Here is a 288358-nt window from a genome sequence, read left to right as displayed (position 1 = left end):
AGGGTTACACGTTTAGGTCCAGGACATGGACCTTTGTGAGGCATGCCTGATGAAGGTCCATGTCTTAGATCTAAACTCAAAGCCCTTACAATAAATATTTGTAGTTTCAAGTTCTTCTTGCATATCATACACTAGAGACAATGCTACTAAGGCTGAATATTTTTGTAAATATAGACCCACCAGAGCCTGTAGGACTCTGCACACAAGCCCTGTAATAGGTGTACACTGCCACAAGGGCCTTGTACAAATGGATATGCCATATTCATGAGCCAATAATGGAGGTACCTCTGTCAACTCCACCAGGAGAGAACCCAATAGGTGCTGAAACTACACTTAATCATCTCTTTATGCTCGGATAGGTGGTCCTGAGGCAATGCCAAAGAGCTGAATATATTGACATTGATTGCTCCAGAAATGTTGGGCTACTGAGATAATTCCAGATGTGCCAGATTCAATGTAACAATGCATATTAGAGTATGTAAAGAATATGGCTTGTTGAAGGTGGTGAAAGGTCCTCTCGAAATAAAAAATAAGCTGTATATACCCTAAAATTGGACAGCACTGAGATAAATTGACGAAGAATAAAACATTTATGGCTCTTTCAAAAAATGCATAGTCTTTAAGGTCTCAATGAGTAGCCCTATTAAAGGGTTAACTAAACTACAGGATAAACAATAGGTTCCTAATTGCTGAGGTCAGAGTGATGGACTAAAAGTCCCTTTGTAAATGGAGTCTCATTGGGAATGCCTGACCAGTGCTCTATTCTTCTATTCTGGAAGTGTCACAACATCACTGTCTTTTAGAAGTGAATAGTGTACCGGCCCTTCCATTTGCTGAGAAGTGGCCTCAGCAAACCTTGATGATTTCACTTGCTCTACGTTGATATAGTCCACTGATATGGGCAGTGCCTTGGGAACCAAAGACTAGAAGTTGGAATCAGGAGTTAGAGCAGGGGGGTTAGAGAAGGGTAAGTTGACTTCCAGCCCTTGGAAAATACCTTTAACAACAATGCACGTATCACTGGGTCTACATAAACATTTCCACCTTATTACAGTTGCCCCAGGAATAGTTGTTAAAGGGATTGTTGCAAGTGAGATTGTAATCAATACATCTGCAGGATAGGAGATAGCAATCTGATTGGTCCAACAGTTCATTTAGAATTAGTTGTCACTTATTGAATGCCAGGGGAAGCAGCTACCTGCCTCTCCATTACTAGGGGAGTGTTTTAAAACCTATTGTGGGTACAGGTCCTGGAGGCCCAGAAACAGGCTACACAAGCTATACATATCTGTCCCTCAACCAAAGCAGGAATGGTCTGGTTAAGACCTTGTAACTTGTGTGAATGTAAAAAAATCATAAAAATGTATAATGTATAGTACACAATATGGCAGCAGCCAATACTACCATAAGATTCTTGTGTTACTTGTGTTCTTATTGTTGGACAGATTTGGCACATTCTATAGGTGTCACAACTGTTCAAGAAGAATTAGAATGAATCTGTGTAAAATGAAACCACTTTATTTTAATGCTGTTCTCAAATATTAGAGATTTAGAGAACATATTAGAATACTGTAAGCATTGTTCAGCACCTTCAGCACACACACACACTGAGCACTGGGTAAGTCTCCCAATGGAACACTCTTTCATAGACATTTTGGGGGTTATTTATCATTAGAACAGTTCCCTGTGACACTTTTATGTCTATTTTTGGAGCTTCGCTACCCTTCATATTAATTGAAGTGGCCCTTTAATAAATGTTCTTATTTACGGATATGTATCACTTCTTCGGCATTGTTTTTCTTTTCAATATGCAACTTTTTCTGTGATCTAAACAACTTGCGGTTCATTATCTTAGTGAACTTCACTAGTCCAAAGCTTTTATGCAGTATGTCATATGTATCTTTATACTCCAGCTACTAGTTCCTTTTCTTAGACTTGTAGACTCCGGCCCAGACTTACTTATAAATAATTACAACACTATTTTAGGTATTTGAGACATAATTTATATTTTTCAAATTTTCAATTTTGTCTGACCCATGCAAAACTGCACACCCTTGTTTGACATCCTTTCAAACATGCTGGAAATTAAACACGTCTTCGGCAATCCCCTTTTTGGACACCATAAATATTAAAAAAAGATGTAAGGATCCACAATTAAATGCTTATTCTGTCGGTCTCCAAATCAGGTCCCTCAAATCCTTCAGCATGGAGCTGTGCAATGGGAAGACTTGCCAAAACCAAACATGATGTCCGGCAAGAAGAGCCAGGGGTCTGCTCTCTTAGGTGTCTGACCAAGCCTGTGCTCCGTGAACTCTGAGGGAGATCCATGTTTAAACTTCACCATGCTTTAGTGTCTGTCTTTCAATGCTGTTTTCAGTCTTATTGATGGTGATGTTGTTAATTGGAATGATGACAGCTACTATTTGCAACTAAAAAGTCGCAAACCAAAACAAAAAGTCACAAAAGTGAGACTTAACAGGCAACACATCCACAAAGAGAAAAACTTTAGATACATTACAATGATTAAGTAGGGCAACTTCAGGAAACATGAAAAAGTGCCAGCCAAAAAACTATGATATATGTGCCCCATGGTGTATATTTTGTCTGGGATTTTTTTCCAAAAAGTCCCCCAAAAAGTCTCAAAATGCATAAAGAGTTATAGCACATACACTAGTAGGGGACTGAAGTAACAGAGACTTTTTAAAGATTCATGAGTTTTTTTAAGTCATAAATCTGGCTTTGTGTTGCACTAGCAGTAGTTTACACCATCATGTTTACACCAGATTAATGAAGAGGTGGAAATAACCATGGGAGACTTTTCGCAATGAAAAGTCTCAAAAACCCTCAATGCAACTACTTTTAGACTTTTTTACACCAAAAAAGCCCAGAAAAACCAATGATAAATAACTCCCTTTCTGACTGACATACTGGGGCAGATTTACTTACCCGGTCCATTCGCGATCCAGCGGCGCGTTCTCTGCGGTGGATTCGGGTCCGGCCGGGATTCACTAAGGTAGTTCCTCCGACGTCCACCAGGTGGCGCTGCTGCGCTGAAGTTCCCCGAGGCCTGCCGAAATGCACTCAAGTTCACCGGCCTATTCCTAGTGAAGGTAAGTGCAAGTTCCGCAACACTTTTTTTTTTTAAATGCGGCGGTTTTTCCGAATCCGTCGGGTTTTTGCTCGGCCACGCCCCTGATTTCCGTCGCGTGAATGCCAGCGCCGATGCGGCACAATCCAATTGCGGGGCAATTCAGGGGAAATCGGCGCAAATCGGAAATATTCAGGTAAAACGCTGGGAAAACGCGAATCGGGCCCTTAGTAAATGACCCCCACTATGGGGGGATTTGTCAAAGCTTGGGTGGTATTATATGAGGGATTTATTGCAACTTTTGCCCCTGTTAAGCCACCTCCATGCCAAGAGGATGGGGAGGGATAAGGAGTTGGCCGTTCGTGGCTGCAGAGTTAGAAATGCCGAGCTGGGCGCATTTATTCTAGCCTGACTCAGGATATAGTGCAATGCTATACCAGGCAGGGCTTGATGCACGGTAGCATGCCTGACATACTTAGCAGCCAGAACCTCTTGGTTACTACGCAAAATCACCTGGAGATGGAATCTGATCTTAGAGCCTCGTGTGATACTGCATATCAAGGAGTAAACTTAAAGGAAACCTACCATTTCAAATGGTAGGTTTAAGCTGTAAACACCGAGCACCAGCTCAGGGTGAGCTGGTGCCGGTGCTTAGTTTCGTTAGTGTTAAAACCGCGGTATCGCGGTTTTAACACTTTTTAAACTTTATAGCATAAACTGCTTCGGCGCTGCGTGCGCACGATCGTGCGCGCGCCTACATAGGAAATGCCGCAGGCGTTGCGCGCGCACGGTCGCGCGCAGCGCCGAAGCGGCTTCTGCTATAAAGTTTAAAAAGTGTTAAAACCGCGATACCGCGGTTTTAACACTAACGAAACTAAGCACCGGCACCAGCTCACCCTGAGCTGGTGCTCGGTGTTTACAGCTTAAACCTACCATTTGAAATGGTAGGTTTCCTTTAAGATGCACGACAGTATACGACAGTGTCAGAAGCCCGACTCCAAGAATCAAATGGCTACACAGATTCTAGAACTCAGGACAAGCTAAAGAGAATGTCGATAAATCCATGTTAAGAGCCTGTTTTTATTAATATATAATAGTCTTGTCATTGGACTTGTCATATTCTTCATGTCAAATTTCCGTATAAGGACTCCGTTCTCCACGTACGTTTATCGACATTCTTGGTAAATCCGGCAAGACCTGGGGAAGCCACAAGCACTTGATAAATTCTCCCATTTGTCTCAAATGAGGTTTAGCTTTGCTGGAAGGGACATGTTTAGAAATGCACTAAAATAGCACAGAAAATTAGCATTTGGCATACAGAAGACTGAGAGACAAAATTTGCATATTTGCCTTAAATTGATTCTCTTTGCTAAAATGGTAGAGGACTGTGGTCATTCTGTTAAAAAAGGATGTTGTACTGGCTGGATTCACAGGCTGACCACAGTGCTGGGAACAGGAACCCGAGTAACAGTTCAACACTTCTGTAGAAAGCAGAGACTCCCTGCATAATCACTATGATGCTTGGAGTACTAACTATTACATAAGGGTTTATTGGTTTAGAAATACAAGCTGCTTGATGAAGATGTTGGATATTATCGTATGGTGTAGTGACATTAGACTTGACATTAGACATGATATTTTTTAGAATCTTTTTGGATAGATATTCCTCATCTGTGTGGTAGAAGTGAATAATTTGTATGGCTAAGGCTACCTGCATTCCACTTTTCATTATTAATAGCAGAATAAATAGCGCAAGTTGGTATATAATTGGTGTATATATATATATATATTGTAGGGATCTTCCCGGGGGATGGTGTGTTAGGACACAGTTCACAGCAGACGTAGATGTATAAAAGATCAACTTGGCGTTTATTTTAAGCATAAACAGTCCAGCAAACATAAATACAGCAACACCGTGCTTTTAAAAGTTCAAACAAAAGACCTACCCGTCTGGGCGCTTACTAACAGGTTGTCTCACCTATCTAACACTCGTAAATACCGCGGCCGCATAGACAGGAAGATGCAGGGCTCCTCCAAACCCACATAGGCTGTTTCCTGGCTGATAGCCCAGACCTGCAAGCTTTGGAAAGCTTTTACCTTCACAGGCTGATTAGGAGCAGAGCTCACCTGATCCAAAACCCGAACTGGATCGAGGGGAGGGAGTGGCAAGTCCCACTACCAAACCTACCTGCCACTCCATGTAAATCCAGGCCCGGCAAGATTAAACAACAACTCAGCAGCATAATACTGCTGAGCAACAGATCAATCCTGGACTTACCATCTCACACTACGTAGCAACCTAGGTGAGATGTACACCCCCTCGAGCACTTCTCCAGTGAGATGTCTACATATCCCCCCCCTCTTTTTCAGACCGGAGGGCTGAGCATTTTGTCCCCACAGACAATGTACCCTTGACAGTGCATCAGCATTCGCCTGTAATTTCCCTGGTCTGTGTTCCACAGTGAAATTGAAATTTTGTAGGGACAGAAACCATCTAGTCACCCTTGCATTTTTCTCCTTGTTTAGTTTCATCCATGTTAGGGGGGCATGGTCTGTCACTAACTTGAATTTCCTGCCTAGCAAGTAATACTTCAGGGATTCTAGGGCCCACTTCACTGCCAGACATTCACGCTCCACAATAGCATAATTCTTCTCGGCCGGGGTTAACTTCCTACTCAAGTACATCACCGGATGCTCCTCACCATTCACCACCTGTGAGAGAACTGCACCTAACCCTGTGTTAGAGGCATCTGTCTGGACCAGAAATTCTCGCCTGAAATCGGGGGTAACTAGCACAGGTTGTTGGCACAGAGAAGACTTAAGGCTTTGGAAAGCCTTCTCGGCCTCTGGAGTCCACGTCACCATTGCTGACTTTCCGCCCTTTGTCAAGTCAGTTAGCGGGGCTGCAATTGAGGCAAAGTTCGGCACAAACCTACGGTAATAGCCCGTAATACCCAGGAAAGCTCTGACCTGTTTCTTTGACAGGGGTCTAGGCCAATTCTGTATTGCCTCAATTTTATTTAACTGTGGCTTAATCAAACCCCTCCCAATAATGTAACCCAGGTACTTGGCCTCTTCTAGGGCTAGTGCACACTTCTCGGCATTTATGGTCAACCCTGCATCACTTATGGCATTCAACACAACCTGTACCTTACAGAGGTGACTTTCCCAATCGGGACTAAAAATGACCACATCATCGAGGTAGGCAGCTGAATAATCACGATGTGGTCGCAGAATCAAGTCCATCAACCTCTGAAAAGTCGCAGGTGCTCCATGTAACCCGAATGGCATCACTACATACTGGAACAACCCCTCAGGGGTGGAGAATGCAGTTTTCTCTTTAGCCTCATCAGTAAGAGGAATCTGCCAGTAGCCCTTTGTGAGATCGAGGGTGGTTATGTACCTGGCATTACCCATCTTTTCAATCAGCTCATCTACCCTGGGCATAGGATAAGCATCGAACTTGGAGATCTCATTCAACCTTCTGAAATCGTTACAGAACCTCCAAGTTCCATTGGGCTTTGGGATTAGCACAATCGGACTGGACCATTCACTCTGTGAAACTTCAATCACTCCTAGGTCAAGCATACGTTTCACCTCAGCAGACACTGCCTCTCTGCGTGCTTCTGGTATCCTATAGGGCTTGAGGTTTACTCTGCTTCTAGGCCCAGTTTCAATGTGATGACGGATGAGGTGTGTACGCCCTGGAAGGTCAGAAAACTTGTCTTTGTTTTTCTGCAAAAACTCCTTAGCCTCCTGTTTCTGTGACCCTGATAGGGTATCACCAACCTTGACCGAAGGGATTGGTTGTGACAAATTATTACCAGGATTTGTTGCCACCAAGGATTCCCTGTCTTTCCAGGATTTGATCAAGTTTATGTGATAAACTTGGAAAGGCTTCCTTCTACCTGGTTGGTGCACCTTATAGTTTACCTCACTGACCTTTTCAACAATTTCATAGGGACCTTGCCACTTCGCTAGGAATTTACTCTCTATAGTGGGAACTAGTATGAGAACCCTGTCACCTGGGTTAAATGTCCTGATTCTCGCAGAACGGTTGTAAATTCTACTTTGGCTCTCTTGCGCCCTCTGGAGGTGTTCCCTTACTAGGGGCATTACAGTGGCTATACGGTCCTGCATTTGTGCTACATGCTCGATAACACTTTTGTATGGGGTGGACTCACTCTCCCATGTCTCCTTTGCAATATCTAATAGACCCCTAGGGTGACGACCATAGACCAACTCAAAGGGAGAGAACCCTGTGGACGCTTGGGGAACTTCCCTTACAGCAAACATCAGGTAAGGTAACAAGTGATCCCAATCACGACCATCTTTTTCTACCACTTTCTTCAACATATGTTTGAGGGTTTTATTAAACCTCTCCACCAATCCGTCTGTCTGGGGGTGATATACAGAGGTGCGTATAGGTGTGATTTTAAATAGCTTACATAGCTCCTTCATCACCTTAGACATAAAGGGCGTACCTTGGTCCGTCAGGATTTCTTTGGGGATCCCAGTCCTAGAGAACATATAAAACAGCTCCCGGGCAATTGTTTTAGATGCAGTGTTTCTTAAGGGCACAGCCTCAGGATAGCGGGTCGCATAGTCTAAGACAACCAAAATGTACTGGTGTCCTCTAGCCGATTTTACAATGGGACCCACTAAATCCATGGCAATACGCTCAAAAGGCACCTCTATAATGGGGAGCGACACCAAAGGACTACGAAAATGTGACACTGGGGCGCTAAGCTGACATGTGGGGCATGACTCGCAGTATTTTTTAATGTCATCATAAATTGCAGGCCAATAAAACCTCTGGAGGACTCTCTCCCGCGTTTTTTCAGTCCCCAAGTGTCCCCCAAGAACATGGTTATGTGCCATGTCAAGCACCTGACGCCGGTACGGCTTAGGGACCAGAAGCTGTTCCACAATTTCATCATTAATTTTAGTGACTCTATAGAAGAAATCATTAGTCACGGAAAAATGTGGAAATTTATTCTCAGCATCTGGTTCCTGAGGTACCCCATTCAAAACAGTAACCTGCTCTCTCGCATTTTTAAGAGTGGGATCCTGCAACTGTGCAGTCCCAAAATTAACCCTAGACACCTCTAAGTCTGGTATATTTTGCTCAGTGGGAGGAGCTTCCTCCTCCTCTCCAGCCAGGACCTGTAAAGGAAAAGCATCACTTTCATCCTGCACAGTTTTATCATTTACAGTGGGTAATGCAACAACCTTAGGGGTATTCTCACTCCTTTCGGGGGTTTTTCTTTTTCCCCATAAAGCCCAGAACAACGGAAAATCTCGTCCCAATATTACATTATGCATGAGGTTTTTAACCACACCCACTTCATACTGTACGGAGCCTAGTTCAGTCCCGACTTTAGCCAGCACTATAGGGTAAACTTTTGTATCACCATGTATGCAAACCACACTCATGTGTTTTTTTGACCCAAAGTCCCCAGCCACCAGGCTGGCATGCACCAAGGTTACAAGGCTTCCTGAGTCCAGCAACGCCTTAACAGGGAAGTCATTAATGGTAATGTTGCAGACTTGCGGTTCAGTCTCTAGTCCAGGAACTGCAACACAAGATGGTTCCGCAAATAGCGACTGACGCCGGCTAGCGTCACACTCCATTGGCTCAGAGGTAAGGGGGCAATGGGCAGACACGTGTCCCACCTCATGGCATCTCCAGCACTTGATAGGGCCTGATCTCCCTGGCAGGGAGTCCTTTTTAGGGCCACTTGGCCACCCGGGACCATCGCCAGTCTTTTGCCCCTGAGATACCTCTTGAGCCCTTTTTCCTCGATCAGCACCCCTCCACACTCCCCCAATCGATGGAAGTCTCTTACCAGGTGACGGCACAGACCTGGCACTCCGGGGAGGTGAAGAAGCTGCAGGAACATCACGGAGGTAGTCCTCAGTCGCTTGGAACCTCTCCACAAGGTTGACAAGTTCGTCTGCATTCTTAGGATCACCTTGTCCCACCCAGCGTTGCAGGTCAGCAGGCAGTGCTCGGAGGTAGCGATCCATCACGACCCTCTCTAGGATCTGTGCAGGAGTAGAGGTGTCTGGCTCCAACCACTTTCTTGCCAAATGGATCAGGTCATACATCTGGGACCTCGCAGATTTGTCCAGACTGTAGTTCCAGTTGCGTACCCTCCGGGCACGGACAGCAGCGGTAACTCCTAGTCGGGCAAGTATCTCTGCTTTTAGCCGAGTATAGTCCTTGATCTCCTGCTCACTGAGGTCATAGTAGGCCTTTTGAGGTTCACCTGTTAAATAGGGCGCAATGACCTCTGCCCACTCAGCAGCTGGTAGGTTCTCTCGCTCAGCCACACGCTCAAAGACAGTTAGGTAGGCCTCAACATCGTCCTCAGCAGTCATCTTTTGCAGCGCTCGCTGCACAGCCCGTCTCACATAAAAAGTCTCTGGAGCGGCTGTCACCGCTGGCTGTGGATTAGCCTCTGCAGACGCCTCTTGCTTAGCTATCAGGAGCTCGATGAGTTTCTGTTGTTGAGCCATTGCTTGTTCATGGCGCAGGTTAGCCGCTGTCTGAGCCTGCTGCTGTTGCAAATTCACTTGCATAAACTGCTTCCACATCTCCTCCATGGCGCTTGTCTGTTTTTGGAGTGAAGTAGCAGTCTTCACCCAGGACATAAGCAGCTGTAGCCAAGTTGATACACACCGTTGCCCCTAGCAACCGTTTTTGCCCGCTCCGCAGCACCAATTGTAGGGATCTTCCCGGGGGATGGTGTGTTAGGACACAGTTCACAGCAGACGTAGATGTATAAAAGATCAACTTGGCGTTTATTTTAAGCATAAACAGTCCAGCAAACATAAATACAGCAACACCGTGCTTTTAAAAGTTCAAACAAAAGACCTACCCGTCTGGGCGCTTACTAACAGGTTGTCTCACCTATCTAACACTCGTAAATACCGCGGCCGCATAGACAGGAAGATGCAGGGCTCCTCCAAACCCACATAGGCTGTTTCCTGGCTGATAGCCCAGACCTGCAAGCTTTGGAAAGCTTTTACCTTCACAGGCTGATTAGGAGCAGAGCTCACCTGATCCAAAACCCGAACTGGATCGAGGGGAGGGAGTGGCAAGTCCCACTACCAAACCTACCTGCCACTCCATGTAAATCCAGGCCCGGCAAGATTAAACAACAACTCAGCAGCATAATACTGCTGAGCAACAGATCAATCCTGGACTTACCATCTCACACTACGTAGCAACCTAGGTGAGATGTACACCCCCTCGAGCACTTCTCCAGTGAGATGTCTACAATATATATATATATATATATATATATATATATATATATATATATAAACTATATGTTTATGTGTACATGATGTATATGATTGTATCTTACTGTGACCAAATTTCCATACTATAAGATGGCTGCGCTGAAATATGAACATTTTATATTTCAGGCGCTCAGATGCATCATTCAATGATGCCAACCCCAGCTCCAATACGTAAGTAATCTAAAGATGTTGACATCCATATTCTGATTGAGTTAGTCAAACCCTTGGATGGACCACATAGCACTCTTATTTGTATTAGAGTTTTGTCGACATTTATTCAAGCATTAATTCAACCGATGTCAGAGAGTAATAGAACTGGACAGGTTGCATTTTAGCATGCCCAATCCATTGTTTTCAAGGACGATAAGCCATCACTCTAGAAGCTTCGGCAAACCAAGTGTACATGCATATAGGGCATAGGGAAGAAATAGATACCAGATGTCTGTTATAAAAATGTAAAATCAATGTAAATATAGGAGAATATTTTAGGAAATTAATTAAAGGTAAGCATGAAACCTAATGATTCCTACAGAAGTCTTCTCACAATTTCAGATTTTATAGTTTTCTGATTTTATTTCTAAAAACCCACTGCTCATATCTTTATGAAATCAATTTCAAAAAAGTAGCTAGCACCTTGCAAGCAGACTCACCGAGTCACAACGTCTTCTACAATGTCTCTCTCAGCTTCTTAATTCCCACCTTCCCCAGGAATTTCTCTTTGGTGAGTCACTATGTTACAATCCAATGTATCCCTCAGGTGGGAATATGGAAAACGAGGGAGACACTGGAGATGAAAAAACATGCCCCTTGTGACTCAGTGAGCTGGTGCCAGATACTTTTATGAACTACCGTATGAATTTTTGTAAGAAAACCTAAAGGTGTTTTATAGTCTGATATAGATTGACTGTTTTTTTCATTTCCGTACCTGATTGTGTCTCTTTAATACAGAACAATTCTCAAGTCACATCGAGCAGGTTTGCAGCACATGGGGAAATTTCAACTTCAGAACTTTTGATGGAGACATCTTCCACTTTCCTGGTACATGCAATTATTTATTTGCTTCCCACTGCAAGAGCAATAATGAAGACTTCAACATTCAGATCCGACGCAGTGTGGAAAACGGCATCCCTGTTATAAGCCACATCACAGCATTACTGAATGGAATAGTGGTGGAAATACAGAATAAGACTATTACAATGGATGGTGTCCTGTAAGTAGTTTTTCATTTATTATAGTTACTTGTCCACACTTTAAAAAGTGTCTCCTTATCCTTGACAAATGGTTACTGATAATACTGTTTTTGTAGGGTGACAGAGATTCCAACTGAAAAGTCTAGGGTCCATGTGGGCCACCTTGGCCAAAATATCAAGATCACAGCATCCTCTGACATCACTCTGATATGGAATGGAGAAGACAGTCTACTGGTAAATAGAGATAGATATGGAAGTATATATGTATATATGGAGCCTCACTTTATATTGAACACTGCATAGGAGAGCTGTATAGACTAAACAAAGCAGTTGGTTCTTCTCATCAAAGTGATACTTGCCTGCTCCATGGGAATATCATGAACAATATAGTATTACAATATAGGCAGTTTGGGCGGTAGCCCGGGGCCCAAGCCTTCTAGAAGGCCAATGGCCACCCAATTTAAATTCTACAAAGCATATTGGGATTGGGGTTTACCAACATACAAGAATATATTATGTTTTTTCCCAGCCTAAGGCTACATTCACACGGCATACATCGGCGCTGCGGAGAGGAGCAAGGGATGAGCGCTGCTCACCCCCGCCCCTCTCCATAGGGAGATACAGCGCACGGCGCCGCACGGCGCCGTAATACGGGAAAAGGTGGGACATGTCCTATCTTTTCCCGTGCTACGGAGCGGTACGGTGCCGCACGTGTGCTGCACCGTACCGCTCCCGTACAGGGCCGTGAGCCCATAGGAGTGTATGGGGGACGTATATCGGCCGTATATATGTCGGCCGTATATACGTCCCCCATACATGTGTGTGAATGTAGCCTAAGAGGATCCTAGTATTTATACATCTGATTTTAGAGGGAGCTTTTTATATCTATTTGTAGAGCTACTCAAAGAGCTAGAAGAGCTGCTCTACTACTTGAAGATGACCAAAACTTTCCTGATCCTCACAATGTGCTTTGGTTAGTAAGATGTGCAGGGTGGACATGTACTGAAGGGCAGGCACCTATGCAATCTATTCAGAAAACCAAGCAGAGTCCACGGTTACTTAAAGCCCCTTTTCCCCTGGGAAGGTGCCAGAGCAATAAGATCCCTAGTCCAGATATGTTATAGAAAATATATTTACATAGAAAAGTAAATTCGCCTAATATCTCACCACCGAAACCATCACTATTTACAAACCATTTCTGCCTGTCCCTGTTTCCCCTTGATTACCATTTACGGTAGAATCTAAAGGAAATCTACCATCAAAATCCATCATGATAAAGCAGCGACACTAACTCGTGGATCCAGGCACTGTGACTTTGGTAATCTTCTTGTATCTGTTATCCTTCCTTCTAAAATCAACTTTTAAGACTATGCTAATGACCCTGAAGGGTTCCTGGGTTTTTTCCCAGAATCCCTTTGTGATGCAGATTTACTGTCATAGTGTGCAAGAATTTAAAGTTACCACCTCCCAATGTGTAAAGAAACTTCCTCTGTTGCAGTGACATTACATCAGACACAGGATGGGGGAAATGCTGTAGGAGTAGTGGGGGAACTTTTGGTGTCATACACTGGTAGCTCTTCCACTTTCTGGTTCAACTGCAATAACTTGACACAATGGGGCAGATTTACTTACCCGGTCCATGGAGGATTCGGGTCTTCTGGCAATTCACTAAGGTAGTGCACCCGATGTCCGCTAGGTGTCGCTGCTGCGTTGAAGCCCGTCGGAGTTCACCAATTTATCGTGGGTGCAGGTAAGTGCGTGTCAAGCACCACTTTTTTTTTAAAAAAATATGGCGTTTTTTCCGAATCCGTCAGGTTTTCATACGGCCACGCCACCCGATTTCAATCGCGTGCATGCTGGGCCCGATGCGCCACAATCCGATTGCGTGCACCAAAACCCAGGGCAGTTCAGGGAAAATTCGTGTAACCCGACGGAGAAATGCGATTCGGGCCCTTAGTAAATGACCCCCCATGTAGTCCAGATCACATTACAGGTGACCGCTTTAACAATAGAAATCAATTACACAGCAGATCCTGCTTTCCTAATAGGTCATGGGAAAAATATATGACTTCATATTTGTTTTGTTCAAGTTATAAGTTTTCAAGTCCATTTGAAAATCCATATGGGTATGTCAGGTATTTTAGACTGTATATCACTTTATATGATTTTAAAGGCACAAATGTATTCTTAAAATTTGTATTTTTCAGCTGAAACTAAACCGTAATAAATATGCTCACCAAACCTGTGGACTTTGTGGAGATTTAAGTGGTGTTCATGGATTCACATTGGATGGTAAGGAACCATTTACAATAGTTAAATAGTTAATTTAACATAGTCCAACAGCAACTCAACAAGTGTTCTTCAGCATAAAACAAAATATAATGTCCTTAGTTTTAGGATAGCAGTACAAAAGGAATAGTCCAACAACGGCTCTCACCTACTTTTTCTGGCTTTAGCTCCCACTGTGTAAGTCCAGGTTGGGAACTGCAGTTGGTCTTGTCTTTAGAAGAGCACAGCAACTCTTGCCTCTGTCCAAGATTGCTCCTTAACAATCCAAATACAAACACCTGCAGCTAAAGGTTCAGGTATATAACACAGGTAATGGATTATGGAGAGGAGCCATAATGGAGAACAGGAATCCTGCAACATCTTAATCCTGGATCTAAAGGGCAGTTAACAAAATATGGTCCCTATAACATTGAGACCAGGAGCCTTAAAGGAACATACTGCCCATATATCACTCTACCAAGTGATGGTTTACAAGTCATATTCAAGAGTTAGTGGGGAAGGTCATAGTCTGGAGCAAGGTCTCTACACAGTGGATTGAGACAATCACTTTGGACTCTGTTCACCTACCCTGAGGATAGAAACTTCTTAAAGGAAACCTACAATGAGGAATCTTCTGATCTGATGATCTGAAGATCTGATGATAGATACCTCCTGCCTGCCTCTTCCCTAATCTTTAATTTAATAATCCTGGCACTTAATCTAACTTGTTGAAAACGTTATTGTGGTAATATGTAAATTACCTGCAGAAGCTACTGAGGCGTGTACTAGCCTTGCCGGGCACTGGGAGCTAAGGCTACTCCACGCCCCAGTAGCCTCTGAGGTTAATTTACATATTGCTAAAATAAAGTTTCTAACAGGTTAGGTTCCAGGATTATTAAATTACAGATTAGGGCAGAATCTACAATCAGATGTGAAGATTCCTCATTGTAAATTTCCTTTAAATTTCGTGGGATCCCATCTAATCCTCAAATAAATGTAAAGCTTGTACATAACAATACGTTTTCTATAAAGGTGTGACCCTCACTCCCGTTCAGTATGGAAATATGCAAAAAAGGAATGGACCAACTGAAGAGTGTCTAGATGTGCCTCCTTCTACTGAGAGTGAATGCAGAGATGAGGTAACACAAGACAATATAATAATGCTACTATAAAATATTTGATACTACAACTTCACTGTAATAAACGGTAATAAGCCCATTATCATGTTTCTTCTGAGTATATGGCACAGTGTGCCTTACTTGTTATATGTAATATTAGAAAATTAAGTGCTGAATTTCCATTCAGAATTCCTTAACTTTTACATTTTTTTTTGCATACATAGGCCTGTTTTCAAAGTAACAAATTGTACTTCCTAGTGATGGTATTTAATATCCCATACCATGTACTGGGAAGCTGTAAATGCAGGGAAATGGGGCCCTGTTTTTACGTCTTTCTCTGTGAGCTTCAATTGACACTTCCCTTTTATTCTTTGGTTCAGTACAATCACAGAGATACCAAATTTATATAGGTTTTATTACCGTATTTTTCGGACTATAAGGCGCACAAAAAATCCTTTGTACATTAAAAAAACTTCATTTTGCCATATTTTGAGACCAATACCTTTTTTTATTCTTCAGTCTATGGACCTGTGTAAGGCATCATTTTTTGCAGGATGAGATGAAGTTTTTATTGTTAGCATTATGGAGACTGTACAACCTTTAGGTTGCTTTTTATTAAAATTTTTATTTGTCTAAAAATGTCAAAAAAGTGCCATTTTGGACATTTAGGCACTATTTTCCATTATGGGGTTCACTGATGGGAATAACCATTTTTTAAATATGGATAGATGGGGACTTTTGGGACGCAACGGTACCTAACATGTTTGTGATTTTTTTAACCCATCATTTACTTATCATGACCATATACAAAAAGCCAACAAGGTGGATACACCTACTACAGACTACTTTCCAATAGCACCTTCTCTCCAAACCAAGCTATATTTTTCTGCCCCTATGGTTCTTGAGACTTATACATATAAAAAAGAGAATAAAACAGGAGTTACAGGGACAGGTCATCATGGTTGCTGTCGCCACAGTCACTATCCTGGTCTGGTATAATCTTGCTTCACCAGGATCCATTTGTACTTATGAAAACTGGTGTGCAGAGCCTAATGAGTTACCCCCCAGTCTTCACCAGAGCTTGTTGCGAGGCAGGATGTATTTGGCTTCAAGAGACTCTCAGGTCACTTAGCCAATAGGAAAGGAGCAGGTTGTATAAAGCTGGACACGTAGCGACTGTATCAAAGCAGAGAACATGCATTCTAGCAGATAGCGTAGCAAGGTACAGAGCCAGTCACAAACGCTGAGGTCTTAGATACACAGAATCAAAGCACAGCCGGGCCGGAGCATATGGAATACACCTGATACTCTAACACTGGTTTGGAGATCAGGCAGTAGATTTGTGGACCATCCCACAGAGAAGATCTCACAACCCCAGGAGGAAGGATATGTATATAATGCTAAGAACAAGCCACCGAAGGGAGTTCAGTGAGTAATTTGTATAGTTACCACTACCAGGTTTGTGATAGCAAGTAATCTGCATAATCAGTTGCCAAAGAAAAGTGAAAAAAGGGGCACGGACCATTAGGGTTATCTTGGTGCCATTGTTGTATTCAATAGCTGCAGCCTATCCACTGCCTGAGTGTAAAGGTTTGGCCTGGTATTAATTAGTACACAGTGGCTGAATTTATGCAATTGGATGATTTACCACACTGTTACCATATTTACATCAAACTCCTGCTCACCCCTCTCCAGCCGTCGTCCTGGTGAAGGTGCCTTTGCAAGGTAGAAACGTGTTGAAATAAATAAAACTCTTTTGATGCCACTGGTTTATTTTAGAGTGCCTATAATATCCACTTTTCCCCTGGAGTCTGGGGTCAACCATCCACTGGCACTGTTACAGCTATACTATTCTACTGATTTACAATGCAATGAAGCCAATGTATAAAATAAGTAAATAATCCTTACACCATAAACACATGTCTTTTCATAGGGTGAAATATGTAAGAGTGTTCTCACCTCGGAAGCGTTCTCCGGTTGTAATGCAATTCTAGAACCTATGGACTATATAGATACTTGTGTGCGGGATCTGTGTCACTGCAATGCTGAGGACAAGAAGCCCTGTCTGTGCAGCACGTTTGCTGAATATTCACGTCAGTGTGTGCACTCTGGTGGAGCCCCTGGCAACTGGAGGACCCCAGAGATGTGTGGTAAGTGCCCAAAAGCTCGGAATAAAATACAATAAAAATACCTCATAACAGCATTGAAATATAAGTACCTATGATACAAATGATTTTTTTAGGCTCCATTCATGTTTTCATTGCAGTGATCCACTCCCATAAACCTCTGGAGGCTGTTTATGTACCTTCAATTGTAAATAATTCAACAGCCCAATCCTTATTTCCCCTAACATAGGCTGTTCTGAGGCCTAGATGGCAGGACAGTCCAGCTGAAATTGGAATATTGGTTTAGTACATGTGGTCTAATTTAGCATTTTTATATGGTTTGGGAGGATAGGCTCCTGGTTAAATTTATGGCAGTTGTTAGCAATCCATCACATCTGGGTAATTCAGAAATAGATGGCAGTCACACAAGAGCTTACAGTCTATGAGAATGAAGGGGTGACACAAGAGCTTACAGTCTATGAGGATGAAGGGGGTGACACAAGCGATATAAGAGCTTATACAATGGTCCAGCCATTCTTTATAGGGGAAGAGAATAAAATAATTTATTAAATAAAAATGCTGCTGCTTGAACCAGCCATCAGCCGCCATCTCATATATAAATTCAAAGGTGAATGTGACTGCAGAGAAGCCTGGAGCTTGGTATCTGCTTTTTGCTGAATAACAGACGAGCGGAGAACACAGCATAGATTAGTAAAAAGAGAGTTAGCGAATTAGCGAGTGTGATAGGCTTACTTAAAGAGATGGGTTTTAAGGGCATGTTTGAAACGTTGAAAGTTGGGTATTAGTCTGATAGTATGGGGAAGGCCATTCCAGAGAATTGAAGCAGCTGGGGAGAAGTCCTGGAGAAGTGCTAGAAAGGTTCAAATTAGATTAAAGATTAGAGATGAGCGAACATGCTCGTCCGAGCTTGATGCTCGGTCGAGCATTAGCGTACTCGAAACTGCTCGTTGCTCGGACGAATACTTCGCCCGCTCGAGAAAATGGCAGCTCCCGCCGTTTTGCTTTTTGGCGGCCAGAAACAGAGCCAATCACAAGCCAGGAGACTCTGCACTCCACCCAGCATGACGTGGTACCCTTACACGTCGATAGCAGTGGTTGGCTGGCCAGATCAGGTGACCCTGGGATAGACTAGCCGCTGCCCGCGCTGCTCGGATCATTCTGTGTCTGGATGCCGCTAGGGAGAGAGCTGCTGCTGGTCAGGGAAAGCGTTAGGGTGTTCTATTAGCTTACTGTTAGGCAGGAGTGATTCTCCAAGAACGCAACAGCCCTTCTTAGGGCTACAATAACGTTCTACTTTTTTTTTTTTTATTTGCATCTAGTACCATTTTGTGAGGAATTAGCAGGGGGACTTGCTACCGTTGTGTTTAGCTCTTAGTGGCACACATATCCACCTCAAACACCAAAGTGGGAAAATTTAGTAGGGGTTGGATTTCAATTAGGCACAGTCTGCCATTTTTCCTTTTTTATTTTACGTTTATTTTGTTTAATAACTCAGTGTCATCTCATCTGGCATAGTAGTGTGCTTTCATACTTGGCTAGAAAATAGCCATAGGAGAATCCAAACGGCTTACGCCTACAGTAGCGTTATATATTTGATTTCTGGTTGATCTGCTGGTGGCTGTACTTGCTGCAGTGCATCTACTAGCCAATTGTCAGCAATTTGTAGTGAGACTTGCGACCGCTGTGTTTTGCGCTTAGTGACGCACATATCCATTGCAAAGACCGAAGTGGGAAAATTTAGTAGGGGTTGGATTTCAATTAGGCACAGTCTGCCATTTGTCCTTTTTTATTTTACGTTTATTTTGTTTAATAACTCAGCGTCATCTCATCTGGCATAGTAGTGTGCTTTCATACTTGGCTAGAAAATAGCCATAGGAGAATCCAAACGGCTTACGCCTACAGTAGCGTTATATATTTGATTTCTGGTTGATCTGCTGGTGGCTGTACTTGCTGCAGTGCATCTACTAGCCAATTGTCAGCAATTTGTAGTGAGACTTGCGACCGCTGTGTTTTGCGCTTAGTGACGCACATATCCATTGCAAAGACCGAAGTGGGAAAATTTAGTAGGGGTTGGATTTCAATTAGGCACAGTCTGCCATTTGTCCTTTTTTATTTTACGTTTATTTTGTTTAATAACTCAGCGTCATCTCATCTGGCATAGTAGTGTGCTTTCATACTTGGCTAGAAAATAGCCATAGGAGAATCCAAACGGCTTACGCCTACAGTAGCGTTATATATTTGATTTCTGGTTGATCTGCTGGTGGCTGTACTTGCTGAAGTGCATGTACTAGCCAATTCTGAGCAATTTGTAGTGAGACTTGCGACCGCTGTGTTTTGCGCTTAGTGACGCACATATCCATAGCAAAGACCGAAGTGGGAAAATTTAGTAGGGGTTGGATTTCAATTAGGCACAGTCTGCCATTTGTCCTTTTTTATTTTACATTTATTTTGTTTAATAACTCAGTGTCATCTCATCTGGCATAGTAGTGTGCTTTCATACTTGGCTAGAAAATAGCCATAGCAATAGGATAGCATCGTTTGGTTTTAAAAACTCAAAAACACAAAAAAAAACAAAAAAAAAACAAAAAAAAAAAACACAAAAAAAAACAAAAAACGCAAAAAAAAGTTAAAAAAAAATTAAAGTTATAACTCTCATTTTAAAAATGTTTAACCCGAGGGCTAGGGGTAGAGGACGAGGGCGGGGACGTGGGCGTCCAACTACTGCAGGGGTCAGAGGCCGTGGTCCTGGGCGGGGTGAGACACCACCTGCTTATGAGGGAGCAGGGGAACGCCGCAGAGCTACACTCCCTAGGTTCATGTCTGAAGTTACTGGGACTCATGGTAGAGCACTGTTGAGGCCAGAACAGTGCGAACAGGTGATGTCGTGGATTGCTGACAATGCTTCGAGCAATTTGTCCACCAGTCAGTCTTCCACGCAGTCCACCCATGTCACCGAAATCGCCACTCCTCCAGCTCCTGCACCTCAGCCTCCTCCCCCCCAGTCTGCCCCCTCCCAGGAAAATTTGGCATTTGAACCGGCATACTCTGAGGAACTGTTTTCTGGACCCTTCCCACAGTCACAAACCACTTGTCCGGTTGCTGCTGAGCAATTTTCCGATGCCCAGGTTTTCCACCAGTCACAGTCTGTGGGTGATGATGACCTTCTTGACGTAGTGGAAGTGTGTAAAGAGGTGTTCCGACGATGAGGAGACACGGTTGTCAGACAGTGGGGAAGTTGTTGTCAGGGCAGGAAGTCCGAGGGGGGAGCAGACTGAGGGATCGGAGGATGATGAGGTGACAGACCCAAGCTGGGTTGAGAGGCCGGGTGAACACAGTGCTTCTGAGACGGAGGAGAGTCCTCGACCAGAACAGGTTGGAAGAGGCAGTGGTGGGGCCAGACGGAGAGGCAGGGCCAGAGCTGGTGCATCAGCGCCAAATGTGTCAACTAGTGAAGCTCCCGTGGTGAGGGCTCTTGCGGCGAGGGCTAGATCTTCAGAAGTCTGGAGGTTCTTTAAGGAAACACCGGATGACCGACGGACTGTGGTGTGCAACATTTGCCAAACCAGGCTCAGCAGGGGTTCCACCACTACTAGCTTAACTACCACCAGTATGCGCAGGCATATGAATGCTAAACACCCCACTCAGTGGCAACAAGCCCGTTCACCTCCGGCCGTGCACACCACTGCTCCTTCCCCTGTGTCAGCTGATAGTCAGCCCCCTGCCCAGGACCCTGCCACAAAAACCCCATCGTCGCCTCCACGATCCTCCACAGCATCCACCAGCGTTCAGCTCTCCATACCCCAGACGCTGGAGCGGAAACGCAAATATAGTGCAACCCACCCGCACGCCCAAGCCCTTAATGTGCACATCTCCAGATTGCTTAGCCTGGAGATGCTGCCCTATAGGCTAGTAGAGACCGAGGCCTTTCGCAACCTCATGGCGGCGGACGCCCCTCGGTATTCGGTCCCCAGCCGCCACTACTTTTCCCGATGTGCCGTCCCAGCCCTGCACCAGCACGTGTCAGACAACATCACCCGTGCCCTGACCAACGCCGTTTCTGACAAGGTCCACCTGACCACGGACACGTGGACGAGTGCTGCCGGGCAGGGCCACTATATATCGCTGACGGCACATTGGGTTAACTTGGTGGAGGCTGGGACCGAGTCTGACCCTGGGGCTGGTCATATACTGCCAACACCGAGGATTGCGGGGCCTACCTCGGTCCAGGTGTTTCAGGCCTACTATGCCTCCTCCTCCTCCCACCCCTCCTCCACCTCCTCCTCCGAACTACCATCCGTGGGCACGGCGCCATCAGTCGGTAGCTCTAGGCACAGCAGCAGTGCCGTCGCTAAGCGACAGCAGGCGGTGCTCAAACTGCTGAGCCTAGGCGACAAAAGGCACACCGCCCAAGAGCTATTACAGGGCATCACGGCGCAGACTGATCTGTGGCTGGCACCGCTGAACCTGAAGCCAGGCATGGTTGTGTGTGACAACGGCCGTAACCTGGTGGCGGCTCTGCAACTCGGCAGACTGACACATGTGCCATGCCTGGCCCATGTGTTAAATCTGATAGTTCAGCGTTTCCTCAAGACATACCCCAATCTGTCTGATTTGCTCACGAAGGTGCGCCGCATCTGTGCGCATTTCAGGAAGTCCAGCCCAGATGCTGCCACTCTCAGGGCAGCGCAGCGCTGCCTCCAACTGCCCGCTCACCGACTGTTGTGCGACGTGCCCACGAGGTGGAATTCAACACTGACCATGTTATCCAGAGTTTACCAGCAGCGCAGAGCGATTGTAGACTGCCAGATGTCAACTTCCACCAGAAGTGGTAGTCAGGTCAGTCAGCTTCCTCAAGTCTACAATGAGGAGTGGACGTGGATGTCTGATATCTGTCAGGTGCTGAGTAACTTTGAGGAGTCAACACAGATGGTCAGTGGCGATGCCGCCATCATCAGCCTCACCATCCCGCTGCTTGGCCTGTTGAAAAACTCTCTGATCAGCATGAAGTCGGAAGCTTTGCGCTCGTCACAAGAGACGGGGGAAGAAGATTCCCTTGTTGATAGCCAAAGCACCCTCAGGTCTGTTTCTCAGCGCATATCGGAGGAGGTGGAGGTGGAGGAGGATGAGGAGGAAGAGGAGGAGAATGTTGGCGAGACACAAGAGGGGACCATTGTTGAGTCCTTCACTGTTCAGCGTGTATGGGCAGAAGAAGAGGAGTTGGAGGAGTTGGAGGAGGAGGAAATGGACAGTCAGGCCAGTGAGGGGAGTGAATTCTTACGCGTTGGTACTCTGGCGCATATGGCAGATTTCATGCTAGGCTGCCTATCCCGTGACCCTCGCGTTCAAAGAATTTATTCCAGCACCGATTACTGGGTGTTCACTCTCCTGGACCCACGGTACAAGCAAAATCTTTCCACTCTCATCCCTGCAGAGGAAAGGAGTGTGAGAATGCATGAATACCAGCAGGCCCTGGTGCACAAGCTGAAACAGTATTTCCCTTCTGACAGCGCTAGCGGCAGAGTGCGTAGTTCTGCGGGACAAGTAGCGAGGGAGAGTAGGCGAGCAGGCAGCTTGTCCAGCACTGGCAAGGGTACGCTTTACAAGGCTTTTGCCAGCTTTATGTCACCCCAGCAAGACACTGTCACCTGTCCCCAGTCTCGGCAGAGTAGGGCTGATCTTTACAGAAAGATGGTGAGGGAGTACGTAGCTGACCATACCATCGTCCTAAATGATCACACAGCTCCCTACAACTACTGGGTTTCAAAGCTGGACATGTGGCACGAACTGGCGCTGTACGCCTTGGAGGTTCTTGCCTGCCCTGCCGCTAGCGTCTTGTCCGAGCGGGTTTTCAGTGCAGCTGGTGGCATCATCACAGATAAGCGTACACGCCTGTCGACTGACAGGCTGACGCTTATTAAAATGAATAAAGGCTGGATTTCTCAGAATTTCCAATCTCCACCAGGTGAAGGAAGCTCAACCTGAATAATTGATCCACTCCTCCTCCTCCTCATTTTCCTCCTTCTCCTCCTCTTTGTACAGTAAAGCAGAGGAAACTGGCTATTTTTTGACAGGGCCCACTGGCTCTTGCTTTAGTACTTTATGCATTTAATTTTTCTGGAGGGCCACCTACCTGGTCCTCTGTTTGAAACAATTTTTGTGAGTGCCACATACAGGCACTCAATCTATTCCATTTTTCTGGAGGGCCACCTACCCGGTCCTCTGTTTGAAACAATTTTTGTGAGTGCCACATACAGGCACTCAATCTATTCCATTTTACTGGAGGGCCACCTACCTGCTCCTCTGGTTTGAAAAATTTTTGGGACTGCCACAAACAGGCACTCAATCTATTCCATTTTTCTGGAGGGACACCTACCTGCTCCTCTGGTTTGAAAACTTTTTGGGACTGCCACATACAGGCACTCAATCTATTCCATTTTACTGGAGGGCCACCTACCTGCTCCTCTGGTTTGAAACATTTTTGGGACTGCCACATACAGGCACTCAATCTATTCCATTTTTCTGGAGGGACACCTACCTGCTCCTCTGGTTTGAAAACTTTTTGGGACTGCCACATACAGGCACTCAATCTATTCCATTTTACTGGAGGGCCACCTACCTGCTCCTCTGGTTTGAAACATTTTTGGGACTGCCACATACAGGCACTCAATCTATTCCATTTTTCTGGAGGGACACCTACCTGCTCCTCTGGTTTGAAAACTTTTTGGGACTGCCACATACAGGCACTATCCAAATTAAATTGTCTCCATAGCAGCCTCCACACGTTGTCTCCATTGCTACCTCCAAAAGTCGTCCATATAGCTGCCTCCATACATCCTCCCCTTATCAAACGAGGTGTGTCAGGCAGAAATTTGGGTTGTTTTCATGGATTCCACATCAAAGTTGTTAACTTTGTCGCCACCCTGCTGTGTTATCCACAAAATATACTGGCAAACTTTTATGATTAACCGATATTATTTCAGCGCTTCTTGCGCAGCTGTTTACATTCCCCTCACCCGCCATATCCTAAACTTATAAGAACGCTACTACACTTGATCTTATACAAAAGGTTCTTAGAAGTGCTGTTTGGGGAGTAGCCTAGAGACAGGGGCTTGGATTGGCGAAAGCTCACCTGGCAGCGGAGCGCCAGCTCCATGCGCATCATGCGCTTCTTGCGCATCTGTTTACATTCCCCTCACCCGCCATATCCCAAACTTATAAGAACGCTACTACACTTGATCTTATACAAAAGGTTCTTAGAAGTGCTGTTTGGGGAGTAGCCTAGAGACAGGGGCTTGGATTGGCGAAAGCTCGCCTGGCAGCGGAGCGCCAGCTCCATGCCAAGATCCAACTAACATAGTTTTAACTGCAGCAACTTTAATCTACTACTAGTTCACTGCCTCCATACATGGTCCCCTTATCAAACGAGCTGTGTCAGGCAGAATTTTGGGTTGTTTTCATGGCTTCCATGTTAACTTTGTCGCCACCCTGCTGTGTAATCCACAAAATATACTGGCAAACTTTTATCATGTACCGATATTATTTGAGCGCTTCTTGCTCACCTCCTTTGGTTCCTCTCTGCCACCCATTGGTTTGAAGCCTGAGTCCATTTAGGGTATGTTGCCATGCCACTCTCTAGCCTGCCGCTGCTGCCGCTGCCTCTGCATGCCGTCCCCTATAGTGTCAGGGTCAATTATTGCATGTTTTAGATGCTATCTAGCTTCATTCTGTCACTCTGTCATGGCCATGCTGTTGCCCATAATTTTGGCATAATGGTGCGATTAAGCAGCCTCAGAGGCATCCATGCATGCTGCCCCTGCTGTTTCCTGTCCATTTCCGTGGTGTTTCCATCCTTTTCTGAGGTTCCCAGGTGTTTGGCCAAGCTTCCCTGTGCAGAGCCTTGGTCCCCTTGAAAAATGCTCGAGTCTCCCATTGACTTCAATGGGGTTCGTTATTCGAGACGAGCACTCGAGCATCGGGAAAAGTTCGTCTCGAATAACGAGTACCCGAGCATTTTAGTGTTCGCTCATCTCTATTAAAGATTAATCTAACATCACCGGCAGATCGCAGAGAAGCGGTCGGGCTATATACTGATATGAGAGAGGAGAAGTAGGGGTGTGCAGCATTATGCAGAGCTTTGTGGACTGGCACAGATTTGTGGACTGGCACAGATTGGAGGCATCCGTGTAGTATTTGCTCTGAAAGAAAAGCCTGGCTGCTACATTAATAGAAGATTGGGGAGGAGAGAGTTTAGTGAGTGTAAGACCAATTAGTAGGGAGTTACAGTAGTCTAGCCGAGAGTTGCAAGATGAGCCAATCACTCCAGATTTTCTTTAGCTGAAGCTACATGGAATCTTTGTAAGATTTGATTATGTTCTGAACCAATGTTGCTATAATTGATCTGCAAATTCGTATATAACCCACTCTGGTTCATTTAAAAAAAAAATCTTAATTTGTTATTAATTTAATACATAATTTATTACGAATTTGTTGATTTTCTGTTTTCACTAAAACCATAATAACAGAAGCCTAGTTAACAGGGTGCTGACAATAACATAAGCCATTAAAAGTTCACTGAAATCAATGATCAATTTAACACATCTGTTACATATCCCTTTCGTGTATACAAGATTCATCCAAAAGGAATAAAAAAATATTTGATTCAGTGCCTGAAAATCACCAGATTTGTTCCAAATCTATGAATTAACAAATAGATTTGCTTATCTTTTGCAGGGATGTAACAGAAAGACACTTAATCTAAATATATCTAAGTACCTTGCAATTTGTAAAAAAAATATTTTCTCTGTTAATCTGCATAAAATATCTAACCAAAGTGAGTGTGCTGTTGTTCTCTCAGCAAAGTCATGCCTTCAGAATATGGAACACCAAGAATGTGGCTCCCCCTGCCCCAATACATGCTCCAATACAGAAAGCACCATGATTTGTGCAGACCATTGCATAGATGGATGCTTTTGTCCTCCAGGTAAATAGTTGTTTTTCTTTTATAAATTGTTTCAGAATTTTTCAAAAAAAGTTTTTTTTAACCTTTTATATTTACATTTTAAAATTTGTATTTTTCCTACATGTCTACTAAATGAGGAAAGTCATGATAGGGATATCCTCCCTAGTATCCTCCTAGTATTATATAACTCCTAATATCCTAATAATACAATTGAAACTAAAGGGTGTTTAAGTTAATCTAATATGTATGTATTCCTAATATAAAATATATCAAAACTAGAGATGAGCAGACCCGAACTTTCCATTCGGGTTCAGGGTTTGGATCCGTTCAATATTTCTGTAATGGCGGCTGAACAGTCAATTCGGCTCATTGAAGCCCCTGGGCAACTAGTTATGGCTGCGGTTGACTGTGGAACAGACCCTAACCCCAAACCAAAAGTTCACATCCCTTATTTGTTATTACAACACTTAAAGGGATTTTCCAAGATCACAACCTTCACAACATATATTTAAGATAATAAATTATCTTATAAATTTAAGATAATGAGTTGGGTCCCTCATATTGAATTTCTGTTTATACACACCCCACTTGCCCCCATAAAAATATTTTTCTGGATGTACATTTTTCATGAATTAATAAAATATCAAGTATGATTAGCAACTGGCTGATTTCCTTGCCCGTCAAAATTGTTGTAAGTTGAGTAACCATAAAAAATGTAAAATACTTAGCAGTTTTTAGCAGGACCCTAAGCCTTCAGCTGTTTGGAAAAACATTGGCGCTTGTATTAGTGATGCAAACTCTTCATTTTTTACATCTGCTCATATATCTTTATGCTGTGTCTTTGGTAGAAGCTATATAGGATATTGCAAATTTGTTCCATGTGAGGGAATCCTACAAAAATTGCGATACTCTTCCCAGGAGTAAGAATAGATCATCAGTACCCTTGAATGTATGTGCATGATTTATGCTATGAATGTTCATATTTTAACTCTTCATCTGATATATATGAATAAAACACATCTTTATACTTAGGAACTGTGTTTGATGACATAAATTACCTGGGATGTATACCCCAAGGAGAATGTTCCTGTGTCTACAATAGTGAGATCTATCGTCCAGGATCCTCTTACACTACTGCGTGCCGAGAATGGTAATGACAATCACTATGTGTATGATTGTAACAATGTAACAATATAACAATGGAGGGATCACTAGACAGTCATTGTGCCAAGACCTTATTCATAAAAACGAAGGCTAGTAATATAATATGTAATCCTACAGAGTTCCCATGATCATGAAACAATGGAAATGATATTATATTACATTTGTATTTCCATTGTTTTTTGTGATTTGTAGAAATGTATTATTTTTTGGAATATTATTGTAGGCCTACTAAATAATAATTTTAAAAAGGCAAAACAGTAATGTATTGTATATCAGTAAAGTTTTGATCCTTCTTATAGAGTTGATTACAATAGGGGTAAAGAGAACACTGATTCCTTAGATGTCTCATAATTTTAATATGTCAATGAATAGACAACAACAATAATCCATACACTAAAAATAAAAGATAAATAATATACAGGATGAATTTGTTTATTTGGTCCCTCACAGTTATATTGAAAAAATATAATCAAAAGAACATAACAAGTATGAATAGAGTTATCAGTAACTTAAAGGGGTAAAATAACATATTCTCTAATTCACTGTTATTAACAAAAATACAGCATCTCACACATATATAATTCCAACCTCTCTATCAGTCCTGGTGTACACAATTTTGGTTGCCCCTGAATCAGATCGTATCTCTTCTGACTATCATTGGATTCTTCACATGAATATCTTCTTCTATCTGCACACTGCAGTGCTCTCTGCCTCCTGCCCCTCCCCCCATTACGAGACCAGCTCTGACACAGGCACTTCTTGCCAGCAAGCAGTGTGCAGAGACTTACTGTACAAGCTACAGACAGATAAGTTATTTATAGCAGAGCTGATTTTTTTGAGTAGGTGAGTTAGCTTAGCTGATTGTCTCATTGGAGCTTATTTACTAAGAGTCCGTGGATCGCACTTTTGTGGGATTTTGGAAATTTTTGGGATTTCCGTCGCTGTGACAGGTATTTAGCAAGGGATTGTGTCGCACGTGATCGGATTTTGGCGCAGCTGCGCTGGCTTTCATGCAACAGAAATTGGGAGGCTGGCCATCAGACGATCCGACTGATTTCGGACTGGCCGCAGGATTTAAGATTCAAATTGTGTCGCAAGACAATGCACTTTCGGGGATCGCGACAGGACAGGTAAGTAAATGTGGCCTATTGTGTTTTATATCAATTTCATGGATCTCATCATCTCTCATAGTTAGATACTAGTAGAATGTTCAGAAGCCAAATAAAAGTGTAGATAATCCTGTACCCTGATTATGTAAGCACATTGTCAGCATCTGATAGCATCAAATAGCATAGAGGGACCATGAAGTTTCTGATTAGAAAGTTCCCGCCCACACTCCGGAATCTTACACTGACCTGTCTAGGGAGTGATCGAACCAAATACAGCAATAAAACTGACTAAAATTGCTAAATATGTGATCAAAAATTATCTTTATTGTTTAAACATCACTACTGGATAAAAATTTGAGAACCTTTCATGGGAAAACCTCTTTAAGTGATTAAAAAAATCACAAAAAAAATTAAATGCTAATTTGTAGAATAGCATAAAACTTACAGAATAAATTCATAATGTTTATCAAGGTTAATAGAAATCATGAAAAATGATAATTCGTAAAAGAGTTGAACATTTGTTTGCAGTCATTGGCCTGTGTCACAAAAAGATGTATGATCCAATCCCTTTCCAATGATTTTACTGCAAATCTGATAGCAGTTGCTTCATGTTCTGTGCAGTGGCTGGAAGTTGTAACAGCCAAAAGTGATGACGTAGCACTTAAGACTGTATTGTGTAGGGGTGTGCACTTTACACTTGTGACTGTTCGTGATCAGTTTTGATGTTCTTTTACGTACAGTTTCTTAATTTAGCAAGTGAGTGACATTAACTGAAGAGGTGAATAACATTTATTGAACAGGTTTCCCTTTCAAAATTAAATTCATCTGTTCAGTTAATTTCTCCTGTAAAATTACGATCCTGCTTTTAAAGACACACTATAACTGAATACATAACTGAAAACTGTGAAAGCACCCTTAAGGTCCATTCTGTTTACCAGGCAAAATTCCTAATCAGTTCTAAAGCTGGGATCAGCCCCTTGCCAATTAGATATTGATGTCTTATATGGTCTCGTCATATAAGCAAAAATAGGGGACATTTATAATGGCTCGTACACCAGTTTTCTGATATAGTCACGGCCTAACACCACTTTTCTGAAATATTTATAATTGACAAACCACTAGTAATTGCGATTATTTCCCCCTTTATGCTACGTGAAGCAAGTGGGTGCAGTTGGTGGCGGATCGAGGGCTGGTAAAGGGCAAAATTGAATGTTCACAAGCTGCACAATATTTCCAGGACCAGGCATAGAAATATATTCCGCACAGCCCATCCGGAATCCTCTTGATATAACAGTTGGTGCTAGAGGGGCGGGATGTCCTTATATGCCAACACCGTTTATGTCTCTGAGTTCCAGCCATTTTGAAATACTCATTTGTTTCTGCAATTTGCTGACATTGTTGGAGGGAGTCGAGGGGTAGTTGTATCCCCTACCACTTTATAGTGTATTTTGCCACCATCAAGTTAATGAATGACATTAAGTTTTCAGCATTGTGATCTTCAGCATTTTTAGTGAATGTCACAGGGGTGGATTAAGAGAGCCATGGGCCCTGCGCTGTATGCATATTATAGCCCCTACAAGTCTGGAATCACTTCCTAATTATGGGACTAGAATCAAGCTTCTTGGGGAATGTAGGATGTGTCCCTTCTGCCTGCTTTCAATCTGCGGTTTCAGGACCTTCAAAGTGGTGAATTTGAGTGGCCAAGGGCCCCCCAAAAGGCCACGTTACTGCTGCGTATATATAGGATAATTGAAATGAATGAAAATAAATATTACATTTCAGTTAGTAGTGATGAGTGACAGTTGTGTTTCAGTTACCGTTTTTATAACAGCCCTAAGTTTCATTCTTTTCTTCATCAAATAGGCTACGTTGTATAACATTCTAGTGCTTTGTCTTATTACACAGCATTCTGTAAACTGTATGATGTCTTTTTCCTCTTAGTACTTGTGCCAAAGGGAAATGGAAATGTATAGAGTTTCCCTGCACCGGAACTTGTTCAGTGGAAGGTGGATCTCATATTATGAGCTTTGATGGATCCCGTTACAGTATGAATGGTGACTGCAGTTATGTACTTGCCAAGGTAAAGTTGAGGAGCCATTTAATATGTAACAAGTTTGTAGAAATTTGCAAAATAACTTCACAACAAACTAAAGATTACATTATCAATTGACTCTTGGGTCTTAAAGAAGCAGCGACATTATCTGGGTGCTATAAAATCTAGATAGCTTCTCACCCCATGATAGGTGGACCCAAAGGATACTTTTCATTAAGAGGAATATACTCATTGAGAACTAATCATATGAATTGTAGGGTTAGCAGCCCTAATTTGTAGTGGAGTACCACACATGTAGGGAAAGTGCACAGCTGTAATGGGGCCCGTATATGGGGGGAACAGATTGGGGGCTTTGGTGGGGAACATGTTCTTTTCATCACCCACAAACAATGGACCAGTCTGTTGTTTGCAGCCCATGTGTCAAAACAGCCAGAGCTCCAAACACTGGAAGAAATAGAATCTGCTCTGAGTTTTTTGGCTCTGACAGTAGGCTCCCACACTGGCCCATAGAAACAAGGAACGTGTGTATGAGCCCATAGAAATACATTGGGATGTCCAAAATAAACTGCTGCATGAACGAGCATAACATCAATAACACCTGTGTACAACCCTGGCCCTGAGGATTAACACATGAACCTACATTGTCAAATTTATATCCCCTTCCTTGCTATATACAGTATGTGTTTGGATCCTGTTACGGATCCTTTGAAAATTGTATATTGGATTGTTAAGTTTTGTTTTGTAAAGTTTTAAATTGCATGTAGGTGTAATTTTGGTGATCTAGGACTGACAAAATACGAATCTTAATCTTCCCATGACAGCACAGCACCGGTGATGACTTTACTATCCTTGCAGAGCTACGTCAATGCGGCTTCGCTAACAAAAAATCCTGCCTGAAGAGTGTGGTTTTGGGATTAAAAAATGGAGGGGAAACTGTGAGTATTTTTCTGAGAAGGATGTTACTACAAATAAACTTGTAGAAAATCTGGTTTGTTGTTCTAGCTGTGTATCCACTTAAAATATCCAGGCAAAAGCAATATGGCTTATTGGCACCTCTGTTACACACATGTGTAGTTGATTGTGTAGAAACATAATAATCATAGTAGGCCACATACACGGTGCCTAGTCAACTGAACCAACCGAAAATTTGGGGATTTGGGCATTTTTCATTTAAAGGAAATTTTGTGCCTTACAATACTGATGGTATACAGAAAAATAATGAGAAAAAAGGGTTTCTTCTACTCTTATATGGAAATCTTTGTTTCATTGTGTAATGGTACACCTGCCTACATACTAGGTAGTTCACCAATCCTACTTACTATACTCACAGAGTGAATTTATCACTCATGATAAATTCAGTCTTAGGCCCTATGCACACGACCGTTGGGGCGACGTATATATACGCCCCCCGTAGACGGCTATGGCACATGGGCTTGGTAAAGTGAGCATCAAAGCATCAAAAAGATAGAGCCTGCTCAATCTTCGGCCGTATCTACGGTCCTGTGGCTGGTATTTTCTATGGAGAGGGGCGGGGGCAAGCAGCGCTCCGCCATCCTCCTCTCCCGTGCACGAAGTGAGCATAGGGCCTAACAGTTAAAACACTTCAAAACATCAATTTTTTTTTCAATATTAAAGGAAATTTAACACTAGGATAAAGGATTGTAAACCCAATGCACTAACATGCTGGTGTGTGCCCCCTCTGGCAGGATCCGTTCTTCTTTTAGCTTTACGAATTAAGGCTTTAAAAATTATGCAAATGTCTCAATTGACAGCTCTAGAGACCCGAAGCCCTTCAAATTAATTTTCATAATTTTTAAAGCCTTTTTCTTTAAAAACAATGGCAAAAAGGCCAAAAGAAGAGCAGACCCTACCAGAGGGGGCACACACCAGCATGTAAGTTTGCCTTCTTGGTGGTAAATTTCCTTTACTATTGTTTTAACTGTAAGACTGTCTAGATTACACAGAATTTTTTCATGAGTGGTAATGTCACTTACGACATAGGATTTGTTAAATAACCAGTAAGTGTTTAAAAATGTATGACTTTTTTTACTATTTCTACTGTTTTTCAATATGAAGCTTTTTCTTAATCCCCAGGTTCTTGTAATTAAAGACAATGGGAATTTGTTTCTTAACTGGATACCGATATATGTGCCCATCTCAGTAGGTGAGTTAAAAAAAATTGACACAAAAGTATAATGAGAGACCACTTCACATATTTTTTTTTGGGCTGAAACATTGCATAAGGCAGCCTTCTCTCGCTCACAGCAGGAAATCCCAGCAGAAGCTGCAGTCATAAAATTACCTGCCATAACATGTGTCAGTGTTTATATGTGAAAACTTATTTCATTTTTTCACATATGCTGCTGATCTGAAATATATGCTACTGGTGAATTTATGTACTTTACGTACCGTTATTTATGAATTTCTGTGTTTTTCCATGTGTGTATAAAATTTCTTAATTTCTTTTTTCTCTTATTTTTATATGAGATATATATACAGGCAGTCCCCGGGTTACGTACAAGATAGGTTCTATCGGTTTGTACTTAAGTTGAGTTTGTATGTAAGTCAGAACTATAAATTGTATAATTGTAGCCCTAACCAAATTTTTTTTGGTTTCTTTGACAAAAGGATTGTCATCAGAACCAGGATTAACAATAAAGCTTCATTACAGACACCTTTAATAACTGCTATAGCTGTTTATTGTAGCCTAGGGTTAAAGTACAGTAAATTACCAATATCCAGAGGTCTGTTTGTAACTAGGGGTCGTCTGTAAGTCGGGTGTTCTTAAGTAGGGGACTGCCTGTATATATATACAAGGCAGTTCCCGGGTTATGTACAAGATAGGTTCTGCAGGGTTTGTTCTTAAGTTGCATTTGTATGTCAGTCGGAACTATATATTTTATGATTATTGGATTTTAAAAATGTTGGGTTGTCATAAGAACCAGGATTTACGATAAAGCTTCATTGCAGACACCTTTATAGATGTTTATTGTAGCCTAAGGCTAAAGTACAGTAAACTACCCATTACCAGAGGTCCGTTTGTAACAAGGGGTCATCTGTAAGTTGGTGTTCTTAAGTAGAGGATGCCAATATATATATATAATATTATAGAAAAATATATAGATAGATGAATTTAACAAATGCCTAGATTGATAAAATAGATAAATATGACTTAGATATGAGATAAATACCTGCACTCCTTCTATTTTAATGGTGTAATAGTTAATACATTGACAATTTTCTTTTAACAGCCAACATGACTATCCTCTGGTCTACATCTTTCTACATGCATATACACACAACTTTTGGTGTTATGTTACAAATCCAGTTTGTACCCGTCATGCAGGTGTATGTCACTCTTGGTCCGTCTTATCAAGATCAGACTAAAGGTAAGTTTTTACTATTCCAGACTTGAGGACTCAAGAAAGAGATTTGGAGGGATTTTATTTTTAAAATGTATTTTATTTAGTTTTCATAAACATACATAAAGTAGTTATAGCAAGTGCATATATACATTTAAGCCCTTGTTTTACCTAAAGCAGATTGTTATACTGATAGCTTCAGTCCATCATCTTGAGTCTTGCTGTTGGATGTTTTCCACTTTAGTGTCCAATTGGATTTCTTATCTTTTCCACATGCTTGGACATTTGTTTTTCACACCTGTCTTGATACCCTCCTTCTCTTGTGCAGAGTGTGCCAAATTTATGACAAGGCTCAGCCCTTAGGATTAATTAGGTGCATGTCCTTGAAAACATTGCTTTACTCCATCAGGGTCACTAGAGTCAATTGTGTAGAACTATTACACCAATTTTCTAGAGTGAAAGCTGTGAAATCCCTTTTACTCCACCTCCTTAAAGCGCTTGTACATCTTTTTTAACCATCTTTTTTTATGACATGTGAGACTTTAACTTGATAGGATAGTTTTATTAATATTAAATATTTTTTTTCTTTATAAAATTTGCCAGTAATTGCCTACAAATGTGAAAAAAAGCTTTTTTGTTATTTTTCCAAGTAATGTTTTTATTAAAAGGTTGTAACTTTTAATAATATATGTTATAAATATGTACAGCATTATTCCATCACCCTTTCCCTGGTTTAGCTACAAATGCAGAGGGTGCATGTACTTCTGCAAAGTGCAAGTGAAAGCCTTTTCTGTAACTGCTTCTATATCCTGCCTTTAGCTGACAGGCTGGAGGGGGGCACACCGTGGCACCTAGAAATATAATTCCAGTGTCAAATAAAACAGGAGAGTCTCCACCTTAAAGGGGTTGTCTGAGACGTATTAAAAAAACAAAAGGTGGCCAGGAGGAGTCTGCTTAAAGAAATAAAGATGTACTTACCTCCCGGCGCCCTCCTGGCTTCCCGCGCTGCTATCGCTCTGGTCCATGAGCCATGTAAATAAACAAGGCAGCAAGAGCAACACTGGATTAAACTTCAAGCCAACCGTGGTCGGCAATGCCCACGCGTCCCTATTCACAGCATTGTATATACTGGGCAGATGGATGTCGTGTCCGTCTGGAAGCTGAATCCAGCGCTGCTTCTGCTGCCATGTTTGTTTAGAGATCGCACGGACCAGAGTGATAGCAGCGCGGGACACCAGGAGGGCACCGGGTGGTAAGTACATCTTTATTATTTTAAGCAGCCCCCTCCTGGCCACCTTTTGTTTTTTTTTTAAATCTCGGATAACCCTTTTAAATATTATGGACTGTGTGTGGATGCATAACTGGAAATATACGCTCTTGAGGTTACAATTGGAAATAGAATCATGTTGCACTTAAAAATCAACATTTTTAGTTCAACTTAAAAGGGTGGATATCTCTGGTTCTTTGAAGCATTCTTACACAATCCATATTCTTCTGTTTAATATGACACCAGAATTGTGTTTCTAGGTGCCAGGGTTCAGGAGATATAGCTTGAGGTTGGCTACTATCATGACATTGCTGCATGGGGCATGTGCAAATAGGATGTATATAGCTGTATGGCAGTCGTGAAGGGGTTATAATCTTTGCATATTGGCTCAAGAGGGCTGTTAAAAAAATAAACCTTTAATTACCCCCTATGGTGCTTCTCTTCTCCCACTCCTTGGTCAATCTGAGCCGTGCCCCTATTTGTTTACAGGGGCACAGCACCTCCACTCTGACAGCTTATGGTGGGCTGGCACGCCTACCCATCTTATACAGCGCTGGGACAGTGGAAAGCTGGGTGTGCCAAGCCGCTGGAGGCTGACAGAGGGGAGGTTCCATGCCCCTGTAAACACACAGGGCACGGATCAGACAGACCACGGCCGGTAAACTGGCAGTGCCGAAAGAGGTAAGTAAAGGTTTATTTTTTTGAACAGCCCTCCCCAGCCCACCTGCAAAGTTTTTTAAATAGACGAACAACCCTGATAAGACTATCTATCTTTTAAAAAGTAAAATGGGTGGTGTGAAATGGAGTTGGGGTATTTAGCTTGATAGTTTACTCACAACAGTTGCATGTCATCGGTGGGTGAGTTCCACTAACGTGGAGGTGGCAATAGAAAGAGACTGCCCAAAATCACAAACTCAGGCAGTTACAGAAGATGCTTTCTGAGTTCTAGCCCAGGTGGTTGGCTTAAACAACAGGCGATAGAAACTACGGCCGTGTGTCCATACAAAGAACGTGCAAAGTGCTTGGAAATATATTTAAAAAGTGTTTGCGCCAGTTTTGTGTTGCGGCTGCACTCTGTTGCATGTGAGTGTTTTGAAATTTTCTACACATTCAATACATTGACTCGATAGAACTATGTTGCACGCTGTATGTTAGAGGTGCGCCTAAATAGGTGGTGCACACTTATCAAGCAGTGCAGGGAGCGCCAGATTAATGAAGACCGTGCGCCAGTATCCAATCATCTGCAGCACTCTGCACACACAAAAGGAAAACTGTATATTTGTTATGATAAAGCTGGACCATAGGGACCAAAATTCATGTTTGTGTGTATAAGCGCTTACCAATTCTGAGACTAATTTTATTAAAATGTGTTTTTTTAAAAGGGATATGTGGAAACTTCAACAATATGCAAAGTGATGATTTTAAGGCTATTAGCGGAGTCTTGGAAGGAACTGCCGCCAGCTTTGCTAATACTTGGAAGAGTACAAGTAACTGTCCAAACATCAAGAACAGCTATGAGGACCCATGTTCCCTGAATTTGGAGAAGGGTACGTATGAAATAATGGTGGTGCAATAGACATGGTGCGATTTTATGTGATGTTATGTGTGCCTTTCCATGTTTTTAACTATGCTATTACCAGTAAAGGTAAAGTTTTAAAAATGTCTTATTGCCTGTTGCTAGACCTCCTCTGACATTTTGTATTTTATCTTTACGTAAATTATTTTTAAGAGACAAGTTATTTTCTTAGTTTCTGAGACGACTGTCATACTTTTGTTTAGTGTAATTTGAATACTTTATTTCTGGTCAAATTCCTGATGCTTGTTGGTATGTTGCCTTTTGATTTGGTAAACTACAAAAATTGTATATTTTTACAGAAAAATATGCACAGCACTGGTGTGGTCTGCTTACCTTGTCAAATGGACCCTTCTTCCCCTGCCACAGTATAGAAAATCCACTTACACACTATTCGGTAAGGTACTATTCCCACATGCATTATCCATTTAGTGAAAAGGATCGATAGATAAAATGTTGCCTGCAGATAGGGCATTGTATGCAATCTGCTTGGCTCCTCCTGCTTTATAACATGCTGCCTACAGATAGGACACAACTTACGCAGCTCCTCCTGCTCTACAACTTACTGCCTACTCAGCTACTTCTGCTCTATGACATACTGCCCACGGAAAGCAATTTATATAAAATGCTCAGAAGCAATTCCGCCCTTGGAGCCCACCACTGTGGACCTACATATAAATATTACTGCTCAGGCATTTGCAGATTCCTCATACATTACGGATACTAATTTCTTTCTGTAGGAGCTTGCTTCATAGTCCTTGGACTGTTATATTCTGGGGGTCCTGTCAGTAACTTGCTGTGCAGCTCTTGCCTTCAGCCTAGGTCTTCTTACCTGAGAGGAAGGAATAAATACAGACAAAGCAGCAGAAAGATGAGTCGGCTAGATATTGCATCTACATATAGTCATTCCGTGCATCTATTATATATACATATAAACTGGGTAAATTGTTAAAATTTAGGATGGTTATACTGTATATTTGTATGAAATCATGCACCACTCAAGAAGGGCCTGGGGCCTACCAACCTTATAGGCTGTTACAGGGGAACATTCTTCATAACTGGACCCTCTGCTCTATTATTATATATATATTACATATAGGGTTAATGGATACAGTATATACTGATAGCAGGCACTGATATTCTGGGGTGAGATGTCAGTGTGTACTGAAGCCATTGGGTCATTAACATATCAAAAGGCTTTGAACAGTAAGAAGCCACCATGAACCAGGTGTGAGATTCCCTGCACACTACCGGGGTCTATCCTGAGAGGGTCTTAGGGTGGAGTTATAAGGGGGTGGGGAGGGACTACACACAGGGATATTTAAGCATAGTAAAACCCAGAAATCGCTCTCTTCTGTCTCTTGCTTCCTCCCCACCCCCGCCTCCCCTGGATGAGCAGCACTTAACTAAGGAACCAGGTCATATATTGTGTGTGCTTTCTGTGTATGTATATAACTTTATAAGAGTAATTATAACATAGTACTTATTATAATATAGTAGACTTTATACGTGTACCTATAGATATTCCAGGTGTTATGTGTTTTACCATATATACATAACTAAGTGTTTACAGTGAGTGTGTATATATTAGTGTAACTACATGTACAACCTGTAGCCGTATCCCATTCACACGTGGATCTGTGCCCTGCACGTGTATTGGAGGAGTAGATATATAGAGGCTATTGTGCATAAGACTCTATATGTACATGTATATGGTCAGGTACTGGATGTGACTCCTGCTTCAGGGTATATCCAGGAGCTGCTGTAGTGTTAGAATATATTGTATATACATACACACTACTGGGAGTCCAGGAGGGGTCAGAAGAAGAAGGTTTGTGTGCAGTTGTGTTCTCTATGTATTTTGCATTGTATTTTATGTACCGTATATTCCGGCGTATAAGACGACCTGGTGTATAAGATGACCTGGTGTATAAGACGACCCCCCTACTTTCCTGTTTAAAATATAGAGTTTAAGATATATTCGCCGTATAAGACTACCCCTTTTCCAACGCATACAAAACACAGGTAAAAATTAAAAAAAAAAAAACAGATTTGAATTTAACATGGTCCTTTTTTTAATTTAAATTCTTTTGACATGCAGGTATATAGCAGGAAAACTGTCGCTCATAAACATAAGGCATACAACAACAACATTACCATTACAGCACAGCCCCCAGTAGTATACAGCACAGCCCCCAGTAGTATACAGCACTGCCCCCAGTAGTATACAGCACTGCCCCCAGTAGTATACAACACAGCCCCCAGTAGTATACAGCACAGCCCCCAGTAGTATACAGCACAGCCCCCAGTAGTATACAGCACAGCCCAGCATTAAAAAAAAACAAAACTTAAAAACATGGCGGCGCCCAGCAGAAGAAAGAAGACGGCGCGGAAGATTAAAGACGAGCCGCGCAGACATCGGGGCCAACGGAGGGTGAGTATGCGCCCCGATGTCTTTTTGAGGCTGCCGGCAGCTTTTTGAGGCTGCCGGCAGCCATCGCTGTGAAAACACCCGCCAATCGCGGGTGTTGCCGGTAAGCCTTTGCTGCAATATGCAGCAAAGACTTACCGGCTATGGAGAGGGCTCGGCCCGTGAGCCCTCTCCATGCACCGGGCCCCGACCTCCGCCGTGAATACATGGCGGGCGGTCCGGATTACCGGCGTAAAGTCTTTTTGTATATAAGTATCTGCGAGGGTTGTATGTTATTCCTGTGATATATGAAGGACTGGAGTAGGTGTTTATGGTAAATAGCACAGACTAAGGGGCTGGACAGAACCACTGAAGCCTAGAGGAACTGAGCAAATCCCCAACTCCCCTTTATCATAGGCCTACAGGTGGATTCATCCATTTTCCTTTGAGCCAAAACTTATATACTGCCTGCATTTTTAGAATACAAAGCTCACCTAAAAAATCTGTGTTTTTCTTCCTTCAGAATTGCCTCTCAGATACATGCAGCTGTAAGGACAGTGAGGAATGCATGTGTGCAGCCCTTGCTTCATATGCCCATGCATGTGCCAAGAAAAATGTCATCCTCACCGGATGGCGAGACAGTGTTTGTGGTGAGTACTCATTTAGCCCATGTTAATTTGCCTTATCTTCTGCAAAACCCTCCTTTTACCATGTAATGTTTTTATTGTTGCTTATAGGAAAGTACGCAAAATCGTGCAAAGAGTCCCAGGTGTACCAGTACAATGTGACCCAGAGTCAGCCTACTTGCCGTTCCTACAGTAATAATGATGCTACATTCGACTTTGAGTTCTCTCCAGTGGACGGTTGTGTGTGCAGAGACGGGACCTATCTGAATGACAATGGAGAATGTGTTCCAGCAAGTTCATGTCCTTGTTATTACCAAGGCAATATCATGGAATCTGGAGAAATGGTTGAGGAGAATGGAGTTAAATGGTAAGAATATAAAAAAATATGAAGTCTTTGTAAGGAAATTAAGGTGGGTCCTTCCAGAATCCAATACGTTGCAGTTAAGCACTAGAGTAAACACCTTTCAAAATTAGTTTGACCCTCAGATTCCCAGGGAACAGTTAATTTTGCTTTCAAGTGACTCTCTGTATTGGCTGATAGAGGCTGGTATCTACTGGACAATTCCTTCCTTTTATTACGGACAGGATGGCCCTCAGGAAAAGACCAGGTTTTAGTATAGAGGCCCATTAAAATTTTTCCTATAGGGTCACTCTCTGGCATATTTACCTCACTTGCTTACATGGCTACATAATAACCAACCAAACTGACCCAATTCCTTAAAAACCAGAAACATTGACTCCATAAAAGCCAGCCAAAGTGCCTCCAGAACTGTAAAAACACATTCTCTTGTAACATCCAACCAGGGACCTTCCTTAAGAGTTATGGTACCTTTATGTAAATTAGTTAAATGGCCCTGCAGTTGTATCATAATATGTGTTGGATTAGATTCCATGGGCCCAACAGATAAAAATCTCCTGGATTTATCGTTTTCAAGGAAACTCTACTCAAAATTAGGTTGTCTTCTGCATCTATGGTTGTCTTCTGTAGCTATGTAATCAAATATTACCCTGAGCCCACCAGAGCATCCTCTGCTACTCTGGTAGGCTAGTCCTACACTGTTCATTAAAAGCATAGTGCAATCATAACAGCATGAGTGGTAAAGGATCTTTAGGAGGTTTCACCAGCAGGGGCATAACTAGAATTGATTAGGTACCATGACTAAGGTTTGGTATGCAGCTGTATGTAAATATATCGGCCACTATATTGAAATGTGGCCCACCACAGTATAATGCTCCCTTCTGTCAGATAATTGCATTGTTGCTATCAATTATATTATATACTTTCTGTATTAAATTCTCATAATTAGTTAGATATCTGCTTACTGTCAGTCATTTACTCTCAATGGATAACAATCAGTTCATGGTCATGTAAACCGAACTGTACCATCGTGACGTCACCTAACAGTGGACAGATTGTTATCCACTGGAAGTAGGGCAAGAATGACAGCAAATAGAGATCTAAAAAAAGAAGCAGAAAGGATATTGGAAGAAAATTATTTGAGAGTATTCCCAGCTAATACTTACAACCAAGGACACCAGCGCATCCCATTGTATGCTCATATTGTATGCTCATACACTGCGATATGTCCTTTTAGTTCAGTACCTATCACCAGTTCCAGGTGTCTCTAAGGACAGTTGGGATGACCCAAGGTCTGCTTTCAGCAGAGGCTGCAGATAGTTGCCATACAGTGGCATCTGTCTACTCTGAACTATATACAATTTATTCCAGCAGGAAGCAGGATGTAAAAGCTTCTACATTTTTTCATTCTGTATATCCTGCTGGATATACAGTATACTGAGAAATTGCTGACCCCAAGTATGCATCCACCTGTCATTATATTTGTATGGACACGTTCAATGTGTACTTCTGGAGATTTTCTGGCATATACGCTGAACCTTGTTTGAGAAACAAAGTGTTAACCCCACCTTCTGTTACACATTAAATTAACAGTATACAATTAGGACACAAATAGTATTAATATCTTTAAAGTAAACACCACAGAGGAGCAACTGACCAATGGTCTCACTCCCAAAAAAACTGAAAATATAGAAAAATTATGTCAGTGCTCGCTCCTACTAGTTCCTAATGGATCCTTTTTCAAGGCATCATGTCCCAACATTATCTTGTTAAGGGAAGAGTAAAAAGGAAGCTCCATGAATTTCTTAACCGTTGTTGTAATAATCTGATTCTAATAATCCAGAACCACCTCAGAAGCCAATTCTGAGCTCCTACAGTAGGTCCTAAAAGGGATCGGGCAAAGAAATAAAACCTTTGAGTGTAGAGTAAAGGGGATTTGCTAGATTTCAGTACTCCTCCATGTGTCATGTATTATCTGCTGCAGGGTCAGCCTCTTCACCTCTACTGTTACCTGTCTATGCTGAAACAGTTGACAGCCACCAAGTGGCCTACCGGGGCCTCATAGCGTCTACAGCAGTAGATCTGTCAGTGTTCACAAGTACAGTATGATTTTCAGCTGAATAGCTTTTTGATTGTCTTACAAAATTTATGAAAGGTAAATTGATTTGGCATCTAGTATCATGCCAAGTATAAGAATGTGATCAGTGGCAGAAAAATTGCAAGTCCCAAATACTAATGTTGGCTTTAGTGTTTTGATAAATTTATAGTTATTACATGAAGTTTTAAAATGTTCATGTTAAAAAAAAATAATATGTTATATTTACAGCACCTGTGAAAGAGGCAAGCTGACCTGTATGGGAGCAGCCAAGGAAGTAGAAGGTAAACCCAATTAGTTATTCATTTTTTCCGTCAAATCTATATCAATTTACTTTATACAGACCAAGGCCTATTTCACACAAGACGTTCTTGGGTCTTAGATCAGGATTTCAGGATGGATATACATCCCCATAGATGCCTATTGTGCATGGCCATGGTATGGTGAGCACACACACACGTGTCACTGTAAGGTCACATATAGAAAAAGCTATGTGAAACCGGCTATGATGTCAACTAGGCTACAATTGTCCCAGAAGCCTTGAGTGTTTTTGTAGACCTCTTACACACCATCCTGTGCCAGCAGGTCAGAAGCAAGAATAGGGTTAGGCTGTGTATAGAACCCTGGAGCACTCCTGGTGTAGGTATCTATCTCCCCAACAGATTTTATGTGGAAGGCCCATGATGGTAACGGCAGGCCACACAGAGTACGGGTACATTCAGATGTCCTGAAGTATGGGCTGTGAGCTAGCTGCAAAGACAACAGCTAGCTCACGGCCTCCATGGAGGTCCATTGAGCACAGACACCATGCAGTGAGCTCATTATATCCCATTGCTATGTGACCAAGATGTGTCGCCTATCTGCAAAAGGTAGAGCAAGTCCTATAACTTCTCTGATTTGCAGAGAGGGGTGAGCAGCACTTATGCTTTCCCTCTCCTCTTGAGGCTCATAGGACTTCTGGAGTCTGAATGTACCTTGAAATTAAGATCTTTATCAACTCATGATTCCTTTTACTGACAGGCTTCAAACAGCAACACAACAGCAGGCTCGTGACAACTCCTTTATTTAGAGAACTAGCAGGCTGTTGATTTGACTGCCTGTAGTGATAATACGCACCATTTCTCCAGCCATGGCATCAGTGTTGACCAGTGGTGAGCTTTGCTGGGAAGATCTCCTGTGGAGCCAGTTCGGCTCTGCAGCACAGAATAGTAATCCAACAGTTTGGCAAAAGATGTGTCTACCTGAGTGAAGTTGGCCCCCCCACCTTGTTCAAATCAAACAAAATTGGTGTCAAACGTTTGTGCTACGTTTGTGCTGGTTTGTGCAGCAAAAATTTTCGTTTGTGCCGCTATCATTTTTAAGATATTAATGAGAGTTTTCAGAGGTCATCAGAGGTCAACCAGCCCCCCCCCCCACATTGTCCAAACCAAACAAAACTGTTGCCTAACAATTCTGCTAAGTTTGTGCTGGTTTGTGCTGCTCAAATTTTTGTTTGTGCTGCTTTTGTTTTGAATATATGAACAAAAAATGAAAGGTCAAAAGTTCAAGCAGCCCCCCACATTAACCAAATCGAACAAAACTGGTGTCAAACGTTATTGCTATGTTTGTGCTGGTTTGTGCAGCAAAAATTTTTGTTTGTGCCGCTATCATTTTTAATATATTCATACTTTTTTCCAGAGGTCATCAGAGTTAATTTCTTCCAAAGTACAATGTGTTTGCTAACTCCCCCTAGTGATCAAACCAGGGAAGTGTCACTAGATTTGTATTTTACCAGTTCAGCCTAAACACCTTTAACCTATGTAAACACCTGAACATACCTTAAAAATGATAGCGGCACCAATGAAAATTTTTGCTGCACAAACCAGCACAAATGTAGCACTAACGTTTGACACCAGTTTGGTTTGATTTGGTTAATGCGGGGGGGGGGGGGGCTGCTTGAACTTTTGAACTTAAATTTTTTGTTCATTTATTCAAAACAAAAGCAGCACAAACAAAAATTTGAGCAGCACAAACCAGCACAAACATAGCAGAATTGTTCGGCACCAGTTTGGTTTGGTTTGGACAATGTGGGGGGACTGGTTGACTGCCGATGACCTCTGGAAACTTTCATAAATATCTTAAAAAAGACAGCGGCACAGACAAAAATTTCTCCTGCACAAACCAGTACAAATGTAGCACAAACGTTTGACACCAATTTTGTTTGATTTGAACAAGGTGGCGGGGGCCAACTTCACTCAGGTGATGTGTCTCTCATCTAAATCTTCTGGAGACCCAAAACTGCTTTCAAAACGAACCAGCCAATCCAAGCATAGCTTCAGCTCAGCAAATATACATTTAGTATAAACAAAACAAAAACATGTTCAAGTCACAAACATGCATACAGATATTGCATACAATATTCCCACTTAGAAAAGTAAGTGGCAGCAAAGAGCAGAAAATGGCTCAGGAAGATAGCCTGGCAAATAGACTAGCTGAGCATATAAATAAAGGTGAAGCAAGAGCAGCCTCATTCTGTGGGTGGAGTCAGAACAAAAAAACTACAATATATTCTGCGATAAACAAGATTACAACTACTATAATACTGCCCCGTATGTACTATAAATATAATGCTACCTCCTATGCACCAGAATACAACTACTATAATACTGCCCCCTAAGTACAAGAATATAATTACTAATTACTATAATACTGCCCCTATGTACAAGAATATAACTACTATAATACTGCCCCCTATGTACAGGAATATAACTACTATAATACTGCCCCTATATACAAGAATATAACTACTATAATACCGCCCCCTATGTACACGAATATAACTACTATAATACTGTCTCCTATGTACAAGAATATAACTACTATAATACTGCCCCTATGTACAAGAATATAACTACTATAATACTGCCCCTATATACAAGAATATAATTACTAATTACTATAATACTGCCCCTATGTACAAGAATATAACTACTATAATACTGCCCCTATGTACAAGAATATAACTACTATAATACTGCCCCCTATATACAAGAATATAATTACTGATTACTATAATACTGCCCCTATGTACAAGAATATAACTACTATAATACTGCCCCTATGTACAAGAATATAACTACTATAATACTGCACCCTATGTACAAGAATATAACTACTATAATACTGCCCCGTATGTACTATAAATATAATGCTACCTCCTATGCACCAGAATACAACTACTATAATACTGCCCCCTAAGTACAAGAATATAATTACTAATTACTATAATACTGCCCCTATGTACAAGAATATAACTACTATAATACTGCCCCCTATGTACAAGAATATAACTACTATAATACTGCCCCTATATACAAGAATATAACTACTATAATACCGCCCCCTATGTACACGAATATAACTACTATAATACTGTCTCCTATGTACAAGAATATAACTACTATAATACTGCCCCTATGTACAAGAATATAACTACTATAATACTGCCCCTATATACAAGAATATAATTACTAATTACTATAATACTGCCCCTATGTACAAGAATATAACTACTATAATACTGCCCCTATGTACAAGAATATAACTACTATAATACTGCCCCCTATATACAAGAATATAATTACTGATTACTATAATACTGCCCCTATGTACAAGAATATAACTACTATAATACTGCCCCTATGTACAAGAATATAACTACTATAATACTGCACCCTATGTACAAGAATATAACTACTATAATACTGCCCCGTATGTACTATAAATATAATGCTACCTCCTATGCACCAGAATACAACTACTATAATACTGCCCCCTAAGTACAAGAATATAATTACTAATTACTATAATACTGCCCCTATGTACAAGAATATAACTACTATAATACTGCCCCCTGTGTACAGGAATATAACTACTATAATACTGCCCCTATATACAAGAATATAACTACTATAATACCGCCCCCTATGTACACGAATATAACTACTATAATACTGTCTCCTATGTACAAGAATATAACTACTATAATACTGCCCCTATGTACAAGAATATAACTACTATAATACTGCCCCGTATGTACTATAAATATAATGCTACCTCCTATGCACCAGAATACAACTACTATAATACTGCCCCCTAAGTACAAGAATATAATTACTAATTACTATAATACTGCCCCTATGTACAAGAATATAACTACTATAATACTGCCCCCTATGTACAAGAATATAACTACTATAATACTGCCCCTATATACAAGAATATAACTACTATAATACCGCCCCCTATGTACACGAATATAACTACTATAATACTGTCTCCTATGTACAAAAATATAACTACTATAATACTGCCCCTATGTACAAGAATATAACTACTATAATACTGTCCCTATATACAAGAATATAATTACTAATTACTATAATACTGCCCCTATGTACAAGAATATAACTACTATAATACTGCCCATATGTACAAGAATATAACTACTATAATACTGCCCCCTATATACAAGAATATAATTACTGATTACTATAATACTGCCCCTATGTACAAGAATATAACTACTATAATACTGCCCCTATGTACAAGAATATAACTACTATAATACTGCACCCTATGTACAAGAATATAACTACTATAATACTGCCCCGTATGTACTATAAATATAATGCTACCTCCTATGCGCCAGAATACAACTACTATAATACTGCCCCCTAAGTACAAGAATATAATTACTAATTACTATAATACTGCCCCTATGTACAAGAATATAACTACTATAATACTGCCCCCTATGTACAGGAATATAACTACTATAATACTGCCCCTATATACAAGAATATAACTACTATAATACCGCCCCCTATGTACACGAATATAACTACTATAATACTGTCTCCTATGTACAAGAATATAACTACTATAATACTGCCCCTATGTACAAGAATATAACTACTATAGTACTGCCCCTATATACAAGAATATAATTACTAATTACTATAATACTGCCCCTATGTACAAGAATATAACTACTATAATACTGCCCATATGTACAAGAATATAACTACTATAATACTGCCCCCTATATACAAGAATATAATTACTGATTACTATAATACTGCCCCTATGTACAAGAATATAACTACTATAATACTGCCCCTATGTACAAGAATATAACTACTATAATACTGCCCCCTTATGTACAAGAATATAACTACTATAATACTGCCCCCTATGTACAAGAATATAACTACTATAATACTGCCCCCTATATACAAGAATATAATTACTGATTACTATAATACTGCCCCTATGTACAAGAATATAACTACTATAATACTGCCCCTATGTACAAGAATATAACTACTATAATACTGCCCCCTATATACAAGAATATAATTACTGATTACTATAATACTGCCCCTATGTACATGAATATAACTACTATAATACTGCCCCTATGTACAGGAATATAACTACTATAATACTGCCCCTATGTACAAGAATATAACTACTATAATACTGCCCCTGTGTACAAGAATATAACTACTATAATACTGCCCCTATATACAAGAATATAATTACTAATTACTATAAAACTGCCCCCTATGTACAACTATATAACTTGTACATAAGGTTTCTTGGCCATAATACTTTCTGCTAATTAGTGGCTTGGTCACTGCAGAGTGAGTTTTCAGTCTAAATGCTCTTACAGTAAACCTACCACTTGGAAATGGTCAGCAGGGTGCGAAACGTGTGTTGGGGTGTCGGACAGTGTGTACTGGTGGGTACTGGTTAATACTTTTGTGTTTGTGACATATGTTTGAATATGTGTTAATACATTAGGTGCGAGAAGTGAAAAGAATGGAATGGCACTCACCGCGTTGTATCCTTTCCAATGAAGATTTATTTATGCATACTCACAACATGACACGAAGTGTAGTACAAATAGCGGGGAGGGGAGGACGTAGGGACTCAGGGCTTGGCAAATAGGACAGCTGTTTCGCGCTCTCGGCGCTTCATCTGGCTTGTTTGCTCACACACATACAAGACAAAGCAGGCCTTTTAAACCCGATCACCACACCCCCATAAACAGGAAGTTAATTCTACTGGTTCTCAGCCGATGTAGGCTACTCCCAAAAATGTGTAGAACAATGTGTGCCAATAAGTGAATATATAAATAGCAAACTAACATCCGTGCGCTTACCGGTAGCTGCGCTGTGTCGTGGTCCGGTCTCATGCCCATCGACATCGGATCGGGCGGAGGCGTGCTGCGCACAACCGTCCCGGATCTGGCGCCGGCACGGCTGCTACGCAACCGCGTCAACACCATCCTGGGTGCGGTGTCACATGACACGCCTCCCCCTTACGACGTCAGGTGGGGAGGCGGGCCCGGCGTCTGACAGCGCCGGAATGGGCGCACGGCTGGAGGAGAAATCAGTGTCGCTGTGGTAACAGCTCAACATTGTTGCGGCACTAGTAAAAAATGGGAGTGTGGCGCGACACGCGTCAAATATATATCGTATATGGGGTAAGGTGGGTGGCGGGATAACAAGGACCTGTATTAAAAACAATTTTGTTCTAGTACCACATGCATACATAAACATGGGTAAAAGTGCTAACTTTCGCCCCGGTACCCAGAATGGGATATTGATCCGGGGAGAGAACTAGCTGTGTGTACAAAAAACGCAGTGCAATTAGTAAGACATATATTACTTAAGTAAGCGATGTTTACACATTTTAGTTTCTATATGGTTGGGGATGGGGTAGATAATACATCTGTTCTATTATCTTATCTTAGCCATATAGGCACATATTTATGGACCATATTAGATGAATACACTCATATCTAACTTGTCATTGAGTCCTAGGGGGCCCAAAGCTCCTGTACGCAGAATCCACCTGCCCTCTTTCTGTAAAAGGAGGCGCTGTCTGTCGCCACCTCCTTTCAGGATGGGTACTCGCTCTAGACCTGCGAATCGTAGGGTCTTTGGGTCGGAGTTATGATCTGTTTTTATATGTTCGATTAATCTGGGCGCTCCTATGCCTGTCTTCAGGGACCTAATGTGTTCATAGAATCGTCTGTTCAGGCTTCTTATGGTCTTTCCTATATAAAACCTTCCACAGTCACAGAGTATAACATAAACGACGTAATCAATTTTGCATGTTATGAGGTGTTTCAATTTTACTGTATGGCCTCCACAGTTTATCTCTTTCGTTTTTATAAACTGCGTACAATAGTTGCAGCTACCACAAGGGTAGTTGCCTTTCAGAGTACTCGTTTCTAGCCAGTTATCAGTGGTGGGATTAAATGCACTCCTAACTAACTCCAACTTGATGGTTTTACCCCTTCGGAATGTTATGAGGGGTCCCCCGGCTGCTGTTTCCGTAAGTTCTTTATCCGACTCTATTATGTGCCAGTTGGACCTAATGGCTGATTTTATCAGTTCAGCCTGGGGTGTGAAGTTGAAGGAAAAAACAAATCTCTCATTATCTATTTTGTTCCTTTGTTTCTTACGGACTCTGTTGCTATCTTTTATTGTTTCCCTATTCTTTTTTGCTCTCTCAAAAGCTTCGTCTATGATTATCTCTGGGTAATCTCTGGCTAAGAGTCTGGTTTTTAACTCTTGAGACTGCGTGGCGAAGCCTTCTTCTGTACTGTTTATTCGGGACACTCGTACGAACTGGCCGTATGGGACGGCGCTCTTCACGTATCTGGGGTGATAACTCTGAAAATGTAAGAGGGCATTCTTAGCTGTACTTTTCCTAAACACCTCTGTCTCAAGGGTTCCATTTTTTTTTTCTGTCACTAAGACGTCCAGGAACTCTAGGCGAGAACCTCCTATATTGTATGTGAACAACATATTCATCTGTACATTTATCTGTACAATGTGTTAATACATTGTACAATATTACTATTCTGTATTGGGCATGTCGCAATAGCAGTACCTGTCATATATAATGCTACATTGGCCTGGATAGTCTTTGGCCAACACCAGCGTTGTATATACATGTATTAGTGTACCCCTCCAGTTTTCCCACACTGTCCGTATTTGGGTTTGTTTTTAGATGTCCTTTTTTTAATGTTTTTTTTTTTTAGTATTTATGTATTTGCTGTAATATACTGTTGATTGAAATTACAATAAAGATTCTGATTTATTTATCGATTGAGGCATATTTGTGCTCTTAAATTCTCCCTGTAGCCTGATGGCTAAGAATCTGGAGGGGGCTACATTTTGGGGGGCTGTATCTCTGACACATAGAACCTCACTTCTTTTTTTCTATGAAAGAAGAGAGTCTCCTCTAAATTTATGTTTCTAAGTGTCAGGAAAACGGAGCTATTAACTGTTAAACTGCCATCGGGAGTGATTTTATATATAAAAATCGCACCTGATATTCTCACTTTAAACCTGAATATCTCTGGATCCATGACACCTAGAAACAAAATTCAAAATTCATTTGAAAGAAGAGATCCTGGGCAATTGCCCACTTTGACTACCCATAGCACCAGCCCTGACTATCACAGTGATTTTTTTTAACTAAGGTAAGTATGATGACTAATTTTACATATAAATAAATAATAATGTTCTTGATTATTATTTCTTTCACCAGTTTGCTCTCCTTCTCTGGTTTATCTGAATTGTACCAGTGCTCCGAAAGGGACAAAAGGAGTGGAGTGTCAGAAGAGCTGTCATACTCTAGATATGGATTGTGTAAGTAAATAGGGAAACTATGAACTATATTTCTGTCAATGCAGCTATTAACTTATTGATGGTCAGTGACAGATAGATCAGCTGACACCCCAGGGTAACACCCATGGTTGCATGAGATTCGATCTTGCATGTTTAACATGTAAAATGTATCTTTGGGAATTCCCCCCCACAATCCACCCCCTGCATCATTTTTAGGGGGTGCCAATTGTTGCTACGCAGCCCTGAGGTCTGATCTGGACTTCACGGCAGTCTATAGTCAGAGCCTGTGAGATCCTGTCACACAGACAGGATCTTACAGTCTCTGTGTCAGCCTATGGATCTAAAGAGGCTGACCGTAATAAATACCCACATAATAACACATGTCTTGAAGGAAGGGATGGTGGAATGATGAAGGTGGAATTACCACCTCCTTTAGTTTTCGTGATCAGCGTTGTGAGACCTTTAATACAAGGAGGCAGCATCACTACTACTGGTCACAAAAATGATCTCTCCCCTACAGTTGGAGAGAAATAATTATTGCAATATCTGTATGTGCATTAAGGTAGGCATTGTGAGCTGGGTTAGGTCCCACCTGGTCACTGGCCTGGAGCCACTGTCCTCTTACCCCTGCCTACATGCCACCCCAAGCCAGAGTTTTGTGGAACTAAATTTGGTAAATCTTCACACATCCCAATTTCTTTTGTTGGAATATATTGTCTTGATTATTTACAGTTCAGTTCACACTGTACGTCAGGATGTGTGTGTCCTCCCGGCCTAGTATCTGATGAGAAGGGAGGTTGTATCAGTGAGCAGCAGTGTCCGTGTATACATAATGAGGCCACTTACAGACCAGGAGATACCATCTCAGTTGGATGTAACACATGGTAAGTATTTGCCATTACATAGCCATTACAGGCAGTCACTGGGTTATGTACAAGATAGGGTCCATAGGTTTGTTCTTAAATTAAATTTGTATGTAAGTCGAAACTATATATTTTATAATTGTAGTTCGAGACAACATTTTTTTTGCCCCAGTGACAATTGAAGTTTACATTTTTTTTCCTGTAATGGGACCAAGGATTATCAATAAAGCTTCATTACAGACACTTTACAGTTGATCATTGCAGCCTGGGACTACAGTAAAGCTTTCAGAGAGCTTCACCGAAGGTCAAAGTGAACAAAGGGGTCATCTCTAAGTTGGGTGTTAAGTAGGGGACCGCCTGTATTTTCTAAAAAATAGATTTATCAATCCCTGCTCAGGCTGAAAGTGAAAGTAAGAGATAAATTATTCTGTTTGAATGTAATACTCATAGAAGACTATAGCCAGGGAGATAGCAGAAAGAGTTAAAACTCACTTATCAGCATTGTATGAACAAACAAAAAATGGAGAGCAGTATTAAACTAATAGTCTACAGGAGAACAGATAACAGATACACATGGGGGTGGGGGGTCACAGTTGGGTGGTGCTGGAACTCGCCTTCAGTCATAGGTGTTTGCATCTAGGAGCCTGGTGCAGGTTCTGTGTACCACCAGGTGCCAGCTCTCTAATGCTCCTAACTGGGTGCTCTGATGCACCTTGGTTACATGCACCTGTCCATCTGGGTACAGTTCTTAGGATCACTGTGCAGTATTGTGGTGTTCACAGCACATGGCATTGGTGCTCAGAGAACCCAGGTGTTGGTGCTCAATTGTGAGCTCCAGGTGCTGCGAGCCCACCAGTGCTTCTGCTTTTCTATCATTCCTTATGATAGAATATATATATAACACTGATTATATAATTCTTATATAAAGTACATATTTATAATAGCTAAATCTGCTGACGTGCCTTTCGTTTGCAGCACGTGTAAGAACAGAAGATGGCAGTGCACTCACAAACCTTGTCTTGGAACGTGTTCCATTTATGGGGATGGACATTACATAACTTTTGATGACAAGAAGTTTACGTTTAGTGGGAGCTGTGAATACATACTGGCCCAGGTACAGTAGTATGTATATTGTATAACAGCTAACCTGAATAAGAACTAATGAAAAGAAATTTGAATGTATATTTTTTTTCTTACAGGACAACTGTGGGGACACAGAAGGTCCAGGCTCTTTTACAGTTATCGCTGAGAATGTGGCATGTGGCACGACTGGCACCACTTGCACAAAAAACATCAAATTCTTCATTAGAGTAAGAATTTATTTGAGTTCAAATTACTATAAATGATGGCTTAGACCCCAGGAAAAAAAATCAGAAATAAGAAATTATTATGTTACTGTATGGTAAATAGTATATTTCAATGAGCACATAGCAGAAAATGTAAAAAAAAAAATCACAATTCTTTATTATTTCTGCATGAAAGCGTTACAGTGGTGATGGAAAACATTGTCTATGCGTTTCGATTATAAAGCTCTTAATCATGGTGAACATCGCGTACCATGGTGCACATCTCGTACCACGGTGCACACAAATTGACATATTTAAAATCAAATCCCACTAATAAAACACAACCATGAACATTCTAATAATTAGCCTTATAAGGTCCAAATGAATGTAGATGATGTCCTGTTTGTCTTCAAGCCATGGGTAATATATTTACCAGTAGTGATTAACCTTGTAAAGGAATTTGTCAGCATATCAGGACTAGAGGTTAACTCGAGAAATCTACTCTTCTTCCCATCAATGATATTGGGGATCTGGAGGTAGGGGATTTTAAAATTTTAGATTAAGAACAGGTTTTTGAAGTATCTGGGTATTAAGGTTTGGGAAGAACCAGAAAAATTTCCAGACAGAAATGTATTACTCCTGAACCAAAGCCAGCTGTACAATCAAAAGCCAGAGGGCAATCCTATTGTAGCTCAAATTTTAAACTCCAAGACTTGTCATTGCTGAAGATCTGTAACAATGTGGCACACTTTTACAGATCTATAGCAAATTGTCTATATACTGCAACAGAGTAATATTGCAGTATTTCAGTATATGGTAGGAACAATCAGACCCATTGGGTTAAAAAATGTAAAATGTAAAAATAGTCATAAAATTTTGCCCCCTTTCCCTAGAAAAATAAATATACAAATAAAATCATAACATGTCCCTAAAGACCTGATCAATCAAAATATGAAAATGGATATTCCTGGCAGTAAAACCTGTAAAAGGAAATAATGCCCAAATGTCCAAAATGTCACTGTTTTGCCATTTTGCAACACATTAAAAATGTAATAAAAAGTGATTAGTACAGTCCCCAAAATGGTAGTATTGAGCTCATTTTGCCAAAAATTGACATTTTGCACAGTTTTGTATGCCACAGCATGAAACAATCATTGGCATCAGAATATGGTAAAACTATATTTTTTTGTACAGAAGGTTTTAGTTTTTAGAATCTATTAAAACACAATAAAACCTGCATAAAACCTGATGGTTGATGTCTAGCACCTATGTGCGCATTTCTTTATGCACAAAGTGCAAAGAACTGTTTTAAGCAAATAAAGAAACAGCACAGATACAAATAAAAATACTTTAAAAAAAAAACTGTAAATTAGCCCGAGGTGGTCAGGCTGATCTCAACTGAGCACCTCTCGGCATCACCAGCTTTTAATTTATGCACACCCACACTGTAATAGTACTGCCTGCTCCAAGGAGCTAGAAGTTGCCCCGTGACATCAGAAGAGCCAGGGCTTGGAGAGAGTGGGGTGCGTGCTCTCTATTAGCTATAGGGGCGGGAACAGGAGGTACTATGACAGTGTTGTGTGTGCATAAATTAAAAGCTGATGTCAGCCTGTGCGCCTCTGGCTAATTTATATATGTAAGGGACGGAGCAAAAGACACCACATTTTTTGGCCCATTTTCTCTATGACAAAAGTTGGGAGGTATGTACAACATCCCCCACCAGGGCCTAGCCTTTTCTTGTGGCCTGGAGGCAGCCGGGGCCCAGAATGCTGGAGTGGCTGGCTAATGCGGCCTTGGGCACACTGTTGTCACAGTGCTTGGTATGGAGTTCGGAGGGCTGTCCTACAGCCTGGCAGGTCTCCAGCAGGTGGTGTGTGCAAGAAATAAGGAGGGAGAGGCAGATGCTCCCTGGGGAAACCCCTGAGGTGTCTGTAGGATGAATCCCTGGGTAATGGATGGGGAACCCGTGATGGTAAGCAGCCGTATCCAGGGATCAGACGGAGGCAATTTTGTGCAAATCAACTTACAGTTCTTTATTCAACTTTGAACAGCAGGCAACAACCAAACGGTCGCAGTAGGTTCAGCAAGCTGGTTAGCTGGTGGGAGATAGCTGACTGAAACTTCAGGCTAAGACCTAAGACCATGTGCTCCAGCCCACAAGGGGTTTATATACTCCCTTAGTTAGGTGGCAGCACTATCCAATCAGCTTCCAGCTTGCTTTACAGTATCACAAGAAACATCATTGTCCAACAACATTTGGCATTGTTAATTCTTGCCTTACCAGGCAGTGGCTACAGCTGTAATTACAAAGTTCTCCAGACTTAGAGACCTTCTAGAGAGGTGGTCAGTCTCCCTAACAGCTCCTGACATGGAGAGGGCGCTATTCACAACTGCCACCTTGCCTGCGTAGCAGTGCTGGGTGTGTGTATTGCTGAGCTGAATATGGTAGTGTGAATAGCAGTACTGCATGTATTAACATGTGTGTATAGCAGTGCTAGGTGTGTTCATGTAGCCGTGTTGACTGTGGTAGTGTAAGTGAATGCATGAAGAAAACCTGAGTGACTGAATGTAGCAGAGCTGAGTTTGTGAATGAATGAATGTACTAGTGCTGAGTGTGCTTTTCCTTATTTTGAATGACATAATCTGGGGTGGGTCTTATAGTAAGGTGCATTTTATCATCCAAATAATATCAAAGAAAAGGAAAAGATGAATTCAGGAAGAACTGAATTTTGTGCTTTAACCTGTATTCATGTGATCAAAAGGGTGAAGAACTTCGTATGGACAATGAAAAGATTGAAGTGGTGTCAAGAAATGAGAATTCTACAATTCCATATCATTTTTTCCGCCAAGGCATGTATCTTATTATCAAAAGTGATGATGGGGCCTTTTTCATGTGGGACAGAAGGACAACTATCCATTTGAAGCTTCCCCCAAAATACCAGGTAAAATACATATGTTTTTGTCCAACCCTTCGATAAGTGAGCTGTTGGGGGGGGGGGGTTCATTGCTTAGGAAAATCCTTTGTCTAATGAGTGATGGTTAAGACCCAATTCAGTCTGATTATCCATAAGGTTTATTCTGCAATTTACCTGTGTAGTAGATGCCTTATTATTTATCTATTTCTTCGTAAGTGTGCAATCGCTTTATGCAGGGTCGGCTTTAGGTTTCAGTAGGCCCCTGGGTGACAGAGCTTCAGTGGGTTCATTTGCAGTGAACTCACGTGGGGGCATTAAAAATTCAGAAACTAAAACATTCTCCAGTTCCCTAAAATGTTCCCTAGTTTATTATCCCAAACAGCCCGACATGGTTGTTTTATACAGCCTACAGCCTGGTTTCAATTCCCAGGTCAACATCTGCAAAGAGTTTGTATATTCTCTCCATGTTTGCGTGGGTTTCCTCCACGTCCTCCGCTTTCCTCCCACACTCCAAAACATACTGGTAGGTTGATTAGATCGTGAGCTCCATTGGGGACAGGGACTGATTTGGCAAGCTCTCTGTAGCGCTGAATAATCTATGTGCGCTATATAAATAAAGGAATTATTATTATTAATTACTTAGCCCCCTCATGGTTATTTTATATACAGCCTCCTTCACCCCCTATAGATTCATTAGATACAGCCCTCCTTGCTCCCATGGATTCCTTATGTAGAGCTCTATGTGGGCCCCCCAGCAGCCCTGGGCCCCAGAACGTTCCCAGGTATGCCCAGTGCTGGCGCCGGCCTTGTCTTTATGCACTAAAAACTGTTCCACTTAGTGCATAAAGAAATGGGCATGTAAGTGTTTGGCATCTTCCATCAGTAAAACTTTCCAGTTTTAATATTACTGGAGGACTGAGAAATGTCAAAAGTAAAAGGTTTTTTCTTGCTGGATACTTAATTGTTAGAGACTGGGTGACTTATACGGTTCCATCAGTGAAATCTGAGTTCTTTAATATGGTAAAGAAAGAGGAATAGATAATTGCATAGAATCATGTTTTTTTTTTTAACCCAGCTCAGTAGGTGGGGGGCGTGAATTGGGGAGGGAGTGTACTACATATGTATCTTTATTGTCATATTGAACCCAATTGTGTTTAGAGGATATGTGATTTTTGTATTATATTTTCAAAATTTTCATAAAATGTTAAAAAAAATAAATAAATAAATAAATATATATATATATAATATATATATATATAATAATCCTATTTAACACAAAATGTTTCTTTCCATATTCACTGAAGGGTAAAGTCTGTGGCATATGTGGTAACTATGATGGAAATGCAAACAATGATTTCACTACTAGAAGCCAGTCAGTGGTGGAGAACCTAATGGAATTTTGTAACAGCTGGAAAACATCTCCGACCTGTCCAGATGTACACGAAGTCAAAGATCCTTGTACAATCAACCCATACAGAAAAGCTTGGGCACTGAGGCAGTGTGGGATCATTACCAGCGAAGTCTTCAAATCTTGCCATGCTCAGGTGAATATATACCAAACATTTCATTCATTGAAAGTTGTGGGAATCAATGTTGTTGCCACTGAGGATTTCCATGTAAGCTATTTCCCCTCTCCAGAATTTTCAAGCAAAAAAATTCCCTTAATGCTAATAACTCCTTTAACAACTTATCCAAAAAAGGTAAAGGTAGCCTTATCTTAACAGTCACAACATGGACACAACAGGGACATATAGGGAATTACTTGTTTAACCATTAACATTACCATTATAGGTCCAACTTCTGCACCATATCTATGATTCTTTTCTTCATCCGACATTGGCTCAAGGGAACAACATTATTATACAAAGCTAGAACACAAATTTAGAGGCTAACAGACCCATACATCCACAGGTTCCCCAAATTAATCACACATGGCAGGGCTATGGTGTCATAGAACTTGGTGGACATGTTTTTTGTGGGTCTAAACATGTGACACAAATTGCTCCAGATTTTAAATCTAAAAGTGTTGAGATTTAAAAGCTGCACTCAAATTGAGCGACAAAAAAAGTTGTGAGTGAGTGAAAATTAGTTAAATTGTGGTGTCAATATTGCGGAGAAACAAAGAAAAAAAATCAGCCACCAAAAAGCTGGCACAAAGTCCATAATAAAAGTCCCCTTTTATGTCCAAAATCAACATGTCAGTGAGTCCTGAATGGGTTTATCAGCCACACTAATCTAGGCATCTCTCTACAGGTGGATCCCAGCAGATATTATGAATCTTGCATTAGTGACTCATGTGCCTGTGATACAGGTGGAGATTGTGAATGTTTTTGCACTACAGTTGCATTATATGCCCAAGCTTGCAGTGAAAATGGAATCTGTATAAATTGGAGAACCCCAACTATATGTCGTAAGTGGAAAAACAATTCACAACATGATCTAATATTAAAAATTGTGATAGTAATGCGTGACTTTTTATCAAATTGCCCTTCACTATAAATTATTCTGTACTATTAACTAAGACATATGATGCTGCTGGACCCTAATACATGTAAATAAGGCTCCAAAACATAGGCTCACATTTATTAAAGCGTTTGTGCCAGTTGACTTTCCACTAGTAAGAACATGCAAACTGATTGTACATGTATTTATAAAGCGTCTGTGCCAGTTTTGTGTTATGGAAAAAGACAGAAAAAGTGTTTACCTAAACATGTGTGTTAGTGATTAGTTAGACCGTGCGCCACAATTCTGTAGCATGAAGAAAATACACCAAAAAAATGGTGCACACTTCCCGAGCACTGCAGTAGGCACCAGATTCATGAATCTGGGGCCTTCTGCACACTGCACAGGCAAACTGCACATAGGGGCATATTTATCAGGACCTCTGTGCACCACCAGTGGCGCAGAGGCCCTGAAATAATCGCAAATGCTAGCTTATTGCTAGCTTTTGCGATTATTTTCCACAATCCGCCACCTTCACGCCAGTGGGGTGTGAAGGGGGGGCGCGGCCGATTACTGTCCCCGCGCCTGCACACTCGCTGCTGCCGGCGGAAGCCTCTTTATGTATCGGGCTGCAAATTTGCAGCGGCGGGGCTATCATACGCACGAGGGCCAGCGTATGATAAATATCCCCCATTGTGTAGTTTGCAGTATTTTTGATAAATGTGGACCATAATGTATAATTTAGAGAATCTTCATCCTCATATAGAAAATAGAGTCCTTATGACCTCCCTGAGTGGACCCATTGCACCCCCCGGGTTATTTTCCTGACTACAAGTATCTACTGTATACTATAAACTTTCATTGGTATTTCTTATGGTTCCTCTAGTGCTAATGCTGAGCGAAAGGGAAAAGACAACAATACAAACAGTTACTTTCTAAAGGGTGAATTACCCTTGCATAAAGTCATCTCATTACAGCCACAGTAGTTTGGGTCCTCACTACCAAGTACTTCATACTTTCCGTGGTTCAATTCAGTCTAGTGATGTGTTGGCTGTTCCTAAACTGTCAAGCACTTTGGGATAATGGCTGGGTGCACTTGTCAAGATAATGTGAACATGGTCTTCATCTTAAATTTTCTCCTCTTGTGGAACCACATTCTATTTTAGGTGCCCCAGAACTGGTTTGAAGAACACAAACTTTTTTGAGTAACCCTAAACTTTAATCTTTTGGTGGAATGGTCCACATGTGAAAATGAAGGCAACATACATCATGTACCATGTACTTTCCTTCAAAGCTCCAAAATATCCCAGCTTATATGTAAAAGTCCAACAAAGTTATAGTAATCCAGATTACAAGATGTTCCTTTAAGTAAAATTGAAAAGATTCTAAAGTGTTAAAACATTCACAAAAATTCAAGACTCTAACATGGAATGAACTGGTCTGCTGGCAAAGTATATGCATTTGAAGAACATATCAATTATGATGATTTATTGAAACGTGTAGACCAGTTGAATCCATGTTGGAGTCTTAAATTCTTGTCGATGTTATCTTGAAACGTGTTGGCTTTTCCAGCAGACCAGTTCATTCCAGTCTTGAATTCTCATCAATACTTTGGATGAAACCTTTTTGGATATTATGTAAAGAAACATCTTGAAAGCTGGTTTACTATAACTTCGTTGGACTTTTATATATGTGCTAGTGACCAGGGCTGATCAATTCTAGAACGATTCTGGTGGATAGCTTGCGTTGTCCAGGTGATCTGACTCTCAAGATCTCAACATAGGGTTTTGCCCATCGAGAACAATGATAGTTTTCCATGATGAAAAGAACATAAACAGTGCCACATCAATCCTCAGGTTATGTGTGGTTATACACTGGAGCTGAGTTTCAATAACACACACCATCACTTTCATCATATTTTATTATCTCAGTGGAAAAAGTCAGACTTACAAAACAGAACATCCAACACAGAACCATTATTTTTGGTAAAGGCTCATTAAAGGGATATTAGTATGTGGGGCTGATTGTATTACTGTGGGATTGTGAACCCTTTAAAAACTTGTGTCATTTCTTCAGCCATGTTTTGTGATTACTACAATGATGTCGGAGAATGTGAATGGCATTACAGAGCCTGCGGTGATAAATGCCTGAAGACTTGTAGAAACCCCAAAGGAGAATGCCTACATGAACTTTCAGGCTGTGAAGGTAAGGAGGAGTATGGAAAATGTAAGGTTCTGAACCACAGGATATGATTTTCCTTGCATCAAATAATTCCAAATATTAATGGCGACCTTTTTATAACAATTATGCACCAAAAATCTGCAACTATTTAGAGTAAGTCAATCTTTACAATGTCAGCGAGCAGAAAAGGCTTGCATAGGGTGTGAACCTAACCTTAAAAAATCTTCTCCTCTTGGAATAATCTGTATAACTTTTTTATATATGTGTATGTTCTCTATTACTATGTTACACTATAATAATGAATACACTAATTTCTTCCTTAAATACTGCAGGCTGTTATCCTAAATGCCCACCATCCAGACCCTTTTTCAATGAAGATACTATGAAGTGTGTGGCTCAATGTGGCTGCTTTGACAAGGGCATATTTTATAACAATGGAGATAGAATACATCGTAATTGTTATACATGGTAAGAACAGAGAATAATTTATTATGTAATTTTCTGAGTTAGGGTTCAAAGACACGGTCAAGTCACATTAATATGACCACTATGTAGCATCCAGAGTACCAGCCTTCGGCACCATAGTTGGCAGAGCTATCTGGAGCCATGCAAACTAATGTGCGACAGCTGTTGTTAGATGGAAGGCAGTGGAAATTGTCCTCCAACATTATAGGGTGACTATGGACATTAATACTTAAAGGGGTATTCCGGGAATATGAACGTCTGACACAAAAACCCTTGATGATATAAATAAATGAATACAACAATACTCAATGTCATTAGTCACAAAACAGAGCTAAAATAATATGATTTTATGATTTCCAAAATGTATGGCCTCTCTAAAGTAGGTGGAGTTATCACTAAGATGGCCGCTACAAGTTCCATGATCCTTTAGTTCTCAGTAACTCCTCCTACCACTTATGCTCTGCTAACAGTGATGATGTAACAGGTTTTCTTGCTCTGTTACCATAGTAATGATGTGTAACTGCCATCACCACAACACTGGCCATACTGGCTGCACTGCAACCAACCGACTACAGCCAAACGTAGTGGTGATCACATGACCCTGCCCAGGCAGGTACAGGACATGTGATGTGAACATGTGACCAGTGGCCATCTTCTTTTCTGCGACGGACCGCGCGGAGGAAATTAACGGACTGATTAAAGGGCCAGTAGCATTTTAATAATTCATTACAGTCTATGTCAGCAGCATTTTCTGCTAAGGGGAGCAAAATTTTAAATAACAACCAATTACACATTAGTTTATATTTTGAGTGCCCACTTGTATATGAATTATGCTGATTCCTGGAATACCCCTTTAATGTTTCTATTTTCAAGTCTATATAGGCTTGGTTATATGAAGTATCTGTCCAGCCTTATTATCTTTTGAGACAAACCTGTATTTCAACATTCCTCTCAAAGAAATCATGTAAAAAATTTTAGAACAATATTGAGCTTGTACCACATGGAGTGAACACAACCTGTGGTTAGGCCATACTGAACCTTACTTTGTTGGCATTTCCCTTTAAAGACAACTTGAGATATACATTTTTTATTCAGCACATGGGATTTAAGACTTTTTCTAAAACAATTTTTCCAAATTACATCCTGCACTGTGTATAATTAATTTTTATTTTATTTCAGTGTTTGTGCTATTGATAAAATTCGATGCAAGTATGACACTACAGGTATGTATGGTGGCTCATTGTATGAATCATTTGACACATCTTTGTCTAGTCTTCATTTTGGTCTTTCCCTTTTCATCACCAAAAAAACCCTTTCTTACCTTTTTTTAAAAGTCAGAAAATCAAAAACTAGATGCAGTAAATCAAATGTCAAAATTGTCATCTGCAGGGAGAGGATGGATTACAGAAAGGATGTGGAAGGGGCTGGTTCAAAGAGGAGTGAGGAGCAATTCCGAATATAGTAGTGATGCAAATGAGCAGATGACTGTTTAGATTTGAGGTGTGTTTCCCAACGGGATATAGCAAAGGATTCTAGTAGGGAGCTAGGTAAAATCAAAGGATGATTGATATTGAGCATTGCATGGCCTTGGAAACCTGTCATCACAAAAAAATGTCCTTTGTCATGACAGGTTTCCTTTAACATTCCATTCTGTGTACCAATAGAAATACAGTATATAATTACCGTATTTTTCTGACTATAAGCCGCTTCTTACTATAGGACGCACCCCAGATTTAGGCTTCCAAAAAAAGGAAAAAAATAATTATATTGCACACACAGCTCAGCTACACACACAGAACCACACACACAGCTCAGCTACACACACAGAACCACACACAGCGCTCAGCTACACACAGAGAACCCCACACACAGCTCAGCTACACACACAGAACCACACACACAGCTCAGCTACACACACAGAACCACACACACAGCTCAGCTACACACACAGAACCACACACACAACACTGCTACACACACAGAACCACACACAGCGCTCAGCTACACACACAGAACCCCACACACAGATCAGCTACACACACAGAACCGCACACACAGCTCAGCTACACACACAGAACCACACACACAGCTCAGCTACACACACAGAACCACACACAGCACTCAGCTACACACACAGAACCCCACACACAGCTCAGCTACACACACAGAACCACACACACAGCTCAGCTACACACACAGAACCACACACACAGCACTGCTACACACACAGAACCACACACAGCGCTCAGCTACACTCACAGAACCCCACACACAGATCAGCTACACACACAGAACCACACACACAGCTCAGCTACACACACAGCACCACACACACACACATACCCCATTTCCCTTCTTCATACCCTGCGCAGCGTGGCAGTATGAGACCTGTGGTGATGTAAGAAGCATGTGATCAGTCACATGATTCTGACATCACCGCAGGTCCTGTACCTGTAGGAAGAGAGCAGTACGGAGCCTCTCTTCTCTGGGAGATCGGATGCAGCTCTGTGTCAGGGCATCACCCAATCTCCCTTACAGCAGTCAGGAGGGTCTGGCAGTGCTGGATTCTCCTGACCTCCGGTCTATAAGACGCAGGCACTTTTTAGCAAGATTTTTTCTTGATAAAAAGTGCGCCTTATAGTCCAAAAAAAACGGTAATGTAATTTAAGGCCCTGTGTGGTGGGGTTTTGTTTTATATTTTGCACAAATAAATCCTTTAAATAAAGAAAAATATATTAACACACTCAAAAATAAGAACCTGATGTTAAAAGGGGCTTTGCAGAAGTTAGGATTTCTGGCCTATCATCAGAGTAGGCAATTAATATCTAAACTGCATTTGGCTCTGAACTCTCTGTTTATTTAGTGCCTAATAGCTGATCAATAGTAATTCCAAAAATGAACAGCTCTTTCTCTTATATATATTTTTTCTGCAGTTTTGCACATTTTGTAATTTTTCTCTATACTGAATAACTTTATTTAATTGTAGAATGCACATGTAGCTATGAAGGACATATGTACAAGTACAATGAAACCGTATACAGTACAAGTGATACAGAAGGCTGTGTCACTGGTATATGCAAGGAAAATGGAACCATCTACAGAGATGTCCATGTCTGTCCTACTACTACAAAAGCCACATCTACCACAGGTTAGTCATTAGTGTTATCTCATAATGCTCCAAAAGGGCATTTTTTTAATAGAAATGGACTGTTAATACTGTTTACTTGGGCACCCTGATACCACTGTAAATGGTAAACCATCGCCATAGACAGGGGGCATTCTCTACACCTAGAGGAGAGGCGGTTCTACCGTCGTCATAAACAGGGGGCATCCTCTACACCTGGTAAGAATGCTGGCGAAAAGGAGACCTATGAAATAGCAAAGGCCAATGAAAAAGAGGTTAGCTGAGATAAAAAATATATCAAAAGCATACAATTTAGACCTAGTCCAAATTCTCAAATATCTATGGCAGTGCATCCCCACTCTGCAATCGCCATAGACAGGGGGTATAATCTACACCAAAAGGAGAGGTGGTTCTACCATCACCATAGACAGAGGTATCCTCCTTCACCTAGAGGAGAGGTGGTTCTACCATCGCCATAGACAGGGGGCATCCTCTACACCTAGAGGAGAGGCGGTTCTACCATCACCATAGACAGGGGTATCCTCCACACCTAGAGGAGAGGTGGTTCTTCCGTCGCCATAGACAGGGGGCATCCTCTACACCAAAAGGAGAGGCAGTTCTACCATCACCATAGACAGGGGGCATCCTCTACACCTAGAGGAGAGGCGGCTCTACCATCACCATAGACAGGGGGCATCCACTACACCTATAGGCGAGGTGGTTCTACCATCGCCATAGACAGAGGGCATCCTCAACACCTTGAGGAGAAGCGTTTCTACAATCGCCATAGACAAAGGGCATTCTCTACCCTTAATGGACTTGTGTCTTTTTCCAGCCTTCTATACTATGATACTATGATTGTAAATGCCAGTTTATTAAAAAAATAATATTACAGACAGAATGACTCAAATATATTGTAATTTAGTAAATAAAATATACATCTAGTATCCAGAACATCCCCGATTTGTGAATACAAATTTAGAAGCCGCCATTTATGTGGCTACTTAACTGCTACTTTTTCCAGGTGTTGGCACAAGCTGATATAAGTGGCTCATTTCATAATAGGGAAACTGCTGTCCCTGGAATTCGTGTCAAAGCCAATTATTTAAGTATGAATGAAATGAAATAATCTGGAACAATGTGCCGGCCCATAGGGCATTTATAGGCTTTCTTCTGTTGCCTAAAATTTTTAACCAAGTAGATATCAAGAAGAAAGAGAAAAGACTAGCCATGCCAAATATCTAAAATAAAACTGAATGCTCTTTCTGGAGTAATTTTTTTAAAGAGTAGGCATGTACTAGTAATGACATTATGTAATTCCAGATAATGCAAGTACAGTAGTAGCTCAGAATGTATGTAGTTGTGTATAGGAAAAGCTAATTATCAGGGGGAAAAAATAAAAGAGTCAAGAATGATTTTAAATCGTGCCCTAGTGAAAATTTTCAGATAACTTTTTTTTTAAATAATTGTTTCTTCTTCTTTAAAGTTTGTCAGTGTACACATGAAGGAAAAACATACCACTGTGGAGAAACCATTCAAAGCTCAAAGGAAGATGACAAATGCATTGAAACAAAATGTGAAGAAACAGAAATCATCATCATAAAAAACACATGCATGAGTACAATAACTCCTCCAATTCTGCCTGTAATTGTTGAAACCACCACGCAGACCAGTGAAACATCATCTGAGCCGTTATACCCCATAAACACAACATTGCCTCCTTCCACAATAAAAATTACACATCCCTTAGAAAGATCTACCTACTCTACAACATCTACTCAACCTACAGCAACAAAGAATACAACACCACATTCTAGCACAGAAGAGACCTGTTATTGGACAGAGTGGATAGATATAAATCAGCCAACATCTGGCAAGAATGGCGGAGAAAAGGAGTCCTATGAAATTGCAAAGGCCAATGAAAAAGAGGTTTGCAGACATAAAAAATATATCAAAGGCATACAATGTCGACCAAGCCCAAATTCTCAAATATCTGTGGCAGTGCATCCTCAAAAATTCAACTGCAGTATTGAGAAAGGGTTGCTTTGTAAAAACCAAGAAAATACTGAACCATGCAGTAATTATGAAATGAAATTGTACTGTTGTGATGGATCTGAGCCTGATACTACAACTTCACCACCATCAACCCAGCCAACTACATTTCCTACTCATACTACTAGACATCCACCAGCAGAAGGAACTTCAACAACAGCTGCCACAACAGTCTTTCCACCTGATGAAGGCCTATCTACACCTTCTACAACTTCTACTAAACCTACACCACCTAAATATCCAACAACTACGCATACTACTTCTGGACCCTGCTACTGGACAGAGTGGATTGATATAAATAAGCCAACGTCTGGCAAGAATGGTGGAGAAAAGGAGACCTATGAAATAGCAAAGGCCAATGATAAAAAGGTGTGCAGAGATAAAAAATATATCAAAGGCATAGAATGTAAACCTAGACCAGATTCTGAACTTTATATGGCAGTGCATCCTCAAAACTACACCTGCACTATTGAGAAAGGGTTGATTTGTAAAAACCAAGAAAATACTGAACCATGCTTGAATTATGGATTGAAATTGTACTGTTGTGATGGATCAAAGCCTGATATTACAACTTTACCAACATCAACTCACCCACCTACATTTTCTACTCATACTTCTAGACATCCACCTGCAGAAGGAACTTCAACAACAGCTACCACAACAGTCTTTCCACCTGATGAAGGCTTATCTACACCTTCTACAACTTCTACTAAACCTACACCACCTAAATATCCAACAACTACGCATACTACTTCTGGACCCTGCTACTGGACAGAGTGGATTGATATAAATCGACCAACATCTGGCAAGAATGGTGGAGAAAAGGAGACCTATGAAATAGCAAAGGCCAATGATAAAAAGGTGTGCAGAGATAAAAAATATATCAAAGGCATAGAATGTAAACCTAGACCAGATTCTGAACTTTATATGGCAGTACGTCCTCAAAACTACACCTGCACTATTGAGAAAGGGTTGCTTTGTAAAAACCAAGAAAATACTGAACCATGTTTGAATTATGGATTTAAATTGTACTGTTGTGATGGATCTGTGCCTGATACGACGACTTCACCAACATCAATCCCTCCAACTACATTTTCTACTCATACTTCTAGACATCCACCAGCAGAAGGAACTTCAACCACAGCTACCACAACAGTCTTACCACCTGATGAAGGCTTTTCTACACCTTCTACAACTTCTACTAAACCTACACCACCTAAATATCCAACAACTACGCATACTACTTCTGGACCCTGCTACTGGACAGAGTGGATTGATATAAATCGGCCAACATCTGGCAAGAATGGTGGAGAAAAGGAGACCTATGAAATAGCAAAGGCCAATGATAAAAAGGTGTGCAGAGATAAAAAATATATCAAAGGCATAGAATGTAAACCTAGACCAGATTCTGAACTTTATATGGCAGTACGTCCTCAAAACTACACCTGCACTATTGAGAAAGGGTTGCTTTGTAAAAACCAAGAAAATACTGAACCATGTTTGAATTATGGATTTAAATTGTACTGTTGTGATGGATCTGTGCCTGATACGACGACTTCACCAACATCAACCCCTCCAACTACATTTTCTACTCATACTTCTAGACATCCACCAGCAGAAGGAACTTCAACCACAGCTACCACAACAGTCTTACCACCTGATGAAGGCTTTTCTACACCTTCTACAACTTCTACTAAACCTACACCACCTAAATATCCAACAACTACGCATACTACTTCTGGACCCTGCTACTGGACAGAGTGGATTGATATAAATCGGCCAACATCTGGCAAGAATGGTGGAGAAAAGGAGACCTATGAAATAGCAAAGGCCAATGATAAAAAGGTGTGCAGAGATAAAAAATATATCAAAGGCATAGAATGTAAACCTAGACCAGATTCTGAACTTTATATGGCAGTACGTCCTCAAAACTACACCTGCACTATTGAGAAAGGGTTGCTTTGTAAAAACCAAGAAAATACTGAACCATGTTTGAATTATGGATTTAAATTGTACTGTTGTGATGGATCTGTGCCTGATACGACGACTTCACCAACATCAACCCCTCCAACTACATTTTCTACTCATACTTCTAGACATCCACCAGCAGAAGGAACTTCAACCACAGCTACCACAACAGTCTTACCACCTGATGAAGGCTTTTCTACACCTTCTACAACTTCTACTAAACCTACACCACCTAAATATCCAACAACTACGCATACTACTTCTGGACCCTGCTACTGGACAGAGTGGATTGATATAAATCGGCCAACATCTGGCAAGAATGGTGGAGAAAAGGAGACCTATGAAATAGCAAAGGCCAATGATAAAAAGGTGTGCAGAGATAAAAAATATATCAAAGGCATAGAATGTAAACCTAGACCAGATTCTGAACTTTATATGGCAGTACGTCCTCAAAACTACACCTGCACTATTGAGAAAGGGTTGCTTTGTAAAAACCAAGAAAATACTGAACCATGTTTGAATTATGGATTTAAATTGTACTGTTGTGATGGATCTGTGCCTGATACGACGACTTCACCAACATCAACCCCTCCAACTACATTTTCTACTCATACTTCTAGACATCCACCAGCAGAAGGAACTTCAACCACAGCTACCACAACAGTCTTACCACCTGATGAAGGCTTTTCTACACCTTCTACAACTTCTACTAAACCTACACCACCTAAATATCCAACAACTACGCATACTACTTCTGGACCCTGCTACTGGACAGAGTGGATTGATATAAATCGGCCAACATCTGGCAAGAATGGTGGAGAAAAGGAGACCTATGAAATAGCAAAGGCCAATGATATAAAGGTGTGCAGAGATAAAAAATATATCAAAGGCATAGAATGTAAACCTAGACTAGATTCTGAACTTTATATGGCAGTACGTCCTCAAAACTACACCTGCACTATTGAGAAAGGGTTGCTTTGTAAAAACCAAGAAAATACTGAACCATGTTTGAATTATGGATTTAAATTGTACTGTTGTGATGGATCTGTGCCTGATACGACGACTTCACCAACATCAACCCCACCAACTACATTTTCTACTCATACTTCTAGACATCCACCAGCAGAAGGAACTTCAACCACAGCTACCACAACAGTCTTACCACCTGATGAAGGCTTTTCTACACCTTCTACAACTTCTATTAAACCTACACCACCTAAATATCCAACAACTACGCATACTACTTCTGGACCCTGCTACTGGACAGAGTGGATTGATATAAATCGGCCAACATCTGGCAAGAATGGTGGAGAAAAGGAGACCTATGAAATAGCAAAGGCCAATGATAAAAAGGTGTGCAGAGATAAAAAATATATCAAAGGCATAGAATGTAAACCTAGACCAGATTCTGAACTTTATATGGCAGTACGTCCTCAAAACTACACCTGCACTATTGAGAAAGGGTTGCTTTGTAAAAACCAAGAAAATACTGAACCATGTTTGAATTATGGATTTAAATTGTACTGTTGTGATGGATCTGTGCCTGATACGACGACTTCACCAACATCAACCCCGCCAACTACCTTTTCTACTCATACTTCTAGACATCCACCAGCAGAAGGAACTTCAACCACAGCTACCACAACAGTCTTACCACCTGATGAAGGCTTTTCTACACCTTCTACAACTTCTACTAAACCTACACCACCTAAATATCCAACAACTACGCATACTACTTCTGGACCCTGCTACTGGACAGAGTGGATTGATATAAATAAGCCAACATCTGGCAAGAATGGTGGAGAAAAGGAGACCTATGAAATAGCAAGGGCCAATGATAAAAAGGTGTGCAGAGATAAAAAATACGTCAAAGGCATAGAATGTAAACCAAGACCAGATTCTGAACTTTATATGGCAGTACCTCCTCAAAACTACACCTGCACTATTGAGAAAGGGTTGGTTTGTAAAAACCAAGAAAATACTGAACCATGCTTAAATTATGGATTTAAATTGTACTGTTGTGATGGATCTGAGCCTGATACGACGACTTCACCAACATCAACCCAGCCAACTACATTTTCTACTCATACTTCTAGACATCCACCAGCAGATGGAACTTCAACCACAGCTACCACAACAGTCTTTCCACCTGATGAAGGCTTATCTACACCTTCTACAACTTCTACTAAACCTACACCACCTAAATATCCAACAACTACGCATACTACTTCTGGACCCTGCTACTGGACGGAGTGGATTGATATAAATAAGCCAACATCTGGCAAGAATGGTGGAGAAAAGGAGACCTATGAAATAGCAAGGGCCAATGATAAAAAGGTGTGCAGAGATAAAAAATACGTCAAAGGCATAGAATGTAAACCAAGACCAGATTCTGAACTTTATATGGCAGTACCTCCTCAAAACTACACCTGCACTATTGAGAAAGGGTTGGTTTGTAAAAACCAAGAAAATACTGAACCATGCTTAAATTATGGATTTAAATTGTACTGTTGTGATGGATCTGAGCCTGATACGACGACTTCACCAACATCAACCCAGCCAACTACATTTTCTACTCATACTTCTAGACATCCACCAGCAGATGGAACTTCAACCACAGCTACCACAACAGTCTTTCCACCTGATGAAGGCTTATCTACACCTTCTACAACTTCTACTAAACCTACACCACCTAAATATCCAGCAACTACGCATACTACTTCTGGACCCTGCTACTGGACAGAGTGGATTGATATAAATCGGCCAACATCTGGCAAGAATGGTGGAGAAAAGGAGACCTATGAAATAGCAAAGGCCAATGATAAAAAGGTGTGCAGAGATAAAAAATATATCAAAGGCATAGAATGTAAACCTAGACCAGATTCTGAACTTTATATGGCAGTACGTCCTCAAAACTACACCTGCACTATTGAGAAAGGGTTGCTTTGTAAAAACCAAGAAAATACTGAACCATGTTTGAATTATGGATTTAAATTGTACTGTTGTGATGGATCTGAACCTGATACGACGACTTCTCCAACATCAACCCAGCCAACTACATTTTCTACTCATACTTCTAGACATCCACCAGCAGATGGAACTTCAACCACAGCTACCACAACAGTCTTTCCACCTGATGAAGGCTTTTCTACACCTTCTACAACTTCTACTAAACCTACACCACCTAAATATCCAACAACTACGCATACTACTTCTGGACCCTGCTACTGGACAGAGTGGATTGATATAAATCGGCCAACATCTGGCAAGAATGGTGGAGAAAAGGAGACCTATGAAATAGCAAAGGCCAATGATAAAAAGGTGTGCAGAGATAAAAAATATATCAAAGGCATAGAATGTAAACCTAGACCAGATTCTGAACTTTATATGGCAGTACGTCCTCAAAACTACACCTGCACTATTGAGAAAGGGTTGCTTTGTAAAAACCAAGAAAATACTGAACCATGTTTGAATTATGGATTTAAATTGTACTGTTGTGATGGATCTGTGCCTGATACGACGACTTCACCAACATCAACCCCGCCAACTACATTTTCTACTCATACTTCTAGACATCCATCAGCAGAAGGAACTTCAACCACAGCTACCACAACAGTCTTACCACCTGATGAAGGCTTTTCTACACCTTCTACAACTTCTATTAAACCTACACCACCTAAATATCCAACAACTACGCATACTACTTCTGGACCCTGCTACTGGACAGAGTGGATTGATATAAATAAGCCAACATCTGGCAAGAATGGTGGAGAAAAGGAGACCTATGAAATAGCAAAGGCCAATGATAAAAAGGTGTGCAGAGATAAAAAATACGTCAAAGGCATAGAATGTAAACCAAGACCAGATTCTGAACTTTATATGGCAGTACGTCCTCAAAACTACACCTGCACTATTGAGAAAGGGTTGGTTTGTAAAAACCAAGAAAATACTGAACCATGCTTAAATTATGGATTTAAATTGTACTGTTGTGATGGATCTGAGCCTGATACGACGACTTCACCAACATCAACCCAGCCAACTACATTTTCTACTCATACTTCTAGACATCCACCAGCAGATGGAACTTCAACCACAGCTACCACAACAGTCTTACCACCTGATGAAGGCTTTTCTACACCTTCTACAACTTCTACTAAACCTACACCACCTAAATATCCAACAACTACGCATACTACTTCTGGACCCTGCTACTGGACAGAGTGGATTGATATAAATCGGCCAACATCTGGCAAGAATGGTGGAGAAAAGGAGACCTATGAAATAGCAAAGGCCAATGATAAAAAGGTGTGCAGAGATATAAAATATATCAAAGGCATAGAATGTAAACCTAGACCAGATTCTGAACTTTATATGGCAGTACGTCCTCAAAACTACACCTGCACTATTGAGAAAGGGTTGCTTTGTAAAAACCAAGAAAATACTGAACCATGCTTGAATTATGGATTTAAATTGTACTGTTGTGATGGATCTGAGCCTGATACGACGACTTCTCCAACATCAACCCAGCCAACTACATTTTCTACTCATACTTCTAGACATCCACCAGCAGAAGGAACTTCAACAACAGCTGCCACAACAGTCTTTCCACCGAATGAAGGACTATCTACATTTTCTACAACTTCTATTAAACCTACTCCACCTAAATATTCAACAACTACGCATACTACTTCTGGATACTGCTTCTGGACAGAGTGGATTGATATTAATCACCCAACATCTAATATTAATGGGGGTGATAAAGAAACATATGAAATAGCAGAAGCTCATGGAAAAAAGGTGTGCAGCAATAAAAAAAATATTGTAGAAATTAAATGTAGAGCTAGCTCATATCCTGAACTTCCCATGGAAATGATTCCTCAAAAAGTAACCTGTAATATTAAAGTAGGGTTAGTTTGCAGTAACCAAGATAATTCTGGGCCAAGGAACATGTGTTATAATTATCAAATGAAACTCCGTTGTTGTGAATCTTTACCTGATACTTCAACATCATCACCAACAGCCCAAGTAAGTAAAATCCCTACTATTACTCCTGGATATCCAACAGCAGAAGTAATCACTCAACATCATGCAACATCAAACCAAGCAAGTACATTTTCTTCTCCTCGCTATCCCCATTTAACAACCACGACAACAAAAACATCTTCAACAAGCAGTCAGATGTCAAAAACTACTCTCACAGGTATGCCTTCTTTTTATGATAATTCCTAATGATTTAAGGTTTCTTTTTGATGTATATTTTTCTTTGCAGCCTTTAGCTACCTATTTTTAATAGATGCAATACTTATATATACATTTTACTGTATGCCTGAATATTTGAAGTAAATAAGCAAAGCCCCCATTAACTAAACAAACTAGTAATTTAGTGCTCCTCCAGTTGCTGATTGACCTTTCTTGACTTATGTAGACCATATTATTGCATTAAAAAAAAAAAGCAAACTAAAACTCAACTATAATATAGAGCAGCGGTGGCGAACCTCACGGGTGAAAGAGGCGGTACTCGGAGCCTTCCCTGTGGGCACCCAGGTCATCGCCCCAGCATAGAGTTCACAAGACAAGACTTATGGCCTCCTCCTGCAGGCCAAAGCAACACATAATTATCTACCTGGGACTAGGTATCTGAAATTATTTAAAAAGTATCTGAATTATTTATAGGACATCTACCCCAAGATTACTAATTGTAGACTGTCTGTCAGGCTTCAGGAGTAGCGGACCCACTGGACCACCGCAGACGATGACGTAAGCCAACACCTGGGACCGGAATCTAAGTGGCACCCAGTTTTCACCAGAGCCTGCTGTAAAGCAGGTTGGACTTGCTGCAGCGTGGAACCAGGTCGTTCCACAGGTTCCATAGGTCAAGGCAGGCAGCAGAGGAGCGTAAAGGAATGGAACCGGGGTCACAACAGGAAATCACAAATTAGCGCAGGAGACAGGAGACAGGACAGATCAGTAATCTGTTGGTAGATGTCCTGTAAGCAATTCCAATGCTTACTATAATGGATTTTATGAAATCTTGAAATAAACTCCAGAAGATTTTATTTTCTTCCCCATCTTGAATTTTTGCTCTTTCCATTGCTGTCTGGATTAGACTTAAAGAGAAATTAAAGAGTACTTATGGATCCATGGTTTAATGTCCCCAATCACCCTGTTTGAGGTCTCTCTATTGAAACCCTTATACTTTATAATGGGCTCAATACAAATGTTACATGCAATACTGTTGTAATAGAGGGAATAGTAAACCGGCTTCCCTACGTGACTTTGCAGGGGCAGGGAGTTTTAGTCAAACACTACACAGTAACTAAATAATACCACTGATTACTATGGATACTCACACGTACCCAAGCGTATGCGCCGTGTTTCGTATTTGTTGTTTCGGCCCTGCCCTCACTGTACGCCTCAGTGATTTCCGGATCATCACTGGGGGCTTCTGGTGCCGCAATGTACTGTGTCAGTTTTATTGTGCAGCTGTGATTGGTATGTGCTTCCTTTACCTACCTGCCTCTACAGACCAAATGCCCTGACGAAGGAGTTTCCCCAAAACGTGCATCAGGCAGCACACTGGCATTCAGATCCCCAGTCCAATATAGATTATGTAAACCTTTTGCATAACCTTGTACCTGTTTTTAGGATATTATGTTGCAGCCTTTGGTTTTCTTGAGAGGGATGTAGTTACAACTGTTTAATTTTAATATATATAGCATGAATATATACATGTGTATGTGGGATCCCGTCTTGTTGTGCCATAAATGGTTTACGGCTTACCTAGTAGCCATTTTCCTTTTCCATATATGAATTTTAAATTGTAATTTTAGTATTCACTAATAAAAATTCTATTTTAATTGAAGTCTTTTGGTCTATATCATGTATTTCCCAGGTTTTTTTGTGTTTTGGCTTATAAATAATACCGCAATGCAGTGACTAAATAATTCCATAAATTAGCAAAATATATTACTGTTAAGGTATTAATGTTGTTTGTAAGAAGCCACAATAAGCACCAATTAGATCCAATGGGGGTCATTTATCTTAGCCTTTTCTTTTTTTTCCTCTTTTTCTCTTTTTTATTTGAACATTTGCATATACCAAAATTTGCATCAACATTTGCACCAAATTTGCAACCAACGTTTACACTTGTCTAGCAAAGTTAGCCATGCAATAATTTTTTTTTTGTGCTGCGGCTGATATATTTTTAAAATCCAGATGTGGACATGTGAAAAAGTCACAAGTATGGCTCAAATTGTGGTAAAAGGGTGCAAATTAGTCTCAATTAGGCGTAAGAAACAGTTTGTGATTTTTGTGCAAAAAGTCCAACCCCCGGATTATCCAAAAATTGATGCACACAAATGCCCGGACTCGAGGTAAAGTACCCCGAATGATTTCTATTCAAAGACTTCTATGTAGCCCCAATATTCTCTAAAGATGCTAGCAAACTGGCAAAACATGCCTGGGGGTTCAGTGTGTCGGTTTTAATAATAGCTCCTCATCCCTCCTATTAGTGATAGCTTATGCAATGAAGTACATGTGTGCACTTGGGGTATGCAACACCAAAATTCTCCCTACAGTAATATTGATAAAAATGATAGAGGAATGTTGGTCGCTGAGTATAGGTCTTTATATATGCACAAAGCAAAGTTTACAGTGATTATTTCATTAATTGCCCCTGTCAGCAGAAAATTACCTAATAAATCACTACCATCATGTCCTGAAGCAGAATAACACCTCAGGTTTCTTCAGTCATAGAGGCGGGAAGTTGCACTATAGAGTCAAACTAGATGGCCTTGTCAATGATGCTGATACTGCTAACGCACCTAAAGAGAAATCCTGAGGGTAGGGTGAGGAGGAAGGTTGATTTTTCTTCACATAGCCAGCATCACTCTCAACACCCAATTTCCTGATCGAGTGGTTAATGATAGCAGAGACAAGTCACACAAAGCCACTGTCTCTCTCACCTCCTCCCTTAGGAATTCTCTTCAGCCTGGTTAGCACTGTCAGCATCTATGAGGAGAGTGGGGGTAGCTTGAATGCGTAATGCAGCTCCCCGCTTCCATGAATGGAACAGAGGGTATCAATAAAAGTCTTTTTAGAAGGATTCCATGGATAGAGGCAACAGCGGAACATGGCAACAGCGCAACATGTATAATGACATCCAAAAGGTACTACAAGGTGTGTGTTTTTTGGGGGGGTTTGCTGGTTACTCTTTGAGCTGCTTAGCAAAATACTTGTAGTGGTTTATTAGGCCAATTTCTGCTGACAGCTTCCCATAAAGAAATTGAAAACAATTTAGGATGGTATTGACATTTAGGTTTACACCAAATATGAATTATATTTTGAACCAGGTTTGATTAGAGGTTAACTTTTAACATTATTTGATCACATTTGTTTTCACTGTTTTATACAGGATATACAGAAAAATTGGATCATTGTACATATATTCGATGACCAGTAGGTTATCTTTTTGAAGCAACAATTGATGATCCTATAGATTATTTGTGAAAGGGATGCAATTATTTTTTCGAATTCCGATATCTACCAATTTTAGATTTGGTAGAATGAAGTTTAAAATAACAGTTGATGAAAATATTGGAATGAAAACATGATGACATTCAAAGCCGAGGGTATCATGGGGGTGTCCACACGATATGTCCCTGGTTGGTAGCATTACTAACAATTCTAAAAAGTATTCTAAAAAAGTGAAAATTTTTTAGGTGTCATTTGCCAAATGTAAACTAGCTTTCCATTGGATTCCAAATTGTTGATACATCTGGATACTGAGGTTGGACTTAGTTGGAGGTTGAACTAAGTTGGAACTTCACTATTGGGAAGCTGAGAAGGTGGTGTTGAAGTTGTTTTTCCATCAAGCCCTCTATAGTGATGAGAAGGCCCAAACCGCAGGTAGAATCGACCCTTCCTGATGATGTCATCGAGAGCTGCCCCCCGCCAAATTGGTTCCGTGTGTGGCCAGATCAATTTAAATTCTGCTGACCAGTGGAATTTAAACAGTTAACACCGGTGCTTAAGTGCTGCCACTGGTGGACTCGAACAGGGTTTGAATATTAGGGCTCATCACTAGTCTTCTATTTAGATAGTTTGTTGCGGTAACATTTAATTTGAGAGATGTAAAATATAGCAAAAAGGAATTTTTGTTGGACCTGGGTTGCTTAACCAACGCAACAGGAGGAGTTCTTTCTTTAAGTTTCTATAGACACTGTTTTCAAAGCATGAGTAATTTGTAGGTACTTAGAAGTCTGTATGGGGAATAATGAGGGCCTTGATTATTCTGTCATATGCCTCGATTTGATAGATACTCCATAGGTTAGAAATTTATATACCCTTGATTTTCCATTAGATTAAGATGAACAATGTTTTTTTTGGCCCGTCCTTAGAGTTGAAAGAAAATATTTTGAAAATGGACCTGCCAAAGTGGTAACCTTATTATTTTTGTTGAATTAAAAGGAATACATGCACACCCAACAGAAGTCTAGCAGTAAGATGCAGTAGCAGTAAGATGTGGTCCAGGGAGGAATGTTGCTGATTGGTTTCACGCTGCAGCTAAATCTCATCTCAGTCATTTAAACTTTTGAAGATGCTGCCCTTTTTATTTTTTGCGATTACATTTTTTACCCCTATTGACCTTTTTTTTTATATAGACATTATCAGCTGTACAACTTTTAATTCCTGGTGATGGTCTTTAATATTGCTTGCAATGCGGTGGAAAGGTTGAAAAATTGCATAACCTCACAATTTTTCATGACATTTTTTTGGCACATAAATTTAATGTCCCCACCAATTTGATAAGAAGCTGCCATGTGATATAGCATAATAAAGACCATCAAAAAAGATGACAACTGTTTATCTAATTCATTAAGTATCATGGGATATGAAAACTATGGGATGAGAACAATATCCGAGTCTAATTCTCTGTCCTGGTTATGGATATATGTGTTGATATGCGGGAGCTACAGCAGATGTTATTGGTAAAAGTGGTAAAGGAAGTCATATATGGGAGAGAAGATGGCAGCAGATTATGAAGTTTTAGATAGATGACAGTTCAAGTTAATCTGGTGGAAATTCATCACATATTAGAGAGCCACTCATTTTTATCCATTAAGAGAATTATAGTTTTGGTGCCAATGTGCAGTTCAAGTTGGCTTCGAATCCTGAAGTACGAACAAGCCAAACAAGCCAACTAAAAGTACCGAATCAGATCAAACCATGTCATTAACAGTGTATCCTCCACTTAGGATGACCACTTTGAGGAGTCACCCCATTTAAACAACAAATTTTACAAAATGCCCTCCCATTATACTTTATGGAAGTTGCCGTTCTTATAGGCAGACTACCTTCTTATGGAACCAAAGAGCACCAATTTCTTTAGAGACTAACCTTTTGAAAAAATATCGCACTTTGGATTTACATTAACTTTGTGTTAAATGTGGACGCATAGTCTGTGCTGCACTGCATCACTGGATTGGGGTGAGCCGGGGTTTGGAACAAAAAGGTACGATTATGTAAAGGAGGAGGCATAAGAAGGAGGCATAAGAAGATAAAAGTTTCTTTATTTGGTGGTAGCATGAACTTCTAATGGAACATAATGAGATCTAAACTCTTAGTGCGGTGGCTCCACTTTATCTTTTTGAGCTTGAAGTTATTTCACCTGACATTTTTGCGCAGTAAATATTAGCTTGTATTTCAAACTTTCACCAGAGTCTTCTAGGTTTAAGCAAAAAAATTGGAGTACTCTTCTAGATGTTGAATAATTACCTGAAAGTCCACAACTTTCTTCTATGGATGCTTTCTTCTTATTACCAAGCTATTGTATGGAGAAATACCACATCAAGTTCCATAGATGGTCAAACATTTCACATTGGATCAACTCATGGGTTAGTCTAATGTCCTTAAAGATAGGTTGGTTCACATGTCCTTTTGGAATAACCTACGTCCCCACCTACCAAGTATGACCAACGCCTAAGGGAGCAGAACAGCTTTTAGGCTACTTTGACCTTTGATCTTTGTGTTCCCGCTTCCACTGAAGTACCTCTTTAGAAAAGCATCAGATCAGTGCCATCTCAAGAGACAGAAGCTGGAGAACTTCAGTATCTGAGTGGGTTCGGGGGAGTTCTCCTAGACACAGGTATTCTTACTATGATATTATACAGAATGTTATCTAACAGATTGACTAATATGGTAAGATTTTTATTATAGTGTAGATATTTCAAGATTAGTAGGTTTTTGACAAATTTTAAGTTTATGCTTATGTATTAGGTTACAACCCATGTTCAATGGTTTTTATTATTACAGCAACTTATAATACACCTTTGTCCCAAAGTTTGGTGCAATTTATTGCCTCAGGTTTAGACATTATTGGCCCTGTGGCTTAAGGTTTGTATCTGCTTAGCATGAGGCTCTGTGGTCCCACTGCCTCGATGCTAGGTATTGTAGTACCTGTATGCCAGAACTTTGGGACAATGTGTAGTAGTGTCTAGTTATACAACCATCACCTTAGTTATCTCCAAAATGGCACTGTTAAAATATCTTTGGCTTGTCCTACAAAAAACAAGCCCTCATATGGTTACATTGACAGTGAACTAGTATTTATGCTGCTGTGATTTGAGCTTTGGTGTGGTCAGAAAATTGTATTTCTTTTTTGGGGGGAGGGTGTTTGGGTTTGTTTGATTTATGTTAGGTTGTTATAACTGTCATGTGAGTGTTTTCTTAAAGTTTGTTTATTTTTTCTTAAGCAAACCATCCTTTATCCCACTGAAGGGTTTTTTTGCACAAAAATGTTTGACTTTTTGGAATGGTTGCACAACAATTATGACATTTAAAATATCTGTAAAACTTGGAACTTTGCTGGGCAAGTGAAAAAGTCACAAAATTGAAATTCACTAAAAAGTAAAAAAAGAATGTGCTAACCCCTCCCTCCGACATAGCTAGGAATTCTGCTGATGTGTTTTTCTACACCTGGAAAGGAATTTAGGAAATAATTCACAGGCTGAAAGTAGGAATGACCTGGTTTTTCCTATGAATGGGTCAGTATTTTAAATGTTATATGTTTGATGATGATTGGATCGACAGAGACTGAGGGTGCATGTACTTTTGCAATGTGTCTTCAGCAGCTCCTTTAGCGTTTTACCTTCAACTTACAGGCTGGTTTGGTGTTCACTTTAAATTGTTATGTCCCTTAGACCATGAAACTTAGAAACACACTTTGTTAAAGAAGAGAATCTCCCTTTAAATATCGTATCAGAATTATGTTCATAGGTGACAAAGAACTAGAGATATCCACTGTTCAATTACAGTTACAAATTAAAGGTTTTAGATTAATTGCTTTACAACAAATATCTCCACATTTACCTTAAATGTAGCAGTTTTGTACCTTAGAAAAGGAAGAAAGCTGTCCTTGGATTGGACTTGGAGTGATTGCACAGATATTGTTTTTTAATATGAAATGACCTCGAGTTACTGCTTATCACACAGCCATCCTGTGGTAATGAACACTAAATCCATGTGTTTGAGCGGGCATCAACAGTGCATGCCTGGCTATGTTATTGGGAAATTATCTGCACATAGGTACATTTTTAATATATATGTATATATACAACAGATTAGTTAAATTTAATGTGAGTGCCCAGATGAGAAAACCTCCTTTAATGAGGATAAATGTGGTTAAATGTAAAGTTATGCACTTGGGTCAAGGAAATTAAAATGATAATTAAATGGTAAATTTCTTCTTATTTTAGTGACCACAGCCAGACACCTGCTTCTAAAGCAAATAAAGTTATAGGATGTATCAAGAGAGGAATAGATTCTCATGATAAAGACATAGTTTTGCCCTTATACAAATCGCTGGTCAGAACACACATGGAATATTGTGTACAGTTTTGGGCACCAATGTATAAAAAGGACATAGTAGAACTGGAACGGGTGCAGAGGAGAGCAACCAAGATTATTAGGGGAATGTGGGGAATAAAATATAATGACAGATTACTAAACTTTGTGTTATTCATCTTAGAAAAAATATGACTAAGGGGAGACCTCATTACAATGTACAAATACCTGATTGGATAGTGCAAGGATCTCTCCAAAGATCTTTTTATACCTAGGCCTGTGGCCAGGACAAGGGGGCATCCTCTACGCCTAGAGGAGAGGTGGTTCTACCATCACCATAGACATGGGGCATCCTTTACGCCTTGAGGAGAGGTGGTTCTACCATCACCATAGACAGGGGGCGTCCTCTACACCTACTCTATCCTCTATTCTTCACTGTGCAAGCAGTGTGACTATGAAACTCTCTGCCGCAGGAGGTTGCAATGGCGGATAATGTTCAAGAGGGCCCTGGATGTGTTTCATAGAGAACAACAATATCACATCTTATCAGAATAAAACTTGAGTGTTTTATCTGTGTGGGGTATGTGCAAATAAAGTGTATATCACTTTTTGGCAGTTGTGAAGGGGTTTTCAAGTGAAACACTATGTTCTTCAGATATATCAAAGCTATACAGAGAATGTAATGATGAAGGTTCCAGATTTTAAAAATATATATGACTACAAAATTTTAAACTAAATGCATATTAGTTTAATTTACTTAGGGTTTATAATGCTGCTGTAAGGAAACAGCCTGAATGGACAGGAAGGACAGTGAACCCTAATACTAAAATCTCTTCCAAGCTGTCCCTGCCTAATTGCCCAGCAGTATGTGTCAACTGGTCCATGTTTCGTTCCTGCATTGAAGTGTCAACAAAGACATGACAATAGAGAAGAATAGAGAAGAATAGTTGCCACATATGGGTCAGAACCTAGAGGACAAATGCAGTACAAAATCACTAGGCAAGTGGATAGTCAGAGAATCAGGCAAGGGGTCAAAGATACCAGAATACAGAAGACAAAATGAAAGCAAGCTAGCTTGGTACAATAATATAGCAATCAAGAAACAAGAGTTTACGTCCAGAAGATGAATGGATCAGTTCTGTGACATCCAGACAGGGCATAAATATAAGTGAAGAGAGACTTTTTTTTATCATAGTGGATTAACCGTTAGTAAACCAAACATATAGGTGGTCCTAAAGCACTAAAGCCAGAGGGCAACTTTATAGTATAAGTGGTGCCCAGCCATAGAGAGTAAAGCTTTTCAACAAAGTGATAGTGAATAAAGATTAAAATCTTCAAAACTTTAACCACTTCTCTTGACTGGACCTGATAAAAGGAACCAAGTTCTTGGTGGTATAAAAGGACGTCTTTATTTTCCAAAGGGTAAAATCCACATCAGGAACATACAGTTTAAGCGTCACAGAGCGCGGCTCTTTCAAATAGGGTGTTTGTTCACACCTCACTTAGACCTTGATAAAGACACGCAAGTGTTGAAACGCGTCGGTTTGTGTCGCTTAAACTGTATGTTCCTGATATGGAAAATAAAAACGCCATTTTATACCACCAAGAACTTTGTGCTGGACCTGCTACTTTCACTCCTTGACTTCTTGTATACTTGGTCGGGCTCCAGACCAGTCCGTGCACTCCATCGAAGGTGGTTCGTCCAAATTTGTGGTGAGAGCCGGGTGTTGAGATACTTGCTATCTACTTTTTTTCTGCATTTCTTCTATACCGTTTCTTTCACATACAGTTGGATACTTTCATATCATCTCTGGTGTATTTGCTGAACATATGAAAAAAAACGCCATGTGGACATAACCTAGGATAGAAGTGGTCTGCAAAACCCATACACCAGTCTTTATAGACTTACCCTTCCTGACTGTGTACTTCCAACTAAAACAGCTCTGCACCAATGAGTAGCAGGACCAAACTCCAAAACATTTGCTTTATGGTTTGGGATAAGATGGGTAGTAGTTCCCATAACAAAAGACATAAGTTATAAAATGTTTAGTTGCATTGCTTATTTTGCCTAGTCACTAGTCATGTGAATGGTCTTCATCATGTTGATGGGTGGTAGAATTATTGTTTGTAAAACAACAGCTCTTAGCAAACCATTACCATATATGGATTAACTTGGCTAAATACCATACCTTAAGAAAATTCAGCACTGGAGGAGTAGATAAGTTACCAAATACCCCTCTATTTTTTATCTTTCACAGTCCCATGATTTTTCTAGCATTTACTGCATGTACTGAGTAATGAAACAAATTCCTGAAACTCTTATTTTATGATGCCCTGTATTTATCCCCTTCAACAGAAAACCCTATGTTTTGCATTTATGAAGGCTCAACATATAAGGTAAGAGTCTTATTAATGTTTTAGATGCTAGTTAGACATTTATTTGCAGGAAATCTTTCTGAATTGTCTAGTAATTTGTAAACATGTTTGTAAATAATTAACTTTTAGATTAAAGGAAACCTACCACCATGGATCTACCTATTAAGGTAGATCTGGTGGTAGCTGCCTCTAATGTTTCTAAGGATAGCCCTTTTAAGGGCCACTCCTTTAGTCCCTTTTATCTTTTTAAATCTTTAATAATATGTGATAATATGCTAATTTGCCAAAGAGGTTACTGGGGCATGGAATAGCCAGAGCTCCACGCCCCAGTAGCCTCCTTGATCCTCCTACCCAGATATTTTCAGCGCACAGCTACAAGGAGCTATGGGCCCTCGTCCGCGAAGCCAGCATTCTGTGCATGCGCAGTAGCTCCGGCTTTGGACCCAAGACCACACAGCCGGCAGCCTGCATTCTGCACATGGGCTGAAGGTATCTGGGTAAGAGGATCAAGAAGACTATTGGGGCATGGAGTAGCCGCTCTGTGTAACCTCAGCACCGGCTACTCCATGCCCCAGTAGCCTCTTTGGTAAATTAGCATATTACCGCAAATAAAGATTAAAAAAGATAAAGGGGACTAAAGGATTAGCCCTTAAAAGGGCTGGAAGGTTTCCTTTAATGCAAGGGTTCTCCTTAGCAACAATCTGCACCTGTTCCCTTTGTCAATAAAAATTTTAACACTGCACATGGACTTTCTGGTAAAATTAATAAATTATTTCATAGTTTGGTCCTATGGTATACCAAAATACATAGTCTTATTTTCCCACATGTTGTTGGTTAAGGCCTTGTTTTTTGTGAAACTAGTCTTTTTAGCAGTGTCTATTTGGGTGCCTTTAATTCATTGATTAAATTTTATTAAATCTTACTACAGAGGATTAAAAACAATACTCATTTTGGCATTTTATTTTTAATTGCTCTGTTTTCCATAAGGCATAAAAAATAAGCTATCTTTATTCTGCGGGTCAATATGATTCAAATGATACCTAATTTATATTTATTTTATATTTGTTTTGTTAGTGTTATACAAGGCAAACAGTATTCTTAAAATAGTTTTTGCAACATCATTTACTTTTTTATTTTTACACCAACCTGAGCCAGTTGAGGGCTTTTTTTTGCGGGTTGAACTGTAATTTTTATTGGTACTTTTTGGGGGGTACATGTGACTTTTTGATTGCTATTTATAAAGATTTTGGAGGGAATGAAAACACAGCCACTATTTTCGGTCCTGGTGCTGGGGTGCCGATAGAGGGGGAATGGCTCTCAGTTAGCTTCTGCAGTGAATGTAATGGTGGAGCATTATGTATTATGTTGTGTGAGCGAAAATTATCTCTTACCACCACATACTTTCACGTGATGGTGCATTTACAGGTGTATCCCTTATGGACACATAATATATCTTTATTATCACATTCTACATACTTTTTCCTTCAATGTGGCTAGTTGAGGCCTGCATTTGTTTTTTACAAGATGAGTAGTATTTAATGGTGTCATTTTAGGGTGCTTATATCAGCACAATGCTGCATGGCAACCAATTAGATCGTTCATCTCTATAAATTAAAAAAATATCCAAAAGCCCATAGCTGAAATAGAAGAAAAAAAATCCTATGATCCCTAACGGACATCTACCACCACATTACTGGTGGTAGAATGTCCTACCTAGGCTGCTTGTTATTTCTAGGGGATGAGGGGGCTGTGGTTTACATGTATTTCAGTGTTTTTAGTGCCAAAATAAAAACTTTGCAAAAGTGCTGTAGGTCGCTCCCCGTACTTTAATTTATGCATGACTCCGCTCTACCCCTTCCCCGCTGCAAGCCTCCTCCTACTGCATACTGGGGAACTAGGATCCGGCTGGTGACATCAGAGGGCCTGGGCATGGAGATAGCGGAGCTGTACTCTCTCCTAGTTCCCTGGCCGGCGGCAGGAGGAGGCGTGCAAAAGGAAAGTGCATAATTTAAAGTCTGTCGAAGCCAAGAGGCGCTCAGGCGCCGTCTGCCTGAGAGCCTCTGCACTTTTACAAAGTTATTATTTTGGCAATAAAAACAACAAAATACATGTAGAACACACTCCCCTCATCCCCTAGTTATAACAAGCAGCCCATTTAGGACAATCTTTCGCCAGTAATCTGGTGGTAGATGTCCTTTAAAGGCAATATTGGCTTACCCCTTACATCTTTTAACTTGCATTATAACTAACAAATATATAAATATATTATATATATATATATATATATATATATATATATATATATATATATATGTTCAATAATACTGCACAAGTACCTTCAGTACCTTTCTGTCTTTATTTCTTCATCTATTTTTACTATCCTTATTTATAGCCTATTTTAATTTACCTATTTTCAGGTGGGATCTACTGTTCCAAAACGTCCCGAAAGCTGTGAGGAATGTATGTGCACAATGTACAATGGTATCGCTAAAGTAAGATGCACAGTAAAAATGTGCAATACTCACTGCCCACTGGTAGGTGTATTTGATATTACATGTTGAGGAGTTTTATTGAGATGTCTTTAATGTCAGTGTTATCGTGACCATAATACACTTCTAAATCCTCTCCTTACTGCAGGTTTTATGCATAACATCAGCATAACACCCGGGGCATAACTAGGAGAGACTGGGCCCCATAGCAAACTTCTGCATGGGGACCCATTTCCATGTAAAAAAAATATATAGAGATATTAGTACACAATCACATACATTTATACAATCATACATGCACACATTTATATACTTATATACATGCACACACATAAATAAACACCATGAACAAAACCATAACATATACAAACATAAAGTATATACACACACATACATTTATACACTTATACACACATGTATATGCTCAGTGTCAGTCTTCATATCCTAGGTGGGTGTCAGAGGCCACAGATATGATTTCATGCAGACCAGTATCTGCTGACCATGTGGGGGAAGTAGACTTCAGGGAGTAGAGATGAGAGATCCCTAGTCCTGCTATCCTGCTGTCCTCTTCCCTGACATTTCTTAGTTGAGCTTCTGGCTCAATAGTATACAGTGGAAGATGTGCACCGTTATATATGTATGAATGTTATAGACCAGGGGTCAGGAACCTTTTTGGCTGAGAGAGCCATGAACGACACATATTTTAAAATGTTATTCTGTAAGAGCCATACCATATGCACATGCCCCCCATTAGATAGGTAGTCCCATATAGATCTGCAATCTAGGTCTCGGATCGCCGGCACACCCGTGCCCCTCTGTGTGGCGGAGCCCCTTTCCGAGCTCACGCAACTCGCCACTTGCCGGCTCCCGTCCTGGCTGGCCAGAGCACACCGGCACTCGCAGATTTAAAGGGCCAGTGCACCACTGATTGGTTCTGCCCACTTCCCGGGTTCCTATAAAGACCGGCGGCCCCCAGCATTCCCCGTTGTATCTTAGTGCTTCATGCCTAAAAGGAAGCTTTCCACAGTGTTTCCTTCCCAAGTGTTGACCTCCCATTGTGACCCTGGACCTGTTCCTGATTCTGCCCCTTCCCTGCCAGCCCTGATCTCTTGCTCTGTCCCCGACCACGCATCATTGCCGCCTGCCTAGTGATCCTGTACCTTGACCTTGGAAGCACCGTGGACAAGTCGTGCCTGTGGAATGACCTGGTTGTACCACACTGTAGCAAGACCATCCTGCTTTACGACGGGCTCTGGTGAAGACTCGGTGCCACTTAGATTCCGGTCCCAGGTGTCTGCTTACATCATTGTCTGCGGTGGTCCAGGGGGTTCACTACTCCAAATCCTGACACCCACCACATGCCTTCCTGTAGATAGGTAGTCCCAGCACATACCCCCAGTAAATAGGTAGCTACAGCACATACTCCCAGTAGATAGGAAGCCACAGCACATGCCCCCAAGTAAATAGGTAGACGCAGCACATGCCCCCCAGTATATAGCTATGCACAGCACATGCTTCCCAGGAGATAGGTAGCCCCAGCACATACCCCCAGCAGATGGGTAGCCTCAGCACATACACCCAGTTGATGGGTAGCCATAGCACATGCTCCAAAGTAAATAGGTAGCCACAGCACATGCCCTCCAGTATATAGGTAGCCACAGCACATGACCCCCAAGTAGATAGGTAGCCCCAGCACATACTCCCAGTAGATATGTAGCTCCAGCACATACTCCCAGTAAATAGAAAGCCACAGAACATGCACCCAAGTAAATAGGTAACCACAGCACATGCCCCCTAGTATACAGGTAGCCCCAGCACATACCCCCAGTAGATGGGTAGTCACAGCAAATCCCCCAAGTAGATAGGTAGCCACAGCACATGTCCCCCATTACAGCAGCCATCACTATTTATTAAAGATTTGTCTGAGAGCAAGAAGCAGCCAACAAAAGAGCCATATCTGGCTCCCGAGCCGTAGGTTCCCTACCTCTGTTATAGATCCTACAAGATCATAATTCCCTTCCTACATTTGGTACGACAATCAAGCTTCGTTGGAAATGGAGGATGTGTCCCTTCTGCCTGCTTTCAATCTGCCGTTTGTAGGACCTGCAGCGGTCCTGAAATGGCTCTTGTGTACATGTGTATTGAAAGCAGGAATATTTTTATTAGGATTTCATGGGTAAAGGCGCTTCTCAGTATAAAATTTGGTGGGTTGTTTGGGTGGGCATTGGGGCCTCTAGAATGCTTAGACACACCCATGTTTCAGTCTCCATTTATCTAGGAGAAGGATAGCCCTTTGTGGAAAGCCCTCTTTGGCAGCATGCAATGATTTTTTGCCTCTTGTGTAGTTGCTATGTCATTGGATAACCTCAAGGTCTCCATTTAAAGGAAATCTACCATGGGGAATCTACTTTCTGAGGGATTCCCTATAGTAGATTCCCTGTCCACCCCCAGTAGCCACTATTGACCCGCCTCTACCCTCCTCTACCCACCCTACTCCGCTGAGTTCAACTGATAATTTGGCTTACGTAAGGCTGTATGGCAGTATGTGCAAATATGAATAACTCATAGATTTTATTGGCAACAGTCATATTGTACATGGCAGGATTAAATAGAACATGTGATCTTATATTTAAACATTTATTAAAGAAATATTTACCTTTTATTTTCAGGGTTTTACATACAAGCCAGTACCTGGACAATGTTGTGGAAAATGCGTACAGAATACCTGTGTCCTTGATGTCACTGATATGATGGAGGTATAGCTCAAATATCTCGCGCAGCTAGTAGCAGGTAGCAGTGCAGTAGAGACTATGGCGCGCATACACAATAATTACTGAGAGCTTGGTGATGTCCTCTGCTAAGGAAAGCTCCAGACAAACCAGAGGGTATTATAGAAGTGCTGCAGGAGGATGTGATGCTGGTGCCCAGAGGGGCTCTTGTAACACCCCCAAAGCACGTCTGCCTAATTTACATAAATATAAAATTGTTTTTTATAATTGATAATGTAATCTCTACAAAGCAGTGTCGGTGGTTTGTAGCGGTGAAATTACATGATACATTTTCTTTAGTGAGGTTATCCCTTGACTTTCTCTTTCCGAAACCATGATCATCAAAGACCTTTTTCACAATTCTTTACCTGACCAAGTCTAAGAAAAAGGAAGCAGCACTTGCAAAATTGATACTCGGGTTCAAGAGCCAGAACCCGGACTTAGTCCATCCAATGAATAACAAAGAGAAAAATGGCTGACTACAAGATAAAATTGTGTACTTTTATTCAAGTGATCACTGCAACATTTTTACAACTGAGGTCTGGTGTCTGGAGCCTTCAGGGCTATTTAGATTTGTTTGATAGACCCTAAATGCGTTTAAGTATAAGTTTTGGTGAAAACTTGAGGGACAACAGTGGCGCCATTATGTGGTCTCTTTAGCTGACGACTGAGGAAAGTGAGATAAAATGTAATGTTTTTTATATTACCACGCTTCCTTATCAGTCATATGTAGGGAGCGAGGATGTCTCCGGGGAAATTAAAAGATTCATAAAAATTAGCAAAACAAGATAGGAGCTTTTCATTAAAGTGGTTTTCCCACAAAGGAAATGCGATAGGGCCTTCCTTGCCTATCATTGGGGGTCTCAGTGATGAGACCCTGCAGATCGTGAAAACGAGGGGACAGTCGGACCCTTCATTGCTCCTCAGACTAATGGAGCAGACGGCCGCGCATGACCGTTCTGCTCCATTAATTTCTATGGAGCTGACAGAGGCAACGCTCGTCAATTTTCGTCAGCTCCATAAAGATTAATGGAGCAGAATGGTCATGTGCGGCCGTATGCTCCATTAGTCTGACGGAACGATGAGGGGTTCGACGGACCCCTCGTTTGCACGATCTGCGGGGGTCTCAGCACTGAGACACCCACTGATTGGCAAGTTAGGCCATATTCCATGGATAGGGCCTAACTTTCCTTTGTGGGAAAACCCCTTTAAAAAGAACTGTGTTTTAGAAGACAAGAGGGTATTGTATACCACCCTCCCATACAATTGGTGCGTCCTCTGTTCGTATCAAAAAACTGTGACACATTGGGGCACATTTACTTACAAGTTCACTCGAGTTCTCTAAAAGCGCATTGTCCATCTATAATGGTTTGTGCAACATATTTTTTGTGGTGCATCTTTAACATACGGCGTGTGAACTATTTCAAGGTTAAATACGCGTTACATACAAATCAGTCGGACCGTCCGACGGCACACCACCTAATTTGTGTTGCATGAAGGACAGCGCAGCTGCACCACAACAGGGGCACGTGCAACACAGTCCCAGCGCAGCGCAGACACTTCTTAAATACCCGTGCAAGCCTGTTTAGCCATGAAGAAAGTGCACGGTTCATCAAAAGTGTGCAGCATGACCCTTAGCAAAATGCTAATTTTGGCAAATTTTTCTGTGGACTAGTAGCTGCAAGTTAGACCTCTGAATGGTGGTACCAAAGAATTATTTTTTGGTCAAAGTAACTCTTTATTATTTTCTTTCAGGGCTATTCAGATAAAGATTTGCCTCCGCAGTGTTGTCAAAATTGTTCACAGGACACTTGTGCCTTAAATACCACTATGTTGATGATAAAGGTAAGGTTGAAATACTCAGGCCAGATATTGAGGGGCACACATACTACAAAATTGTACAATTGTACAAAAGAACTGAGATAAAAATAAATAAATAAAATCATAAACATATGTCAGATATTACCACAACTCAAAAGTACAAATCTATCAAACTATAAAAAGAGTTATATTTGGCAGTCAACCCTATAATGGCAATAGATCCCAAATTTTTTAAGAAAAAGTGATCTACATGGTAGCAATAAAAACCTCATCAAATCCTGCAAAAAAAATAACACCTTACACATTTGCATACACTGGAGTATGAAAAAGTTATTGGTGTCAGAATAGGGAAAAATGAAGAAAATTGTTTTAGTATAAAAGGCTGTCATTTATTAAAAAAAAATAAAAAAATAAAAATATATATTAACTTATAAGCTATATAAATGTCATTCCCCCGTGATTGTTTCGACCCAAGGCATAAATTAGAGGTATCATTTGGCACATGTGGTGAAAGCGGTAAAAACTGTGCCCACAGTTTTCCCTACAATTTTGAATTTTTTTTTTTCAAGCTTCCCAGTAACCAGCATAGAATATAAAATGCCCTAACTAGGAAATAAAAGCCCTTAAAAGTTTTTAAAGACGAGGATTGAAAAGGATTGAAGGATTTGATGTGGTCCTCGAATGGTTAACATATCACAAAAATGGAGATCATAAATGGTATCATATATGGCTCATACCTTCACATCTGATTCAAATTTATGAAGAACAGGACACCTTGTATCATGTGATATAAAAAGACTGGTGAATAAAAAGTTTTTTTAAAGGCTTCTATTCAATTTATAACAGATCTACAGTACCCCAGCGTGGCCACCACACAGTGGATGGAGCAGTGCACTTTTTTCTCTTCTCCCAGTGTAGCGGCTCCTGCTTTCTTCTATCCCCATTAAAACAATCTTGATGAGTGTAGATCACCAAAACCTTTTAGTTACGTGATAATTTTTTTTCTTTACAGCCTGGAAAACTTTGGCGCCCACCTGGTGATAACTGCACATGTTATGACTGTGATCCTAAAAAGAATATAGTTATAAAAAGAGTGATGTCCTGCCCAGAACAAAAACCATTAAACTGCATTCAGGTACGTGACAAATACATTGCAAAATGCTCCTTTGTGTTGTTTCTTTTTTGTTGAATGATCTCACAGCTCATATGTGCCCTGTTTGGTACCAGCATTTTCTATTGTACTTTTTGTGCAGTTTTAAAAAAAATCTACCAATTGTTTTTATGCATTATGAAAATACAGTTTGAGAATGATTTAGCTACACTGATGCAGAAACATATCTTGTTTAATACCTGAACCGAGTTGTTTAAAAAAACTATTATAAAATTATGATAATGAGGCTCTGTCGCTCCTTTAGTTGCCCCAGCGCTTCTCCTCTTACCCTTATTATGCACTGCTTCAGAGAACGATGTTTTCACTGTGTAGTCCCTGTCAGGCAGAAGTAATCAATCGCTGCACCATTCCCTTAGCTGCTATGTATGAGCCATCCAGACAGTTCAGGAAGCTCTGTGTAATGTGTTTACCAGTCTGCATCCAGCATTCCCAAGGTGCTGAATTTTATAATAATTTTTTGAGCAAAACTACTGGGGTCAGGGATTTAACAAGATATGTTTCTGCATCAGTATAGCTACATTCTCAAGGTATGTTTGGGTCACAATGCATAAAAACAATTAGTAGATTTCGTCTAATTCCTTTTTTCAGTAGGGACAGCAAATTTAAACTTTGGTACAATATGTTTCTATTTCTGCTTTACAATACTTGTACTGTAGCTTATATATATAGGTATACCATTTTTACCAATTGCATACAACAATATTTACCAATAATAAAATGTAATTTAGTTTAGCTTTTTCTGGGTTTTGGACTTGTCTCATTTACTGTATACTGTATATTTGTGTATAAGCCGAGTTTCATTTAAAAAAATAAACTTACATACTCACCCTCCGGCACGGCTCCTCTTCTGTCTTCTCTATGCTGTATTAGCTGGCAGAGACGCGTCCATGCAATCTGCAGGCCGGTGCACACTATTCGCCGGCTGGCAGTTGCCGTGGAAGCGTCTCTGCCGGCTGTTACACCAAAGAGAAGAAAGGCTGGCTGACTGTATACTATATGGGGCTGTCTGTCTGTATACTACATGAGGGCTGGCTGTCAGTATACTACCTGGGGACTGGCTAAATACTACTGAGAGCTGGCTGTATACTACTGGGGGCTGGCTGACTGTATACTACATGGGGCTGGCTGTCTGTAAACTACATGAGGGCTGGCTGTCAGTATACTACCTGGGGACTGGCTAAATACTACTGAGGGCTGGCTGTATACTACTGGGGGCTGGCTGGCTGTATACTACTGGGGGCTGACAGGCTACATACTACTGGGGTCTGGCTGACTATATAATGGGAGGCTGTGACCAATACATTTCCCACCCTTGGCTAATACTCGAGTTAATAGGTTTTCCCAGTTTTTGGTAATAAAATTAGGGGTTATAGTCTTGGCTTATACTCAGGTCGGCTTATACTCGACTATATACTCTGCTGTTTTTTTTAACCCTTTTTATAATAAAAGTCGGACAAAAATAAAAAAATTCTTCTGTAGCCCCTTCTAAACTTTTACCTATGCCAGCTCAGGACTGGAGTTTATATGTACCAAAAAGTGCACCATTTTACAGCGATTTGTGACAAAATTATGACTTTTTTATATGTCCACATCTGGATTATAAAGATATATAAGGTGCAACACTGAAATTTTCTGAGGTGGCTAACTTAGCTATGCGAGTGGAAAAATCGTAATACGGAGGCAATATGCAAATGTGAAAAAATTTGAGAGAAAAAGAAAGAAAAGCCTTAAATAAATGAACCCCTCCCCCCTTTGTATTATTCATTATTAGTTTAACTATATAGTTTTTATGCTATTTTACATCCACAGGGCAGACTGGCAAACTTTACAAGCGAAGATGGATGCTGTACAATCCAGTACTGTGAACCACGTAAGTCTAAAGTATTGGAAAGAGAGTTTCCTTAAAAAATTGTGATTTTTCAACTTTAACCTTTACATAAATGTAATTATTAATTATTAAGCTACGGTATTTCTAAATGTGCTCAAGTTGTCCCCAATATAAAACCCAGCTTTTGTCTGAACTTTGAGTGCAGCCATCGGTCTCAAGGAAACTACTCACTGTCAATACCTAACAAATCTCTGTGGGGGTAATTTATCATTAAGTCCGCTCCTTGCAATAGTTGTGTGGAGGAGATGTATTATTGTTTTTTTGTCTATGTTTGTTGTTTTGGAGCAGTTGTGGTGCTGTTGATGTTTTGCAACTTTCCATTGCGCCAAATGAACATAGGGCAGTGCAAATTCACTTTGACCTTGACCCCAATTGAACCAAATTCATTGGGAGTAATGTAACATTAGGCAGCTCCTTGGAGCAGTTCTATCGCTGTCTTTGCAGTTCCGCTGCAGTCAGATTCATTAAAGGAAATCTACCACCAGAATGAAGGGTTGTAAACCAAGCACACTGAAATGCGCCCACTCTGACAGGATCTGCTCTTCTTTCAGATTCTTAAGCCCTTGTTTTTAAGAAAAAAAGGCTTTAAAAATTATCCAAATGAGCTTGAGGGGCTTCAGGTTCCATTAACATCTAGGGAGCTTGGAGCCCCTCTGCCTATTTGCATAGTTTTAAAAGCTTTCTTTTGTAAAAATCAGGACATAAAAAGCTAGGACAAGAACAGATCATGCCAGAGGGGGCACACACCAGTGTCAGTCAGTGTGATGATGGGTTTACAATCCTTAATCCTGGTGGGAGATATCCTTTAAAGTTCCTTTTGACCCTTGATAAATCTGCTATGCAGGTTGTTTGCGACAGTGGCATGAAAAGTCGCAAAGATCCATTAAAAGTTGCAGAACATGAACTAGGGTGGGAAAACTTGTCAAAACTCACCCCTAAATAGAAAGTCGCAAATCATGCAGGTGTTTCACTGTGACTTTGTTCTTTTGGCAAAAATGGAAAATTGCAAAACAGCATTTGTACCAAAACAATGCCAAAACAATGCCACACATAGACAAAAAAAACAAGGGGGCAGATTTACTTACCCATTGAGAACGGGTCTTCCGGCGATTCACTAAGGTAGTGCGCCCGATGTCCACAGGCAGAAAAAAATTCTGCGGCTTTTCCGAATCCGTTGGGTTTTCCGATGGCCACACCCCCGATTTCCGTCGCATGCATGCCGGGGTCGATGCGCCAAAAACCCAGGGCAATTCAGGGAAAAACGGCGCAAATCGGTAATATTCGGGAAACCCGACGAAAAATAGCGATTCGCCCCTTAGTAAATGACCCCCAAAGATTCACCACCCCCAATGTCTTTGACCATCAGGAGGTCCAAAAAGATTAAATCCAAATCTTTTTGCCCTGAACTTCTCCACTGAGATTGCATAAGGGTTCTAGGGATCCATTCGTCACTGCATGCTGTCATATTGCTGTAATGTTTCTCAGTCCACAGCAGCAGAGCGGCAATCTCTCTATCAGTCCCACCAGCCCTCTGGTTGTCCCTCTTCACTAAATACAGGCAGTCCCCGAGATACGTACAAGATAGGTTCCTTGGGTTTATACTTAAGTTAAAATTTGTATGAAGTCGGAACTATATATTTTACAATTGTAGCTCCAGGCAAAAAATGTTTTTGTCCTAGTGACAAAAGGGTGGTGTTTTTTTTATTATTGCATTTGGGGTTGTTCCTCAGGTGGAGTTTAAATATCCTGGTTCATCTGTGTGCATAAGGTTTTACTTTGAAAACACCTATAATTAAATGTAACATATCAAAAGTAAGGAAATCTCTTTGAACTGAATTATCCTTGTATATGTGAGCGTAGATTTTTTTTCCACTGCAGAAAACTGCGATACAACAAAAATATGGAAAGTTGTAGAAAAGGATGGCTGCACTGCCAATGTGACAATAGCAAACTGCGGAGGATACTGCAACTCTGTTTCCAGGTGGGTAAATAGTATAAGATTTAGGGTATACCACTGTGCGCTGGAGAGCAGGAGGAGGTGACCCCTCCATAGAAAACAGCGGCGAATGTGTGGCACCGTACCGTCGCTGGGCCGCCATTGCGGCCCGCATATACATCAAATTTGTGTCCGCATATACATCCCCTCAGATGGGCATGTGAATGAGCCTTTATCCTGTACAAAGTAGAATGAAGTTTTATTTATTACGGTGCAACGAAGATGTATACAACTGCACTAAGATGTCCAACAGAGTCTCTGGGGGGCATTTATTAATTTGGGCGCAGAGTGGAGCTGGAAGTGTGCTATAATTTCCAGTGGGATGCACAAAAATAGTGCCGTTAAACGAGTCTGAAAAATAGAATTGCCAGAAAAGTGTTGTATTTACAAGTGCCCCTTTTTGCACCCAAAGAAAGAACAAGTTGTAAATGTCAGAAAATCACCAATATTGTGATGTCACCTCTTAATAAATGAGGCGCAGCAAGGGGAAATAAAATTCTACCAGTTTTCCGTTTGAAAGTTACAGTATTTGGCGAGATTTACCAGGCTGTGAGCATTAAAATTATGTTGTAATTTGCTGCAGAATTTTTTTTTGTTTAAAACAAATAAACATAAGAAGGTCCACAATATCTGGGGAAGAGGATAGGTTCCATAAAGTGAGGGGAGGAGGTGAAAGGCCACAATTTAAGGGGGGGACAGGGGCCACAATATGAGAGGAGGAGGAGAGGGGGCACAATGTGAGAGGAGATTTAGAGGGGCAGAAACGTGAAGGGGAGGAGGAGAAGGGCCACGATATGAGAGGAGGAGAAGAACGGCCACATTGCAAGGGGAGGAGAGGGGCACAATATGAGAGGAGGAGGGGAGGAGCCACAATGCGAGGGGAGGCGGAGAGGGGACACAATGTGAGAGGTGGAAAAAAAGGGCACAAAATGAGAGGAGGAGGAGAGGGGCCACAATGCGAGGGGAGGAGGAGAGGGGTCCAAATGTGAGGGAAAGGAGCACTGAGGCCACAATGTGAGGAGAAGTAGGAGAGGTTCCACATTGTGAGGAGAAGTAGGAGAGGTGCCACAATGCGAGGAGAGGGTGCCTAATGAAGATGGGGTAACAATGTGAGGGGAGGAGAAAAGAGGCCAAGGTGTGAGGGAAAGGAGGACAGGTGTCAGAATGTGAGGGGAGGAGCAGAGGGGCCACAATATGATGGCAGAAGGACAGGAGGCTACTATGTGGGACCAATATGTTGCATATTATACTATGCTAGAGGGTGGGGAAAGGAACTGGCAGGGGTCATGGTCTAGGATACAAAAATGTGTGCACCATCTATTTAATCCTTGTTCTGTGGGAAAGTTGGGAAACAGAGTCTAGGCTAACTCTGCATTGTTCTACTTATTAACATGGCAATAAACTGTACAAAATTTGGCCCAAACTAAGCTTCTACTGACTTTTCTTGCCTTCTCTCCAGACACCCTGGTTTTCCACAGATATGGGGAGATAGATGTACCTGCTGCCAGCCGACAGCAACCATATCCAGAAAAGTCCAATTGCTGTGTCCAAATGATAGGAAAATCTCATACAGCTACACGGACACTCTGAAGTGCGGGTGTAGGGAAGCAGCCTGCGTGTTCACAGAGTAAAGTGACTGCTATCAATGGGACACAAATGTTATATCTGGTCCCTGTATGAATTATTGTAAACTTTGGGAGTTTGTTTTCTTCTACAAATAACAATATTCTTTAACTCCTAAAAATACATAAAACATGCAATAAAGTGATTATGACTAAATAATGCTGATATAAATACACAATGTATCATTTATCTATGGAATGGGGGTAGAAGAACAAATTTGCACATAAAATCTTGCAGTTTCTGCACATTTCTAATGCACATACTGATATATTAATATATACCAATAAATATAATATTCATGCACATTGTGTCTTTGGGTTGTTTGTTTTCTTATTTTAAAAGAAATTCCTGACAAATTAGTTCAGTGTGCCAAAACAGAGATCTAGGGGATTTTGGTTCTTTAATAGGGCCAGTAAGGCGTCTGATGGAACCTGTTTTATCTAAAAAAACAAAGTATAAACTTAAAGCCATAGAGAGGTGGGTGCTGTATTAGGGAGCTGTAAAGACGACCTTCTTCACTTCCACCTACTTCTTGCATCCAGTAATAATAATGTGTCACTGATGTAAAGGGTTGGAGTGGAAGAGGTGAAAGGCCTGTTTTAAAGGGAACCTGTCATCACACATCACACATTTTCTTAATGATGGGTTTTTAAGACTTTTAATATTAATTCCCAATTTGCTTTTAAAGTATACCTGTCACCCTGCCGGCAAACTGAATCAAGTCATGGCAGTTTATTATATTCCGTGTCTGTCTTCATCATCATTATCTCCTCTCTGCTCTTGCCAGCTCTAGCCCTCCCTCCTCCTCTCCCTCATGCAGCTGTTAACTGACATTGTGTTCATTAAGATTACTGCTTTCACCAAACTATAAGTTATAAAAGTATACCTGTCTCACTGCCAGCAAACTGGGTTGAGTCACGGGGGCTTTCAATTTTCAGTGTCATCATCATTATCTCCTCTCTGCTAGCATTAGCCCTCCTTTTCTCTCATGCAGTTGTTAGCGTATCGTGTGCTTCAAGCAAATCTTTGTCAACTCACGTCTCATCTGCATGATGGAGATAGAAGAAGGAGATTATGACAACAGGGAATCTAGTCAGGTATACTTTTATCTTCAAAAACCCTAGAAGGCCTTAAAGAAAAAAAAAAGTTAAGTTTACATACAGTTTGCTAAAAGCCTAATCTACTAAAATATGAAATAATCACAATCAAATTGTCAATACCATTACAAACAGAAAACGTTCAAATAGATGTATCGCCACTTTTTACCAATTATTTTTTTTTATAAAAACCTGTAGATTATACATTTTCCAAAATGGTGTCAATGATAAAATTATCTTTTATAGCTCTGTTCATGAAAGTATATAAAAGATAGGGATCAGAATATGACATGAATAACAGTAATTGTGCATTTGAGAGATAGCTCACTACAATAAGGCCGTTTTACAAGGTATACAACACAGTGGTACACTTGGGTAGACAGCCAATATTCTAAGAAATTAGATAATATTAGGATTTCATTAAGCTGTCACTTAATGTTAATGTTACTGTCATTGTTTTATGTACGGTCTGAAATAATTCTTCCAAGGACAACTGTCCCAGCCTATCTGCCTTCTTTCCTGTTTTGTGCTACCTGGTTTCCAACACCGGCCTGTTTCTCGAACCTGTGCTGCTTGCCACGACCTTCTGCCTGTTCCTGACTCTGCTAGTATGCCACCTGCCTCGACTTCGGACTGACTCTGACTACCTTGGCGCCACGTACCAGTGCCTCTGTGCCCACTGGGCCAGCTTCTATCTATACTGGGACCACCACAAGAGGTAGTGGCCTTAGGGATCTCTCCTCAGTGAAGTACAGAACCCTGTATAGGGGTAAAGGGTGATTACCGGAGAGATCCAGGGATAAAGCCCTAAGTGTGTGGCCCAAAGTCAAACCAGTTAGATAGCAAAATGGGTTCAGAACCCGTTGCTTGTTACATTTATCTACAGGTTTCCATAATAGTCCAAGGATGGTTGTTGATTTGTGTTCGTCATGCTATGTTTTCAGAGTTCATGAGCCCAATGTGGTGGCCTTGACCTCAATGTCGTGTACTTATGTTTGAGATATGTAATGAACATATTTAAAATTTGATGGCATAACAAAACTGTAAAAAATTGGTATCTCAGCGATCATACAAATCTTAGGAATAAAGAGCTGGTGTGATTCGGACCACACATTGAAAGGCGTAAAAACAGAGCCCCTAAGCAAATGGTGCAGAATATCGACTGGCAAGTACAACTTGCCATTGAAAATTGGGATTCCTGAATTATTTGCTTTGTTGCCGCCTTAGTGTCTTTGAATCCACCTCTAGATGGCACTAAAGCTCCTCTTAAGAGAAATCTTGAAACTTATGTACAGGGAGAGTGTCACCGATAAATTACTTATTTTTGTTGACCAAATTTTTCTGTAAAACATATTTTTTTATCATTTTGTTTACATTTTCAAATATCATTCTCTATATTTAAAGACAGTGTTACACCAATCCCTTAATAGCGAACCAATGGCCTAGCCCTTCAGACACACCGAGTGCTTTAATAAGAAATGCAAAATTGCGTTTGGGCCCTTCTCTGGATGTATATCACAAGTTGAAATGCACATTGACGCCGTTCAGAAGTTCTACATTCAGGCCAGTAACAATCATATATACATGGAGTGTGTTTGTCAAAGGAAACTCGATTGTGCACAACCATTCTAAGGGTGTCCCTAGACAGTGCATCACCACAGTGGTTCATATATAAGGCGCACTGGACTATAAGGAGTACCTTTGATTTTTTGTGCGCCTTATAGTCCGCAAAATATGGTAATTCACATATGTTTGTGCCTCTGCAAATTAGACATAATTTATAGGCACCACTATGAGTTATAGGGCAACTACAACATTGTCTTCTTCACATCCTAACAGATGTTTATGCCTAGAGAAGGAGATGTTAAAGATACAGTAGTGCTGCATACTTCACTCACCACTATTTTGTGTCCCCTACTCTTAGGCCTTTGGCCTCTTAGACACCTTGGGCCTTGAAGCTGCTGATGGCTAATATAATAGTAGCCCTGGCACAAAGCTTTATTTAAAAAAACATCTACTTTGGATGGGGTTAAAGGGGTATTCTGATGAAGACAAGATTCTTAAATATACTCAGGATAATAAAATAAAACATTCTCTAATTCACTTTTATTAACAAAAATGCAGTTTCACAGACTGTCTTTATCAGTCCTGGTGTATACAATTTTGGTTGTCCCTTTATTCTGTAAATTTTCTGACTGTGGTTGGATTCTTCTTATGAATAGCTTCTCTTTTCTGCACACTGCGGTCAGGGCCGCTTCTGCCATGAGGCGAGGTGAAGTCCCCGCCTCAGGCGGCAGATAGCGGACCCCATTTAAAAGCGGCATTTTGCCGCTGGTAGCACGGACTTGCCAATGGCTGGCAGGTCCGTGCCACCTGTAAAATAAATTACATCGCCGCCTTCAAGGCGGTGATGTAATTTATAGGCAGAGCGGTGCAGCACATCGCGCCTGTGTGCACCGCTCTGCAGGACACAGGTCGGCGTGATGACGTAACCACGTGCCCGTGCCGACCTGTGTCCCTTCACAGAGAGGCTGCTGGCTGGAGGAGATGAGGGAGCTGCGTGGGAGCACGGAATGGTGAGTGCAGCAGGGGGATCGCTAGATCTTCCTTCCCTCTCTCATAACGATCTGTGTCCTCAGGACACAGATCGTTATGAGACCATGTACAGGGACTGCTTTCCCCAGCAGTTGCTTCACCCTCCGGGAGTAGAAGACTCCCGGAGGGTGAAGGCTGAAGGACCTTTGATGATGCAATGGTCACATGACCTGCCGGGGAAAGCAGTACACACACAGAGAGCTGCCTGAGTGAGGTGAGGGGGGAGACATGACAGGGGCCAGGGAAGAACATGGGGGACTGTGTGTGGGCACATTACTTACTGGGGAGGCTGTGTGTGAGGCACATTACTTACTGGGGGGGCTGTGTGTGTGGGCACATTACTTACTGGGGGGCTGTGTGAGGCACATTACTTACTGGGGGGCTGTGTGTGAGGCACATTACTTACTGGGGGGCTGTGTGTGAGGCACATTACTTACTGGGGGGCTGTGTGTGAGGACATTACTTACTGGGGGGCTGTGTGTGAGGCACATTATTTACTGGGGGGCTGTGTGTGAGGCACATTACTTACTGGGGGGCTGTGTGTGAGGACATTACTTACTGGGGGGCTGTGTGTGAGGCACATTATTTACTGGGGGACTGTGTGTGGGCACATTACTTACTGGGGGGCTGTGTGTGATGCACATTACTTACTGGGGGACTGTGTGTGAGCACATTACTTACTGGGGGGCTGTGTGTGAGGCACATTATTTACTGGGGGACTGTGTGTGAGCACATTACTTACTGGGGAGGCTGTGTGTGATGCACATTACTTACTGGGGGGACTGTGTGTGAGGCACATTACTTACTGGGGGGCTGTGTGAGGCACATTACTTACTGGGGGGGCTGTGTGAGGCACATTACTTAGTGGGGGGCTGTGTGTGGGCACATTACTTACTGGGGAGGCTGTGTGTGATGCACATTACTTACTGGGGGGACTGTGTGTGAGGCACATTACTTACTGGGGGGCTGTGTGAGGCACATTACTTACTGGGGGGGCTGTGTGAGGCACATTACTTAGTGGGGGGCTGTGTGAGGCACATTACTTAGTGGGGGGACTGTGTGAGGCACATTACTTAGTGGGGGGCTGTGTGAGGCACATTACTTAGTGGGGGGCTGTGTGAGGCACATTACTTAGTGGGGGGGCTGTGTGAGGCACATTACTTAGTGGGGGGCTGTGTGAGGCACATTACTTACTGGGGGGGCTGTGTGAGGCACATTACTTAGTGGGGGGCTGTGTGAGGCACATTACTTAGTGGGGGGCTGTGTGAGGCACATTACTTACTGGGGGGCTATGTGTGAGGCACATTACTTACTGGGGGGCTGTGTGTGGGCACATTACTTACTGGGGGGCTGAGTGTGGGCACATTACTTACTGGGGGGCTGTGTGTGGGCACATTACTTACTGGGGGGCTGAGTGTGGGCACATTACTTACTGGGGGTAGCTGTGGGGGTAATTACTGGGAGGCTGTGGGAAACATTACATTGGGGTTGTATGGGGGAAATTTTGGGGGGTTGTATGGGAGGCATTAATGGGGGTAATTGTGTGGGGCATGTATACAGCAGAGACTGGATACAGGTGGTGGGGGAGCTGAGACTGTATACGGGGTGTGGGGGGTGTAGGCTGTGTATACAGGGGGGTAGAAGAAAGGCTGTGTATACAGGGGGATAGGGGAGAGGCTGTATATAAATGGTAGAGAGGAGAGACTATGTATACTCGGCTATTCATTATTGGGGGAGGCTAAATTAGGGCACCTAATTGAATTGCTCTATATGCTCTAATTTGGGTGACTAAAGGATGTTTTATGTTGGGAATAGTTTGTTCAGTTATGTTGTGAGGATAATATATATTGGAATCACAATTCATTATACTGTGACTGTGATATTTTTAGGGGCGCCATGGTGAGTTGTGCTGCATGGAGTTGAAGACATTTCTTTGTGAATTCGGAGGAAAACCAAGGCCAGAAGAAAGCGTAAAGAAATACCCTTCCGGATGGAGTAGATGGTCACCTGTAAGGTACTAGAGGTCACTAATATAATACTAATACCTGTGTCTAATGACTACTAGTGTGTAAGGTAGCATCATCAGGGGCACGCACGTGCACGCGTACACGGGGGGGGGGGGGGGGCAGCATTTTAAAATTTCGCCTCAGGCAGCAAAAAGGCTAGAATCAGCCCTGACTGCGGTGCTCTCTGCCCTTCCCCCCTGCATAACAAGACCAGCTCATACACAGGCACTTCCTGCCAACAAGCAGCATTGTGCAGAGTTTACTCTACAAATTACAGACAAGATAAGATCTTTTTCCTAAGGGAGGGAGGCATAGCAGAACTGTGTTATAGGTGTGATAGCAGAGATCATTGTGTGTCATTTGGGGTCATTGTTTTATGACTTTCCCACTAGCCTAGCAAATTTAGCTGCACAAAAAATAATTTCCGTTTTGCATCTAATATACCTTTATCATCCAAATGTGAAGGTATTAAAAAGTCACAATTTTGGTGAAAATCTGGGTTAAAAACTTGCAAAGTAACTCCAGTCTTGACCTGGATGTCCTTCCTAAAGATAAAAGACCCCCATTGACTCTTATCTGTCTCATCTCTATTTTTCTATGTGTCAGATACTAGTAGAATGTTCAGAATTTAAAAGTGTAGATAAACCCGGACCCTGATAATCTAAGCACATTTTCAACACATAGCATATCATAGCAGAGATAAATCATTAGGTACTTGCCCAGACTCTGGAATCTTACACTGACCATCACTGAGAGATTGGAGCTAAAACAGCAATAACACTGAGTAAAATTGTAAAGTAAGGGATTAAAAATAATCTTTATTGTATAAACATCGCTAAGGGATTTCATGGGCAAACCCTTTTAAGGAGGCTGAGGGATAAGGTCATTGCTGAAGAAAAGAGGGTTAGGGCATTATAAAATAGCGTCATCTAGTTGATTTGCATAAGTCTTCAGACTCGTTATTTCCCATATGAGCCAATGTTTTGTTTAACCCCTTAACGCTCTGCGCCATAGCTCTACGGCGCAGAGGTATAGGGAATGTATGAAGAGGGCTCACGGGCTGAGTCCTCTTCAAACAAGGGTGGGGGTTGTTGCATATTGCAGCAAACCCCCACCGCTAATAACCGCGGTCGGTGCTTGCACCGATCGTGGCTATTAACCCTTTGATTGCCGCCAGCAAGGTCACCGGCGGCATTTAAAAGACGGCGGCGCACGTCTATATCTGATTTCTATATCTGTAATATATGTTTCATTATGACCTTAGGCACAATACGATAACATTTTTCTAGAAAACTTAAAAATATGTGTAGTTATAGAACAAAGAGCCATTAAGGGAATATATCATTCAGCACTCTCTTGCAACAGTGTGGTCTGTCCGTCAATAACAGACGATTTTTTTGACCATTTTTTTCCTGAGTTTGTCAATATGATGTCTTTTAATATTATGAAATAAATATTTCTTAATTTTTACTTAAAAATGGTTGAACTCCTTATATTTTGGTGAAGTGTGATATATGATGAGTACTACCATCCATAGGATGAAATGTATACTGGTAAAACAGTTATAGCTATTGTCCAGCAATGTCTCACTGATAACTTCTATATCATATTTCCCCTCCAACATTAAGAGTCCGCGCTCCTCCATCTTGTCTTTGAGGCTTTTGGCATTTTACAATTTTCCCTATACCTATTCCTTTCTTATTTTCTGGTCTTACCCTGCTCCCTCCCCCATGTAGTATTAGGACATACAAAAGTGAGATTGCACTCCGGTAAGGTAGATAAAAAACAATCAAACGGTAGAGACCTCTATTTATCCCTATAAGGGTGGGGGTTTACTTTATAAAAGGCTTGGTTCCAGCCTTTCATAAAATATCCAGGAGGAGCTGCCCAACAGTTAAAAACCATGTGCTGACTGCTCTCGGTGGGGAGACCAAGGAGTGGTGACTGTAACAGTGCTAGCTGGATGGTAATCATTAAGGAAAGGTGTCCACACTTCATAAATATTGGTTAAAATGTTGCTTTATTGATGACGCATTTTGGAGGCGCACCATCTCCTGCTTCAAATCAATGCGTATAGCAAGTATTGCTGAGAGTGGGGGACCAAGCATCCCCAGCCCTCCCCCATGTAATATGACTCTTCCCAGTTCTACATCTACACTGTCTTCTTGCCCTGTATAAGTGTAATTGCCCCCCCATGTCTCTAAGTTAAACACTCCTCCAACCTTCGAGCTTTTTATCCCCCAAACAGCTGCACCCTCCCCATTGAGATGTAGGCCATCACTACTGTAGAGCGTGTAGCCAACAGTAAAGACCAAAATCACAGGTGACCGGTTTGGTTTTCAACTCAAGCCCTGCCATAGATATTTTACTTTACGATAAAATAATAAAAACATTTCAGTTGCAAAAATAATTCAGCAACTCATGACACGAATGAAAGTAGTTATTGCATGTCCGCTAATTAAGAACCCATCAAATAAATCACAGAGAACACAATGCCGCAGACCAGAGTGCATAGAGACCCAGCTACACTTACATACAGTACATTGTTATCTGGGACAGGACTGTGTAACAGCTGATGTTATGTCACTACATAATACCACCATTAGTGACAACCAGGAGTGTGTGCCGACAAAAGATCAAAGATGTGACACAGTTCTCTTTATTAAACATACTAAACAGGTTTTTTATTCTTAATCAGTTAAACACAAGCCTTCCTTCATGAGATATTGTACAGTATTTAAATCTCTATTAATAGGAAAATGTAGGCTTTACACCCCATCTGCCATAGTCATAACCCCCACTTCACCCTACTCCAGCCAGCACTCCCATACCCCCCCTTATAATCACACCACCGTCCGCAGCCTTTACACCCACGTATGCAGTCGAAAGGATGCCCAGGATCCCAGCCAAACCACCGCCACTGGGTGCCCCAGCTAGACCATTTATCGTATAGTTAATGTGCAGAAGAGACCGAGACGCCATATTGCAAGAGACTATAACGTTCCAGAATGTTATAACGTACCATTTCACTATATCCAAATTTCTCTGCAGCACTGCAGAAGTTCAGAGCTTTGTTTTTAGGGGTCAAGAAGCGTCTGCATGAAATGGAGATAGCCCACTCCATGACTTTCCCAGCGCGCCTTCGCATCATCCACGAAGAGCGAACCATATTCTTTGACAACCTGCAAGATGCAGACAAATGGCTCAACACCCGCCAGAGGCAGTCCAGACGCTAACGTTAGCTCCTCGAAGTCTATTTGTCTTCAATAATGGTCCCGGTACCCTGAATGGACGCTCTGGGTCATCTTGCATATACCACCGCTCTCCTTCAGCATGCAGACTCTGATTAGTAACAGTTTTGGCCCGCTTGCGGGCATATTGCTATATGCTACATTGCTACATTGCTACATTGATAATGGCTGCATTGAGTTAGCTGAAACGTTGCTGTACTGTCACTTGGTGAATAAACACCCCTGAATTGGACACGGAGTGCTGCTACTTCTTTGATTTACTGTTGATATTATACCTGAATGGTCACAACCATCCTAGCAACGGTAGGGGTTAGTGTCAGGAGCATTAGGCCGTGGTCATTACACCTAACCTAAATGGTCTAACCCCGTATTCATTTAAGCTGTCAAGTATGGTCAGGGGGCTACCCTTGTGCCCCGATACTTGTGCCCCAGTTGCATTGACTGCAACCCGTATGTAATCATCTGTGTGTATAACCCCCCGCCAGTAATCTGGCAATTCTATATGAAGCGGCTAGAATCGCTGCCTCCTATCCAACTCTCAAATTCACTGAGCTGTTTGCTCCTTGCATTGACTCATTGGGGGATATTTATCATACGCTTGTGCGCCAGCGTATGATAGCCCCGCCGCTGCAAATTTTCAGCCCGATACATTAAGAGGCTTCTGCCCAGCACACCGTTTAACCTACGCCAGGCAGGACGTGGCATAGAAAAAACCGCAGCCGGCGACTTTTCACGTATGAAAAGTCGCCGGCAGCAGCGAGTGCGCAGACACGGGGACAGTAACGCCCCGCGCCGGCCCACTCCCATCCGGCCGCGCCCCCCGCTTGGCCGGCCGCGCCCCCCCCCCCTTCACGCCCCTTTGCGCCCCACTGGCGTGAAGGTGGCGGATTGGGGAAAATAATCGCAAAAGTTAGCAATAAGCTAGCATTTGCAATTATTTCAGGGCCTCTGCGCCACTGGTGGTGCACAGAGGTCCTGATAAATATCCCCCATTATCTGTATGTTATGGGGCATATTTGGACCCGCTGCCGAAAGCTGTACGGAATAAACACACCTGATGCTAACGGATAAAAGTTTATGTATGGTATTGTACATATTTTATCGAGACTTGTGTTGCAATATGATACAATGGAACACATTTACTTACCCGGTCCATTCACGTTCCAGCGGCGGCTTCTCTGACGAGCGTTCGGGTCTTGCGGCGATTAATGAAGGTCCTGCGCCCGATGTCCACCAGGTGGCGCTGCTGCGCCGAAGTCCGCCAATGTGCCCCGGAGTTCATCGTCTTCATCGTGGTGCATGTGAGTATGGCCAGTGCGACCAATTTTTTTTTTTTAAATGTGGCGGTTTTTCCGAATCCGTCGGGTTTTCGTTCGGCCACGCCCCCCGATTTCCGTCACGTGCATGCCAGCGCCGATGCGCCACAATCCGATCGCAAGCGCCAAAATCACGGGGCAATACAGGGAAAATCGGCGCAAATCGGAAATATTCGGGTAACATGTCGGGAAAACGTGAATCGGGCCCTTAGTAAATGACCCCCAATGTAATACTTGATCTTGTTTTGTTATTTGTTCAAATAAAAGAGTTTAAAAAAATAACTGTTATAAAGACAAAAAAAGGTAACATGAAACTAAACCAAACAGAATGTAAACACGCACACACACATATACAGGCGGTCCCCTACTTAAAAACACCTGACTTACAGACGACCCCCTAGTTAAAAACGGACCTCTGGATGTTGGTAATTTATTGTGCTTTAGTCTTAGGCTACAATAAACAGCTATAACAGTTATCAAAGATGTCTGTACTGAAGCTTTAATGTTAATCCTGGTTAATCCTGGTTAATCCTTATGACAACCCAACTTTTTTTAAAAATCCAATTGTCACAGAGACCGAAAAAAATTCTAGGCGGGGTTACAATTATAAAATATACAGTTCCGACTTACATACAAATTCAACTTAAGAACAAACCTACAGAACCTATCTTGTACTGCCTGCATATGCTGTATATTGTGTTTCAAAGTTCAACTTTGGTCGCTCTTAATAAGCTAAAGGGTTAATACAATGGTATTCAATAATTCAACTATTTTATTACCAGTTTAAAACTGTTCAAATGTGATTCTGCACTTTTGCTTGTCATTCGACATTGACACCTCAAACCCTTCTTCTTTAATGACCAAAATGACATAGATGGGTTGTGAAGGGGTGTATGGAGATGGCTCATGGACTGATCCCTCTCCATACTAGGTTACATTAGATCGGTGCTGTGAGTGAACCTGTTAGATGCTGCGGTTGGGTGAAGGCGGACATAGCCAGGTCTGGTTTTATGGTGCAGGGTGTAGTAACCACCCACCATGCAACACCCACTTTTGAGAAAAGTGGTGTGCGGATCATGCATCAGGACTTTTTTTGTGCCTGGTATGCTACTTTTCTGCCATGATGAATTTTGGTAAAACACCTTGTATTTTCCCTTATAAAGGGAAACTGATTTTTAATACTGAGCTCGATTATTGACTTATCCTTCAGATGATCTATGCCGAACAGTAGAGAGATCCATGTTTATCTTATACCGGAGCTGGAGAGGTGCTGGAGTTCCCCATGACATAAACTGTTACCTCTCCTATCTCTTGGTTTTTATTTCTACCAATATCAAGGACATCCCAATTCTCCATCTGTGAACCTTGAGATTACACATAATCCTTTTGGATGCCTTAGGGCTTACCTTCACCTTAAAGGGCTAATCACACGAAGACAAGTGTCTTATATATACTCAGGATAACAAAATAACACATTCTCTAATTCAATGTTATTACCAAAAATGCAACATTTCACAGACATAAATCCAACCTATCTCTATCATTCCTGGTGTACACAATTTCAGTTGCTCCTACGACCCTGTAACTTTTGACTTAGGCTTGGGCCATCATTTTGGATTTCTGTGTGATGGTCGTGCTGTGGAGTTTTTCAGTCTTTGGACTGTGCCTATGCAGTCCAGCTTGGAGCTCACTCACTGATGCACACTAAGAATCTGAGGCAGCAGCAGCAGCATAGGGACAACTATAAGCTACATACAGATAAGTTGTTTATCTGGGGAGGCACAGCAGTTCTAGTGTGTTGTGGAATAGCAGAGATGCAGCACTGCTGACTGTGTCATGTGCAATAGGCATGTAATGGATCTCATCATCTCTGATCTGTCTCATCTCTCTGTGTGTCAGATACTAGTACAATGTTCAAAAGCTAAAGTGTATACAAACCACATTGTCAGCTCACAGAACTAGATGGATCATAATGTGTCTGCTTAGAGAGTCCCCGCCCACACCCTGGGATTTCGCACTGAGCAGCCTAGGGAGGGAAAATAAAGCACCCCCCCCCCCACGAATATTACTGCAGGTTTAAGTTTATTACATTGGTCTGGTGGCGGTTAAAAATCTCAAATATGGTTTGACTATTTGAAGGCCCTTTAGTCAGTATGGACTCTTTCAGATGGGCAATTGTGCCAAAACTTTGTATGTCTGATGTCTGTGTGCAGTCCATATTGTATCCACATCGATTTCGCCTTTTGTCTGTATGTCGTTTCAATCTATTTTCCAGTTGGTTAGGGTAAAAACGGACCAGATGTCATGGATTTTTTTGAGGATCCATTGACTTCTATCAAGGTCCGTGGCCCATATGTGAGCAAAAATAGTGCATGCTCAGCTTTCATTTTAACTGTGCTAATGAATATTTCAAAGGGGAGCTGTAATTGGTTGGCATGGGCAATTAAGCACATTCTTACTCTTAGACAGCGTGATAAATCTCCCCCATAGAGACGACAAAAAAGCCTGTCTGAATGAGCCTTTAGTGGTGTTATCTGCATGTATGACTGACTGCTTTACAACCTTGCTGCATGAGGTCTGTGGATTTTTTTGAAGTATATGTTTGCGTGGGTTTCCTCCGGGTCTTCCGGTTTCCTCCCACACTCCAAAACATACTGGTAGGTTGATTAGATTGTGAGCCCCATTGGGCAGCGCTGCGTAATCTGTGTGCGCTATATAAATAAAGGAATTATTATTATTAATAGGATATATGAGGTTAAAATGACACTCAGAGCTGGCAATAGGGTCAGAGGGGAAATACTGGGCAATTGTCCAGGGCCCCCTTCTCCTCAGGGGTTTCCTGTCCATGGTGTGCCTTTAGTGCACACCATAGTCAGGTGTTCGGTGTCATGGGCATAAGTGACCGTGAGAAGAAGCATCACATGCAACCAGCAGCAGGAACGGATGAAGACAGCCATGAGCCCTGGGTTGTATGAATATTATAGCCCCTACAAGTCCAAAATTCACATCCTACATATGGTACCAGAACCAAGCTTATTGGGGAATGGAGGAGATGTCCTTTCTGCCTGCTTTCAATCTGTGGTTTCAGGACCTTTGGGGGACCTTCTCATGTCCTGAAATGCAGGAGCTTATATACAAGGATTTCATTGATGGCTTGGGTGGCCATTGGCTGGATGATGTTCTGAATTTCCAGCTGCACGGGCTAAATCTGTTTGGCACCCAGGTAAGGGATTCTTACGGACATTCTCCGGACATCTCGCCATTTAAAAACTACCCTTAAATGAATTTTCTATTTTATGGATAAGATTTTTGGACTGATTGATTACCTTTATTTATTCATTTTGCCCAGTGCCACATTTACAGCCCTGTTTATTGTAGTGAATGTATTATATGTACAAGTCAAGGATTGCGGCCACATACAGTCTAAATACAGCCCTTTGTGTGGCAAACCATGGAGTCAGGAAGAATCTATCTTTGTTGTTTGCTGGACAGTGGGGCCCACCACATGGCTTTCTTCCACACTACCTGACAACTGTACATATGCTGGTCCAAAATATATAGAATGAGCACACCACAATAACAGAGGTCATAAAAGTAACCACCTGATGGACATGTGCACAGAGGGAACCAGCTGATATACAAAGAGAGAACAAGGTGAGGGAACAAGTATCCACAAAACTTGTCATACTGTACCTTTGAGCAGTCGGGTGAAATTCCCATCAGAGAGTCTAGAATGGCATTCAGCAAAAAGACATTGGTGAAACTAGAAGGGCTGAGCTAGTTGGGCTAAAGATATTCAGCCCAGCACTGTCTACAGAGTTGGCCAATTGGACCATACATGGTCCCCTTATCAAACGAGCTGTGTCAGGCAGAATTTTGCATTGTTTTCATGGCTTCCATGTTAACTTTGTCGCCACCCTGCTGTGTAATCCACAAAATATACTGGCAAACTTTTATCATTTACCAATATTATTTCAGCGCTTCTTGCGCATCAGTTTACATTCCCCTCACCCGCCAGAACCCAAACTTATAAGAACGCTAGTACACTTGATCTTATACAAAAGGTTCTTAGAAGTGCTGTTTGGGGAGTAGCCTAGAGACAGGGGCTTGGATTGGCGAAAGCTCGCCTGGCAGCGGAGCGCCAGCTCCATCCCAAGATCCAACTAACATAGTTTTAACTGCAGCACCTTTAATCTACTACTAGTTCACTGCCTCCATACATGGTCCCCTTATCAAACGAGCTGTGTCAGGCAGAATTTTGGGTTATTTTCATGGCTTCCACATCAAACTTGTTAACTTTGTCGCCACCCTGCTGTGTAATCCACAAAATATACTGGCAAACTTTTATTCATTGATGGCTTGGGTGGCCATTGGCTGGATGATGTTCTGAATTTCCAGCTGCACGGGCTAAATCTGTTTGGCACCCAGGTAAGGGATTCTTACGGACATTCTCCGGACATCTCGCCATTTAAAAACTACCCTTAAATGAATTTTCTATTTTATGGATAAGATTTTTGGACTGATTGATTACCTTTATTTATTCATTTTGCCCAGTGCCACATTTACAGCCCTGTTTATTGTAGTGAATGTATTATATGTACAAGTCAAGGATTGCGGCCACATACAGTCTAAATACAGCCCTTTGTGTGGCAAACCATGGAGTCAGGAAGAATCTATCTTTGTTGTTTGCTGGACAGTGGGGCCCACCACATGGCTTTCTTCCACACTACCTGACAACTGTACATATGCTGGTCCAAAATATATAGAATGAGCACACCACAATAACAGAGGTCATAAAAGTAACCACCTGATGGACATGTGCACAGAGGGAACCAGCTGATATACAAAGAGAGAACAAGGTGAGGGAACAAGTATCCACAAAACTTGTCATACTGTACCTTTGAGCAGTCGGGTGAAATTCCCATCAGAGAGTCTAGAATGGCATTCAGCAAAAAGACATTGGTGAAACTAGAAGGGCTGAGCTAGTTGGGCTAAAGATATTCAGCCCAGCACTGTCTAGAGAGTTGGCCAATTGGACCTAGTTTATTCATGTATTCTGAACATTTTCCTAAGTGTAACAACTTTCAGCTTGGACCTTCCATTTTATGTTATGATTGTAAGGACAAAGCTTAATGTAAATTATATTGTGAGGTTGCCTCTTGCATTGCCTCTCCTTCCTTGTGGACCTTATTTGAAACAAGATCAACTCACTTCAATTCACCATCCATCATCTGCAATTCAACATACTGTACATCATCCCAGTATAGAGAAAATAGCCTGTTACCAAAGCTTCATCAACAATATTTTGGTTTTGGTTTTTTACAGAAATTTAGGTAGCCTTCTTTGGAATGTTACTGTTTTTGTAATGGAAGAGGGCATCACATGTGGAGCCTTAATGGCGCTTTAAGATATTTGGGTAGCTTTATGAAGTGGTGTAAAAAATTCCAAAGTTATTGATTATATGTGGAAATGCGTATATTTATGGACTTACCAGCAAGCATGGCAAGCTCATTGGAGGCGTTGCTGCTCAGTATCAGGAAGACAACCATTCAATATGGATGTGAGTTGTTGGAAGTATATCTAAGGCTAAATTCGGCGGGCACACGAATGTTAAATCCTGCGCTCAGTCCGAATCAGTCTGATCGTCCGACGGCCTGCCCCCGATTTATGTCACATGAAAGCTGGCGCCGATGCGCCAAAATCCGATTGCGTGCAACAAAAAACCCTTCTAAATGCGGCGTACATGAGAAATCGTTGGATATTCCGACAATGGTGCAGTCCGCGGACCCTTAGTAAATGAGCCCCAATGTGTGTTCACTGCACAATGACTGAGCACCATGAGCATCAATGGGGACTGATATCCGGCAACAAATAGTGTGCCCAGATATCGGTCCACATTACGTTCGTGTGAATGTACCCTTAGGGAGAAATACTCACCCCTCTTTAATAGGAACTGGCTTCCAGGAAGATGTTGGTCTCTGCTTTGGTTGAGCCTAATGTGATACCATGGACAAAATGCACAGACCAACAGTTCTACTTGGCAGAATTTGTGTCCAGCAAGTCTGGAAATCAGTAGGAATCATGTCTAGAAGTCAATGGGGTCTACAACTTGTTTTTCTTCCTGGTGAGAGAGCAGCTACTATTCATCATGCAGGAGTTGAGCTTGTAATTGTGATAATAAGTCGCTTTATAATGTGCGGTCCCGATAATTTTTACTTGTATATTTTCACAGTAGATTTGCTCTTTATTTACCCTTTAAGGGGTCGTGTGCCCCCTCTGGCAGGATCTGATCTTACTTTATCTTCTTATGCCCTTGTTTAAAAAAGAAAAGGCTTTAAAAATTAGTCTGAGGGGCTCCAGGTTCCATTAACACTGTTGGAGCCTGGAGTGCGTCAGGCTCCTTTGCATAATTTTGCAATACTATTTTTCTAAAAAAAAAAAAGGCATGAGAAGCTAAAGAGCAGATCCTGCCATAGCGGGCACCTGCCAGTATGTAAATGGGCTTGGTCTACAATCCTTCATCCTGGTGGTAGATGTCCTTTAATGTTGCTGGGTAGCCCACAGCAATGTGATAGGACTATTGGGTAGATTTATCAGTGCTTCTATGCCAATTTATATAGAAGGCTTATGCATCTATACTTGCAAGCAAACACATTCATTGAGGAATATTTATCATACACTGATACTCATGTGAATGTAGAGGTACAGAGAGGGCGTGTGTTAATTATTCAGTTCCTGTATCTGACCATTATTATGCTCTCTTCTGTTAGAGTGGAGATGCTAGAGCAGAGGATACTGCATGTGCTAATCCTCTCTGACACTTCCTATCACTTATTGGAGAGTCTCAGAGAGGATTAGCACATGCCGTCTCCTCTGCTCTAGCATCTCCACTAGAGATGAGCGAGCACTAAAATGCTTGGGTACTCGTTATTCGAGACGAACTTTTCCCGATGCTCGACTGCTCGTCTCGAATAACGAGCCCCATTGACTTCAACTCGAGCATTTTTCAAGGGGACCAAGGCTCTGCACAGGGAAGCTTGGCCAAACACCTGGGAACCTCAGAAAAGGATGGAAACACCACGGAAATGGACAGGAAACAGCAGGGGCAGCATGCATGGATGCCTCTGAGGCTGCTTAATCGCACCATTATGCCAAAACTATGGGCAACAGCATGGCAATGACAGAGTGACCGAATGAGGCTAGATAGCATCTAAAACATCCAATAATTGACCCTGACACTATAGGGGACTATGCAGAGGCAGCGGCAGCAGCGGCAGGCTAGAGAGCGTCTTGGCAACATACCCCAAATGGACTCAGGCTTAAAACCAATGGGTGGCAGAGAGGAACCAAAGGAGGTGAGCAAGAAGCGCTCAAATAATATCGGTAAATGATAAAAGTTTGCCAGTATATTTTGTGGATTACACAGCAGGGTGGCGACAAAGTTAACAAGTTTGATGAGGAAGCCATGAAAACAACCCAAAATTCTGCCTGACACAGCTCGTTTGATAAGGGGACCATGTATGGAGGCAGTGAACTAGTAGTAGATTAAAGGTGCTGCAGTTAAAACTATGTTAGTTGGATCTTGGGATGGAGCTGGCGCTCCGCTGCCAGGCGAGCTTTCGCCAATCCAAGCCCCTGTCTCTAGGCTACTCCCCAAACAGCACTTCTAAGAACCTTTTGTATAAGATCAAGTGTAGTAGCGTTCTTATAAGTTTAGGATATGGCGGGTGAGGGGAATGTAAACAGATGCGCAAGAAGCGCTGAAATAATATTGGTAAATGATAAAAGTTTGCCAGTATATTTTGTGGATTACACAGCAGGGTGGCGACAAAGTTAACAAGTTTGATGTGGAAGCCATGAAAATAACCCAAAATTCTGCCTGACACAGCTCGTTTGATAAGGGGACCATGTATGGAGGCAGTGAACTAGTAGTAGATTAAAGGTGCTGCAGTTAAAACTATGTTAGTTGGATCTTGGGATGGAGCTGGCGCTCCGCTGCCAGGCGAGCTTTCGCCAATCCAAGCCCCTGTCTCTAGGCTACTCCCCAAACAGCACTTCTAAGAACCTTTTGTATAAGATCAAGTGTACTAGCGTTCTTATAAGTTTGGGTTCTGGCGGGTGAGGGGAATGTAAACTGATGCGCAAGAAGCGCTGAAATAATATTGGTAAATGATAAAAGTTTGCCAGTATATTTTGTGGATTACACAGCAGGGTGGCGACAAAGTTAACATGGAAGCCATGAAAACAATGCAAAATTCTGCCTGACACAGCTCGTTTGATAAGGGGACCATGTATGGAGGCAGCTATATGGACTACTTTTGGAGGCAGCTATGGCGATGACGTGTGGAGGTAGCAATGGAGACAACGTGAGAAGGCAGCTAAAAAGACGACGTGTGGAGGCTGCTATGGAGACAATTTAATTTGGATAGTGCCTGTATGTGGCAGTCCAAAAAAGTTTTCAAACCAGAGGAGCAGGTAGCTGGTCCTCCAGAAAAATTACATAGATTGAGTGCCTGTATGTGGCAGTCCAAAAAAGTTTTCAAACCAGAGGAGCAGGTAGCTGGTCCTCCAGAAAAATTACATAGATTGAGTGCCTGTATGTGGCACTCCCAAAAATTGTTTAAAACAGAGGACAGGGTAGTTGGCCCTCCAGAAAAATTAAATACATAGAGTACTATAGCCAGAGCCAGTTGGCCCTGGCAAAAAAATAGCCAGTTTCCTCTGCTTTAGTGTACAAAGAGGAGGAGAAGGAGGACAATGAGGAGGAGGAGTGCATACATTATTCAGGTTCAGCTTCTTTCACCTGATGGAGAATGGAAATGCAGAGAAATCCAGGCTTTATTCATCTTGATAAGCGTCAGCCTGTCAGCGCTGTCAGTCGACAGGCGTGTACGCTTATCGGTGATGATGCCACCAGCTGCACTGAAAACCCGCTCGGACAACACGCTAGCGGCAGGGCAGGCAAGAACCTCCAAGGCGTACAGCGCCAGTTCGTGCCACATGTCCAGCTTTGAAACCCAGTAGTTGTAGGGAGCTGTGTGATCATTTAGGACGATGGTATGGTCAGCTACGTACTCCCTCACTATCTTTCTGTAAAGATCAGCCCTACTCTGCCGAGACTGGGGACAGGTGACAGTGTCTTGCTGGGGTGACATAAAACTGGCAAAGGCCTTGTAAAGCGTACCCCTGCCAGTGCTGGACAAGCTGCCTGGTCGCCTACTCTCCCTCGCTACTTGTCCCGCAGAAGTACGCCCTCTGCCGCTAGCGCTGTCAGAAGGGAAATACTGTTTCAGCTTGTGCACCAGGGCCTGCTGGTATTCATGCATTCTCACACTCCTTTCCTCTCCAGGGATGAGAGTGGAAAGATTTTGCTTGTACCGTGGGTCCAGGAGAGTGAATACCCAGTAATCGGTGCTGGAATAAATTCTTTGAACGTGAGGGTCACGGGATAGGCAGCTTAGCATGAAATCTGCCATATGCGCCAGAGACCCAACGCGCAAGAATTCACTCCCCTCACTGGCCTGACTGTCCATTTCCTCCTCCTCCAACTCCTCCAACTCCTCTTCTTCTGCCCATACACGCTGAACAGTGAAGGACTGAACAATGGTCCCCTCTTCTGTCTCGCCAACATTCTCCTCCTCTTCCTCCTCATCCTCCTCCACCTCCTCCGATATGCGCTGAGAAACAGACCTAAGGGTGCTTTGGCTATCAACAAGGGAATTTTCTTCCCCCGTCTCTTGTGACGAGCGCAAAGCTTTCGACTTCATGCTGACCAGAGAGTTTTTCAACAGGCCAAGCAGCAGGATGGTGAGGCTGATGATGGCGGCATCACCACTGACCATCTGTGTTGACTCCTCAAAGTTACTCAGCACCTGACAGATATCAGACATCCACGTCCACTCCTCATTGTAGACTTGAGGAAGCTGACTGACCTGACTACCAGTTCTAGTGGAAGTTGACATCTGGCAGTCTACAATCGCTCTGCGCTGCTGGTAAACTCTGGATAACATGGTTAGTGTTGAATTCCACCTCGTGGGCACGTCGCACAACAGTCGGTGAGCGGGCAGTTGGAGGCGGCGCTGCGCTGCCCTGAGAGTGGCAGCATCTGTGCTGGACTTCCTGAAATGCGCACAGATGCGGCGCACCTTCGTGAGCAAATCAGACAGATTAGGGTATGTCTTGAGGAAACGCTGAACTATGAGATTTAACACATGGGCCAGGCATGGCACATGTGTCAGTCTGCCGAGTTGCAGAGCTGCCACCAGGTTAAGGCCGTTGTCACACACAACCATGCCTGGCTTCAGGTTCAGCGGTGCCAGCCACAGATCAGTCTGCGCCGTGATGCCCTGTAATAACTCTTGGGCGGTGTGCCTTTTATCGCCTAGGCTCAGCAGTTTGAGCACCGCCTGCTGTCGCTTAGCGATGGCACTGCTGCTGTGCCTAGAGCTACCGACTGATGGCGCCATGCCCACGAATGGTAATTCAGAGGAGGAGGTGGAGGAGAGGTGGGAGGAGAAGGAGGCATAGTATGCCTTTGAGACCTGGACCGAGGTAGGCCCCGCAATCCTCAGCGTCGGCAGTATATGACCAGCCCCAGGGTCAGACTCGGTCCCAGCCTCCACCAAGTTAACCCAATGTGCCGTCAGCGATATATAGTGGCCCTGCCCGGCAGCAGTCGTCCACGTGTCCGTGGTCAGGTGGACCTTGTCAGAAACGGCGTTGGTCAGGGCACGGAGGATGTTCTCTGACACGTGCTTGTGCAGGGCTGGGACGGCACATCGGGAAAAGTAGTGGCGGCTGGGGACCGAATACCGAGGGGCGGCCGCCGCCATGAGGTTTCGAAAGGTCTCGGTCTCTACCAGCCTATAGGGCAGCATCTCCAGGCTAAGCAACTTGGAGATGTGGACGTTGAGGGCTTGGGCGTGTGGGTGGGTTGCGCTATACCTCCTTTTGCGCTCCAGCGTCTGGGGTATGGAGAGCTGAACGCTGGTGGATGCTGTGGAGGATCGTGGAGGCGAAGATGGGGTTTTCGCACGGGAGGTGTTTGGGCCGGGGTCCTGGGCAGGGGGCTGACTAGCAGATGACACAGGGGAAGGAGCAGTGGTGTGCCCGGCCGGAGGTGAACGGGCTTGGTGCCATTGAGTGGGGTGTTTAGCATTCAGATGCCTGCGCATACTGGTGGTAGTTAAGCTAGTAGTGGTGGAACCCCTGCTGATCCTGGTTTGGCAAAGGTTGCACACCACAGTCCGTCGGTCATCCGGTGTTTCTTTAAAGAACCTCCAGACTTCTGAAAATCTAGCCCTCGCCACGGGAGCTTGACTACGGGCAACATTTGGCGCTGATGCACCAGCTCTGGCCCTGCCTCTCCGTCTGGCCCCACCACTGCCTCTTCCAACCTGTTCTGCTATAGGACTCGCCTCCGTCTCAGAAGCACTGTGTTCACCCGGCCTATCAACCCAGCTTGGGTCTGTCACCTCATCATCCTCCGATTCCTCAGTCTGCTCCCCCCTCGGACTTCCTGCCCTGACAACAACTTCACCACTGTCTGACAACTGTGTCTCCTCATCCTCCGACACCTCTTTACACACTTCTTCCACTACGTGAATAATGTCATCATCACCCACAGACTGCGACTGGTGGAAAACCTGGACATCGGAAAATAGCTCAGCAGCAGCAGGACAAGTGGTTTGTGACTGTGGGAAGGGTCCAGAAAACAGTTCCTCAGAGTATGCCGCTTCAAATGCCAAATTTTGCTGGGAGGGGGCAGACTGGGGGGAAGGAGGCTGAGGTGGAGGAGCTGGAGGAGTGCCGATTTCGGTGACATGGGTGGACTGCGTGGAAGACTGACTGGTGGACAAATGGCTAGAAGCATTGTCCGCAATCCACGACATCACCTCTTCGCACTGTTCTGGCCTCAACAGTGCTCTACCACGAGTCCCAGTAACTTGAGACATGATGAACCTAGGGAGTGTACCTCTGCGGCGTTCCCCTGCTTCCCCATCAGCAGGTGGTGTCTCACCCCGCCCAGTACCACGGCCTCTGACCCCTGCAGTAGTTGGACGCCCACGTCCACGCCCTCGTCCTCTACCCCTAGCCCTCGGGTTAAACATTTTCCAAATTAAAGTGTAAACTTGAAAAAAAAAAAATTTGGGGTTTATTTTTTTTAATTTTTTTATTTTTTTTAACAAAACGATGTTATCCTATTGCTATGGCTAGTTTCTAACCACAACTGGATTTTGTGCTTTGCAAGATGAGTTTGAGCTATAAAATGAAATAAAGGTAAAAAAAAAAAACCCTAATAAATTGTCCCACTTCGGTGTTTGAGGTGGATATGCGTGTCACTAAGAGCTAAACACAACGGTCGCAGGTCTCCCAGCAAATTCCTCACAGTATGGTACTAGCTGCACTACTAGTGCCAGCAAGCCCAGCCACAAGCAAACAAAAAAAAGGAAAATATAACGCTATTGTAGCCCTAAGAAGGGCTGTTGGGTTCTTGTAGAATCACTCCTGCCTAACACTATTCTAATAGAACACCCTAACGCTTTCCCTGACCAGCAGCAGCTCTCTCCCTAGCGGCATCCAGACACAGAATGATCCGAGCAGCGCAGGCAGGGGCTAGTCTATTCCAGGGTCACCTGATCTGGCCAGCCAACCACTGCTATCGACGTGTAAGGGTACCACGTCATGCTGGGTGGAGTGCAGAGTCTCTTGGCTTGTGATTGGCTCTGTTTCTGGCCGCCAAAAAGCAAAACGGTGGGAGATGCCATTTTCTCGAGCGGGCGAAGTATTCGTCCGAGCAACGAGCAGTTTCGAGTACGCTAATGCTCGAACGAGCATCAAGCTCGGATGAGTATGTTCGCTCATCTCTAATCTCCACTCTAACAATAGAGAGCATAATAATGGTCAGATACGGGAACTGCATCTCAGCAACCATGGGGGTAGAAAGAAAATTCAAATGTGTGAGGTGGTGAAAGATCCTTTTTAAGTTTGTGGCTGTAATGTTTATTATTAAGGAAATGTTCAAAGGGTTTGAATACTTTTGCTCTCACTTTAAGGGATTATCTTTACTCCACAGGTGTTTCACAGAATTAACTAACATTGGATGATAAAAATAAAAAAAACAGCCAGGTTAATTGCCAGGGTCTTAAAAAATGTATATGTTAAATATATGTTTTTCCATCTATATGCATTTTGGATACAGCGGCTTAGCTCTACCTAAGGTGCATACCTATATAATGGCAGCTTAGATATAGCTGCTTTATTTATGGTAGATGTATATCATGCCACCAGATAGCTATGGTAGATACCTATCATGTTTGTATCAGGCCAGCTTTGTATGGTGAGAAATATTTATTCTGCAGTTATATTCAGTGACACCTTAGCTGAATGTACTGAAAATGAGTTTAATATGAGTGTATGGTAACCCTTTCAGGTTCATTATCTCTACAGCTTTAGTTTCCTCTCTCTAAACTGACTTACTGGGACTTTTGATATTAAAAGTTTAAAGGAGCCTATCACCAGGAATGTGATTTTTAGCTGGTGACAGGTTCCAATATCCTATGCTATGTTGATTTTAAAAATGCCTTTGTAAGCCTTCTGACTCATTTCAGTACTTTGTAATACAGTAGATTAATTCACATTACCTGGCTCGCTACCAGCACCGTCTGGTGAGTCCCCAGTGAGGGAAAGGAGGAGGGTAGCTGCATCCTGTGTTTGCCTGTATCACTTCATGTAATCTTCCTCTCCTTCTCATCATGCCCCTCCCTCCCCTGCCTGCTTAATGCATATGACAGAAAGTGGGGAGGGGGAGGGAGTTGCATGTGTGGAAGAGAGGAGACTGATACAGGCACACACAGGTGGTAGCTGCCTTCCTAGCAGGGAGCCAGGTAATGTGAATTAAACTATTATAAACTACTGAAATTATGACAAAGGCATTTTTAAAAAAGCTAAAGATGACATTCCTGGTGACAGGTTCACTTTATTGATCCTATGGGGATGGGGGACATGTCTGCCAGCTTGTTTCATATTTGATAGGGCATAGCAAGATTGGTTAATTTGTTTACTAACACATCAATTACAGTAAATTGCCAAACCAGTTGGCTGTAATAACATTTTTAATTTAGATATGTGCAAATTTTGACCCCAATGTGCGACAATTGAAATTGGTTTTAAAGAAAACGGTGTGGCTGCAAAGTTGTCTAATCATGTGATCTTTTGTGATCTCATCAGGTGGTTGCATTGTCTAAAAACCCCTTGGATGCCACATACACCCCTTATAAAATCACTTAGAGGCCGATGGCACCTGCACGGTTCCTGAGCAGACTCCATCACATTTTACCTAATATTGGGGCACATTTACTAAGAACAGTGCAGTCTGTACTATGTGCAGTTACCTGTGTAGTGTGCAAGGGGCTCTAGATTCAGGATTTCTGCTGCACATTCTGCATGAATCTGGCGCTCGCTGCACTGCCCCGACAGAGTGCACCACTTTTTTTAGTGCACCTTTAACATGGGCCGTGCAACACACTTCTGTTGACTGAGCACTGGAACGCTCCTTTCAGTGCAGAAATTTGTGTCGCATGAAGAATAGTGCAGCTGCGCCACAAAAGGGTTGCATGCTACAGAAATGTGTCTTCTTAAATACCTGTGCAAGCACTTTATGTCCTACCACAAACCACTGTTGCTGCAGTTGTTCTGGAGTTTGGTAAATTACACTATTGTTTTTTTCATAAAAAAAATTCTCCTTCCATTTGTTTTCTAGGGATTCTTTAATTATGGTTAGCATTAGGGTTAGTTTTAGGGTGAATTTGAACCAGGTCGTGCTATGGTTAGTGTGCTACATGGTCCACCATCTTTTCTATAACTTGTTCCCTTTTAACTCTTTTCCCATGATTCTTTCCCTTTCCTGTTTGCACAGAGGAAGTCATGTCATGTTTAGCAGATCGATACAGAGGAGTATCAAACAAAACCATGAGCGTGACTAAAGCGAATTTTATGTTTTCTTGATTTTCTAATGGATTCTTGACCCTCAAGGGTTTAACCCAATACATCTGGATGGGACTATTGTTTCATAAGTTTTTAATTGTTTACTTTTCCCATTTCATATAACAGATCACCAGTTATATTGCAGTACAGGTGGTGCCCTTTGTAAGGATACCCGATTTACAGACAATCCCTAGTTACAGACCGACCTCTGTGACCTCTAGTGAAGCTCTCTGGATGCTTTACTTTAGACCCAGGCTGCAATGATTATTATCAATGAAGTTTTATTGATAATCCTACAATAATCCTATATTATACAGTTCTTACAGACTTACATACAAATTCAACTTAAGAGAAAACCCAAAGAACCTATCCTAAACATAACCCGGGGACTGCCTGTAGTTGTTTTAATGGTCTTAATACAGGTTATATAATAAAGAAAAAACATCACTCATCAGTAATAACAAAGAACAAGAACAATCAGTTGAACAAAGCTTTATTTGGTTTCTGCGTTTGATGGGCAAGTAGAATTTTTAAAACCAACAAACATGGCATAGGTGGTGCATATAACAAGCTAAAACCAAGAGATAGAAAGTGGCAACAGAAAAGAAAATCTTATAGTAAAATTGCTTAAAATATTTGCCTTTGCTAAACCAAAATTCTTGAAAACGGCAACTTCTTGTGGATATTTCCTCTAGTTCCTATTATCCAATGTCAAGGGTGTATTGAAAAACTAAAAAACATCTTATACTCAGCCCTCTCGATGCTCCCGTTCTCCTACGTCAAAGGCCATTACTGACGGCTTCTGCTTGTATACAGAGCCCTGCAGCGATGTGCCGTCGACAGTGCATGCGCCACTGCAGCCTGAATCTCCTGCTGTAGTAGCGCACTCACTGTCAGCGTGACATCACTGCCACCTACCATATACAAACAGAAGCCTTCAGTAATGGCCATTGCCAGAGGTGAATGGGAGTCTAGAGAGAGGCGAGTATAAGATGTTTATTGTTTTTTTTCTGATACCGGACAAGCCCTGTAAGTAATGAGAATGGGCTTGAGATCCTATTATTTGCATAATGAAGTTATCCTTATTTTTCTTGTGTACAGGATTACATAAAGGGTCTATTTTTAACATACACAGCACAATAGCTGTCCATGGGCTACATATGGTACAAGTCTATGGTGGATAAAATCTTCTATAAGTACAAGCTTCCCAGAATTGTATCTTTTTGGAGCTCAATGGTCAAAAGAGAAATTTTTTAAATTACATGACCTTTTTTACTTTGGTGAATGCACTAGGAACATCCTTTCCATTGTTTGTTTGTTTTTTTGATGCATGTGTGTATATCTTTGATTTCTGGGACTTAAAAGGTACTTTTCGACAATATCTGATCAGCGAGTGTTTGGCATATGGCCACCCAATAATCAGCAGCTTGAAGCAAATGTCCATCTGTCACTTGACCGCTTTGTACTTTAGCTAAATAAATGGGGCTGAGCTGCAATAACAAGTACAGTGACTATACAAGGTGTGGCTCTGAGTATGGTAGACTCTCAAAAAGGCCACAGTGCTGGTCTTAATGTGGCAGTCCCTTCGAAGAGTTGCCCTATTGGGGTAAAAGGTGTTGGAGACCATTTAATTTGATATTAGTCACCTATTCTCAGAGAAGTCAATGAATACAAGTATTAATTACAATTAAAAAAGTTAACCAAAGACTCAATCAAGAGACACATAAGAAGAAAGAAAACATAAATATTAAAATATAGCGCGATAGAAGGTTGTGTTTCAGCAATGAACATCAGTGATTCAACTAAACTACTTTATTCTATGGGAAACCATTCATTGTGCCTGCGTTGTAACCAGAATGATATAAATTGAAATTACAATTTATTCAAAAGCACAATAGGCCATATGGCCGCATCATCATAAATTATTAGAGTATGGAGACACCCAAGCCCACACCACCAGTTTCACAGGTCGGAACATTACAGGCGCATTTCTGAATTTCTGTATATGTGTAAGTGGTGTACTTTCCGTCCCGGCATACCATTCGGACAGTTCTGTCTCTGGTCTTGATCGGTGCACAGCATGCACACTTCGGTATCATCTCATCTTTTGCAAATGAGTATCTGGACAAAGGAAAGTAAAAGCACATGAGCAATAAAACAGCAGGTCTAAAGAAATGTATAGGTATTTCTATCTTCCAGTAATTGATGATCTAGCCATCTGAATCGGATCATAGCTTAGGACACAATCAACACAGAACATTTTCATTCAAATAAAGATTATCTAAGGTGCAGTAACACGGCTCAGCTTTCAGGTCCATCCTCTGCGGTGATTCCAGTAATGGCAGCCAGAATCAGCCAAAAATTGTCCAGAGTGTCAGATCTCCACCCACCTGATATGTATATGTCAATATTCAACATAATTTACTTTTGGCAACCTCTATTATTACTCCTACTTAGTGCAGTGGTGGTGAACCTAGGGCACAGTCAGGGCCGGCGTCAGTACTGTGCATACCTGAGCAATTGCCTGGGCCCAGGTTTCCTGGGGGACTCACATAAGGCTTTACATACAGAATCCATGGGGGTGAAGGGGGCAAAGGGGGCTTTATATAAAATAACCATGAGGGGGCTGTATATGAAATAACTATGAGGAGGCTGTTTGGTATGATAAACTAGGGAACAAGAGACTGTTTTCATTTCTGAATTTTTAATACCGTAGGGGCCTACTGTGGCTTTGTGGTCCAAGGGTCTATTGAAACTTGGAGCCGGCCCTGGGCACCAGCACCCGGTATACCAGGCAAGTGCAGGGGCTCAGAGTTGCTGGGAGGAGCTTGCACGGCCAAATCTCAGTCCCCAGAGTCTGGCAGTGACTGGTGAGGGTTAGGGGTCTGTTTATAATATAACCCATGAGGGGACTGTATATAGTTATAATATAACCATGGGAGGCTGTATATAATATAACCTATGAGGGGCCTGTATGAAAAATAACCATGAGGGAGCTGTTTGGGTTGATGAGCTAGGGAAAATTATAAGGAACAAGGCACTGTTTTAGTTTTTGAATTTTAAATGCCACCACGTGAGTTCACTGCAAAGGAGGGGACCACTGGGGCTGTCTCCCAGGGGCCTACTGAAACCTGGACCTAGCACAGGTGCCAGAGGTGGCACTCAGAGCCCTTGTCTATGGGCACCCAGGCCCTTGACCCAGCACAGAGTTCACCAGGCAGAATTTCCCTACAGTTCCTGGTAACTCAAGAGATGCTGCTCTCAGCGCTATTTTATAGCGACATATCCTTGGCCGCTTGGGACTACAGGAAGTTTGAGAACATGAATGACAATCTCAAAAACAATTGAGGTAGAGGTGAAGTAATAATCAGTGGTCCTCTATATTTTATTAGTGATATCTGTAACTGGTATTAGATATACAAAACCTACTCAAGAAAAAGTACCAGATTTGCACAGAGAAATTTGTTATGAAACATATGTCAAAAACTTTATTCAAACAATTGCAATAAAAACATTCAATGAGGATAAAATACATGGAACAGACGTTTTAACACTGAGAGAGAATCAGCTAATGCTGGGGAAATGGTCTTAAAAACATCAAGGAGGCGAGATAATGCGAAGTTATTTGATAAGAAAGTGTGTAGGATCAATCTATTCAAGGAGACGGGAGAGCTCTTGGATGCAGTCTAGCTTCCCTGCCTCCTCATGGCTGCTATGACTTGTAAAGCTGCCCCTCCAAAGCCGTTAATCTGTTTTAACTTCCCGCAGAAGCACCGGCCAACCCCACATGGCTTCTTACATGTGCCATTGTATGCCAGCTAGCTGGTGCATGTGCGGATTGCACCTAAGGAGTCAGCTGGGGGCGTGCAGGCCGGTGCATAAACGGGAATTAGCAGGGACATGGAGCTAGGGGTCGTGTGGAGGGGCGGGTAAAAAATTATAGCAGCCATTAGGAGGCACCTCCTAAACTGGAAATCTACTGTACAAGAAAACCAAATAAATTTAAATGTCATTTAAATTTAAATGTCATAAATGCAGCAAAGCAGAGAAAAAAACATTTGTAAACCATTACGGAACCCTACAAAGTATATTTTAATTGTGACAGATTCCCTCTAAATTGAGGTGTCAGATCCCAGTATTTTGTGACATACCCCACTTTATTGCTGCCTCTGATACCAAAGGTCCTAAGTTTAAATATACCGTAGCTTGAAACACATAAAAAATAAGTGTTTATTTGGCAGTAGTCTATCAATGGCAAACATTTTTTAATGAGACAACCCAATTAGCTCCTATTGACATTCCTGGTGACAGGATTGCTTTGAATGAGTATGTATTGTGAATAATGACTTATTATTAATAAAGTGATACTTACATGGTTTTTGTGTCACAAGCCCCAGCACAATAAGTCACATTGACAGGTTCAACGGGCATGCACTTATCAACCTGAGGGATTGTTAAATTGGCTTTAACTTCACATTTACTGTAAATTTCTAGAAAAAGACAAAATAAAATCAGTTAAAGGGGTATTTTAGGAAGGAGCATGATTGATATGCAAATGAGTCATTAAAATATAAGCTAATTGTGTAATTAGGTGTCATTTAAAAATGTTGCTCCTCTTAGCAGAGAAATGTTGTGTACATACACTGTAATGATGACTGAAAATGCTACTGGCCTTTAATCAGTCTATTTATTTTGTCCCTGTGGAGGAGATACAGGACAGAAGATGGCCGCTGGTCACATCACCACATCACATGTCCTGCATCTGCCTCCATATAGTCTTGTATTCATTTATTTATAGCGTTATGGCTTTTTGTATCAGATGTTCATGTTCCCAGAATACTCATTTAAATCCTTTTTTTAGAGGGTTGAAAACCAATTCTGACTATCGGTCCCAATTCCCTCCTCTTGAGCACTACAAACCATCTTGGTTGGGTCTGTGGTCTTATAACATTGCTGCTAAATATATAATTTCCTTGTAATTAATGGGATTTATATTCTTAGAAATGTGTTGAAAAATCTATATAGCAAAGGCGATTATCTGATGACCTCTGAATTTGATCTTATTCCAATTTTCATGATCTTATCATACATACCATCACATTTTTTACAACATCCATCACTGTCTGTAGTTATAGTCGCCTAAAAATAAACACAATTAACATATTTTTAAGATTTGATGCATTTTAAATGTTTTGATCTTTCGGTGTTGCTGCAGTTTCTTCTGCTCCTGCAATGATAACAGGAGCAGGACAGGTCTCCGACCATCAGAGGTAAATATTTGTACTATACAACACTGTTGTGAAGCCCAGTTACCCAAATCTATACATATCGAAATGACCATCATATGAAAGGGAATTCAAATATGGTCATTTTGAGTTCATTTGAAAATTAAAAAAAATGGGTAAGATACATTACCTTTTGTAAATTTTGTCCCAATTGACAGTAAAAATGAAAAACTAGTCCTACGTCTCAAATCAATTGATAAGCCAGGATTAACCTCTCCCATCACATACTCCACAATTACTATACTGTACTATTGTTGGAAGTACAGTGATCAACATCATCAACTTCTTAGTACTACCAGGTTATTCTTATCTTATAAAATACAGGCAGTCCCCTACTTAAGAACACCCAACTTACAGACGACCCCTAGTTACAAACGGACCTCTAGATATTGGCAATTTACTGTACTTTAGCCTTAGGCTTCAATGATCAGCTGTAACAGTTATTAAAGGTGTCTGCAATTAAGCTTTATTGTTAATCCTGGTTCTTATGACAATCCAACAATGGTCACAGAGACCAAAAAAATTCTGGCTGGGGTTACAATTATAAAACATACAGTTCCGACTTACATACAAACTCAACTTAAGAACAAACCTAAAGAACCTATCTTGTACGTAACCCCGGGACTGCTTGTAAAGGAATATTGCTATGTTTTTGTTTTTTTTTAGAATGAGTGGGATCCATCATCTAGGACCCCTCACTGATCTGGAGAATGAAGGAGTTGCACTCTTAAATTAAAAATGCACCCCATTTTAAGGTTTCCTAGCACCCCTTGGACACATTATTGCAGGGAATAAGAGAAGAAAACTTAGTGTGTCATCCTCTGGACAGATGGGGGTTCTACAGTGCAGACCATTGGTAGCAATGTGCTATCGCTTTATAAATTGAGAATTTTTAAATATAGACCTTTATGAACCGAGATAATACAAAATAATTTATTAAGGGACCATACCGGATCACATTTGGTTGGATCAAATGGTTGACATATCGTCTGTAGGGTGATCACATCGGCATTGTAAAGACAGAAGTATTTGGTGCAGTTTTCACCTGGACGTGACCAGATATCTCCGGGCTATAAGAAATAATCAGATATTTAGATTCAATGTAGTTTATTAAAAGAAGAAAAAGGCAGTTTGCATACAATAACAAGAGAGTCAAGCAATACGTTCTTACAGAGTTACAGATTATACACAGTATGGATCACGAAGGATGCTATTGCACAGGTATTTTCATCACATCTGTATGTGAACATATAATGAGATATACTATGTGGTCATGATTGCAATTTTTTTTTTATTTGGCTATTTATGGATGAAATGAGAATATAGCAATGCAAACAAGTGACCTAGGTAGAAATCTCTAAACCAGACCAGACAGAAGATGGATAAGTGAAGCAGAGAGTTGTGATCAATGATCAATGAGAATGGTCACCAGTATGTCCCCGACTCTGATCCTTTGCTGCCTGTCTCGACCTCCTGCCTGTTCCCGACCAAGACCTTGCCTTACGATTCTGTACCTCGTCTTGGCCACCACCATCGACAAAGTGGAACAACCTGGTGGTGCCACACCGCAGCAAGTCCAAACTGCTTTGCGGCGGGCTTTGGTGAAAACTGGGTACCACTTAGACTCCTGTCCCAGGTGTCGGCTTACGTCATCGTCCGCGGTAGTACAAAGGATCCACTACTACTGATCCTGACGTAGTGTAATACAGTCTTTGGAGGATGGGAGTAGTACAAGCTGTGTAGTGTAATACAGTCTATGGAGGATGGGAGTAGTACAAGCTGTGTAGTGTAATACGGTCTGTATCAGAACTCTGATGGGTCTGATATACATGTTTTTGCGCCATTTTCACCATTGTTGGCACAAAAATAGTGCAGTTACAGACAGTTACAGCTGAAATATGTGGTTTATTTCTGGGCACTAGTCCATAATTAGGATGCCCTGTTGCTGGAGAAGCCACAACATTGATAAGTGATATGGAGGAAAGATTAAAAGAATCAGAATTATTGTATATAGTCTAAAGAAGAGACAACTGATGATTCATTTGTATAAATATATATATGAATGGTCCGTACAAAACATATGCAGAAAAGATGTTCCAGGTTAAATTGCGTTTAAAGACAAAGGGGCACTGTGTTTGTCCGGAGAAAAAAAGGTTTAATCACCAGAGGAGACAAGGCTTCTTTACTAAGTGTAAATCTGTGGAATAGCCGAGCTCAGGAGCTGGTCACAGCAGGGACAGCAGAGAGCTTCAAAAAGGGCCTAAATACCTTCTTACCTTAAAATGACATTGCTGGTTATATAATAATATAGAATTATGTTCCTTAACATCCTTTCCCTTGCTATCCTTTTTTTTAACTTGATGGACATATGTCTTTTTTCAACTAACTATATAACTACATACAAATGGTAAAATTGGAACTGTGATTATATCTTATATTAAATTATTAGTCAATGGTTGCAAAATATTTAAAGGGGCAATTGGTACATTCTTGAAACCAGGGGTTGAATCTAGCCATGGAGTGTTTGCAGTTTGAAGGTTTTGGGTCTCCACCAGTCTAAATGTTTCAAATGATTTCACGCTTACTAAGTAGGTACCTGTCCCAATCTTACTGCATCAATACTGCAGAAGAATAAGCACTTTTGCAACTTCAGATGCAATGTGCTTGGGTTTCCTCTGCTTGTTTTACTTCTTTTCACCTGAAGGCATCGCATTCAAAATCACACTGTGCTTGCACCAACTCACTGTGCATGTGCAGTGCACCTACGAAGCCAATAGAGGTACAATTGTCTGGGTGTTATCTGTTGAATAAGCAGATAGCAAATGGACAAAGGCAACATTTGTGCGGAATGAGCCTTGTAGTTATTATTTTTCATTGTATCACATAGGTGTTAAATACTTTGAAGGTTTGTCATTGGTTTTCTTGGGCTTTTTGGTGTTAAAAAAGTCTCATAAAAGTGGCATTGAGGTTTTTGGGACTTTTCACCACTAAAAAGTCTCACAGGTCTATTTCCGCCACTTCATTAATCTGGTATAAACATAGAACTACTGCTAGTGCAACACCAGATTCATGACTTTAAAGAGTCCCATAAAAAGTCTTATAGTTATTCTAGTCCCCTGCGGGTGTATGTGCTGAGACTTTTTATGCATTTTGAGAGTTTTTGAAAAAAAGTAGACCATAAGAACATTTATCAAAGGCCAAAAGCCATTTTAATGAATCTGATGGGAAGCAGAGCTCCAAAAGCAGACATACTGGGGGTTATTTATCATACGTCAGCGCTCGTGTGCAGTGCTTATTTCCAGGCTCACCCTGGCATAGTGTTAAACACAGCAGGCGTCTTTTCGCATGTAAAAATTTGCCACTCGTCACTGCCTGCGCCCATCTCTTGCCTAGCCACGCCCTCCCTTCAAATTCCACTGGCGTGAAGGTGGCGAATTGGTAAAAATATACGCAAATGCTAGCAATAACCTAGCGTTTGCAATTATTTCAGGGCTTCTTCGTCACTGACATGACGCAGAGACCCTGATAAATATCCCCCACTGTCCCAAGGAGCCGCTTAATAATATATAACCCCTATTTTATATCATATCTGTAACAGTGTATATAGATGAAATGTATGCCACAAATGCAGAAGGAACAAATATATACTGTCATAAACTATGACACACTTTTACATGCACATGTACACAAATTCTTACAGTTTGCATACAATGGGGGGAATTTATTAAGATTGGCCTGTTTCCACTAGGCACCTATTGCCTCTTGCTAAATATTGGAGCAAACTCCACCAGTTTGGACCCTGCAGACCAGGTCTGAACTGCCAGAGTTATTCTGCTAAGGGCTATAAGGCGACAGAGACTTTAGAAAATGTGGCGGGCTGGACGTTCAAACCCTGGAAGGGAGGGGGAGATTCATGTGCCTTCTCCACCAGAAGGCATAATAAATCTCCCCCACTGTATGCGGTTGTTCACACTCATACACATTCTATCCTCCTTTCCTATGGTTTGTCAAAGGCCTTTATTCACAGCATTAGTGATAGTTGGGGTGAGAACTAAGGTTCACCTCTAAGAGTTGCAGAGGAGGGGACATAGCACACGGGATCTCATAGCTTCCTGCTTTCCATACCTGTGCAGTGCCCTTCTCCCACCCTCCTCTCTGTCCTGACAGCTGAAAGAAGTAGGGGCAGTGCTTCCCAAACTAGACTGAGGAACCGGCCCATCCTCGGAGATAAGGACCCTCTAGTCAGCGCCGTATCATAGAGGGACACAAGCTTGTAGGCTTCCCACAATGCTCCACTGTTAGCTTACGGACTGCATCAGACTTTTGGTTATCAGAATTAGTACACGGTTTGGGTGGTGATCGGCCCCCAAGGAGCCAGGGTCCCCGGACAGCCTCCCATTCCCCCTATATTACGTCACTGAGTGTTTGCATGCGTTTCATCTGGGCTCTGGATTTATGGTTTAAAATAAAATTTTCCCTAGTTTGTGTATATCTGGGATAATAAAATGGATCAGGATTGATCAAAATAATACAGATAGAAAGACAGATGTTATGCAAACGAAATAAATTTTATTTAATGAAATCACATATAGAGGTAAAAGCAATTAAAATTCCCCAAACCAGGGAAGAACAATTGATCGCCCAGTTACCAGCCCCAATATAAGATACAACAAAAGCGTGACATCCCCTGAGGAAGCCCGCTTGACGGGCGATACGCATGGGGCACCTGTGACCCCCCGGTTTCTCCAGCCCGGCACTCTACCTGTGGTAATGTGACTTCATTTACCTCTATTTAGCACTGTTTGTCAAGCACTTTACATCTATGCTCTATACCTGTGGATTATCCTTAGTCACGCTTTTGTTGTATCTTTTGCATAACATCTGTCTTTCTATCTGTATTATTTTGATTCATGGTTTCAGATGTTGTTAGCATTATTCTCCTAGGACCCATTTCCTTGGCGAGTTCATGGATCAGGATTGATGTATCATGGAATAAGTTGGCATTTTAGGAAATATGTATAAGTCTCTTACCTCCAATGTTTTGATTGACTTGTCAGGCAGCTCCAAAGTACAGTTAGTTTTAACACATTCACCACAGCACTGATTGCTTGGCTTTACAAAAGTATATCCCTAAGAAGAGAAACCAAGAGAAAATGTAATGTTTAATCTTGTTACACTGACTTATGTGTCTTTTAATTCAGGGGAAAAAAAAGCACAAAAAGTTATGTTCTCTCAGTTATTCCCTGTTTTGGGAAAAAGCACTTGTGACCATTAGAAATAGAAGTGGTGACCTCTTAACCCTTGTATCCTATAAGCAATAATTCACCTTGCACAGCAACAGCATTTTATAAGTGATTTTCATTCTCCACTTTCGTGGCACAAGCCCTGCCTTACAAACAATGTAAGACACCATCATATAGAGCAGGAGGAGCTGAGAATACTGATCTTTGGTGTTGAATCTACAGTGTTAATGCTAAGAAGCAAGTGGATCTCAGCAGATTGTACACAGCATCCTATCTTGTAGCAGCATATTATAGAGCATGAGGAGCGGAGCAGATTGTACACCATGTCCTATAGACAGACTGCATGTTATAGAGCAGGTGGAGCTAAGCAGATTTCACACAGTGTCCTATTTGCAGGTAGCATGTTATAGAGCAGGAGGAGCAAAGCAAATTGTACACAGTGTCCTATCTGCTGGCCGCATTTGATAGAGCTGGGGGAGATTGTACATAGTGGAGCAGATTTATCAAGCTGTCTAAAAGTCAGAATATTCTTAGTTGCACATGGGAATCACAGTTAACCTTTAAAATATTCATGAGCACTGGTAAAATCAAAGCTGAGCTGTAAATGGCAACTGACTTTTAGACAGCTTGATAAATCTGCCCCAGTGTTCCATCTGCAGGCAGTGTGTTACATAGCTCGAAAAGCAGAGCAAATTGTACACTGTGTCCTATCTGCAGTCCGCATGTTATAGGAGAAAACGGTAAAACGGGGTTAAAGAAAACCTGTCAGGGCGATTCAGGGCACTAAGACACCCACAGGTACCACAGGTGGTTTAGTGCCCCTAGTAGCCCTGTATGAGGTTCACCTTCACTGCCGAACTCCCTGTGTCGGCACTCTGCCACAATGATGCCGGAGTAGTACACCCGGCTTCACTGCATGTGTCATGGGTGCATACCCCGGCTTCACACAGCAATGTGAGAAGTGGCGTGCGGCAGGCACAGCTGCAGATGTGTATCTGATGTAACGTTAGGTAAGTATAAATGTTTTATTTTTATTTTGTACATTGGGCCCACGTAGAGACCTGATACAGACTGATTTGAGACTCTAAACCACAGGTCCATATGGACCTATAGTTGGTTTAGATTCCCAAAATGACGTGACAGGGTCTCTTAACCGGACAGGCCAGTGTACTGCAGTTTCCTTAGCCTTGCCCTTTTAAAACAAGATATGTCTAATGTCAAGGTATTTTTTTTAAGATGAATCGAGACTTACCACATGACAAGTTTGGTTTACGCACAAGTATTCGTTATTGAGAACTTCCACTTTGTTTCCAATTTGAATACATTGATAGTATTTACATGGATTATTGGGGACTGTCCAGTTTTGCCCGGGCTGTAAGAACAGAAAAACTATTAACTTTTTTTTGTTTTTTCCTTTTTATTTTCCTTCATAATTTAGTATTAAACTAAGTAATTAGACTGTATTCATTAAATGCAGGAGTATTATTTCATAGTTGTGAGGTCTATGAAGCAAATTTAATCAAACTCTCTACATGAAAAACTCCTTTTGTTTCCAAATCAATCTGTTTTTTTTGGGGATTGTTTTCATTTAGACCGTTTTGATAATTCTGTCTCTTTATGCCATTAACCTCCAATAGATAGATGATCCTAACAGACTTTTCTTGTATTTTTCTTTTTCTGTTTCTTTTATTTTTTTCCATTACTTTCCACATTATTGTATAGAAGTAGATTTGACCAATTAAGGGAATTTCTCTGCTAAAAATTAAGATAACCACTATTGAAAAGGGATCAATATCAGATTGGGGAGGGGGTGTAGTAAACCCCAACAGATATCTATTCTAAGCTGCTGTGATACATGTTCAGTTTTTCCTATTCTGGCAGGCACAAAGTTTGGCTTCTTTTTGAGACTTTTTGTTGCAAATGTCTCAAATCCCCATGGACACAAGCCATGTGAGGGGGTTATATATAATGGAGTGGACACTACTGTAAATTTTGGATTTGAGTTTGTGTCCTGCATTTTTAAGCACTCTAGTCAAACCCCAGACACATAAGGTTACGTTTACACGTGGTGAGGTTGAGGTCAAACGTTGCGTTTTGGTTGCATTTTCATTGTGTTTTGAAACCCATTACAACAGCTAAGGAGAGGTGATTTGCCAAATTACACTGCTGTTAACATTTGCGCTTACAAAGTACACATTTTAAAGCATTGTTAACGCATATGTTAGCATATGTGTTAACGCATTGGTTTATTATTACGTTTATATTGTGTTTTGTAATTGCAAATGTTAACAGTAATGTAATTAGGCAAATCACCTCTCCTCGGGTGTTGTAATGCATTTCAAAACGCGACCAAAACGCCACGTGTGACCTCACCCATACAAGTAACCAATAAATTTAAAAAAAATGTAAATGCTAAAATATATGAATTTTAGAAAAACAGGTTTATGTGCCAAATTTGGAACATTTAAAGCATGTAAAATAATTCCAATTTTCATGTTAAAACAGCATCCATGAAAAAAATCAATCCTTTGCACTTGCCCTGGACCAGGACCAAGCAAAAAAAAAAAAAGATAAATAAGTGACAAGTCGCATGGAACATTTGGAAAATAAAGATACATAAGGCATTGCACAAGGTGCAGACTAAGGCGTAATTGAAAAACAACAGCAAAAGTCGAAGTAAATAGTCACAAAAACAACAAAAGTCACAAAAAATTGATAAAAAAATGAGACAATTTAACAGAAACAGTGTCCCCCAGGGAATCTGTAGACTGCTCTGTTTCGTTGTAGTGTTCAAACCAAGTCACTGCTGCTTTTATCCTATTCAAATTAACAGGATCTGATCTGCAGTAACCCGATCTGACCACTACCCAGAAAATGGAGCTGTCTACTTCCTGTTTTAATATTTGTTTACCAGCTGCTGATGGGCCAGCAATTGCTAAATGGTGGACAGCCAACACTAGACTAGCCACAACGTCTACTATGGTTGTGATTTCCAGAGAGCATCTGGCCAAATTCTTCCGACCCTATTCTCTTTGTTTATGAATGACATAACATGGTCGTGCAGGAGCGGAGTATGTTCAACCCTCCCCCATTATACATTAAGTACCATTAATTATACTTCCTAGTCATTCATTCCTAGTATTAATACCAGTACAAATGGAAAATTATTCTAATAACAGTACGGAAACTAGTATCAGATTTTAGCTTTTTATGAGAAATTTAAACTGAAAAATTGTACATCATGTATTTGGCTGGTTGTTGTAGATGGAAGAAAAACTGTTACCTTTATTGTGACGTTAGTACTGTTGAATACTATGACGCAGAAGGACTGGATACATTGCCCGCAGCAATCGGTAGGAAGCCTTTGGTATAAATAACCCTGTGAATTGCAAACATTCAGTAATATGAAGATTGATGATGGAAATATATTTCCTTTGTTAACAACCTATGAAGGATTTCAGGGTTTACCATTATAAAGCCACATTTATTTTTATTTCCTGAAACTTAAAATACTTTATAAAATTGTAATTCTGTAGACTTTTTCTACGTCCGCTGATAAGGTAGGGGGGTACACAGATGGAACTATTTTTCGTGGATTAATTCTTATTCTTTATGGATTAAATTCCCAGTGGGTGAAATATTATTGCAATGATGATACAATAACACATCACAGCATGTAAAACTACAAATACACATAAAATGCAATTACTACAAAACACAGATCCATGATTTGGTAAAATACTTCATAGTAACCTACCAGTTGGCAGTCGCTTTGAGATTTTATATTGCATAAAGGTTCCCTTTCTCTTACAGTGAATTGATTGTTCGTTTTCCGACATTCATAGAGTATGCATTTTTCATCGGGGACATACAAGGTTTTGTTTTCCTGTCAAATCAAAAAATAATTTGTTATTTTTTTGGTTTATATCCTTTATTGATCAGATAAGAAGTTATTGTTTTTTTATCTAAGAAGGATAGTAGTGAATGTAACCATGCCAATATAATATGCTAAGCTTCTATTCTCAGTGTGAATCATAAGAACTGATACAGGTTCTTATCGGGTTAATTCCTTTATTTCTATAGCGCACACAGATTCTGCAGCGCTGCACAGAACTTGCCAAATCAGTCCCTGTCCCCAATGGGGCTCACAATCTAATCAACCTACCAGTATGTTTTAGAGTGTGGGAGGAAACCCACGCAAACACAGAGAGAACATACAAACTCTTTGCAGATGTTGATCTAGATGGGACTTGAACCTAGGACCCCAGCGCTGCAAGGCTTTAGCGCTAACCACTGAGCCACCATGTTCTATAGTAACAGATGACCAGATTTTTCTACACAAGCTTCCAAAATAGTGTACACTGCTAGATTACAACTGGCAGTACCTTCTCATGACGGTGGTCCCATGATAAGTAACAATTGTGAAAAATTAAAAGTAGAGGAGTCAACCTCAGCAAACGATAGTGATTGGCTGTTGCCATTGTATTTGGCGGCTTCCCAATGAGGTCAGTGCCCTTATATGGAGACTGAAATAGCTGGGGACCTCCCTCCTGCGGGATGTGTTCAGGCAAGGGGAGGGGTTAATGTCAACAGCCCCATATTATGAAGGTTTATATTGTTAAGCTATCATAATTGTTTTCTGTTTAAAAGAATCAAATTAAAATATATATATATATATATTTAGAAACATCAAGAACAGTTGTATGATGCTCATGCTTCTGACAAAATGTTTATGTGAAAAATAAACATTAAGTTACAAAATTACAAAAAAAAAAAAAAAAATTCCCCATTGAAGTTTATGGGAGAGTGAAAATCTACTTCACTGTGCAGTTTCCATGCAGAATTCTCAGTCAAAACGGATGGGGAAAAAAAACGCATATAGAAAATGCACATATTGGATGAAGATTTTGTACATGACGTTCTACATATGTGCAGAACAAAACACACAGGCAGATTTTTTAACTATAAACCAAAAAAAAGAAGTAAGTTGATTTATCAAATGTGTCTGATTGTTTTTTTTTTTGGTTATCTGCGCCTGCTCTGTGGAGGAGCTTTTTTGTGACTTCTTTGAGACAGTTTTAAAAAGTTGCATGTCATAAATTAGGAAAAACATCTGGATTACTAAATCTATGCGCCGCTTACTTTTGGAAACTCTCAAAAAAAGTCTCAAAAATAGATGCAAATTAGAGACAAAAAAGTCGCAAAAAAAACAACAAAAAGTCGCAAAAAAGGTGATAAATCTGCCCCAAAGTTTCTTTGATTGATAAATCACCACTGAGAGATTTACAAATGAGTCATAAGTGCTTTTGTGAGCATCTCTGGAGCACTCTGGCACCACCACAGTACACCCACCCAGTCACACGCCTCAGCCTGCCCTAACTTTTCTCCCTCTTTATACATTTCTATAAATGACCATGTAAAAGTCAGTCTTGTGTGAACATATCCTTACTGTAGTTGATAAATATTATTTGCATGTCAACCTACCTGAAGTAATATCTGTGTTCCGTTTGGAAGAGTGATGATGCAGGACACTTGTCCACAAACACAACATTGTCCATTCCCTGAATTGAACTGGAAACCCTGCCAGGGAATAGGTAAAACATTGTACATTTAATATTATTCAAAAATTCAGTCATGTTTACTTTGTGTTATAGAGGGGACAATCTTACTTACCAGCTGACATTCTCCTTTACAGGTCCTATTCACACATGTTACAACATTGAGCTTGGTTAGCGGATCCTTCTTGGTAGTGCAATTACATTCATGACAAGGATCATTATACGGTGGTGGAATAGTAGTACCTGGCTAGAAGACGGATGACAATGAAAGAAGTTAATGCTAAATTATCTATTTTATAAGAACGGAGGTCCTCAAGTTCTCCCAATTGCTACATATAAATGTATTCACCTCTATGGGTCTTTTGGAATAGTTAAAACCTACTTTACTACAGCAGCAAATGCTAGATGAGTATGCACACTAGCCCTCCATACACAAAGATGGACTCAAGGGCACTTGTGGTTCCCCATTTTAGTGGTAGCGACTGTGAGGTGCAAAAGGTAGCTGAACACAATGTTAATATTAAATCTGTGAATAAAGATATTTGATGGTACAAGGTCCTGTAGCTCTTTTCCAAGTGGTGGCAGTTGAGTATGCACACTAGTGATCCATGCACAAAGATGCACTCAAGGGAACTTGTGGATCCCCATTCAATGATAGTTATAATTGTAAGGGCACATTCACATGGCTGTCTGCGGGGACGTACATGTACGCACGGCGGGCTTACCGCTTGTGTATGTACCCTAAGTCACAGTAGGGGTAGTTTATCATTAGGCGGTTCCTTATGACACTTCCATGTCTGTCTCTGGAGTTCTGTTAGAGTCAGATTCATTATAGTGGCTTTGGCCCTTGATAAATCCACTGACAGTGTCTTATACTATGGGGTTTGTTTGTGACAGTTGCATAAAAAGTCACAAAAAACATAAAAAGTCACAGGACATAGAGCAGGGTAGAGACTGGAATCAGTTTGCACCAAAACTTGCACCTAAATGGAAAGTCTCAAGTCATGAATTCAGTCCAATTGTGAAAACTTATCTATGCAAATAATGAATTTGACGCAAGCCAAGTCTATGTCAAAGTGACTTTGCACTGTCCTATGTTCATTTGGCCCAAAACGGGAGTTGCACAACAACTGCGCCAAAGCAATGGCAAACATAGACCAAAATAAAACAATGATAAATTACCCCCACTGAATGTTGCATTCAAGTTGCTGCCCAACGTAAGATGGTTAAACTCACATCCAGATGCAACGTTTCGATCGTCAGACATAAGCATATATGTATAGTGTCTCAATGTAGTGACTTCACATTGAGACACTATGGGGCAGATTTATCAAGCATATTCTTAGTTGCCCATGGCAATCAATCACAGCTCCCCTTTAAAATGTTCATGAGCACAGGTAAAATTAAAGCTGAGCTGTAATTGGTTGCCAGGGGCAACTAAGAATATACTGACTTTCAGCCAGGTTGATAAATCTGCCCCTAAATATATATTCATGCTTGACATTGTTCACATGCTTGATAAAGATCGTTTGATGAACGAAATGTTGCATATAGATGGAATAAAGCACTCCCTCTGAGTTTAACAGTTCCTGTGCAGCGCTGATTTATTGGATATAAAGAGAACCCCTGGCCAAGGTTGATGGATTGTGAGAACCCTCGACATGCACTGTGGCTGAGGTACAATATTGGGTTGCTGTCTACACTTTCTATATTGCATAATAGGCGTCATGGCAGTTAAAGGATTGTAAACCAAGCACACTTTCATGCCAGTGTGTGTTCCCACTGTCAGGCACTGCTCTTTTAGCTTCTTAGGACCATGTTTTTACAAAAAAAGGTTTAGAACCTATCTAAATGAACCTGAGGGGCTCCAGGCTTCATAGATGTCAATGGACCCTAGAACCCCTCAGGCTCATTTACATAATTTTTACAACCTTTTCTTAAAAACATGGGCATTAGAAACTAGAAGAAGATCAGATCCTGCCAGAGGGGGCACACATTGGTATTTCAGTGTGCTTGGTTTTTTGTCCTTCTTCCTGGTGGTAGGTGTCCTTTACACAGTATTGAGTCTTGTAATCTTATGACCTTCATGGTGTAACAAGGACATAATAGTATTTGGAGTTTCCAAAAGCCACATGCAGGGAACCTGATAGCTACACATGGTCCCAAGTCAACTTTTGGGAAAGACTGTTCTGCAGGAAACAGCTGAATGGGTGTCTGTTTTAAAGCTATACTCCTGTAAAAAGAAAACAATGTACTTTATATTTGCTCACCGGATAAATAGTGTTGTTGACCAAACATATGTCTATAGTACCTAAGAAAGGGAAAAAAATGTTATAAAATAATCTTGACAATCCCTGTCATTCTTGTCCTGATGCTCTATGAGCTTCCAGTCCTGATGCCCTCAGAGCTTCCAGTCCTGATTCCCTCCGAGCTTCCAGTCCTGATGCCCTCCGAGCTTCCAGTCCTGATGCCCTCCGAGCTTCCAGTCCTGATACTCTCTGAGCTTCCAGTCCTGATGCTCTCTGAGCTTTCAGTCCTGATGCTCTCTGAGCTTTCAGTCCTGATGCTCTCTGAGCTTTCAGTCCTGATGCTCTCTGACCTTCCAGTTCTGATGCTCTCTGAGCTTCCAGTCCTGATGCTCTCTGAGTTTCCTGATCCCTCTCATACATGTGACTGCTGCAGTCAATCATTGGATATAAAAGGCTTACATTTAAATAAGCACATAGGGATATTGTAAGTGAAGAAAGAAATAATGACTGGCAGGAGTTGGGCTGAATTGGAACAGTGGACTTTTTTTGGATGGGCAATCCCTTTAAGCTATGATAGCACACTGAAGATTTTTCTCTGTGGCAGTGATGTCTGTATATGTTTAGAATGGATTTTGCTGCATTTGTTATACAATATCTTCAGTGGTCATTAAATAGGTTATCTTATGACTTTAAACCTACCCTATACGTGTAGGTAACCATTTAGATATCTGTTATTAGAAATACATTGTAATACCATGTTAAGAGGAGCCTTTATTAACAAATAAATAATCACTAGCACTGATGTATCTACATGCGGGGAGGTAGGGTCCATATTCAGCCAGTAATGATTGAGTGATTACGTGTGTAATTTTTTGATGGTGACAGGTTCCAATAGCCTATGCTGATGTAAAAAAATGCCTTCAGCATTCTGTATTATTTAAGTACTTTTTAAAAACTTTATTTCACATTACCTGGTTCCCTGCCAGCAGCGTGTAGTGAGTCCCAGGGGGTGAGGGGCAGCTGCAGCAGCCTTTGTCTCTGTCTCCTCTCCTCCACACTCATCCAGCTTCCTCCCCATTTCCTGTCATGTGGATTGAGCAGGCAGGGGAGGGAGAAGGTTCGTAAGGAGGAGAGGAAGAATGCATAAGGGAGCAGTATAAAATAATGTTTTCTAAAGTACTGAAATGATTCAGAATGCTACTAATGATACTTAGGCATAGTAGACCTATGGTTTGTTCTTCAATCCTTGATCTTTGACCTATGGCTTGGCTTACAGTCCTTGATCCTGGTTGTAGATGTCCTTTAAGCTTATGGTGACATTGGGCCTACGAGGTTCCTGTGCAACTGCACTTTTTTCACATACATTGTCATGTGGTATATCTACTCCTGGGTCATGTAGTCTATACAGGGAGATTTCCAAATTGTTTTGGGTCTTGGTGAATTTGAAATGACCAAACATACAGTATAAAGTCTGAAGCTAAGGAACGTAGTAATCTGTAGCCATATCTATGAGGCTCTTTTCAGACAGTTCATCAGGTCAACATCACCACAATTCATTTTGATATTACTAAATGATAAAGGTAGGTCTGCTTGAACAATACAAAATGGAAAGTTAACTTACTGCACTTCATCATTCGACAGCAAGGATTGGTCGGATCCTGAACTTCGATTAGAAAAAATCCTATCCCTGTGCAAGGTGGCGTAATAAGTGGTGGGCACTTTATTGGACGGCATTGGATAGTTAATATGTTGGGGTCACAGGTGCAGTTTGTGCAGTCGACAATCCAAGTATCATTAGGCTGTAGGTGCCAAGCAGAATTGTTAGAGTACAACAAATTAGTTATAATGATAATTGGTAAACAATAAGAAGAAACCGGAATGGAACAGAAATAATCTATTATCCTAATTGGGTTAATACTCTGCTGCCTTGAGGGCTCACCGTTTATTTTCATCAGATGCAAATTTTGAAAGAGAATCACAGAATTTAGAAACAATGAATGGTTATGATAATGCACAAAAATGAGTAGAAGCGATGGTGTTTGTCGAAAAGTGACAAAATCGGGTGAGATTTATGTCTAAATATAATAATAAATGGGAGGCGGTGAGATCTATTTTGACAAAGTTGAGGCCAGTTCTTAAAACAGCTCCACATTGAAGAAACCTGCAATGATGGCAAGATGCAGTAAAAATTTGAAAGACCTTTGCAACAGTACCGAGAGAAGCCGATGCTTCCCATGTGGTGACAATTGCCAAAATATTTTGAGGATGCAGGAATTTTGTACAGTTGACAGAATGAGAACATTAAAGGACATCTAGCACCAGATTTACTGGTGGTAGACTGTCCCCATGTCATGTTCGTTACCGTAGGGGGTACTGGGTGTTGGTTTTCTTATATTGCTTGAGGTCCTCTCCTATATTGCTCAGGCCTTCATCAGCCAAGCACACCTTGGCTCCGGCCGCTAAAAAATTATGCACACTCCCGTAATTAAAATTCATATTTTCTCCCTCTGTCTGCGCAAGGAAAGCCGTCTGGTTTTCAGCCAGCAGCACAAGGCAAGTGTTACCGTGCAGGTGATGACATTGGCTGTCTGCAGCACTTGTCAGAGGGAGAAAATATGAATTTTAATTATGGGGGCATAATAATTTATTAGCGGCCAGACCCAGGAGGCGCTTGGCTGATATAGGCCTGAGCGCCTCCAACTCATTAGCATTATTTTTATAAAGTAGCTTTCTTGAACTATAGGACCTCCAAAAATACATTAAAAAAAACCCGGCACCAGTACCTCCTAAGGTAACAAACATGAAATAGGGACAGTCTACCACCAGTAAATCTGGAGGTAGATGTCCTTTAAAATCAGGGATTATATTTCCTGTAATAGCACATGTGTAATTTATAATGCGACTTGTGGGTGCCCCCTAATCTACATAGGACTAATCACCAGAGAACTACGGACACGTACTAGAGAACATGTGAGGTATATTATTAATGCCAAAAAGGCCACAAAAAATTGGCCAGTTAAAAAAATGATACTTCGCCATTTCAAGTCACATCATAATTGTAATCCAAGAGTGTTTAAGGTACGAGGAATCGAAACAATGCATGTGGGCATCAGAGGTGGGAATATTAAAACACTAAACTGAGAGAATGCAAGTGGATTATACAACTTGGTACAGTAACTCTAACTGGTTTGAATGAGACCGCATTCTATTCGCCATTCTTGTAACTTATATCCTCTAGCCTTCCGCGAGATACATCTTGTTAGAGAAATGAGATGCTTCTCTTGTATTGTTTCCCATAGATATTCTGTAACTCACATCCATGGGGTTATCTTGGTTTTTAAGTGTTTTATAATTAAATTTTAATTCTTTTTTCGTTGTTTAGATAGGTTACTAATATAAGGATAAGCTTAAGCTATTGGTCATAAGAAGTACACCCTTATCTAATGACAAAAAGGCTACAATGGATTAAGGTTCATCACTTTTTCATGGGGTGGTAATTTTTACATGGGTATGTTCTGTCCTGGCACATATTTATTAATTCGCAATATGCAGAATCACCACTTTTTTGAGTATGTTTTAAATTGATGTCATTTGCACTATTTATGATTTAGATTCATGTACGGTAATCATGGTTGACATCTAGTGTTAAACACAATACTGTATATTTTGTGCAAGATATGAATTCTATATATATTTATTTTTTGTTCACTTCTATTAATTCTATGACCTATGACCTTTGGTCACTTCTGCACTTTATTCTTGTATATATGGTACTATATATTTTTAGATTGTAATAATAATATTTACCATATTTTTGTAATATATGTACAAAGTTGACACTTTTACTTTCCAAGTCATAATTTTTTGTACATTTGTTGGTGTATTTATTGTATTCTTGTTGTAATTATTTCACACCTGATACACTGTGAATGTGCGGTAGGCTCGTGTAGACTCATTTTGTCAGACCTGGGCCAACTTTATACCTGGTTTTTGTGTCATATTAAAGATATGAATCTCATCTTTTAGATCACAGGCTTATTCTTCTGTATCCTATTCAACTAGACTTACAGGGAGTTACAAAATAGGTGGGGATTTATCTTAATTTGCAGCTTGCATTTTCAACTATTTGTTTAGTTGCCTGTATCTCTGGTACTGGAACTGACATAACGATTTCATTTATGTAATTTGAAAGAAGAGATCCTTATCTTTAAAGGACATCTACCACTAGGATCAAGGATTGTAAAGCTTTAAAATTATGCAAATGATCCTGGCTTCACAGGTCTTAATCGAGCCTGGAGTCCTTCAGTCTAATTTGCATAATTTTTAAATCCTTATTTTCTTTTTTTTTTTTTAAAGGGCAGCTTTAAAAAGAGCAGATCCTGCCAGAGGGGGCACACACATATCAGTGTGCTGGGTTTACAATCCTTCATCCTGGTGGTAGATTTCCATTAAAAAGACACACAAAAGTATTTCAAGGTACTATAGATATTCACTTCTGCATAGATACTCCACCTGCAACCAATAAACTTGATTCATCTTATGGGAAAAAAATGGGATGAAAAGAGTTATTTTTGCCTGACTTTATAGGTTAAAGTGTGAAATATTACAGAATAGAGGAATTTTAGAAAGGGCATTTCATACCTTAACTGAGTTACTGTGGTAAAACCTGGTGATAGTTCCTCGTCAAAGGACATCTACCACCAGGATGAAGGATTGTAAACCAAGCACACTGACATGCTGGTGTGTGCCCCCTCTGGCAGGATCTGTTCTTCTTTTGGCTTCTTATGCCCTTGTTTTTACACTAAAAGTCTTTTAAAATGAAGAAAAAGAGCCTAAGGGACTCTAGTCTCCATTGGTGTTAGTGAAGCCTGGAGCCGCGCAGGCTCATTTGCATTATTTTGAAAGCCTTTTTTCTTAAAAACAAGGTCATAAGAATTTTAAATCCGAGCAGATCCTGGCAGATGGGGTACACTCTAGTAGTCCGTGCTTGATCTATAATCCTGGTGGTAGATGTCCTTTAAGGTAGTTTTTTTCCACAATTATAATAATCATTTATTTTACTTCTCTATAGTTTGACATGTGATACATAGCTCACCATCTTAGGCTCTCCAGAAGGCCCGATACAACCTAAAGACAAAAATATAAATAACTACATAAAATATATATGAACATAATAGTACTATAATGAATTAAGTAATTATTGTATACATTATACTTGACAAACATTTATTTTGGTCATAGAAATGGTTGAATTGAAGTCAAACACCATAGGGTATTTTGATCAATCTGTTTTTGAAATTAATTTGTTTTATGGGACCGTTCCACAAGCATTTACACCACTAAATCACCAGTTCCCGCAAGTAGGGTATTAAATATCATCTTTAGTATTTCCTGTGTTGAAAAATGAAATCCTGGAACTATAGTATATAGTATATAGAAGCTAAAAAAAAGTTTGGAACTCTGAAACTGGGATGCAGAAAATAATTTAGGAAATACACATAGGTGCTGCTGTACATATAGAAATGTATTATATATACTGTACATATACTGTATATAATCTATGCTGAGCATCAGACATGGTCAGAAGCAAATATATAAGGTATTCTGAGAAGCCATGGACAGTTTGCCAGAAAGTTGGGGGCTTGGCATTACAACAATCATGGCCTCCTCAAATATCCAACAGCATAAAAAAAGCTATTAGTAGCCGGGAGGGGGCTGGTTAAAAAAAAATAAACATTTACTTACCTCCATGGTCCCTCCCGGCACGCGTGCGGCCATCACTCCGGTCCATGCCCCATATAACTATGGAAATGGACGCTGCGTTGCATTTAGCTTCCAGCTGAGGTGACCGGCTACACCCACCTGTCCGAGCGTTGTATAATGGATTCAGCAATCGGGTTTGGCCACCTCTCCCCCTGGGCCCTGTGGCACCAACTTGGCAATCTCACCCCTTCACACCCCTTACGCACCAAGTGGATCATTGGCAGCAGAAGTTCCATGTCGCACGACTGGGTGCAACAGAGTGCCGGGACCATGACCTGGCAGCCAAAAGCTCCAGTTACGACATCTTTGGAACACCTCAAAAGTAATTGATGACAACAGGTGCCAAAGGGTGGTTTCACATTGGCATTTTTTTCACATCAGGGACTTTTTATTGAACCGATTTTTCACTGATCAGTGAAAAAAAACTGAAGTGTGAAAAAGCCCATTGAAAAGAATGGTTCAGTATGGCATTAGTGAAAAATCACTGAAGCCAGGAAGAGAAACCCAATCTGTTTGTGTCCATTAGCCAAAATGGGTTCAATGAAAAATCACTGATGTGAAAAAAATTTCCATTGTGAAACTACCCTTAGAGCAAGTCTGGTGGAACACCATACCAAGGTTACAGTGTGGTTTCAGCACGAGGCAGCTTAAAGAGCATCTACCATCAGTTATATGGATGGTAGATGTGTACTACCAAGAAATTCCTCAGAATGGTAACTTCTTTTATTATAACTCTATATTCCGCGATTTACAGTTATAAACATTATGGTAATGTGTCTGGGGCATTCCGTCTTGTTCCGTCTTCCCCCATAGTGCATAAAGCTGCTGATGGGCAGGACCAGGTAGTACTTTTTATACCAGAACAGGGGGAGGGAGTAAATTAAAAGATGAGGTACTCTGAGGTGCTCTGGTGATGTAGCTAGAGCTCCCCAGACTAAAATCCATAACTTTTATAACACTATATTGGTGCAATCACAGTGTTTTGAGTTATAATAAAAGAAGTCCTGAGGAGCATCGTTCTCAGGAATTTCTTAGTAGGACACGTCTACCAACAGAAAAACTGGTAGATGTCCTTTAAGAGCCGGTACCTGGCAAAAGTGGAGCTATGGGCAGTCGCTTCTCCCAAACCAACAGCAGCACACAATTGTTTCACCAAAATCACTGTGAGTACTGCACCGAAACCCCTACTGTAGTAACCACTATGCATGTCAGTCTAGACTGTGTCTATTTGTTATTTGTTATAACGTATTACGTACCATTTCCTTTATGTAATATAATGTAGTCATATTAACCTATATTGTGCTGTATCGCAGTGTCCTGTAACTTTGTTTGTATGCAACTAAGGAACAGGCAACATGTAAGAACGTGCCTCTCGTAGTGTCTGTATGTAACTGTAACGTTAAGCCTAAATATTGCCCTGTAAACTATATACAAAGGAATTCCCCCCAGGGGATCAATAAAGAACTATTTTATTATTTTGCCTGATTGGTGGACAAACTACCAATACAACAACACATCCACGTCGCGTGGCCGAACCCGAACGCGGAACCCAAACTGAAACTATGAGTGCACTCATCTCCACTTACTGGCATAATAAATTTAAAGGTGAACACACTATTGTCAAATGGGGGTGGCATGAGGGTTGCTCCCTTAAATAATATTACTGTTTTTTAATACCGAAAGGTAAATTTTAATATTTGTTATGTAGTTACTTACAAAGCACAGCATCAGCAAGTTCCATCTGTATCCTTGATATTTGAAATAGTAAGTTGTGCAAGGATTGCAATTATAAAAATGGACATATGTCCATTGGATTTGGGATTCTGTTGTTTTTGTATAAGTGTTTTGAGATAGACAGCTATCGACTAGAAGTATTCCATTCTTATTTGCTAGTTTGCACAATTATTTTTGCAACTGTAAGCTGTCCATGTGCTCTGTAAGCTGTCCATATGCTCTGTAAGCTGTCCATGTGCTCTGTAAGCTGTCCATGTGTTCTGTTTTCTAAAGAATAGGAACTTCTAGTAAAAGTCAAGAGCACGTCAAAGCATCGGTGATACAATTAACCAAGTTGTTTTGATTTTAAAACAAAGAAACTTACCACATGTTGAAACGCATACATCTCTAGCACTACTGAACATAGTGGTATTAGGGGGGCAGACACAAGCTTCTGACAAATAACTAGTTGCAGGTACACTATAAAGAAATTGCCACAAACATTATTATAACAATGAAAAATAATAAGATACTGTAGATTAAGAAATTAAAACCTAACAAACAAATGCAATTATTGAAGTTCAATTTAGTAGAATATGTGTGTACGTCATTAGTTGATATGACATCAGTGATAAATAATAATAATCAATTTGATGGTGTAGCACAGGGGCATTACAACCGGGTTAGAAGCCATAGCATCTGGGTTATTGGGTGTGAATATGCTGTATGTGTTGTTTATATACTGTATTTGTATGTGTGGGTATATGCTGTGTATGCTATTGTATGTATGTGAGTATTTGCTGTATGTGTGTATATGTAATGTGCATATGCTGTGTGTCTGTGTATATGATGCATGGATGTATATAGTACTGTATATATACAGTACAGGCCAAAAGTTTGGACACACCTTCTCATTAAAAGAGTTTTCTGTATTTTCATGACTATAAAAATTGTAGATTCATACCAAACATATAAAAGCTATGAATTAACACATGTGGAATTATATACTTAACAAAATAGTGTGAAAAAACAGAAAATATGCCTTATATTCTAGGTTTTTCATAGTAGCCACCTTTTGATTTGATTACTTCTTTGCACATTCTTGCCATTCTCTAGATAAGCTTCAAGAGGTAGTCACCAGAAAATCTTTTCACATCACAGGTGTGATGTTAATTAGTGGGATTTCTTGGGGTTGGTACCATCATTTGTGTTGTGCAGAAGTCATTTGGATACACAGCTGCTAGGAAACCACTGCTAAGGACAGGCAACAAGCACAAGAGAATTCTTTGGGCTACAGAACACAAGTAATGAACATTAGACCAGTGGAAATACGTGCTTTGGTCTGATAAGTCCAAATTTGAGATCTTTGGTTCCATCCACCGCGTCTTTGTGCGATGCAGAACAGATGAACAAATGGATTCTACTTGCCTGATCCCCACCATGTAGCATGGAGGAGCAGGTGTGATGGTGTGTGGGGGGGGGGGGGGGGGCAGGGGGGATCTTTGCTGGTGACACTGTAGGGGATTTATTCAAAATTGAAGGTATACTGAACCAGCATGGTTACCACAGCATCTTCCAGCGGCATGCTATTCCATCCGTTTTGCGTTTAGTTGGACCACCATTTATTTTTCAACAGGATGATGACCAGAAAACACCTCCAGACTGTGTAAGGGCTATTTGACCAAGAAGGAGAGTGATGGGGTGCTACGCCAGATGGCCTGGTCTCCACAGTCACCAGACCTGAACCCAATCGAGATGGTTTGGAGTGAGCTGGACTGCAGAGTAAATGCAAAAGGGCCAACAAGTGCTAAGCATCTCTGGGAAATCCTTCAAGAATGTTGGAAGACCATTTCAGGTGACTACCTCTTGAAGCTCTTAAAGAGAATGCCAAGAGTGTGTAAATCAGTAATCAAAGCTAAAGTTGGCTAATCTGAAGAACCTAGAATATAAGACATATATTTTCAGTTTTTTCACACTTTTTTGTTAAGTGTATAACTCCAAATGTTTTAATTCATAGTTTTGATCCCTTCAGTGTAAATCTAAAATTTTGATACAAAAATACAGAAAACTTTTACAGCAGACAGCAGGATGAAAGAAGTGTTAAAGCAACCTACTGTATATGATGCCTAAAAAGCTATCTAAAAAGCTATCTCACAATTTGTGATTTACCAGCCGAAGGGCTGGGGAATTGTTGAGTTAGATCTTGTATTTGTATAATGAAAGGATGTACAATTTTCTAGTACAATTTTCCAGGATACCTTCTGTTTTCTAGATCCCTGCTGACTTTCTCTAGGAAACCTCATTGTTTACTTCCAGCCCATGGTCAAGTGATGTCACACGGGTGCAAAACTCATTAATATCATACAGCTCTGATTACTCTCTGTGATATAAAGAGCAGTGCACCTGTGTGACATGACATGGCCAGGAATATAACGATCTCTGCACCTGTGTGACATCACATGACCAGGCATATGACAACATGTGCACCTGTGTGACATCACATGACCAGGGATATAAGGAAACTTGTGTAAAATACTTGCTAAACTGTGTTCATCTTCCACCACGTGAACAACGCCATGTTGGGAGAGCAGGGATCCTCAATCCAGCTAAGATTTACTGAACATATACAAGCATGGTCCATCTCTAATCCACCGAGACTTGGCATTTTGTTAAAACTTGTTATCTTTATTCAAAGCAAAATTAAAAAGTGGACATACAGCAAAATCTTCCAACGTGTTTCAGACGCTAGCTGCGTCCTTAGTAATGGAGGGCTGCTAAAATTCTGTAGAAAACCTCATTGTGTACTTTCCGGCCCTGGTCAAGTGATGTCACACAGGTGCAAAGCTCAGTATATCACACAGCTCTGAGTACTCTCTGTGATATAAATACCAGTGCACCTGTGCAGCATCCCATGACCAGGGACTGGTTTTTATCCACTTAAAGAAAACAATGAAGCTTCCTATAAAATGACAGCAAGCAGAGATCTAGAAAACATGGGGGAATTGATACAGAGAGTATATTGGAAAAAATCAATAACTTTTCATTATAAAAACAATACCATTTATTTGTTGAAAAAGTCCCTTTTAATAAACAACAGGCAGCATCTCCTCATCTTGTTATATGTATGTTTATATCTTAAACCAACAGAGAATGTCAGAAAAGACATCATGTATTGCAAAATAGAGTGAAACTTATGTATTATCAACTATAGATTTATCAGAAGAGTCTGATAGGTGATCAATATATGTCAAGACTAGCAACGCACAGCGCCTAGATCAAGGAGAAGAGGAGCGGAGGCAAGTATTTGTAGGTTTTTTTGTTATTTTTGGTGGTTGATTTCCTTTAAGGGGGTTGTCCACTTTAAGCACACTGCTGCAAATAATTGATATTGTTTGTGTAATGAAAAGTTATAAAATTATTCAATGTGCTTTCTGTGTCAATTCTTTGTGGTTTCCTAGATCTCTGCTTGCTGTCATACAACAAGAAGACTCATTGTTTACTTCATATGTATAAACACTGGTCCATGTTCATGTGATATCACACAGATGCATGGCTTCTTATGACACACAGTGCAATCAAAGATGTGCGATATAACAGGCCATGCACCTGTGTGACGTCACATGACCATGGATTGGTGTTTATCTACAGGAAGCAAAAAATGAAGCTTCTTGTTGCATGACAGCAAGTAGACAGCAAGCAGAAATCTAGAAAACAATGAGGAATTGATACAGTAAGTATATTGGAAAATGTAGTAACTTTTCATTACACAACAAATATTAATTATTTGCTGTAATCTGCTTAAAGTGGACAACCCCTTTAACAGAGGCTGAGGATTGGCATTTCTACTTAAGAATATAATTTAATCCACTCTAGAAAACCCTTTCGTAATCTACATCTCTCTAGTTGCAAAGTATGTGATCCCTTTTGACATACGGTATATTTGAATATGGGTACTTATTTATTTTTGGGTAGAAAAATAAATTTTTTGCAGTGCAAAATTATAAACGTTTTAAACTTTGCTTATTCATACCTTGAATAACATGTTTTCTGCTGAACGTTGTTGCAGGCTTTATATATTTTTGTTGGAGGACAGTTATAATCTGAAAACAAATGAAAATTCCCAAATATGACACCTGACATTTCACATTTCAAGTTTTCAATAGTTAACACAAAAATGTGGTTATTAATCAATAATTGCAAATTTACTGATTTCCATTGTTTACATCATAGACAAAATAAGACCTCTATAGAAAACGCCCTCATTGCATCCTGTACCATTAGGTAATTTATCTTCTTCCCCTTCTCCCTAAATAGCAGCTCCTTACTATGGTTGTCTATAGCCTATAACAGTGATGGCAAACCTTTTATAGACCAGGTGCCCAAACTACAACAAAAACCCACTTATTTATCGCAAAGTGCCAACATGGCAATTTAAGCAATAACTTATAGAAATGATTATACCACAGTAAAGCCATAAACATAAACCCAGACACCAAATTCAGCCAATAACTGATATAAACCCCAGTTCATATAAAATAATACCAACCACAGATTAATAACAAAGACCCATAGAGCACACAAATACTGGAAACTCCAGAGCAGACATTAATAAAAAAAAATTGGAGAACCCCAAAGTCCCATAATAATGCCAGAGTCCAGTAATAATACTGACGATCCCCCAGAGCCGCCTAATAATACTGGAACTCCAGAAACACCCACTAATAATGATGGAGAAATCACAGAGTGCCCTAATAATACTGAAGCCCCCGAGAGCCCACATAAAAAATCTGGAGACCTCCCTGAGACCATTAACAATATTACCCCTCCAATATACTGTAGCTCCCCATAAACTCCCCTAATAATACAGAAGCACCCCATGGGCACCCTAATAATACGAGAGCTGCATGATCTCCCTGATAATACTAGGACTCCCACAGCCCCCTGATAATACTGGAGAGCCACATAAGCCCCCTAATAATACTGGAAAACCCAAAGCCCACTCTAATTATATTGGAAACCATTAGAAACTCCTAAAAATACTGAAGACCCCCCAAAAACCCCAAATAATACTGGAAATCCCACAGGGCCCCCTTAATAATACTATAGACCCCTATGAGTCCCTAAATAATAGTGAAGACCACAATGAACCTCCTAATAATACAGGAGGCTCCCCCCATTAATACTTGCCTCCATTAGCTTCCGCTCTGTGTTTTTGTTTTTTTTAACAATTTTTATTGCTTTTTCTGTCCAAACAATTCCGACTACAGACAAGTGGACAGAGCTGATGAGCTGAACATACAGTTTTTACATTTATCAATAATTGCTGGTTCTTTTCTGTATATTTGTGGCTTAACTTAACAAAAGGCCTAAATTAAAGGGATCCTGTCACCAGGGACCTCATTTTCACTAAAGACAGGTTGTAGAAGCTTATTACACCTGCAGTGCAAAAATGTCTCTCTGCCTTTTATAAGCATTTGCATTACAATATAATTGTGTGTTATAGCTTTCACCCTGACAAAACCCTGGGGTTGGACTTTGGGGCTGGACTTTGGTTTGGATGCATTTCAAACAACATGTGACTTGTGTGTGCTGCAGACTCCTCAGCTCTCAGCCCCCACCTTTGTGTTCCTGTACAACTCCTCCTCCTGCTCCTTTACAGAGGTCACAGCGTGGTGAACTGACATTAGAGGGAGAGGGACTAGTTGTACAGGAGCAGAAAGTTTAGGATCTGAGGGGTGAGTAACACAGACAAGTCACATGTTGTTTTTTGAAATGCATCCAAACCAAAGCCCAACCTCTGGAACTACCCCAGGAATTTGTCAGCTTGGAGCTTTCTGAAGGTTCATAGCCCTTCTGATTATGCCTGTGGCATGCTTTAGTGGGTAAAGTTTAAATTTAGCATTATACAGACAGTCCCCAGGATACATACAAGATAGGTTCTTTAGGTTTATACTTAAAGGGGTTGTCCACTTTCAGCGAATAATTGATATTGTTTGTGTAAGGAAAATTTATACGATTTTCCAATATGCTTTCTGCATCAATTCCTCACTGTTTTCTAGATCTCTGCTCGCTTTGCTTCCATAAGAAGCTTGTGATGTGATACACATGCAGGTGCATGAGCTGTTATTATTACACAACTCCTATAACTCTCAGTGACAATAATGGCTCGTGCACTTCCATGTCCATCACATCTCTGTGGACCGATTTCTATGTTCTGGAAGATAACATAGAAGCTTCCTATAGAATGACAGCAAGCTGAAATTTAAAAAACCAGGAGGTATTGATACAGAAATTATATTGAAAATTGTATAACTTTTTATAACGCTAACAATATCAATTATTTACTGAGAGTGGCCAATCCCTTTAAGTTGAATTTGTAAGTCAGAACTAGTGTATTTTGTAATTGTAACTCCAAAAAAGACATCTTTTTATCCCTGTGACAATTGGATTTTCAAAATTTTCTTCTGTCATGGTAAGAACAAGGATTATCAATAAAGCTTTATTACAGATACCCTACAGATGATCATTGCAGCCTGGGACTAAAGACGCCATAGAGGGTTTCCTTAAAGAGGACCTGTCATCCATACAAAAGGCTTTAGGAGCTGCTTAATAAAGTAAGCAGCTCCTAGTGCTACAACAGATGCCGCAGTGTTAGTGATAGCGTTATCGGAAACCTACGATAATGCTAACTAACTCTGCTATACTGTACAATAGAAAAGCCACACAGCGCTGTAAGCAGTCGGGCGTATTCATGAGGGGGCGGGATTAGGGGTGGTGACCCCCTAAAGCTCGGCAGTCACCGCCGGCCTATGGGGTGGGAGGGGCGGTCTGGGGGAGAACTTCTGACCGCCCCCTCATAAATACACCCAACCGCGTTCCGATTTTTCTATTGTACAGCGCAGCAGTTTCTGGTAGCGTTATCGGAGGTTTCTGACAACACCAGCAGTGTTACATCTGTTGTAGCACTAGGAGCTGTCAACTTTAGTAAGCAGCTCCTAATGCCGTTTATATAGGTGGCAGGTCCTCTTTAAGTCGGGGACCGCCTGTACTTGAATACATTAGGATACACAAGTATATAGTACATGCAATCTATTGTGCCACTACAATGTCTATGGCAGAAATCAGCTCTCTAAATTGGCCTAGTTCCTAAGGAGATAATTTTAAGATGCACACTTACCACATACAGTACCGTTCCGCCAGTCTAAGCACTTTCCAAACAAGGAGCATTGTGATGCATAAGTTGCCACGATATCACATAATATTTGTCGATCACAAGATGCTGCTAGACAAGCTTTTAGGAAGACATCATTTGGAATAATTTTCCGGCATTCTGTGAAAATACTGGTGAAGACAACATTTAAAAAAAAAAAAGTTAATGCAGTACATTTATAAACATTGTATCCATATTTTTCTCTGACAATATGTTTTCTAAATTGATATCTTAAAGGAAATCTGCAAACAATGGTGACCTAGGAGATTACTGATCGGCAACGGAAAGCAAAGATACAGCCAGTTAAAAAAATAAGCGGGAACTGGACATTTATATACAGCTCATATGTGAAAGATGTTCAAAAGCTTATTTCTAGTTACTATAGAACTGAGGATAGATGTGTGTCAAGTGGCCCGCCTACAAAAGTTACTCATCTCATGTAAATATGACTCTCATCTGTTTATTTTCATTATTTTTTATTGGTAAATCGACAAGATTTCACATAAAATAGGGAAGTTCTAGAGGGGACAATTGGAGTCAAATCTGGTGAAACTTAAATTTTGTGTCAACATTTTCTTTATTATTTTAAATAAAAAATATGTACATTGAAGTGACAAGAAGTACATGAATGGAGTCTGCTATAATATAAACCTGTGCAGTGCTATATCACTTATAACACATGGTTTATAGGATGTATGACTTTTAAAAATGGTTGTTAGGGGGGGATAGAAAAAGCGACTAGGACAATTGTGTGCGGAGGTCTTGAGCTAGCCACGAGTTATTGGGCAGGTCCTGTGCCCAAAGCGGTGTATGGGTGAATGCAGCCTAACTCTTATTTTTTCACCCATGTAGGTTTTTTATCTGTCTAGAGTTGAGTCAGTTTGGAGTAAAACAAGGAGTAAAACATAAAGATCATCCTCACCCCTTTCAAATTTCACATTTTGATAAGGTAAGATGCAGCCACTCTTTTGTAGCTATAAGATACTTTAGTTGCAAAAAATTTAAAATCCCTAGAGGGGAGATCTTCTTGAGTTGAAATGGATAAATAAGATTTAGTCCTTTGATCTTTTACATGTTGGTTCAAAGTATGGAATCGCATATTCTTCCTGTCCTGTATATTGTTCCCTTTAAATGGAACCTACAATCACGAATCTACCTATAAAGGTAGGACGGTGCTAGATGCATGTATGGGACGTGAGGATAGCCCTGTTTAGAGCTAATCCTAACGTCCCCGCTATAATTTTAAAACTTAAATACCCTAATATGTCATTTGCTTAAGCGGCTACTGGTTTGTAGAATAGCCGGACATGAGGCTACACGTCGCGGCTTCTCAACGCCCCAGTAGTCTCTTTGCTCCTCCTACCCTGACATCTTCAGCGCGCAACTCCTCGTAGCTGCGCACCCTCGTCCGAAAAGCAGTAGCTCCAGCTTCGGAGCAGTGGCCGCACAGCCGCGGGACGGCTGTTCTGTGCATGCGCAGAACTCTGGCTTCCCGGACAAGGGCACGCAGCTATGAGGGGGTGCACGCCGAAGATGTCAGGGTAGGAGGAGAAAAAGTGGCTACTGGGGCGTGGCGTATCCGTGACGTGTAGCCTCTTGTTCGACTACTCCACGCCCCAGTAGCTGCTAAAGCAAATTTACAGGGTATTTAAGTTTTAAAATTAAAGTATAGCGGGGACGTGAGGATTAGCTTTAAAAAGGGCTATCCTCACGTCCCATACATCCACCTACCACCCATTCTACCTTTACTTTAGAGCAATTCTATTGCACCATGGAAAATAAACTCCAAATAAAAGGCTACGCAGCGCTCCTTGTAGATACTGCAGTTCTTTATGACAAACAGTTGTTACCGTTTACAGTGGATGTTTCGGCCCAACCTGAGCGTCCACTGTACACTGTAGCAAATGTTTGTATCTTTGGTTTGTATCCCACACTAAATGTACACTCCACCTATATAGAAAGGAAGTGTTCTAGATAAAAACATAGAAACCCTAGACCCTAGAAAGATAACAACATAGAAAATAGAGAGAGGAAACATGACTCAAATAGAGAGAGAGAAAATCTAGTTCTGGTTTGTCTCATATTATTGGATGATAAACGGTAATGATGGAAACTCCGATCCAGAGGATCTGTATTTTTAGATATCAGTGGTATTAGGGAATAGGGTTACACCGATAACAGAATGTTGAGGGCGATACGATACTCAATACTTATATGATACTTTCAAGAAAAGAAAAAAAAGTATCATCTGAATGTTTAGGGTGTGGTCACAACGGGCGTTTATATTGCATTTAGAAATGCAATGCAAACGTCTTAGGGCTGGGCTCAGTCTGATCACATTTGCATTTCCATTGAAACACATGTGATCAGTAACCAGGACAAACTTAGTGCTGACAGTGTAGTAAATGTGTTGTTCAGGTTGTCCAGGTGATGTTTATACAAAATACTATACTAAAGAGCAGGGGTCTCAAACTCAATTTACCTGGGGGCCGTTGGAGGTAGATTCTGGGTAAGGCTGGGCCGCATCAAGTTTTCCACACAAAATGCACTTACAAAATATCATTATTCAGATTCAAATGTCATGGCGTCTCCCAGCGCAAGGAAAGCCCCGAGCTGGGAGACGTGTTTTCTCTATGAACGCGTCCTGTGCACCGAGGGGTCCCAAGCTCCTACCGCACTGAGCCCAGTCAGGGGCTCAGTGCGAAATTTGATAATATGTTCAATGATATCATTTTTAGGACTGTACGACCTTTTGATCACTTTTTATAGATTTTTTTATATTTTTCAAAATGGCAAAAAAGTGCCATTTTCGACTTTGGGCGCTATTTTCCGTAACGGGGTAAAACGCATTGTAAAAAACGTTATTATATTTTGATAGATCGGGCATTTTCGGACGCGTCGATACCTAATGTGTTTATGATTTTTACTGTTTATTTATATTTATGTCAGTTCTAGGGAAAGGGGGGTGATTTGAAATTTAATTTTTTTTTATTCTAATTTTTTTTTAAAAAACTTTTTTTTATTTTTATTTATACTATTTTTCAGACTCCCTAGGGTTCTTTAACCCTAGGTTGTCTGATCGATCCTACCATATACTGCCATACTACAGTATGGCAGTATAAGGGGATTTTCCTCCTCATTCATTACAATGTGCTATCAGCACATTGTAATGAAGGGGTTAAAACGAAATAGCCTCGGGTCTTCGGAAGACCCGAGGCTACCATGGAGACGGATCGCCGCCCCCCGATGACGTCACGGGGAGCGGCGATCCCAGGTAAGATGGCGGCGCCCATGCGCCGCTATCTGTTTGAGGCTGTCGGCAGCTTTGCCGGCAGCCCACGCTGTAAAAACACCCGCGATCGGTGCTAGCACCGATCGCGGGTGTTACCAGTAAGCCTTTGCTGCAATATGCAGCAAAGACTTACCGGCTATGGAGAGGGCTCAGCCCGTGAGCCCTCTCCATGCAGCGCGACCCGACCGCCGCCGTGAATACACGGCGGGCGGTGCTTTTCCAGGTGGGGGCCGCAAAATGTTGTCCCGCGGGCCGCAGTTGGCCCGCGGGCCGCGAGTTTGAGACCCCTGCTAAAGAGTATAATTTAGGACTCAAGTAGATGGGTGTTTTTGATATCCACGTACTATCCTTTTTTTGCGGAGGGCAAACTGAACCACTGGGGCTTATTTACTAAGGGTCCCACGGCCACATTTCCGTCGGGTTTTCCAAGGTTTTCGGGGACTTTGCGCTGGAACAGGAATTTAGAAGGGGAATGTGTAGCACCCGATTGGATTTTGGCGCATCGGCGCTGGCTTTCATGCAACAGAAATAAGGGGGGGGGGGGCAGCGAAAGATTTAACTTTAAAATTGTGTCGCAAGCCATCCACTTACATGGACTGGGAAGAACAAGGTGAAATACAGCGAACCTGAGCGGGGAGCGACACATGCAGCATGTCGAGGCAGAGTTCATTCTCGTTGAACACTCCGGATCCGGGAACGCGCAGGACTGGGTAAGTAAATGTGCCCCACTGTTTCCTATGGGTCAGTTCACATGTCCATTTTTGTCACAGATGTGCAGACAATGGATCTGCACAAAAATGGACGGCACACGCATGAAATATGCACAGTGTTATTTATTCAAATGTTTCTAGGCAACCAACTGGGCAGGGGAAGAAGTAGATTAGAAACCCATCATCTTTTTTTGCATATGTGAAAAAAAAGGATGGCGTACAGATACAATATGGACTGATCTTATTTTTCGTCTTATACATTTCTTTTCATTTAATTTAACTGTATTATATGCTTAAAATATTATAATCTCCATAATAATAATCTCCATAGTAATAATCTCCATAATCTCCACAGTAATAATCTCCATAACAATAATAATAATATCTCACTAATTATCATCTCAATAATAATAACAATAATAATAATAATAATAATCATCACAATAATAGTAATGTCTGAGAAGATCCCTCTCTATATACACAGGTATGAAGCCTGTGTACCAGTGAAGCTCTTGCTTACATAAAATCCGTAGACACCCACTAACCCCATAGCTTAGTGGATTGAAGCTTTATTCTGTATCTGTTTGGCAGGTAGAGTATGGAGTTTGTGGGTTCAAATCCAAAATCTAAATTATTTAATTGAATTAAATAGAGACCTTGTGTCTGGGGAAGCCCTGGGAGACGTGAAGACCATATATGGACAGATGGTGATATCTCGCTAATGTCTCCCTGCTCTGCCGCAAACCCGACACTTCTACACAAAGGATTCCCTGCCCCATGTCTGCTCTGGGGAAGCCCTGGAAGAGATTTAGAGATCCATATATGAACAGATGGTGATATCTCCCTGATGACGTAGTCCCTGCTCTGCCGCAAACCCAACACTTCTATGCAAAGCATTCCCTGCCCAATGTCTTCTTTGGGGAAGCCCAGGGAGATGTAGAGATACATATATGGACAGTTCTGATATTTCCCTGATGACGTGGTCCCTGATCTGGCGCTAACCTGACATTTCTATGCAAAGGATTCCCTGCGCGATGTCTGCTCTGCAGACAGATACAAGGAGTCATTCAGTACTGAAAGTAACAAAAACCTGGTATTGATAGTATCCTATAAGTACCGAGATTTTGGTGCATCGTGCAACCCTAGTAGGGAACCGACACAAAGGTCACAGAAGGAGGAGGAAAGGCCAACAAATTCTATAAGTCAGAGAAAGTGTCTACACCTCATTGGTTTTACAGGAATTGTTTTATAGTGGAATGGGCTGTGTTCATTCAACAGTGTAGTGGGTGAAAATGACTATGGTACTTACTAGAGATGAGCGAGCACTAAAATGCTCGGGTACTCGTTATTCGAGACGAACTTTTCCCGATGCTCGAGTGCTCGTCTTGAATAACGAGCCCCATTGAAGTCAATGGGAGACTCGAGCATTTTTCAAGGGGACCAAGGCTCTGCACAGGAAAGCTTGGCCAAACACCTGGGAACCTCAGAAAAGGATAAAAACACCACGGAAATGGACAGGAAACAGCAGGGGCAGCATGCATGGATGCCTCTGAGGCTGCTTAATCGCACCATTATGCCAAAATTATGGGCAACATCATGGCCATGACAGAGTGACAGAATGAAGCTAGATAGCATCTAAAACATCCAATAATTGACCCTGACACTATAGGGGACGGCATGCAGAGGCAGCGGCAGCAGGCTAGAGAGTGTCATGGCGACATACCCTAAATGGACTCAGGCTTCAAACCAATGGGTGGCAGAGAGGAACCAAAGGAGGTGAGCAAGAAGCGCTCAAATAATATCGGTACATGATAAAAGTTTGCCAGTATATTTTGTGGATTACACAGCAGGGTGGCGACAAAGTTAACATGGAAGCCATGAAAACAACCCAAAATTCTGCCTGACACAGCTCGTTTGATAAGGGGACCATGTATGGAGGCAGTGAACTAGTAGTAGATTAAAGGTGCTGCAGTTAAAACTATGTTAGTTGGATCTTGGCATGGAGCTGGCGCTCCGCTGCCAGGCGAGCTTTCGCCAATCCAAGCCCCTGTCTCTAGGCTACTCTCCAAACAGCACTTCTAAGAACCTTTTGTATAAGATCAAGTGTAGTAGCGTTCTTATAAGTTTGGGATATGGCGGGTGAGGGGAATGTAAACAGATGCGCAAGAAGCGCTGAAATAATATCGGTAAATGATAAAAGTTTGCCAGTATATTTTGGGGATTACACAGCAGGGTGGCGACAAAGTTAACAAGTTTGATTTGGAAGCCATGAAAACAACCCAAAATTCTGCCTGACACAGCTCGTTTGATAAGGGGACCATGTATGGAGGCAGTGAACTAGTAGTAGATTAAAGGTGCTGCAGTTAAAACTATGTTCGTTGGATCTTGGCATGGAGCTGGCGCTCCGCTGCCAGGCGAGCTTTCGCCAATCCAAGCCCCTGTCTCTAGGCTACTCCCCAAACAGCACTTCTAAGAACCTTTTGTATAAGATCAAGTGTAGTAGCGTTCTTATAAGTTTGGGATATGGCGGGTGAGGGGAATGTAAACAGATGCGCAAGAAGCGCTGAAATAATATCGGTAAATGATAAAAGTTTGCCAGTATATTTTGGGGATTACACAGCAGGGTGGCGACAAAGTTAACAAGTTTGATGTGGAAGCCATGAAAACAACCCAAAATTCTGCCTGACACAGCTCGTTTGATAAGGGGACCATATATGGAGGCAGTGAACTAGTAGTAGATTAAAGGTGCTGCAGTTAAAACTATGTTAGTTGGATCTTGGCATGGAGCTGGCGCTCCGCTGCCAGGCGAGCTTTCGCCAATCCAAGCCCCTGTCTCTAGGCTACTCCCCAAACAGCACTTCTAAGAACCTTTTGTATAAGATCAAGTGTAGTAGCGTTCTTATAAGTTTGGGATATGGCGGGTGAGGGGAATGTAAACAGATGCGCAAGAAGCGCTGAAATAATATCGGTAAATGATAAAAGTTTGCCAGTATATTTTGGGGATTACACAGCAGGGTGGCGACAAAGTTAACAAGTTTGATGTGGAATGCCCTGTAATAGCTCTTGGGCGGTGTGCCTTTTATCGCCTAGGCTCAGCAGTTTGAGCACCGCCTGCTGTCGCTTAGCGACGGCACTGCTGCTGTGCCTAGAGCTACCGACTGATGGCGCCATGGCCACGGATGGTAATTCGGTGGAGGAGGGGTGGGAGGAGGAGGAGGTATAGTAGGCCTTTGAGACCTGGACCGAGGTAGGCCCCGCAATCCTCGGCGTCTGCAGTATATGACCAGCCCCAGGGTCAGACTCGGTCCCAACCTGCACCAAGTTAAGTGTAGTAGCGTTCTTATAAGTTTGGGATATGGCGGATGAAGGGAATGTAAACAGATGCGCAAGAAGCGCTGAGATAATATCCCTAAATGGTAAAAGTTTGCCAGTATATTTTGTGGATAACACAGCAGGGTGGCGACAAAGTTAACAACTTTGATGTGGAATCCATGAAAACAACCCAAATTTCTGCCTGACACACCTCGTTTGATAAGGGGACGATGTATGGAGGCAGCTATATGGACGACTTTTGGAGGTAGCAATGGAGACAACGTGTGGAGGCTGCTATGGAGACAATTTAATTTGGATAGTGTCTGTATGTGGCAGTCCAAAAAATTTTTCAAACCAGAGGAGCAGGTAGGTGGCCCTCCAGAAAAATGGAATAGATTGAGTGCCTGTATGTGGCAGTCCAAAAAAGTTTTCAAACCAGAGGAGCAGGTAGGTGGCCCTCCAGAAAAATGAAATAGATTGAGTGCCTGTATGTGGCAGTCCAAAAAAGTTTTCAAACCAGAGGAGCAGGTAGGTGGCCCTCCAGAAAAATGGAATAGATTGAGTGCCTGTATGTGGCACTCCCAAAAATTGTTTAAAACAGAGGACCGGGTAGGTGGCCCTCCAGAAAAATTAAATGCATAAAGTACTATAGCTAGAGCCAGTGGGCCCTGTCAAAAAATAGCCAGTTTCCTCTGCTTTAGTGTACAAAGAGGAGGAGAAGGAGGAAAATGAGGAGGAGGAGGAGTGCATAAATTATTCAGGTTGAGCTTCCATCACCTGGTGGAGATTGGAAATTATGAGAAATCCAGGCTTTATTCATCTTAATAAGCGTCAGCCTGTCAGCGCTGTCAGTCGACAGGCGTGTACGCTTATCGGTGATGATGCCACCAGCTGCACTGAAAACCCGCTCGGACAAGACGCTAGCGGCAGGGCAGGCAAGAACCTCCAAGGCGTACAGCGCCAGTTCGTGCCACATGTCCAGCTTTGAAACCCAGTAGTTGTAGGGAGCTGTGTGATCATTTAGGACGATGGTATGGTCAGCTACGTACTCCCTCACCATCTTTCTGTAAAGATCAGCCCCACTCTGCCGAGACTGGGGACAGGTGACAGTGTCTTGCTGGGGTGACATAAAGCTGGCAAAAGCCTTGTAAAGCGTACTCTTGCCAGTGCTGGACAAGCTGCCTGCTCGCCTACTCTCCCTCGCTACTTGTCCCGCAGAACTACGCACTCTGCCGCTAGAGCTGTCAGAAGGGAAATACTGTTTCAGCTTGTGCACCAGGGCCTGCTGGTATTCATGCATTCTCACACTCCTTTCCTCTCCAGGGATGAGAGTGGAAAGATTTTGCTTGTACCGTGGGTCCAGGAGAGTGAATACCCAGTAATCGGTGCTGGAATAAATTCTTTGAACGCGAGGGTCACGGGATAGGCAGCCTAGCATGAAATCTGCCATATGCGCCAGAGTCCCAACTCTCAAGAATTCACTCCCCTCACTGGCCTGACTGTCCATCTCCTCCTCCTCCAACTCCTCTTCTTCTGCCCATACACGCTGAACAGTGAAGGTCTGAGCAATGCTCCCCGCTTGTGTCTCGCCAACATTCTCCTCCTCTTCCTCCTCATCCTCCTCCACCTCCTCCGATATGCGCTGAGAAACAGACCTGAGGGTGCTTTGGCTATCAACAAGGGAATCTTCTTCCCCCGTCTCTTGTGACGAGCGCAAAGCTTCCGACTTCATGCTGATCAGAGAGTTTTTCAACAGGCCAAGCAGCGGGATGGTGAGGCTGATGATGGCGGCATCGCCACTGACCATCTGTGTTGACTCCTCAAAGTTACTCAGCACCTGACAGATATCAGACATCCACGTCCACTCCTCATTGTAGACTTGAGGAAGCTGACTGACCTGACTACCAGTTCTGGTGGAAGTTGACATCTGGCAGTCTACAATCGCTCTGCGCTGCTGGTAAACTCTAGATAACATGGTTAATGTTGAATTCCACCTCGTGGGCACGTCGCACAACAGTCGGTGAGCGGGCAGTTGGAGGCGGCGCTGCGCTGCCCTGAGAGTGGCAGCATCTGTGCTGGACTTCCTGAAATGCGCACAGATGCGGCGCACCTTCGTGAGCAAATCAGACAGATTGGGGTATGTCTTGAGGAAACGCTGAACTATCAGATTTAACACATGGGCCAGGCATGGCACATGTGTCAGTCTGCCGAGTTGCAGAGCCGCCACCAGGTTACGGCCGTTGTCACACACAACCATGCCTGGCTTCAGGTTCAGCGGTGCCAGCCACAGATCAGTCTGCGCCGTGATGCCCTGTAATAGTTCTTGGGCGGTGTGCCTTTTATCGCCTAGGCTCAGCAGTTTGAGCACCGCCTGCTGTCGCTTAGCGACGGCACTGCTGCTGTGCCTAGAGCTAGCGACTGATGGCGCCATGCCCACGGATGGTAGTTCGGAGGAGGAGGTGGAGGAGGGGTGGGAGGAGGAGGAGGCATAGTAGGCCTTTGAGACCTGGACCGAGGTAGGCCCCGCAATCCTCGGCGTCGGCAGTATATGACCAGCCCCAGGGTCAGACTCGGTCCCAGCCTCCACCAAGTTAACCCAATGTGCCGTCAGCGATATATAGTGGCCCTGCCCGGCAGCACTCGTCCACGTGTCCGTGGTCAGGTGGACCTTGTCAGAAACGGCGTTGGTCAGGGCACGGATGATGTTGTCTGACACGTGCTGGTGCAGGGCTGGGACGGCACATCGGGAAAAGTAGTGGCGGCTGGGGACCGAATACCGAGGGGCGGCCGCCGCCATGAGGTTGCGAAAGGCCTCGGTCTCTACTAGCCTATAGGGCAGCATCTCCAGGCTAAGCAATCTGGAGATGTGGACATTAAGGGCTTGGGCGTGCGGGTGGGTTGCACTATATTTTCTTTTCCGCTCCAGCGTCTGGAGTATGGAGAGCTGAACGCTGGTGGATGCTGTGGAGGATCGTGGAGGCGACGATGGGGTTTTTGTGCCAGGGTCCTGGGCAGGGGGCTGACTATCAGCTGACACAGGGGAAGGAGCAGTGGTGTGCACGGCCGGAGGTGAACGGGCTTGGTGCCACTGATTTGGGTGTTTAGCATTCATATGCCTGCGCATACTGGTGGTAGTTAAGCTAGTAGTGGTGGAACCCCTGCTGATCCTGGTTTGGCAAAGGTTGCACACCACAGTCCGTCGGTCATCCGGTGTTTCCTTAAAGAACCTCCAGACTTCTGAAAATCTAGCCCTCGCCGCGGGAGCCCTCGCCACGGGAGCTTCACTACGTGACACATTTGGCGCTGATGCACCTGCTCTGGCCCTGCCTCTCCGTCTGGCCCCACCACTGCCTCTTCCAACCTGTTCTGCTATAGGACTCTCCTCCGTCTCAGAAACACTGTGTTCACCCGGCCTCTCAACCCAGCTTGGGTCTGTCACCTCATCATCCTCCGATCCCTCAGTCTGCTCCCCCCTCGGACTTCCTGCCCTGACAACAACAACTTCACCACTGACAACCGTGTCTCCTCATCGTCGGACACCTCTTTACACACTTCTTCCACTATGTCAAGAAGGTCATCATCACCCACAGACTGCGACTGGTGGAAAACCTGGGCATCGGAAAATTGCTCAGCAGCAACCGGACAAGTGGTTTGTGACTGTGGGAAGGGTCCAGAAAACAGTTCCTCAGAGTATGCCGGTTCAAATGCCAAATTTTCCTGGGAGGGGGCAGACTGGGGGGGAGGAGGCTGAGGTGCAGGAGCTGGAGGAGTGCCGATTTCGGTGACATGGGTGGACTGCGTGGAAGACTGACTGGTGGACAAATTGCTCGAAGCATTGTCGGCAATCCACGACATCACCTGTTCGCACTGTTCTGGCCTCAACAGTGCTCTACCACGAGTCCCAGTAACTTGAGACATGATGAACCTAGGGAGTGTAACTCTGCGGCGTTCCCCTGCTCCCTCATCAGCAGGTGGTGTCTCACCCCACCCAGGACCATGGCCTCTGATCCCTGCAATAGATGGACGCCCACGTCCCCGCCCTCGTCCTCGTCCTCTACCCCTAGCCCTCGGGTTAAACATTTTGAAAATGAAAGTTATATAACTTATATAGTTATAGTTATATAGTTATATAATTTTTTTTTTAACTTTTTTTTAGTTTTTTTTTTGTGTTTTTTAGTTTTTAAAACCAAACAATGCTATCCTATTGCTATGGCTATTTTCTAGCCAAGTATGAAAGCACACTGCTATGCCAGATGAGATGACGCTGAGTTATGAAAAAATAAACGTAAAATAAAAAGGAAATGGCAGACTGTGCCTAATTGAAATCCAACCCCTAATAAATTTTCCCACTTCGGTCTTTGTGATGGATATGTGCGTCACTAAGCGCTAAACACAGCGGTCGCAAGTCTCACTCCAAATTCCTCACAATTGGCTAGTATATGCACTGCAGCAAGGACAGCCACCAGCAGATCAACCAGAAATAAAATATATATAACGCTATTGTAGGCGTAAGTAAGCCGTTTGGATTCTCCTTTGGCTATTTTCTAGCCAAGTATGAAAGCACACTGATGAGATGACGCTGAGTTATGAAAAAATAAACGTAAAATAAAAAGGAAATGGCAGACTGTGCCTAATTGAAATCCAACCCCTAATAAATTTTCCCACTTCGGTCTTTGCGATGGATATGTGCGTCACTAAGCGCTAAACACAGCGGTCGCAAGTCTCACTCCAAATTCCTCACAATTGGCTAGTATATGCACTGCAGCAAGGACAGCCACCAGCAGATCAACCAGAAATAAAATATATATAACGCTATTGTAGGCGTAAGTAAGCCGTTTGGATTCTCCTTTGGCTATTTTCTAGCCAAGTATGAAAGCACACTGATGAGATGACGCTGAGTTATGAAAAAATAAACGTAAAATAAAAAGAAACTGGCAGACTGTGCCTAATTGAAATCAAACCCCTAATAAATTTTCCCACTTTGGTGTTTGAGGTGGATATGTGTGTCACTAAGAGCTAAACACAACGGTAGCAAGTCCCCCTGCAAATTCCTCACAATATGGTACTAGCTGCACTACTAGTGCCAGCAAGCCCAGCCACAAGCAAACAAAAAAAAAAAAGTATAACGTTATTGTAGCGCTAAGAAGGGCTGTTGGGTTCTTGTTGAATCACTCCTGCCTAACACTATTCTAATAGAACACCCTAACGCTTTCCCTGACCAGCAGCAGCTCTCTCCCTAGCGGCATCCAGACACAGAATGATCCGAGCAGCGCGGGCAGCGGCTAGTCTATCCCAGGGTCACCTGATCTGGCCAGCCAACCACTGCTATCGACGTGTAAGGGTACCACGTCATGCTGGGTGGAGTGCAGAGTCTCCTGGCTTGTGATTGGCTCTGTTTCTGGCCGCCAAAAAGCAAAACGGCGGGAGCTGCCATTTTCTCGAGCGGGCGAAGTATTCGTCCGAGCAACGAGCAGTTTCGAGTACGCTAATGCTCGAACGAGCATCAAGCTCGGACGAGTATGTTCGCTCATCTCTAGTACTTACCTCTCCATTCAAATCTGAATAAAATAACAAAATTGGGAGAGCATTGCAAGGTTAAGTCTGCTTCAGTCATAAATGACTAAACCAAGTTTTCCTAGATCCAAGAAACATTGAAGATGATACAGTATATTTTACTGTACATTCAATATTTCGGGTACCTTTTTCAGGCTATATTATCTTATAAAAGAAAAAAGCTAATCAGATGTTAAACAATAGCAATCCTGCTTATGTAAATACAAAGAAAAGTTCAATATACAGATAGCCTATGTAACATTGTACACAAAAGGCTGCACAAAAATATGTATCACCTTGGTGTATCATAGAATGATGTGAAATAAAATACACTGTTGTGTTAAAGGGAACCTGTCACCAGGGACCTAATTTTCACTAAAGACAGGTTGCAGAAGCCCATAACACCTGCAGTACAAAAATGCCCCTCTGCCTTTTATAAGCATTTGCATTACACTATAATTGTGTATTATAACTTACATTGCACCCTGACAAAATCCTGGGGTAGTCACAGGGGTTGGGCTTTGGTTAGGATGCATTTCAAAAAATAACATGTGAATTGTCTGTGCCCCAGGTTGCCTCCATCTTTCTGCTCCTTTACAGCTCCTCCCTCCCCACTGATGTCAGCTCATCAAGCTGTGAGCTCTGTGAAGGAGCAGGAGGGAGGAGCTGTACAGGAGCACAAAAGTGGGGGGCAAAAACTGAGAAGTGAGTAACACAGACAAGTCACATGTTACATTTTGAAATGCATCCAAACCACAGCCCAACCCCCTGTGACTACCTCAGTATTTTTTCAGGCTGCAAGGTATGTTATAACACACAATTATATTGTAATGCAAATGCTTATAAAAAGCAGAAAGACATTTATACACTGCAGGTATGATGGGCTTCAGCATTGTGTCTTTAGTGAAATGAGGTCACTGGTGACAGGTTCCCTTTAAAGGAAATCTACCACTTGTTTTCATGCATTGTGAACCTAACATACATTAAGAATGCTGTAGCTACACTGAGAAACATATCTTGTTTAATCCCTGATCCGAGTGATTTTGCTCAAAAAGAAATTATAAAATTCAGGATCCTGGGAAAGCTGGGTTGCGTGCTGGCTGCCATTCATAAATACATTACATGGAGCTGCCTGAACGGTCTAGACAGGACTAATCAACCAGAGCTGGATGACTCGTACACAGCAGCAGGGGGATTGTGCAATGATTGATTACTTCTGCCTGTCTGGGACAACACATTGATGACGCATTGTCAGCTTATGCTGGGCAGGACAAGGCTGAAGCAGTGCATAATTAGGGTAAGAGGAGAAGCGCAAAACAGCCACAGGAGTGATAGAGAAACATTATCGTAATTTTAGAATTGTTTTTTTCAGCAAAACCACTCAATTCAGGGAATAAACAAGATATGTTTCTGCATCTGTGTAGCTACAGCATTCTCAGTGTATGTTTGGTTCACAATACAGCCAATACATATAATATTTAGTGTTTTTTTTCGCATTTGTTGTTACTGATTATTACTTACCTGCTGGATAGGATAGAACATATCGAAGCTAAAGTACAATTTATTATAGGGGGGCCCGGAAAAGTCCCACCAGTGGAAGGAGTAGCTGTAACAAGAGCACAGTCTTTTTTGGATAAAGAATCAACCTTCCAATAAGAGGCCATCACAGAGCAATCAGAGATGATGGTTCCAGATGGAAGGCGACAGTCATCTTGCTTGTTGTTTGAACAGGTACCTTGAGAAAGGATTATAAATGAAGGAAGCTATAAAAGCAATTTTTTTTTTAATGTGACCTAATCCTTACAGGTTACTGTGGAAGATTTGTACTTGACTGTTGTGGGGTACAATATCAATTGTTTTCTCAAAATGTATGTACATATAGCAAGATAAATATTTAAGATACTCATATATAATGCATTAAAGGGGTTGTCCAGGGGTAAAAAAAAAATGATGTAGGGGGCTTAAAATACATTAAATTACTTATACTCACCTACATCCGGCGGTGCCATTCACTTGTGGCACTGCCACGTTTCTTTACAGAGGCCAGAAGTGCTGTTCCAACCACTACATGCACCTACAAAGACAGGAGTGCAGGCAGCAGCAGACACGTGGCAGTGGTCGGGACGGCCAACCAAGAGAGGCCTAGAGTGATGGGTGTCACCATGGGAAAATGGAAGCACCAGAGAAGGTACTTTATTCTTTTTTAAGCCCTTTTTCTTCCAGCCATCTTTTTATCCCCAGACAACCATTTTAATATTCACCAACAAATTAATGTTACAGTGAATGAGTAATTAACCCCTTAACAACCTGGCCCTTTTTTGTTTTTTCATTTCCATTTTTCACTCCCCACCTTCAAAATTCTATAACTTTATAAAGTAAAGAGCTGTTTTATGGCTTGTTTTCTGTCTAACAAATTGTACTTCATACTGATGGTATTTAATATACCATGTCGTGTACTGGGAAGCGGGAAAAAGATTCCAAATGCAGTGAAAAAAGTGAAATAACGCATTTGCGCTGTTTTCTTGTGGGCTTTGATTTACGGCTTTCACTTTGCGCCACAAATAATATGTCTACTTTATTCTTGGGTCGGTAAAATTACGGGGATACAAAATCTATATAGGTTTTAAAATGTTTTCATACATTTACAAAAATTAAAACCTGTACAAATTTTTTAAAATAATTTTGCCATCTTCTGGTGCTAATAACTTTTTCATACTTTCGTGTACGGAGCTGTAGTTGGTGTCATTTTTGGCGACTTTTGATGACATTTTCAATGCTACCATTTACAACCCGTTACAGGGTTAAATGCAGTGAAAAAAGGTTATTATATTTTAATAGATCGTGCATTTTCGGGCACGGTGATATCTAATGATTTTTACTGTTTATTATATATAAATTTATCAGTTCTAGGGAAAGGGGATTAGAATTTTTAGGTTTTTTTATTATTTTTTTTAACCTTTTTTTTTATTTTTACGATTTTTCAGACTCTCTAGGGTTCTTTCACCCTAGCTTGTCTGATAGATCCTACCATATACTGCCACTCTACAGTATGGCAGTGTATGGGGATTTTCTCATTCATTATAGTGTGCTGATGTTTTATATATATAAGTTTATAAATAGGTATATATGAGTGTATAAATGTTTGCATGTGTGTATGATATGTTATATATGTTTATACTGTATGTGTGTATATGGTGTGTGTATATGATATATATATATATATGTTAATAAATGTGTGTATATGAGTGTATAAATGTCTGTGTTTGTAACTCATGTGTGAGTATACAAATAAAAAATTTTTTTAAGGGTGAAGTGGGCATTTAAAAGTCTGTTGTGGGCCCCTGCCTCTCCTAGTTACGCCCCTGTCCAGATTGTTTCCTTGCTCCACCATACCCAAAAATATGACAAAAAAATAATTCGTCCACCAATGTAGCGTAACTTACCACATTGTCCTTCAGTATTGTTGGTGAAAAGAGATGGGGGCAACTTTATTTCAAACATTGTACAACTCAGACTGATGTAGGCATCTATGCTCCTAATGATTACTATCACTTTTAAGTTATTGCCGGTAATAACAATGTCATCCTTTATAAAATCAGGGTAAACTCTTGTGTAGTCAAATGTGACCTGCAAGAAGTACAGGATCAGAAAGATCAAATTTACATTATATCATTTGTGACAATGCATCAAATTTAAGCATGTTAACTTATATTAAAGAGGTTGTCTGGGATTATATATTTTTTTAAAGGGCATGTACCAACAGATTACCTGATTGTTGATGACTATTATGTACCTCCCCATCCCGTCCCCATGTGTCCCGAGCTTCATTTCTCATATCTTTGCATGGCCACATTTCTGTTAAAAAATCAGTTTATAAGATATGCAAATTAGCCTCTGAAGATCACCATCAGGCTCCACCTCAATATAATTTATGTTTTATCCAGGGACTTCCCAGTCATGTTCAGAGAGCCGGTGAGATTTGAGAGGAGAGCCAATGACATCACCGTCTCTCAGAACGAAGCTGGCTTTATATTATGGTGGAGCCGAATGTATTTTGTACAGAAATGCAGCCATACAAAGATATAAGAAATGAAGCTTGGGACACATGGGAACAGGACGGGTAGGTACATAATAGTCATCTACCATCAGTTAATATGATGGTAAATGTCCTCTAAGTATGGTTAAAAGATGTCTAAAATTTTAAAAAAACTCATGCCTACCTTTGCTCCTGCTCCTGTGCTTTTCCTGCAGCTTCTGTCACTGCCGATTTGTGCTTGCTCACAGAGCCCAGTGGTAATACGCATCTACAGCTTTACAAGCAGAGGGATGGCTTTACAGCTGCCCTCCTGCTACTACATGAGTTTCTGTGCAGTAGTAGGAGCGCAGGTGTATAGCATGTACCCAATGGCCTCTCTATTCTGTTCCACTGGCCTTTTTATATTCAAACACAAACTGGCAGTGATGGTCACCACCATGGCAGAATAGGAACAGGTGCAGAGGTAAGTAGGAGTTCTTTTTTTCACTTAGACCCCCTCCTTCCATATATAAAAAATGTAAATAGAAATGTTATAATCCCGGACAACTAGAGATGAGTGGACCCAATGTTAGGTATCCCTGGCCAATCACAGCCATGGCTAGTTGCTAGAGGGGTTAATTTGCCAGATCGGCAATACCGCATGGCTGAATCTGAACCCTAAGTGAAATGTTGGGTCCGCTCATCTCTACAGACAACCCCGATAAAGGTTATAATTTTAAAACAAAGAAAAGTCAGGAGTCCAATCAAACATGTGTGTTTTGCTCAAAAAGATGATTTCATAGCTATAAAAATGTATGTGCAGAACATGCAGTGTGTTGGACTGACCCACCAGAGTACCAGAGGATCCTCCGGTGGGCCCCCGATACAACCAAATACTGAACCCCAGAGGTACACCAAAAAACAAACCAATTTGGAGGCTTCTAGAGTATATCTCCTGGGGGATAACAAAAGGTGGGCCCCCAGATTAATTTTCTCCGGAGATCCTAAGGAACCTGAGTCTACACTGAGTACATCTTTCTAGTTCACGACTAAAATAAACACAAAACTTACCTTAACAGTGTCATCAGCAATCCACAGCTTAATGATATGGCCTTTATATTGAATATATAAAGCAAGAATGCAAGTTGTACCATAGGCGTGTGTGCAGTTGGACTTATCTAAGAGCACCCTAAAATCACCATATGTGGCATTAATTTGTTGCACCAGGACATCTGTACATGAGTCCTGATGTTTATAGGCAGTTCCATCAAAAGTCACATATAAACTGCCTGACGATCCAGTGCAAACACCTGAAAGAAACCATGAGATAATTATCTGATCATCGTAATGATAAAGTAACTTGCCAAAGCTGAAATCTCCTTTCAAGGGTCCCTGGGTAGCTATAATGGAAAGGGGAGTTATCAGGGGTTCACTGAGTTGTGTCCGCTACAGCCCTCATTTCACTTCCATTACAGTAAGAAATGTTTTTTTTCTGCAGTTAGAGGGCATTCAGATGACTATTGTGGGCATATATATCTGGCCGGATATATGTCTCAGTAGACGCCTATTTTGCTCAGGCACGGTACGGTGAGCACAACATGTGCTCACCATATAGCCCCAATGCCAGAAGAAAAAAAAGATGGAGCATGGCGCATGTTTGACCACCTGCTCTGTTCATTTAGGGTACCATGTAGGTACAACGGACCCCTGTTCTTGTGATCCATGAGGGTCCCACCACTGAGACTTTCACCGATTGGCAAGTTAGCAGGAGAGATACTGCAAACATTGGTGGTCTCTTGAATTTTAAAATTACATGTATAAATGAAGACTTGTTACACTTTAGAAATGCACAGAAAGAAGTTCAGGGCAGGGTCCAGCACTGGACATACCTGGGCAATTTCCAGGGCCCAGAGCTGCTGGGGGGGCCCACATAAGTCTGTGCATAAAAAATCCATGGTGGGTGAGGCGGGAATTGTATAAAATAACCATGAGGGAGTTCTCTGAGATGATAAACTAGGGAATATTTGGGGGAACAGGAGACAGTTTTAGCATCTGAATTTTTAATGGTGCCAAGTGAGTTCACTGCAGAGGGGTCCACTAAGCTTCTTTCGCCCAGGGGCCTTCTGGAACCTGGAGCCAGCCCAGAAGTGGTTTATGGGTCTAGTATGTTAAATGTTGTCCCCCTCTTGCAAATAATCAAATAAGTCTCTACAATTGTAAATACATAAGTTACCCGATAACTTACATTCACATTCATTTTGATAGCAGCAGCCATCTTCGGAATATCTGACAGTAGGTTTCATACCAGTAACACAGGACTTTGTTCTTACAGAAGGACAAGGCTGTCTTTCTAACATAATCGCATTGTTTCCTAAACATCTCGCATAGTAGCAGGGATAGAGTAGCCATGTCTCATTTACCTGCAAAAAACAATAAAGGACTTGTAATTTCTCATGCCTATACATATAAAAACAAAATGTAATAGAAAATTCTGTATGCCTAATTCTGTATGCATATGTAGTTGGTGGCATATGGAGATTCAGTAGAGGGATTATTCACCTACCATTGAAAGTATGGATGTTAATATGGCTGTTTGCAGGAACTGGCAGAAACTGCTGTGTGGCCTTACCCTTAAATTAAAACTCATTTTATAGGGTGTGTCTGCGTATCATGCCCCCCCCCCTGCCTCTCCTGCATGCCGGATGTACTGTATGAGTATATCTAGGAGGTGGCAGCGCCTGTCAGTAATGCCCAGAGAATTAATTAACACAAAATTAAAATGAATTTTATAACTGTATCATTTGTTTTGCTCTCTCTCTCTATATAAACAATTTATAAAACACATACAAACACATATTTTCCAAGGTAGTCACCTTTCTTCCAACACAGCCTCCTGTTGTTGTAAGTTGGGTTGAATAGGTTGTCGATTTTGTAGTTGACTTAGTAGTAGATGGAGTAGTAGTTTTTGTTGTACTTGCAGTACTTGATGATGTAGAAGTAGAAGCTGTACTTGACTTAGTAGTTGATGAAGTGGTGGATGGAGTTGTAGTTTTTGTTGTACTTGCAGTACTTGATGATGTAGAAGTAGAAGCTGTACTTGACTTAGTAGTTGATGAAGTGGTGGATGGAGTTGTAGTTTTTGTTGTACTTGCAGTACTTGATGATGTAGAAGTAGAAGCTGTACTTGACTTAGTAGTTGATGAAGTGGTGGATGGAGTTGTAGTTTTTGTTGTACTTGTAGTACTTGATGATGTTGTGGAAGTAGAAGATGTACTTGACGTTGTACTTGTTGATGAAGTGGTAAATGTAGTCGTAGTTTTTGTTGTACTTGCAGTGCTTGTTTCTGTTGTGGAAGTAGAGGCTGTAGTTGATGAAGGAGTTGTTGATGCAGTGGTAGACAAAGGAGTTGTCCCTGATGTAGTGGTAGATGGAGTAGATGTTGATGTAGTGGTAGATGGAGGAGTAGTTGTCAATGGAGTGGTAGATGGAGGGATAGTTTTTGTTGTAGCTGTAGTACTTGTTGAAGTAGAACCTGGAGTTGATGGAGTAGTTGATGGAGTCGTTGTTAATGCAGTGGTAGTTGATGGAGTAGTTGTTGATACAGTAGTAGTTGATGGAGTAGTTGTTGATGCAGTGGTAGATAAAGGAGTAGTAGTCAATGCAGTGGTAGGTGGAGGAGTAGTTTTTGTTGTAGTACTTGTTGAAATAGAAAGTGTAGTTGATGGAGTAGTTGTTGATGCAGTAGTAGTTGATGGAGTGGTAGTAGATGGAGTAGCTGTTGATGCGGTGGTAATTGGAGGAGTAGTTGTTAATTTAGTGGTGGATGGAGGAATAGTTATTGTTGTAGCTGTAGTACTTGTTGAAGTAGAAACTGTAGTTGATGGAGTAGTTGTTGATGCAGTGGTAGTTGATGGAGTAGTTGTTGATGTAGTGGTAGATGGAGGAGTAGTTGTCAATGGAGTGGTAGATGGAGGGATAGTTTTTGTTGTAGCTGTAGTACTTGTTGAAGTAGAAACTGGAGTTGATGGAGTAGTTGATGCAGTAGTAGTTGTTAGTGCAGTGGTAGTTGATGGAGTAGTTGATTCAGTAATAGTTGTTGGAGTCGTTGTTAATGCAGTGGTAGTTGATGGAGTAGTTGTTGATGCAGTAGTAGTTGATGGAGTAGTTGTTGATACAGTAGTAGTTGATGGTGTAGTTGTTGATGCAGTGGTAGATGGAGGAGTAGTTGTTAATGGAGTGGTAGATGGAGGGACAGTTTTTGTTGTAGCTGTACTACTTGTTGAAGTAGAAACTGTAGTCGGTGGAGTGGTTGTTGATGCAGTAGTAGTTGATGGAGTGGTAGTAGATGGAGTAGTTGTTGATGCAGTAGTAGTTGATGGAGTAGTTGTTGATACGGTAGTAGTTGATGGAGTAGTTGTTGATGCGGTGGTAGATAAAGGAGTAGTAGTCAATGCAGTGGTAGGTGGAGGAGTAGTTTTTGTTGTAGTTGTAGAACTTGTTGAAATAGAAACTGTAGTTGATGGAGTAGTTGTTGATGCAGCAGTAGTTGATGGAGTGGTAGTAGATGGAGTAGTTGTTGATGCGGTGGTAGATGAAGGAGTAGTTGTTGATGCAGTGGTAGTTGAAGGAGTAGTTAATGATGTAGTGGTAGATGGAGGAGTAGTTGTCAATGGAGTGGTAGATGGAGGGATACTTGTTGAAGTAGAAACTGTAGTTGATGGAGTACTTGTTGATACAGTAGTAATTGATGGAGTAGTTGTTGATGCGGTGGTAGATAAAGGAGTAGTAGTCAATGCAGTGGTAGGTGGAGGAGTAGTTTTTGTTGTAGTTGTAGAACTTGTTGAAATAGAAACTGTAGTTGATGGAGTAGTTGTTGATGCAGCAGTAGTTGATGGAGTGGTAGTAGATGGAGTAGTTGTTGATGCGGTGGTAGATGAAGGAGTAGTTGTTGATGCAGTGGTAGTTGATGGAGTAGTTAATGATGTAGTGGTAGATGGAGGAGTAGTTGTCAATGGAGTGGTAGATGGAGGGATACTTGTTGAAGTAGAAACTGTAGTTGATGGAGTAGTTGTTGATGAAGTAGTAGTTGATGGAGTAGTTGTTGATACAGTAGTAATTGATGGAGTAGTTGTTGATGCAGTGGTAGTTGATGGAGTAGTTGTTGATGCAGTGGTAGGTGGAGGAGTAGTTTTTGTTGTAGTTGTAGTACTTGTTGAAGTAGAAACTGTAGTTGATGGAGTAGTTGTTGATGCAGTAGTAGTTGATGGAGTGGTAGTAGATGGAGTAGTTGTTGATGCGGTGGTAGATGAAGGAGTAGTTGTTAATGTAGTGGTAGATGGAGAAGTAGTTTCTGTTATAGCTGTAGTACTTGTTGAAGTAGAAACTGTAGTTGATGGAGTAGTTGCTGAAGAAGTACTTGTTAGTGCAGTGGTAGTTGATGGAGTAGTTGTTGATGCAGTGGTAGATAAAGGAGTAGTTGTTAATTCAGTGGTGGATGGAGGAGTAGTTATTGTTGTTGTAGCGGTAGTACTTGTTGAAGTCGAAACTGTAGTTGATGGAGTAGTTGTTGATGCAGTGGTAGTTGATGGAGTAGTTGTTGATGCAGTGGTAGTTGATGGAGTAGTTGTTGATGCAGTGGTAGTTGATGGAGTAGTTGTTGATGCAGTGGTAGATAAAGAAGTAGTTGTTAATTCAGTGGTGGATGGAGGAGTAGTTATTGTTGTAGCTGAAGTACTTGTTGAAGTCGAAACTGTAGTTGATGGAGTAGTTGTTGATGCAGTAGTAGTTGATGGAGTAGTTGTTGATGCAGTGGTAGTTGATGGAGTAGTTGTTGATGCAGTGGTAGATAAAGGAGTAGTTGTTAATTCAGTGGTGGATGGAGGAGTAGTTATTGTTGTAGCTGAAGTACTTGTCGAAGTCGAAACTGTAGTTGATGGAGTAGATGTTGATGCAGTGGTAGTTGATGAAGTAGTTGTTGATGCAGTAGTAGTTGATGGAGTAGTTATTGATGTAGTGGTAGATGGAGGAGTAGTTGTCAATGGAGTGGTAGATGGAGGGATAGTTTTTGTTGTAACTGTAGTACTTGTTGAAGTAGAAACTGTTGTTGATGGAGTAGTTGTTGATGCAGTAGTAGTTGATGGAGTAGTTGTTGATGCAGTGGTAGTTGATGGAGTAGTTGTTGATGCAGTGGTAGTTGATGGAGTAGCTGTTGATGCAGTGGTAGATAAAGGAGTAGTTGTTAATTCAGTGGTGGATGGAGGAGTAGTTATTGTTGTAGCTGAAGTACTTGTTGAAATCGAAACTGTAGTTGATGGAGTAGTTGTTGATCCAGTGGCAGTTGATGGAGTAGTTAATGATGCAGTGGTAGTTGATGAAGTAGTTGTTGATGCATTGGTAGATAAAGGAGTAGTTGTTAATTCAGTGGTGGATGGAGGAGTAGTTATTGTTGTAGCTGAAGTACTTGTTGAAGTTGAAACTGTAGTTGATGGAGTAGTTGTTGATGCAGTAGTAGTTGATGGAGTAGATGTTGATGCAGTGGTAGTTGATGGAGTAGTTGTTGATGCAGTAGTAGTTGATGGAGTAGTTATTGATGTAGTGGTAGATGGAGGAGTAGTTGTCAATGGAGTGGTAGATGGAGGGATAGTTTTTGTTGTAACTGTAGTACTTGTTGAAGTAGAAACTGTTGTTGATGGAGTAGTTGTTGATGCAGTAGTAGTTGATGGAGTAGTTGTTGATGCAGTGGTAGTTGATGGAGTAGTTGTTGATGCAGTGGTAGATAAAGGAGTAGTTGTTAATTCAGTGGTGGATGGAGGAGTAGTTATTGTTGTAGCTGAAGTACTTGTTGAAGTTGAAACTGTAGTTGATGGAGTAGTTGTTGATGCAGTGGTAGTTGATGGAGTAGTTAATGATGCAGTGGTAGTTGATGGAGTAGTTATTGATGCAGTGGTAGTTGATGGAGTAGTTGTTAATTCAGTGGTGGATGGAGGAGTAGTTATTGTTGTAGCTGAAGTACTTTTTGAAGTCGAAACTGTAGTTGATGGAGTAGTTGTTGATGCAGTAGTAGTTGATGGAGTAGTTGTTGATGCAGAAGTAGTTGATGGAGTAGTTATTGATTTAGTGGTAGATGGAGGAGTAGTTGTCAATGGAGTGGTAGATGGAGGGATAGTTTTTGTTGTAACTGTAGTACTTGTTGAAGTAGAAACTGTAGTTGATGGAGTAGTTGTTGATGCAGTAGTAGTTGATGGAGTAGTTGTTGATGCGGTGGTAGATGAAGGAGTAGTTGTTAATGCAGTGGTAGATGGAGAAGTAGTTTTTGTTGTAGTTGTAGTACTTGTTGAAGTAGAAACTGTAGTTGATGGAGTAGTTGTTGATGTAGTGGTAGATGGAGGAGTAGTTGTCAATGGGGTGGTAGATGGAGGGATAGTTTTTGTTGTAGTTGAAGTACTTGTTGAAGTAGAAACTGTTGTTGATGGAGTAGTTGTTGATGCAGTAGTAGTTGTTAATGTAGTGGTAGTTGATGGAGTAGTTATTGATGTAGTGGTAGTAGATGGAATAGTTGTTGATGCTGTGGTAGATGAAGAAGTAGTTGTTAATGCAGTGGTAGACGGTGGAGTAGTTCTTGTTGTAGTTTTAGTACTTGATGTTGTGAATGTATAAACTGTAGTTGATGGAGTAGTTGTTGGTGTTGTAGAAGAAGGACTTGTTTTTGTTGTAATACTTGTTAATGTTGTTGAGCTAGGAACTGTAGTTAATGGAGTAATTGTTGACACAGTGGTAGATAAAGTATATGGAGTGCTTTTTATAGTAGTTTTAGTACTTGGTGAGGTAATTTTAGTAGATGCAGTTGAAGGACAATGCCTTACATCATCACAGCATACATAGCGTACTTCATAGTCAAAGCATTGTTTGGAGATTTGATTAGCATTGCGACATATTAATCCTTTTGTTAAATCACATGTTATATTCTGCTTCACGGTTGGGTTTTCCAAAGAGGAATGAACACGACATTCAATTTCAACTGGAACAGTACAGTTCTGAAAATTAGACTTCAAAGTTGATTCAAAGTTTTCAAATTCACCTCCAGAAGTCCCATTTGTTGGCTTATGCATACTTAGCCAATTTGTTAGGTAACACCTTGGCGTACATGTAACAGGGAATATAATAACTGTGACATTGGAAGTTGGGGATGAAGTAATCAAACTACTTAAAGTTGTGGGTGTTGTGACGGTTGTCGCGGTTGTTTGTGTTGATGAGCTTGTGATTGTTGTAGATGTTGAGGTTCGTGTAATGGGAGTTGTGGTAGTTGAAGTTGTCCGGGTTCTGGTCGTTGGAGCTGTGGTTTTTATGACTGTACTTCCGCAGTAAGTCTCACAGCAATAGTACCTGACTTCATAATCATAGCAGGTAAGAAAATTTGTAAATTGATGCTTATTCTCACATATTAAACCTTCATCTAATGTACATATTTTTTTTTGATCTTCAGCATTTTGAGCTATTGGCCTGCATTCAATTTTTTTGGGCTTGGCACATATTTTTATACCAGCATTTCTTATTAGATCAAGATTTTCAAAATCTCCTCCACTGGTTCCCAAGGTAACATTATGTAAATTAAAATATCCTTTCCATTCACAAACTTCTTGACAAACTGTAGTTGGTGAAGAAGTACGTGTTGTAGTTGTTGTTGTGCTTGTTGTTGTAGGGGTAGTGATTTCTGGTGTAGAACCTATTGTTGTAGTAATAGTAGTTGAGGTGGTTGACAATGCTGTGAAATTATAAAATAGAAAAAATTAAAAAAAATATATAAATATATATGTTAATCAACAATTATGGACTTTCATCATACAAAAGAATATATCTGACTTAATGGGGCACATTTACTTACCCGGTCCTGTCGCGATTCTACGGTGCGTTGTCCTATGAGGATTCGGGTCTGCCGTGATTCACTAAGATTGTGCGCCAAAGTTCCTGCATCCGTCGCTTCTGCGGCGAGGTCCGCCGGAGTTCACCTGCTTCTTCCTGGTGCTTGTAAGCGCGTGCCTTGCGACACAATTCTAAATGATCACTCCTGCGCATTGTCCGACGGCAGGCCCCCGATTACTGTCGCGTGCAAGCCGGCGCTGATGTGCCAAAATCCGATCCCGTGCGCCAAAATCCAGTGGGAAATTTGCCTCAAAACGGAAATCGTCAGGAAACCCGGCGAAAATGCGTCCGACGAAAATGAGCCCCAATATCTTTTTATCACAGGAATTGAGGTGTTTATTTATCCCCTGTCCTCTATCCTGTTAGTGACACATATATTATTCTTGTAAGTTGGATCTGCACTGCAGGCCTGACCTCTAGTGCTGGTGATTGTCCTCTGTTCAATACTGTTCTGGCAACCCCACCCCTATCTTCATGTAACAGTATCCTAGTTAGGAGCTGGAGAGGTGATCACCCTTCCTCCAGCTGCAAGAGACCCTCCCCACGTAGTGAGAGAAAAATCTTGGAGAGGAAACAGGAAATAAGAGGTAACTGATGTGTGTGTAGTCAGTGGGGGAGGTAGGATTGTGTGTGATGTCAGTGGGAGAGAGGGGAAGTGTGTAGTTAGTTGGGGTAGTGGGAGTCTTTTGCTCTATTGCCAGTGAGGGATGGGGAGTGTGTGTGTTGTTAAAGAGGGATGTGTCTGTAATTAGTGGGGGAGAGGGAGTGTGCTGTATGTAGGGGACTGTGTTTGTGTGTTGTAAGTGGGGGAGGGGAAGCTTTTGTGCTTCAATTGTGGGAGAGGGTGCTTGGATGTTGTCAGTGTGCTTGTGTGTTCTCAGAAGAGAGTGGGGTGCTGGTTTGTTGTTAGCAGAGAGGAGAGGTTAAAATGTTTTTTTTTTCACTTAAAACTACATTTTTAAGTCACTTTTCTTAAAGGGGATTTCTGAGAATATTTTTTTTATATATAAATGGGTCTGGAGGGTAATAAAATAATAAACAACAGATACTCACCCTCTCCAGCGATACCGAAGGTGATGAGAGCTTCTTTATCTCCCAGAGCCTTATATATATAAAATTATAACCCAGTTAATCCCTTTAAACCCATACCAAGTTTAAGAAGCATTATCATTGTTTCTTAGTATATGAATGCGTGCATATCATAGGCCACAAACAACAGATCTGTGGCTAGTTGTTTGAGGTCTGTTTATCATTGGCATGTGACTCTGCTCACGCCCCGATGACAGGAGAAGGTACTGCCTGAGCCGCAAATTCAGGTTGGAATAGGACCTGCTCTAGATTTTTCAGCTCAGGCAGGAGGCTCATACATTGAGCCATAATAACCAGGGCCATGTGCATGAACCCAAATAAATACATGTGGCACACAAACGTTCTTTTGCTTAAGGTCTTCTATGAATGTGGTATGTCTGGTTGTAACTATTTTTTATTGTCATTGTGCTAAATTTTATGGAGGAGGGTGGGAGCCAAGTTCGTGTCCACTTAGGGCTCTGAAATACCTTGTCCCAGCCCTTCATAGAGGTCTAGATTTGATCTCTTTCCCATATACTGTAGAAGTCAAGCAAGTTTTTGCATGTTTAGATTGCAGGTGCAGTTCAATACCAAATATGGCAGACGTTAAGATATGGGGACGGGTGGATGTGGCCGACCACCTTGGCCGCCCGGGAGCTGAACTCAGTGCAGATTCCGTTCCCCTGTAAACAAACTGGGGCACAGCCGGGTGAGATGGTGGCGCAGGACACCAGGAGCAATGCAGGAGGTGAGTACAGCTCAGTTTTTTGAAAAAAATCCTTTCACAGCGTGCCCCTTTTATATACACACTTTTTGTATGGCATCATTATTTCGGCAATATAGTGATTTGTGGTAATAGGCAACACAATGGAACTCATTTACTAAGGGTCGTGCTACTAACTTTCGTCAGATTTTGCACCTTTTCGGGGATTGCACGGCTTGGACACGTATTTATGAGACAGGTGTCTACGCTGGGATTGTGTTACATAAAGTTTTTTGGCTTTCATGTGACACAAATTGGGGGGCGTGCTATCGGACGATCTGACTGATTCGGACTAAGCGCTGGATTTAACTTTCAAATTGTGTTGCAATAATGCACTGTTCCACAATTCACTAAGATTGTGAGCCCGATATCTTGCATGTGTCCCTGCCCCGCTCATTTCCGACAGAGTTCACCATCTTTTTAGTGGTGCGTGTAAGTGCTTGGACTTGCCACACAATTTGAAAGTGAAATCCTGCGCTCAATCCAAATCAGTCGAATTGTCCGGCGGCACACCCCCTAATTTTTGTCGCATGAAAGCCAGCGCAGCAGCACCACAAAAGGATAGCGTGCTCCAAAATCCCAGTGCAGACACCTGTCAAATACCTGTCCAGGCCGTGCAATCCCCGAAAAAGGCAAACAGTCCAACAAAAGTGAGCAGCGCAACCCTTAGTAAATGAGCCCCTGTGTAGTGGTATTATTGTTTATAACTTATGTCTGCTCATTCTATCCCCCAAAAATGATATGTAAACAGTATTAACTGAGAGTTTCTGTAAAAAGTGGCAACAAAGTACCATAAGAATAAGAGTAATGTCCTACCTGTAGTGGCACAGGCGTGGACATCTCTGTAGATGGTTCCATTTTCCTTGCATATACCAGTGCCACAGCCTTCTGGATCACTTGTTATATTGTAAACGGTTTCATTGTATTTGTACATACGTCCTTCATAGCTACATATACATTCTGCAATAAAATACAAGGTATTCAGTAAAAAAAATATATATAATGTTCGATTAAAAAAATTTAATGTTCCTTTTTTATTGTTTGTATATTTTACTGTATAAACATTATTTAATACCAACAGAAGAAAGAAGGAAAAAAGCTGGGTTGTAACATGTGTGATTTGTCCAGCATTCATGTCTATGGGGCTGCGGAATGGAGAACATGGGCAGTTCAGAGCAATTGCCCCGCATGCACCTCATTCACAAGGTGACATAACATATTTCAAAGGGACTACCCATGTAAGGGCTCATTCACACGTAATGGGGACCAATATCTGACAGGAAATTATATCGGCCCCCATTGACGCCTATGGCGCCCGGTTATGGTGCGGTGAGCACACGTTTTCTCACCACACCTTGACCGTACACAGAGAAATATAGGACATGTACTATGTTTCACGTGTTACGGTACCGACCACTATGGAAGAGCATTGCCAGAGTCCTGTAACCGACCTTCTGAAGTTCACTAATATCCATGTGTCTTCTCAAATTAACAGACTCCATGAGGGTGGTGGAGGGAGATTGGTATTTTGCAGGAAATATTAGGTTTGATAGATTCGACATTGGCAGCCTGTTATCTTCACAGGTTAGAGCAGGTTCACATTGAGCACATGTGACACATAACATAGTGTGGAGACACCATGGAGAACAATCTGCTGCCTGTAACATCCTCCAGCATGACCAGTTTGACTGTGGGCTAGTAATGCTGTGGGGTGGCAATTCTTTATAGGCTTTATTTTTACACATTCCACTATTTAATGAATCAAGAATTGCAACTGCAATATAGTATGTGCTATTATAGTGTTCCATTTTTGGAAAATGGACCCTTTTATATTTTTACACAGTTATAGTGGGAAACAACTTTTCAGCAATGATGGAAAGCGTTTTTATTGCCTGTTTCCTCAAAAAAACTTCTACTAGAACATCTACCTTGTGAACCCTTGTGATTATACAGCACCACGGAACTATTGGTGCTGTAAAAATAAATAATAATAACAAAACGTTGGTAAAAAAAACTATTTATCTTAACTCCATATGCGACTTGCTTACCTTTCACATCATAAGTGCAAATGATACCGTTCATAGTACAATTACTGTGGAGAGTAAAAAGTAGAAAATCTTAGACAACCTCTTTAAAAAGCTAACAAAATATTGATCATGACCTGTAGATCTATGATTTTTTTTTTTGTAGTTTTTTCATCACTTGACTTTTTAATAGCAGTTTTTAAATGTTTAAAACGAAAATATTACCAAATAATACAGTTTGTCCCATTTGAAAATAATGTGCCTATCTTGTAGTGTTTCCTGTCCTCATCAAAGCAGCCACATACTGATACACACTTCATTTCATCTTCATCAAAATAGGGATTTTCGGGAGGACATGTGGGGTAACATCCTGTGAAAAGATTACAGTTTTTTTCTTTAACCTTGGAAAAGCATTATGTTACACAAAATAAATTCATCAGCAGAGTGACAGTGGATTTACCTTCCAGGCCTCTTATCAAATAAGTGCATACTCCGGTTGGATTTCGACAGGTTTTCAAGCAGGGAGCACCACAAGGTTTATAGTGCCACTCACAACCGTTTTCTCCATTGTAGTAGTCACAGAAGAGAGCTGTTTGTAAAGTTGATATTAAAGGTTAAAGCAAAACATTTGGAAAAATTGTAGACAGTGGTAGACAATGAAAAAGGAAACAACTGTAAGTATAAAAACTTTTGCCTAACTCTGCACTAAGAAAAAATAAGCAATTCTCTAATTTACTATAATTAGCTATCTGCAGCTGTTTAGCAGCTAGCAGAGGATTTACCTTGCCCCTCAGGCTAATCTCCATGTGCCATGCTTCCTGGTTGCCCTGGGAAACCGTAAAGTACAGATAGAGACAACAAGAGGCTTGTTGAGAGGGGCTGTAGGACCTGTAGTGATGTACCAAGCATGTGACTCATCACACGCTTCAAGTTGGCCAATTACAAACAAGCTGTCCTGCATCATTTAAAAGTAAAAGTGTGATGCAAAGGGCATTCAGTGATGTCACAAGCATGTGACTCACATGCTTCATATCAGCCAATTACAAATATGCTGTGCTGTTTAGGCTTCAATGCCCTGAGCTCATGTCACAACATGGAAGTGACCACCCAAATCAGGAATAGCTGAATCTGAATCTAATGTGAAATATACAGTATGTATCTCAGGCTAGGCAGAAGCCAGCAGCATGATACAGGTATTGTTGGAATTGTTATCAAAGTCTCTCTCCAGCCGTGCTTAAACTTTTAGCAGTAGCTTTAGAGTGACCCTTTAAACAAATGTTACATGCAGTAAGCACAATTAGGGCTGGTTGAATTGATTTTTTTTGAATGTAGGATAACAAATAGAAGAATCAATTGACAGTTGAAAGATTTACTCATTGGGGCATATTTATCACCTAGGACTTTGATCTGATTTTACCAACCGAAGTTCAGTATAAATAAACATTTTTCCTAAATTTGGACTAATTGTGTCTTTCATTTTTTTTTTAATAAATAAGCAGTTTTTTTTTTTTTAATTAACCCACTTGGTTACATCGACGCATTCCCCATATTCGATTTCTTAAACCAAAATTTATAAATGGAACTAAAAATGTGTCCAACCTAAAATAGTATCAAATTACTCTGTTATCAGAAAATCATCTTTTTGTTCAAAACTTTTAATCTTCTGCTGCACTTTTTGTGCTATTTTGAGCTTTGTGCAAAGGGAAGTTTGACTCCAATACCCTCTGTGTTGGCGTCATCCGCTGTCCATGGAGTCGTGGCTGAGTAGTTGCTGATTGTGTCCTTTAGTGGCTTTTTTTGAACACTATAGTGTTTTAGGCTTACTAGACTGTTTGGATTGGTTAGCAGCATACCCGTCTCCTTCCTGCAGGTTGGCCTTGGTTCATCAATAGTTAATCCGCTGTAACTGACAGTTTCAGAGTCAGGAACTTGGGGTTCTTGTCCAATCATTGTTGGGGTCAGGCTCTGATATTACATAACAGTTTTACCCACCCTTGCTATTCAGTTGGTTCTAGAAGTCTCTTAGTTAGTTAGCTCCATACCATACTTGTGCTTCTAATCTGTTTCCGACTTTTGGCTCATGCTCAGACTATTCTACCATCTGGTGGTTTTGTACCTATTTTGTCAACCAGTTGTGCCTTACCATTAGGGTTTGTGAGACAATTGGGTAGAGAATTCTGGACAGTGTGCTAAGCATTAGAGCTCGCTGTTTTTGTATACATTCCTGGGCCTTTCCATAGCGTACATCACAACAACTATATAAGAACTATTTGGGAAACAGTAGGAACCCTCACAGTCAAGACTTTCACTCCTTTTTTGTTCCATTCTGTTTTTCACTTAGCTCATATTTAACACACTTGTCCTGCATGTAATTCACTGTACTTTAGCAACATGTATTAATTATGTTCTGCATATGTATTTTGTGTCTTTCAACCACTGAGAGGTATTGGTCTGAACTGTATTAGAGACAGGTTGCACAATGCATTCAGACAGGAATTATTGTATAACACTGAGCTGTGAAAACCCTAGTAGTAAAACTGGTGGCTTAGCTATAGAAACTATATTTCCCTCACATTGTAAGGAAGACTTGGTGAACGTAGTTGGGAAGGTCTAACACAACCAAAAACACAATTTTGTTTAGCTAGAGTTTGGCTTAAATTGGTCTCCCTATTTAAGACATCCAACATGTTCAACTGATGGGAGAGTAACTGTTGGGACCACCAGAAATCACAACAATGATGGGACTACAAGTGTCCCTGCCTAGATCATGTAAATGGAGTGGTGATGCACATGCTTACTCGCCATTACATTTACTTCTAAGAGACTTCTAGAATGGCTGACTCCAAGTATCTGCACCACTGAGCATATGTCCCACCACTCCATTCATATAAGGTTTAAAGACACTGGCGGTACCCCTTACTTCTCCAAGCTGTCATACCCTCAGAAAGCAGAACATTCCCAAAAGACAGTGGAGGGGAGAGATACTTTTCTTAGAAAACCCAATTCAAATAGAAATTAAATTAATGGAAAAAAATAAATTACTCACGACAGATGTGTGGAGTTCTCCAGGAGATGCATATACTGTGTTCTCCACAAGCCTGAGCATAGGCAGCCACTGCAGTACAGAAGCATTCACAGTCTCCACCAGTGTTACAAGCACATGAATCAGTAACACAGGAATCATAGTACGGGAAGGGGTCAACCTATAGTTTCAAAAACAGTTCATGAGCTAACTTCACATCTTGTAGAAATAAAAGTTAGTAGTTTCTGTTGATCCAGGGGGTTATTATGACCATCATATTAGGGGTCGGGAAGGAATTTTCCCTACCTCGGGCCAATTGGCATCAGCCTTGCAGGGCATTTGCCTTCCTCTGGATTAACACTGTATAATGTTAAATTAATAGGTATTGTATTTATTTACTGATCTGACATTTAATCAGTAGCCACCACTTATTTTATATGATAGGCTGTCAAGAGGTATTGTACATACATGTGGATGACAGGCAGAGAAGACTTGACTGGTTATGATACTGCATTTTTTCTGAGCCCACGATACTCTATATGGGTTTAATGAACAAGGGTCCCTGTTGATTTTGGCATCTGGACATGTTGAGGTTAACTTCCAACTGTTTCCAAATTCTTCAATGTTTCCAACAATGGCATTGTTACGAGTTGTAAGATCATTGTTTGCATTTCCATCATAGTTTCCACAGAGTCCACAAAGCTTCCCCTGGTAGAATGTAACAGAATAAGTAATTTTTTTGTACAGAGACCTCAATGCCATGAACTAGCTCTGTGCTAATACACTGGATCTATTATTAGCAGACACACTTTCTACTGGATTTGTACAACACATTTTTCAATAATCATAGTAATTTTTTTAATACTTTTTCTTAAATACTTTTTTTAGTTTTGCCAACAGCAAAATTTTGAGTGGGTAAAAGGTGATGTTTTTTTTTTTTACAAATATAGAATAAAAAATAACTCAGCATAACTGCAAATACTTGAATATTTATGTGATAATGTATTGAATTTCTATTAAATAGTGTAATTGATTGTAAATTTATTAATGGGTCACAAACAAGGGGCGTAACTACAGTCTTAGCAGCCATAGAAACTGCCAGCATCCGACCGGATATTATGCTGCATGTTGTTTATTGTAATATGTATATAACAGCAATGAGTACCTTAACTACATGTGTTTGACCCCTGACTGATTATCTGACTCACCTATCCTGATTCCACCATATTAACATGTAACAAAAACTTACCCTGAATTCACTAGTGACTTTCATGAAGATGCTTGTCTTTTTATCCCATAATATTAGTAGACCACTTTTAGTCTCAACAACTATGTAGATACCCATCAATCGTACTCTATAGGGTACGCCAGTGCCAGGACCTCTCTGGGCCACGTTTAGATGATCATCAACAAGGATTAACTCGAAATTCTGTTAAGACAAATTTGACTTATAAATGCTACCATAATATTTCACAGTGTAGTGTATAATCACTGTAGATTGCTTACTCACTTCAATGAAAAGTTTGATGGTCTTGGAGCAAGTCATTCCTGTGGTTCCACAAGGGACATTTTCTGTTATGATCCTAAACGTGCTGTTGGTTACATTCAGAGTGCAATGGTCCTAGAGTTCAATAGAAAAGTCTATTGTCATACATTCCTCATTTGTTTCTATTTCATAACGTGATGTATTTCACAAAAGAACACACTTGCACCTTATTCTGTATCTGTTTTCATGTCTTTCATGGTGCAATCTAAATAACACATCCTTTTATTTTTTGGGCCAGTACAATCACAAAGATTTTTACTAATTTTTCAGGCCCTTCATGGTGTTTAAACCTTATGGGGTCTGATCACTCAAACAATATACTGAAATACAAAATTTTATTGTAGTTTTAGCTGTAATGTACTTAGTACAGCCTATCTTCAGCAAAGTGTCCTGGTCGAAACCTCATGAAGCCTCTGAAGAGCCCCCCCACTTGCCATGGCAACCCCAATGAGCATAGGGTACACTGCTGGTGTTAAGGTGCCATGGATGGATTTGACTGAGGCACGTCAAAAATGAACTGCACAAATCATGGCAGTTATTGACTGTTTTCTGCTTTATAATATAGCAGACACCTACCCATATGGATAAGGTTCAGTTCATGAGAAGTGACAAGCAGACCCAAGGGGATTCTAGTCTGGCAGGTTTGGACAGATTTGGACCAAAATTTTGAATTCATGTATACAGACCTGAAATCAAACACCTGCTTGCTTGTAAAAAATGGTCCGGGATAATAACCACAATTGGTCCCAGTAGCGATCTCGGGTGTTACCGATGAACATTCTTGCACAGACTTCTTGTCAGGTACCCGAATATGCAATAATCGACAAAGGCCCAAATATTTCAGTTTGGGTCCGCTCATCACTACCCATGAGCCCTCTCTGTACAGGGTTATCATAACCATATCATAATCACCAACAGATATGGACCAAAAAGAAACTATACTGTACAAATGAATATATTGCATGGACAAGCTGTGAAATAGTGGAGTATATATTACACACATACATAGTCCCATAGATTGGCTTGATATCCTAAAGAGGAGTGTTCTACCTCTTTACACCAGGTCGGCACAGCAAGCAAACACAAACACAAAGCAGGGAATTTACAGTACAAATGAGCTTGACAATACCTGAGCAAGAGTATATTGACATTCTCCATTGAATGCGTAGCGTTTACCATCAAAAGTGACATAATGACCATTACCAAAAACCGTACATGTCGCCAAACAAGTATTGTTTGTACATTCCCACCTTCTTTTCTTGCAAGTACTGTAAAACAACAAGAAAAATGTTCCTTTAGAAAAATCTCTAATGTGTGTAATTATTTTTCTCATTACTCAGATATAAATTTGTAGAATGGAAATAAATAGTTAGCTAAATAGTATTAAAATCTGCCAGATTATTACGCTACTGTAGTCAAAGGTTACAACAATTATTTGTCAATTATTTGTTGGCTGACTTTATGGCAAAAAATATGCATTTTTTGATATATGATATGGAACTAAAGTAATGCCCCCTCCACATGAAGCCCCAACTGTTTCTGATAAGGGCACCCATGGAAAGCTAATAGGCAAAACAATGGATACATGGGGGGTCATTTACTAAGGGCCCGATTCGAGTTTTTGTGACGGGTTTACTGAATATTTCCGTTTTGCGACGATTTTCCCTGTATTGCCCCGGGATTTCTGCGCACGCGATCGTATTGTGGCGCGTCGGCGCCGGCATGCACGCGACGGAAATCGGGGGCGTGGCCATACGAAAACCCGACGGATTTGGAAAATCCGCTGCATTAAAAAAAAAAGTGTCGGTGGACTCGCGCTTACCTGCACTCGGCCCGGCTTGGTGAAGATCAGTGCATTCCGATGAACTTCAGTGCAGCAGCGACACTTGGTGGACGTCGGAGGAACTACCTTAGTGAATTGCCGGAATCCACCGCAGAGAAAGCGCCACGGGATTGCGAATGGACCGGGTGAGTAAATCTGCCCCATGGAGTACAAGACATGCATGCCAATTTGAGTTAATTATGCCAACACTCTGGAGTATTTTCTATAAATTTGCCCAGATGTGTGTGATTTATACTCTGAGAACAGACTAGAACAACAGACAAAGACAGTGGACCCTAACCCCCTACCCAGCTTCCCCTACCTGATTGCTTCTCAAACCCTAGCTGTAAGAAAACAAGATTCTTATTTATACTTAGTATAACAAAATAACACATTCTCTATTTCACTAATATTAACATAAATACAGCATTTAACAGATATAATTCTAACGTTCTAGTGTTTACCATTTTGGTTGTCCCTAGATACGACCATAAATCTCCTGACTATGGTTGGATTCTTCTCATGAATAGCTTCCTATGTCTGCACACTGCAGTGTTTTTTGCCTCCAGCCCATCTTCCCTGAATTACAGGGCCAGCTCAGACACAGGCACTACCTGCGGGCAAGCAGCAGTGTGCAGAGACTTACACTACTAGCTACAGACAGAAGGGATGCATAAAGCAGATTGTCACCACACAGCATCTCATAGCACAGAGGAATCATGAAGTTTCTGCTTCTACTGGAATTTTACATTGAACCTCACAGCAATAAATAAAAGCAGTAAAATTGTTAAGGGATTAAAAATTATCTTTATTGTGTCAAAATCACTAGGGGATTACAATTTGAGGACTTTCTTCACAGAGACAAAGACAAGACAAAACAAATACAGAAGAGGGCAGAGTCACAATGAAGAGGGCATTGCAAGACAAAATTGCAAGGAAGAAGGATAGTCTGAATATAGGCAGAAGGTCCAAAAACCAAAATGCATGGATGAGAAAAAACACAATAGCTAGATACTGGAAGCTACTACAAACAGAGACTACAGCAAGCACAGAGTATTGGGCGGAAGCATCAAATGACAGAATCATGGTCCTGGTCCTGAAGGTGACTGGAGAGCAACATTATCAATCTCTGTGGGTCAGGTGTGGTGCAGAATCAATCAAGACAGCTAGCAAGCATAAACCATTGTTCACACCAGTAATGTCATAGAAGAACACAATGAGCACATCTTCAGCCATACCCTATGAACAATGGATAACACCGGTACAGATGTTACAATGTACTATTATTTATTATTACATCTATAAGGAACATTTTCTTGTTGGTGGTTATTTCCTATATTAGAGGACATAATGACAAGGATATTACTACAAAATAGTTTAGTGAAATTTATACATTTAAGTTAAACAAATAAATTATGATGCCGGCACAGATGTAAAAATACTAGCACATTGTTACAACTATTAATTTTAAGTTTATCTATAAGGAAAACTTTACTGTGGATGGTTGTTTCCTATATTAGAAAATGTAAGGGGGAGGTACAAAATAGTTTAGTGAAGTTTTTATATTTTAGTGCTTAGCAATATTTTTAAAAAAGAACGTAGCTACTTAGACCAAATAAAATGAATCATAAATGTAATCTTAGAAAAGGAAAGGCTAAAAGTAGAAATGGGTTTCTCAAAGACCATAAATGACTCAACTATAAATAAATATTAAAGAAAATTTTTACTGGCTGTATTTCTATCTATTGGATAATAATGAGTATTGCTTTAAAGGGGTTGGCCACTTATTTGAAACCAAGATTAAAGGGAATCTGCCACATGGATTCAGTATTGTACACCCAGGACACTTACACGCTGGTGTGTGCACCCTGAAACAAGATCCATTCGTCCTTTTCCACTAATGGCCTTGTTTTGGAGAAAAACTGAATTTGAAATACATGCAAATGAGCCTCAGGGCCTCCTGTCAACATCACAGAAGTCTATTTTAGTCCTGTCTTATGCTAATTATGCTTCTCTCTCTTTGGCATTAATGCCCTATGCCTCCGTCCCTTCCCCAGCCATACAGTTGGGGACGTCATTATTAGCAGAAGGGGTTTCTGTGACAGAGCCAGGAACCCCAGAGGCTCATTTACATAATTTTTCAAATGCAATTTTCTTGTAAAATAGGCCATTCGAAGGAAGAAGGTAGCCTGGGACACACACCAGCATATAAGTGTGCTTAGTGTACCATACTGCATCCATGTGGTAGATTTCCTTTAAGAGCTACTCTAGATCCTCTACTCTAGGTCCTTCTCTGTTTTGCTCCTTCAATGTGCATTCAGTTTTTAAACATATCTCAATAAAATGTAGGTTTTTTTCTACGAAGCGTCATCCTAGAGAACTTCTGGGATTTAACTTTTGCCAACATGAAAACCTATCCTCCACTTCCTTTTTCTGCACACTTGACTAAACAGGGGATTGTGATAAGTGAATGCTGCATGTTGGTGAGTCTAGGCCTATTTTTTGGTTTGTTTGTAATTGCACTTATATTCAACTTCAACAGGGCAAGTAGGGTCACCCATATTCTACTTACCTGGACAAAATTTACCAGAAACTGCCAATATCAATGGTCATATGACCCCTGGACATATGAACTTCCTATGAGACTTTACGACCTGCTGGCTTCTGGCAAGTATGTATAATATAAGTGACCCAATTAGGGTCTTGTACTTAACCTGTGTGTGTCTTTATTTTTTATTATTTTATTCCAGTAGCTATTTTTATCTTTCCATACATTTCCATATCAACACTGAAATTTCGCCCCAGTGACAATTGGAGTTTAAACATTTTTTTGCTGTAATGGGACCAAGGATTATCAATAAAGCTTCATTACAGACACCTTAAAGCTGATTATTGCAGCCTGGGACTATAGTAAAGCATTCAGAAAGCTTCACCAGAGGTCAGAGAGGTCTGTCTGTAACTATGGGTTGTCTGTAAGTCGGGTGTCCTTAAGAAGGGGACAGCCTGTATATATCATTTTCTCTAAGCTATTAAGTTGTGCCATCTTCTTATCGTTTTCTCTATATCGTCATTTTTTATCGGGTGCCCTGGTATTTGAGGTAAGAGGACACAGTCAATATCTTATATCCTATACCTTTTAGTGCTCCTCCACCATTTTAGTTTCCTATATTACTTGTATAGAAAATGCAGTAAGGTTCCTATGCCTTTATAACAATTGGAGTAGGAATTTATATGAATGGGTGTTAAGAGAGACTATTTCAAGGAAATCTGACATGAAAATCCAGCATGATAAGCCAGGGACAATCACTCATAGAGCCAGGTACCGCAATTGTGGTAATCTTCTCATATTTGTTATTCATGGCTTCCTTCCTTTTAGAATCAACTTATCTAATGAGCCTCAAGGGCTTTTGGGGGTGTTATCAGAGCCCCTTTATGCTGCAGCTTCACAGGCTGTTACACTGTGCAGGAACATTTCCCCCTTACACTGTGTGCTGAAACTCCCTCTGATGCAGTGAAAATACATCATGCAGATGGAGGTTAATGTGCTTAGGGATCATAGGGGAAAGGGAAACAATGTGACAGCCTGTGAAGATGCAGCATGGAGTAGGTTTGGTAACACACCCCTCATTAACTTGTTTTAAAAATTGATTTTCTAAGAAATATAAGAAGATTACCACAATCACGGTACCTGGATCTATGAGTTAGCGCCCTTAGTTTATCATGATGGATTTTGATGGTATATTTCTTATGTAATTTGTTACAGTCCCAAAAAGTAATATGTGAGTGACATGGGGAGATGCATACACAATTCTTGTTAGTCTATATAAGGTATGGAATTATTATCTTGACTTTTCTACGCCTCTTTCAGTGTTAAATAACTGGTTTTCCCTCTGCTGACTCTGCCCCAGTCTATACAGCAAAGCTGAGAAGGGAAAACATGTACATTTGAGCTTATGGTGCCTTTCTAATGAGAAATGTAAACATTTTGTAGCATTTCAAGTACAGTCACATTATATTCTCAAAATAAAGTTAGTGTTTCTTAGATCATGTGAGATGAGTTAATCGTTACAGAAAGTTATACCTACCAACTGTTACATCTGACTTGAATTGTCGCTCCAGAATTATACATGACTCCATTGTGTGAGCATGGACAGCTGTCTGCTTCAATGCATCCTCCTTTGTCATCAGATGCCAGTCCAGGGGGGCAGACACAGCCTGGTACACACTTAGAGGGAAACTGCATAATCCAAACAGAACCATTATATGGAATCTACTATAACTGACAATATTAATTATATTCAATATTCACATTATTCATAATATTGAGATAACACATCCAATGTTAATGTTAGTTAATGGATATCCATTAAGAAGACTCTCCTGTTTATGGGAATCTTTTGAACTACCGTATTTTTCGGACTATAAGGCGCACAAAAAATCCTTAGATTTTCTCAGAAATCAAAGGTGCGCCTTATAGTCCAGTGCGCCTTATATATGAACCGTACTGACAGACAACAGCTGCCTTGAACTGTGCACAGGTCTGCCACCTGCTGGTCATTCATCCTTATAACCAGGTGTGTGTCTTATAGTTCAGTGTGCATTATATATGAACCTAGACGTTTTAGCAGGCATTTATTGATGGTGCGCCTTATACTCCGGTGCGCCTTATAGTCTGAAAAATACTGTAGGTTTGGTTTTAAGTTTTCCTGTTAAGTTATATAATTCCTCAGAATAATTTTTCACACAGCTTTTTTCAGCATAATTAGGTGATAGTAACAGCATAATAGTGATTGGCGAAAATCACTGCTACCATACGGTTTCAATCCATACTAATATCTGGCTTCCATCCTGAGATACAGAGGCTCAATGGTGAGGTTGTGTCTAAAGTGCGCACTCGCACTGTGGCCGTTTTTATTAATTTTGATTATTTTCTAAAAGCAATAAAATAACATTACAACTAGTGATGAGCAGAACCATCAGTATTCAGGTCTGGCAGGTTCAGCCAACCAGAACCCAAAAACCTACAATCTGTTCTTGTACCATCATGGATGCTATTCTTTAAATAATCACTGTCAAAATTCCATGCCAGGGGCAGATTTGCCTGTGGGTGTTAATTTTTTTTTGGGGGGGGGGGTGAACTGTGCCTTCTCTTGTGGATGGCGAGGTTCGTGTCCATCAATGATTACAAATCAAATAAAGGTGGTACAGGGGTCTGACAGTACATAGTAAAATCATACAGAAGCACAGATAAGAAATATAGGGATGTAAAAATATACATGTATACAATAAGTTCCATCCCAAGTCCCGCCCCATTACCCCAAGGATTCCTCTGTAGCTCACACCCAACCTGCTATGGTGAAGCATATTCAACAACTGTATCTGTTTCTTAAAGGTATTAAGTTGGTGAACATTGGAGTTAACAGTGTATTTATTTCTAGGGAGTCCCCACATCTTCTGGAATTTGTCGGGACTGACTCATTTTTGTAAACCAAATGAATAAAAGGAAGAACTGAATTGACAAATTTCCTCCACATGGAATAAGTTGGAGGCCGAGGTACCAGCTAACAGAGCGCTATAGCTTTTCTAGCTAAGAAGAACAAACTAGGGCTAATAAATTTAAAAAAAAATCTTGGGAAAACCCCTTTAAAGTAATGATCTTGAGTCTCGATCAGAGCTATCAATATAGACAACAGACCTGTTTAATCAGTTTTCTGACATCCTTAGGGGTTGTAATGAATAGTAATGGCACAGATGGGCCGGTCACCATGGATTGTGTCATCTAAGAGATTTAACTTCCATACATTTGCTGCGCTTGCACAATCATCAGGCACACACTTCCTACAACTTCAAAGGGTTTAATGATTTCCCTTAAATCACACTCCGCAGATCATCATGGGGATACAGAGTACACAAATCAGTCACACAGTTGTACATCTCATTACAAAAGGGAGATAGGATAACTAGACTGTAACGCCTTAGAGCTCATGCACAAAACCATTTCTTTCCTCAGGTAATACAGTCATGGTATTTATAGCCTTCCCATGTCCTCATGTATTTCTATTGGCTCATACAAACAGCTAAGGATTCCTCAGCACTGTATAGGAGCCTGGTGCCCAAGAGGAAAAGCTCAGAGAAGGTCCTATTCTTGGACTTGCTTGTGGCTCGGCAAGTCCCGTAGAAGTCGATGGGATTGCACAAAAAAATAAAGATCAACTAATAAGGTGCAGTCTGGATTTGGGGTGCGTTGCTGAGTAACAATCACACGACTGCCTTTGCCAGGAAAACATGAGCAACACGTGGGCCTAGTTTGTGGCCATGTGTTGCAAATACAACCAGGAGTGAGTAGTTTTCTGCTTTATAAAAAAAAAAGAAACCTTTGTGTCCAGATAACCTTGGGCCACATGCACAAAAACTTATGCTCATCCAGTCCCTAGCCTGGACGAGCATATAGTGGGGTGCAGAAGAGAGGAGGGGTTAGCGCTCCTCACCCCACCCTCTCCATGGAAAGCTAAGAGGGCCAAGATCTGGTCCAAATTATGTAACTGGATTTGGTCCCATAGGTTTGTGTGCATGAGGCCATGAGCAGGATTAATTTTCCTCCTTAGGAGCTACTCTTAATGACTATAAGCAGAGATATTGAAAACAAAGCTACTGAAAACTAAAGAGACTGATACATGAATTCGGGTTCCAATGCAAATAAGCCTTTACCCACAATACACCTGTTTTTTTTGTACACCATAGTAAATGACTATTGCTGATCGAAAATGCTGAAACATCCATGAATCTATTGCATTAATTAAAAATTTTTTTTGCATTTTTCCACTCACACAATCCATGTCCAGAGTCTGGCAGCTTTTGGCACACTCGGCTCCTATGGCTCCTTTCCCTTTTCTGCAGTCTACAAAGATCTTCGGAGCTACACATTCTACAAAGTGTGGAAAAACAAGAAAGGTGAATTTTGAAGGTATTTGGTGATAACATATAAAGGATTATTGGGTTTCTGTTTTTACGCCTAATTAAATGGTAAAATCCATTTACAAAGCTCATTAGTTTCTGAAGTTTAAAAGGGTTGTCTCTGAAGCTCTCATTCTGGTGCTTCCCAGTCATTGTTGAGTTTTTTTTTTTTTTTACTGGGTCCCGTAACAACGATTACTCCTAGATAGTTTAAAATAGTTTAAAAAAACTTTAATACCCACCCACCCCCTACATTAAAAAATATTTGCAATTTCGTTAGGACATTTTTGCATATGACTAAGAAGGGGATGAGGTAGGTAAAAAAAAGTTTTGATTTCAGGGAACCTGTCAGCAGCATCCCGCCACAGTCCCTACAGAGCATAGTACATACACTGCCAAAGAGTTTTTGTATAAAAAATAAGTTTTAGAGAAAAAATATATGTTGTACTGTATAGTAGGAAGGTAATATATAACATAATAATTTTTTTTTTTTCTGTAAAACCTATTTTTTATACAAAAACTCTTTGACAGCTTGTGTACTATGCTTTGCGGGGACTGGGGGATGCTAAAAATGGGTCTCCTGGTGAAAGGCTCCCTTTCAGGTCCTTATGATTTCTTTGTCTATCCCTTTGGCATATGTTGTGCCTGAGGAAGGACCCAAGGTGGCTATGAGACCCAGAGTGTATATATTTCACTGTTATATTTCCATATTGCATGAATCCTCCTTTCTCATTAATAAAAGTAGTTAGTAATAAGTATGTCATAAAAAATACTACCAATACTACATTATCTACTAAGCTAATATTGCATTTTTTACCTACCTTTTTGGGGAGGGCCCACACAGCTCAGTTTTCCTTTGTTACAGACACTATAATGTTAAAAAGCAGTTGATTTATCACCAAGACAAATGTAACATTTTAAACCCTTTAAATATAAAAATAAACAGATTGCCGAAATATCAACTATATGTTGACTTTGCAGTTTAAACAGGAGCCATAATTTCCAACAGTTTATCGCATTACTCATAACTAGTAGCTCGGAAATGGCGGAGATTGCTATAATGTATAATTCAAGACACATTTTGTCATAAAAAAATGACAACGCCTCCTCGAATTATCTTGACTGCATTTACATGCATTTCCTCCTCTTTAACCATTAGCAATTTTGTATTTTGCGCATGATACATGGGTTTCCATGCACTTATGTGTTGCAGCCTTCAAATGGATGTAAGTGGTAGAGGATCCTTATAATGTACAGATCATATTTCATCTCTTGACAGTAAAAAGCTGCAGACAGTGTACGTTGTGTGTAACTATACTTGTGTGTGTGTTGCTAGTAGCAGCAGGACTGTAAAAAATGCATTTATATTCCAGGATTGTAGCTGAACTTACAGCACAGGGGAGTGTCCTCAAACTGTTGTGTTCTTTCAGCTCTGTATTCAAACTGCTATTTGACCCTCCCATCTACTGTAATTTTGAAGCCTGCTACTGTTCTTACAAATACAAACCATGGAATAACAATGTATTTTTCCCATTCCTGCTGCTACTAACAACTTGCACATGTCTGGTTAACCCTTTAATGCCTTTGCCCTTCATTTATTTTTACATCACTGGTAGAATAAGGGGTTGATTTGAACTTTGACTTTCTTTGCATCTTTAACATTTTGTGCAGTTGGAGTGATGGATGGCCGAACCAATGAACTTCTGAGAAGAAATCCTGACTCTATAGTTTGACTAACTGCTCCCTCCATGTGGGGCCAGTTAGACTTGTGTTCTGGCACGTGTTATTCTTCATAGCTGAGTTTTCTGACTCTTTCTAGGGTCTTTGATGATTATATTTGCCTCACATTTTTGTACCTTCCCACCATATTAGTTTTTAAACTTTATAGCCGGCGCAGGGAGGTTCGCACTCGGCGCTCACCATGCGCGCGGCTCTCCTTCACTTCCTATGTAGCCACGCGCACGGTCGCGCGCATGATAAGCGCCGAGCGCATACCTCCCTGCGCCGGCTATAAAGTTTAAAAAGTGTTTTAATCCGCGATACCACGGTTTAAAACACTAACAAAAATAAGCGCCGGCACCAGCTCACCCTGAGCTGGTGCCTGGTATTTCCATCTGAAACCTGCCACTTCAAGTGGTAGGTTTCCTTTAAATGTAAATGCTCTCCTGGTGTGTTAATCATAGCCAAGCAAAAAGTAGTTAGAACTTCTCACTCATGTTACAAGTGGACAAATGACTGAATGTCTTGAGGGATGGTGCACGTGACTGTTCTCCATCAGGAAGATATTTAAAAGCGTTAATCAGTAAAATGATACCTAAAAGGGTCTTTTTTTTTCTGTGTTGTCGGAAAAGAAGCATCAGTGACATAGCCGCAGAAAATTACTGAATGATAAGTTACCTTAAATTATTCTTTTTACTTGTACTATAGATTGTGATGAAACTAGGAATAGATTGTCATGTTTAAATTCCACTTATCTTAAATGTAGAATGCTCACCAAATGATTCCATTATCTGTAATGGAATGGTCTGGAAGTACCTCACTGCCTTTGTAGTAACATGGACAGGAAGAAGCCGGAATACAAACACCTTTTTCATTCAGATAAAAGCCATGCCGACATGTACAACCAATCAGTGGGTCAAAATGCACTTTACAGAGGATGTCAGGTTCACTTAGAGAGCGGCAAGTGGGTAAACATGTACTTATCTGGTAGCTATAAATTTGTGATTTTGAACAGGATTTTGTATACTGATCTGTAAAAACAAAATGATAACTTGGCATAAGTGAGTTTTCGCAGAACAATGACATACTTTATGTTTAAAGCATAACTCCTATATTGTAATTATTACCAAATTATTATATGTAATTCCCCCTTTAAAAACAAAAAAATTGTGTTTTTCGACCTTTTCTTTCCATTTTCTGTTCTGAAATGACTAGTCAAAAACTTTCTTTAGCAGCAGTGAAATAGGGAAAGCCTAACTTTATCCTATTTATGTTCTGAAGTGGAGTCAAATTTAGGCTGCCCGCAGTTCCCATAATGCATTGTTTTCTCTAATTTCGTAATCTACCAGGAAATCTTACTCCACTGACTCCATAAAGAAGTGCACAGTTACAAACGTTTGGTTACTTTCCAAGAACTCCCATTAATCTGAGCTTAAAATGGTTATTATCGCATCTCCATTTACAGTGGCCTCGCTGCTGGGGAGTTTAGTGGACAGCCATCCTGTAGGTAGTGGTTCGTGGAACATACAGTATGAATGGTCATCATACAGAAAAATTGCCATGTGGCTTTGTCAACAGTAATAAAAAAAAAAAATAATTATTTCTTGTGGGCCACTAAAGTTTCCCTGTACATGATCGTATTGTCCATAAGCACAGAAAGATTCCATACTTACTGCAGGCTGCAATTTGCCAGTTGTTCAGTATTACCCCTTTAGCTGCACAGATCTTATAATAGGAGAACAGGGCGGCACACATACAATTTTCACTTTTCTCACAGCTACAAGTATCTGTCAAACAGTTCTGAAAGTAAACAATACAGTAATTATAGTAGTAGATTTTAATGAAAAATTAAAATGGCTGTAAAACGGCAAGAGCAAGAGGGATTAAAAATGTTGGGAATTAACAGCGCTCTCCCAAATACAGAATGGTCTCCTGAACACATGCCCTCTACTGTGTTTTTTGGATGTGTTTTTTTAATACTTTGTCAGATATTTCCATTTCGCATTACTGTATATATGGGCATTCTATGTCATAACTGCAATATTCCCTATCCTTTGCTCTTTTTCTCCATCCCCCAATCCCTATGTGTTGTCTGACACATAAAAAGGTGGGAATAGCAGGGCTTTGTTTTGCAATCAATAGCAAGGAAAAAAAAAATAATAAAGAATTATAAAAAAAAGGAGTTAAAATGAGGAGAGGAGATAGGATGAGTACCGATAAGTGGATCCAACTAGCACTGTTCATGTTGGAGGGGGCAACTCGAATGATAATAAAGGGAAGTTAAAAATTTTAAATAATTGACCTTTTTTCAGGCATTATGACATATTGCGTGTTTATTCTGAGAATGGAGAAGACAAGAGATAAATAAGTCATTGGTGAATTACATTGCAAAGACTCCTCAAGATTGTCTGCCTAGAGCAGTGATGGCAAACCTTTTCAACGCCGAGTGCCCAAACTACATCCAAAACCCACATATTTTTGTAAAGTGCCGATGCGACAATTTAAACAGTGGCTTATTACTCCCTGCTTATTACTTATTACAATGGCTTATTACTCACATGTTTAAATATGTATATATATAGGCACTGGAGGACACCAATACAGTAGAAAGAAGGAGAAAAAGCTTTGGTTATCATTGTAGCCCTTCTAGGATCCTGGGCTGCCTGGGACTGCAAGAGGTCTTGAGTCCTGTCTGGCGAAGTCTCCGATGGGGTGATGGCGCAGGTGCCCATAGAGAGGGCTCTGAGTGCCACCTCTGGCACCCGTGCCATAGGTTCGCCACCACTGGCCTAGAGGATCTCTGTGGTGTGGCATTTTTTGCACAATGTACAGAAAACTAAACATGTCTTTTGCAAACTGTGTACGCTGCAAGTCCCTGAAGCAAGCAACACTCTGAGTACTACATTTATGGGGAGGCCCCCTGTTTTTTAATTTTTATTAAATTTTTATCCTGTGATACTTACATATGAAAAATAGCAGCCCAACATGTGAAATTTTAAAACAGTTGAGTGTGATTATTTAATAATTTAATAAATGTTAAGTTTTAGGCCTGACCAATAAGGCTTTTTTTCTGACTTAGGACAGTTTTGAAAATTCGGTATATGTTGCATTGGCAGTCCTAAAGGGCTATCACTGGAGGAAATTCATGTACAGAAAACAAAACGTGTCATTTGCACACTGTATGCTGCCATTCCCTGAAGCGAGCAACACTCTGAGTACCACATGTATGATTGAATAAAACTGCAGTGCATAGCACCACAAAGAATCATGGAAACACCAGTGGTTCCATCTGTTACTTCGGTTGTCTAAGCCTCTACCACCGCCTCCCGAGTGCAAAGGTTGTTTGTCTCCCATAAAAAGGGAGGATGTGACAGCACCACTAAGCCTGTCCACACCATTTCAGGGAAGCAGTCAGCTATCTTTGTCTCCAAACAATGGAAAAAAAAGTGTAAGTTTGGCACCACAGTTATAAAATTGCTGGCTTTTGAAAAGTTAGCATTCCAGCCTGCTTTAAAAATCTTCTTGTGGTGGCTGTCCCACAGTACGTCATTCCCAGCCACCACTACTTTTCTAGGCAGGCCACTCCCGCCCTGCATCAACTGGTTTTAAACAGAAAAGACGCGCATTTCGCAATGCCATTAGTTGCGAAGTGCACGTCACAACTGATAAGTGGACGAGTAAGCAATATATTCACAATATACTGTATTGTTGAATATACATGCTAATTATGCAAATGAGCCTAAATAGAGCTCCTCCATTATGTAACTTCACTGGTTGTTACATTGTGCAGGAACAGCACTGTTCTCCTGGCACCTCTTTCCTCCTCCCCCCCCCCCCCCCCCCGCTGTATTTTAGGGAGGAAATTCTCTTGCAAAGTTCAACAGCCTCTTAAGTTACAGCACAGAGAGGCTCTAGCTTACTCCTCCCCTTCCCTCCAAAGCCCTTCTGGCTCATAAAAATAATTTTAAAAGTTGATTTTTGAAAGATAAAATAAGTGTAAGTGATGGTAGATTTTCTTTAATGTCTTTTGTTGATCACAAACCCATGTTATCTTATATTTGCATTAATCCTAATCAATCCTTCTTAAATTAGATAATTCCACAATTTCAGATATAGATATTATACTTAGATTCTAGAATTTTTGATGGTATCAATGCAGGTAAAAAATATCCTTTCAATAACTTATTTGAATTTAATTACCTTGAAATAAATGTCAGGATCCACCACATTATGACATGGGCTGAACACCCCATTATTATCAATGAGTAGCCCACACCAATGCTTTCCATAATCAGCTGAAAGAATATAAAGAAATATTATTAAATCTACTGCAATGGTTCTATATGCCTAAACCAACACTCAAATATGTGAAAATTATGTAGCCTTGCTATATCCAGGAGTATAGCATCTTCACTTTTTTTTTAAAACTTAGAAACAGCAATTTATTTGCTAAATGTCCAAAATGACATTGAAGCTAGCATTTAAGTGGGTTGTCGTCTCAAATATGTCCACAATAAAAATGGATACAGTAGAGCAATGTATCAGCACAAAAAAGGTTGGTCTGAACAGGGTCGGCTCCAGGCTTCAGTAGGCCCCTGGGCGACAGATCCTCAGTGGGCCCCTTTGCATTAAACTCAAATGGCATCATGGATTCCATGTGTACAGCCTTATGTGGGCCCCCCGAGCAGTTCTGGGCCCTGGGACTTGTCCTGGTCTGCCAAGTGCTGGCGCAGGCCCTAGGTCTGAATAAAGAGGTGGTCTTCTGAAAGAGTAATCTTTTGAAGAGGTGGCTCTGTATCCCGTCACCTGAATTTGTACATGTAAATTAGCTTACAGTACCCAAGGGGGCTGCAACATTGTCTTTTCTCTAGGGGGCAGGTGTCTCTTGGTGATGCAGATAACATAAAAGCTTACCATCCTCTGGCTGTTGTGAGCAAATTCAAAGAAAAATTTATCGGAAATAGTAAAAAAACACGAAATTTCCCGGCGAAGCACAGGCAATCAAACGTAATATTTTACATTTTGCACTTGTGCGTTTTTTATTTAGTGACAGGTCTCCAGGTTTAGTGGCATAAGGAAGTGGAGGTTGATATTGCTGAATGTTGGAGGTTGATATTTATGAACTTAGAATAGATCAGTGTTATACCTGTTCCACCCATCACTACCACACATCAGATTCCCTGATGCAGGAAATCTGGAGTCCTGCAGCACCTATTCAGAAACTTTATGTAGAAATATATAAATATATAAACAGATAAAAATTCTCAATAAATATTATATGGTACCTACAATTGTTTACCATCCTATAAGGAAAAGGGGAAGATCTTTTTTTAAGTTGGTTATAAATAAAAAAAAACACCCACCATTTTCTAGACTTAGAGCACAAGGATCATCAAATATGTCACGGATGTTCGGACAATTGGAAGTCACTTTCCATGTATTCACAAATGGAGCAGCTGTGCCCTCGATTATACCGCTTATAGTTCTGAAGTCATCATTTTGTATGTTGTTAAAATTTCCACAAAGTCCTGCAATACAGAATGTGTTCTATGGAATATATAATAACGTATGTATACTGTAAAGAGAAGTTATGGAAAAAAAGATGTTTATTTGTGTATACTTTAAAGGGAGAGACAGAGAGACAGGCAGGGAGAGTGAGAAAAAGGCAGGGAGAGTAAGAGACAGGCAGGTAAAGTGAGCGAGAGACAGAGAGAAAGGCAGAGAGAGAGAGCGAGAGACAGAGAGACTGACAGGGAGAGTGACTGAGAGACAAGCAGGGAGAGTGAGTGAGAGACAGGCAGGGAGAGTGAGTGAGAGACAATGAGACAAACAGGAAGAGTGAGAGACAAGCAGGGAGAGTGAATGACAGACAGGCAAGGATAGTGTGTGAGAGAAAGGCAGGAAGAGAGAGTGAGATACAGGCAGGGAGAGGGAAAGACAGCCATGGAGATTGAGTGAGAAACAGACAGGCAGGGAGAATGTGTGAGAGACAGGCAGGGAAAGTGAGTGAGCGACAGGCAGAGAGCGTGAGTGACAGAGATACAGATAGGATGAGTGAGTGAGAGACAGGCATTGAGAGTGAGATACAGACAGGGAGAGTGAGAGACAGAGAGACAGACAGGGAAAGTGAGTGAGTAACAGAGAGACAGCCAGGCAGAGTGAGCGCGAGCCAAAGAGACAGGCAGGGGGAATAAGTGAGAGACAGAGAGACAGGAAGGCAGAGTCATAAACAGGCAGGGAGAGTCAGAGAAAAAGAGACAGACAGGGAGAGTGAGTGGGATACAGGCAGCAAGAGTAAGTGGAAAGCCTATATTCAGTGGGCAATGAGTGGGAGCAGTAGAGATGACCCTCGTGATAAGATGATAACTTACTAAGCAATTACTGATTCCACCTGCTCTGGGTCATGAAATAAGAGACTTTACCATTTAAGGGCACCTTGCAAGCAAATATGTTTTTCAGGATGGGGCAAGAAAAACACACCTCTTTTAGCTATCTTGCTACCCTTAATATTAAGCATGACTTTCAGGAAGCCTAACGACATGATGTAGGATTAAATCCAAACCAGTATATCTATTCCAAAGGAGAAGATCAATAACTGTATACTGTTTCAATGTGGTTGCATCTCTTCAGTAGAGTGAAGTGAGAGAATTTTGACTAGGGTCAGGAAGCAAGAAATCTCCTTATGGACACTTTGACAATTAAGGCCGCCTTGCAGGCATGTGGAGCCATTGATGCTCCACTAGGGGATTCTGGGAAATATACCTACTCTGCACACTAAACTCTTCTGTAGGTAAGAATATGCTTATTTTTTAACCCATGCAGAAACAGCCTTAATAATTGGATAATTGGTACCCAAAATAATAAGAATTCACTATAAAAGAAACTTTTTCTTATGATTTTGTAGGTTCCTAATTGAAGGCTTCTAGCACTTACTTATCACTTCTGGGACAAACCCTTTAAAAAAGATTCTCCTTTTCTCTTAAATCCAAAGAAAACAAAACCTAAGGATGGCTTGTATAAATATAGATGGTATACAGGGCAGATGTTTACCGTTTAGATTAATTCTTACCACAAGTGTGAGACTTAAATGCAGGATCCAGGACCACATACAGCTGCATTATGGGTGATATCTGAACCACTACTTTAAATCCCATGCTGGTCGAATGTACAACAATGTAGAAAGGTGAAGGTTGAAAGATGATGTAGTTTTCTGCAACTGAATTCATTCAAAAAAACACAATGAGGAAAATGTTAATTTTGGTTTTATTTTCCCTAAAATGTGAAGTTCGCCTTACAGAACTATACTGATCTATTACAGTGTGCCTCCAGGGTGAGAGGTTGACAATTTGTCCCATTTAAATGCATAACATCCATGATTAGTGTTGGGGTTAGCAGTGGGTGTTTGCTGCGTTATGCCAGTATGTCCTAGTGTGGTAAGAGGTTCATAATGATTTTTAATAAGGGTCTTTGATTAGCAGCACCGGCTGCTACTTACTCTCTTAATTCTTACCAAAAGTGTAACCATCAAGATGATTTTTTGTGTGGGGGGGATGTGACATTCTTTCTAATATACTTCGTTAACAAATTCTGATTAGTTTGTAAGAAAATCAGGCTACTTCCTCCCATGGAGATGCTTATTCCAACCTCTAAAGTGTGTGTCCATGGAGGCTGCATGAGCTCACATCTAATTTCAATGAGGTTGGTTTAACAGCTCTGAGAAGGGAGGATTCACGCACTTTGCAGTCTGTTTCTTTACAAACTAAGGAGAATTTCTTAATGAAATATAATACAAAAACACAATATCAAAAATAATCTGAAATGATGGTTACGCTTTCCTTTTTGTTAAGGAAATAATAACAAGGTGAAATTTCTCATGTTTTGTTTATCTAACATTGTATATTCGTAACTTGGAAACCTTCTAAGAGACAGATATTTGTATTATGTCCTGTTATAAAGAACCACAGACATTATTCTCTCTCTTTTTTAACCTTATGAAACGTATTGATAAGTATGATTTTTTATTAATGTTTTTGTACCGTAAAATCTAAATAAAAGTTTCAAAATTTTTAAAAAAGGGAACCACAGGCATCAAACAGGAGGTACTTTCTCTCACGAATTACTAGTCTTCTAATTGCTGCTGCTGTAAGGTTTGGGAGGATGACACAACTGAGTGTAATAGTAATTGCTAGATGATGAGTGTTAAAGGTTTTTTTTCCACCAAACAGGATAGAGCCTAACTTGCTGATCAGCGGAGGTTTCAGTGATGAGACCCCCTCAAGAACAAGGGGTCCGAAGGGGACATGGTGCTCGGCAATCTCCATCAGCTCCATTTAAATGAATAGAGCAGAACAGTCAAGCGCGGCTGACTGCTCCAATAATCTCAGGGAGCAAAACTCATCATCACATGTTTGGTGGAAAAACCCCATTAAGGTTAAAAAGTGACTCTTGGAGGGGGCATTTATCTTTATCTCTGTTTGTTTTGGCTAGTTTTTACAAAAGAAAAAAGTTTTACGGTTGAGATCACCTCCATTGTAGGCTTGAAGGTACTTGGACGCACAAAACTGCAAATTTTGTGCAGCTCCCAACAGCATGCAAAAAATTAGTTAAGAAAAATATACTTTATTGAAAAATTAAGTATAAAAACATCAATAGACGTCCATCGTAAAGACAAACTGACGCTTTTCGAACCGATAGGTTCTTAGTCGTAGCGCAGGCCCTGTGAAGGGGCTTCAATGATAATCCAGCTCAGCCCACTCCTCCTTGCTCCTCCTGCACTCTTCAAGTCACTTGGAGTCCTGAATGGTGACCTTTGTGCAGGGTGATGGCCCGGGTGCCCACAGAAAGGGCTCCGAGTGCAACCTCTGGCACCCGTGCCATAGGTTCGCCACCACTGCTATATAGTATGTGTCTATAACAGCAGTGTTCTAGCTTGTCAAGGAATTGCTAGAAGAAATATTTATTGCCTATTGTTTATAGCTTGTGGTATAAAAATGTTGAAAACGTTATGGCCACAACACCATATAAACATATGAACCCATTCCACTTCATTAACAGCCTATTTTTTCTATCGTTGTAATACATATTTACCTGAATATATGGGCAGTATAGTCCTGATTCCATTCACATGGGGAAGACCGGCAGATTTAATCTCTAATTTCTGAAACAAAGAGTACATATAAATGACTTTGGCCTCCTTTGCACAATTTTTTGGCATTAGTTTCGTTATTTATTTGTTCATTATTTGTTTCATTTCCAAGAAATGCCCTCTCTAGAGCACTGTACGCCTAAGAACACAAATATAACTCTAAAAAATTATATACTACTGCAGCGGGAATTTTTTTGCATGCATTTTGTAGCCTTTGTTACATGGTCTTTATTTCCCACATAAATAAAATCTGTAACCTTAAAATATGTTTCCTTATTTCCGTGTTAGAACTTGTCTTTTGTAGGTCAAATTACATTTTCTAATGGCACCATTTTTGGGAACTAAGTGACAAACTTTTATTCACCTTTTCTCTGTGGGATGCAAAATAAAGAAAATCTACACCGTGCCTGGATCAGTAAGTGCCCCGGAATTATCAAGATGGATTAAGATGGTACCACATTCAATTTTTAATATACAATGGGCCACATGTATCACTTTTGTGCGCCTAAGTGTAGTAGTTGCGCCTAAATTCTGGGGCATTGTTGCGCCAGAATTATCACAAGCTACAACCATCTGTGATAAGTTAATTTCCTGCCTCTTATTAATCCCTTTACTTTAACACAGTTTAGGCGCAATGTTCGATTCAGGCACTTACATGTGATCCTGCTACAAGCTCCTCTCTGCTTCTCTCCCACACCCCAGCATGAGAATAACACTCACAGCAGCACCCAGGTGTGTGATACCCAGCACCCAGTGACCTCCTCAGTAGTGGCTTCTCCTGGAGGGGATCCCCCAGTGCTGATCTCCTACTGCGTCCCTGTAATTCTGCACAGTATCCTCCTCAGACACCAGTGTGGTCATCCTGCTACACGGGGGACACTTATCTGTAGTATCTGAAAAATCCTGCAAACTTCTCTTGTGTCCTTCTCTGAGCTGAGGATTTTGCAGATTGTTTTGTAAATAGAAGGTGATGACCTTTAAATAGAGTCTGCAGGCAGTGTATGTAATGTCTGTACTAGTCTCTGCAGTGTATGTAATGTCTGTACTAGTGTCTGCAGTGTATGTAGTGTATGTACTAGTGTCTGCAGTGTATGTAATGTCTGTACTAGTGTCTGCTGAGCTCTGCTGCTGGGGATGAGATGCTCTGTACAGAGGCTCAGTGCTTACTTCTCAGTTAGCGCCACTTTCGGGCTGAAGTGTTTTGCCCCTGTTTTTACGCCTGAATAAAAAGTTGCAAGTGATGAATATCATTAGGCGCAACAAAACATCTGGATTGGTAGGATAAATGAGGGAAACACGGTTATTTTTTCTGTGCGGCTAGTTTGGCGTTTAATCGCAAAAATGGCACAAAAAAACGGTGCACCAGTATGAAAAGGCGCAAAACCAACAGAAAAAACTAGTGATACATGTTTATAGTGTGGTAAAAATTATAATGTTATTCTTGATGTCAGTACAATTCAGTTTTACCAGATTCGTATAGTTTTTAAAAGTGTTTCACAACTTTTGCAACTTATGCTAATACTCGACCGAGCAGTATACTCGGACGAGTATACTCGCTCATCTCTATAGGTGACCTTTTTAATTGAGGTTGCGTCACCTCTAACTAAAGTTTAACTAAATCTTTGAAGCAGTTTTTTATTTACTTCAGAATTAAATATTGCAATTGTAAGAGTAAACTTTTTTAGTAAATTTTACTAAGGAAAAATGCTTCTCTATCCACGTTTGCTTCTTTCTTCTCCTGCAATGAGCAGAGGAATGAGTGGGGATGCAGCTGAATATTATGGAGCCTGGTTTTTCCATTAAGAAAAGAACATCTTGATATTTGTTTCACCATTTTCTCATTTTCTGCATAAGCTTTTTCTCCCAAACTATTGGATCAACTGTTCAATCCACTCTCATAAGGATTGGCGTACCTGGTGACACCCCTTTAAGAGGTGGGCGCAGTTATATTAAGTTTTCAATTCCTCACCATATTTAGCACCTTTTAAGTCAGTAAACAAATTTTATATCTAATCTTAGATAGAATATATTTTTATGTAATGCACAAATCACTCACCGTTGTGGCATTGTTTAGGTAAATGGTGATTTCTTTAAGACATGGCTCTGTCTGTCTTAGTCCACATGGTCTTAAATCTCCCAAAATAGTAAATTTAGAATTTTTACAGTCCTAAGAAACACAAACATATATTTAAGGAGACACACACATAGGATTCTATAAACTTTTTATAATGCTTTATTATGTACATGTGCAAGGGATTGTTATAGGGATATTCCCACAGAGACAAGATTCTTATGTATACTCAGGATAACAAATTAATATATTCTCTAATTCACTGTTAACAAAAATACAGCATTTCACAGATATAATTCCAATCTGTATCAGTCCTGGTGTATACATTTTTGGTTGTCCCTGGATATGACCATAAATCTTTTGACTATACAGTAGGTGTTGCTGTATATAACTCAGGAAGAGCCGGGCTCGAAACCCGTATCATTCAGCCTATGAATAAAGATATTCGTTTATGAAAAGGAACTATTCTGAGTGATTGGCGCCGCTGATAGCCTGGAAGATCGCCATACATTTACTACAGCATCCTCAAGGTATATTTGTTTCATAATGCATAAAAACAAATGGTAGATTTCCTTTAAAACTCTAGCATCTAAAATCTAAAACTTACTGTCAATATGTCTACATTTCATTTATAATACATAATTTTAACGTTGAATAGAACATACCTTGGAAACCACATAAGTGCAGTCCCCATGCATATTATATCGTAGCTGGTCAAATGTGTTGACATGGGATCCTCCCTCAATGGAACAGGTTGCAGAACACGGAAATGATTTACAGCCCCATCTCCCATTGTTGCATGTACTGTAAATGAAGCATAGTAAAGTCAAGAACAGGAAAAGGAGAAAAAGGCAAAAGTCTCACTCCCACTCCAGTTAGTCGATAGTTCCAGTTAAGGAAAGCCAGGAGAGAGCTCAGTCTAATACCAAGTCAACTTATTGCACAAAAATATGAAGGACCGCAATCCGTACTACTATTAAAGAAGATACAGGCAGTCCCCGGGTTACATACAAGATAGGGTCTGGAGGTTTGTTCTTAAGTTGAATTTGTATGTAAGTCGAAACACTATATTTTATAATGGAAGTTCTAGACAATTTTTTTTCTTTTGCCCCAGTGACAATTGGAGTTTCAAAATTTTTGGTGTAATTGGACCAAGAATTATCAATAAAGCTTCATTACAGACACCTTACAGCTGATCATTGCAGTCTGGGACTATAGTAAAGCATCCAGAGAGCTTCACCAGAGGTAACAGTGGGCAGGGGGGTCCGTCTGTAACTATGGGTTGTCTGTAAGTCGGGTGTCCTTAAGTAGGGGACCGCCTGTATTGTATAGTCATATTGTACCCTTGTTTCTTGTTTTTTCTTGTTTCTGTCTAGGTGTGTGATTTTCCTTTTTGTACACTACAAGCTGGAGCTGTGAATGAAGGGTTTTTTAGTGTATTCTAAAAATACCATGGAAAACATGATAAAAATGTGATCACAGTCAAGTTAAGGGTTTGAGAAGATCCAAACAGATGTACAACCGTTTGATCACGTTTTATTATTTTTTTTAGTGTTGACAAATGGTAAAAATGTGGCAATTCGGATATTTGGCTGCTATTTCTCATGTTTACTGGAATGTAAATTTTAATGGATGTTTCTTTTGAGATGTTTCTTTTGTGTTTATGGTACCTTCATTGTTCTGGTTTTGTATTTATGGTACATTCATTGTTCTGATGCTGTATTTATGTTACATGCATTGTTCTGGTTTTGTATTTATGCTGCATTCATTGTTCTGATACAGTATTTATGTTACATTCAATGGGGTATATTTATCATATGATAGGCCCGCTGCTGCATATTCGCAGTGGAATATATAAAAAAGCTTCCGTCTCTTGAAGTATCGGGCGGGCTGCCACACAGTGTTTATTCTATCTAGCTGCCACATGGGGTATACAAGACAATTCTGTTGGACTTTGCATGTTAAATCTGACGCACAGTCCGACTGAGCACTAGAGCGCCTTTTTCAGAGCAGAAATTTGTGTTGCATGAAGACTAGCGCTGCCGCAACACAAAAGGGTTGCGAGCAACACAAATGTGGTGCAGACACTTCTTAAATACCTGTGCAAGCAGTTTGCACCTAAAAGAACATGCAAGTTCTGAGAGTATGTTACCTTCATCACTATATTAATGCGAAGCCATGTCAAATTTATAAAGCTGCAGCAGCCCATATAGCAGCACTAAATTTTACACTGGACTTCAGATAACTTTCATTATTTGGAATTTGTACCTATCTGCGGAAAATATTACATTAGTTTATTTTGTTAGGAGCAAAACCATAAAAGTTATATTTGTGTACATTAGAAGCAGTATTATAGTAGTTATATTCTTCTACACTGCGTAGGAGTGGTAGTATAGTAGATGAATTGTAAAAGATAGAAAATAAACAATGCACTTAAAGTCAGAGTTTACACTGATAGATGATATCACAAGACAGTGCTTCACACAATCTCACATGTACAGGTGTAAAAATGAAGCAGCGGAAGATGAAAGTGGGATTCAGCGTAAGAACACTCTATTTGGTAAACATACTAGGACAAGGGGGTAGCGGCCGAGGAAACACACACACAACAGGCTGTTTTGTTCAAACTCAGCTTTTACAAGTCATGGTTGAGATGCTGGATACTTGGTACAGGATTTAACCCACCCACCAGGTCAGCTGACTCTTAGTATCACATGACTCTTGAGGCACTGATGTCATGGGGGCCTCTCTTAAAGCCCTGGTGGTTCAAAGTAGGTTTAGTGACAGGAACCCTACATGCTAAGAGAAAAATGTACCTAAAGGGAATTTTGCATGTAGACAATGCCTGAAATGCGTAGGTTTGCCTACTGTTTACGCTATCATTGGATTTTATCTTTGTACCAGTATGGATTAAATAAAGGAAGATTTTTTACTATGTCATTTTCTGTCCTCGAGGCAGATGTTACATTGGCAAAGCCATGCAACAGCAGTACATAAGATTGTCAGTCCAGATTTATCATTGTTTTTAAGTATCACTTTTTTGTAACAGTGTTAATGGCTGAAGGAAGAGATTTGAAGTCGTTTGGGGCAGTATGTGCGTTTTGTTACACACCACACATGACATCAGTGACTCAAGAGTCATGTGATACCAACCAAGAGTCAGCTGACCTGTTGGATGCATTAAAATTTGAACCCGTTTTGCCGTATATTATACCAACTTCAGAAGGCTATGTTTGCACGAAGCAGCCAGTTGTCAGTGTGTGTTCGCTGTGCATCTCTTTGGAGCGGGGAGGGGTCACCCCTTCTCCTCTCCAGTGTGCTGGATGTTTGACAGGCGGTCACACTTTAGTGTGAATGTAACTTACAGTAGTTATATTCTATTACAAAGGAGCAATGTTTTAGTACAGTGATGGCAACGCTTTTCGCGGCCAAGTGCCCAAACTGCAACCCAAAACCCCCCTTATTTATCGAGAGGTGCCAACAAAAAAAATAAAGCAGTAACTTATTTCTCCCTGTTCGTCAAGATGGAAAATAGTTTTTAAGTATCACTTACTTTTTGTAACATTGTAAATGGCTGAAGGAAGAGATTTGAAGTTTATTTGGGTTTTGTTACACACCGCACATGACATCAGTGACTCAAAAATCATGTGATACGAAGAATCAGCTGACTTGGTGGATGTAATAAAATCTGAACCTGTTTTGCAGCATATCATACTGACTTCAGAAAGCTCTGTTTGCACGAAGCAGCCAGTTGTCAGTGTGTGTATGTTCACTACTCCCCTGTCGTAGGATGTGTATCAAATAAAGAAGAAGTTTTTATGGTGAATGCCACTTTCATCTGCATTCAAACACAGCTACAGTAGTATAGTAGTTATATTCTTGTACATAGTAGTAAGTATAGTAGTTACATTCTTGGACATAGTAGTCAGTATTAGGCCGCATTCACACGAACATCTGGGGGACATATGTATGGCCGCAAGCTTGCAGCCGCACATACATTCCCCCATAGACCGCAATGGGCGTGTGGAGCCATATGGTGCCACACATGAGCAGCACTGTACCGCTCCGTAGCGGGGAAAAGATTGGAAATGGCCATGTTGGCCGTGCATCTCTTTGAAGTGGGGAGGGGTCACCCCTTCTCCTCTCCAGCGTGCTGGACGTTTGGCAGGTGGTCACACTTTAGTGTGAATGTAACTTACAGTAGTTATATTCTATGACAAATGAGCAATGATTTAGTACAGTGATGGCAATGCTTTTGGCGACCGAATTCCCAAACTGCAACCCAAAACCCCCCGTATTTATTGCGAGGTGCCAACAAAAAAATAAAGCAGTAACTTATTGCTCTCTGTTCGTCAACAACTTTTGATCATATTGGCCTTTAGCTTCTTTCCAGTGTCCCTCTGCACACAGAGAATTGTGGGGCCAGCAGAAGGTCCTTCAAATATAATTCGGCCCTGCCTACTCATTCTTCCTCTTCCTACAGTCCCAAGCAGTGAAGTAAGTATCACTTTAATATATGACCGAAAGCAGCATCTTTTAAGTTGCTTGGAACTGCAGAAAGATTCTTTGAATCCTGTGTGGTGCGCTGGGTCGATGGCCCGGGAAAGGGCTCTGAGTGCCACTCTGACACCCGCGCCATAGGTTCGGCAAAAGTGTTAAAGTAGTTCTATTCTTGTACACAGGAGCAAGTATCCAAGTATTTACAGAGCCAGTTTATAGTAGTCTTAGGAGGATATCATAAGTCTGGCTTTGTCTTTCTGTTTTTTGAGACTTTTCTTGTCCCACAAGTCACAAAGTCTCCAAAAGTCACAATCAGTTCTAAGCTAATTTCTATGCCTGCTCAGGGGCAGCTGTAGATTTGTGCCTAAATTTACGGCTTTTTTGCACTTCAGAAAACAAGACAAAAGCAAACTTTAAAAGTATATGGTTTTAGGTACAAAAAAAATCAAAAATTAGCACAAGCACCATGAAGAGTCTCAAAAATTATAGAAAAAGGAAAGCAAAAAGTTTGAAACGTGCCCCATAGTGTCTAATAAAAATGAGGAAATTTCTTAAAAATTTGATTTGACTGCCTTAATTGGATCCAAATTAAACACAACACAATGAAAAAACGAAGAAAGAAAGGAGCAAGCTATATTATAAGTAAATTTTAGTAGACAAAATCACACCAACAAATAAACATAACAAAATTTGTCGGTATGTGCATGTGTGCTTGACACATTACTATCTAAGATACGATTGCCTGTTATTGGAGGGGGACTGTTTTTCTAAAAACAATCCAAACAAGTGTCAGATATTATGAATGGATTAGACACAGGCATAGTAGCATATTCTATAGAAGACAAACGGTTTGGAGCGACACCAAATCCAAAGTAGGCAAATGCCAGATGTTATGTATCGTTAGACCCAGGCTAAAAAGAATATTTTACCACTGTAAAGTCAAACCTTGGGAATATCCTTCAAGGGAATGTCCCTTCTTTTCCCTCTATTGGCTATCTTTTATTTTATTTTTTCCAGGGCCACATGAATCTGTTAGTTCTGCCATCAAAATACCTACATTAACTTTACTTACCAAGACCTACAGGAAGTCGTATATGATTCCCCAGGTTGAAATATATTGCCATTGTAGCGGCAAGGACAGTCTTCAACTCGTATGCATTCCTGGCTGCTTACATCATCGAATATTAAGCCTTTAAACATTGCAATACACATGTTAAAAGATGACTAATGTCAAGTGAAAGAATATGTTGCTTTTGTCTTAAGAGGTCTGAAACTGGTAGTATGATATGGGTAGTTCCCTTTCAGCAGATAAATGTTTGTATAATGAAAAGTTATATAATTTTCTAGTATTGTTTATTTGACATGGTCATGTGATATCACACAGGTGCACAGTTTTGTTATATCATAGCGAGTAATCAGAGCTTTATATTATAACGAGCCACGCACCTGTGTGACATCACATGACCAGGGATATGATGAGGGACACATTTCTATCCACGGGAAGTAAACATAAAAGTTTTCTAGAGAATAACAGCAAGCAGAGAACTAGAAATCTGTGAGGACCCTGAGGAAACCCACGCAAACAGAGGGAACATACAAATTCTTTACAGCTGTTGACCTGGGTGGGAATGGACCTCAGAACCCCAACGCTGCACGGCAGAGGTACTACTTCCTCAGCCACTACAGGAGGACATATCCCTACTGCCAAACCAATGTTTGCTTTCGTCATAACTTAATAAGTGGTGGAAGAAGTGTTAAAGGACAAAAATGGAAAATTTTATTAACTAAATATTGCCTTCTACTAACCTTGAGGACAATAGCAGCCCTCCACGCAGTGCTGATCGCAAGCAAGTTCTCTTTCTGGATCAGAACAGGTGTCCATACACGGTGAGCCACACTCTTGATACGACATGTCACCTGGGCAAGATTTGTCTAGAAGAAAACAGTTCATGCTACCTTAGTTCGTGTATTAGTCACAATGAAGCTCATGGGGGTCAGCTAAACCCCTTCCAATAGCCCGGCTCTATGGATAACTTGCCACGTGTACATGGCCACTGTCCATTCATGTCTATAAGAAGAGCCGAGAGTGCACACTATTCCGCCTCAGTGATAAACTGGAGTTGAGCGTTTGCTGTACATGTATGGCAATTCTCAATTTAAGTCCATGGGAGCAATTAAAATATCATAGCAGCATACAGAGGGCATTTATTATCCACTTTCAAATGGAAAACTATCAATCATTTTTTCCCCCTGGTTGCACCGTATTAATGAAGCGTCTGCACCACAATTTTGGGGCTTTTTTTGGAGGGCAAAATTTTGCCACTGCTTGTGAATTTGACACTTTTCTGGCGCTTCTATTTTTCCGACTCGTTTTGCGATTGGGTGGAAAATTAGAGCAGCTGAAAGCTGGTCTAGGGAATTCCATTTCACCTGCAATGAAGAGTCAGCTCTTAATCTTTTTTGTTTGTGTGCCAATTCATTAATCCCTTGAGCCACAAACTTACATCTCATTGAAAATTTTAGCATGCTTCCTGTGTCACCCTGTGCCAAAATTCATAATCTCCTTCACGAATACCATAGGCTTGAATTGGGAGTGGTCCCGGGAGTCCACCATTATTTTTTGGTGCACTTAGTTCTTGTTGCCGAATTGCGGTGTACGTCGTACAGAATTGTGGCGCACGATCCAACTAAGTAATAACATGCCCCTTTAGGTGTACATTTTTTTCTTCTTGTTGGAAACAGTGTGGCCGCGACACAAAACTGGCGCAGACACGCAGACAGACAGTTTGCTCCTTCTTTCTAGTGCAAAGTCAGACAGAAAACTGGTGCAAACTCTTCAATAAATGTGGCATACTGAGGATAAATGTAAAAAACATAAAACCTGTTGTTCTTCCAGGATTAGAATATTAATTGCCTATTGAATATATCTGATATCAGATCAATGTGGATTGGACTCAAAAACATTCTAATCCAGATAAGAAAAAAACACCATACACCATTCTAATACAGTATGGTAGGGTTCCATAGGCTCCTGTGGCTACTATATCACAGCTCTCGTGTGCCAGCGTATGATAAATATCCCCCATTATGTCAAAAACATATATTACACCATCAGCTGACACGACCCCTTGTTTGGAACTGCTATAAATTTCATATTACAGGGAATTTTTAATTAGGCTTTTCATTACCAAATCGGGCTGGCCATCTAGATCATATTATACATAAATGTTTGACTACATATTGTTTTATTCTTAGTAAACATTATATTGTACTGCACATTGTCCAGCATAATATGTATATAACATATACTGTGATGTATATATGCAGTATCTGTGATGTGTATATGGTGTCTGTATACACTGTATGATAGTATGTTGCATATGGCACTGTATGTGTGTGTATACGCGTGTGTGTGCACATGAGTGTATTTATATGTGATTGTAACTCGCATGTGTGAGTATACTAATATGTATATCTTTTAAGTGTGGAGGGGGCCCCATGCAGTAGCCTGCTTGGGAGCCCTGTCTCTCCTAGTTACACCCCCGTCTCTAGCATCATGTTAGTAAACTTACGACAAAAATCCGTGCTTCTCCAATTATCTGGGTGTCCTCTATGAAGAATGCACTGGTGGGAATACTGGGCGACAGTGGAGCATATGCAGGATGCTTTGTCAGCTGAATTACATCGACATAAATCTCTTCTACAAGCTTCAATATAAGGCTCGATTGCCATCACCTTATGACAGATTGCAAAACTTGCATTGCTTAGTACAAGTTCACATAGTGTCTCCTATAACATATAAAGAAGAAACAAAAATTACACTTTTATCCACATCAGTTTGCGCTACATAAGGTGAAAAAAGGAGAGCAAGTATATAAATTTGTGTTTAAGTAAATCTACCATCAAAATCCATCATGATAAATCAGAGACACTTACTCACAGATCCAGGCACCATTACATTGGTAATCTTCTTATATTTGTTTTCCATGGCTTCCTTTATTCTAAAATCAACTTTTAAAATTATACTAATGAGCCTGAGGGGCTACCCAAACCCCTCTGTGATCTGGCTTTACACACTCTTACACTGTTTTCCCCTGCTCCCTGCAGTGAGCAGGAATTGCTCAGTGAATAAGTGCTGAGGAAGCGGGAGGAGGGTAAAGTAGTGAAAAAGTCTGTAAAGCCAGATCACAGAGGGGCTAGGGTAGCCCCCAGGCTCATTAGCATAATCTAAAAGATGTTAGAAGAAAGGAGGCCATGGATGCCAAATATAAGAAGATTACCACAGTCATGGTCAAAAAAGCAATTTAAAGCCTTACTTTAAACACAAATTTAGTTCAGCCAGGGGAGAAAGCACTTATCAGATCAGAACAGAAGCCTTATACAAGAATGCTAATAAAAGCATTTTACAAGATCATTATTTTACAATATTATATCACAAATAATATGCTATATGGAGAGATTTATCAGAAGTGTCTGAGAGAAGAACTGGTCTAGTTGCCTATGGCAACCAAACCAAGCTCAGCTTTAATTTTCCTACTGTTTTTAAAGCTGAGCTCTGATTGGGCAACTAGAACAGTTCTGCTCTCACACTTCTGATAAATCTCCCCTTATGTGTCTATGTGCAAAATGTTAATGATTTTGATTAATTAAATAAAGGTTTTTTTTTAAGGTATAACAAATCTACCAACAATTAGATAGGTAGAGGTCCAACACTCAGCGCCCCCACAGATCAACATGGCTGAGCAATGAATGGAACGCAAAATAGACAACTTCATTCTCTAGCTATGAGTACAGCTGTCTCTAAGGGGGGCATGTACCTTAGTTTTATTTTTTGGGGTGTATAATTGAGACATTTGGAAGGTCTTTTTTCCACCTTATGTATGAGCATGTTCTGTTTCTTATTAAATATATTTAGTTTTTTCCTCTCCTGGCAGGCGCAAATTTTGGCTTCTTTTTGAGACTTTTTGTTGCAAATGTTTCAAATCCACATGGACACAAGCCATGGGAGGGGGTTATATACAGGAGTGGACACTACTGTAAATTTTGGATTTGAGGCTGTGACCTGCATTATGCCTCTAGTCAAACCTCATGGAAATGATGACATATGAGGGTGCGGTCATACGTGGCGTTAACACATGCGTTTTCAAACGCATCACAACAGCTGACAAGAGGAAATTTGCTTAATTACATTATTGTTGCCTTTACAAAATATGTGTGGTAACAAGATGTTTACATCCATCCTAACAATGCATTTTGTAAATGCCATTTTAAGATCAATGTAATTAGGCAAATCTGCAGATTTGGGCCTAAAATGTTGCAGAAATTGGCAAAAACAAGTGATACATAAGTGAAAAGTCGCACAGAACATGTGGAGAATAAATTTACATAAGGCACTGTACAAGGTGCAAACAAAGGTGGACTTGAAAAACGACAGCAGCAAAAGTTGCAGTGACAAGTCACGAAAATGGCAAAAGTCACAAAAATAAGGCAATTAAACTCAGAAACATCAGAAATACAGATGCATGTCCCCCTCAGAGTACAATACAGTACGGGAGTTTGATGAGAAACCAATGTAAATGTAGGAGATAAAATAAGTAAAGATATCACAAGGTTAAAAAAAAATTCACTCAACATAAGCCCCACCCTTTATGTCAATCCCATGATCCCTCATTCTAGTTGTTGATCCTTCTTGGTAACAGATTTACTAAAAATGAGGGTTCAGCTTTAGTGGGCAATAAATGGCACGGGGTTACATCTTTGTGATAAGAGAGAACAAAATGTACATATATCAGTAGCCGACTCAAAAAGCATCAAAATATTTGGAAGAGGGGAAACAATTATTGTTATTCTAGATGATAATAAATAATTTTGTAAAAAGTCTTGATATGTAATGCTTTATCTGAACAAGACTGTAAGAGTATAGTTACACTCTGCGAAAAACAATCTTTCCAATCTGGATATTCGGCATCTGGACAATTTTCGGTCGGACCATTTGCTACTTGAAGATTTCCAAACTCTATCGCTGTTAGTGGAATGTCTAGAAGAAAGAAACATTATCAGCACTACTTATTCTTCAAGATAGGACATGTCATATTCCTCTATGGAGAGGGGCGGGGGTAAGCTACGTGCTACGGTACAGCGGGCAACGGGATTTTGAATGCACCCTTAGAGGGGCCAAAATGTCCCGATGACCCAAAATGACATATAACATGATGAGGACATGCATTACTCAGTACAGTATGTTTCACTAATGCTATATTTAGTTCTGAAATAATAGCATTGGTTCTGTATGTGTTTTAAGAAAATGTAAAGAATCCTTACCGCGTTGATCAAATACACTTTTCCCCATAAGGTTTCCACAAAGTCCACAAGTGTGATTGGCATATTTAGCATCAAGTTGGAGCTACATTTAAAAGAAGAAAATATGTAAATAGAAAAACTATTTTTTATAACTCATTATTAGGTAAAGTCCTCCAGGTCCTGCATCTAAATGAACTATTATTACTGTATAACTACATTTACATAGTGTGTTGTACAGACCAGTAAATAAATGTCAGTTTTAATTCCGTAACCCCTTATTGCCTCAACCTTTTTTTTACTTTTATGTTTCCATTTTTAACCCCCCCCCCCCTTCCCTTTAATTAATTTTTAGTTCCTAAACGGTACTTGAACCCTAGAGGGTCTGATAGCTCATACCATATACTGTAATAAACCTGTTTTGCCTTTATAAGTATCACAGAGACTCCAGGATGTCACAACAAGGGTTCCCCCAATGACCGAAAAAGACTGATTAGTATAAGAATAACACATTAAATTAATAAAACACTATAAACCCTACAAGTTTGGTATTGTTGTAATTATTCCGACCCAAACAATAAGATTAGTATAGACTTGTATAGACTAGTATGGTATAGTAATAGTATAAAAATGGTATAGTAAATGGTATGGTATAGTATGGCATAGTAATGGTATAATAATGGTATAGTAAATGGTAAAGAATAATATAGTAATAGTATAGTAAATGGTATATTAAATGGTATAGTATAGTATGGTTTAGTAATATTATAATAATAATGGTATAGTAAATGGTATAGTATGGTATCGTAACGGTATAGTAATGGTATAGTAAATGGTAAAGTATAGTATGGTATAGTAATGGCATAGTAAATTGTATAGTATAGTATGGTATAGTATGGTATAGTATGGTATAGTAATGGCATAGTAAATTGTATAGTATAGTATGGTTTAGTAATATTATAATAATAATGGTATAGTAAATGGTATAGTATGGTATAGTAATGGTATAGTAATGGCATAGTAAATTGTATAGTATAGCATGGTATAGTAATGGTATAGTAAATGGTAAAGTATAGTATGGTATAGTAATGGTATAGTAATGGCATAGTAAATTGTATAGTATGGTATAGTAATGGTATAGTAATGGCATAGTAAATTGTATAGTATAGTATGGTATAGTAATGATATAGTAAAAATGGTATAGTAACTAGAGATGAGCGAGTATACTCTTCCGAGTATACTGCTCGGTCGAGTATTAGCATACTCGGACCGGCTCGTTACTCGGACGAGTATCTCGCCGGCTCGAGATCGAGCAGTAAATTAATAAAATAAATTGAATAAAAGTATTTTTATTGTAAAAAAAAAATATTACACATGTTTGCAGATGTTTTACTTGTAAGAACACATTGAAATAACACTATTCTTCACTTTCCAGGTGTTCGCACGTGTCTCCCGCTAGGTTCGGAGATGTTCGGAACATCTGGAATGTGAAGAATATTGTTCTTTCAATGTGTTCTGCACTTAAATGCTCCTGCATTCACTGTTTTTAATGTTTTAATTCTATTCTTCACTTTGCAGCTGTGCGCGTGTATCTCCGAACCTATTGGGAGACACGCGCGCACACCTGCAATGTGAAGAATAGAATTAAAACATTAAAAACAGTGAAAACACGAACATTTAAGGGCAGAACACATTTAAATAACACTATTCTTCACTTTGCAGCTGTGCGCGCGTATCTCTGAACCTATCGGGAGACACGCGCGCACACCTGCAATGTGAAGAATAGAATTAAAACATTAAAAACAGTGAAAACACGAACATTTAAGGGCAGAACACATTGAAAGAACAATATTCTTCACATTCCAGATGTTCGTGCTCATCTCCTAACTTAGCGGGAGACACGCGCGAACACCTGCAAAGTGAAGAATAGTGTTATTTAAATGTGTTCTTACAAGTAAAACATCTGCAAACATCTGGAATTTTTTTTTTTGCACTGTTCTTTTACTGTTCAGTTTTATTAAAAAAATGCTCGGGTCTCCCATTGACTTCAATGGGGCTCGTTATTCGAGACGAGCACTCGAGCATCTGGAAAAGTTTGTCTCGAATAACGAGCACCCGAGCATTTTAGTGCTCGCTCATCTCTAATAGTAACCCAATAAAATAACAGAGAAATTTAAATTTTTTTCATTCCACCCCAGATATAATTTGTTTAGTTTCTTAATGTAATATTAAAAAGGTTATCACAAACCAAGGGCTTTATTGCAAGATAAAAATTACATGTTCCTGAAAGGAAGAGGTTGAAATAATTAAAACAAGCAAATACCGGTAATCCCTCATGAGGGAATGTGGAGAAATAAAACTGCCTTTAAATGTGCAAACATTCCAACATAAGTATTTTATTATTTCTTTTATTGGTGTATACCCTTTTTTTAGGATTGAGACCCAAATCTGATTTAGGAACAAATTACTAATGAATTACTTTTGTTTTCAATCAATAACAATGATATGGCACAGTCTACTTATATCTCCCCATTCACTCGTTACATGAACATTTGATTGGTTTAATGCTTGAGTTTTCATTCTCTTTTTTTATTTACCTCAAATCTTCCATCATGATACTTCTTGAACATCAAACCAATGGATGAAGTTATTTGAGTGTACATATCAATAGTCTGAATCATTATTGTTGATATACTATATGGTAGTTGGACACTGCAAAACAAAAGCAAATTATTGTCTCTATAATGGATACAACAAATTACTTTTTCCTGTAGACCGTTGCTGTATGAACTATCTGAAATAAAGATTTTAAAAGTATTGCATTCGTTTATTATTATTTAAGATTAGTGGTGAAACTGATCAATTTGAATCCATTACGTGGCCTGCTCCGATACATGACTGCCGTGTAGGAAACACATTGGCAGGCTTTTATCGATTTGGGCACACGATGGCCATGGAAATGTGCTGTAATTTTCATGTGGGATGTAAGTTTGTGGCACTAGGGATTGTTGATTGTTGATTTGGTGCACAAACAAAATGGTTAAGTCTCCTCATTCGTGAAGGTGAAATAGAATGCTGTAGACCAGGTTTTTGAAAACTAGATGCGCTGGCAATGTGTCAGATTGCCAAGCAGCGGAAACATTTTATGCCCCCAAAAGAGAGTTTCTGAGTGTCGGAAGACCACCAATATTGTGCTGCCCACCATAGAGGCACTTGTTGATCTCTGAATGTTAATTATCTCTGGCAGCTCCATAGTCTCATAGCTGTTATGTAGTGATGAGCGGACTGGTTCAAATTTATATACCCCAACCAGTAACTACTTAAATGCCAGTGGCAAAGTAACCAGTGGCATTTATATTACTACGGCCGCACATCAAAAGTGGTGTCACCCTGTGCCACCGACTAGTTAGTACTGGGAAGCTGCATTTAAAGAGTTATTACTGATGCCAGCACCAATCACAGGCATTAACAGGAAGGGAGGAGTGACCTGAACCTGAAAAGTTCAGTAGGAACCAAAGTTCTGGTCCTTTAAACACTTTTCTTAAAGGAAACCTACCACTTTAAAATTACGCTTATAACCCACAAATACCTTGCAACAGCTCAGGGTGAGCTAATGCCGGGCCACATCTTGACTAGTTGCAGAAACCGCAGAAAAGTGTTTTATTCGTTATATTACAATCCCCTTTGTCGCACCATGATATTGCGGTGCGCACCATGCGCGCAAACGTCCAAAGTCGGCCGTGATAAAAAGTTGTTCGCGAGCATGCGCGAGTGTGCCCGAGAGCTCGGTGACATCACCGGCTCTCCGGCACCTCATAATAATGCGCACCAACAGCCGCGTGCATGGTGCGCACCATGCGCACTAATTTTAAAGTGGTAGGTTTCCTTTAAGTTAAAAAAAAACTTCTGTTTTATGTTGGGACTGTAGAGGCATGCATTTTGGATATCATTTTTTCTTACATATGAACGGATCTTGGTAAAGATTCTAAAAATATTGAAAGTAAAACCTAACTAAACCCAGACACTTTTCCTTATACACATGCTATGATGCCCGGTATTTTATATTGATGAAATAAAGATAAACAGAATTGTAACCAAGATCCGCGGGAGCAGAGCCATTCCTTCACATGTTCCAGTATAGTTTCTGATCTCATGTCTGCACATGTTGGAGACTCAAGAGAGCAGAGCCATTTTTCCTTTGTGTTAAACCCTAACTATGGTTCAAGATCAAGGTCGTTTAAAGCCCAATTGCAAATATTTGGTGTCTTGTGTCTTGAAAGTTAATTATTTAATGGAGCAGAATCAACCACTACCAGTATGTTGTCAAGCAGAAGAAGACCTTCCAGATCATGATTCCTTCATGGGACATCATGGCAGCATCATCCAGAAAATCAACTTTGAAGTAAGATGTAAATTAATAGTATAGTGTCACAGAGGACTGGAGTTTAGGACTGAAGTTAAGCTCTCCTCACCCTTTACTGTGATTGATATTACATCCATTTTACATCCATTTTACATCTCATTTCAATTTTCTGGATGATTCCACTACAATGGACTATGAAAGAAACATGATCTGGAAGGCGTTTAGCTGCTTGAAAATAAATGGGTATTGGTGTATTAGATCAATTACTGTTGACAGGTTCACCTTTGAGTTTATTAAACCTTAACCCCTTAAGGACGCAGGGTTTTTCGGCTGATTTCTCGCTTTCCAACTTCAAAAATCCATAACTTTTTCATTTTTACGTGTACAGACCGGGCTTATTTTGTGCGTAACAAATTTTACTTTCCCGTAATGTTATTTATTTTAACATGCCGTGTACTGCGAAGCTGAAAAAAAATTCCAAATGTGGAAAAATTGAAAAAAAAATGCACATGCGTCACGTTCTTGTGGGCTCAGTTTTTACGACTTTCTCTCTTCGCTCCAAATAACATGCCTACTGTATTCTTTGGTTCGGTGCGATCGCGGTGATACCAAATTTATATAGGTTTTATTGTGTTTTAATACATTTTCAAAAATTAAACGAATGTGTACAAAAAAGAAAAAACATTTTTTGCCATCTTCTGACGCTAATAATTTTTTCATACTTTGGCACACGGAGATGTGTGAGGGGTCATTTTTTGCGAAATGAGGTGACGTTTTCATTGCTACCATTTTGAGGTCTGTGCGACATTTTGATCATTTTTTATTTCATTTTTTATGTTATGTAAAAAGGTGTAAAAGTCGCATTTTGGACATTTGGGCGCCATTTCCCGTCTCGGAGGTCACCACCGGCCGTAACCGTTTTTATATTTTGATAGATCGGGCATTTTGGGACGCGGCGATACCTAATATGTCTGTGATTTTTACTGTTTGTTATGTTTTATATCCGTTCTAGGGAAAGGGGGGTGATTTGAACTTTTAATATTTTATAAATTTTTTTTATTTTTTAAACTTTTTTTTTTTTTTTCACTATTTTTTAGACCATCTAGGGTACATTAACCCTAGATGGTCAGATCGCTCCTACCATATACTGCAATACTACAGTATTGCAATATATGGCATTTTTGCAGGTCATACATTACAATGAGCCACTGGCTCATTGTAACGAACCTGCATAAGCCATGTAGCCTCGTGTCAAAAGAAGACCCGAGGCTACCATGGTAACCGATCGCCGCCCCCCGATGACGTTCGGGGGCGTGGCGATCGGAAAAAAGATGGCGGCTCCCGCGCGCCACCGTCTTTTAAGTGTTTAGAGGGTTAATAGCCGCGATCGGTGCAAGCACCGACCGCAGTTATTAGCGGTGGGGGTTTTGTGCAAAATGCAAAAACCCCCACCTCTGTATGAAGAGGACTCAGCCCGTGAGCCCTCTTCATACATCCCTTATACCTCTGCGCCGTAGAGCTACGGCGCAGAGCGTTAAGGGGTTAAAGTTAAAATGATTTTTTAATGCTCAGAAGGGAAGATATACATTTTTGTGTTATACATAATAAAAGATTTGGGCTATTTTAATTAAATTAAAACAGCAGTGAGTCTTCGCAGTGTGTACGGCTCCAGTTACTGGCCAATACATATGTGTGTTTTTTAACCTTTCTGCTGCTTTATTACATAAAATCTAAACCTTGATAAAATATAAACCTTTATTCAGAGCATTCATTGCATTCTGTCAACTCTAATCACTGGCAGCAATTCTTATCTCCACCTTCTCTGAATGTTGGAGCTACAGGACATAAGAAGTACGGTTAAAAATTAGAACGCACAGAGCTCACAGAACAGAGTGGTTAAAGGGGGTGTCCACTTTCAGCAAATAATTGATATGGTTTGAAAAGTTAGACAATTTTCCAATATGCTTTCTGTATCAATTCCTCACCATCTCCTAGATCTCCTTCTGATGTCCTCCTATAGAAAGCTTCTAAGTTTATTTTCAGTGGATAACATCTGTCCATGGTCGTGTGATGGACATGCAGGTGCACAAGCCGTTAATATCACACAACTCTTATTACGCTCTGTGATAATAATGACTTCTGCACCTGCATGTCCATCACGTCACCATGAACAGATTTTATCCACTGGAAGTAAACATGGAAGCTTTCTATAGAAGTTTTCATTACACAAATAATATCAATTATTTACTGAAAGTGGCCAAGCCCTTTAAAATATTAATTGAAATTCATAACTTTTAAAAAGCAAACTAGTAAGGGAATGACATAACCTCTGCTTATACATTTTGGGGCATATTTATCATATACCGGTGCTCATGCGCCAGCGTATGATAGCCCCACCGCTCCTCTTGCGCAGCGGGATACATCAAGAGGCTAAAGCTGCCTAAGTGCCTTCAGTTGTGCTCACTGTTATGCGGGTTCTCCTTAGTAATGCTCAGGCGCAGCATTGCTAAGAACAAATGCATTTTTTCAGAGACACAGACCAAATCCATTGATAAAGTAGATTGGATATTTTAATTATATTTTCTTTTTACACATTTATTAGAAATGGTTACTTTTCAATGTGTGATAAACTTAAAGGGAACCTGTCAGCATAATTTGACCTTATAAATCTGGTATGTTGTCAAGCAGCTAAACACCTTTCAAATCTTGTGTCTTTCATGACCCAGTATGGTACCATCATCCAGAAAATCTGTTTTGAAGTGAGATGTATTGGTGGTATAAAGTCAAGGAGGTGGGGATTTTAACACTGAAGTGAAACCATCACTTCCTTAGAAAGCCTCCTTCACTGTAATTTATTGTCCTGCATCCAGAGACATCATCAACCAGATCTCCTGAAGTCAATGATGCATAATGTCAATCACAGAGGAGGAGGCGTCCAGAGTCCTTCACTTTATGCAACCAATTTACATCTCACTTTAAAGTTGATTTTCTAGATGATGCCACCATACTGGACCATGGAAGAAACAATATTCTTGACAATATTCTGGTAGTGGTTTATTAGGCCAATTGCTGATGACAGGTTACCTTTAAAAGAAGCACCTTAGAATTTAAATGAAAAAAAGTGTATATTTTATTTAAATTATTTTTTTTCCCGTTTTTTTACAGTAATTTTTTACATTTATCTTGTTGTCAGCACTGCATGATCATGTTTTGTCCACTACACCTGGAGGTCTAATGACAATTGCCCCTTATTCTTTCACTCTAATCCTGCACTACATAGTTGGGTTGCATATGAATAGCACAGTCCTCTGATGACAATATACTTACACTTCATTTTGGACCAGCACAGCTCCATCGATTAACTGGATTATGATCTCATCGATTTTCAAAGTGACATTGGTATACAACACACTGTTCTGTTCTATATGGTGTCTGATCTGTATGATAAAATCTTCGTAGTTGTTCTTACAATGTGAAGCAAAAACATAGGTGCAATTTCCGGGAAAGTAAAAAACTTTATCGCTAAAAGTCTTGTAGTGGAAATTTTTCCAGTAACTGCATACTGTATCAAAATTAATGCCCAGTGCTGATGGGAAAAAAATATATTTATGGTTAGTTCAACCAGAAACTCTATACATACATAAAAAACTATATTCTAAACCAAAGCAATGCAATCTCAAACAAAGAAGGCTCCGCTTAAAAGGTCCCGCTGTACAATGGGAACACTGGACCAAGCTCACAGAGCTCGGGGGTATTCATGATGGGGTGGGACTAGGAGGCGGTGACTGCCGCATGAAGCTCACAGTCACCGCCGGCCTATGGAGTGGGAGGAAGAGAAGTAGCACATCGGACCAACCCCTTATGAATACGCTTGGTCTGGTATTCCTCGTGTACATCGCGGCAGTGTCTGCTAGTGTTATCAGAGGTTTCCGATAAAGCAAGCAGTGTAACACTGCGGCATCTGTTGTAGCACTAGGAGCTGCTAACTTTAGTAATCAGCTCCTAGTGCCTTTTGTATGAGTGACAGATCCTCTTTAAGCCCATAAACAACCACCAACCTGTTGTCCAAAAAGTGATGTCCTTCTATACTTTGGGAGATCTATTTTTATATTATGGGAGATATTGCTTTATACAGAAATATTGATTTGACCTTTGTATACTAATGACCAGTAAGGGGTCAGAGGGGTGGAGAGGAGTCAGGGTAAATTTTTGACCTAGTCCAGATACATTATCTCAAGTATAATGCTGAAGGGAGCTTATGATTATGTACATGCCCCTTGTGCAAATCTGACAACTTTTGTGAATGAGACGGTAGAATTTTTTTAACATTGTTTTTACATTGTAAGCTACACCCATTTTATTACCACCTAGTATTCTCACACAGTATAATTCCCAACTTAATGGCCCCCACAATATATAATGCCCCATTCCTGTGGCCTTCTCCGGCTTATATTGTGGCCCTTGGTTTGTTGCCCCTCCTCTTTACTCTCCCTTTACTCTCCCCCTACAGCAGTTTTGCTTTCCTTTTCTGACGCCGCTGGTGCAACCCTGAGCTGTTTCCTGGGACATATCTCCAGTCGCCTAGGATGGAGGTACATCACGGTCCTGCTGGACAGGATGGTTGGAAGGTAAACATGTGACATTAGTCAATCTAAGAGGGCCAACTCACCCTGACTCTTCTCTATCCCTGTGACTCATTAGGTCATTTTTATGCAACGTTCATCGTTTTTATATACCTTCTTTTAGCTGCAGGAGCAAATTGTCATATAAATTTTACTTACATACTATGTTACGGCTGTTCATAGCTATAAACTTTGTGTATTCCTCTGCAGACCTTATGCCCATAAACCCTGTGTAAAGAAAGAATTGAAGGCAATAAATAAATGTAACACCGTGAGATGAAGACAAATATCTTACATTGTACGTACACTGACATATAAGCCCCGATGAATCTCCCCCAATGTATGTATATTTGGAGTGCCATTTTAAGGGAACCTATCATCAGGATTTTACATGTTGACCTAATAACAGCTTTACATATGCTTTTTAATACTACTTATCAATCTAATTTTATAATTATGATTCTTAGTTCCATTCAGATATAAAAGTATACCTGGCTCCCTTCCAGCAAAGAGGACTGAGTCATGGAGGTGTCTGTTATAACCCAGTGCTATCATGCAGCCTTGCAGTTCTGGGGTAATGGGTTCAAGTCCCATCTAGGTCAACATTCCCTCATGCAGATCTGAGCTGACCTTGTGCTGCAAGCAAATCTCAGTCAGCTCAGATCTGCATGAAGGAAGAGGGAGAGGTGAGGGAACGCTGACAGAGCTGTGATAACACAGAAGTATAACAGAAAACTCCACGGCTCAATTTCCTTTTCTGACAGGGAGCCAGGTATATTTTGATTCACTTTTAAAACTTTCTGTTTATTATAAAAGCAGATTTGGAAATTTTAATAACCCCTTATCACCGGCCCTTGTTTTCAGCTTAATGACCAGACTCGATTTTTAGAATCTGCATGTGTCACGATAATTGGTTATAACTTCGGAAAGCTTGAACAAACATGGGTGATTTTTAAATTATTTTGTCATTGTACTTCATGTAAATTGTACAATTTAAGTGATAAGTTTTGTGTTTTGTGCTGACAAAAATTAAAATTTTAGAAAAATTCTGAAAAATTGTTGCTTTTCAGAGTTTTGAATGTTCTGCTTTCTATGTACTGAGATAGACTGCCCAAATAGCTTGATAACTAACATTTCTGGAATGTCTGCTTCATGACATGGTTTATTATGCGACCTATAATTTTTCTAGGATGTTATGAGGCTTAGAATTTTAGATGTAGTTTTTCCCATTTTCATGAAAATCGCTAGGGCTCACGTTATCCCTTTAAGTGTTTTACAGGGGTTAAAACAATATGGGCGTGAAATGCTCTGCAAAGTTTGATTTCTTCCGATTTCTCCCTACCCAATTTTTTCCGAGTGCATTTATACCCCACATATTGTGGTAACCTGCTGTGTGGACATCTGTATGGCAGAAGAATCTTAGAGCAGATTTGTATTGTCACATTGTACAGGCTATAACATTTTTATTTTTTAATAACTGCAAACATATGAGGGCTTATTTTTTGCAGGATTAGATACACTGTACAGATAATTCTTTTGGGGGATCTATAGCCTATTCATTAGATTTTATTAAATATTTCAAGGTAGACACAAAAAAATCACCCATTTTTGTTTTGGATTTTTAGCGCTTTTTTGGCCGTTTACCATAACATAAAAATAATGTTTTATCTCTATTCTCTGGTTCACTTGGGGCTGCCACAAGATGGATCGGATCCCGGTAAGCTCACCAATTGGGGTCCAATCCATGAGTGATACACTTACACGCCGCGGTCATGCTTGATGGTTGAGTTTTTCCAATCCAGGGTGTTAGTACTGGTCTGGTCTGTGAGGACACAGCCTGACACCGGCACTTGCAGGAGACAATCTCCTGCAATGTTTTTCCGACATGCTGAAGGCGGCGTGTCGTAGAAGCACCATTAATGGCCGCCTTAAAAACATGATATGGTGATCATTTACCGCAGCCATTAAAAATACTTATTCTGATGTGACTTTCTACATCAGCACGTCAGAAATATATTGCAGGACATCGTGTCCTTTAAGTGCTGGTGTCGGGTTGTGTCCTCACAGCCCAGACCAGCACTAACACCTGGGATCGAAAAAACTTAAATCCCAGGTGTTTAAAGCTGTTAAGCTTGATTGTGGCATGTAAGTGTATCCCCTGTGGATCGGACCCACCGGGGAGAGCTTACCCGGGGATCCGATCCATAATGCTGCAGCCCCATGGTCCGGCATGTGCCCTGAGGCTACTGACTCCTGTTCACGCCAGGTTCTGCCTTCTGGCAGGATGGCTGTAACTAACTGAGCATGCTTAGTTTCTTATGTTATACATGCAATACATGGGTATTGCAGTATAAGGGCTTGAATAAGTGATCGGACAAACGCTTGTTCAAGCCCTAGTCTGGAAAAATGTAAAAATTAAAAAAAAATGTAAAAATCATTTTATAATAGTAATTAAATAAATAAATAAATACAATAAAGGTCCTAATCACCACAGTAAAAACCAAATAAATAATCAAAAAATTTTTTATAAAAGGCGGTCATAAAAAGTTATGTGCCTTAAAATAAGCCCTCACCAGATCTTTAAACAGACAAATACAGAAGTTATACCTCTGTAAAGTTGTTGATACTAAAAAAATGTGATTTTCTCCAATATTGTTCTCGGTTAGTAAAATTGAGCAAAGATAACAAACAAAGGTATCAACGTAATCGCAGTGAACCAGAGAATGAAGATAAATATTATTTTTATGTTATGGCAGGCGGGGAAAAAATAATGCTAAAAATCCAAAATAAAAATTGATGATTTCATTTGTGTCAACCTTAAAAGAGTTAATAAAATCTTATGAATAAGGTATAGACCCCCAAAATGAATTATCTATACATTGTATCTCACCCTGTAAATAATAAGCCCTCATATGTTCGCATTACCAAAAATACACAAATTTTATAGCCTGTATATTGTGAAAAAACAAATCTGCTCTGAATGGCGCTGCTTTCATTCTATGCCCTGGTGTGTGCCCATACAGCAGGTTACCACCACATATGGAGTATTGGAGAAATTGGGCATAAAAGTTTGCAGAGCATTTCATCATTTAATTCATGTGTAAAGTGTCATTTTTGGCTTAAATAAGTGTATTGTCCAAAAAAAATCTAAAATTTCCACACTTCCATTTTGTTTTAACCTATGTGAAACACTTAAAGGGCTAATAGATGTAATATAAGTTGTTTTACATACATAGAGGTGCGTAATTTCTATAGTGGGGTAACATATGGGGTTTTACTATTATTTAGGCTTCTCAAAGTCACTTGAAAGAGTTCAAAACCTGAGTTTTGGTGATTTTCACGAAAATGAGGAAAATGGCACCAAAAGTTCTAAGCCTCATAATATTCTAGAAAAATGAGAGGACACTTAAAAATCCATGTCATCATGAAGCAGACACTGCAGTGCTAGTTATCAAGATTTTTGGGTAGTTTAACTATCTGTCTGGGAAGCAGAACATTTCGGAGCCTGAAAATTAAGAATTTTTCTGAACTTTTGCCAGATTTTCATTTTTTTTCAGAACGAAATGCAAAATTTACCAAATTTTACAACTAACATGAAGTACCATGTGTCACATGAAAATAATCTTAAAATCACCTGGATGTGTTAAATTGTTCCAAAGTTGTAACGAATTATCGTGACGCATGTCAGATTCTGAAAATAGAATCTGGTCACTAAGCTGAAAACAAGCGTCGATGATGAGGGGTTAAGGGGGTTAAAAACTAATAACCCTAACCCTATGGGAACCTGTCATTAGCTCAAAAGGTGAAACCCTAATGACAGTTTCCCTTTAATTATGCATCAGAAACACAGTGCACCATGTTATGCAATAGAAATTGGCTGAAGGAAACCTGTCACCTAAAAATTCAGTACAAAATGTTGCCATCTTTGGGTCATGAGTTTGGGTCATGTTTGGATCATGAGTAGCTACTGTAGATCAATACATAGTTTAGTCAGAAACAATTGTGAATTCCACTGATCCACATAGACCTTTCTGATTCACATAGACATAGCTCTTCATGTATATGTTTCTTCTTCTTCTTATGTCATGATTATATCCTGATAGTATTTTATGCTTCCTGCATGGCTGAATTGTGACAAAGGACTGGAACAATAGAACAACCTGACCCTCCGGTTCTGCTCTATGTCCTCTCCTTTAAAGACAAACTGTACATTAAATATAAAATAGATGGACACAAATAAATACACTTTGCTTGCCATAAAAAAACTATAGATAGATAGTCTATGGTAGGCCTTAAAGGACATCTACCACCAGGATGAAGGATTGTAAACCAAGTACACTGACATACTGAAGTGTGCCCCCTTTTTCAGGATCTGCTCTTCTTTTAGCTTCTTAAGCCCTGGTTTCTACAAAAAAGGCTTTTACAATTATGCAAATGAGCTTGAGGGGCTCAGGGCTCCAAAGATGTTAATGTAGTCTGGAGCCCCTCTGGCTGATTTGCATAATTCAAAGCTTTTTTTTTCCTAAAGACAACAGCATAGGAAGCTTAAAGAAGAGTGTATCCTGCCAGAGGGGACCCAACCAGCATGTCAGTTTGCTTGGTTTACAATCCTTCATCCTGGTGGTAGATGCCCTTTAAAGGGTACCTGTCACCAGGTTTTACCCTACCAAAGTACCCGCTCTCATGTAGGGTATGAAATGTCTAGAATTCTAGAATTCTACCAGTCAAGCAGTAGGAGGGCATATTGTTGCAGGATCAGGGTTTGGGCCCTTACCTGATGAGTGCGTAAGGATGGAGAGTTGGGGCAGATTTATACAAATTTTAGAAGTTAAAAGGATGGCCTTAACCCCTTAGAGACCTGGCCCATTTTTGCATTTCCATTTTTCACTCCCCACCATCAAAAATCTATAACTTTAATGTGGAATCTCAACTGTTTAATTTAAAAAAAATCTCCCGCTAAGTCAGGCAAGAATAGCCTTCTCACCTCATTTTCAGATGAAATAAGTTTTATTAGATTACATTAAAAGAGTGACTACATACATGCAGACAAGCTGACGTGTTTCGGCCAAAAAACACCTTTAGTCATGCTATGAGAAAGGGCGTTTTTTAACTCAAAAACGAGTCAGCTTCTTCATTTTCAGAGTTGGAAGTGTTCTGCTTTCCAGGCAGATAGTTAAACTACCCAAAAAGCTTGATAACTAATATTTCTGCTATGACTAAGGCCTCATTCACACTGCCATGTGGGGGATGTATATACGGCAATGGGCATATGGCGTATAGACGGCAATGGGCGCATGGCGCCCTATGGGAGGGGTACGTTGCCGCACACGTGCGGCACCGTACCACTCCGTTCCCCGTGAAAAGATAGGACATGTCCTATCTTTCTAAGGAATACGGCGGCGTGCGCCATATATCCCTGTGGAGAGGAGCAGCGGTATGGCGGGCAACAGCAGTGTGACTATAGCCTAAGGGCGCTTTTTTACCTGAAACACATCAGCTTGTCTGCATGTATGTAGTCACTCTTTTAATGTAATCAAATAAAACATTAAGGATTTTTTCAGTCCAGTGCCGGAATTCCTTCAAATTTTCTCCTGTGAATGTTTCATTGGTGTCTGGACAACTTTTCAACTTGATTGGATCCACAGATACAAGGATCTGCAGGGGTGCACTGTATTGGACCTTTTTTCAATAAAGATAGGATATTTCATACCCTACCTGAGGGGACTAGTAGTTGGGGTAAAACCTGGTCTTCTTTAATGAATATTTTTGTCACATTCCTCAATCCATCATCTTTTCATGGACATAGCAAAAAATTGGGCTGCATACAATGAAATCTCTGCCCAACTCGGAGAAGACCATGCCTTTAAAAGGCCATATTCTGTGCAAAATTTGGCAGTTTGCTCAAAGAGGTTTTTAGAATTTGTTACTACTTCTAGTTTTGTTACTTAACTTAAAGAACACTTAAAAAAACAAATTTGATGTTTATGCTTGCTTAAGGTTTGCTTGCTATAGGTTTTATAATGTTTGCATACATTTACAAAAATTAAAACCTCCTGTACAATTTTTTTTTCTTTATTTTGCCATTTTATAGCTTTTTCATACTTTGGTGTATGGAGTTGTGGGTGGTGTCATTTTTTGTAACTTTTGATGGTGTTTCAATGCTTCTATTTTTAGGAGGGTACAACCTTTTGATCACTTTTTACTGAATTTTTTACATTTTTCAAAATGGCAAAAAGTGCCATTTTCGACTTTGAATGCTATTTCCCATTACAGGGTTAAACACAGTTAAAAACCATTATTAGATTTTAATAGATCAGGCATTTTGGGACGTGGTGATACCTAATATATATATATATATATATTTTTTTTTTTTCCACTTGTCTTTTTTTCTTTTACTATTTTTTAGACCCCCTAGGGCAGTGATGGCTAACCTATGGCACTGGTGCCAGAGGTGGCACTCAGAGCCCTCACCAGAGATGACTCCAGGTATCTTCCTGCAGTCCCAGACAGCCCAGGACTTGCTGTGCACAGAGCTATTTTAAAGTGACAGCTGTACCTGGGACTATTTTCTGCTTTATTGGTGTCCTCAGGTGCTGGTATCAATGTAAGCTGTGACAGAGAAGGGAGTATAAATCACAAATTAAATTTCTGTGTTGGCACTTTGCGATAAATAAGTGGGTCTTTGTTGTAGTTTGGGCACTCGGCCTCTAAAAGGTTCGCCATCACTGCCCTGGGGTACTTAAACCCTAGGTTGTCTGATTGATCCTACCATATACTGCCATACTACAGTATGGCACAATATGGGGATTTTCCTCCTCATTCATTACAATGTGCAAATCGCATATTGTAATGAATAGGTTAAATCCAGAAAGCATTGGGTCTTCGAGATTGACAGCATTGGGCTGTCATGGCAACTGATCCCCACTCCCCGATGACGTCACGATGATCTGTCCATGAGCCCTCTCCGAGCACCTGTAACTGACGCATGCTGTACTTTTACGCCGCTCATCGGGAAGGGGTTTTTAAACTGCAACGGATTAATCAACATTTAAGACAATCTTGTTTAGCTGTACTGCTTTTAATACCTGCTGTACTCTTTTGTAAGGAAAGATAAATGTTAAGCATTAATGGCCATTAAAAAGATTCTATATACAATGTCAAAATGTCTGGTGTCTCTGGTAATATACATTATTTCCTGCAAACTTCTATAATCAAAACATAGTTTCAAAATAAATGGCTAAATAAAAAATATATCTTTTGTGATGTAAAATTTCAAAATGTAGTTACCATGCTGTTCATTAAACATAATTTGATCTTCATACATATCCACAAGTTCTGTAAAATAAGCTGTAAAATCAAAGAAAAAGAGTAAATACATTTGTTTATAAAATGTTACATTATACATTATTATTATTTTGTGTATCTTTCTGTTAGTTCCCTACAAGTAGACCATGTACCAACTAGGGACAATACTTTTCCAAGTATGTTTGCAGCTGCCATAAGTCAAGATTCAACAGTCAGGTGTGGACCAAGTACACAGACCATCAAAGTTCAGCATATACAATTACCCTTACTCTGACTGATCCTTATTGTTGGCCAAGTCCTAACCAGGAATATAGAGCAATACACTTTTCTAAGCATGTTTGCATCTGCTGTATGTCAAGATTCACCAGTCAGGTATGGACAATGGGCCAAATACACAGACCATCAAGGTTCACCATACACCACGACCCTTACTCTAACTAATCCTTATTCCATCCCCATTCCTTCTGATATCTAGTTAAGGTGTCAGAATATGAATAAAAAAATAACATAAAGGGAACTAATGTGATCAGCTTAAGTTTTAGGTAATGATAGTACAAAATAGACAATCCCTTTAAATGCTGTTGACACTGGCATAATAGCTTACTATTAATTATGCAATGGTAGTTTTTTTCTAGATTCTTTTTGAAAATGTAACTTAATGGAGGTCACAGGTTGTAGTGCAGTTTGTCAATTTACCATCAAAAGCTTGAATCTTTTTTTCTTTACGTAATTTGACATAATGTTAAAAATAAAGTTCTTTCCTTGAAGTCATCACAATTTGATTACGCATGGTTAAAGGTGTTGGTGGTTTTAATAAAAAGAAATAATGGACAAACAGGTGGGGTCCTTTAACATGTTTGAGCTTGGAGGAGGTCATTTATCTTTAGTAGCACATTTGTGTGACTTTTTTCAGTTTTCCCAGGTTTTGGACCTGTTTGATTTATCTTAGAGGTTCATATATACAGCAGCCGAATCTGTGGAGTTTTTGCAACTTTTTTAGGGTCATTTTTCTTGTTTGTTTTTGCTAGTTTTTGCCTGTCTTTTTATCTTCTGCTTATTGGATAATTTATCAATATCACCTTTCCCTTGTGTTAAATGTTGTGTTAATTTTTTTCAGATCTCTTTTCGAGACATGTGTTACAAATGTTGCACAAATGTCTCCAGGCATTTCTTTCCATTTTTGAGTTTACCTAAGAATAGTTTCATATGGAGCTTTTTGTGCCAAAAAATGTCACAAATTTTAGACAATTTTAAATGATAAATGTCACTTGCGACATTTAGCACATCTGGAATAGAAGAAAAGTGTGTCTTACTGACGATAAACAGATTTCAAAATGTCCCCAAAAAGGCGCAAAAATTGCAATGCACCAAAAAATATCCCCCTTAATTTGCACAAAAGTCACAAACTCTTCCGCAATTTCTTCCAAAGTTTTTCCTAAGCAGGGTCTGGACAGGAGTTTATTTGCAACTTTTGAAAACGATTTGTGCCAAAATTGCGCCATTTTTATACGTCCACATCTGGATTTTAAAATTATATCAGGTGCACACTAAAAACTCTTGCACCTCTTACTTGCTAGGTGAGAGAAAAAGTCACAATTTGTTGCGCAAATATGCAAATGCGGCTAAAAGTTGTGAATATAAGAGTAAAAAAGAGAAAAGACTAAGATAAATGACCCCAAGGTGAAGCAACGGATTATTGCGTATAAAATAATCAGTAAACAAAGGGAAGCTTGATGGTCATAAAATTACAATAAAACTAGATTGACACTCTTATATCTTATCATTATTGTACAGGGCTCAGTGACAAAATGTCTCAATTGCTACAATGCCCGTGCAAGAACAATTACAATTGTCTTCAGCGAATAAGTTTACAGAGAAGTTGATAAGGGTATTGTGTTTCTGAAGATTTAATAGCACCATGACAGGTCAGACAGTGTTCTTTGTCCTCAGTTGCTTGTTTTAAGCACCTGCAAATGTTGTACTGCAGGTCCCATTTATAGAAAATGAGAAACTGCAAAAAATTAAATATTTTACAAATTTTATTTAAAAATATTGACTAACAAATAGTAACATCTTAACGCCGCAACTCTTTTCAGCTTTTGTGTTTCCATTTTTCACTCACCACCTTCAAAAACCCATAATTTTTTTATTTTTCTGTGTAGGAGAACTTGTTTTCTGTGTAACAAACTGTACTTCCTAGTGGCAGTATTTAATATTCTATGCTATCCAAAAAAATGAAATTAGGCAGCACTCCGGTAAGTATAAAGGTGATTTTTATACACCCATAGCAATATATGGTGCACGTTTCAGCTCATCCATAGAGTTATTATCAAGCAGTGCTTAATAATGGCTCTATGGATGAGCTGAAATGTTGCACCTTATTTTGCCATCGGTGAATAAAGATCACCTTTATACTTACCGGAGTTGGCCTCATTTGTTTGGATACTTGATTTTTGATTTGAAACCGGTGGATCGGGTTTGTTGGAGGTGTGCACCCACCATAAAAAAAATGGATTCGATCCATTATACTTGCTGTGCTGCTCCACATTCAGACCATTTGCTAATATTATATGCTATGTACTGAGGGTCTGAAAAAAAACTCCAAATGAAGTGACATTGATAAAAAATGGCTTCCACTTTTTCATTCAGTGTACAAACCTATGTAAGGTGTCATTTTTGCAGGAAGAGCTGGCATTTTCATTTCTGCCATTTTGGGGACTGTATGACCTTTTTGTCACTTTATGTTCAAATATTTATGTAATGCAGAGTCTGATCTTTCATACTATATACTGCAATACTACTGTATTGGTCTGCCATAGAGACTCACAGCTGTAATTGTGACGGATCACTGCCCCTCCAGTAACATAAAAAGGGGGGACAATCTTATCCAAGATGGCGGCACACACCAATTTAAACACACTGTATGTATGAATAAGTTTCAGTCGTGATCCCTCTTCATATATCCTTAAAGGCATCATGACTTTAGTAGACTATGGGCCACATTTATCACTTTTGTGCGCCTAAGTGTAGTAGTTGCGCCTAAATTCTGGTGCACTGTTTTCCAGAATTATCACAAGCTACAACCATCTGTGATAAGTTAATTTTCTGCTTCTTGTTAATCACTTTACTTTAACACAGTTTAGGCGCAATTTTGGCGCATTTAGGCGCAATGTTAGATTCAGGCTGTTACATGTGATCCTGCTACAAGCTCCTCTCTGCTTCTCCCACATCCCAGAATGAAGATAACACTCACAGCAGCACCCAGGTGTGTGACACCCAGCACCCAGTGATCTCCTCAGCAGGGGCTTCTCCTGGAGGGAATCCCCCAGTGCTGGTCTTCTGCTGCACCCCTGTAATTTTGCACAGTATCCCCCTCAGACACACTGGTGATACTGTGCAGAATTACAGGGGGGACACTTGTCTGTACTATCTGCAACATTCTGCAAAGTTCTCAGCTCTCTTGCTTTGAGCTCAGGATTTTGCAAAATGTTTTGTAAATAGAAGGTGATGAACTGTAAATAGAGTCTGCAGCTCCTGTCTGTAGTGTCTTTATTATCTGTACTAGTGTCTGCAGTGTCTGGCTGAGCTCTGCTGCTGGGGATGAGCTGCTCTACAAAGGGGCTCAGTGCTTACTTCTTAGTTTGTGCCACCTTCGGGCTGGAGTGTTTTTGCGCCCGTTTTTGCGCCTCAATGAAAAGTCGCAAGTGATGAATATCATTAGGCGCAGCAAAACATCTGGATTGCTAGGATAAATGAGGGAAAGCTGGTTATCTTTGCTGCACGGCTAGTTTGGCGGTTAGTTGCAAAAATGGCGCAAAAAATGGTGAGCCTGAATGAAAAGGCGCTAAAACAACAGAAAAAACGGGTGATACATGTGGCCCTATGTTCTGTATCAATATACAATATATAAAAAAGGTAAGATTGGTATTAAAATGCTAATGTAGTGACATTTGCCTTAATCATCACCCACAACTCCCCTACAAGTATCTCCTAAATCTCTTTATTGATTTTTATTACCTGGTCCCTCTTCACATTTGACTGAGGAGTTCTGAGTATGGAGTGGCACCTGAGATCAGCCTCAGTAAAGTAAGTAATTATCATTAATTCTGATGCTAAATACCATTCTTTTCCTTTTATAACAAATATATATCGGCTGAACAATCCCTTTTTCTACATATGGATGTACATGTATCTCCTTAGTAGCTCCTGTGTGGTCCAGTGGTCATGCTGATCCACACTGAGAGGCTGCAGGGGACTTTAAGCAGTTTAGCATCTAGTGTACCATATGTGGAGTTCATAGAGACCCCCCCCCCCCTACATGTCTCAGCTAGTTTATATATCTGCTGCATATACCAACCCTTTATCTTCTCAGACTGGATGTGACCATTTACAGTATTTAGTGGGTGCCATCATAGTCATGAGCAGACCCATTCAAATCAAGAATTTTTAGGGTTTTTAGAGTTTGAGGTAATATATTAAGAAGTTTGGAATAATAATGTAATGCTTAATTATATTCTGGTGCATTGTTGTGCCAGAATTTTCACAAGCTACCACCATCTGTGATAAGTTAAGTTCCTGCCTCTTATTAATAACTTTACTTTAAACAGTTTAGGCGCAATTTTGGCGCAGTTTAGGTGCAATGTTAGATTCTGGCTCTTACATGTGATCCTGCTACAAGCTCCTCTCTGCTTCTCCCACATCCCAGAATGAAGATAACACTCACAGGAGCTGAGGCTTTTGCAGAATGTTTTGTAAATAGAAGGTGATAACTGTAAATAGAGTCTGCAGGCAGTGTATGTAGTGTATGCACTAGTGTCTGCAGTGTATGTAATGTCTGTACTAGTGGCTGCTGAGCTCTGCTGCTGGGGATGAGCTGCTCTGCACAGGGGCTCATTGTTACTTCTCAGTTAACGCTGGAGTTTTTTTATGCCCGTTTTTGTGCCTGAATGAAAAGTCGCAAGTGATGAATATCATTATTCGCAACAAAACATCTGGATTGGTAGGATACATGAGGGAAACCTGGTTATTTTTGCTCTGTGGCTAGTTTGGCGTTTAATCGGAAAAAAGGCGCAAAACTGGTGCGCCGGTATGAAAAGGCGCAAAAACAATAGAAAAAATGAGTGATACATGTGGCCCATTGTTCCTTTAATACCCCTTGGTTGAATACCCAGATGGAGACGCTTATCATCTATCTCCTGTTTATGTATCTATAATCTGTCTAGTTCTATATTATCTATTATAGTTGACTCCTATAATTTATCTATATCCTATATATATATATATATATCGATCTATCTTACTACCTATCTCCTATTTATCATATCTATATCGTATCTAGCTATCATCTATCAATCCATCTTCTATCTCTCTTCTATCTATCTGTATCTATCTATCACTCATATCTTTTCATCTATCTAGTTATCTGTATATTATCTACTTTATATTTATGCATATAAAAATCTATCATATATCTATAAATCTATATCATCTTTCATATTTATCTCTTATCATCAATCTACCTATCATCTGTCCATCTCCTATAAAATTCTCCTACAGCCCCATATGACACATTGGGGGTCATATAGCTTATTTCCCCCTTCTCTGAGCTTTTTTTTGCGCCTTTTGTGACTCTTCTTTTTGCACCTGATGTGTCTTTGTCAAATACATTTTGTTGCAAATTTAAAAAAAGGTGCAATTTTTTTGCACAAATCACACCATTTCCTTTCCTAAGCATGGTCTGGACTGGTGTGTTATTGTGCAATTATTTGCGTCCATAAGGGGCAAATCAATGTTAAATAAGGCGCAAACATCTGGAAGCAGAAGAAACACATAATTAGGCGCAAACCAGGAAACTGCTACACAGCGAACTGTGCAAATACCCCAATGTGCTCAAAAAGTCACTAAAAAAGGCGTATCAGACTAAGATAAATGACCCCCATCGTCTTACCATACTACTGTGTGTAACTACAAAGTGCTATTATTGTGCAGTGCTAAAGGCTAATTTACAGGATGATAAATGAGTTTGTTGCTTTTTTGCAACTTTTTTTTCCAAGTCACAAATTCTTGAACAACCCCATCTAAACTTTTCCTACACTGGCAGGGGAGTGTTTTTAATAAAATTAAATGTGCATATTTTTGCTGCCATTGCACTAAACGTTAGTGAGTTTTTTAAATGTTGACATCTGGATTCTATAGATGAATTAGACTCAACCCTGCAAAACTTGGTGGACTTTGATGGGTGGGTGAAAAAGTCTCAAATATTTGCACAAATCTGCCAATGCGCCAAAAAATATTTGCAAAAATAATAGAAAATACTAAGATACATGAACCTCAATAGTTCAGAAGATCAGGAATTTTGTAAGCCAAAACTTTTTTTTCCTTGACCCATATGGAATTGGGGTCTGCTGGAGGTTGCTGTTTAAGAAATGATTTATATTTATATTTATACCACAATGATGGTTTACGTGGCTGCCTGTCTCTAGCTGATGTCATGCCTGTTAATAAACTTTGTTGAAAAACAGACTCGGACAGGGGAAACTCAGACATATAAATATATGTTACTCCATATCTAGTCATATATGTTAGCCTGTGAATTCCCTACACAATACTCATTCATGGGCCATATAAATATAGTAAAAGGAAATATATTGATCTCTTTAAATCTTTATATATTGTGAACATTTTCTGAATAAATCAATTTATTTAGTGTAACTAAAGATTTCTTTGAGAAATGTACTGTGGGGTCCAATCATTGATAGCCACATCATGTGTGAGAAATTTGGTCCTGAATTCCCCATCTCAATGGAATTGGCATATGGATAGCACTTAGCAATCTTTTTGAGTGCCAAGCCCTTTGAAGGTTGGACCAGTAGTAAGAGTGACTATAGAAAACGTCTTTCCAACTGACCCATTTGGCCACTCTCCATTTTGTCTCCAGCACCGATGTAAAGTTCAACCCAATATTTCATCAAAGAAAAAAAGGGTCGAAACATCGAACTCCATAAAAACAGCCGGCTCGTTTATTAATCCATTTGTAGATACATAAAATACATAAAGTAATAAGCTGATGCTTTTCTGATTTAGTCGACAGCCTTACTTAAGCCATAATTAAGGGTATCTAGTCTATGAATCTACAAATCGATTAATAGAGGAGTCGGCTATTTTTATGGAGCTGCATGTTTCAACCCTTTTTTTTTAACCGTGAATAAGACCCTCAGAAATCAGACCCATTTCACTTATTATGTGCATTAGGTATATTGCTTACAAGTCAGTCTCCTAAATACACAGGCATCATAGATATACAAGAATTCATTAAATACAAAGTGACAAAAAGTGGCACAGCAGCCAAGCAAATGGTTCCCGAGCTTCTCTTCAAGATTGCTAATTTAACAATTTTACCATTTTTGGAGTATCTTACAAAGAAATAAACACAACAAATGAGGAAAGAAAACCTTAAAAACAATTAAATTACTTTAAATATCTGTTTTCAAGAAACATTTCAGAACATTAACTCAAATTTTTTTCATTTACCAGATTGTTTTTTAGTATTACAACAATATCAACTTATTGTGATTGCATGCTTCGCTGGTTAAAGTGTGAAACATTGTCCTCAGTTTCATATAGATAAGTATCTTGGCAGCAATGTTACACGAATAACTTGCAAACGACTTTGGGAAAGTCAATGAGCAGAACTATCTTGTACTCAATCGAAATAGCATATACATTATTTTATGCAATGCTGGTGGTCTCGCCCGATTGGGAGCCGATAATAAGTTATCATGTGTTAAAATGTAAATATGCGACAAACATAAATGAATTATTAGGCTAAATGTTATTGAGTTATTGTAATTCTTAAATGTCTCTGAGAGTTTTATGATGTGAAGTAGCATTAAATATAAGTTCTAAGAAGGTAGATGCTTGACTTACCTTGTGCTTGGCCCACACTTAAAATTAAGACCCATAATGGGATCCCAATGAAGAATCCCATCTCAGCACAATTAAAAGTAGACCAGCAATGAGCAGAGAGTCCAATCCCAGAACTAAGCTTTTATATTGTGTTGAAGTAAGGCTGGCATAGAAGGTAGATGGGGTGTGGCATTGGCTGTGTATTACTGATGATAACTTACATTGTGTCGTATATGTGAACAAAAAAGCTCATAGGAGGAAGAATATATTCACTACAGGAACATTTAAAACTGCAATGCCTCGTTTTATTAGGCTGAGTCTTTTATTTCATTTTATATTGTTTTATTTGCTACAGATAGAAAAGGGCTAACTATTATTTCCACCAACTTCTGACTTGTCATAGTGGGGTCAGAGAGCTGAGACAACCAATGACAGGTATGCCGTTAAGGGACAGATCTGCTAAGCTGACCACAATTTCCTTTCTATAGTTTCTATAGTTTTTCTATGAATTATTACTATGACTCAAGTCCAAGACTTGACACTTATGGTAGAGTATTAATAATAATTCCTTTATTTATTTAGCGCACACAGATTACGCAGCCCTGCACAGAGCTTGCCAAATCAGTCCCTGTCCCCAATGGGGACATGGAGAGACCATACTAGCTCTTTGCAGATGTTGATCTGGATGGGACTGGAACCCAGGACCCCAGCACTACAAGGCTGTAGTAAACTCTCACTACAGCCATCCACAGTCAGGGCTTTAAGACAGAGTCTGCCGATGAAAGCCTCCCTTCAGTGCAAGACATATGACAACTTGCATAAAGTTTGCAAAAAACTACATGAGGGATTCCCAGATTATGAGAAATAAGGTTTTCTGGTCTGATGAGATGAAGATTGAACTTTTTGTTGTTAATTCTAAGCGGTATGTGTGGAGACAACGAGCTCATCACCTGCCAAATACAATCCCAATAGTGACACATGATGGGGGGGGGGGAGGCTCAGGGACAGAACGACAGGTTGCATTTAAAGGAGTGCTCCTTGACCTCAGACTGGGCCGAAGGTTCACCTTCCAACAAGACATTGACCCCAAGCCCCAGTCCCTGGTAATGTGATGTCACACAGGTGCATGGCTCGGTATAATACCCTGCTTTGATTACTGTGATTTAATGTGCACCTGTGTGACATCACATAATCAGGGACCAGTTTATTTCAACAGTAAATTAACAATGAAGCTTCATGTTGAAAGATAACAAGAGAAGTTTTAAAAAACTATGAACAAATTAATTGAATAGAATTTTAGGTTGGCTTGTGAATGTTTATGGGATGCATCCACTATGTTGTGTCCAAAATTTGTCCCAACACCCATATTGACAAAGTTTTCAAATGGTTAAACTGCTGGTTAACTGCCAAATCCTGTGGTCTTTAACAAAGGGAAAACCCATTGGCTTGAGTTTAAGAACTTAGCAGCAACATCACATCTAAGCTTTAGCTGTCTTTCTTTATCTATCTTTACTGTATAACACTAAATCCTTAGACCTAGTGATATAAATCAGGGACAGTTATTTAGGGAAGCAAACTTCTGATTCTGGCAGTGATACAATATAATGCAACTGTGATCAGCTTTTCTGAATGGATGCCAGTTTTCTTCTACACGGTGGGTCAAGATAAAAGCAGAAGAGGTAATGCAAGTTTCGACTCCCATACAATGAAATGGGAGCTGAGCCTACAGTACTTGAGAGTGGCCAGTAGACATCTGCTTCTGATTCTGTCCTCTGTTTAGTGAAAGGCCAGCAATGGTTGAGAATAGCTGAAGCAAAGATCATCACTCAACCATCAAAACAAAGGATGGAAAAACTTGTTAGATTCATAAAGGGCATCTTGGCATTGGATATTATTAAATAAAGTACTACACTGTGTGAAGATAATTTCCCATTATTGTAGCCATCTAGTCCCTTAGAAACAAGATAGTTGTTCTTGGACATGACCACCTCTTCTGGATGGATTGCACAAAGAAACAGATAATTTTTGAATATGAAATAGTCATGAGTTAAGAGCCATGAGTTACTGCATGCTGAATCCAGGTGGTGGGCGCCTCAATAGCACATGTCTAGCCAATGCTGTCAGGGTGCGGGGTTGGTTGTATCCAAGAACAACTATCTTGATTCTAAGGGGCAACATGGCTACATTTATGGGAATTTATCTATTACAGGCAGTCCCTGGGTTACATACAAGATAGGTTCTGTCGGTTTGTTCTTAAGTTGAATTTGTATGTAAGTCGGAACTGTATATTTTATACTTGAAACCCCAACCAAAATTATTTTGGTCTCTGTGACAATTGGATTTTAAAAATGTTGGTTTGTCATCAGAACCAGGATTAACAATAAAGCTTCATTGCAGACACCTGTGATTTGTAGCCTAGTGCTAAAGTACAGTAAATTACCATCATCCAGGAGTCCATTTGTAACTAGGGGTTGTCTGTAAGTCGGATGTTCTTAAGTAGGGGACCGTCTGTATTATTTTATTATCTACATTATTTTATTATTTTATTGATTTATCTACAATTACACAGGTACATTTTTTTAATAACATCCAATAGAAAAAAACAGTCTAAAAGAAACTATGGGGGAGATTTATCATTTAGAAGTAGAATGTATATACATATAAATAAACAGTAAAAATCCTAAACATGTTTGGTATCACTGTGTCCCAAAAATCTATCAAAATATAATAATGATTATTCCCAGCTTTTAACCCCGTAAAAGAAAATAACGTCCAAAGTCCAGAATGACACTTTTTTTGCCATTTTGCAGCAAATAAAAAATGTTATAATAAGTGATTAAAAGGCCATACAGTCCTAAAAATGGTAGCATTGAAAACATCATCTCACAATAAAAATGATACCACACCCAGCTCTGTACACCAAAGTATGAAAAATTATTAGCACCAGAAAAGATTTATTTATATTTGTACAAGAGGTATTCATTTTTGTAAATGTAAAAAATCATTATAAAACCTTTATAAATTTGGTATCCCCGTGATCATACCAACCCAAAGAATAAAGTAGACATGTCACTTGGGCCGCACAGTGAAAGCCTTAAAATCCAAGATCACAAGAAAATGGCACAAATGCATTTTTTCACCAATTTCCCTGCATTCGTAATTGTTTTCCCTCTTCCCAGTACACGGCATGGAATATTAAATACTGTCACTATGAAGTGCTATTTGTTATGCAGAAAGCAAGTCTGCACACGCCTCATTACATGGAAAAATAAAAAAGTACCGTAATAATTTTTTGAAGGTGGGATGTAAAAAATTAAAACGAAATGGGTCTGGTCATTAAGGGGTTAAAAACTATTAATAGTTAATAAATTCAATAAATCCTATTTCTCAAAAAATTGGGCTATTAAAAAATCCAACTCAACCCATAAAAAACAAGACCTCGTACTGCAATGACGACTGAAAGTTATGGATTAAATAAATTACAAAAAATGCTTGAATGTCTTGTCCACACAACAGGCTGATCTCTATGAAGTTAATAACAGTTGGAAGTAGCGTTAAACCAGGAGCAGTATCGTTTTGTATTTTTTGTAGTTTTGTATATTTTCTTTTTCCCTTTCCTACAGTTAAAAAAATCATATCTTTAAAATGTTTCCATTTACAGAGTGTCACTGGTGCTCCCGCGACCCATATTGCAGGCCGCAGGCTCACCCGTGCCCCTCTGTGCAAGCCTGTGCAACACCCGCGCCTCTCACCTGTCCACACGCGTCCCTGGCTTCAGCAGATTTAAAGGGCTAGCGCACTGTTAATTAGCGCTGGCCATTTCCCAGAATGCTATTTAAACTGGCCTCTTCCTGCACACCCTGACGGATCTTTGTGCCTCACAGCATTAGAAAAAGCTTGTTTCCCATGACCTTTGCGATTAGTGTGATTTCCCGTTGTGACCCCATGACCTATTCCCGTTTACGCTCTTCGGCTGACAGTCCTGACCTTCTGCCTGTCTTGACCTCCTGCCTGTCCCCGACCACGAACCTGCCCTCTGTTTCTGTACCTCGCCTTGGCAGCCACCGCGGACAAAGTCACAGAAATTCCAACCCGTTTTGGACACTTGGATTATATTTTTTGTTCTGGCTTTTACTGTATAGGGTAATCTGCAGATATGGAAATACCTATGATACCATGTTTATGATTTTATTTTATTTAATGTAATAATGTAAGAATTATGCAAGAATTCATATGATTTGTATTAAAAATTATGATCAATTCTTACAGGCTAAGAAAACAATAGGTGATATATTTATCTTGTTTACAATAGAAATACTTGACTCACTGGGTCACATTTACTTACCCACTCCTGCACGATCGCCGGTCCTGAATGTCTGCCGGAATGCACATCTGCCGCGATTTCCTGCTTGTGTCGTTTCGCCGATCAGGTCGATCATTTATATGTTAAATCACGCGCTCAGTCAGAATCCTTCCGATCAGCGGAACTATTTTTCAGACCTCCCCTATTTTTCAGAAACAGCTTTGCCGTGGCGATGGACGGGTTAACACCCGTGATCGGTGCTAACACTGATTGCGGGTGTTACCGGTAAGTGTTTGCTGCAATATGCATCAAACACTTACCGGCTATAGAGTGGACTCAGCTTGTGAGCCCTCTACATTCACCTGCAGCCGACATGTGACTTACTATTATGTCAAGCATCGGTAAGGGGTTAAAACTAATAAAAACTAATTTAAATTAAAAAATTTACCCTCACAGTTACAGTTCATGTTGCAGTCATTATTGATGCAAAGTATTCATCAATGTGCATTGTCCATTTTCCAAACTGGATACTACTTTTTACTCCCCTATTACTAGCGTAAACAATAGCGTGCCTTAGTTTATTTAGTCGTGTTTATTTTACAAATGTTTTATCTACTTGTTCCTTTGTCTCCACTGACTTAACCTGTCCTTTTGTCTGAACAGATTGTACTATAGTGATTTAACACTAGTTTTTCTTGAGTTCATGTCCATGGCTAGGGCTATACAATATTATTTTTTTTTAAGATATCACTGTTATATGGCTGTCTGATATTAATTACCTAGATTTTTTGTTTTTATTTGAATGTTATCATGTACACCAATTCACATAATACAATCAATTGACTCAATGCATCTAGGCCGAACAATAATTGTACTTCCCAGCTTAATATAACTTTTGATTATCTCCCCCCCCCCCCCAACCCTCACGCTACATTTTTTGTATATTTAGGATTTACAAAAGGTACCACTTGGTATATACTGCATTAATTATGTATTAAACTATATATATATATATATATATATATATATATATATATATATATATATAGATATTGATCACTACTTCTGCACCAGTTTTCAGTGAAATAATTGCTAATTCTTGAGCAGTACAAGACTTTGTAATTAAATTAATTAATTAATTAATTAGCCATCTCCACACCATGTGGGCATGGAGGATGCATGGATGGGTGGTGTGGCCAGTGGAGAGGGTGTAGAAACAGTGAAATAATCCCAAATTATTCTTTTGTGCAAGAATGTGCTATTACAATTGGTTTCGTTTTCTGGTTTTCACACAAAACTATGACCGGCAAACCTATCATAGTTTTGCCCGGTGGGCGCATCCCCCCATAAACTTTCTAAACATCTATTTGGAGTTCAAAAGTTTACTTTTCTGGGTTACTATATCACCACTGAATCTTTTTTCGTGGATTCACTCAAAGTTGCGGCTGTTGAGAACTGGGAACAAGCCACCAGCCGTAAAGCCCATCAGTGTCTTTCTGGGTTGTTTTATCTAATACCGGAAGTTTATAAAAAATATTTCTGTTGTGACTAAGTAGTTTTCAGATCTTACTAAAAAGGGTGTTTTTCTGACCAATTGGACTCCAGAAACTGAACAAGCATTTGCGCAGCTCAAAAAAATGCTTTGTTACCGTGCCAGTGTTGGTTCAACCCACTTTAAATCCTCTGTTTGTAGTGGAGGTTGATTGCATCTGAGGTTGGAATGGGTGCTGCCTTATCTTAGGGATCACAGTCTCCCACTAATGTTATGCTTGTGACTTTTTTAACGCAATTATGATGTGGGCAACTGGGAGCTTTTTGGCATCAAACAGGCATTCGAAGAAAGGTGACATCTTAAGGGAGCCAAACAGTAACTGCCTAGAAATAGAGCCTAGAAATACTTCTGTAAGTTAACTGTTTGTACCTCCTAACCTTCACCTCCAAGTGCTGGAAGAAAATAATTGTTCTATGCTAACTGTTGGCACTAAATATCAAGTAGAATGGTCATACTGGTGGCCCTCAGTGTCATGTGATACTCAGTTTGTAGCAGCATGTGAAGTATGTGCTAAGAGGAATGTGTCCTGAAGGGTACCGGAGGAACTCCACCAACTCTTCCCAAAAAACCCTGGACCAATTTTTTATGGATTTCATTACTGATTTACCTATCTGAAGGGGAAAACAGTCATTTGGGTGGTTTGTTATAGATTTTCTAAGATGTGCCATCTAGTACCCCTCGTTAAACTACCCACTGCTGAAGTATTATCATCTCTGTTTATAACATTCTGAGCCTACATGGGATTCCAGAAAATAATGTCTCTGACCGGGGGGTACAGTTCCCTTCTAAGTCCTGGAGAGAATTTTGTGGCTGATTGGTTAAAACATCCTGAAACAAATGGGCAGTCAGAAACACTCAATTAAATATTAGAGCTATACGATACAAATTTGCCTTCAACAACAGTTAGTACTTCTACTAAAATATTTCCGTACTTCTGTAATTATGGGTCTAACCCCAAATTCTCATCTTCTCGGGACATTGGGTTGGTTAATCCTTGTGTCAAAATGACTTTCCAAAAACTAGGTTTTCTCAAAATTTACTGTGGAAATGACATCAGGCAAATAAAAGTCATCCTCCTTGTCCAGTGTATGTTTTGAGGAAAGGAGTGTAGTTACCTACCAAGAACCGGTGAATTAAAGTCATAATTGTGCAATTGATCCATTAACACCCAATGTATTTAACACCAAATTCAAACTTGAACAAAAAATTCACACATGGAATCTTGTCTTTGTCAAAAACTACCTTGATTCTAATACTGTCTGTATCTTATCTCTAGTTCATTCCCTAACACTTTAAAAGAATCTACCCCTTTACAAAAGTAAAAAACACCTACACATACTTACCTACTCTCGTCTTTATCTTGATCCCGGCGTGTCAAGAGCAGCGAAGACCAGCATGTCAAGACGAAGAGGAGAGTAGGTGAGTATGTGATAATGAACACTTTCTAGGTCTCTCTTGACTGTCTACAAATATTTCCAAATGCAAAAGATTTTATTACAACTTTCTTTCATTATGTCTCATAATTTGTTAAGATCTTCCACCTTACAAACTTTAACTGCCTCCACAATTGTAGTCAGTATATCTTTGTACCCATGTTTTTAACCGCCTCTTAATCTGCCTCCAGGAACAGCATTATTGTTAGCATTCCGAATTGCATAATTTTGGCAGTACTTACGGTACTTTATTTGGATATTAAATATATCAAAACTGAATAATACATCAAGTGTTTTTTTTAAACCAAAAGCATCACACTGCAGTCCAAGTAACACATAGAAAGACAAAGTATAAGTGTGTAAAATAACAAATGCTATCTTTTATGTCAATCTGCCTTTTGGCAACAACATGAAATTCAGTTTACCTTTCAAGCAACATAAGGTTTCTTGCAAATTCACATTGCAATAACTGGATGTTTGCAGAACTCCCATATGAAAGTATAGTGGAAGCAGATTATGTTATAAAAAAATAATATAAAAAGAGCACAGCAAGTACAAACAACAATAAAAACCATTAAAAAGTGTGCGAAGCACACAAATTCAACAGGCAGAGCAACCCAGCATATGATAGTGCTGGTTGCTCTGCACACCACCAGCTCCCCCCTACCTGCAGAGAACCCCTTCCTCTGCACAAGTGTAAGGCAATGTACGATGATGAATCAGTTGGAAAAAACCTTGCTATGTCCCAAAACCAAGGTGCGGTTTGACTAAGTGTACAAATGTACAAAGTCTGGGGGGAAAAAAAACCCAAGATACTAAAAAAAGGTGTGGTGGGCGCTAGCCCAGGGTCCACGCTCAGTTTTACCTGTAAAGATGGCAAAGTCCTGTCGTAGAATGCGGTGGGGGGAAGAGCTGGGGGAAGACCCCACGCGTATCGCTAGTCGCCTAGCTTCCTCAGGGGTCGCGACTCACCCGACCATGTGTCGCGACACACTAGTGTGCCACGGCACACTGGTTGAAAATCACTGTACTAGAGTCTGTTGTTAGTACAAAAATAGATGAATAATTAGTTATCATGAAATTCTAAGTGTTCTGAAATGTTTTTCTAAATAATTAGTTTGGTAAAACTTTTTTTGGATTAGCAAATAAAAATGATTATCAAGTCATAATTATTACAGTGTGCCAACCTACTCGTACATTTTTCTTTCTGTACATCTGAACCATAATTAAATGTACTCATTATTTTTACTGACATACATCCACCCCCACCCCTTTCCGAGAGACCATGGGGGTTATTTATCATATGCTGGGGCATATGATAGTCCCACCGCTGGTTTGTCGCAGTCAAATACATCAAGAGGCTCTGGCCTTATAAGTGTTTTTCTCTACGCTAGACTCTGCCTGGAGTAGAAATAGACGTAGCAGGCGAACTTTCACATATGAAAGCGGGAAGGTGGTCCCACTGGCATGAAGGTGGCAGCTCGGGAAAAACATATACTATTATTTCAGGGCCTTTTCTGCTGACTTTCTGGTGAATAAGGTATAAAAAAGACGTAACCTATACAACCAAATTGAGCTGCTGCAGGTTATAACTCAAATCTACACCTAGGGGCAGATTTATCTTTTTTGTGCGCCTTATTTAACTTAGGAATCCAGATGTTTTTCCTAATTTATGATTTGTGACTTTTTTAAAATGTCTCAAAAAAAAGACTCAAAATTACTCCTTTATTAAGGAGGTGTTGAAAAAAAACTCAGAACAAACAGACACATGTGATATATCAACTTTCTTCTTTTTTTGGTTTTAATATATAGGTAAAAAAACTGCCTATGTGTTAGGTTACTTGCACAAGTTGTCGATTGTCCTGCCCTAAAGCCGCATCTAACATGTCCAGTTTTTATGTGCGGTTTTAATGCAGATTTTCCGCATACATTTTTTGCCTCTTTTTTTCCCCATTCCTTTTGGCTAAGGGAATTCTGCATAAAAACTGCACATTGATTGCTTAACAATATAAAGTATCATAATATGGGATTATTCATGTTAAACCCCTCTCCTTCCCCCTCCTGCCTGCCTGAACAAGTATGTCACTCAGCAGGAGGGAGGTCCACAGTAATATCAGTCTCCATATAAGGGCACTGACCTCACTAGGAAACCACCGTGTAGATTGGCAACAGCCAATCATCTGCTGCCGGTTGACTCCTCCCCCTGCATTTAGGTGGGAGGATCAGGCAGCAATGTATAGCCCTCTATAACACACAGTGATACGTCAGTGATATACATTGTAAGGACACGTTGCTGAGCCCCACAAGTTATCCTTATGATGTATCTGAAAAAGGAGAGAGGTGACTGCAGCCACACTATGTACAGGATGTACAGTGAAATTTTGATATTAGACAAGTATGGTTAAAAAGCAAAAAAAAATTCTGGCATGAGAGTGCTGTTCCAGAATTACTAGGAGGACAGAACCTTTAAGTAATTCCGGTGGGTTGTGCTCCAGTCTTAATACATTGGCTCCTTTTGTGTGATATTGTTTACCATTAAAGCTTATTACGTGTCACAGTAATCCTGTTATAACCGTCATTATGTCAGAATGACATGACATTTTCTACTGAAAAATCTTCCAGAGATCATTGATAGTAAAAGACCAAACCAAGTGAAAGGGATATAAACCTAAAAAATTCTTATTATTAGAGAATGATACTATCGACTATTTGAAATAAAACTGATTCAATGCCTACTGTATGTTGCCATTTCTGGGGCATCTCTGTTATGTAAGAATTTACATAATTTACATGGATTTTGATTGGTTGAAAGGTGGTTAAATATAACTGACCATCTACAAGAAATTTCATACGCACAGAGAAACTCCAATGTGGCCTGTGATGGGAATCTCTTATAAAAGAAGACAGGAATCTTATAATGTTCAGAGTATAAAATCAATTTTTAGTATTGTAGCTTTATCTTATTTTTTTTGTCTTCAGGATAAAGCAAGGAAGTATGCAAATACGTTTTCCAGGATGGGACAAGGAAAACTATGCCTCATTTGCTTCCTTTTAAGGAACACCCTTTACCATCAAGCATGACTTTTAGGAAGCCTAATGTCATGATTGATGGTAAGGGGACCTGCGATACAAGGTAGCAAAAGAGGTGTAGTTTCCTTGACCCGTCCTGGAAAACCTTTTTATTTTACTTGGCAAAGTCTACAAAAGGAAAAGTCTGACCCAAAGACAAAGCTAAAACACACAGCAGTATGTTAACAACATCACTGGGGGTGTTAATGGTCAAACCCTGAGCAAACAGAAATGTATCACTAATTTAGAGGAAATTTGATAAATGCTGTTTGTGAGATAATGGGGCACATTTACTTACCTGTCCCATTGACGCCGCCGATCCAGAATGTCCGATGAGGATTCGAAGCTGTCGCGATTCACTTAGAGGTCCGCCGGAGTTCACCATCTTCTTCCCAGTGCTTGTGAGTGCTAATCTTGTGACACAATTTGAATTGTAAATTCCACGGTTTGTCCGAATCAGTCGGGTTGTCCGGCGGCCACGCCCTCCAATTTGTGTCGCATACAAGCTGGCGACAATGCGCCAAAATCCGATTGCATGCGGCAAAAATCCCTGTGCAATTCAGGGCAAATCGAAATATTCAGGAAACCCAACAGAAATGCGACCCTTAGTAAATGTGCCCCAATCTCTTTTTTAATTTGATTAATGTAGTGAATCTGTGTAATTTGCTTTAACAGTATAGTGTCCCAAAATTTCAACCCGGGTGTCCTTAAGTCCCACATAACTAGGGAAAAACCATAAGAACCTTAAATGGTATCAAGGAACTAAGTGACTGAGATGTATCAAGCTTTTAGATCAACTCTGTTCTGGTGAACATTGGGGGACATGTATCTTTATTTTTGCTTTAGACTTTTCACTGTGACTTTTGCTGTCGTTTTTCTAGTACACCTTGGTCTGTACCTTGTGCAGTGTGCTTTATGTTTCATGCAACTTTTCACTTATGTATAACTTTTTTGCTTACTTTTATGGCTTTTTAGGCTCAAATCTGTACCTGGTCCAGGACAAGTACAGAGGAATGTAACACCGTGTGCACACACTGTAACACACTGTGTGCCTTTTTAATAAAATATCAATTATAGTTGCAAACAATATATATTGAATAGGCATATCGGGGGAGATTTCTCTGAAATGTCTGAGAGCACAACTGTTCTAGTTGCCCATGACAACCAATCAGAGCTCAGCCTTCATTTTCCCACAGCTGTTTATAAAATTAAAGCTGAGCTCTGATTGGTTTCCATGGGCAACTAGAACAGTTTTACCTTAGAAACTACTGATAAATCTCCCCCGAATCATGTTTACAGTGACTACAACTTACAGTATGAACAGTTGAAGAACCTGTACATCCTGTATCTTTATTTTGCTGTCGTTTTTCTAGTACGCCTTGGTCTGCACCTTCTATAGTGTGCCTTATGTATGTTTATTTTCCAGATGTTCCATGTGACTTTTCACTTATGTATCATTTTTTTTGCTTATTTTTTTGGCTTTTTAGGCTCAAATCTGCACCCAGTCCAGGGCAGGTACAGAGGAAGGATTTTATTTTCCTGGTCCCTGTATTAACATGTAAATCGGAATTTGTTGACATGCTGTAAGGCTGCCTTCACACATGACATTTACATTGCAAGGGTCTTCTGCACTAGATCGGACCCCCATCCCCCCCCCCCCCCGAAGTGCTTACCGATGGCAACCAATCAGAGCTCAGCCTTAATTTTCCCACAGCTGTTTATAAAATTCAACTTTTACCTCAGAAACTTCTGATACATCTCCCCCGAATCATGTTTACAGCCAAAGTGACTACAACTTGCAGTATGAACAGTTGAAGAACCTGTATATCCTGTTTCTACTGAATTCTAAATGATGTAACATTGAAGTTTATAAGATTTACCCTTCAATACCAAAGTTAAAATAAAACTAAGTAGTTTTAGTAATTAGTAGTAGACTGGGAAACTAGGCAGTCCAGCTTCGGGACACCTTAACCAGCCAAATTTACTAGAACCTGGACCAGAAAACCATCACACGTTATAGACAAAATCAGCGGCAGTCCGGGACTGGCATCATTTCAATTAAGTGCAGAGCAACCAAGTTGCGCTGATCATAAGGACAGGGACTTTTTGCATCAGTTCTGGAACTTTGACCCTATTAAGTTTTTGAAATGTATTTGAGAGGCGTAGTGCTTTAAGAGCCTTAACTTCATTTTTTGTGCCTTTCCTTAAATATTCTTTGCGACCCAAAGGGCTAATTGAATATTAACCAAATTTTAAAGGAAATTTATAGTATTATTTGGGCTTAAAGGTAATGGATAGTACTTTTTTATAAAAAAAATTCAACCATTTTTAATTTGTATTTATTCTTTTTTTTTTTACACGTTTTACGCTGTAACTTAAGCATCTATAAGAGAAGATCCATAAGAACAGATGTCTTGGGTAGAGCTGTACTTAGTATGATCAGGCCTCAACTCTTTGAGACCCAGCAATCATATAACAAATGGGTCTATTGACTCGGCACTATGTAGTCAGGAGAGGAGAAGCCCGAAGTGGTAATAAACACAATCCTCCTCCTGCAATGTGAGCAGGAGCAGGAGAAAATGCAATGATGCTGAAAGATGTTGCTGCAGACACAAGACCCACACAGCCAAAATATATAAAATATCTAAAAGACAACAAGAGAAAAAAAAAACTCTTTTAAAAAGAAACCAGTTAAAAAGTTTGGACCTATATATCCTGCCTTGGACACTAGTTTTTAATTTATTTTCAATTTAAAGAAACTGGGAAAGTTGTCATGAGGAGAATTATAAAAGTCTGTTTTGCAGGAGCACGCAAGTAAAAGAAATACAATAGGCTTGATCAAGGTCGAGCTCTTTGAAAAATTTTATTCCTTGATTAATTCTATTTAAAGTGTTGTACCTGTCTTTGTGTTTGTCTTTAAACAAAGGAACAGTTGAATTAATTATAGTGTGGGAGTTATAGTGCATGCATAGGAAAAATCAGTCTAGATTTTTTTTCCCCCTCTTTTCATTTATCCTTTATATTTGACATCTGGTGAGTTTGAATGGTTAAATTATTTGTTAATAAATGTTTAAATGTTTATATTACTATAGCATATACAGTATACTTGTGTGTTTGATATGTTCATAGTAATAACTATAATAATACATTTTATTATGAAATATATTGTAAAAACTTGACCATTTGATCAGGCTCCAGGTTTCAGTAGGCCCCTGGGCGACAGACCCTCCTTGGGCCCCTTTGCAGTGAATAGTAAAAATTCAGATTTCAAACTCCTGTTCCCTAAAATATTCCCTAGTTTATCATGTCAAACAGCCCCCTCATGATTATTTTATACACAGCCCCCTCATGGTTATTTTATACACAGCCCCCTCATGGTTATTTTATATACAGCCCCCTCATGATTATTTTATATACAGCCCCCTCATGATTATTTTGTATACAGCCCCCATCATGATTATTTTATATACAGCCCCCCTCATGATTATTTTATATACAGCCCCCTCATGGTTATTTTATATACAGCTCCCTCATGGTTATTTTTATACAGCCCCCTCATGGTTATTTTATATAAAGCCCCCTCATGATTATTTTATATACAGCCCCCTCATGATTATTTTATATACAGAACCCTCATAGTTATTTTATATACAGCCCCCTCATGGTTATTTTATATACAGGCCCCTCATGATTATTTTATATACAGCCCCCCTCATGATTATTTTATATACAGCCCCCTCATGGTTATTTTATATACAGCCCCCTCATGGTTATTTTTTATACAGCCCGCTAATGGTTATTTTATATAAAGCCCCCTCATGATTATTTTATATACAGCCCCCTCATGATTATTTTATATACAGCCCCCTCATGATTATTTTATATACAGCCCCCTCATGGTTATTTTATATAAAGCCCCCTCATGATTATTTTATATATAGCCCCCTCATGGTTATTTTTTATACAGCCCCCTCATGGTTATTTTATATAAAGCCCCCTCATGATTATTTTATATACAGCCCCCTCATGATTATTTTATATACAGACCCCTCATAGTTATTTTATATACAGCCCCCTCATGGTTATTTTATATACAGGCCCCTCATGATTATTTTATATATAGCCCCCCTCATGATTATTTTATATATAGCCCCCCTCATCATTATTTTATATACAGTCCCCTCATGGTTATTTTATATACAGCCCCCTCATGGTTATTTTTTATACAGCCCGCTAATGGTTATTTTATATAAAGCCCCCTCATGATTATTTTATATACAGCCCCCTCATGATTATTTTATATACAGCCCCCTCATGGTTATTTTATATAAAGCCCCATCATGATTATTTTATATACAGCCCCCTCATGATTATTTTATATACAGCCCCCTCATGATTATTTTATATACAGCCCCCTCATGGTTATTTTATATAAAGCCCCCTCATGATTATTTTATATAAAGCCCCCTCATGATTATTTTATATATAGCCCCCCTCATGGTTATTTTTTATACAGCCCCCTCATGGTTATTTTATTTAAGGCCCCCTCATGATTATTTTATATACAGCCCCCTCATGTTTATTTTATATACAGCCCCCTCGTGGTAATTTTATATACAGCCCCCTCATGATTATTTTATATACAGCCCCTCATGGTTATTTTATATACAGCCCCCTCATGATTATTTTATATACAGCCCCCTCATGGTTATTTTTTATACAGCCCCCTAATGGTTATTTTATATAAATCCCCCTCATGATTATTTTATATACAGCCCCCTCATGATTATTTTATATACAGCCCCCTCATGGTAATTTTATATACAGCCCCCTCATGGTTATTTTATATAAAGCCCCCCTGAGCCATTATGGATTCATCACCATGGAATCCTTATGTACAGCCTTATGTGGGCCTCCCCAGTAGCTCTTGGCCCCAGCATTTGCCCAAGTATGCCCAGTGCTGGTGTCAGCCCTGCATTTATTGTTGAGAGTTTACTTACAATATTTTTATATACTGAACATAATGTTTGAATTAAATTCCCACATTTTTTATGCTGCATGTATTTCACTTTGTTTATATGGAACTATATGAAGTAAGTAATGTATATCATTGGCAAGTTTAAATGCAGTTCCTCAGGACATGAACCTTAGGTGATCTGAACTATAATGCTTAGTACAGAACACCGTGTGGGGTGCAGAATGGTAAATCTGAGGGACCTGGTTTACTCCATATGCTAATTGCCATTATTTTCAGTAAGAGCAAGTCACAATGAATAGTTAACTGACACCTACAGCAGCTGTAGAGCTGGCAAGGCATCATTGTTTGGGCAATATCAAAGAACTCAAAATAATTAATGAGAGCAGCATGAACTTTTCATAGGATGCCAAAGGTTACCTTGTTCATTGAACATAATGTCTTGTGTTTGCAGTTGCTTTTGGTAGGAGCCTCTAACATGACAATATATACTGCATCATAGAGACATCTTATAGCTTCCTAAGGTTTATTCGAAATAAGTAGGAGATAGATAAGATGAACATGTGAATACAAAAATGGTGGGTCCATAGAGGTCTACAAATTATAATACCATCCTATAGTAGCACTACGAACAACACAGAAAGATAGGATGTACCATATATTTAGTCTTTATTCAAAAATTCATAGTTTGTATTAAAAATATTTTAAAAAATCCAATAGCTCACATGTAATGGTTATGTGTGGATATAAGCACTTATATGATAGAAAATGCACAGGTAAAGAATATAAGTTAGGCCTGGGGAAATAAACTAATTAATTCATAATCAAAAATACACTTCCATAGTAATTCAAATATTGCATGATCCCGGCCTGGAGTAATGAAATATAATTACCTGTAGCACATGGATAATAAGGTACAGGGAGCTAGAAGAGCAGAGTCCCCACACGTATCGCCTGAATGCATAGGCTTCCTCAGGGGTAAATGATTAACCCCTTAACGCCAAAGACACTTTTCACCTTCCTGACACGGCCCATTTTTTTTCACATCTGCCCCGTGTCACTATAAGTGGTTATAACTTCGGAAAACTTTAACATATCGAAGTGATTTTGAAATCGTTTTGTTGTGACACTTTGTACTTCATGTTAGATGAAAAATTTGGGTGGTAATGTTTTACATTTATTTATGAGAAAATCAGATATTTGGTGAAAATTTGGAAAAATTCGCAATTTTCGAAATTCAAAATGTTCTACTTTGCCCATACATAGTCATAGCCACAAAAAAACTTAAAGGGGTTATCCAGGTTTTAAAAATTACTGAGGGCAGTGCTGGGGCGGGCAATTTAAACATAATAAACATGTACTCACCTCGTCCGGCGCTGCCGATGTCCAGCGCCATGGCCGGTCTTCTCTGTGCGCCAGTTTCATTACAAGGGCGCACAGGGAGCTTCCAGCCGGCCGGAAGCTCCCATCCAACACCATCTCTTAGCTTACAACGCTGGGAGATAGGGACAGATGGGAGGACCCGGCCACATCACGGAGTGGAAGCTCCCTGTGCGCGGCTTCCGTGCCCCTGTAAACAAACAGGGGCACGGATCGAAGGGACCGCAGCGCGGGACATTGGCGGCACCGGAGGAGGTAAGTGGATGTTTATTATTTTTAAATAGCCCTCCCCAGCCTGGCCCTCACTAGTTTTTAAAACCTGGATAACCCCTTTAATTAGTAACATTCACCGAACGTCTGCTTAATGTGGGCATGGATTTTTATGCATTCTCTACTTTTTGGAGGATGTTTTGGGGCTTTAAATGTTACGTGTGATTTTTCACATTTTCATAAAAAACGCAAAATCCTGCTATTGAGGGACCCGCTCAGGTTTCAAGTCACTTTGAGAGGCCTAAATAAAAGTAAAATCCCAAAAATTATCCCATTATAGAAACAACACCCACAACTTTTATGATGTCTTTTAACCCTTTAATTGTTTAAAACAAAATTGGATGCAATTTTGAAATTAACATTTTTTTTGGCTAAATGAATAAAATGTACAAATTGTCAGTGGATAAAATACCATAACTAGAGATGGGCGAATTGATTCTAATGAAGACGAATTTGGTCAAATTCCACGGAAAATTATATTCTTCACAAATCCGAAGTTTACGCTGATTCGTGAGAACAAAGTTTTTTTCCCCCACTTTTTCAGCTAAATGGCCCTAAGCAAAACGTGCTACATAGGGCAGAGAACTAAGGGAAGGAGAAAGGAACACCCTCAATGACATCTGCAGACCTGTACGCCAATCAGCGACTGGCAGGCTTATGTGATGTCACACAGCCCTATAAAAACTGTCAGCCATTGGCAATCTCGGCATTTCACACTGCATGTGCTGTCTGTAGTGTCCAGCTGCTCTTAGTGTACTGGGCTGTAGTGATTTCTGCTCAAATCCCAGGGTGTGTGTTTAGGGGGATCTGTATACCCCAAATAGCAGTTCTATTTTGTTACTGAAGCCACTAGGAAGAAATCTGTTTAATATCCACACAGCTGCTGTAGTGATTTCTGCTCCTCTCCCAGGGTATGTGATTAGGGGCATCTGTATACCCCAAATAGCAGTTCTTTTTTGTTACTGAAGCCACTAGAAAGAAATCTGTTTAATATCCACACAGCTGCTATAGTGAATTCCGCTTCTCCCCCTAGTGTGTCTGTTGTGGGGTTTTTGTATAACACAAATTCTCATACTTTTGTGTTGCTAAATTTGAACGCAAGAAATATATGTCAAATCCACATAGTTTATAAAGTGATTTTCGCTCCCATTACAGGGTGTCTGTTGTGGGGTATCTGGATAACACAAATTCCCATACTTTTCTGTTGCTAACATAGAGAGCAAGAAATACGTGTCAAATCCACATAGTTTATACAGTGATTTTCGCTCCAATCACAGGGTGTCTGTTGTGGGGTATATGGATAACGCAAATTCCCATACTTTTGTGTTACTAAAGTTGTGAGCAAGAAATATGTGTCAAATCCACGTAGTTTATACAGTGATATTCGCTTCAATTACAGGGTGTCTGTTGTGGGGTATCTGGATAATGCAAATTCCCATACTTTTGTTTTGCTAAAGTTGTGAGCAAGAAATATGTGTAAAATCCACATGGTTTATACAATGATGTTCGCTCCAATTACAGGGTGTCTGTTGTGGGGTATCTGGATAACACAAATTCCCATACTTTTGTTTTGCTAAAGTTTTGAGCAAGAAATATGTGTCAAATCCACGTAGTTTATATAGTTTTTTTTGCTCCAATTACAGGGTGTCTATTGTGGGGTATCTGTATAACACAAATTCCTATATTTTGGGTTGCTAACATTGAGAGCAAGAAATATGTGTCAAATCCACGTAGAGGTCGCAGTACATTAAGGGGACATTGCAGCAGGGGTGACTCTGTGAGGCCAGAACTGCTGTTGTCATCTAGCAGCATCTGCTGTTGTCATCTAGAAGCCTTGACTGGTTGAAACGGCATGTGTGCCACTAGGTGCTTCTGCTGTTGCTGCTGCAGCGGCAGGATGGACCTCGCCCAATTCCTTAAATACAACATCTGACAACCCCAGCCAAGAGTCTATGGGTACGTCAGGCACAGCGATTTGTTGGCATGGCCCAGGAGCAGGTCCACGGCCCTCACCTGTCCTCAACTAGCCTCTGTCCTGTTCTTTTCCCTCACCCAAAAAAAGCTACTAGGTGGTGTGGGCTCAGCGCCACTATTCAGCGAGGACAAAGTGTTTGAGGACAGCCAGCAGCTGCTTGGCAGTGAAGAGGTGAAGCAGACATACGCTGCTTCGTGCAGTAGGCAGGCTGTGCATACTGACACCGTTGAGGAGAATAGTAGTGACAAGGAAACGCAAATTGACAATGATATAGCCAATTGCGCTTGGGAGCCGGGTGTAGCAAGGGATTCATCATCGTTGGATATAGATAGTGTCAACTTGCGCATCAGTCAGCGGAGCAGGCAGCAAGTCGCTACTGTGGCCATGAGTCAGCAGTGCAAGGACGGGAGCAAACGGCCGTGGGGTACAAACCCTGCTTTGAAGGTCCCAGTAAGCGGTAGGACAGCGGGTCAGCGAGGCAGCGGCGTTAGTAGTCACTCAGTGCAGAGTGTTGGCAGTAAAATCACCAACTCGGTGGTATGGCAGTTTTTGTTAAGACACCAGAGGAACCGAGCTTGTGTATATGTAGAATCTGTGGGCAGAAAGTGAAGCGTTACCATACAATGGCCTGGGAGAAATGTGGAACAGATGTGGAGGTCCATCCTGCTGCTGCAGCAGCAACAGCAGAAGCACCTAGTGGCCGTTTCTACCAGTAAAGGCTCCAGCACCTCTGCCAAAGGGAGCTGTTTGTCTTTGACATCATCTCCTGGTCCAGATGCTCCTGCTCCTCACTACGCATGGCGCCAGCAGTCGTTGAGCCAGGCGATTACAAAGAGTCATGACCGTGCTCTTGTCCAAGTTGTTGGTACTGCAGTCCCTTCCTTTCCAAGTCGTGGACTCTGCTCCCTTCACAGAACTTATGGCTTCTGCTGAACCGAGGTGGATTGTTCCAAGCTGCAATTTTTTTTTCCAAAAAGGCACTGCTGGCCCTTCACAAATATGTAAAACAAAAGTTGGGCCAGTCCTTGAGCTTATCAGTTTCTTCAAAGGTGCATGGCAGCGCAGAAATGTGGAGCTTTAACTACGGTCAGGGCCAGTACATGTCCTTTACGGCCCACTGGGTGAATGTGCTTCCCACCCAGCCACACCAACAACTTGAACAAGAGGCGCCGCTTTCTCCTCCACGTTGTCAAACTGCTGCTCCTGCTCCAGTGTCCTGCTCCTCCACCTTCTCCACCACCATCTCAGCCTCCACAAGTCTAAGTGCTGCTCCATCAAACCACAGGGCTGTGCAGAGCACAGCGGTGTCACACAGTTCTACACCTGGTTAGCGTGGGCATATGAAGTCACACAGGGAAGCAACTGCTCTGTGTCATGTAACAAGAAATTAATCTGTGGCTTTCTTCGCGAAAACTGAAAATCGTAACCATGGTGACAGACAATAGGAGGAACATGGTGTCCACGCAGCACTGAGGAGGGATGGCCCATGCGCCCTGCATGGCATACGTGTTCAGTCTGGTTGTCAACAGGTTCCTCAAATCTTCCAACCATCTGCAAAACATTCTAAAAATCGCCAGGACACTCTGCATGCACTTCAGCCATTCTTACAAAGCCAAGCACACCCTCCTTGAGTTGCAGTGTCAGAAAAGCCTACCCCAACATAGTCTGATATGGGATGTTTCCACCGTTGGAATTTCAGTCTTCATATGTTAGACCGTCTGTATGAACAGAGAAAAATGATTTTTTTGATGATGTAAGTGGACCGGAGTATTCCTCTGTGTAACTTTGATTCACGCCACAGGCAGCTCATGCGTGAAACCTGACATTTGAAGAGGCCGCTGTGAGACACTGAAGGGGTTAATTGTGGATGGGCGGTATGTTTCCCCTAGGTTTTCATACTATGCGAGGCCTAAGTGCTGAGGTTGTGTTGTCCAGCACCTTGGACACAGGTGATGGGAGCAGCCTAATCAGTCTGCATAAAGCCGCTCAGCAGAGCTGAGAGTGTTGTCTCTCTGAAAGGTGGCTGGAGAGCACACAGCCCTGACCTCTGTGCCTGGAGCAGCGACTTATTTTATGTACTAAGTGGTGAGTTAGAGAAACTCTGTTTAGTGAGCACCCTGACGGGTAGGATTTTGTTTTTTTTAATGCCTGAATGTAAAGGCTGTTTTATTTTGCTGCTGCAATAAACGCAGGCGAGACCTGTTTTGGACTGTACCTTGGTGTCACTGTCCTGAACTGCATCACAAAACCCCGCTACCACGGTCTCTACTGGGCCAAATCTCCCACATATGGTGCTTCGGATTGCGGGCAGTTCAAAAGACACACACCTGAAAGGCTCGCTACATCCTGCAACATTGCATGGCCTGGGTGAAAGCAGCAGGCAAATTGCAGGATAAAGCTAAGATGGAGGATTTTATTAACGTCATGTTCCAGCAGCAGGAGGAGAGATCGTGCCAGCAGCAAGCCATGCTCCAGCAGCAGGAGGAGAGATCCCGCCAGCAGCAAGCCATGCTCCAGCAGCAGGAGGAGAGATCCCGCCAGCAGCAGGAAGTGTCCCAGGCTAATCGGCAGCTGCAGCAAGCCATGCTCCAGCAACAACAGGAAGAGTCCCGAGCTAATCGTCAGCTGTAGCAAGCCATGCTCCAGCAGCAGGAGGAGAGGTCCCGCCAGCAGCACGAAGAGTCCCGAGCCATGTTCCAACTGATGATGGAAAAGTTTTCCGGCATTATGGCAGCACCGCAAGCAACGGCTACTGAGGGGACCCATACTGGTTTGCAAGGGTATCCGGTTGTCCAGCATTCCGCACGGGCTGCAGTGCAGAAGGCTTTACAAAAGATGACGGCGACCGACGACGTGGAGGTGTATCTCACTGTGTTCGAGCGAGTAGCTGAGCGAGAGGAGTTACCAGCTGAGCAGTGGGCAGATATCCTGGCGCCGTTCCTGACAGGCGAATCGCAGAAGGCTTACTTCGACCTGAGTGAAACAGAGGCCCGTGAGTACCCCCAGCTAAAGGCGGAGATTCTGGCTCGTCTTGGGGTCACCATACAAGTTCGTTCCAGCCGGGTCCACCAGTGGGCATACTCTGAAAAACTACCGCTCCCAAATGCATGACCTGATCCATCTTGTCCGGAAGTGGCTACAACCCGAGGACTGCACCCCAGCACAGATGGTCGAGAGAGTGGTTCTTGACAAGTTCACCCGTTCTCTGCCCTCTTGGCTCCAGCGATGGGTTGGACAGGCCGGTCCCACAAATGCTGAGGAACTTGTGTCCCTAGTAGAGAGATATCGGGCTACGGAGGATCTTCTACTTATCTCTCCCACACGAAGCAGTGCCAGTGACAAGGCCACTAAACCATCTGGTAAGACTGCTACTGCAGAAAAAGGGAAACAGGTGAGGTTGGGAGGGGGTTCACTGGGGGGCTTGGATACACAGAAACCCAGTGAGACTCGTGACAGAGGTCATAGCCGTATCCAGTGCTGGCGATGCCATGAAATGGGCCATATTGCTGCCAACTGTCCCCTGTCAGTGGAGCCAATGGACTGCAACCAGACCCGGCGAATGTCACTGTTTGCCCGTCCGGTTCTGGCAGCCGAGTCAGTCACGGATGCAGAACCCCAAGTGTGTATGGTCACAATCGGTGGTCACACGGTGGAAGCCTTGCTAGACTCGGGGAGTCTGGTCACCCTGGTGCGGGGAACTTTGGTTGATCCTGGACTGTACAGTGGGCGTAAAGTGGGAGTGTTATGTATACATGGAGACACTCGTGAATATCCCACTGCCGTCATCAACCTACATACACCTTGTGGTACTATCACCCATGAAGTGGGGGTGGTGGGGACCCTGTTTCATGAGGCTATTATCGGCAGAGACTTACCGGTGTTTTGGGACCTCTGGAGACGAATACCCATCTCAGGTGCTGTTATAGATAATGGACATCGGATATGCCCGGCCTTGGCCCCTGAACCCTTTGAGGCCGATGTACCCACACCAGCAGTAGAGGTGATCCCAGGTGATGAATTCTCTCCCCTAGAGGTCCTAGCTGGTGAGGTCGAGGGTCACCAGGAGGGGGCCGACATGCCGGACCTTGAGATTTCCCGTGAAAATTTTGGGGCTGCACAGCTACAGGACCCTACCTTATTTAAAGCACGGGAGAATGTTAAAGTGATAAATGGGGTACTCCAAATACCAGGGGCTGACAAATTATACCCCCGAATGGTGATTGTTGGGGAACTGTTGTACAGGGTTGACCAGATACGGGGTGAGGAGGTTGAGCAACTTGTAGTACCCCAATCTCACCGTAGGCTGGTGCTAGATTTGGCACACAAACAGGTGCTGGGAGGGCACTTAGGTGCTGAGAAGACCCGAGAGAGAATCCTGCAGAGATTTTTCTGGCCTGGGGTATGGGAGGAGGTAAACCGGTATTGTAGCTCCTGCCCTGAGTGTCAACTTACTGCCCCGTTGTCCCACTTCAGGAGTCCTCTGGTCCCATTACCAATCATAGAGGTGCCGTTTGAACGGATTGCAATGGATTTGGTTGGCCCCATAGTCAAATCCACAAGGGGGCACCAGTACATCCTGGTTATCCTGGACTACGCTACACAGTATCCAGAGGCGATTCCATTAAGGAACACCTCCTCCAAAAACATAGCTAGGGAGCTGTTCCAGGTATTCTCCCGCACAGGCCTCCCCAAGGAAATCTTGACTGACCAAGGTACCCCAGTCTTCCACAAGTTTCTCACCCTTTGAGCTATTATATGGCCGTTCCCCGCGTGGACTCCTGGACGTAGCTAAGGAGACCTGGGAACAGGAAAGGACCCCCCACCGTAGTGTGATTGAACACGTCTCCCTTATGCAGGACCGCATAGCAGCAGTAATGCCCCTTGTAAAGGAGCACATGACAAGGGCACAAGAGGCCCAGTCTAGGGTCTACAATAGATCAGCCAGACTCAGGACCTTTAACCCAGGCGACAGAGTGTTAGTTCTTGGCAAAATGGCAAGGTCCATATGAGGTCATGGAGAAAGTAGGGGAGGTTAACTACAAGGTATATCAGCCGGGGAGGAGGAACCTCCTAAAGCCATGGAGGGAAAGAGAGTCCCTGATAGCCGGGGGAGTAGGAAAAGCGTCTGTCCCCAAGAAGGTGACACCCGAGGTAGGTGTACCCGATGCCAAGGTGCCTGAAGTACGGATCTCGGAGTCCCTCTCCAGGGCCCAGATTCAGGAAGCGAAGGAGTTTGTGCTCCGAAACGTTGATGTGTTCTCTAAGTTACCGGGTCGTACTTCAGTCATCAAGCATGATATCATAACCGAACCCCACATCCGGGTATACCAAAAACCCTACCGGGTCCCTGAAGCGCGCCGGCAAGCCATAATCGAAGAAGTCAGGCAGATGTTAGACCTGGGGGTTATCGAGGAGTCTAAAAGTGACTGGTCGAGTCCTATTGTGTTGAATCCCAAGCCTGATGGTTCCCTACGGTTCTGCAATGACTTTAGGAAGTTGAACGAGGTATCCAAATTTGATTCTTACCCTATGCCTAGAGTTGACGAGTTGATAGAACGACTTGGACAGGCTAGATTCTTCTCCACCCTTGACCTGACGAAAGGGTATTGGCAAGTACCCCTTACTGACAGGGCTAGAGAGAAGACAGCTTTTGTTACTCCTGATGGGCTATTTCAGTTTGTGGTACTCCCCTTTGGGCTACATGGGGCTCCCGCCACATTCCAGAGGTTAATGGATCTCGTGCTAAAACCTCACCGGAGATATGCCTCGGCCTACCTGGATGACATCATAGTCTATAGTAACGATTGGGAGAGTCATCTAGCCAAGGTACAAGCAGTGATAGACTCCCTGAGGGCAGCAGGGTTGACAGCGATCCCCCAAAAATGTGCGCTTGGTCTGGAAGAGGCCCGTTACCTGGGGTACCGTATTGGGCGAGGTGTCATCAAACCCCAAGTAAATAAAGTGGAGGCGATCCAGCAGTGGCCACGACCTGTGAGCAAGAAGCAAGTGAGGGCTTTCCTAGGCATAGTGGGCTATTATCGCCGATTTATTCCCGATTTTGCGACAATAGCGGCACCCCTGACTGACCTGACCAAGGGTAGCGGGTCGGTAATGGTAAAGTGGAGTGAAGAGGCTGAGGGGGGCGTTTCAGCGACTTAAGACGGTTTTGTGTGAGGGACCGGTACTGATCACCCCTAACTTCACCAAAACCTTTATTGTACAGACTGACGCTTCTGACGTGGGTTTAGGGGCTGTCTTGTCCCAAGTAGTGGAGAGTGAGGAACATCCTGTGACATTCCTGAGTCGCAAGCTCACACCCCCTGAGAAGAACTATAGTATAGTTGAGAGGGAGTGCTTGGCAATCAAATGGAATCCCTGAGGTATTACTTGATAGGGCGACAGTTTACGCTAGTAACCAATCACTCTCCCCTCACCAGGATGAGTCAGGCTAAAGAGAGGAACGCCAGGGTCACAAGGTGGTTCCTAATGTTACAAAATTTCAAGTTCACGGTAGAACATCGAGCAGGAAAGCTGCATGGGAATGCCGATGCCCTGTCTCGTACCCACTGTCTGATGGCCAAAAGTGTTCGCCCCCACAGGGTCAAACAGAGGGGGAGGGTATGTGAGACACTGAAGGGGTTAACTGTGGATGGGTCAAACAGAGGGGGAGGGTATGTGAGACACTGAAGGGGTTAAATGTGGATGGGCGGTATGTTTCCCCTAGGTTTTCATACTATGCGAGGCCTGAGTGCTGAGGTTGTGTTGTCCAGCACCTTGGACACAGGTGATGGGAGCAGCCTAATCAGTCTGCATAAAGCCGCTCAGCAGAGCTGAGAGTGTTGTCTCTCTGAACGGAGGCTGGAGAGCACACACCTTTGTGCCTGGAGCAGCGACTTATTTTATGTACTAAGTGGTGAGTTAGAGAAACTCTGTTTAGTTAGCACCCTGATGGGTAGGATTTTGTTTGTTTAATGCAGGGGTAGGGAACCTATGGCTCGGGAGCCAGATATGGCTCTTTTGTTGGCTGCATCTGGCTCTCAGACAGATCTTTAATTAATAGTGATGGCTCCTGTGTGTCTCTTAGACTGATCACTGGACACAGGCAGCGATGTCACCGCTGCCTACGTCCTTTATATGACCCAGGTGCTATCACCGCCATTGTCTAAGCCTTGGTCAAAGAGAAGAGCGTGAGAGCGTTGAGGAGCTGGTTGCAGGGAGCGCTGGTAAGTGATGGGGCTACCTATATACTGGTAGGCATGTTCTGTGACTTCCTATCTTCTGGCAAGCATGTGCGGTGGCTACCAATTAACTTGGGGGCATGTGCCGTGCCTACCTATTTACTTGGGGGACATGTGCTGTGGCTATGAGCTGGGACTACCTATCTATTGGGAGGCATGTGGTGGGTGTAAGGATTTGGAGTAGTGAACCCCCTGGATCACCACGGATGATGATGTAAGCAGACACCTTGGACCGGAATGCAAGTGGTACCCAGTCTTCACCTGAGCCTGCTGCAAAGCAGTATGGTCTTGCTGCAGCGTGGTACCACCAGGTTGTTCCACAGGTTCGACAGTGGCAGCCAAGGTTGAAGTACAGGATCACTAGGCAGTTTCGTGGTCAGGAACAGGCAGACGTTCAAGGCAGGCGGCAATGATGTGTGGTCCGGGACGGAGCGAGAGGTCAGGGCTGGCAGCTCAGGAACAGAATCAGGAACAGGTCCGGGGTCACAACAGGAGGTCAACACTTGGGAAGGAAACACTGTGGAAAGCTTCCTCATAGGCATGAAGCACTAAGATCTGTCGAGGAATGCTGGGAGCCACTGGTCTTTATAGGAACGCGCGAAGTGGGCAGCGCCAATTAGCGGCATACTGGCCCTTTAAATCTGTGAGTACCGGGGCACGCGCGCTGGCCAGCATGGGATGGGAGCCGGAAAGTGTTGAATTGAGTGAGCTCGGAAAGGGCCGCTGCCATGGAGAGGGGCACAGATGTGCCAGCAATCCGAGACGTAGATCACAAGGGCACCCGTGACACAGGGACTACCTATCTACTGGGGGGCATATGCATGTGGTACGGCTCTTATGGAATAACATTTTAAAATATATGGCATTCATGGCTCTCTCAGCCAAAAAGGTTCCTGACTAGAGATGAGCGAACATGCTCGTCCGAGCTTGATGCTCGGTCGAGCATTAGGGTACTCGAGACGGCTCGTTGCTCGGACGAGTATTTCCCCTGCTCGAGATCGAGCATTTAATAAAAAAAAACACAGTGAAGAACAATGAAGAATAGAATAAAAACAGTGAACACAGGATCATTTAAGATAAAAACACAGTGCAGAACACAGTGCAGAATAGATTACAGATGTTCGGCACATCTGCTTACTTGTCGGGAGATACGCGCGGAACGGCGCGAACAAAATAGCATGTGAAGAACAATATATATGTGTGAAGAACACATTGCAGATGTATTTAAACATCTGCAATGTGTTCTTCACACACATATATATTGTTCTTCACATGCTATTTTGTTTGCGCCGTTCCGCGCGTATCTCCCGACAAGTAAGCAGATGTGCCGAACATCTGTAATCTATTCTGCACTGTGTTCTGCACTGTGTTTTTATCTTAAATGATCCTGTGTTCACTGTGTTCACTGTGTTCACTGTTTTTATTCTATTCTTCACTGTTCTTTACATCTGCTAACTTGTCGGGAGATAATATACGCGCGGAACAGTGAAGAATAGATCGCAGATGTTTGCAAATTATCAGAAGACATTATTTTTCAATTAAATAACACATTTTATTCCTGAACCATGGTCCCTTTGAAAAATGCTCGGGTCTCCCATTGACTTCAATGGGGCTCGTTACTCGAAACGAGCACTCGAGCATCTGGAAATGTTCGGCTCGAGTAACGAGCACCCGAGCATTTTAGTGCTCGCTCATCTCTATTCCTGACCCCTGGTTTAATGCCTGAATGTAAAGGCTGTTTTATTTTGCTGCTGCAATAAACGCAGGCGAGACCTGTTTTGGACTGTACCTTGGTGTCACTGTCTTGAACTGCATCACAAAACCCCGCTACCACGGTCTCTACTGGGCCAAATCTCCCACACCGCGTTATTTGTCAGTCGCCAGGACTGCGGGATGAATAACGTCATTCCACTGAATCATGTCCTGGAACTCATGTTGCAAAATCTGTCTGGTCAGGGCACTGGAGAAGTGGAGACTACATCTCATGGCCACATGAGTCCGGAGCGATTTGAACTGGATGAGGAGGAGGACATTGGAGCACAAGCAGAGTCTGGTTAAATCAGTGGCGTTTCCACTCAGGTGAGTGGAAGTGAAAGAGAGGAGGTGCAGGAGCATCCGGAGGAAGTAGAAGATGAGGCAGATGACCCGGAAGCACCGTGGCAGTATACTGTGGAGATGAAGGCCGGGAGTTCCTCAGAGTCCCTTGCACATATGACCTGCAGCATGCTACTTTGCCTAACTAGTGACAGCCGAATAGTCTAACATCCGGCATAGGGATGACTTTTGGCTCTCCACCCTCTTGGACCCCCGCTACCGGTCAAAAAGGGGTGACTTTTTTCCAGCTGCCTAGAGGGAGAAACAACTGGCGTAGTATAGAGAAATACTGAAAAGAAAGCCTTTGTGCGCCATTGTCCATCCTCTGTCAGGTCTGACCAAGGGATTCCTGGCAGTGATCGCTCACGTACTACTGCCACGGTTGCTGTGGGGAGATGGAGGGGTGGGAGCACTAGCAGCTCCATCAGCAGCAGCTTAAGTCTGGATTTCTTATTGAGCAACTTCCTTCACCAGCCTAGGGAGGAGGGTAGCCGCCACCAGCAGCAGCAGTAGGACATGGAGCAGATCCTGCACCAGCAGGTGGGGGCCTACTTGAACAGCACTTTACTACCCAAGGTAGAGGATCCCCTGGACTACCGGGCAGCCAAACTTGATGCGTGTCCGCAACTTGCGGAGTTTGCAGTAGAGAAGTTGTCCTGCCCAGCCAGTAGTGTGGCATCAGAGCGGGTGTTCTGTGTGATGGTGGCCATCGTTACCCCAAGGAGAACCCACTAGTCCACCCATAATGTGGAGAGACTGACCTTCGTCAAGATGAATCAGGCTTGGATCGGCCCAGATTTCAACTCACCAATGCCTTATGCATCAGAATAGATGCAACCCCAAATGTTGAGAAATGAGTCTGGATTCTAACTACCTGCCTCAGCCACTATTCTGATGCTGCCACCTGCCTGATGCCACATATCTGCTGCCAGTTGCTCCATCTGCCTCCTACCATCTTTACCAGGGACTGGAATTGTCCGCCACCTCCACACTCCACACATCATTGTGCTACTCTGTGGCTTACCAGGTTTCCGCCACTTCTGCACTGTATTATTGTGCCACCCTGTGGCTTACCAGGTTGCTGCTACCTCCACACTGTATCATTGTGCCACTCTGCGGCCTACTCATGCTGCTGCCAACTGACCGCTGTCTCGCTGCAATCCCCTGTGATTTCCATAATGCTTTTTTCACCCTCCACTGCTCTATGACATTACCACTATGTTTAGTTTTCCCCTTCTTTTTATCTGTCAGAAGGAATGAAAAGCCTCAGGATTGATAGCCAAAAGCAAAAGTGGATACAGAACACAGAGGACATGCAACTGGTCATCTCTGTTTTGGATCCACTCCTGTTTGTTTTTGGCTTTAACCATACTGATGGATTATTGACCGATTGAAAGCGGACACTGATGGATGAAATGAAGGGCAAAATGATCAGTGATGTCAATGAAGAATTACTGCCGACACCATCTGCACTCTTTTGGGGGGTTTCTACATGTATCCGCGTTTAACAGAACAGGTTCTGTCATTATATATGGAATTATCTGATGTCAGTGTGCACTCTTTGATGTTATAGTGGGATCTTGGAAATTTAAAGGGCCAGTGCTTTGTTAATTGACGTTGGCCATTTCCCAGGATTTTATATAAACCTGCCACTCCCTGTATACCCTGCCAGATCTTTGTGCCTCATAGTCTTAGAGAAAGCTTTTCTGCTGCCCTGTGCAATCATTCTGATTTCCCATTGTGACCTCGATTCCGCTCCTGGCCTCACTCCTTTGCTCCCCGTCCTGACCCCCTGCTACATCCCTGACTCTGATACTGGGTTGCGCAAATTATTACCAGCAATTAATTTCACATCATTTCTCTTCTCTTGTATCTCCTATTGTTGCGTTGACCAAAAAGAATGTCAGTCTTAGACTCTGGCCTCCGGCAGTTGAAGAGGCTTTTGCTAAGCTAAAGTCTGCATTTGCCTCAAACCCATTTCTCACACGGCCTGATATGGAGAAGCCATTCCAGCTGGAGGTTGACACCTCATCCGTTGGTGCTGGATTAATTCTCACCCAGAAAGGGCCCAAAGGTCGAACACTTACCTGCTGCTTCATCTCTAAGACCTTCTTAGCCGCAAAGGGGAATTATTGCATTGGTGATCGAGAACTAATGGCCATAAAGCTAGCTTTGGAGGAATGGCGCTATCTTCTGGAAGGAGCTCTTCATCCAGTCCATATCTACACTGACCACAAGAATCTCTTATATCGTCTGACAGCTAAACATCTCAACCCTCGTCAGGCTTGCTTTTCCCTCTTCTTTTCTTCATTCAACTTCCTGATTCACTTCCGTCCAGCCAAGAAGAAAATAAATATCTCATATCTCGGTACGTCTGCTGTCCAGATCTGGTCAAGGATGTTCGGAATTTTGTGGGTTCCTGTGGCCGTAACAAGTTGTCACGTTTCGAACCGGCAGGTCTGCTCCTGCCGTTGCTGATACCCAGTTGCCCGCCCATGGACTCACGTAGCCATTGACTTTATTAGGGATCTCCCAACTTCTTCCGGTAATTCATTCATCTGGGTGGTAACAGATTGCTTCTATAAAATGTCCCACAAGGTGTGGCTGTCTTCTAGATATGTCCGACTGAAGATCCTCAGCTGCAAGCTTGGTCCTCACTATCTGGGTCCTTTTGAGGTGCTGATGCGCATTAATCCCATGGCCTAGAAGCTTTGCCTTACTCCCACCATGTATATCCCGAATTTCTTCCATGTTTCCCTTCTGAAACCTGTCATCCTGAACCGTTTCTCCTGTCAGGGATGCTCCCGCAACGCATATATTGGATCGCGGGCTCACTCATGCCCCGGCTTGTTCTCTGCACGGAGCCAGCGCTTCTTACCTTTCCCCGCTCCTGTTCCTGGTCCTAAAGGGCCAACGCAGAATTTTATATAAACCTGCCTCTCCCTGTATACACCTTGCTGGATCTTTGAATTTAATAGCCTTAGAGAAAGCTTGTCTGATGCCATGTGCGATTATCTTGATTTCCCATTGTGACCTAGATTCTGTTCCTGACCTCGCTCCTGTGCTGCCTGTCCTGACTGCTACGTCCCTGACTCTGATCCTGTGCTGCCTGTCTAGACAATCTGCCTGTCCCTAACCACGACCTTGCCTTACAATTCTGTTCTTTGTCTTGGCTGCCACCACAGAGTCGCGCCTGTGGAATGACCTGGTGGTACCACGCTGCAACAAGTCCAACCTGATTTGCGGCAGGCTCTGGTGTAAACCGGGTACTACATAGACTCCGATCTTAGGTGTCGGCTTACGTCATCATCCGCGGTGGTACAGAGGATCCACTACCACTGATCCTGACAAATTTATTATTCTTTCACTGCTTCTATAGCAGAAAACTAGGGTAGAAGCAGTGATAAATCTCCCCCATAGAGTGAGTACAGATAGAGCTCAAAGATGTATCTCTGCCTGTGCTGCAGTCATAATCCATTATATGTGGATTTTTTTATCCACAATCTACCAAACCTTTAAAGAGAACCCGTCATGCAAAATAACCCCCCTAAACTAAATATATTTTCATAAACTGCCATTAGAGAGCATTGCCTCTATCCCTTCATTGTCCCTCTACATGCCTGCAAACCTAAGCAATGAGGTCCTAAAGCTGTATGCAAATGACCTGGGAAATGTCCAATGAAGCATTAGCATATTCAAGCTGTCCACTTTATTCACGAGTGGGAGGCACAGCCACACCCCCAGTGCATGACTGACAGCCTGTATAATGATGTGAGGCTGTATAATGATGTGCTTCCTGGTGCTGGTGGCCACACCCCCTGCAGCCTGTGTGTGTGTTTAGGAGAGATACAACAGCTCCAGGCAGCCATGTTACAGCAGAACATGTCAGATTCATGTGTAGCTGATGTCTGTGTCTCTCACCTGTATATTAGGAGGATGCAGCATGTCAGCAGATGCAGCACACACACTAGCCATGCTTTACTATACATTACACACAGACAAGAGCAGGGGGAGGAGAGGGGAGGGGGAACAGGGGTGACATCACTGCCTCTGACCATGTGACCAGCCTCATTTACATGATAAAAAATAGATTTACAATGAATAATGTATGAAATAACTAGATAAAGGCTGGGATGGGATCCTTGTGAGCTGCTCCAACAGGTAGTAGTGACAAGACTAGTGACACAGACCTGATGACAGGTGTCCTTTAAGGCAGATGCACACAATATTGAAATTCAGACGTTTGCCATAAGCTTTTGAATGGATAGCACATGGTTGCTCTAATAATTGTAATGGATCACTACCCACAAATATATCAGAGTTTCGGAAACCATCATTCACAGTTTGGTAGCATATTATAGTGATTTCCATCATCTTGTAATATGAGAATACAAGCATCTTGCAGCGTTTGGTCACTGGATGGCAGCATTGCTTACTATTCAACAAATAACCTAAAAAGTAACTAAAGAAGCTAAAAGAGTGACTGTAAAGTCTGTGTTATCAACACATTGAGGGGTATTTACTACTAGAGATGAGCGAACATGCTCGTCCGAGCTTGATGCTCGGTCGAGCATTAGGGTACTCGAAACTGCTCGTTACTCGGACGAATACTTCGCCCGCTCGAGAAAATGGCAGCTCCCGCCGTTTTGCTTTTTGGCGGCCAGAAACAGAGCCAATCACAAGCCAGGAGACTCTGCACTCCACCCAGCATGACGTGGTACCCTTACACGTCGATAGCAGTGGTTGGCTGGCCAGATCAGGTGACCCTGGGATAGACTAGCCGCTGGCCGCGCTGCTCGGATCATTCTGTCTCTGGATGCCGCTAGGGAGAGAGCTGCTGCTGGTCAGGGAAAGCGTTAGGGTGTTCTATTAGCTTACTGTTAGGCAGGAGTGATTCTCAAAGAACCCAACAGCCCTTCTTAGGGCTACAATAACGTTCTACTTTTTTTATTTTAATTTGCATCTATTACCATTTTGTGAGGAATTAGCAGGGGGACTTGCTACCGTTGTGTTTAGCTCTTAGTGGCACACATATCCATAGCAAAGACCGAAGTGGCAAAATTCAGTAGGGGTTGGATTTCTATTAGGCACTAACTCAGTGTCATCTCATCTGGCATAGTAGTGTGCTTCCTTTGATACTTGGCTAGAAAATAGCCATAGGAGAATACAAACAGCTTCTTGAAGCCTACAGTAGCGTTCTATATATTTGATTTCTGGTTGATCTGCTGGTGGCTGTAGTTTCTGCAGTGCATGTACTTGCCAATTCTGAGCAATTTGTAGTGAGACTTGCGACCGCTGTGTTCTGCGCTTAGTGGCGCACATATCCATAGCAAAGGCCGAAGTGGGAAAATTCAGTAGGGGTTGGATTTCTATTAGGCAATAACTCAGTGTCATCTCATCTGGCATAGTAGTGTGCTTCCTTTGATACTTGGCTAGAAAATAGCCATAGGAGAATACAAACAGCTTCTTGAAGCCTACAGTAGCGTTCTATATATTTGATTTCTGGTTGATCTGCTGGTGGCTGTAGTTTCTGCAGTGCATGTACTTGCCAATTCTGAGCAATTTGTAGTGAGACTTGCGACCGCTGTGTTCTGCGCTTAGTGGCGCACATATCCATAGCAAAGGCCGAAGTGGCAAAATTCAGTAGGGGTTGGATTTCTGTTAGGCAATAACTCAGTGTCATCTCATCTGGCATAGTAGTGTGCTTCCTTTGATACTTGGCTAGAAAATAGCCATAGGAGAATACAAACAGCTTCTTGAAGCCTACAGTAGCGTTCTATATATTTGATTTCTGGTTGATCTGCTGGTGGCTGTAGTTTCTGCAGTGCATGTACTTGCCAATTCTGAGCAATTTGTAGTGAGACTTGCGACCGCTGTGTTCTGCGCTTAGTGGCGCACATATCCATAGCAAAGGCCGAAGTGGGAAAATTCAGTAGGGGTTGGATTTCTATTAGGCAATAACTCAGTGTCATCTCATCTGGCATAGTAGTGTGCTTCCTTTGATACTTGGCTAGAAAATAGCCATAGGAGAATACAAACAGCTTCTTGAAGCCTACAGTAGCGTTCTATATATTTGATTTCTGGTTGATCTGCTGGTGGCTGTAGTTTCTGCAGTGCATGTACTTGCCAATTCTGAGCAATTTGTAGTGAGACTTGCGACCGCTGTGTTCTGCGCTTAGTGGCGCACATATCCATAGCAAAGGCCGAAGTGGGAAAATTCAGTAGGGGTTGGATTTCTATTAGGCAATAACTCAGTGTCATCTCATCTGGCATAGTAGTGTGCTTCCTTTGATACTTGGCTAGAAAATAGCCATAGCAATAGGATAGGATTGTTTGGTTTTAAAAACTCAAAAAAAAAACAAAAAACACAAAAAAAAAAAAAAAAACACAAAAAAACACAAAAAAAACAAAAAGAAGTAAAAAAAAAAAAAAAGTTATAACTCTCATTTTAAAAATGTTTAACCCGAGGGCTAGGGGTAGAGGACGAGGGCGGGGACGTGGGCGTCCAACTACTGCAGGGGTCAGAGGCCGTGGTCCTGGGCGGGGTGAGACACCACCTGCTGATGAGGGAGCAGGGGAACGCCGCAGAGCTACACTCCCTAGGTTCATGTCTGAAGTTACTGGGACTCGTGGTAGAGCACTGTTGAGGCCAGAACAGTGCGAACAGGTGATGTCGTGGATTGCTGACAATGCTTCGAGCAATTTGTCCACCACCAGTCAGTCTTCCACGCAGTCCACCCATGTCACCGAAATCCCCACTCCTCCAGCTCCTGCACCTCAGCCTCCTCCCCCCCAGTCTGCCCCCTCCCAGGAAAATTTGCCATTTGAACCGGCATACTCTGAGGAACTGTTTTCTGGACCCTTCCCACAGTCACAAACCACTTGTCCGGTTGCTGCTGAGCAATTTTCCGATGCCCAGGTTTTCCACCAGTCACAGTCTGTGGGTGATGATGACCTTCTTGACGTAGTGGAAGTGTGTAAAGAGGTGTCCGACTATGAGGAGACACGGTTGTCAGACAGTGGGGAAGTTGTTGTCAGGGCAGGAAGTCCGAGGGGGGAGCAGACTGAGGGATCGGAGGATGATGAGGTGACAGACCCAAGCTGGGTTGAGAGGCCGGGTGAACACAGTGCTTCTGAGACGGAGGAGAGTCCTCGACCTGAACAGGTAGGAAGAGGCAGTGGTGGGGCCAGACGGAGAGGCAGGGCCAGAGCTGGTGCATCAGCGCCACTGTCAACTAGTGAAGCTCCCGTGGTGAGGGCTCTTGCGGCGAGGGCTAGATCTTCAGAAGTGTGGAGGTTCTTTAAGGAAACACCGGATGACCGACGGACTGTGGTGTGCAACATTTGCCAAACCAGGCTCAGCAGGGGTTCCACCACTACTAGCTTAACTACCACCAGTATGCGCAGGCATATGAATGCTAAGCACCCCACTCAGTGGCAACAAGCCCGTTCACCTCCGGCCGTGCACACCACTGCTCCTTCCCCTGTGTCAGCTGCTAGTCAGCCCCCTGCCCAGGACCCTGCCACAAAAACCCCATCGTCGCCTCCACGATCCTCCACAGCATCCACCAGCGTTCAGCTCTCCATACCCCAGACGCTGGAGCGGAAACGCAAATATAGTGCAACCCACCCGCACGCCCAAGCCCTTAATGTGCACATCTCCAGATTGCTTAGCCTGGAGATGCTGCCCTATAGGCTAGTAGAGACCGAGGCCTTTCGCAACCTCATGGCGGCGGCCGCCCCTCGGTATTCGGTCCCCAGCCGCCACTACTTTTCCCGATGTGCCGTCCCAGCCCTGCACCAGCACGTGTCAGACAACATCATCCGTGCCCTGACCAACGCCGTTTCTGACAAGGTCCACCTGACCACGGACACGTGGACGAGTGCTGCCGGGCAGGGCCACTATATATCGCTGACGGCACATTGGGTTAACTTGGTGGAGGCTGGGACCGAGTCTGACCCTGGGGCTGCTCATATACTGCCGACGCCGAGGATTGCGGGGCCTACCTCGGTCCAGGTGTTTCAGGCCTACTATGCCTCCTCCTCCTCCCACCCCTCCTCCACCTCCTCCTCCGAACTACCATCCGTGGGCACGGCGCCATCAGTCGGTAGCTCTAGGCACAGCAGCAGTGCCGTCGCTAAGCGACAGCAGGCGGTGCTCAAACTGCTGAGCCTAGGCGACAAAAGGCACACCGCCCAAGAGCTATTACAGGGCATCACGGCGCAGACTGATCTGTGGCTGGCACCGCTGAACCTCAAGCCGGGAATGGTTGTGTGTGACAACGGCCGTAACCTGGTGGCGGCTCTGCAACTCGGCAGACTGACACATGTGCCATGCCTGGCCCATGTGTTAAATCTGATAGTGCAGCGTTTCCTCAAGACATACCCCAATCTGTCTGATTTGCTCACGAAGGTGCGCCGCATCTGTGCGCATTTCAGGAAGTCCAGCCCAGATGCTGCCACTCTCAGGGCAGCGCAGCGCCGCCTCCAACTGCCCGCTCACCGACTGTTGTGCGACGTGCCCACGAGGTGGAATTCAACACTGACCATGTTATCCAGAGTTTACCAGCAGCGCAGAGCGATTGTAGACTGCCAGATGTCAACTTCCACCAGAACTGGTAGTCAGGTCAGTCAGCTTCCTCAAGTCTACAATGAGGAGTGGACGTGGATGTCTGATATCTGTCAGGTGCTGAGTAACTTTGAGGAGTCAACACAGATGGTCAGTGGCGATGCCGCCATCATCAGCCTCACCATCCCGCTGCTTGGCCTGTTGAAAAACTCTCTGGTCAGCATGAAGTCGGAAGCTTTGCGCTCGTCACAAGAGACGGGGGAAGAATATTCCCTTGTTGATAGCCAAAGCACCCTGAGGTCTGTTTCTCAGCGCATATCGGAGGAGGTGGAGGAGGATGAGGAGGAAGAGGAGGAGAATGTTGGCGAGACACAAGAGGGGACCATTGTTGAGTCCTTCACTGCTCAGCGTGTATGGGCAGAAGAAGAGGAGTTGGAGGAGTTGGAGGAGGAGGAAATGGACAGTCAGGCCAGTGAGGGGAGTGAATTCTTACGCGTTGGTACTCTGGCGCATATGGCAGATTTCATGCTAGGCTGCCTATCCCGTGACCCTCGCGTTCAAAGAATTTATTCCAGCACCGATTACTGGGTGTTCACTCTCCTGGACCCACGGTACAAGCAAAATCTTTCCACTCTCATCCCTGGAGAGGAAAGGAGTGTGAGAATGCATGAATACCAGCAGGCCCTGGTGCACAAGCTGAAACAGTATTTCCCTTCTGACAGCGCTAGCAGAGTGCGTAGTTCTGCGGGACAAGTAGCGAGGGAGAGTAGGCGAGCAGGCAGCTTGTCCAGCACTGGCAAGGGTACGCTTTACAAGGCTTTTGCCAGCTTTATGTCACCCCAGCAAGACACTGTCACCTGTCCCCAGTCTCGGCAGAGTAGGGCTGATCTTTACAGAAAGATGGTGAGGGAGTACGTAGCTGACCATACCATCGTCCTAAATGATCACACAGCTCCCTACAACTACTGGGTTTCAAAGCTGGACATGTGGCACGAACTGGCGCTGTACGCCTTGGAGGTTCTTGCCTGCCCTGCCGCTAGCGTCTTGTCCGAGCGGGTTTTCAGTGCAGCTGGTGGCATCATCACCGATAAGCGTACACGCCTGTCGACTGACAGCGCTGACAGGCTGACGCTTATTAAAATGAATAAAGGCTGGATTTCTCAGAATTTCCAATCTCCACCAGGTGAAGGAAGCTCAACCTGAATAATTGATCCACTCCTCCTCCTCCTCCTCATTTTCCTCCTTCTCCTCCTCTTTGTACAGTAAAGCAGAGGAAAATGGCTATTTTTTGACAGGGCCCACTGGCTCTTGCTATAGTACTTCATGCATTTAATTTTTCTGGAGGGCCACCTACCCGGTCCTCTGTTTGAAACAATTTTTGTGAGTGCCACATACAGGCACTCAATCTATTCCATTTTTCTGGAGGGCCACCTACCCGGTCCTCTGTTTTAAAAAATTTTTGGGACTGCCACATACAGGCACTCAATCTATTCCATTTTACTGGAGGGCCACCTACCTGCTCCTCTGGTTTGAAACATTTTTGGGACTGCCACATACAGGCACTCAATCTATTCCATTTTACTGCAGGGCCACCTACCTGCTCCTCTGGTTTGAACAATTTTTGGGACTGCCACATACAGGCACTCAATCTATTCCATTTTACTGGAGGGCCACCTACCTGCTCCTCTGGTTTGAAACATTTTTGGGACTGCCACATACAGGCACTCAATCTATTCCATTTTACTGCAGGGCCACCTACCTGCTCCTCTGGTTTGAACAATTTTTGGGACTGCCACATACAGGCACTCAATCTATTCCATTTTACTGGAGGGCCACCTACCTGCTCCTCTGGTTTGAAACATTTTTGGGACTGCCACATACAGGCACTCAATCTATTCCATTTTACTGCAGGGCCACCTACCTGCTCCTCTGGTTTGAAGAATTTTTGGGACTGCCACATACAGGCACTCAATCTATTCCATTTTACTGGAGGGCCACCTACCTGCTCCTCTGGTTTGAAGAATTTTTGGGACTGCCACATACAGGCACTCAATCTATTCCATTTTACTGGAGGGCCACCTACCTGCTCCTCTGGTTTGAAACATTTTTGGGACTGCCACATACAGGCACTCAATCTATTCCATTTTACTGGAGGGCCACCTACCTGCTCCTCTGGTTTGAAAAATGTTTGGGACTGCCACATACAGGCACTATCCAAATTAAATTGTCTCCATAGCAGCCTCCACACGTTGTCTCCATTGCTACCTCCAAAAGTCGTCCATATAGCTGCCTCCATACATCGTCCCTTTATCAAACGAGGTGTGTCAGGCAGAAATTTGGGTTGTTTTCATGGATTCCACATCAAAGTTGTTAACTTTGTCGCCACCCTGCTGTGTTATCCACAAAATATACTGGCAAACTTTTACCATTTAGGGATATTATTTCAGCGCTTCTTGCGCATCTGTTTACATTCCCCTCACCCGGCATATCCTAAACTTATAAGAACGCTACTACACTTGATCTTATACAAAAGGTTCTTAGAAGTGCTGTTTGGGGAGTAGCCTAGAGACAGGGGCTTGGATTGGCGAAAGCTCGCCTGGCAGCGGAGCGCCAGCTCCATGCGCATCATGCGCTTCTTGCGCATCTGTTTACATTCCCCTCACCCGCCATATCCCAAACTTATAAGAACGCTACTACACTTAACTTGGTGCAGGCTGGGACCGAGTCTGACCCTGGGGCTGCTCATATACTGGCGACGCAGAGAATTGCGGGGCCTACCTCGGTCCAGGTCTCAAAGGCCTACTATACCTCCTCCCACCCCTCCTCCACCTCCTCCTCCTCCGAATTACCATCCGTGGGCATGGCGCCATCAGTCGGTAGCTCTAGGCACAGCAGCAGTGCCGTCGCTAAGCGACAGCAGGCGGTGCTGAAACTGCTGAGCCTAGGCGATAAAAGGCACACCGCCCAAGAGCTATTACAGGGCATTCCACATCAAAGTTGTTAACTTTGTCGCCACCCTGCTGTGTAATCCACAAAATATACTGGCAAACTTTTACCATTTAGGGATATTATTTCAGCGCTTCTTGCGCATCTGTTTACATTCCCCTCACCCGGCATATCCTAAACTTATAAGAACGCTACTACACTTGATCTTATACAAAAGGTTCTTAGAAGTGCTGTTTGGGGAGTAGCCTAGAAACAGGGGCTTGGATTGGCGAAAGCTCGCCTGGCTGCAGAGCGCCAGCTCCATCACAAGATCCAACTAACATAGTTGCAGCACCTTTAATCTACTACTAGTTCACTGCCTCCATAATAATAATAATCTTTATTTATATAGCGTCATCATATTCTGCAGCGCTTTACAAATCATAGGAAACAAATACAAATGTAATGTAACAGAGCACAACATTTGTATGGAACAACAGGAGTGAGGTCCCTGCTCGCCAGAGCTTACGGTTTATGAAGATGATGGGGTAACACGAGGTAAAAGAATATTTAATGGTCAAGCCATTCTTCTTAGGGAATAGAAAAAAATATAATAAATGGAATTGCTGTCGCTTGAAACACTCAGCCGTCATCTTATATACCAGGTCCAGGGTGAATGGGACTGCAGAGAAGTCTGGTGCCTGTTGGTTGCTGGATAACAGATGGGAGGACGACACAGGACGGGTTAGTAGAAGAGTTAAAACTTCATGCAGTTAATGAGTGTTATAGGCTTGCCTAAAGAAATGGGTTTTAAGAGCACGTTTGAAACTTTGGAGGTTAGGTATTAGTCTGATAGTCCGGGGCAGAGCATTCCATAGAATTGGTGCAGCTCTAGAGAAGTCTTGGAGACGCGAGTGGGAGGTCCGCACTAGGGTAGAGGTTAATCTAAGATCACTGGCGGATCTAAGAGCACGGGTTGGGCGATAGACTGAGATAAGAGAGGAGAGGTAGGGGGGTGCAGCATTATACAGAGCTTTATGGATGAGGGTTATTATTATTTTAAACTATTCGAAAGGAGACTGGCAGCAAGTGCAGCGACTGGCATGAACTGTAAGCATACATGGTCCCCTTATCAAACGAGCTGTGTCAGGCAGAATTTGGGGTTGTTTTCATGGCTTCCATGTTAACTTTGTCGCCGCCCTGCTGTGTAATCCACAAAATATACTGGCAAACTTTTATCATGTAGCGATATTATTTGAGCGCTTCTTGCTCACCTCCTTTGGTTCCTCTCTGCCACCCATTGGTTTGAAGCCTGAGTCCATTTAGGGTATGTCGCCATGCCACTCTCTAGCCTGCCGCTGCTGCCGCTGCCTCTGCATGCCGTCCCCTATAGTGTCAGGGTCAATTATTGGATGTTTTAGATGCTATCTAGCTTCATTCTGTCACTCTGTCATGGCCATGCTGTTGCCCATAATTTTGGCATAATGGTGCGATTAGGCAGCCTCAGAGGCATCCATGCATGCTGCCCCTGCTGTTTCCTGTCCATTTCCGTGGTGTTTCCATCCTTTTCTGAGGTTCCCAGGTGTTTGGCCAAGCTTCCCTGTGCAGAGCCTTGGTCCCCTTGAAAAATGCTCGAGTCTCCCATTGACTTCAATGGGGCTCGTTATTCGAGACGAGCACTCGAGCATCGGGAAAAGTTCGTCTCGAATAACGAGTACCCGAGCATTTTAGTGTTCGCTCATCTCTATTTACTACCTGTGTCATAAGATTCGACTAAGGTGCTCCTAACTAGCTGACGGGTTATACACTGTAATAAATTAATGTGGTGCACAAATGCAATTTATATGGCACACGTCAGTACTATATTATTATTATTATTGATGCACAGCAAAAATAAAGAAGGTGGAAGGTCCGGACAGTCTTGTGTTTAGGTCAGAAATTCCCCTCAATCTGTGCTATTAAAGAAGATTTATGAAAACTTTATGAAATATATACATTTTTTGCCCATCTCAACCAAATACAGTATAGTTTTAATTTTTTTCATGTGAAGAATTTCAAAAGAATGTTCTGTTTTATAATAAACTGTTATATAATAAACTGGTCAACAAATCGATTATTGACAGTGAGAAGAGTCTGCATTGATAACAATGATCAGAGACTTATAATCGCTAAGGCTAAGATCATATTTGCATTCAGCAGCTTCTATTGGTTACAGCAGCAGTCGGCATAAAATTTTGGCTTTAAATAACACACTGGGGCACATTTACTAAGGGCCCCGCGGACCGCACTTTTGCCGGACATGCTGCGGATTTCCATTTTGCGTCACTGGGACAGGG

The 288358-nt window shown here is 41.2% G+C and overlaps 2 protein-coding genes across 3 annotated transcripts; one reads left to right on the top strand and one right to left on the bottom strand.

Annotated features, from left to right (window-relative positions):
* The first annotated feature begins 10530 nt into the window (after window positions 1–10530).
* LOC140070977 (mucin-5AC-like) lies at window positions 10531–97346 on the top strand. 2 transcript variants are annotated; one of them, XM_072118149.1, is made up of 38 exons: window positions 10531–10570; window positions 11348–11609; window positions 11706–11823; window positions 13797–13881; window positions 14890–14996; window positions 16909–17125; window positions 25956–26081; window positions 27093–27210; window positions 30275–30413; window positions 31208–31321; window positions 32481–32550; window positions 33638–33775; window positions 36398–36562; window positions 36891–36985; window positions 39522–39648; window positions 39736–39991; window positions 42309–42361; window positions 50691–50791; window positions 51503–51654; window positions 52609–52747; window positions 52833–52943; window positions 55682–55861; window positions 57139–57378; window positions 58088–58244; window positions 60353–60481; window positions 60790–60925; window positions 62102–62145; window positions 63909–64070; window positions 65533–72234; window positions 72727–73266; window positions 83266–83306; window positions 85703–85819; window positions 88444–88530; window positions 90298–90387; window positions 91376–91498; window positions 93344–93404; window positions 95301–95403; window positions 96878–97346. In XM_072118149.1, the coding sequence occupies exons 1-38, from the start codon at window positions 10534–10536 to the stop codon at window positions 97047–97049; spliced, it is 11814 nt and encodes a 3937-aa protein (XP_071974250.1). In that variant the 5' UTR covers window positions 10531–10533; the 3' UTR covers window positions 97050–97346. The 2 variants fall into 2 exon arrangements, with proteins under 2 accessions (XP_071974250.1, XP_071974249.1); XM_072118148.1 differs by having other exon boundaries at window positions 65533–73266.
* Window positions 97347–123268: 25922 nt separating this feature from the next.
* Window positions 123269–231623, bottom strand: LOC140070238 (uncharacterized). Its single transcript, XM_072116593.1, has 50 exons — window positions 231521–231623; window positions 231189–231257; window positions 229735–229993; window positions 224642–224756; window positions 222069–222150; window positions 221675–221784; window positions 219320–219536; window positions 217554–217679; window positions 216820–216937; window positions 211913–212051; window positions 211233–211343; window positions 209119–209188; window positions 207101–207247; window positions 205395–205559; window positions 204232–204326; window positions 201705–201831; window positions 200807–201062; window positions 199134–199180; window positions 198186–198283; window positions 195444–195595; window positions 190666–190804; window positions 189501–189611; window positions 189240–189419; window positions 188459–188698; window positions 188015–188171; window positions 185429–185557; window positions 185194–185338; window positions 184993–185036; window positions 183761–183904; window positions 175068–180955; window positions 174440–174614; window positions 173266–173504; window positions 171623–171806; window positions 169701–169914; window positions 155280–155443; window positions 152133–152202; window positions 148488–148582; window positions 145722–145753; window positions 142248–142425; window positions 140648–140688; window positions 138493–138624; window positions 138304–138399; window positions 136577–136705; window positions 136103–136198; window positions 134072–134191; window positions 132608–132706; window positions 128527–128646; window positions 127385–127430; window positions 126664–126781; window positions 123269–124412 (listed from the first exon to the last, which is right to left on the bottom strand). The coding sequence occupies exons 1-50, from the start codon at window positions 231621–231623 to the stop codon at window positions 124217–124219; spliced, it is 12327 nt and encodes a 4108-aa protein (XP_071972694.1). The 3' UTR covers window positions 123269–124216.
* Window positions 231624–288358: the final 56735 nt, after the last annotated feature.

Source organism: Engystomops pustulosus, chromosome 7, assembly GCF_040894005.1.
Source record: "Engystomops pustulosus chromosome 7, aEngPut4.maternal, whole genome shotgun sequence".
In the NCBI taxonomy this organism is placed as follows: Eukaryota; Metazoa; Chordata; class Amphibia; order Anura; family Leptodactylidae; genus Engystomops; species Engystomops pustulosus.
This window is presented reverse-complemented; position numbering and strand designations above follow the sequence as displayed.

Coding starts and splice junctions, on each gene's coding strand:
- LOC140070238 (XM_072116593.1), bottom strand. CDS start 231,623: ATGGGACTTGAACCCATTACCCCAGAACTGCAAGGCTGCATGATAGCA. Junction 183,905..184,992: donor TTGCACTTATGATGTGAAAG/GTAAGCAAGTCG, acceptor ATTTTATTGCAG/AATGTATATGTAGCTATGAA. Junction 152,203..155,279: donor GCGGAACGGTACTGTATGTG/GTAAGTGTGCAT, acceptor ATTTGTTTTCAG/ATTATAACTGTCCTCCAACA.
- LOC140070977 (XM_072118148.1), top strand. CDS start 10,534: ATGCATCATTCAATGATGCCAACCCCAGCTCCAATAC. Junction 32,551..33,637: donor ATATGTGCCCATCTCAGTAG/GTGAGTTAAAAA, acceptor TTCTTTTAACAG/CCAACATGACTATCCTCTGG. Junction 88,531..90,297: donor ATGTCACTGATATGATGGAG/GTATAGCTCAAA, acceptor ATTTTCTTTCAG/GGCTATTCAGATAAAGATTT.